This window comes from Calonectris borealis, chromosome 8 (assembly GCF_964195595.1).
Source record: "Calonectris borealis chromosome 8, bCalBor7.hap1.2, whole genome shotgun sequence".
NCBI lineage: Eukaryota > Metazoa > Chordata > Aves > Procellariiformes > Procellariidae > Calonectris > Calonectris borealis.
Window position 1 is genome coordinate 16,529,564 of NC_134319.1, and position 279,551 is coordinate 16,809,114.

General features: G+C 42.0%; 12 protein-coding genes and 2 long non-coding RNA genes across 43 annotated transcripts; 5 read left to right on the forward strand and 9 right to left on the reverse strand.

Annotated features, from left to right (window-relative positions):
* The first annotated feature begins 8,968 nt into the window (after positions 1-8,968).
* SAMD13 (sterile alpha motif domain containing 13) lies at positions 8,969-23,652 on the forward strand. 2 transcript variants are annotated; one of them, XM_075156135.1, is made up of 4 exons: positions 8,969-8,999; positions 12,573-12,657; positions 16,770-16,881; positions 22,214-23,652. In XM_075156135.1, the coding sequence occupies exons 1-4, from the start codon at positions 8,978-8,980 to the stop codon at positions 22,355-22,357; spliced, it is 363 nt and encodes a 120-aa protein (XP_075012236.1). In that variant the 5' UTR covers positions 8,969-8,977; the 3' UTR covers positions 22,358-23,652. The 2 variants fall into 2 exon arrangements, with proteins under 2 accessions (XP_075012236.1, XP_075012237.1); XM_075156136.1 differs by lacking the exon at positions 8,969-8,999 and adding an exon at positions 11,060-11,158.
* On the reverse strand, positions 9,471-10,737 carry LOC142084907 (uncharacterized). Its single transcript, XR_012674480.1, has 4 exons — positions 10,472-10,737; positions 10,210-10,388; positions 9,789-9,878; positions 9,471-9,629 (listed from the first exon to the last, which is right to left on the reverse strand). It is a non-coding gene; the product is annotated as an uncharacterized LOC142084907 (long non-coding RNA).
* A 9,609-nt stretch (positions 23,653-33,261) lies between the features above and the next one.
* Positions 33,262-43,542, reverse strand: LOC142085206 (uricase-like). The gene is given in 8 exon segments (XM_075156996.1): positions 33,262-34,159; positions 35,152-35,235; positions 35,656-35,779; positions 36,270-36,456; positions 39,837-39,915; positions 40,028-40,144; positions 40,925-41,188; positions 43,516-43,542. Coding segments are annotated over 8 exon segments (1,020 nt in total). The 3' UTR covers positions 33,262-34,021.
* A 2,036-nt stretch (positions 43,543-45,578) lies between these two features.
* DNASE2B (deoxyribonuclease 2 beta) lies at positions 45,579-55,560 on the forward strand. Its single transcript, XM_075156138.1, has 6 exons — positions 45,579-45,785; positions 49,613-49,790; positions 51,077-51,158; positions 51,990-52,151; positions 53,633-53,830; positions 54,394-55,560. Exons 1-6 carry the CDS (start codon positions 45,673-45,675, stop codon positions 54,747-54,749), a joined length of 1,089 nt encoding a protein of 362 aa, XP_075012239.1. The 5' UTR covers positions 45,579-45,672; the 3' UTR covers positions 54,750-55,560.
* A 1,652-nt stretch (positions 55,561-57,212) lies between these two features.
* LOC142085263 (uncharacterized) lies at positions 57,213-65,130 on the forward strand. Its single transcript, XR_012674594.1, has 4 exons — positions 57,213-57,661; positions 61,975-62,130; positions 64,371-64,481; positions 64,930-65,130. It is a non-coding gene; the product is annotated as an uncharacterized LOC142085263 (long non-coding RNA).
* An 11,934-nt stretch (positions 65,131-77,064) lies between these two features.
* Positions 77,065-86,534, forward strand: RPF1 (ribosome production factor 1 homolog). The gene is made up of 10 exons (XM_075156139.1): positions 77,065-77,268; positions 77,367-77,423; positions 78,422-78,502; positions 78,911-79,006; positions 79,656-79,809; positions 80,390-80,472; positions 81,362-81,543; positions 81,625-81,751; positions 82,500-82,989; positions 84,575-86,534. The coding sequence occupies exons 1-9, from the start codon at positions 77,113-77,115 to the stop codon at positions 82,539-82,541; spliced, it is 978 nt and encodes a 325-aa protein (XP_075012240.1). The 5' UTR covers positions 77,065-77,112; the 3' UTR covers positions 82,542-82,989; positions 84,575-86,534.
* Positions 83,938-87,893, reverse strand: GNG5 (G protein subunit gamma 5). Its single transcript, XM_075156140.1, has 3 exons — positions 87,715-87,893; positions 86,376-86,531; positions 83,938-84,181 (listed from the first exon to the last, which is right to left on the reverse strand). The coding sequence occupies exons 1-2, from the start codon at positions 87,793-87,795 to the stop codon at positions 86,406-86,408; spliced, it is 207 nt and encodes a 68-aa protein (XP_075012241.1). The 5' UTR covers positions 87,796-87,893; the 3' UTR covers positions 83,938-84,181; positions 86,376-86,405.
* A 51-nt stretch (positions 87,894-87,944) lies between these two features.
* Positions 87,945-106,609, forward strand: SPATA1 (spermatogenesis associated 1). Of its 5 annotated transcripts, none has more exons than XR_012674481.1 (13): positions 87,945-89,384; positions 90,288-90,394; positions 94,084-94,201; positions 96,233-96,286; positions 96,382-96,700; positions 96,815-97,063; positions 98,786-98,930; positions 99,080-99,152; positions 100,115-100,232; positions 101,059-101,193; positions 102,982-103,151; positions 104,893-105,248; positions 106,087-106,609. XR_012674481.1 is itself a non-coding variant. In XM_075156141.1 (13 exons), the coding sequence occupies exons 1-13, from the start codon at positions 89,349-89,351 to the stop codon at positions 106,189-106,191; spliced, it is 1,728 nt and encodes a 575-aa protein (XP_075012242.1). In that variant the 5' UTR covers positions 87,945-89,348; the 3' UTR covers positions 106,192-106,609. The 5 variants fall into 5 exon arrangements, 3 of the variants coding, with proteins under 3 accessions (XP_075012242.1, XP_075012243.1, XP_075012244.1); XR_012674482.1 differs by having other exon boundaries at positions 104,899-105,248; positions 106,087-106,137; XM_075156141.1 differs by having other exon boundaries at positions 105,150-105,248.
* CTBS (chitobiase) lies at positions 96,180-120,036 on the reverse strand. 4 transcript variants are annotated; one of them, XR_012674483.1, is made up of 9 exons: positions 119,865-120,035; positions 119,203-119,341; positions 118,000-118,208; positions 111,703-111,874; positions 111,053-111,150; positions 110,182-110,343; positions 109,018-109,199; positions 98,363-98,467; positions 96,180-96,523 (listed from the first exon to the last, which is right to left on the reverse strand). XR_012674483.1 is itself a non-coding variant. In XM_075156146.1 (8 exons), exons 1-8 carry the CDS (start codon positions 119,994-119,996, stop codon positions 107,750-107,752), a joined length of 1,119 nt encoding a protein of 372 aa, XP_075012247.1. In that variant the 5' UTR covers positions 119,997-120,036; the 3' UTR covers positions 107,340-107,749. The 4 variants fall into 4 exon arrangements, 3 of the variants coding, with proteins under 3 accessions (XP_075012247.1, XP_075012245.1, XP_075012248.1); XM_075156146.1 differs by lacking the exons at positions 96,180-96,523; positions 98,363-98,467 and adding an exon at positions 107,340-107,774 and having other exon boundaries at positions 119,865-120,036; XM_075156144.1 differs by lacking the exons at positions 96,180-96,523; positions 98,363-98,467 and adding an exon at positions 107,794-107,947 and having other exon boundaries at positions 119,865-120,036.
* A 293-nt stretch (positions 120,037-120,329) lies between these two features.
* Positions 120,330-143,725, reverse strand: LOC142085264 (vitellogenin-2-like). The gene is made up of 35 exons (XM_075157055.1): positions 143,683-143,725; positions 143,312-143,332; positions 142,970-143,121; positions 140,915-141,166; positions 140,604-140,765; positions 140,301-140,449; positions 139,732-139,882; positions 139,469-139,626; positions 139,221-139,386; positions 138,598-138,723; positions 137,311-137,529; positions 136,679-136,896; positions 136,465-136,562; positions 135,915-136,039; positions 135,141-135,242; positions 134,457-134,576; positions 134,168-134,357; positions 133,736-133,829; positions 132,775-132,960; positions 132,428-132,572; positions 131,413-131,641; positions 131,149-131,324; positions 130,537-130,887; positions 130,141-130,188; positions 129,893-129,979; positions 128,108-128,320; positions 127,873-128,015; positions 126,383-126,521; positions 125,532-125,667; positions 124,201-124,387; positions 122,803-122,894; positions 122,226-122,323; positions 121,986-122,145; positions 120,732-120,893; positions 120,330-120,583 (listed from the first exon to the last, which is right to left on the reverse strand). Exons 1-35 carry the CDS (start codon positions 143,720-143,722, stop codon positions 120,468-120,470), a joined length of 5,211 nt encoding a protein of 1,736 aa, XP_075013156.1. The 5' UTR covers positions 143,723-143,725; the 3' UTR covers positions 120,330-120,467.
* Positions 143,726-147,741: 4,016 nt separating this feature from the next.
* LOC142085207 (vitellogenin-2-like) lies at positions 147,742-171,094 on the reverse strand. The gene is given in 36 exon segments (XM_075156997.1): positions 147,742-148,075; positions 148,964-149,125; positions 150,158-150,317; positions 151,055-151,152; positions 152,234-152,325; positions 152,652-152,838; positions 153,281-153,416; positions 153,939-154,077; positions 154,453-154,595; positions 154,690-154,902; positions 156,282-156,371; positions 157,290-157,340; positions 157,734-157,772; positions 157,775-158,350; positions 158,743-158,918; positions 159,009-159,231; positions 159,353-159,497; positions 160,007-160,192; positions 160,305-160,398; positions 162,092-162,281; positions 162,367-162,486; positions 163,158-163,259; positions 163,365-163,489; positions 163,778-163,875; positions 164,037-164,254; positions 165,236-165,454; positions 165,766-165,891; positions 166,693-166,858; positions 166,948-167,105; positions 167,226-167,376; positions 167,975-168,123; positions 168,211-168,372; positions 168,921-169,172; positions 170,664-170,815; positions 170,920-170,940; positions 171,055-171,094. Coding segments are annotated over 36 exon segments (5,478 nt in total). The 3' UTR covers positions 147,742-147,956.
* Positions 171,095-173,787: 2,693 nt separating this feature from the next.
* On the reverse strand, positions 173,788-202,591 carry SSX2IP (SSX family member 2 interacting protein). Of its 8 annotated transcripts, none has more exons than XM_075156154.1 (17): positions 202,480-202,591; positions 201,913-202,041; positions 195,503-195,539; positions 194,355-194,456; positions 193,675-193,808; positions 192,719-192,885; positions 192,278-192,478; positions 190,336-190,446; positions 188,953-189,088; positions 187,225-187,300; positions 186,976-187,147; positions 183,491-183,641; positions 181,843-181,979; positions 181,248-181,418; positions 178,801-178,912; positions 176,623-176,743; positions 173,788-176,423 (listed from the first exon to the last, which is right to left on the reverse strand). In XM_075156154.1, the coding sequence occupies exons 5-17, from the start codon at positions 193,715-193,717 to the stop codon at positions 176,342-176,344; spliced, it is 1,680 nt and encodes a 559-aa protein (XP_075012255.1). In that variant the 5' UTR covers positions 193,718-193,808; positions 194,355-194,456; positions 195,503-195,539; positions 201,913-202,041; positions 202,480-202,591; the 3' UTR covers positions 173,788-176,341. The 8 variants fall into 8 exon arrangements, with proteins under 8 accessions (XP_075012255.1, XP_075012257.1, XP_075012254.1 ...); XM_075156156.1 differs by having other exon boundaries at positions 175,046-176,423; positions 178,861-178,912; positions 181,248-181,421; positions 202,480-202,590; XM_075156153.1 differs by having other exon boundaries at positions 175,046-176,423; positions 181,248-181,421; positions 194,421-194,456; positions 202,480-202,589.
* Positions 202,592-230,703: 28,112 nt separating this feature from the next.
* Positions 230,704-255,587, reverse strand: LPAR3 (lysophosphatidic acid receptor 3). Its single transcript, XM_075156180.1, has 7 exons — positions 254,318-255,587; positions 253,032-253,121; positions 251,770-251,876; positions 251,458-251,532; positions 244,665-245,195; positions 241,225-241,982; positions 230,704-234,151 (listed from the first exon to the last, which is right to left on the reverse strand). The coding sequence occupies exons 6-7, from the start codon at positions 241,958-241,960 to the stop codon at positions 233,802-233,804; spliced, it is 1,086 nt and encodes a 361-aa protein (XP_075012281.1). The 5' UTR covers positions 241,961-241,982; positions 244,665-245,195; positions 251,458-251,532; positions 251,770-251,876; positions 253,032-253,121; positions 254,318-255,587; the 3' UTR covers positions 230,704-233,801.
* A 101-nt stretch (positions 255,588-255,688) lies between these two features.
* MCOLN2 (mucolipin TRP cation channel 2) lies at positions 255,689-278,105 on the reverse strand. Of its 15 annotated transcripts, XM_075156167.1 has the most exons (15): positions 277,593-277,757; positions 276,279-276,433; positions 274,251-274,410; positions 270,990-271,163; positions 267,252-267,396; positions 266,609-266,696; positions 266,363-266,459; positions 265,802-265,901; positions 265,097-265,212; positions 263,532-263,681; positions 262,071-262,172; positions 261,835-261,957; positions 259,047-259,253; positions 257,572-257,687; positions 255,689-256,261 (listed from the first exon to the last, which is right to left on the reverse strand). In XM_075156167.1, exons 3-15 carry the CDS (start codon positions 274,404-274,406, stop codon positions 256,225-256,227), a joined length of 1,611 nt encoding a protein of 536 aa, XP_075012268.1. In that variant the 5' UTR covers positions 274,407-274,410; positions 276,279-276,433; positions 277,593-277,757; the 3' UTR covers positions 255,689-256,224. The 15 variants fall into 15 exon arrangements, with proteins under 15 accessions (XP_075012268.1, XP_075012265.1, XP_075012267.1 ...); XM_075156164.1 differs by lacking the exons at positions 276,279-276,433; positions 277,593-277,757 and adding an exon at positions 277,965-278,091; XM_075156166.1 differs by lacking the exon at positions 276,279-276,433 and having other exon boundaries at positions 277,593-277,756.
* Between the last annotated feature and the right edge of the window lie 1,446 nt (positions 278,106-279,551).

Consider the following 279,551-nt stretch of genomic DNA (forward strand, 5'->3'; position numbering starts at 1 on the left):
CTACAGACCCATGCGAACACAGCCTGTCGAGCAGGAGATTTGAAGGTGTCATTCAAATCTGTTGTTCTTCTAATTTGCTGTGTGTAAGGAGGACTTATCCCAGATAAGAATTTGGGAACCATTCCATAAGAAGCTGGTAAAAAGACGATTCCATTCTCCAGCTGGGGTCTGTATAGGTGACCTGGATGTGTTTGACAAAAAAAAAAAAAAAAAAAAAGTTGTCTGACCACCCGAGTTTTACAAGTGTGGGTCTTGCACACGTTTTAAAAATGTTTTGAATTGACAGCTTGGGGAATCAACTGATTTGAGGCCTCTGACAGAAGGGGTAAAATATGAGTGTCTAATGTCAGGCTGGGTAGTGATCACTTCCAGTAAAAGGGCTAGAGCTCCACAGGATGTTTAAATATCTTACGGATAGTAAATACCTGTCATCTTACGTAGGAATTATGTGAAGTGTTGGATTTTTTAGAAGGATAAGACTGGTATCTCTGAGCAAGATAGGATCTCAAGATAGCTTCCCTTCCTAACCTTTGAATTTGATAATGAATAAAAGTTTGAATTAAATCTGAGGTTTAGTCACATTTTGACCTTTTGTTGTTGCTTTTTTTTTTTTGTATACTGCAAAAAGGGATGCCTGCCTGAAAGAAACTTGCATATATTGAAAATGTCCTTTATTCTTATAATTCACTCCTACAAAAAGTTCCTACCTCAGTGGGATAACAGCAGCTTGAGGTTTCCATAAAATCATTGGGATGAGTTCCCAATAGTCCAGTGCAAAGCCAGTAAAATTTCCTTTAGAATCCTTACAGTCTGGTTGTCCTGTTCCCTCCCTCAGAGGGTCAAAACCAAATGTTTTTGCAAAAATGTATTTCTAAAAATTGTGTTTACGTGGCTCTTTGCTTTAAGTTTTAAAAGCAACATATTTGTGGTGTTATTTGCGTTAGCTCATGGTCAGTGAAGCATGCCAGAAAGACCCAGTGACAAACTTGCACATTCCTCACTAGTGCTCAGCTTACAAGATTTAGATTTTGATAGATCACACAGTAGCAATCTAGTATCTAATTGCAAATTCTGCTCTTTGTGTTGAGAAGCAGCCTGTCTGAGGATGAGGCATCTTTGCTAAAGACAAGATAGGGAAAACACTTTGCCCAACACGTGTTCATGGTTGCAGCACAAAAACTCTTCAGGATGAAAAGGTGGTTCTAGTTGGAAGGAGTTTGAGGAAGGAGGTCAGTGATCTGTTCCTGTATATACGGCACCACAGTAGCAGATGTTTTCCTTTGCTGGGAGGTAGAGGTTAGAGACTTCTTCCTTTGCCTTTGCTTCTAAGATGCTGTGGAAGATCGGAAAGGACACAGCTGTAGGCATATGGACTCAAACGGAGCAAGATCTCAGCAGCCTGGCATGTAGTGCAGTATGTTCTGAGTGCGTCCAGTCAGTTACAGGAAGAAATACTGGTGATTAGTGCAATAAAGAGAAAACTGGAGTGCTGGAAAGGCTTGATTAACTTTCTGAAATTCTTTTACCATCAAGATAATTTGATTAAATTAAAAAAAAAATAATCCAACATGACCTTATTTGCATTTAGTGGCGTATCAATGCTTTGGTCTACACAGCAATATCACAAGAACTGTCTTCTACTGGAAGTATTGTGTGTCTACATTGCTACTTTGTATGTATATACCGTTATCTAAGTAATTGTCAGTTCAACAAAATGAATGCTTGATTGGGATGTCCTTTCAATTTCTTCCATCTCTATCGTCATCTTTCTACTTCATGTTTGCATAAAGTGGGGATCTAGGTATCAGGACTCCACTAATGATAGGTAACACCTTGGATAAATAAAACAACGTAAGTCACCTGTCCCACAGGTGTGTTAACTGAGGTTAAGCAATTGGTATTTGGTTATTTCATAAATGCCCAGAGTTTATAAAATAATCTCTCTTTCAACTGGCACCTTAAAAAAAATTATAATGTGTCCCCATTAAATACATTATCTTTATTTCCCTTTATTCTCTTGCCATACATATCAGGAAGGATGCCTCTGGCAAGATTGCTTACAGGTGGGAAAAATTAAGAGAGGAGCTGAGCCGGTAGCCTTAGTAAAAACACTGTGTTGTACCAGAAACAGGATCATGGTGGCAGATTCATTCTAAGGGGTCCATGATACAACGCGTGTGCAATGTAGTGATACAGTTTGTTAATGTTAGCGCGTCAGTTCATGTCAGGAGTGTGGCTCTACTTCTACAGAAGTATCTGCTCTGTGGTTTAGGACATAAGCCAGGGACTTGGTTCCAGGAGGACATCCACATCAGAGAGCCACCTCCCATGGCCAGAGCACCCATAGCTCGTTCATTCTGGAAGAGAATTTCATAACGGGACTGGGTCGGCTGCAAGGTACGTTTCCCGCCAAGAGAAGTACTGCAGTGAATGCTGGGGGAAAAATAACTCCCTAAGGTCTCATAAATTGGTTGGTCTTTTTTAAAGCCACACAAGGAAACTTGAAATATCAACACAAATGCTTTTTTACTCGGGATTTGTACAACCCAAAGCTCTTCTTTAGGGCATTCCTAGTGTTACGTCTGAAGTTATTAAATTGGTCTTAATTTTGCAACTACTTATTGACTAACAGAACTCAACTCCGACTTTTCTTGAACTTTTATGTTCCAGATTACTACAAAAACCTGTAAACTAAAATGAATCATGATTCCACCTTCACATAGCTCCTCTGTAACAAAATGCTCTAGTTGCATTCATTTGCCAGTAGATGGCACATTTATATGGTGTGGAACAGTGAGTGTAAGAAACGTCAGCTGCAGAACATAGTAAGAACAAGAGACTTGGAAAATATTCAGGAGCAGTAGGGAATGAGAAACTTGGACTGTACCAGTCACATAATACGTCAGATAATATATGCAATACCAACCATGAGTATTTGTTGTTTATGTATTAGTAGATTTTGCCTTTAAATCCTTTTACAGTTAATTATTAATACTTGAAATATTTATTGGTTTTCATATCAGCATCAGCAAAAAAGGGGTTTTTGACACTAATTTGAAAAAAAGCATTTTTTTCATGATATGTATTATTGCGCAAGCTATATATATATACACACTAAAAATCCCTGACTGATAAATCCTGTCAGGGTCTGTTGTAATAGCACGCAATCACGTTTCTGTATTATGTGCACTTGAAAGTTCAGAAATACGCTGCTTTTAACCAAAGATTGTCACAAAAAAAGTTTGAAAACTGCTTCTAAGCTGGTTCATTAAATATATAGTGTTTATAGTAGAGAGGATATTTTTAGAGTTGGATGCTAATCAAATTTAGATGTATCTCTACTAATTATAGTTATAACGTTTACAGGCAAAAACCATTGGTCAATATTTTTCTGAATTATGTGACCACCAGAGCAGTTGGAGAGAAAGGCGTTACAGCAAACCTGTTCCTGAGAGCGTCTCTGATCAGAGCCTCACCAACCAATTTAGAGCTGAGCAAATTTTTAAAAGGTCAGTTTAACTGTTATAACCTTAATGCAAACTTTTGAATGTCATGTCTGCTCATGCTCACATGTGGATATCTGTTTGGTTTTGGTTTATATCAAAAGAGAGAGTAGAGAGGGGAAACAGGGTCATCTAATGTGCGACTGGAACACTTACCCTGCTCTAACAGTGGTTCCTTTCTTGCAGTCAGTGGGTGCTGTTTGCAGCCATGGTCTGCCAAACAACATGCGCATCCTTTGATCTTTCATATTTACACACAAAGCGTAGGGTTGTCATGATTTCTTTTGGTTTCCTCATAGTTCAGTGCCTGTGAGCAGGTAGAGAACCCATAAGCCCCCCACTGGCACCAGTGACTGAGGACTGCAGAAAACACCCTTCTCTGGGTCCATGGTGCTTTCAGTGGGCTGAGGAGCAGCATCCTCCATGGCTGGTCAATGGAAGAAATGCCATATTCTGGTCTTCCACACATGTTACCAGTTCTGGCAGTTATACCAGAACTGTAACATGTAAAGAAGGTGCACCCATGCCCTGGTAAGTACTGGCTCTACAAATCTTAGAAATCTGGATGTTTCTAAACCAGGCTAAAACTGCCTGCTACTAGTTAACTCCGCCTGCCTACTGGCTATCTGGTGGAAAAACTTCACCGCTCTAGAAATTCACTGAATGATCAGCCTGAACACCTCTGAAATACGATCATTCCCCAAAAAGCCTATGATTAGCAAAGGTGGATGCCCTGCAAGAGCTTGCCACTATCCAAGTGTTGCGTAGATCTCTGTGCATGCTCAGAATATTTTTTTAGAAGAAAACCATAAAGGAACAGCTTGGTTTGGCTGGACTTCTGATGCCAAGGTGGGTTTGTGACTAAGCCTCTGCTTTTCTTTATTGAGTGTACACATGGTCCTGAATCTTACTGACCTTGGCTTCTAAGAAAACCTCTTGATGGGAAGGTGATGTAAGAATGTTACCACAGTGCTTTTGAGGGGAAATCCGTGACACCCCAGGAAGTCTGTGTAGGACTGAGCAGAAACCTCCACTGGCAGGTGTGGAGAAGGCTCTTAAAGTCCCCACATTGAAAATGGGGGCGAGGTCAGCACAACTGCGTTGGAACGTTTTAATTGCTGCTGTCAGGTGGCTATTGAGGAAACTAGGTGTTAGTCTTACCTATTGTAAAAATAATACATAAGTTAGGATTCTTGGAAATGAAGGAGGTATTTGGAGTTGTCCCTACAGAAAATATTTTCCAGCTTGTGGACTAGGTGTCTATGATGGATGTTCCCTCGGTCTGGGTGCGGGTCTCCTCTGTCTCTTGAAAAGATGCTGTATGAGAGCTGCGCGGGCTCGTGGGTATGCTGGCTTCCACTGGGGTCTGTACTGGGCCCAGTTCCCAGGCACAGTGTCCAGGGAAGTAAAAGCTCGTACAGGAGGCTGGTGAGGTATCGGAAGGGTGCAGCCAGGACTGCCTTGTTATTAAGATGGCAGCCTTACCCCTGTAAATATTGTCTGGAGAACGGGGAGGAGGAGCAGAAGTGCACAGTGCCAACCCCGAGCCACCGCAGGGGAAAGCTGCCTGCCAGGAGTCGGGTTCCTGCCCCCCCTGCAGCAAAAGGACCTGCGAACTGCACTGTCACCACTAGTCACCAAGTGGGTCACTGGGCCACCACGTGTCGAAATCAGGCTTTTGATGGTTTTTCAGTGATAAACAGTTCTTCGCTCCTGAGGGGAAAAAAGCTTCCCAGCAAAATGGGGAAAAAACCTACCACTAATTTCTTAATGTAGTGTTTGAAATATAGTTGAGATTTCTGCCTGTGTTTTACTGACGTTTTTCTGTCTGTAGCTGTTTTTCCATTCTTGTGCGCATCAGCATGTTGTGCTTTTTCATTTGCCTCACTTCATACAACCAAAGTGCTACCTTTCAGGTTTCCCATAGATTTAACAGCTATTTCACTGAGATGTCTGAGCCATATTTATATAAAATATTTTTATTAGGCTGGATTCTGTCTCACAATGTTGGTATTTCATCTGAATACGTTTTATAGGCTTCTTGCTACATTGTCACAAGCTAGGCAAATATGTGGCAGGTAGTACTGCTAGTATGGGCAGAATGAGTTGTTGTTTATACAATGATTTTTTTATATAAAGTATAAGCTTTAAAATAACAAGGGTTTAAGTCTGGACGGTAGCTTTATTAAATATAGAGCAATTACCAGAATAACAAGGAGGAGAACAAAATAAGTAGGGCAGGAAATTCTCAGTGAAGTGGATCTAATTCACGTGCAGGAAGATTTATTTAAGCAATTCAGTCTTGGAAACCAGAGGAAGCAAAAGCAGAAAGGTACCACTGGCCTTGCATTGCAGTCAGCTGCTGTACACGTTCATTTTTAGCCTGGTGTGAAGCGGGTGCAACTCTAGTCATCTTACTGGAGATTCATACGGTTACAAAAAAAGGTTGGATAAGGCTTATTGTGTAAAAAGGACCTTAGCATACTAAAGCAAAGATTTAAGGGACTCGCCGTCAGGACAAACCAGAGGGTCTTTGCCATCCTGTTAATTACTGCCTTGTCAGTAAATCTGAGCAGTGCTCCTCCCCCCGAGGTTTGCAGCAAGGGAGCTGTGTTGCTGATTCAGCACTGTGCACCTGCAGAGCTCTTAACCCACGCGTTGATCCTGAAACCCAGAGCTTTTACAAAACTTTTTGCACATCTACGGACCCTGGTTTTTACCTTATAAGAGTGTACCCAGGTAACTGCATGGAATATAAATCGAGGCTGACTGGCTCTTGTGCTCTGACCTCATACTTAAACATGTACTTCAACTTGATTGCCTTAGAAATGAATGCCAGGTTGGTTCAAGTCACTCTGCTGTATTCTTGCCACAGGTTTTCTGCCTTCCTTCGCCCCACACCTGCTTTACACCAATGCTATCTTTGGCCTTCTGTCTAGGCTTTATGCAGAACTTCAGGGCAACATGACAATGCTCAGCCATGCAGAAAACCCTCGCAGCTCAGAAGACACAGGATGGCGTTTGGATGACCTTCCCGGCCAAAGCAGGAATCAAAGAGAGGAGCTTCATCGCTGGACTCCGTGGGCGGACTGGAGTACCTTGCTGCGAACCGTCCCTCATTCCTCTTTGCAATGCCTAAGTAGGGAAGGAAGAGCAGGACGTCAGGTATTAAGCTGTCGATGCTGTGGAGCAAGGTAAGTGGCAAAATTCCATTCAAGCAAACTAGAAAGAATATGGATTGGAGTGGAAAAGACCTTAACTGAGGAAAGACAGTTTTCTGAGAGTGGAGAAAAGTATTGGAAAGGTGCAACCTGGACCAGTAACAGGGATTTTGCCTCTTTCTGGGTGTACAGTAATTGTCAGGGACTGTGGAAAATACCCTGAGGTACTTACCAATCCTAGGATGTCTAAAATCATCAGTGCCATACAGGTGTGATAAAAGACCTCCATAAGTGTAGTGTGAGCTAGGGGCTATTCAGAGCAGACAGGGAAGGTAGAAGGTACTGCTGAGACCCTACTGCGCCCCAGGGTGCAGCTCCAAATCTGCTCCTGGAAGGTGAATGTACGCAAAGAGGAAAATGGAACGAGCTCAGAAAATGCAGAGGTTATTACAGAGAGAGTCTAAAAGGGCTATGGTCATTCAGACAGTTGAGTCTATATAAGCAAGTGAATACCAGAGAAACAGAGAAGTCAACTATTAAACAAACAATATTAGTACAGGAACAAATAGGTATAAACTGTTCATGTGTTTTTCAAGTTGTAAATTAGAAGTCCTTAACCACCAGTAAAGGGGTGCTTGGCACAGGCTTTCTGACTGGTCGAGTGGGGTGAGATTCTTTATGGGCTCAAAACCAGCACTAGATGCAGATGTGGTTATGTGAGGGTTTGCCTGTGATGGCAGGAGATCAAACTCTATGGCCTGGAAGGTCCCTTTTTAGTCCTGTATTGCTAGGAAGGAAATGATGCAAAAGGGATTTTTAGACTACTGTTACTAATAGACTGGAAATAGCTATAAATTCAGTTTGGGTGGCAAGCAGTCATCTTAAACCTGTGTCACTTCCACATCTGTGACAAGAATTACTTAAAAACAGCCTGTGTCCCCTGCTCGTTTCTCCTGCCGCCAGTGCTGCACATTAAGAGGAGCTGATGGGTTTTGGCTGCTAATCACGTTTGGATGAAATCTCTCAGCATTTTGGCTATCTGTGGTTTACTTTCTTCCTCACGGTGAGCAGCATTTCCGATCTGGCCGCCAGGAACCACAAATGATCAGTGCCAGCCCCGAAATGTCTCCCTGAACACCCCGAGGAAAAGCACAGCACCTTCTAGCGTTTATTCCACGCTATGGTTCAGTTAGCAACGGCAACTAGCTGCTTCGAAAGCCGCGTCCCAGGCTATTCGCCACCGGTGCCTGTGAGACGAGGGGGCGGCAGGCAGCCGGGCCGGTGCGCGGGCCTGAGGGAGCGGGGCCGGGCGGCCCCTGCGGGACTTCAGTTCCCAGCAGGCCCCGCGGCTGCCAGGCGGGCGGCTATTGGCGGGGCGGGGCGCGGGCGGTAACGGTCCCGCCGGCCGTTACTGCCGCCTCGCGCCCAGGGCCGCTGGCAGGCGGCGCGTGCCTCCACAGCCCGCCTGTGCGCGCCTAGCGCTGGCCTTTGTGCCCGGGGGTAACTCTAAAACGTTCAGTTGTTGGTGACAAAGAAATATGTGATTTTTACACAGGGATATCAGCCATTCTACTCTGCATAAGACTAGTCGACGCAGAGGAGCTTTCCTAGCTTCCCTCAATGTGAAACCGCAAAAGTCCCTCATTGTTTTCTCACTTAACTTTCCCTGTGAACATGTTTAACCATGTTTTTACCCAGGAGAGTGGAATAAGAAAGGTTTAAAGGGCTCTGTTCTGCTCTGGGGGAGCTGAAATTCGGTACCCACTGCACAGCTAGCAGGGTGCTACGCTCTCCTTTGCCACACGCACAATGCATTTTGTCTTCGTGTACTGCTGTCGCTTCCAGGGACAAAAAAAATAATCGCTTTTCAGTAGAAAACTGGCATTTCCCAATACCCAGAAAACAGGGTCAATTGGCGCCCAATATCTACGCTGACTTCTGCGCGTTTCTCCTTGAGTAACAGCAGAAGTTCAGAAACACACAGGGTTGACCCATTAACCTGGATCTACCAACCCTGGTCTCGCTTTGCTCCCTACGTGGCCTGGAAATATTTTTTGCCAGAAGCGGGATGCAAATAGTCAAACAAAAGTCTAATTCACTTTCCTACTTTGTCTCCCTCTAGACATAATCTCGTTTTAATTAAATTACCTTACCCCAATGAATGAAAATACAAACCACAGATCATATTCCACATTGAATTTTCCTACAGCCCGTTTTCTTAAAATTCCTCTCTCTGCTGTTCAAGGTCTTTTGGACGGAACGCACTCACTGTGTGAGCCTCACTTTGAATGCTCTAAGGATTAATTGAAGAACATGATGGAAGGAAGGGGAGAGTGTGAGTAAAATAGCTGGTTTATATTTGTATCCTCAAATGTCAGTTCATTACCAAAGTTAGAAACCAGCTGATGCAGAAAACTCATTATGGCCTCATTTAGAATACGTATTTCTTGAGAGACAAAAAGGAATTGCCTTGCGCGGCTTACTTGCCCAACACAAATATGCCACATTTTACAGTACACTTTGGGATGTGAAGTAGAGAGTGTTTTTCTTTAGGGTGCAGTATGTTTAATACTCTATTTAACTTTTATCTGCACTTATTTAAAATCCAAAGCAGTGAGGACTCCCACTGCTCTCTGTTCTCTACGCTCCTATCGATACTCGAGTCCCATTATTTGCATAGTTTTTGCGAGCTTTGCTTATTTATTTGGCAGCATGTAAGTCAGGCAAAATGAAATGGTTGGGGAAGTCACGCCTACAGTCCTTTGCTCAAAAGTGCACTTTTCCTGTGATTTTAGTGCTTGTGACTTGGATCTCTGTTGACAAGTGCAGCCAGGATGCGGTAAGCTGCTTCTGGGAGTGAGACAGACGCACGGTGCCGGGGACAGCCCTGCGCGCCCGCTCTGCTGGCCAGCAGGCTCTGTCTTCAGTGCTGGCTGGCACGTGTGTCACGGAGCCTTGACTTGCTCTGCAGAAATCAGGCTGAAGTCACCAGTTGGCTCTGTACAACCCCCCAGGTAGCTTGTAATGTCCCCCTTGCCCCGCAGCGAACAGCAAGGGTGTAATTTGAGGGGTTTGACTCAGAAGGAAATTCTGCGAGTAAAACATCCCACAAATTTGTACTAACCCAGGCTGTTAAGGATGATTAAAAGGCCACTGCATCTGAGTTGTGGTTGGGACGCAGCCCTGGTGCTGAGGGGAAGCCTGCAAAGCCCATCTGTGGGGAAGGCAGGGTATGTTGGTTGGTTGCTATTGTTTGCTTAATTTCCCTAGTGCTGATAGCGTGTCATCCATGTAACACTTCTGTGCCATTAGAAAACATCCTGAATCAAGGGAAATTTGGAAGCAGAAATTAAAAATTAGTGTAATAAAGAAAAAAAAAAGTGCAATTGCTGGAGAAACTTGCCAACATTTGTATTAATCTCTGCGGGCAAGATTTTATTGCCAGTGGGCCAGACTTAGCCATTTGTAGGCACTTGGAGTTGTACCTTACAGCAAATCCCAAGGGTATCTGTGGGTCTCCTTGAGAAATAAGGTATGGTGCTTACACGACTAAGAGATGTAGCTGTCCCCAGGAATCGCCGTCTCCATCTCCTCTCCTCCCCCGGTCCCGGCGGTGGCACGGTGGCGGTGGCACGGTGGTGCTGTCCCTAGTCACTCCTCCCTCCCGTCACCCTGAGCCTGCCGATGCGCCAGTTCCAGAGAAAGCCAAGTGTCTACTATTCACCTGCAAGTTGACAAACTCATTGTAGAAATTAATTTTGTGCAACTTTATCAATTTTCCGAGATCTGGCTGTTCCTATTTCCCACCTTGTGTAAAATTTCCTCGGAGAAGCTACTGCATCCTTCAGAAAACATCTGCGGATTTTTCCCCTTCCCCCTCCTTACCGTTACTACATACACCCCACTTGGTAGGAGGAGGAGGAGAAATATTTACAAGGAGGTCCCAAGAAACTCAGGTCATGAATCTTGCACTGAGCGCTCCTCTCCGGCCGTGTGCCGCGGGCGGGTTTGCAGCCGCCCGTGCCCGCAGCGCCCCGGCGCCGCCGCCGCCGCCCTGCCCGCGGCTGCCCCGCAGGTAAGCGCCGCCGGCGGGAAGCCGCTCCCCAGAGGCGTCGGTCCCCGCTCCCCCCTGCCACCCCCAGCCCGCCAAACCTCCCGGGGTGCACTCCCGAGCCTCCGCGGTGCGGGCGCTTGCGAGGAAGGCGGCTGCTGCAGGGCAGCAGGCGGGGGGACCCCGCCGCGCCCCGGGCCCCCCGACCGCGCGGGGGGGGCGGCGCAGCGCTGCGCCTTTAAAACGGCCGCCATGACGCGGGCGGCGGTTGGTGCGGGCCGTGTGTGGCGGCCGCGTCACGCGGGCCGGGAGCCAGGCGGGGCTGCTGCCCGGTGTCAAACTGAGCCGCCTCAGAGCGCCCCGCTGCCGGCGGGGGGGGCGGGAGCCGGGGCTCCGCCGCTCCGGAGCAGCCTGTAGCAATGCTTTGGTTTAGTTGCTCGTAGGTAGGTTTTTCTGTCTTACTTCCCCCCGCCCCCAGCCAAAAAATGACAATGTGGTGCAGTGCTGCCTGGCGAACGGTTTCGAGATGCTTGTAAAATGGTGAACGCGTGTCACACAGTCCCGGCGGAGCCGTCTCCTCGCCCGCCGCGGGGGAAGGGGAGCCCCGGGAGCCCCCCGACGCCGGGCGGCGGCGCGGGGCCGTGGGCTCCGCAGAAGGTGCCCTGCCCCGAGCCCGGGGTGGCTGCCGGGTCCTGCGCGGCCGGGGCGAGGGGACCTTCCGCAGATAGGCTGGTGCGGTTGTCGTTTTGCAATCACCTCAGGTGAACCAAGAAGTGATTTGAGGGAATGCGTTGAGTTATTTGGTCAGCGGTACAGGAAGAAGCATCTTTTCGGTTAGTTTGTTACTATTTTCTTGGTGCTTTCCACGCTGCTAGCTGTATAATAAAGGGTCTTTTTTCTTTTTTTTTTTTAACAGCGCTATTAATTGCTATCCTCTGGTTTTGCAAAGTTTTAGCTCAAGAGCGTGATTTCCCTATTCTGTACTTCCCAGAGCTCTCTGACATTTCACTGGCATCCATTAATGCTACAGCAAGAACATCCTGAGTCCTTGGTCAGTTCTTTGGTGCTCTCTGAAATAGAAATGGCTTACTTGAGAACAGAAAGAAAAGGCTTGGGTCATTTCTGCATGTTCCGTGGAGTGGTAGAAAAAGCTGTGTATTGAAAGTACTCCAGCATGCTGCGAGGAGGGAAACAAACTGGATTTTCTCCTGTGTCCTTCGTATGCTCCTTTCCTTTTCAGAGTTCAGTATACCATACCTATAGAAGAAGCTGTGCTAGTGCACGAAGGATGGCCTTATGGATAAGATACTGATTTAGGCCTTGGGAGTTTGGTCTCAATTAGTAATTCTGCTTACCAGCTTTATGTGTGAGTTGGGTATAAGTCACTTTGTGCTCATCTGTATTCCAGATTCCCCATTTGTAAAACAAGGCTATGAGTTTCAAAACCTCGCTAGGGGTAAGATCATACGTCTATTTGGATCCTCTGTATAGCAGGGTGGATGAAGGCATAATAAGCCCTCTTGACATCTAGCTGTGTATTGCAGGTCAGTCTCTACGTGTATGGATATATAGTTTGATCAAAATTTTATTAATTTCAAAAAGGATCAAATGTAACATGACCTTCCTTGATTTTCAGGCATGAAATATTTCTTGTGTTTGAAGCACAGGTCAACTTTTCGTAGTTCATTAGCTGTTACCAGCTTTGCCAGGCTTCTGAGGAAAGCAGTCTTTGACAGCACATTTGCTCTAGGTGGAAACATGGTTGTGTCCCTGTAGAATGCTTGTTTCTGTTACATTATGTTGCTCTTTTCATACTGCCAATAATTAAACACAGCTTTTTTCCCCCCTATCGATCAGTTGCTGAAGTAAAAGAAACCTCTATCCTCCCCATGCTAACTGTTGACATGGAAAACAAGGAAAATGGCTCTCTGGATGTCAAAAAGTAAGTGAATCCATAGTGTTCAGTTTATGTAAACAGCACATGGATTTTGATTGTAGTTTTCCTTTGACTTAATGCAGTTGGCGAGGGTGGGCACCTCCATCTTTGCTCATTGCAAACCTTCCCTGTTCTCAATTACTTTTATTGTATTTCAACTTCGAAATAGAAGAGTCTCGGGCACTGAATAGATTAAAAGTGATATGTGGGAGGACTGTATAGCAATGGAGAGATGCAGAAGCTAGTAACTTAAGTTAGGGGTATACCTTCTCTGTTGATTTCTCCTCTCAACCAGAGACTAAAGCAAGTGGTAGCACTGTAACCAATACTCTACCTCTGCTTACCTGGCTGCTAGTGGCTTTTGCAGAACCGGTGCCTGATGGTGAGAAGTGTCCTGTGTGGAAGTCTCCTCTCTGTCTCTTTCAGCAAGACATACACCCTTCTCTGCTAACTGCCCAGCCATCTAGAGCTGAGAAGTAGTAGCAGCAGCATATGTGTTTGGTGTCAGTTCTCTTCTGGAACAGATATTTTAAGCAGTTTGCTGGAGAAGCCCTAAACTACTGGGTTTTTACTTCAGACCTTGGGTGGGAATAAGACAGAGGTATGGTGTGCACTGCTCTACAATTTTCTTTAGTGTGGTAGACTGCAGGCGAAGGGATAGGAAGTGTTTTGGAAGCATTTCCATATCCTTAAAGGTCAGCAATTCTTAGATTAGGACTAGCAATTCTGAATGAAATTATGATCTGAGAAGTGGAGTTCTGTGTGGAAAAACTTGGCCTTGCTGCTTTAGGGTTATAGAAGCTGAGAAAGATATATACATATATAGATATATTTTTAAAAAAAAAAAAAAACCAAACACAAAAAGAAAGGTACTAGAGAGAGTTCTTAGTCTGTTCTCTCAAACTGCAACACTTCTGTAATGCCGCACCTCATTCTTCTCCTTCAGGCCTCTTTGCCATAAGAAAAGTTTTCCAAGAGAACTTGACAATGCTTAGGCTCCCAGGCACTAGAGTAATATAAATAATAATAATGGTCACTTCAGGATGCTGATAAAACACCTGATTATGACATAGCATCAAAAGATCTGACGGTAGCCATTAAAATCAGCATGCTCCCCCTTCATTTGAGACATTGGTTATACCACACCAACATAAAATGCATTTCCCTGTTCAGCAACTATGAATAGATTATACCATGTATGTGCCTCAGAAGCCACCTTCATTTGGCAGTCTTGCATCTACAATGAGGACTCCGTGGTGGGGGGCAGAAGGGAGGCAGTCAAAGCAAGGATAGTTTGCATTTAATCATTTTCCCCTGAGGCTTAAAGGGGGATATAGGTTCAACTACTAATTGTGAAGGTGGCTTTTTAAAACTAATGGGGATTGTAATTAAACTGATCAGGAGCTGTGGTTTCTAAATGGAATGTATACAGTATGTATGTGCGCATATCTACAAAGAAAGTATTTGGGACTTTCTTGAAGTGGTTATAAATACCTTGGATAAAATCTGTTCACAGCTATATCCTTTCAGGCCTTGCTGCTTCTGCCACATGATGGCAATAAAGGCACAGGGACAGTGGTGAAAAGCAGACAAGCCTAATCTTTACTCAGTATCGATGCATCTAGTATCTTGTTACAAAGCCTAAAATGCCAGTCCTCTTAAGATTTTACAACATCCAGTATGTCTGGCATAAACCACTGTATGGCTAAGCCATGGCTGTTACATATTCCCTTTTCTTATCTAAAGAATAGAGCCATGTGCAACAGCAGGGCAAGAAGGATACTGTTAAGCCAAATGAGCATCTGTGTGGGTAGTGGGTTAAAATCCAGCCAGCCTCCAACAGTCTGCCACATGCCTTTGAGTCTTCTGCAGCTGTAGCTGTGGAAATTGGCTCCATTTGAGGTCCAGCATGATGCTATTCTTTAAGGCAGGAACTTGCAATTATTTCCTGTGCTTAGGTAGAGCTCCTGAAGTCATTGCAGCTGGGCCTGGACCAAGTTGTAGTTCCCTAGCGGTAAAAGAAGAGCTACATGAAGAACTAATGCACCTGGGCTGAAATACAAAATTGTGAGAAGGAGGGTTTGGGACCATATTTAGTTTGAAATTAAAGTGTTTTGGGAAGTAAGCAAAACACTTTATACAGTTAGGAGGTATTTTTACAGATTGAATCTTTTATTTGCTCTTCGGGAGAATTAAATTCAATTTTAGGATTTTTTTTTTTTTTTTTTTTAAATACTGAGTTGTTGGGGTTTTGTTTGTTTATTTTTAATTTTAAGTAGAAGATGAGTCATTGAAAGTGATAGTCTATGTCTTAGGGAAAATGCAGAGATTTAAATATAATTCTTCAAGTGCTGCTTTTACAGATATGTGTAGGTTTTGTGTGGTGCTTTTCACATTTTACTTCTTAAGCCTCAGAATGTGCACAACACCAAAAATCTTAATTGAAAGGCATTCTTTGAGTTAAAAAAAAAGTGCAGCTCTGATAAGGCCAGATAGTCTCATTTTCAATTTTGCTGAGTGTTGCCTTTCTATGTAATCACAATCAGTGAAGCGATTCATGAAGTCATTACTTGATGAGCAAAAGTAAGAAACGCTGGCCCTTTGCTCATTGCTCTGAGATATGTGTATATTCCATGTGATAAGTGAACGAAACTGCTTTTAGAAGGCCAAGTGCAGCATACAGTGTGATATCGGCGTTGCAGTGTGAGTCTCTGGGGTCAGAGTTTTGTTGTCATATTGACAGGTACATTCCAAGAGTTAGGGGAGAAGCAAAAATCATTGTGTTCACGAGTCCTCCTTCCCAGCGCTCAGCTAGTTGTAGAAATGAGAATGTTGTAGAAACAGTGATGGGAGGCAGTAGATGTGATTCTGTTTGCTTTTCTTCATGGCTGGTTGGAAAAATGGTTGGCCCGTGATTCAGTCAGTTATTTTGCTGAAAGACGTATAAGTCTAGGCAAGACAGAGGTGGTGACAGTTGGAAAATCAAAATTTGAAGGACAGAACAAAAATGTTGTCAGGAGAGTATAATCTGCGTTTCTTTTCCAGCTGGTGCTGTTGAAAATCAAAGTCTTACCTCTAAGCTTCAGGACCTGAAAGGGACAGGATTCTGACATCTGCCCTGATCTGTACATTTTCGATATTTCTTCATTAGCATTATGGTTAACCATGCAGAACAGTGGAAAATGTCTGGCCTGAACTTTGGGACTTCTAGTTGGAGAAACATGTTAAAGTTGTTCATTCTTTTGATGTCTTGCTCTTCATCCTCCTAAATCGCTATAGGAAAGGCAATCAAGCTCACCGTGTGTCTTTTTTACCAAGAATTTGCAGGTACACAAAGGTTATCTGAGATAGGGTGATGGCAGGTTGAGGGTAAGAAATGCAGGAGAAGAATAGTAATATGAATGATTGGTTGGTTTTGTTACTGTGGAAAGCAATTGCCTGAGGTCAGTCACAGAAGGAATTCATTCTGATTGTGTTTAACAGATCTTTTCTCAGATTCATAGCTATTTTAAAGATAAGATTTAAGTCTGTGGATTTGTCCAAAGATAAGTCCAAAAACAATTTTGGGAGATTTTCTATATTGAGCAATTAGTGCAATCATTGGTGCCTTTCTTTTTTTTTTTTTTTTTTTTTGGTTTGCAAGGTAAAGATGGTTTCCAGTAGTTTCTACTCATGTTACAAGGAAGCACAGTCTCATCTGGGAAAAGAATAATCCACATACTGTAATTCTTTATAAGTACGTGGTAGCTGAAAACAAGCTGCAGTCTTGAAAGACAGGGATTCGGTACCTCAGTCATGGTAGTCTTTGTTCTCCAACTGCAAAGGCAGCACACTTGCAGGAAGAGATCCTGACTGGTTGATTACCTTTGGCTGATGTGAAGATTCATAAACTTTCTTCTTTTCTGAAGGGAGAGGTATCTCAGTTGTTCCCAGCATCAGGTCTTCGAAATGGAAGAGAACAGGAGTGACTGTTCTGTATCAGGGCAGGGGGAGGTGTGTTGAAGGATACTTTTCCTGGAGGAACAAGGAAAGATGGGATGTACGTGGGGTGTGCACAAAGAAGCAGCAGACACTCTGCACACACTTAGTGATTACTTGTCTGGATTTGCACTTTGCAGTTCAGTAGAGAATGGGAGACCTCCGGATCCTGCTGACTGGGCTGTTATCGATGTTGTGAATTATTTCAGAACAGCTGGATTTGAAGAACAAGCCAATGCTTTTCAAGAACAGGTAAATCTGTTAGGAAACACGTTTTGACTGCCACCAGTTTCTCACATTACACATTTTTGCCATGGACCTGGTTATATGCTGTTAAATGGGAGTGAAAATCCCACATTAATGGGGGGATTTGAGTCTGTTATTGGGTGAAAATCCATGGGACTGTGATCTTTGAGTAACAATATTGTTCTACAAGGTGTTGATAATGGGTTGGAGTTTGTTTAAAACAGTCATCTGAAAGGTGCGGAATCGAAACAAATTTTCTGGCTTGGACTCCCTATACAACCCACACAGTTTCACTATCTTGTTATTTAAAATGTGAATGGTATTTCCCTTCTTCGTTAGTGTATTGTGCAAATCCAGGGCTCCTAAGAAGCAAGTTGCTTTTGAAGACCCAGGGTGAAAAAGGGGCTGCTGTGTTGCATTGAACTTGGCAGCGCAAGTGAACAGGGAAAGGACAAGTTGGCAATGAAGGGGTAGAATCTTTTTAGTCACAGGAACAGCATGTTTGTAGGACTCAGTCTGAGAAAGAGATTGGGTCTTCATTTCTGGGCCTTGTAACTGCTGATGTTAATGGATGGCTTCTTTTGGTAGTTTTGATCAGCAAAGAGCTTAACAGTCACACGGCCCCTTGTAACTCGCCTATCAGCACACTGAGGTGTATTAGTGGGGAGGGAAAGGAAAGCTGGCTTACTTGGCCTACAGCCCCCCTGTTCCATAGAGAAGGAACTTAGATCTCCAGATTGTCAGTTCAGCACATTCCCTGATAAGTCTATAGGTTTGCGTGTGACTACCAGGGTATTGGTTACCAACACTTGTATTTACTATCAAAATAGATGGCTTGACTTTCCAAGGCACTGAGCTAGTGCAAGTTATTGGAAGCTTTTCAGGAAAATTGTACATCTAACGTGAAATAACGTTACTGTTGGCCAGGTTAATCTTGCTGACCTTCAGCACCTGGACAGTGAAATCCCATCTGATTGTAATTGATGAGTATAACAGAGTATCTAAATTTAGCTCTTTGTTCTTGGGGGTGAAAAGCCTGGTGGTTGGGTAATTCTCTGGCAGGGTGCAGAGAGAGGCTCTTTCTGCAGCTGCTACTAATTTTTCAGAATTTGAAGGTGGGTAAACAGGCAAAAAAATTGTTTAAGTGTATCCATTCCTTAATACCAGCATCCATGTCTCCTCAACAGCCCTGGAAATGTGGCTTAAAAAAACACACTGGCGAAGTAATTGCAGCCTCTGGGGCTTTTTCCTTATACTGACAGATGCCTCTGACTTTCATCAAATATCTTAACCTCTCTGCACCTCAGCTGGCTTGTCAATAATACTGCAGTAATTACTACTGATCTTGCAACAGCAAGGTGAGGCTAACTCATGAGTTTTGGCAAAGCAATTTGCAACAGCTTGTGGAAAGCAGCATAGAAGTAGAGTGTAAAAGTTTTATTAGTATTCTGCAGTGAGGGCAAGTGGCTTCAGGAGGAAAGCTGAAGTAAGCTGCTTTTTAGCAATGTGTTGCCAGGGCTCTGCTAGGACAGCCATGGGCAGAAATGTGGCTGTGATTCTGCTGCCAACTTCACTTTGTGCCAAAGCCTTGGAGAGAGAGGCTGACAGCTGCCACCAAGGTACGGCCAGGAGATGTGAGACGGACACTCACAGCAGAAGTCATTGCCACTTCCTTCCCCCTCCATTCCCTTAGCAGCACGAGGAGCAGTAAGTGCTCTGGTTCTCCATGCTAGCTCTGCCAGCCCATTCCCTGTCTGCAGCAGGAACAGCCTCAGGAACAACCCTGTCCCTAACCTCTTACCAGTGGTGGTGGTCTGTTTCCTCTACACTGTTTACTAGCCACTAGCTTTAACTCTGTGTACTTACGGTATTTGTTACCAGGATCTCCCAGGCCTTCCAGGTATGGCAGTGCCGTCAGGTTCACTTTGAACCCTTAGCCATCCTCTCTCTATAGAGTGACCAGGCGTGCAGCTGCAGACCTGGACATCTCCATTTTTCTCTGCCATTTGTTATTGGGCAACATCTTTCTGTTGAATCTGCCGTTTGTACTGCAGCTTGCCTGGGTCCCAGAAACCTGGATTCATTTGATCTGCTGCTGCCCTGAATATGTACTGGAAGGGGAACGAGATTGTAAATGGTAAAGGAAAGTATTCCATTTCACCTACAACACTGGGAAATTGTTTTCCACTGAACTGCTTCAGCAGGGGTAGCACAATGGTTTCCTTACAAAACATCCATAGCCCAGAATGTAATCATGAGATGTATTATTACATTCAGCTTTTACACAACAGTAACTGAGTTCACACTTTCTTTTGACAAATCTGAATACCTCTGGACTCCCCCAAAGCAAGTGACTCAAAGAATTTTTAACACCTGAATTTTTCTTACAACATTTTAAGGAAAATGAGAAGTCATTTTAAGGACTGCAGAATGTTTTATTAAAACTATATTGTAAGTGCTGGTAAGAAGTGATGATTGTATAATTATTATACATTATTTCTTCTTGGAGTTCCACTGATGTCAGCGAGACAAAAGAGCTCACTGATGAAAACAGATTCAACTGAAAGATGTTGCCCAATAACAGAAAAACATAACATCAGCAAGCAAATCAGACAAACCAAGAAGTTGGAGGCACAGGATAACTAAAGAGAGAGGCAGACCAGATGCACGATGAGGGTGTGAACACCTTCAAAGAACTGCTGCCTGCCAGTACGTGGCTGAGCTTTCTCTTGGAGCCCTGGGAGCACAGGAGGCTGTGGCTCACTCGAAGACTGAAGCTGTTTGCCATGTCTCGAGACATGCTAGTGCTATGCCTGACCTTTGTTATTGCCCATGTAGCTTCTTAACTGTTAGTATTGCAATAGCCAGATAAGCCCAAGTAACCCAATGGTAGTTTGCTGGCCTCGTTGCAATGGCTTACCAGAAGGGAAACGGGTTTGATGCTAGCTTGTGTCCGCTGCTGCTTACTAGCAGAGCCATGGCATGGAGAAGCATGTGGGCATGCTGGCTGCCGTGCTTTCATGTTAGCTGTGCTGTAAAACTTTGCAGTTCTCAGTCACTTGGAGAAAGAGCAGAAAGAGCGCTGGGAGAACTTGAAGCTTAACTGGTCCTCTGGTTATTTGCTGAAGACAATGTCATATTGCTGCTGAGGTCATCCTGGCACAGTGGGGAATTACTATTAGCTCTAGTGGTGCAGAGGGGTGCCTCTGCAGATGACATTAAAAACGCATACCGAAAGCTGGCATTGAAGTTGCGTCCCGAAAAAAATCCAGAAAATAGAGAAGTAGCAGAGAAGAAATTCAGAGAAGTCACCAAAGCATACAAAATCTTACCTGGTGCCAAAAACCAGAATGACTATGATAAATCTACAGAAGCAGGTTTAAGTGGAAAACTAAAAAGAAGTGGAAGAGGTAAAGCTTACAATACACAGAAAGATAGAAAACACTTGAATTCTGAATACATAATCACTCATTTCTACCCAGACATGTTTAGAGAATCAGTTTTCTATTCAATGAAAGCGTTAGTAGTTACCAACATTTTTAGAATCCACGGGGAACCCTGTGGAAGAAGAATGGAAAGGAATAGATGCTTTTTTCCTATTCTTGGAGTTTCTCCTGTTCCAGGTGCTGGATTTACTTCATTTGGATCCTACCAAGCTGGAGGCTGTTCTTCCTCCATTGTTGAACAGCAGCAGAAAAGGCAACTTCAGATCAGTCATAGCAATGAGCAGAATACTCACTGGTGTCAAAATTCCCACAGAAAGAATTGTGACAAATGGAAAAGAGAGAATAGAAACTCGTTTTAACCATTAACATTCTCAACAGTAATTGGAAAGAGGCACCTGCTATAATTGGATAAAAAGTTACTGGAAACCTTTTTGTTTTAGAAATAGTTACATTGCGCTCCTCTGAGGTATTAGCAGTCATATCTCTTGGGGAGATTTTAAAGAAATTCCACTTTCAGCTGATCTTTGACTATGTTGTGGTTTGTCCATGTATTTTCTATTTATAAACTTTGTCAAATCATAAGAGATCAGTCTGGACAAATTCATGCTGAACTCTAATATAAGTCTTCCTCTTTTCACGTTGAGTTGTAATCAAGGGCGGGATCTCTGACATTTCCAAGACAACATTTAATATTTCTAAAGAAGATGCTGCAGTGGGATAAATCGATGTGTGATGTTTATAATATTTATAAAAATACAAAATTTTGGCACTATATTGTCATGGACAACAACAATATATGCAAGCATTTGAACTGGTTGTTGGCTATTGATAACAAATTCAACATTTAATAGTGTTTTTTTTACTAAAAGTAAAAAAGAATGCAACAGCAGAGTGAAGTCCAGTGCAGGAGAATGCCATAAAGCTATATACTTCTTTGGGCTATGAGGACCTCGGGAGGTCTGGCTGTGTTGTGAGACACCAGTCAATGCATTGTTGTGTAGGTGCAGCTCCTGTTTCCTGAGTAGTGTAGTGTGATTGAACTGTAGGAATGTGTAAAGAAAAGGATGATCCCATGTCTAAAACAGGAGTTGAGAGATGGGGATTCTTTCTTTTCCATTTTGACCTTTGAAAAATCATTTACAGGTAGTTTTCAAACATACAACAAGGTTTTGAGGTGAAAAAAAACCCAAAGCCTACAGGATGGCTAATTTAAATAGGTCAGAAAGCCAAGGTTTGAGAGAAAAAACAAACAAGTTTCTGTGACTGAGGATTTTAAGCAGGAACAAGTAGAGGTTCTTGAGACCTAAGCTGGGAAGTTGCTGCTTTTAGCCTCTTCCGTTGTTAAGTGGAGGAAGAGAAGTTCCCTCAGAGTGTTGAGCTCCACAGTTAGCCCTTCTAAAATTTCTGCTTGCAGGAGTCTTCCTCGCCTGCCCCGCAGGAAGCATGGGAAGGTTGGCCTTTTAAGGAAGGCGCCTGAAGTTATTAGCAGATACTGACTAGTCCAAACTTGCTTAATGCTGTCAATGGTTATTCTTCTGAAATGCACTTCATAAGCCGCCTTCTTAAGAGTATCCTTCCCTTAATGGCTGATAATTAGGCAATCTGCACATGTACCTATTAATTTGAAACAGATTTACAAGGAGGGAGTTTTGAAATTAGGCTCATTTGGGTTTTGTGCTTGACTAAATAGTATTTATGCCTTAGTCAGCACAGGTAAGCACTTGAAAAGCAGACAGCAGAATTTAGCAGCTATAAATATAGTTTCAGGAAAATAAAGGCTACTATTTCTTTTCTCATTGATCCTCTGAAGTAGTCTTCCATTTGTTGCATGACTGTTCTCATCTGTTAGATTTGTACATTTGTCTTTATCAACTCTTTAATTCTTCTTATAGGAAATTGATGGCAAATCATTACTGTTGATGACAAGAAATGATGTACTGACTGGACTTTCATTAAAACTGGGGCCTGCGCTGAAAATCTATGAATATCACGTAAAACCTCTACAGACACAACATCTAAAGAACAACTCTTTATAGCGAATTGTTTAATTGGGGTCATGCTGTGCCTCAAACAAAAAATAAGCAATTTGGTTTCATGTGATGGAACTTTGTAAAGAGAGAATTTATCTATTAAGAATTTAAACCAAATTACAATATATATCCTATTGGATAGAGTTGGCAATGTACTATATACTGACTCTGAACTGAGAGAGGTGGTGTGTATTTTTTACATAGTACATAATGATTTTCTCTTTTAGGAATTGTCAATGAGCATGTTGAGATAGCTACATCACTGTATCAAGAACAAAAGGGAGGTATGTCATTCTCATTTTTGAGCCAGACATGTTCTTGATTTCATGAACTAAAATACCAAAAAAAAAAAAAACCCCAAATAAAGTTTACATGCATCTTTGGGAGAGAGAAACCGATTAAAGTAGGTTTTGGTTTACATTAAAGACCTACTAAAATTATTACTTATAATTTTAAGATGGGACTGACGCTTGCCAACTCACCCTTTTTTGCAGAGGGTCCTATTTTGACCTTATTAAGGTTTACTCATGGTATGCTGCAATGTTTAAAGCTGTACATACAACTAACATAACCCCTTCGATAGCAGAAGGCGTTGCTGACAGGTGAAACTGGGTTGTGTATTTTTTGCTGTCCTTTAAATTTTCAGCTTGTTTTCACCTGTTTTTAATAGTAGTTCTATGTAAAGTATAGTTGGTTTTAAAAAGTTTGTGTTGCTTTGCAAAACAAAAAAACCCTTCATTTTATTCCTTTTTTTAATTTATGATAACTTGTTTTCTACATTATGCAGAAATTTGTAAAAAGAGTAAAATTCTGCACATTTTTATTATTGTCTGTCGTTGGTGTTGTAATGGTTGATTTTTTTTTTTTTTAATGCTTTACTTAACGGTTTGAATACTTGTTTTAAAAACTGAAAGAAGCTGTCTCATCACCATACATCTCTGTTAAAAGAGAGTCTTGTTCAATCTGTTTGTACCAGTTCCCTATTTGATAGGTTGCTTGCTATATCCCAATAAAGCATTGCTTATGTTTGGATTTCAGTTTACTTTACAGATCTTTTACTTTCTCTGTTTCTTTGTCGTGGTATATTGGAGCTCCTGTTTTCCTCCATTTTCCCATTAAAAAGGTACCAAAACCTACTTAATATTCTATGTTCTTGTGATTACTTTTAATAGCACCTACCAAGATATTTGAAGATTTCATTATTTTTGCTTTTTCTTATCAAGTGTTAATGTACTGCTGAAGGAGAAAATTTGAAGCCCTGGTCACAGTTCACCAGTAACATCTGTGCTTCTCCTACCCCTTTCCAGAGCTGTCAGTGGTGCAGAGGCGCTGTGCTGGCCCTGGTACAGCAGGGTGATTTACTCCAGAACACCTAGGAGACAGCCCACAGATGGTGCTAAGCATTGTCTGGGCTCACCATCTTCTTTGGCCCAGAGAGCTTTGTGATTACCCCCGGAATTGGGTAAACCCCCCGGATGTGGGGTTGCATCAGTGAGGCTGAGCAAAGGAACGGGGAAGAAGGAAATAAGCAGGAAAGTGTGGTGAAAGAGGAGATGGTGTGGGAGGAAATGGTGAAGGGGTGCAACTGAGAAGGGAGAAGGTAAGAGAGAGTGGTGCTTTCCAGCTAGTGGGGACAGGACTCCTGCCTAGGTGGTGGCCCTGCCTTCACTTCTGACTTGGCCGAGCGCAAGGTGAGTGCAAGGTGGATGTCGATGCTACAGTGCCAGGAGAGTTGCTTATGGTTTCTGGTGTTGAGATTTGAGAGAAGATAAAGCCACATTAATAGGTGTGCTGTAGGTAAAGCTCACAGTATATGGTATAATACATAAACTATACAGCAGCATGCTTTCTTGTATACTTTCTAGCCTTTACATTGTACAATATATTTATTTGTAATTTGAGACACATTATAGGAGGCAGGGATGTATTCACCATTTCTCTTTCTCTCCCTTGTACTGTGCTCACTTCAGGTATCGGTCTGTTAGCAGCAGGTTTGTAAGTCACAGTCTGAATTCTGCTTATGATTTTATTTATAGTTTGGTAGCGTTCAGAGATACCTACTGGGAGTAGGGATCTTCTGGAAGACTAGATTCAAATAGAGAGCATTATCCCTCCCTTGGGGAGTTTTCAGGTACAGTCTGTATCAAGCTAATTATAGGTTGCAATTGAAAAATTATACATGAAACTCCTAAATATTTTAATATAAAAGTAGGTATGTTTATGAAAAGGATTATGTGAAGCAGCTGCCTGTAGCAGTTCGGAGATGCCTACCAGCCCTGTGTATGTAGAATTATTGTTGGAGTAGAATACATAGTGTTATGTTACTGAAGGATGAATTGAATATTCTCTTTTTCTCTATTTGCGTGTTTGGAGTGGGATTGACACATTTTGTAGATCTATGGATGACACAGAATTAAAAGTAAAACATATTTATTCCATCAGGGAGTAAAAATCTCCACTCTACAGCCATGAGAGCTCATTTGGTGATTACTGAGCACTGTGCTTTCTTTTAACATGTTTTAATGAGCAAATGAATTGCATTCAGAAACATCCAGATTGTATTCCCCTTTTGATCAGCACCGCTAACTGGTTCATGCAAGTAGAGGCCGAACAGAAAGCTCGCTGGAAGTGTGAAAGGGAATTTGGAGGATGTTACTCAGAACTGTAACAATTTCTTTTTACTGTCCCTGATCTTTATTGTAGTTTCCTACTGTTCTCTAAGCTTTCTAATGCTGCTGTTCTCTTTGTGCAGGTGACCGTTCTGGTTTTTGTCTGTTACATTCTCCTTGCTGTTTATGGGAGAACAAAAAATCTTTTTGAAAGAGACTGGAGGGTTTGAAAGAGGAAGTCGGAGCCAGATTATTTTTAGCTACTATTCCTCTTGCCGAAAACACAGCTGCTGTTGAGATGAGGAAGCGACTGATGGGCATAACTGGATATCATGTCAATGCTGCAGTTCTGAGAGTCTCAGAGCTATGCAGGAATCCAGTTTATAACATGCCCTTAACGTGCCTGCAGCTAGGAGAGTCCCTCTTCCTTAAAAGCCCTTCCCCTGCTTTGGGTGGCGGTTAAGCTGCCAGGTGTCCAACTGCTCAGCTGATACCGGGTGTGAGAGGGACGATGGTCTCAGTGCTGCAGATCTCCTTGCTTTCACACTGAAACAGCAATTTAGAGAGTGGCCTCCTTCTCCTAGAGGCAGCTTTAAGGAGCAAAGCAGCAGTCAGCTGCCCTGCCCCGCTGCCAAACAGCACAAGAACAGAGAGATGTGCTGCAGCCAAGGTCCTCCTATTCCCTCTCCATCCTCTTCCCTGTCCCTGCTCTTACCCTTTTCATAATACCACTAGTGCACATCTGTCAGAATCTTTTGTAGCACTTTTAAAAATTATTTGAAAGCATTACAGTATTCCTTTTTTGGTATGATGGTTGTGAAATATATATTGGTGTTCTTCATCAGCTCTGATGTTCGCTCTCTCAAGCTGTAGATACACAATGCGTAGCATGTTCTCTTTGCATCCAAATATAGTGCCAAGTACCACATACAAAGCACATATAAGGCAGCTGTCGGCAAAGTATGGAGGCTGTTGCTGTGCCTGTCCACCAAGGTCACTTTCTCAACCCAGAAAAAATTGTTCTGTCTGCTTGCTGCTCAGGACACTGGTCGAGAGGGTCCCTTGGGAGACAGTCCTGAAGGGCAAAGGGGTCCAGGAAGGCTGGACGTTCTTCAAGAAGGAAGTCTTAAAGGCCAGGAGCGGGCTGTCCCCATGTGCCGCAAGAAGAACAGGCAGGGAAGGCGACCGGCCTGGCTGAACGGAGAGCTCTGGCTGGGACTCAGGAAAAAAAGGAGAGTTTATCACTTGTGGAAGAAGGGGCAGGCAACTCAGGAAGAGTACAGGGATCGCGTTAGGTCGTGCAGAGAGGAAATTAGAAAGGCAAAAGCCCGGCTAGCACTCAACCTGGCCACTGTCGTGAGAGACAACAAAAAATGCTTTTATAAGTATGTTAATGACAAAAGGAGAGCCAAGGAGAATCTCCATCCTCTATTGGATGCGGGGGGGAACGTTGCCACCAAGGATGAGGAAAAGGCTGAGGTACCAACGCCTTCTTTGCCTCAGTCTTTAGTAGTCAGAGTGGTTATCCTCAGGGTACTCAGCCCCCTGAGCTGGAAGACAGGGACGACGAGCAGGATAAACCCCCCATAATTCAAGAGGAAGAAGTTAATGACCTGCTACGCCACCTGGATGCTCACAAGTCTATGGGGCCAGATGGGATCCACCCAAGGGTACTGAGGGAGCTGGCGGAGGAGCTTGCCGAGCCGCTCTCCATCATTTACCAGCAGTCCTGGTTAACTGGGGAGGTCCCGGACGACTGGAGGCTCGCCAATGTGACGCCGATCTATAAGAAGGGCCGGAAGGAGGATCCAGGGAACTACAGGCCGGTCAGCCTGACCTCGGTGCCGGGGAAGATCATGGAGCGGTTGGTTTTGAGGGTGCTCACGAGCCATGTCCGGGACAACCAGGGGATCAGGCCCAGCCAGCACGGGTTCATGGAAGGCAGGTCCTGCTTGACCAACCTGATCTCCTTCTATGACCAGGTGACCCACCTAGTGGATGAGGGAAAGGCAGTGGATGTGGTCTACTTGGACTTCAGTAAGGCCTTTGACACTGTCTCCCACAGCATTCTCCTAGAGAAGCTGGCAGCTCACGACTTAGACAGGTGCACTCTTCGCTGGGTAAAAAACTGGCTGGACGGCCAGACCAGAGAGTTGTGGTGAACGGAGTTAAATCCAGTTGGTGGCCCGTCACAAGCGGTGTTCCCCAGGGCTCAGTACTGGGGCTGGTCCTGTTCAATATCTTTATCAACGATCTGGACGAGGGGATCGAGTGCTCCCTCAGTAAGTTTGCAGACGACACCAAGTTGGGCGGGAGTGTTGATCTGCTGGAGGGTAGGAAGGCTCTGCAGAGGGACCTGGACAGGCTGGATCGATGGGCCGAGGCCAACTGTATGAGGTTCAACAAGGCCAAGTGCCAGGTCCTGCACTTCGGCCACAACAACCCCAGGCAACGCTACAGGCTTGGGGAAGAGTGGCTGGAAAGCTGCCCAGAGGAAAAGGACCTGGGGGTGCTGATTGACAGCCGGCTGAACATGAGCCGGCAGTGTGCCCAGGTAGCCAAGAAGCCCAACGGCATCCTGGCCTGTATCAGAAATAGTGTGGCCAGCAGGAGCAGGGAGGTGATCGTGCCCCTGTACTCGGCACTGGTGAGGCCGCACCTCAAATACTGTGTTCAGTTTTGGGCTCCTCACTACAAGAAGGACATGGAGGTGCTGGAGCGTGTCCAGAGAAGGGCAACGAAGCTGGTGAAGGGCCTGGAGCACAAGTCTTATGAGGAGCGGCTGAGGGAACTGGGACTCTTTAGCCTGGAGTCTAGGAGGCTGAGGGGAGACCTCATCGCGCTCTACAACTACCTGAAAGGAGGTTGTAGCGAGGTGGGTGTTGGTCTCTTCTGCCAAGTACCTAGCGATAGGACAAGAGGAAATGGCCTCAAGTTGCACCAAGGGAGGTTTAGATTGGACATTAGGAGAAATTTCTTTACTGAAAGAGTGGTCAGGCCTTGGAACAGGCTGCCCAGGGAAGTGGTTGAGTCACCATCCCTGGAGGTATTTAAAAGACGTGTAGATGAGGCCCTTAGGGACATGGTTTAGTGGGCATGGTGTGTTGGGTTGACGGTTGGACTCGATGATCTTAGAGGTCTTTTCCAACCTGTATGATTCTATGATTCTATGATATCTCCCATTCCTGTGTGTTATTGTTCCCTTTAAAACAGTTTGCACTAATGTGCTGCACTTTATCAATTTGTAGAAAGTTCTCTACTCTTATAATTACAGGACAAGACTCAGCAGCTGTGTAGTGAAGGGAGTAGCCACCCATGCATCACTCCTGGTTAGAAATGGCCCAGGCAAAATGTCATGTTAGGCCCTCACTGTCAGTGATTACTTGCTAAATGAATTTTTCTCTCTTTTCACTGCTTTTTTCAACATGTTCAAATTCTACCAAGTCCTTTACCTCTTCCTCTTTTTAAAAATCAGCATTTAATTGGTCTGTTATCTTCAACACTCCTCTTTCCACTGTCACACTTAAGTTACAATCACAGTTATTTGAAAAGCAGAGGGTCTTACTTTCTGTGAGTCTGGGGGAAGCTACAAATTTATTTCTCCTGTTTTTTTTAACGGCAATATTATATAAAATTTGAAGGCCGAGTCTGAGCAGGACCAGAAAATCATCATCTCACTTTGTCTCTGTTCTGGGTCTTTACTTCCAAGTCAGAACAGCAGTTCCCTTCCAGGAATGGGTTTTGGCCCAGAAGTCATGTGGGAAATTAATTGACTGTAAATGTGCATGTGAACAGTGTAACCCTCACTGGCTCAGGAGGCAGCAGGATGAATGGAGCGGTATATATTCTCTCATCTTTACCTCAGGAACAATTTACATAGCCAGTGGATTGGCTTCTGCTTCATCTAACAGAGAACGAGAGGACTTGGTGCTTAGGGATGTCAGCCAGGAGAGCCCATCCATGTCCCGTTCCATCACACCGAAGGCCTCCATGCCCCTTCACCTCTGCGTTGCTCAGTTTTGACAGCAGCTTCCCCCGGGGGAGGTGCAGAGGGCAGTGGCTGTCATTAGCCCACTGGCAGCCTGCAAAGGCAGTCTCCATTGGAATAACGGGCAGACTGATTTAATAAGTAGCTTTCACTCTTGTTGGGAAAGGCTGTGTTCTTTTCAATATGATAATGTAACAAGGTCATTACATTCTTTTTTTGCTTAGCCCCTATAATTAGGGAATTGTTTGATTTAGTAATGTTCCTTTGGCTCCCAGATGTGTATTCAGCTTACTCCCAAAATAACATTAGCTGGTAGATGCTGTAAATTTGGGGAATGCAACTGTAACTTCAAACACCTGGAGGGCCCAAGGGGAGAACCATGAAGACTGTAAGTGGCCCTTGGTCTCCATGTGAGTTTCATTGCTACTGAAGGCTGCTGGTGAGTACTAGAGACCACTGCTGTATTTATATGCTGCACTCGTGAGCATCTTTGTTAAAGGAACAGTCAGCAGTTATAACTGCTGTGTCATCAGCTGATCTGCTGATAAGGCAACAACAAATGTCTTGGTATTGGCAGGCTTGCACTCATCTCAAGATGTTGTCTTCTCCTTTTCAGATGATTGCTATAATCCAGCTGCCCCTCTATACTCTGCAGTACTTGCTATGTTGAGGATGCCCTTGACTTTGTAGCGGCTAAATTGTACCAAAAAAGGAGGGAAACCTCATCATTTGCACCAATCTCTGATTCAAGAGTAATATTGCTTTGTTTTGTACTGGTGGATTGCAGGAGGAGGAAGGAAGTAAGGAGTAAGGAACTTTTAGCTGAGTTTGTTTCCCAGCTGGTGGCCGAACCATAGGGAGAAGTGTGGAAGCAGGTGTGTGCCTGGGTGTAGCAACCCTGTTTCACAAGGATACTCCTCTTCTATTCCCTCCTCGCTTCTGTATAAATACCACATGCCAGTTTGCATGGGTTTCTCTACCTGGAAATATGTGTAATCCAGAAGATTTGGAAACATTGCAGGAGTACAAGAGCATCAAAACCTGAGCTCTTGTCTTTTCCAGTCAGATGTAGATGTTAATGTGGGAGTTCATGCCTGATGCCACTCTTGAGAGGTGGCAGAAGTCCCCCTCAGTACTCAGGCACACTGGTTTCTGCTGTTACGTTTCCCTCTGCACCAAAGGTTTCTCTACCTCCGTCTTTTTCTAGTTTTGAGTCCCTCCAATATTGTTTTTTTGGGGTTTGTGTTTTCAGCTCTGAAGTAGCCAGATAGGAGAGATACTTGTCCTCACTGATTTTTTTTTTTATTTTCTGTCTCTCCCTTCTTTGATTTTCTGGTATTTTTTATTATCGCTGTATTTCTCCCTCCTCTTCCCTCCCCGCCATCTTTCCTGCTTATCTTCTAGTATCTCTTGCCTCTGTTACCTTATGTTGCCATTCCAGCCTGGCCTCTCTGTGCACATTCATCAGGACATGGGCTACAAATGCCTGTCCCCACAGGCAAGCGTTTACTTGCAGCAATACCTGACCTGCTATGGTCAGCTAACACGACTGAATGATTACCTTTGCTTCTACCCCCCAGGTCCGTGAAGTACTCCTCCAGCTCTCTCTGGCAGGCAGCAATGGAGTGTGTGTTCCTTTCCTGGTTCTCTCCACCGCTCGTTTTTTGTGAGCCTGGCAGAGGTGAACTGCTGTCCTGGTGTGGTTTGGACTGGACCTTGAAGGGAACATGGCAGGCTTCAACTCAATGCAGCTGAGAGTTTGCAGGTCTGTAATAAAACTATTAACAACTAACCTCAGCTCATGTTGTTTCTTACTTGATTGCCATAGATCAGCCATACACCAGCCGATCTAGTAAGTGCCATTTATACATACGTTTATGTATATAAAAATACACATATACATATGGGACCAGGTGTGTGTGCATGCACTCAGGTACACACATGTGTGTCTTTTTTCTCAGCCTGCTATGAATGGTAAGGTTCAATCTCAGAATCACAAAACAGTTTATATCCTAATTATAGCTGAGAAGTGAGTTGGCAGTTTTGATCCTATAACTGGAGACATTTAATAGGTTTCCTTTCTAGATACAGCTGTGTGCTTTTGAGGAAGAAGATGGTTGGCTGTTGTATGTACACAAATAGCAGGATTCTAACTTCAAAAGTATTTATATTGAGATTTCTAGCCAGAAAAGGGTTTTTTTGTTACTTTAAGTCAGCTCTGTTCAAATTAGAATCAGGGTTCTGTACTCCTGATAAAAGCAAGATAAAAAAAAAAAAAAGAAAAGAAAAAGACAACTTTAAAGAAGAAAAAATGTAGCTGTAATAGTAAATAAAAACTGACAGGTTTAAATGTGTGTTGGAAAGCAGGTAGCCTGAATATATATAGAATAATACAGCCAGTGAAGACAGATCACTTGTACTGACCCTGAAGGTGACATTTCATCTCTGTTTTAGATACTGGCTAATGAGTTTAGCTAATGCATTTTATCTATGTGAGGTTGGTTGCACGTGGAGCGTGATCAGCAGCTGAGGAGGATTGCGGTTGGACTGTCCTGGGCAGCTATCAGAATTGAACAGAAACAGGATGTGAAAGAATTGGATGCTAAAATCATAGTAAGATGTTTGTGCACCTGAAATACCCTGTTTCTTGGTAGGAGGCTCCAGGCCCTACAAACTACTGGGATATAGCCCAGGACCAGCGAGGTCCATGTTATCAGCAAGAAGATGTATTTTAAATAGCAATTTTACAGTCTGCTAGCTGCTGGTCATTTTCGTCAAGTGGGATTTCATCAGCAAAGCATCACAGCTGCCTCTGAGTAAAACACAGTAAGCAACTTGAACAGCTCCTCAGTACAGGAACTGAAAAAAAAATCTGTCTCAATTAAAATAATGCAAGTCCATCGTGGAGATTGAATCTAATGAAGCCAATGGGAATTTGGTCAGGTTTCAGGCCCAAGTAAGTCTGGCTAAGTCCCATTTTCAGGAACGATTTATGCCATTGTTATCTGAATCTAATTGCCATATGGAAAATCTGGGCTTCTTCCAATTGCCTAAGTACTTTCTTTAGAAGCAGTCTGCCCACGTAAGTGACTCGTGTTTGCAGTGCTGGATGGAGCTGTGCCGAGATGCCCTTAAAGACTTGCTGAATGACTGCGTGTCTGTGGAGGTTTCTAGAAACTTCATGAGTGTACATGTGTGCTTGTTGCCACAGGAAAGTCTAAATAAACAACTGATTGCTGCTTTGTGTCCTCATTCTGCCGTGAAGATTAGTCCACTACTACCTTACAAGCCCACAAATGAAGCGCAAGTAGTAACAATAGGAAACCTTCTGCTTAATGCAATGAATTTCTCATGAGGTAGAAAGGAAGTGGGTTGTGAAGATCTGCCTTGTTTAGAAAGAAGTAAATATTGAAATGTTCAGTAAGATCCTTTTTCATCTATTTTTAACAGTTGATAGTGAACTGTCATTTGGAACAAGACTGGTCGCTTTTTGAGGTAAAATTGGCTGAGCTAAAACATATTTCTTTTACTTACAATGTTTGCATTTATATATAAGTAATGAATGGTTTAATTTCTTATTTGGTAAACAGTCAAATACACATTTGTTTTTTGATGTTGCTCTTTATTTGCCCTTAAAAGATACATTAATATATTACAAGCACCTAAAAATAGCAGAAATAGCAAGACATAAGCCCACAAGTACAATACAACACAATCTAACAAGGTAAGAAAGAATGTCCCTGGCAAAAGCTAAAAGTGTTGTAAATAAAACTTTCAGAATTGGCTACTGACCAGAGAACAGCGTATCTGGGACAGGCTGACTCTGTGGTATCATTTGTCCTGTTGTTTTTTAGGAGCTATCTCAGGCTTGTGAACAGTGTCTTCCCTTTGCATCTGTTATGTCCTGCTCACCAAGGCAGGTTCCTATCTTGCAAAGCACCTCAAAATGTCACACAGTGCAGGACATGTTCCTCATTTTCGGTGCCTATGAATTTAATGATTGTACCCAAAGGAATGCTGCAGGTCTGCCTAAATTGGGAAGGCACAAAGGCAACCAAATTGCAGTTTGCAGAAGTACCCATTGGATTTGCACTCTGTCGCATGGAGTCTGTGAAAATGATGCCCAGAGAAAATGAGAGCAGTGGTTAGAAGTTGTCAGAAGTTGAGCAGGATTTCTGTTGCAAATGTGGTAGCCGCAGTTTGCAAGATGAGAACTGTTGGCTGTATAGTTTTATCTCTATTTCAAAGCTATCACCTGGGGTAACTAAAGAAAGATATGCATTGTCTGTGTGTCTAGCTTTCTCCCTGCCCCTCCCAAAAGTAATAGGGTTACTTAGGTTGACTCCCACCTGCTCAGAAGTCATGATGAGATTATTAGACTAAAGAAAACTATTTAATTAAACCTACAGAGATAGCCCAAAACCTCAAACACCTCAGTGGTTAATATAAAAGTAATTATATAGTAACTGTATAGTCTGATGAGTAGCAGCAGCAGCCATGCAGTCAGAATACATGCAGAGAAATTAGTCAACAGCTGTAACTATTCACACTGCAAAGGAGATATAATACTTTTTTTTTTTCTTTTTTCATTTACTTCGCAAAGAAATTGGTGTCTGCCTGATTCCCTGTTCAGTTACTGGGTCAGAACCTCAGCTCTGTAGATCAGTGTGGCATCAAGGGGTCACGACAAGTTACGTCAATGAAACATCTGGTTTCGTGCCTGTATATTCATTTTACTGAACAAACATTAATGTGTCAAAAGATTGTTACAGACATTATCGAATTAATTGTTTCATTAAGAGGTCTGGGAATAGCTACTTTAAAAATTAATTGACTATAATGTTTCTAGCTGGGATTTTCAAAAGAGCGTAGGGGATTTCAATCTGCAAATCACACTGAGATTCAGGGACAGACTTTGATTTCTGAATTCCTGAGGGTCCTTCAGAAATCCCAACCTCAGGAGTTCATAGAGGGAAAAGTAGTCAGCAATGGAAGAGGCCAATAAGGAATATACGTTGATAGGAAAGCCATACTGTTAAGTTTATCAGGAAGGTGTGAGTGTAGCCAAGAGGTTTAGTTTCCCTGGGCAGCTGCCAGTCCAAACTGACTTTGCCTCTCATCTTTTAGCATGTTGCCTTGTGCTTCTAAGAACTTCTTCCTGCCAAGCGTGCAAGCGCAGGAGCCATAGGGAGTTTCCACTGGAACCAGAACCTGAGGGGGATAAGCACAAACACAGAGGTCATTTCTGAGACAGGGAGTGCCACTGCCGTTACAGCAGAAACTGCAGCTATTCACCTCTCTCAAAATCATGCCCAGGCCCTTCCCTTCCCATATGAATATCAATGGTAGATTTTGCTGTTATCTGAAGTCAAAGCGGATCTATAATATCCACCTGAAAGAGGCCAAAGGTGGGATAGGACGGCAGCAGAATCACGAGACTTAGGGAGGGAGACTAGAGCATAAGCAGACTATAAACTGTTGATGCAAAATGGAATAACCCAGTTTCTCTCTGTCAGGATCCTCTGTGAGGATAACAGACTTTCAGCTGGACCTGGCTGTCAGCTAGGGCAGCTGTGGAGGGAGGAGCAAATATATCTCATCCCTGATCCCAGGCTTATACCTTGTCCACTGTTGGACCAATCTGCTTTGGTTCCTAATGGCTACAGAAACATCCCTTCACTGGTCCCTTAGAGTGCTGGTCTTCTGTCACCTAGAGTTAGCCTATGGCCTAGCTAACCTGCTTGTAACCCCACTGCACCAAGGATGCTCCCTGGCCTCAGGGGTGCTGCCAATGGAGCAGAAAGAAGAGCCATAGTGGACTAGCTTTTCACACTACCTGGCTATGTGAAAGGATGCCATGACACATTCTGCTTGGTTAAAACTGCACAGGTTGACATTATCACTAAAAGCCAAATTCAGTGGAGAAAACAAATGATTTTTCAGAGGTACTCTCTGTTACAGATCCCTTCGATCTCCAAAGCATTCCACTGTGCTGCTTTAGCTTTTATCAACAACACAAGGCGGCAATCACCCTTCTTCTGCAATCAGTGTAAATCTCTTTTAGAGGCAAGGTGGAGCTTTCACTGAGGCTGGAGGAGAAAGTTTGCTCCCTTTAACTCTGTTCTATGCAGAACTGCTGCTATGCCTTAAGGCTGAGTATTTCTAAAGAGTCCAGGCAAGTTGTGTTTGGAGCATTTACTTACTTCTTTGTCATTGGTCAAGCCTAGATTCTTCATGTCTACGACATTATAAAAAGTGTTGTTCAAGATGACTTCTATGACCTGTACCTGAAACCGTGAAAACAGATGAGACAATGAATTGGAGCACCTTCTCAGCCAACAGCCTGGCAATCTTTTCATTCACTGTAAAGAAAAGCAATGCAACCCCCCCCAACCCCCTATATATGCAGCTGATAAAATGCAATCTATTGAACGTGTAGACAATGTTGTAGCGCCCATTTCACTTTTACTCACGTCCTGCCAAGCACTGAGTGATATTCTCCCCCATTATGTTCACAGCCGGGGAGCAGCATATGAACTTCTCAGTGTGTTCATTTTTTTTTCAGACCATCTAGCTGTACCACCAAACAGTTTCCAGTCTTACTTAGAACTGTCAGAGGAAATAATAGGCTCATTTTGGTCTTCTCAGTTGTCCGATTAACATTCATTATTGTTTAAGTAAAACATCGACAGGAGGAAAGAAGATACCTGTGACACTTTGGAAAGGACAAGCATCTGGATACTGTTGACAGTCTTCTGGTAAGAGGGTGAATATTCCCCACAGTCAGGTGGCCCAGAAAAGGCTTCAAGGATACATTCACGGATTTTGTTCCTAGAGGTAACACAAGTTCTTACAAAACCTTGTATCAGCTGTCTCTGTCTAGATCCATAATGTTCTACTGTGGTTTGGTTTTTTTTATTTTCTCTGTCTTTTCTGACAAATACATAGCACATGGGATTTCATGGAAGAACAATTTCTTTGTCTTGTCACCTCCAAATTCCCCCCCCAGCTCTATAATTCACAAATAGGTGTTTTGCTAAAAGTATCTAACAAATTAGTTGTTAGTTTGTTCTCCTAAAGTGTTCTGTACTGAACACTGAACTGTCTATTTAAATACTGTCCACTGATGCCATCAGAGAGAGGATTACCCCCCAAGGCGTGCCTCTCCCCCCTGGTACCAAGGGCTTAGCGATGCCACTGAGATCTGTGAGAGTAGCTGGTGCACAGCAACTGTAGATCTGGCCCTTACACCTGCTGTATTGTATAGAGGGACTTTGGGATCATAGATTAGGTAATAAATATTATTTCATTTGATGTATACCATATGCAATCAAAGTCAAAATCTCTGCATTCGCCGTATGACCATTTGCAGAAGAGCTCTCCACATAAAATCCTGTCATTCCTTTCAGGAAGTGTGGTGTGTTCATTCTTATAGAAGCCTTCGAATCCAGACTGTGTTGTCTTCATAAGTTTCAGATCTTTAATTCCAGCAAAAACAACCAGAGGACCTGTGATCCAAAAATACAAGACAGTATCAGCTCCTTTTCAGGCAGAGAGAAAGAAACCTCTGGAGCACACTTGCACTGACAGCTCCAGAGCCATGAAGCGGTCTCTCCAGGACTCACTCGTGTGCTTCTGTTGCAAGCCTAGCTACTTTTAAAAATTATTTTCTGCGCACTGGTGTTAGCAGAAAGGTAAGAAACAAGACAAACTACTGAAATCAGAGCTCAATCTAGAAAGCAGAGAATCGCATCAAGTGACCTGCAGTCAAGGAGAGGTAAGGACACCCTTTACCTCACCTCCTTGGAGCTGGGACATGCATCGGGTTGGCTCTCACTGATGTCAGTTCAGGGACTACTAATTGCTCTAGAGGGAAATGAAACAGGCTACTAGGGCTGCGGAGTACAGGAGGGGTGAGGTGAGCCTTTTCTAACAATGTAGACAAGCGTAGAAACTCTCTGTACAGACTTGGAGCCTCAGTCAGAAATTTGCTTTCCATACCCAGCCTGCTGTGAGTTTTGCATCCATAAGAACGAGAGGGCGAGGAGCCAATGCAAATCCTTGCAGTTCAGCTAATTAGCAGGAACTGGCACTGATACAGATGCCACCCACAGGTTCAAACTGACAGTGTTCTTGCTCTTAGCCACCGCTTATAAAAAGTGCTATTGTAGATGACTGCTGCATGGGTGGATTGTCATCTTCTAAAGACCAAACAGTTGTGTCCTGAACTTTTTCTTCTGACAAACCTTTTGCATGGCAGCTAAACAATTTCAAGTGGTCAGTCATTTAGAGCACACCAAACTGATAACTGAAAATTTCACTGACCAGAGCTGCCGGAAAAGCAGATTCAGAAAAGAGAAACTTCATGGCACGCAGGCTTATCCAGAGCCGGTACAGATAGTCAGAGGGTGAAGCCCATGCTGCTGTTCCTGTGCTGCTCTTGGTGCTCACACTAGCTACTTCAAAATTAATCCTTGAATACTCCTGGTGCATAGTAATCCTGCCTTTGACTGGGACGACTGACAGACTGTCTTTAAACCGTGTCTTTGCAAGAATTTACACTGTAAATAATACCACTGCAATGGATGTTTTAAAATGACATGATTGTTTAGAGGTTTGGGTTTTTTTAAAATGCTCTGTCACTGGAAATTATCAAAACTGCATTTTATCTATTTCTTCTCTTGTTTACATTCACTATTGTTTTTGAAAGAGTCCAAAGAGGTGTATCTATAATTTTGGCTACACCCCCCTGTTATTTACTGAAGCTTTAAAAAAAAATCTAAAGAAGAGACTGTCCTTGGGCAGTATATTCTGGGGTTTGTTCAGATCTTGATGAATTAATTGCTTGGGTATAAGACTGTAATACACAGGTATTAATGTAATGCAGATATTATCAGTGAACTATTGTGAAGCGGTCTCCCCAGGACTCACTCGTGTGCTCCTGTTGCAAGCCTAGCTACTTTTAAAAATTATTTTCTGCGCACTGATGTTAGCAGAAAGGTAAGAAACAAGACAGAAACTACTGAAATCAGAGCTCAGATATATTTATATCTGGAGATATATTTATGTCATATTCAAATACATAGCCTTTTTTGGGAGGGCTCCTTGCAATGAATGATTTACTGAAAGGCTGGCTGTGTAGCAATCGACCTGAAACTCGCACTGAAGAATATAACGCCTGGGCAAAGTTGTGGAGGTGAACAGCCCGTGCTGTGATTTCAGTATGTTTTGTGCTTGTGCTGTCTTCAGCTGTCAGATGTTGACTCTGTTAAGTTACTTATGATGTTTTCAGTTTCCAGAAAACTCTGAGCCTTTTATCAGCCGATATAATGGCAAAAAAAGCACCTATAATTCTATTAAGCCTCACTAGGTTTCTTTTAATGATGAGAAAAGTGTTAAAAGATAGGATTAACTGAGAAATAAATTTCTGTGTCTGGCTGATAGGTGCATAGGAGGATGCTAAAGATAGAGAAGGTTCTCTTATAAGAAAAATAAAAGGGATTTGAAAATCTTCTCTTTGTTATTGTTCACCCAGGCAGGGAATCCTAAAGAAACAGCTGAAGGGCTACATGAAGGGAAGACTAAGAAGGAAAGGCAGTTTCTTCAGTAAGCCTTAAAGGCTTTTTGTTTCTGTAGAACCTGAAATTGCAAGATTTCATGCTGAATTTTCAAGGTGATGAAAAATTTAATTCAATCTATACGTTAAGAGCAGCGGCTTTTCAAGAAAGCATAAACTCTTTTTCTTTAATTTTTTTGATTCAGGTTTGTTTCTTAACGTTTTCCAGAAACCTCAATACTATTGAGGCTGCCAAAAATACAGCAGTAGTTCACATCACTAGGAACATTAGAAAAGATTAGGCCAAGAGGCACTGGAGACTTGTACAGGCTCTCTCTTTGCTTTCAGCAGGAACACAGGGACAATGCTCAAATGAGCCTTTCCGCAAGTGAAACTGGTTCTGCCACTGGTTCTAACACTGACACATTAGAAAAATAGGGAGAGAGGGCAGGATGGGAAGTAGTTCTAAGTTACATTGGGAAAGTAATAGATAGATACAGAACTAATGCCTAAAACCTCTAAACCCACTGTGTGAAATAATGTAGTGGTCTCAGCTAAGTTCCCAGTAGTCTGAGAGATGGGTTAAATGAAACACCAACACAGTGAGATTGAATTTACGCTCTTGTTGTGAGTCATAGCAAGAAGAGATAATTTTTACACTCCCTTTGGAATGCAAATTTACGGACAGACAGTTGAGCTTGAAAGCCTATGTCTTTTAAGTATCACAAAGCCAAACGGTGCTTTGTTTACACGTGGTGTGCAAAAATAGTAAGCACACTCTGAAGTATTTTCATGTGAAAAATTGTTTGCGCATAGACCTGAATGCTCACGATGTTCAAGCCAGCCTGACTTGCAGCAATGAAATTGCATCTTTCTTAGAAATAAAACCAAGGCATGCTGACAGGGTTTTGAAAATAACTGCAAACTAGGCAATTGGCCAAGAGCAGTGTGGTTTCATGATATATTCTCTATAGGGTAATGATAATAGTGAGACTACAGAATATAATATAATGTAAAAAAGCGAGCAGACTGTTCTCAGGCGGCTATTAAATCCTGTGACAATATATAGCAGTTCTGTTGTATGTGCTGTTGTAACCAGTATATGTTCAGGGTATACATACAAATGTGAACTAACTACATTAGTTCTTCAGCCATGTCTCAGTTCAAGGAGTGCAAAATTAGACCATAAAATATTCTTTGTTTTAGACCTCTGGAGAGGTTTGGCTATGCTGTAAGCCTGTAACACCTTCCATCATCTCTAAAGCCATCCTCATCTCTCATCGGTGGAAATATTTACAGAGAAGTAGGGGAAGTTGCAAATTCTTTTCTCACCATTTCGGCACTGCTCAGCTTCACAAAAGCGGATCCCATCAGGGACGCATATAAACGAGTGGATGTGGGGAACGCCATTCTGCAATTTAGAGCAGACATGTAAGTAAAAGTGCAGTAAATAACGGCTTAACTTGAAAACAGGAACTAAGAGTGTGACATAAACAAACTGAATGTATTAGTATTTTAGATACCTCGTGTAGACGTTGCCATGGTACTTCTTGAACGTAGGTTTTGACGTACGCCACTTGGCAAAATGTTGTCATGAAGTGTTTGCAGATATCTATAGCAAATTGCTCTAAAGTTGGGATCTAAGACAGCAAAGAGTATTATTAGAAAGAAGCAATTACCTCGTGTACAAAAGTAGATTGTTCTGCTTGTTGTAAATACTTGGGAAGGATCAATGTTGTTAAAAATACAGATTTCTCTCAATTCTGGTTTTGCGCACTGTGCTTAGTCATTTGATCAGCTTGCAGCATACGCTGCAAATAGCAGCTAGAGAGTCACGTCAAAAATCTCCCGTTCTGTGGTATAGCGAGCTGCAGTCCTCGGACTGAGAGAAACTGCTACAGAAGCCTTACGCTTTGAGGATATAATGCTGAAATAATCATAGCGATATTCTGATTAAGCTTTACAGGCTAAAGATGGGATTTCATTACTGAGAGAGAATTTGCGCTACAGATTGTCATTACGATAGACGCAATTGAGGGAGGTAAGGGCACAGTTAACAGAATTAAGAGAAGTCTCACATACTTTGACATCTTCTGTTTAAAAGTGCTATATAGGAATAATGCAGTATTATGTGCTATTAAATTAAAAAAAAGATGGATTTTATAAGACAAATCGACGAAAAATACTGCTAGCTCTGTGAGAAAAAAAGGCTTTGGAAAACTAAGGAGGATTCTGCAGGATAAGCACTGGAGGAGGAAAAATTCTCTCCCAAATCACTGAAGGTGACGTTAGTGCCGATCTGACATGGCGATGGGGGGAGAGATTCTTTTGATGCATTTTGAAAATAAAAAGGGAGTATAACAAACACTTCCAAATGAAGTAATAAAAAACAGCAAGGCTAGTTAAAAAATAAAAAATACCCCATTTTTTTTGGCCAACACAAGGACAATATTCTTCATGGTGTCGGTAGGTATCACAAGAGAGTTGTTTCCGTCCAGGTACTCCTGAGCAGAAGTCAGCCGGAGATGTGTGCACACTTCCACTTCTTTAACGAAGTGCTTCTTCCCTTCCCTATGAAGGCGAAGGAACTTAATTGTGTTCTTGCCATATTCGCAGTTGAGGACGTCTACATCCTTGATCTATAGAGAAAATACATGACAGTTGTAAAGGAACTTAGTGGAAGCCTGAGTTATGCTCAGTCAATGAAACATAAACAATGTTTATGGCTTTTATTCCTGTGGTTACCTGTGATGAAAATATTTCCATTATAAGTTGCGAAGTCCTGATGGGAAGAAAAAATGCTTTAGGAAGATAGAATAGAATCATAGAATCGTTTAGGTTGGAAAAGACCTTTAAGGTCATCAAGTCCAACCGTCAACCTAGCACTGCCAAGTCCACCATGTCCCTAAGCACCACATCTACACGTCTTTTAAATAGTTCCAGGGATGGTGACTCCACCACTTCCCTGGGCAGCCTTTGCCAATGCTTGATAACCCTTTTGGTGAAGAAATTCTTCCTAATGTCCAGTCTAAACCTCCCCTGACACAACTTGAGGCCATTTCCTCTTGTCCTATCGCTTGGGAGAAGAGAGCAACACCCACCTCGCTACAACCTCCTTTCAGGTAGTTGTAGAGCACGATGAGGTCTCCCCTGAGCCTCCTAGTCTCCAGACTAAACAATCCCAGTTCCCTCAGCCGCTCCTCATAAGACTTGTACTCCAGACCCTTCACCAGCTTCGTTGCCCTCCTCTGGACACGCTCCAGCACCTCCATGTCCTTCTTGTAGTGAGGGGCCCAAAACTGAACACAGTATTCGAGGTGCAGCCTCACCAGTGCCGAGTACAGGGGCACAATCACTTCCCTACTCCTGCTGGCCACACTATTTCTGATACAGGCCAGGATGCCATTGGCCTTCTTGGCCACCTGGGCACACTGCTGGCTCATGTTCAGCCAGCTGTCAACCAGCACCCCCAGGTCCTTCTCCTCTGGGCAGCTTTCCAGCCACTCTTCCCCAAGCCCAAGCCTTCCCCCGTTGCCTGGGGTTGTTGTGACCCAAGTGCAGGACCCGGCACTTGGCCTTGTTGAACCTCATACAGCTGGCCTCGGCCCATCGATCCAGCCTGTCCAGGTCCCTCTGCAGAGCCTTCCTACCCTCCAGCAGATCAACACTCCCGCCCAGCTTGGTGTCGTCTGCAAACTTACTGAGGGAGCACTCGATCCCCTCGTCCAGATCATTGATAAAGATATTGAACAGGACCGGCCCCAGTACTGAGCCCTGGGGAACACCGCTCGTGACCGGCCGCCAACTGGATTTAATTCCATTCACCGCAACTCTCTGGGCTCAGCCGTCCAGCCAGTTTTTTACCTGGTGAACAGTACGCCCGTCCAAGCCAGTTTCTCCAGGAGAATGCTGTGGGAAATGGTGTCAAAGGCTTTAGTAAAGTCCAGGGAGACCACATCCACAGCCTTTCCCTCATCCACTAAGCGGGTCACCTTGTCATAGAAGGAGATCAGGTTGGTCAAGCAGAACCTGCCTTTCATAAACCCAAGCTGAGTGGGCCTGATCCCCTGGTTGTCCTGTATGTGCCGCGTGATGGCACTCAAGATGATCTGCTCAATAACCTTCCCCAGCACCAAGGTCAGACTGGTAGGCCTGTAGTTGCCTAGATCGTCCTTCCAGCCCTTCTTATAGATGGGCGTCACATTTGCTAACTTCCAGTCAACTGGGACCTCCCCAGTTAGCTAGGACTGCTGATAAAGGATGGAAAGTGGCTTGGTGAGCACTTCCACCACCTCCCTCAGTACCCTCGCGTGGATCCCATCCGGCCCCATAGATTTGTGTGTGACTGAGTGGTGTAGGAGATTGCTAATCAGTTCCCCTTGGATCATGGGGGCTTCATTCTGCTCCCCGTCCCTGTCTTCCAGCTCAGGGGGCTGGGTACCCAGAGAACAACTGGTCCTACTATTAAAGACTGAGGCAAAGAAGGCATTAAGTACCTCAGCCTTTTCCTCTATCACTATATTTCCTTTGTCACTATATTTCCCCCCACATCCAATAAGGAACGGAGGTTCTCCTTAGCCCTCCTGTTGTTGCTAATGTGTTTATAGAAACATTTTTTATTGTCTTTTATGGCAGTAGCCAGATTCTAGTCTAGCCAAGTTCTAGTTGAGCTTTGGCCCTTCTAATTTTCTTCCTGCATAACCTCATGACATCTTTGTAGCCCACCTGAGTTGCTTGCCCCTTCTTCCAAAGGTCATAAACTCTCCTTTTCCAGCCAAAGCCCTCTGTTCAGCCAGGCTGATCTTCTTCCCCGCTGGCTCATCTTTCGGCACATAGGGATGGCCTGCTCCTGCACCTTTAAGATTTCCTTCTTGAAGAATGTCCAGCCTTCCTGGACTCCTTTGCCCTTCAGGACTGCCTCCCAAGGGACGCTGTCAACCGGTCTCCTAAGCAGGCCAAAGTTTCCCCTCCGGAAGTCCAAAGTACCAGCTCTGCTGATCCCCCTCCTTACCTCTCCAAGAATCGAAAACTCTATCATTTTGTGATCGCTATGCCCAAGACGACCTCCAACCATCACATCACCCACAAGTCCTTCTCTGTTCACAAACAGGTCCAATGGGGCGCCTTCCCTCGCTGGCTCCCTCACCAGCTGTGTCAGGAAGTTATCTTCCACACGCTCCAGGAGCCTCCTAGACAGTTTCCTCTCTGCTGTATTGTATTTCCAGCAGACATCTGGTAAGTTGAAGTCCCCCACGAGAATAAGAGCTAGCGACTGTGAGACTTCTCCCAGCTGCTTATAGCATATTTTGTCTGCCTTTTCATCCTGGTTGGGTGGTCTATAACAGACTCCCACCATGATATTCTCCTTGTTGGCCTTCCCCCTGATTCTTACCCATAAACAACACTATCATTACCATCATTAAGCTCTAGACAATCAAAACACTCCCTAATGTACAGGGCTAGCCCACCACCTCTCCTTCCTTGCCTATCCCTTCTAAAGAGTTTACAGCCATCCATTGCAGCACTCTGCTTGTGCCGGTCATCCCACCACGTTTCTGTGATGGCAACTATATCATAGTTTTCCTGCTGCACAATGGCTTCCAGCTCCTCCTGTTCGTTGCCCATGCTGTGTGCATTGGTGTAGATGCACTGCAGCTGGGCTGTTGATCCTGCCACCTTTTGGGGGGAAGAAACCCTAATTCCTACGTGACCATTCTCAGGCGCTTCCGTGGTTTCTAACACATCCAGGGCTGCCCCCCATCATGCACGCAGGGGCACAGGAACTTGCTGCTCCGAGGCAGAGTGGAAGCGGCGAGTATCAAAGCAATTCTTCCATGAGGGGCGGGAAGGTTGCTTTGTAAGCAGGCAGAAGTCCCTAACAGAAAATGGAAACAGCTGTCACATTCTTGGCGTGTTGTGTGTTTTATTACCCTCTCCGTGCACGTCGCAATTCCCGAGAGCAAGAAGAAAAGACAGACCAGGCTGGGCTGGTTGAAAGCATTTCCTCACAACTGTGTTACTGCCCACAAAAGGCATCAAGACCGAGTCTGAGCAGCAAAATTCAGGTCTTGATTCACACCTCCAAAATCCTGGCTTTCTGGGATCATTGGTTTTGTTTGCGCTAAGCCCTATTCCGTGTTATCCTGCTTCTGTCAAACACACCTGATTTACACCTCTCTTACAGCGTTGGAGAGGCTATGCTAGAAAGGAGGCAAAATACTGTGAAGGTTGTGAGGACTTCTGTTATGCTAAAACATCCAGAGCTTGTTGCACTAGACTTTCCCTGAGGCTGAAATATCCCATACTTGGTATCAACACCTTTTAATGTAAGCATAATGAGGAGAGAGAAAGAATATTTTACGCACCAAAACAGAAATTGAAGCTTTTTATGTGTGTGCTGCTAAAAGATTATCAGATGTAAAATTGCTCCTTCAGACATGTTTGTTCCTAAGAGAAATGCTAATGCACTTAAAAGATAATTTTTTAAAAAAATATTAACTAATTGTAAGTAAATTACTGTGGCTCAGAGATCAGAGTGTTGTTTTTCTCAGTCCCTGCGGGCTCTGTCCCCACTGACAAATGAAGGCCCCCCCCTGCCAGAGCCAGCGCCGGGCAGGGCTCAGTGCTTCACCAGAAACCCTCTTTGCAGGAAGGGTGCAAAGGCTGTGCTCGCAACAAGGGCTGGATGGAGAAGTAGTGAGATGGAAATGATTTTGTTTTGCTTGTCTGAACACTGAGGTTTTTTCAGATAGTTGTAAAAAACTCATACTTCAGTCATGCACCACTAAAAAGAAAACAAAAAGGGTTTCGGTATCTGCAGATTTTTTTTTTTAAAGCCGAATACCTTGAATATTTTATATAGTCAAAATACTACCTCCTAAAATACAAAGGTAAGTTTTCTCAAAAACATAACTTGACAACTGTCATTTTGCCATTTTGTTGCCCAAAGAAATCCTGAGCAGTTTCCAGTGGCTCCCGGGAGCCCTGGCCCCGCTGCCGACGGCTGTCCCTGCAGCGGGAGCCCGACCTCCCGGGCTGGCTCTGCCGCCCCGGGCAGCCGCCCGGGCTGTGCTTACTGCATCCTACAGCAGGAGCTGACAGCTAATGCAACACAACTTCTCCTTTTAGAGCCTACTCAGTGCTCGCCCTGTGCAGCCGAGAAACCAAAATGCCTGCGGGGTCTGCATGGTGTCACCCTGCTTTGCTATTGCTTCTCTCCTCCGCGCCCCTGTGGGCAGCTGAGATTTCCTGCAGGAATGAAGACGGGGAGACAGTCGATTGGTGAGTAAATGCTGCACCGGGGAGAAACGCTGGGAGAGTAAATAATGTTTGAGATTAAACTGCGTGAAGTAGGCGGGTCACTGAGGAGTAATGCATAGCAGTCACTGTTTTAATCCTGCTTGCCTGTGAGTAGTAGCTGAATTTTGCATTTGGAAAACCTAGGCTAAATTATTGAAATGCGATTTCACTTCACTGAACCAACCACCCTACTGCATTATGATTAACTGCAAAATAATCACTAGTTTACACAGCGTTCATGTCTCATCAAAGGCAGCGTAACCTGTGTTCGGGTGCCAAGGCTGCGCTCGCTGGCGGCAGCCCCAGGGGCGCCCGGCCCGGGCCAGAGCTCCAGCACACGGCTCATCTGGCTGAGGGAACTGAGCCGAGCCGGGAAAATGTCCGTGCCTCGCCCTTAGCCTCGTCGCTCGTACCCGAACAGCGGCGTGGTGGGACTTGTCCCCTCGCTGCCGTCGCCGAGGGGGAGCGGAGGCTGAGCGTGCGGGAGGGATGCGGGGGCGGCCGCGTGTGAACGCGCCGTCTGCGCCTTGTGGCTGAGGAGCAGAGGTTGTTCCCCGCCGCCCAAGCTGCCGGCGCGTTAGAGCTGATACCGTCCCACTGCCAGCAGCCAGCCCGAGGTTGGGTATTAAATGATTAATTGGATTAATGCGCTTTGAAGATGAAAGATGCAAAGTATAATGACATAATGTCCAACCCAGGCTTAAAAAGTGAAATGAGGGCTCTTAAAAAAAAGCACAGAAGCCTCTCAGAGATAAATATCAACTGATTTAAAAAGAAAAGTGTCTTTCTCACAGAACAATGATTAGTTGGACACAAGTGACAAAGAAGTAGGTGCTATTCTTGCACGTCCCCTCCCTTGCACACAGAGCTAACTGCAGGGAAGGCAGGGGCTCCTCACACCACAGGCAGGCTGCTCAAGCAGGGGCATAAAGCCAGCTTTGCTCTCTGTTGGCGTAGCATCAAACGTATGAGGGTCCAGTCCATCCCTGTGACTTGTCACCCTTGCCAAGGCCCTTCTGGGTAATGTGAGTTTTTCAGGAATCAGACTGTTTGTTGGTGCAGCCACCCAACTTAAAGGTACGAGAAATTTCATTTCTCCATAAACTGCAATTATTCCTTGCAGAATGAATCTGTGTGTGCTAAAGCTCAAAAAAAAAACCCAAACAAACAAACAATAAAACAAAACAAAAAACCATTTACCCTTTTTTTCTTAAATGAACACCATTTTTGTATCCAAATTCTCTGAGAAATTCTTTGAAGGCTGTGACTAGGAGTAATTTATCTATGCCGCCATGCGTGTGAACACCAGCGATGTGGGACCTGTTCCAGATGGGAGCAGGGGGGTCTGCATGGGTAAACCCATGTTTTCTTCTACCAAGTTTAGCAGGGACCACATAGGGGATTTTCTTTCCAATGTTCCATGATCATATGAAAGAGAAACTTGCCTATCTCCTAACTCCTATCCTAGTTTATTGACAAGAAATAGTCAGCTTTTGCCTGATTCTGGATTTGGTTGCTATGAAGATGATAGAAGAAGCAGAACTGAAACTGCTGAGAAAAGCTTCCTCTTAACCAAAAGATGTCGATGCCCTTTCAAACAAACACAGCACTGCAGGTTTTATATTGTTAGCAAGAGCTTTATGTGAGTTCCTACGATTCAGCGGTTTCATCCTGCAATATTCCATAATTAGTCATTATTAGTATTCACGTACCCTTTCATTTGCCACTAAACCGGAGGAATCACTTGCCTTATCTGACCTGATCCCATCTGCGCTCCCCAGCCGTGCCTGCAGTTCCTACCCACACGCAGGGCCTGGGCTGGCAAAAGTTCCCCCCGTGATTTCATTCCACTCGGGAGCTCGTCCCATCTTCACTGCACCTCACGCAGGGGCTGCCAGAGCAAATAGCCGTAGGTCGGCTCTCTAAGGAGGGCAGAAAGTCTGTCTTTTATTCATCCAAACTCCTGTATTCTGTGGGAAGCTTTTCACGCAAATAAAAGCCAAAACTTTGCTTTCTGAGAAGCGTTGAGTCAAGGACTGAAGCCACAGATGCACATTGTGTGGGTTTCTTTGGGAGGCGGGTGGGAAGAAGTAAAGATGTGATTAAGAAGTAAAGATGTGATTATTTGTAGTAAGTTTGTGTTCAGTCACAAGCAAACAATGTGACAATGCTAATCGGATATAAGCAGATTTGCTTTTCCTTGGTTCTTAGGAAAATAACTTTCAGTCTGCTCCCACAAATGCCTAAGCTCTTGAGAAACTTCCTGTGCACAAATAGCAGTGAAGACTTTTATACGACTTTAACTGCTAATACACTCAGCTGGCTTTCTGGAAAGGGCCAAAACATATATCCCCTGGGAATTGGCAAGGAAAATTCCTGATAGCTCAACTAGCATTTCTGTAAGTGTACCTGCTAACACATATTTGTCAGATGCAAGGCTGAGAACACCCCGAGAGCATAAATCTTCCAATACATTTTAAAGCAGTTTGGAAAGGCTTCGTATACTAATTCCTGGATCAGCTCGTACTACTGTAACTACTGCTATTCCTCTCCAAATCTTCATTTCAAATAAAAGGATTGTTGTGACTCCTCGTGCATGGACAGCTCTCCCCAGCCTTGCCATATAAATCACTTTCTTCTCTTCTCTGTGGTCTGTCATCAGCAACAATTTCTTCTGAGATATTTAAGGAACATCACTCAGTCAGTGGCAATGCAGGTGGATTACCAGGATCACCAGTGGCGTGTGTTTCTCTTCTGCCTGTACACGTACGTTTCCCACGGATTAAATGTTCCACTGGCAAAATGCTTTACTGCCACTTCTTACCTGCTTTCAGAGGTGTCTTTTTTTGACCAACTTGAGACTGTAAATCATCTGGGCAAGGCTCCCTCCTCCTGATATACTTAAGCACAATCAGGCTGCATTTTTGGTAAATAGCATGGGATTGAAAATAATGCCACTCAGTTCTTACTATTGACATAAATAGCAAATTACTCAAGTACAGCACTCAAAGAAAGTGGCTCAATTAATTATATAGCAATTAATCCCATGGACTTGTGCACTGGGAAAACCTGTTTACTTCATCGGGGACATTAACATGAACTAAGCCATTTACTGACAATATTGAGTACTCTACAATTTTGAAAAGATTTGTGTTTCTGGCTAGTGGTTTGCAAATATCCAGTCTGCAACAGTTCAACAGAGTGCGAGTCTGTTATGAAAAGTAGGACTGGAACAGCGTTATCACATGACTTTATACTTATTTTGTGGTTTTAAGCTGTATAAATATAACATTATGCATTTTTTATGATTTTAATACATAATTGTATTATTTCATATAAAGTTATATTCATATAATATAAAAATGTGTTGGTAAGAGCTGTCCAGGTTGACCACGAGAATGTCAGACTAAGTTTGGGACCTGAGGTTCTCTACCAGAACCAGGAGCAATAGGGATTTGGTGGCTAAACGGGACTCCAAACCAGGGCTACCTCAAATTCTTTTGGGGTACCAACAGCAGCCTGGCCACAGCGACAGGAGTTTGGTGCCGAATCAGCCTCCCTTGCTTGCTAAGAAGCAGAACAACTTTGTCTGCAGCAGGTACTGTGCTGCCGAACTGCTGCTGGTCCCTGCGCCGGGTCACCTCCTCGAGGCTGAGACGTCCACACCGCAGGCTGGTGGCACGGACCCCTCCAGTGTAGGCATCGCCGGAGTCATCCTTCTCTTAAATCCTCAGGTGGGAAGGAGACACTGATTTACACATTCAAACAGGATGGTGGTAAAAAACAACAATTGCTCTTCACTGTTGCAGGTTTGCTCTTTACAAGTTGCCAAAACATGCCAAAGGAGAGATTCCCATGCTGGGGCTGGAATACCTGTACATGGACGCCCTGGCTCCACAGTGGCAGCTGGGTAAATACCTCGTCAACATGACACAGGGTGCTCTGGGACAAACACTGAAGCAGCTGTACGAGACATACGAATCTGAGGCAAGTGACATTTAATTCTCATTTTGTTACTATGCTTACTTGATATTACATGCAAATGAAATGAAGCCAGCCAAAATAAGCACGTAGAGGTATGACCGGACCTGACTGACTAGATCTACTAAAACACGTCAAGAGGAGTGTCTTGACAGCTGGGCAGATTATTTGCAGTTTTGGCTACAATTATAAATTATCCTTGACCTTCTAATTTCTAGTCAAGCCTTTCACACACTTAAAGTATTGCCCATCAAAAAAAACGAGCGTTGGTACATAGTCCCTTTGGCTTCTCTGCAACTCACGTTGAGCAACGTCTGAAGCTGTGAACTGGCTGTGAACTCAGCCCAGGGCCAGCGGTGACTATTGCAGACACTCGCCCTAAGCCCTCCCATGTGCACATGTTTCACGCTCTGTCGCAAATCAAATCTGGGTTTTGCTCTTCCCCCTGAAACCACTCTGACTCCTTCGGCAGTGATATGCTGCTTGTTAGGCCTTCCCCCCACCCCGCCCCAAGTCAGACACCTCATTTATATTTGTGTGAAGTGATTATAAAATACCACAAGATCTGCCTATAGTTATTTTTTTACCATCTACAGAGTGTTCTTGGGAATCTGGGTGTGTCTTTGCATTTCTGCTGTGGGTTAGTGGTAGGGTGTCATTAATCTATACATAGAAGAGATTCCCAGAAGTCAGTCAAATATTGGCAATCCGATCAACTGTCCCATCCCAGGTCTCGCTGTAATTGTGATAAACTAGTTACAAACTCAAAGTACCTCAGGAGGGGAAACACGTCCCAACTCCTTTGAAGTTCTCTATTCAGGGGGAATAAGGTGTGGCCATATGCAAATATTTTGCAAAAAAGCATTAATTGCTTGTCCTTCATAAGAACACTTGTCATGCCTATTTTTCCACAGCAAACATTTTCACCAGATCTGGTAGCTAAGCCACAGAGAGGCACAAAAAAAAGCGGGGGGGAACTTCTTTGCAAGCAAGTGCCCAATAAACCCGTGTAAATTGTCTTAGCGAGCATATTTGACCTCTTGAGGAAGGGCTACTGCAATGATTGAGAGAACTTCCACTTTATATTAACCAGGACCCTAATGCTGAGTCTTAGGTTTATTTTACTGTAACTTCTGCAGAGACTGTGTCAGCTGAATTGGGAGAAGGATTAGGCTCGTGATATTCACACAGAGAAGTCCTGAATTCTTTCTTCTGTTCCCAGCAGAAGATGTTCGCTTAAATGCCTTCCTTTTACTGAATGTCATGTTTCAGAAATGTGTGTTTTCCTGCAGAGGAACAGCATTGCATATGCTATATACAATGATGAGGTCCCTGAATCAGACTCCGACGGGTGGAAAAGAGGGCATACCAAAGGTACAGGGAGAGTCCCAAGCTACTGTTTTCTCCTTTCTAAAGTTGTGGATAGCATCTACTTGTCTGTTTGTCTATCTTCATATCTAAAACTCCTGCCTAAAGCAAAACTGGAGAACGATTTGCATGATGTGTGGTTTGTGGTATAGTTATATATGCTGCAGCTTCTGTTTTGGTTTTGCTATGCCTGTGCTGTGTTGAAGAACTCTTAGGGCTTATGGACGCCTTATTTTCAAGAGTTGAAACTCATATAGCTCCTTTCAGTTCATACAGACTGCATCGTCCTGAGCCTAACGGCAACAGCAGTAGAAAATGTCAAGGGAAAGGCACCCTAAACATAAACCCCTCCAAACTCCTCTCTCTCTCTGGGGCAAGAAACTGCTGCCAAGACCATGGAAGTGCTAAAGTATGCAGTTAAAGTAATGCAAGACTTCAAATAAGTGTAGACTTCAGTGGAGGTCTAAATGTTCCCTTGAGGAAGCAGATGGGGTTTGCCCAGCCTGACCCTGGGATGAAGATATTTTGCAGGGCTGTATTTCCAGGCTGCGGCGATGGGGATGGCTCGGGAGCCGTGGTCCTCCCCAGAGCACCCTGCTGCAGGGGGAGGCATAGCCCGCCTCTCTGCTGCTTCTCCTACGCAGGAGAGAATTAATGCAATTTTAATACAATATTGGTGTCTCCTGTAATCCATTAATCTACTCTAGAGCCAGTTTACTGTGGACATTAACACATTGAAGTGTGGTGTCTGCAGCAGCAAATCCAAAGTAGGACACAGCTGTATCATCTCAGGGCTTTTCCCCCCTTAATTCATTTGCAATAACTTTGCTTTGACAGGATTTCTGCTCTTGGACAAATCTCAAGGCTTCTGGGTGGTTCACAGTGTGCCTCTGTTCCCTCCCATCCCTGAGGATGGTTACGGGTATCCAGCTACCGGGGAGTCCTACGGCCAGACAGCCATCTGTATAACCTTCAAATATGACCAGTTCACAGAAATAGGTATGAAAAGCTTCTCCCTAAGAAAGCCTTTGCGCCGCCACATCTCTCTGACTGCTTTCCTTGAGGCTTCGCCTCAAAAATTTCTTGTTCTTGTCCTTCGTTGTCAGACTGGGAAACCAAGTGTTTTTGGCTTCAGTTATGTTTATCCAAAGATTTCCTGTGTGAATGTGGGAAATTCACTCTTCCACTCTGCCTCCATCTCCCCATGGGAACTATTGGGATAATAATAGTCACAAGTGTGTATATATTGGGATAATAATAGTCACAAGGGTAAACTCCATCCATGCATACAAAATGCTTTGGAAATATAAAGTTAATAATTTTTAACAGTAATAGCTCCTTCAGCTGCAATCAACTGCAGTTCTAAAAATATAAGGCAACTGCTGCTTGAGCTGGAGTAGTAGCCTTGACACATCAGCAATACGAAGTATGGAATAAATATCACCCAGAATTTCCCCAGGTACCTTTTGCATAAAATACCAATACTAAAAATAAAAAAAAAACCCATAAGATTCAGTGATATCTGACAGTGATATCTGGTACTGGAATCCTGAAAAGGGACTATCAAAAGACATTATAATAAATCATACTGGTATGTTCCTTAATGCTTTTCACACTGTTTTTCACTCTTTTCTCAGTTACAAGCCTCAAATGATATTAATGAAACACATAGGCTGGCCACACCCCAGCGCTATCTAAACCAGGTTCCTGTTTGTGGAAGCGCATCTATGCACGTGTTTAGGGAAAGAGGACAAGAAAATGAGAGGCACACAGTAATGCTTTTCCTGCTCCATCCTCCCAGCTTCTGGTAATCTGTGGTTCAGGGATTTCCTGAGCCGGAAAGACTGGAAAGTTCCTGATGGACTGGTCTTCCATGAACTCATCTAATGAGCCCATTTGTTCCCTTGCTCTTTACCATATCTGTGGCAAGGACTTCTACAGTGAAGCTGCGCACTGTACAGAAAAGTAATTTTCTTCTGCTAATTCAATCCAGACGCTGAAAGTCAAGCTCTGTTCCCCCTAAAACCAAAGTAGACCCTTTGGCAGCTCTTCTGTTTGCATTTGGCTTGGCAACTGCAACTGACTGGAAACTACTCCTGTAAATATGGACAGGCTTGAATTTACTATGCCGTCTGAGCGCTGTGTGCTTAGAGGCTTGAAGATGAGCATGGATAGAAGTGGCAGTGGACTGAGACCACCGGCTAACAGTTCTGCTAAGGATGATGAGGTGTAAGTGGAAAAACCTGAGCATACTCTCCCAGCCAGTCTACGTGCTGCAGGGCCAGTCAGAATACAAATCAATTAAACAGGGGTTTGGTTGCTAAAATAAGATACTTTGACACTGAACTCCCCCAGGAGATAAGTTGTGAAGATTAAGAAAGATTTAGGTTTCCTTTCCAAGGCAGAACGTTACTCTTTTGATTCCTTCGCTTTAACCCATTTTAACCCTGCATGTGTGCATTTCTTTGGGTTTTTCTCAGACCAACAGATGCTGAGTTATAATCCAGGAATCTACAGCTGTTCCATCCCTAACATCTTCCAAGCAGATCTCCCAAATCTGCAGAAGCTCTGTGCAGGGTCCAGGCTGCCCTCAGTCCCCTTGCGCCACCTCTCCAAACTCCAGTCAGCTCATGGGGAAACCTTTCTCCACTTTGCGAAGTCACACCTGTACATAGACGGTAAGAGAACCTGTTGCTATCTATCACACATTCTCAAGTAAGTAATGAACGATTAATATACTATTTGACAATTGGTATTTTCTTTGAGGGGAAAAAAGAAGTTCAGCTTCAGAAATAAGCGTAACAGAGGGCAGAGAAAGGTGTCCCCTCATAATATTCTCTCAGCCCCACAAAACAAAAAACTGTCTGGTCCTTCAAACACCTTCTTAAGGTGTTCAATAATGGGATTTTCAGAAAATTTATTTCCTGCTATTCAACAGTAACAACAAAGAACAAAAATGGGGTTTGAATCATCTGCCTTTTTTTTGTTATGAAGAAGGCTTGAAATTTTTTTTCCTTTCCTTTTTTTGCCTGCTGATTGTTTGTAACAGGTTTTCCAGAAGAAGGAAAAGTAGAAATGAACTTCTGAAACAAAAGTCAAAGTAAGGGGAGAGGGCAAAATCCCTTCTCCCCCACTTTATGCTTTGGGATGAAACAAGCCCAGTTTAGGCGATGCTTTTCAGTCCCCTCTTAAATGAAGGAATGTGAAAGACTGATTTCCCACACCCTGTGTTATTCCACAGATATCTACGTGGCCTGGGTGGCTCAGGAACTGAAGACTGATTTGTTGGCTGAATCCTGGCAGCATTCCGGCCAAAAACTTCCCTCAAATTGCTCTCTCAACTACCACGTCTACAACATAAACCTAATAGGGACGCCATTGAATTCCACCTTTTATTCCATTAACGATCATTCCAAATGGGCTGTTTCAAGGAAAGACAAAGATCAGTGGATCTGCATCGGAGACTTAAACCGTGCTGCTGAGCAAGCTTGGAGAAGTGGTGGGTTCATCTGTACGCAGAACGAGCACATCTACAAAGCCTTCAGACATTTGATAATGCACTATGAAAGTTGCACTGATGCTTCCGCATTGATATAACGAACCATTCCTCCCAAAGAGCACAGCCCGTCGTTACTTAGAAAGCGTAGGAAACGTCTCCCTTAAACTGTATTTTCACTCTGAAAAATGGCCCTGTGAGTCGCCAGATGTGTTAGACCTTCACCTTGTTTGCTATAAAAGCAGACAGTTTGCAGGTAAACTATGGCTGTTTTTCTCTGGGTGCTGGACCCGCAGGCTCTGCGTGTGCTGAGCCACGCTCGGCTCTCTCCTCGGCTCTCGGCCAAGACGCTGCTGCACGAGGCTGCACCAAAGCACGTCGCGGTCAGCAGCCGTGCACGGGCGTCCCCGGGGGAGCTTGTGAGTGATGCTGGGCATGGGATGGGAGGAACAACAGAAACCTGTCTCGTTAGCTAGGCTGTCGGGGCTGGGCAGTTAGCAAGAGAAAAGCACCCCAAAATGCTTTAAAATCGCCCCGCGTTCCAGGCACCGTTGCGATCAGTCACAGCATTTCTGCTCGGTTTGGGGTGAATCTCTTAAAGAGCTGACCTAATTGGATACAGACAGGGAGACGAGTAGGTCTGTGGACAGGAAGGCTTCATTTTTACATGATTAATTTTTAGAGAAGAAATGAGCTTTAAATCATTTGTAACCAATGGCTTGGGAGTATTTCTAGTGCTTTTATTCATGTACAGCAATCTTATAAACAAATAAACATGTCCAAAATATGAATAAGCAAAATAAATTAAGAGCGAAAATGGTCTGTTTACAGTCTCCCTCTTCCATCTTTATAGTTATTCGTGGTTGGTTACAATGTTTTATAGCTGCCAAAGGAAAAATGGAGACAATTAGGAAAAAATTTAAAAAGAAAAGAGAAGAAAATACTTGAAGGAAGATGTTATTTCACCCACATTTTCACACTACAACAAATGCGGCTGTTAATTTCCAATGCCTCCAGTCTCAGGCTCAGGACCTGAAGTTTGCATGGACTTGCTATAAAGACAAAGCTAATTTGCAAAATCCTGATACACTCTTGGCTTCAGATTTCAAAAGTGTATCTGTATTTAATATATTCCTAAATATATTCATATTATATATATATTTTATACATATATATATAAAACTTGTATTTTTTTTTCTGAATTGCTAATATAAACTCCAGTCTGAAGAGCTGGCTGTCCCACTAGTATTTCTGTTTTGCTGTGTTCATAGTCCATACCACTGATTCTCCACAACAGTATCTGAAAAGGAAGTAGATATAAAGAAATGCCCCACAACCGCCAGAAGTCGTCAAAGATTTCCTTCCCTTTTCACCCTGAAAAATCAACCAAACAACAAAGTGTACAAAATACCAAACAAATTAATTTCAGAAAACATTTCTGCATACTTCTTGAAGAAATAAAAATAATGTATCTGGCCTGCTTAATGAAGAGAATTGTCCAGGAATAGATTTTATATTTAGTCAATTTGGATTGAAGGCAAACCCCAGTCTCATAGCTCAGTGAAAATAATGTAGATAGTTTAGATATGCCGCGCGAAACAGAAATTTTTCTTTTCCCTGCATATGACCAAATAACATTTGATAAATAATGTGCTTGATAATGTTTTTTCTCTGATGCTTGCCAAATTGTCTTACATATCTACTTTTCGTTGTTTTACCAGCTGTGGTAAAGCAACACCAGCTTGTGTCAAGCAACACCTATCTGTGGCAGTGAAAACTGCCAGTGACACAGAATGTTGAGCAGTGGGGTGGTAGGGCATCACTCAGATAAGCCAAGATAAAATTCATTTCTTTTGTCCACCTTTTCATGGCAGACACTAACCTAACTTGTCTGAACTCTTACATCTTGCCCACACATGACCTCACTGTACGAGGAAGTCCTTCTCTGGAGACACTGCTGGTGAGGTTCACCGTGGTGCATCAGAGGGCACCCGGACCTATGACGCAACCTGTGTTTCTTATGGCAGATGCTCAGCCACAGCATTTGGGTCACAGAGTTCAATAGCAAAGAGTCTCCATCCACTGGCTGTCACAACAGTGTTGCCACAGCCCTTCTCCCCAGACTAAAAGTCAACTGTCCATCACTTGAATTTAAGTGCTGATTGTTACTCTTAATTACTTGATCAATCGATAGCTCTCAAAAAGCTTCACAAGACTACTTACAGCATTTCTCTTTCATTATATCCAAGATTGGTAGCCTCCGTTTTAGCTGTTACCGAGGAATCATAAACAGCAGTGGGAAGATGGAGAGAAACAGTTGTACATACAACCTCACAAGCACCTAAATAGCCAGGTTGTGCACAAACTCATTTCAGTGGTGTAGCAATAAAAAGGCTGCAGTTCTGGTTCTCTCATTTTTTGACTGTAAACAGTTTTAGTTCAGTTTTGCTTTCATTGTGTAACTTCCATATTTGCATATCCCGGTATTTCTACTACACACGTTATGAAACATGGGCAGACTCTTTGTTTCCCGAAAGAGACTGACAATCAACAAGAGAAACCATACAGATTTTTAAAGGGTTTGTAACACTTTCCTTCCTGCGCAAAGACCATACACCACTCACTCAACCTCATATGCCCTCACAGCATGCACTGTGATCAATCGTTGCTGTGAAGTAGTTATTTTTGCATGGTTTATATATGTATTCATAGAGTGTTTAATTTTAAAATGTGCTGTTCTTTTTCAAAATGCCAAACGTGCTCAACAATGCTCAACAAACACCTGCCTGTCCCAGTGCGCCTGTGCTGCCTTTGCTGCCCACTGCGACCCTTCCGACTGACAGACCTTCTCCTGCGGAAGGGGACATCTGGCGCTGCCCCCTCTGCAATTGCAGGGGGACCTGCCCAGCAAAGCTGATCCTGCAAAAGGACAGAAGTCTTGGACCCTGGCATGGAGAGGGAGAAAGCTGGTCTTTCATTTGGAAACCCAGAGTCTCTTCTCCTCAGCGTGCAGGTATGGCTATTCTGATCCTTGGGCTCTGTTCTAGTTAGACTAAATGAGAACATTTATTATACATGAAAACTGTTTGCCGAGGGAGTAGGAGACGCCAAAAGCAGACATTATTAATCCACTAAACATTACTGTACTGCAGCCAAGTTTGTAACAAACACAACAGTAGGGATCGTTGTTTGGTATAAATTGCCTTGTAATCATTTCCACAAGCCGAGACTCGGTCCCAGCACGCCTGACAAGCTTGCGAGGGGCAAGAAATGCAAATACAGCCTCTCGAAACACATGCCTGCCGCTCGTTCTCCCACCAGCGTGGTCTCCTACCCTCACCTCGGCCACTGCCGACCCAGAGCAAGGGCACAACTCTCTCCCTGTCATGGCTCCAAAAAGTTCCCTGATGATTTTTCTGTAAAACCCTGTATCCCCACAGATACTTCTGTAACACCAGTAATTGTGGATCATTAGGGTAGTGGTTTGCTGTGTTGGAAGACTGCAATTTTACGCAGACTTAATGAAAGAGGTCAAGAGATTAGACATCAGCCTCACTAGAAGAAAAGCTGAAAAAAAAAGAAAAAATATATTTGAAGGCATAAAAACTGTGTGAAGTTTAATTCCAGCTGGGCAATTACAATACTGGAAAAACAGGCACAGGCATTGCAGCCCGAGCCCACTTCAGAGGGCAGCCTTTATGGTGGGATTGCTTCTGGTGTCTCCACAACGACTGAAAACATACCGAGCCCTCCTGGTGGGAGTGATGAGCAAAGTATCGGAGAATTTCTCAAGGACACCTGGGGCTCCATGCCAGAGGCTTTGGGAGGAATTTCTCTGACTGAGCTGGGAACCTCCCCTTCTCCAAGACATGCTAACTTAGCCTGGCACTTGGGCTTGTCACGGAGGTTCGCAGGTGTATTTCTGAACCACAGCAAAGTCTGCTTCAAAGAGTGCTAGATTACGCTTTTTAAAAGTACAGAAGTCCTGCAAAGCCCAGGAGGTTTTGATCGTTTCGCTGTCAGTAATGCCCACTCTTCCAGCTATCCTTGCAAACCACACGGGCTGCCCCCCTCTCAGCACACTTTGTGGAGTTTTCTGCTCTCGAAATGGGAAGTTTCCAGTAAACACATCTAATGTAAGTGCCTGTGTCAAACAGGGCTTCCTCAGCTTGCCTGCGGTGTGAAGGGAGAGGGTTATTTTTGCGAAGACATATGGGCCTCTCTCATCCCTCTCTCCTGTTTAAATGTATACACTCCTGACTCCTGACAGTAATGAAATGCTCAAGAACATCATTGTGAGAATTTGTTTTAATGTATCAAAGCATCCTTGGCGTTATTAGCATAGTCACATAATTATCCCCAGAGAAACTTACACCCATATGTTAACGCCCATGAATTATTGTGTGGATCTCTTTTATACCTTTATTTTCAGTTTCTGGGAAAAATACATCACTGGGTACTTAGTATAGTAATTGCTTCAGAACGTGTAAGCTGCCTATGCCCTGGGTAAAATGTTTGGGAGACAGAGTAGTGCTGGGAGTGTCTTCTAAAAGCTCAGTGTAAGCCAAGCCTAACTGTGCTTAGAATGTGATGCAAGAATATGATGCACCTCTTTAATTTCACAAGATTTCTTAAAAAGACAGGAATTTAAAAATGAGAATGGAGATGAATAGAAATTTATGTTAGGCAAAGTGTGGAAAAAACCCCCCTTGTAGCAGGGAATAAATTCTTTATAGTACAAAGCAGAGAGCTGATCTGAAATGTCAAGCTGGGATATCAATATCAGTGTTTTCTAGATACCCTGATACCCTCAATAGCTTAGCCATATCGGACACTTTTCTGTTTAGATTGGAGATACCATATTAAAGGCCTAATCCGCTGAATTTTCTCATAATCCTTATGAATTTGGCATGAATGCAGTAAAAGAAGCTGCATATGAACTCAGAAATCAGTTGTAGCACTTACAGATCTTGGCCTCAGACAGGAGCTAGTTCATAATATAATTTTTTAATGCAGACCCATCGAATGCTTATCTTTATGGTTTTTAACTGATTTATCCCAGCATATTTGATATGTTCATTTTATTCAACTGTTAAATACAAAACACCAGGACTTGAAAAAATATATCTTGCTTTTTATAAACAGCTGTGTTACACTTTTACTCAAGTGATTTTATTAAATCCTCTTGATTTTTTTTGTTCAGTTGAGTTTGTTTGACGTTTCTACACAAGGTATCTGGTGACTATTCTCATTCTCCTGTAAGAGGGATAAAAATAAGGAACATTCTTCCCCTTCATTGATCACTTTGCAGCGTGGGAACTGCAAACTGATATTCAAATATTCAAAGCTTTACCGCAGACCATAGTATTTAATGTTGCTTGCTAGAGTGCTGGCGATTGCTACACGTGGTTCACTGTAGTACACTTGTACTAGCATTGCCTAATTTATTAACCATAGAAATTTTGCATGCAAATTAGCCACACAGTTGTTCATCTTAATACAGTAACATAAAAATCTGCCTTCACATGTATTAATGCCCGCAAATAAGCATGTCAAATTACAGCAGTACACGGTTTCCCCATTACATTCCAAAACCTGCCAAAAGCACACTAAAAGTCATACCATCTTTTTGTTCCTTAATTCTGACTTTATAAAGTGTGAGAGTATTTAGCTCCAAGGCTTTTTTGTGTCTATTTTTTTTCAGGTTTCCTTTTTGGGCTAAGATTCTGCCAGCCAAAAAAACAGTATTTCTCTTGCTATAGTAGAGTTTTAAAAATGTATTTTTGTACTGGTATGAGCATGCTCAGCACCACTCTCACTTCACGTTGAGGATTAACAATGCCCAGCTCAGTACACATTTCAGGAACTGTTTCCTTCCCTGCTCTGAAAGCTGCTCCATTCCACATACTGACCTTGTAAATCCTAGGCATTGTGCAAAGGAAATCTGCATCTTTTCTTCTCTTGCTTTCTAACTACTCCAAATATTTCTTTCATGAAAGTCAATGTGAGAATGAGGGAATCGACAATTTTGCATAGGACATTTTGCAAGGGAAGACCATGGAAGAAATGCTGCACAGCAAATAGGGACAATTAGTACAGTTGTGTTCCCAGCTGCCCACCAACCTGCCCTTCTCTTTACTGCCGAAAGACAGGAAGACCCAGAGAAATGGGAGCAAAGAGAGCTTGCAGGAGAAATGGAAAAGAGGGAACAAGACAACGAAAGGTGAGCAAGAGAGAAAAAGCAAGGGAAGAGCAGAAGGAACATTAGGATGGGCGACATGAGGGAGGTCAGAGACCTTGAGTTTGGTGACAGAGAACCAGTTGGAGTTAACTGTGCAGAAATCCAGTTAACAGGATGTTTAATTTACTATGATAGTTTCTTAATATTTATCCATTTTACAGATATAGCCTCCATAGGCTATGCCACAGAGAGATAAAAATGAAAGGCATAAACTGAAGTGACTTAGCCAAGTATTAAAAAAAAAACCCTACAAACCAACACCCAGAGAGAAAGTTGCTACTTATTTGTTGTTACCAAACCTGCAAGAGGTGGGGCAAGGCAAAGTCAAAAGCATTAAATATGTAAAAGTAGGAGGGAGAAATTCATAAGCTAAGCTAAATAGTTTGAACCACACGTATTTGAACAACATGCTAAACCATTTTTTTTAAAAGAAGGAAGCTGTTATTACGGTTTAAAGCTAATACAAAAATACAATGAAAACAAGAGATGCGAAACATTCACAAGAGTAACTGCAGATCATTTCATTATGGATCATGACACTAAAGCTAGCTTAATTCATTCTTGTGGTATTGATAGAACTGCAGGCAAAAAGGTAAATACATATACAAAAGAACATAAATAGCACATAAATAGTGGTAAGCAAACTGATGCTTTTAACACTTTGCTCTCAGGATTATTATTACAGATATATCTACAATATATGGTCTTTTATTCTCAGGTAAAAGTCAAGCTTAGTTTAGAAACCTCCCCGCTTTTATATTTTCTTCGGTTTCATGTCTGATCCTACTTTGCTCTCCAACACTAAACAAACCACCACGGGTCTAATATAGTTGTTTCTCACTGCACTGAGTCAAAATCAGCAAGCATTCCTAGATATTACTTACTGTCACTTGGCTCATGGTGGCCTGCTGTTTCGTCACCTCCCGGTCTCGGATCCCACAGAGGAATAATGGCAGTATAGAAGCTGTAGCTCTATAAAAAGTGTCATCTTAATATCAGAGGAGGAGCTAGGCATAAGGGGCTGGCTTCACAAATGTAAATATTTCATAATTTATTTAGTAACGTGGCTTTTCTTTTTCCCCCAGGCAAAAGCTTTAATAAAGGAATAGGTCTACTGCAACAAAGGAAACAACAGCAAAAATAGAGACAAGGACACATCCTAACCCCATTAATATCAGTGGGAATTTGCCTTCATCTTCGGTGGGAACAGAACTTCAAAGACATGGGAATCACCCATAAAGGTGAAGGATAAAATCTGAACCTTTCGTGGTCTATGACACAAGCCATGTCTAGAGGATGGTAGCGTAGTCCCGACACGGTGGAAATGTCCCCAGCAGGAGTTTCACATCCTTGGCTTGACCACAGCCTTGTCCCCGGCGCTGCCAGGGCTGTTAGGACAGACGTCAGAGAGGCCACGTGCGTGGGCAGTTTCTTTGACAGAAGACCCTCTCTGAGGCAGGACCACGCAGGAGCTGGGCAGAGACGAACCTCCTCTTGGTGAACACTGTCTCTCTTGCTGTTCATGGCTTTACTTTCAGTGCCCAAATCAGGAAGAAGTGATATCCCCATCTTAGAGGTGTTTTTTTTACATCTCAGTAATTTAAGATATTCTCTCAACGCCTGTCTCTGGCAGAATGAAGACTGAAAGCTGTATCTCCTCAGCCCTACCTTGTGTTGTTAGCACTGAGGAAGATGAGCGGTGTGGATAGAAAGAATCTTTTCTTCTCCAGGGAGATTCAAGATCTCCCTCGAGGACTAAGGACGTATCCTGGGTGCTCTCTGCCTGCTAAATGCTGTGAAAAAACAACGTGGGAAAGCCAAGATGAGGGAACTCATTCCCAAGCATCTCTGCAGGTCTTGTTTTGGTACTGGCACCATACAGCAAAGTAGAAATTAAAAGAACAGAGGTACCATTCTTCTGCTAACAGCAGAATTAGTTTCCCTCTCTTTCCTTTGGATGACTCCTTATGTTTCTTCCATTCCCGGGATTGCATAATAAGACACAGTATCAAGTCACTGTACGATAATGTGCGTGATGTACAACCTGGGAAGGTTGTTACACTCGTGATGGGTGAGTTCATCTGCCCCACAAACACACAGCTCCTCATAGGCCTATTTTAGCTCTTTCAGAAAAAGTCTCCCTCTGTCCATCATTATTGGTCACCCAAATAAGTCTAACATAGACCCTTTCAAATAAGCCAAATTCCAAATAATGGTAAGTGCTTCAGGAAAATGTTCCATGGGAGCAGGTACCCTAACTAAGGCCTCCTCATTAATTTCAAATTATATTTCATATGGAATCTGCACCATCAGTCCATTGCAGGTCATATCAAGAAAAAAATGACAAACATTTTCAGAAAAGCCCCTTTAAAAGAAATATGTTTACCATATGCTAATATGTCTGTGTACTATATGGCAATGATTTTCAATCCCTGGGTGTAGAGAGTTCTATGGACAACCTTCAAGAAAGCCACAAATATGACTACAAAATACAAGTTCACGCATATTTTCCATACATTAAATTTCTTAAGGAAGCCTGTGCCTCTACTGGAAAACTATAGGGAAATTTCAAACCCTGTGCTTTTTGCAAGTCAGACCTATATTGTGTGTCAAAATATACAGTTGGGATTTTGTGGTTTTTTTGAGAGAGAGAGCATTGCTCAGGATCCTGCAGGAATAGAGAACTTATGGTTTCAATATTTTTTTTCAATGAAACGCGGTGTTTCTTTAACGCTAAATTCCTTTGGTTTCCAGTGCCCTCATTTTTAACAATCAGCATGTATACAATCAGTCTAAGAAACGAGGAATGAAGCATGTGGTTTGGCTGCTTTGAAAATCATATAATAATGTTATTTGAATTTGTGGGCTTAGCTGGGTAGTCCAACTAAAATGACTGTCAGCTAGAGAGAGAGTGCAATAAAGGTGAAACACAGTATTGCAGATAAGAAACTAATCTTTATTTCATGGTCCCCGTCTTCTCCGGGTATATGAGCCCAGTGCTTTGTGGGATCAAGTGACATAACGCTATGAGCACAACCCATTTGATTAGATTAGTTAAACCAATGTGGTAAAGGCAAAGTGAAACTGAGCAGCTTCATGGCCCTTACCACGTACACCATAAGCACAGTATCTTCCCTAAGCAAGGGAAATTTCAAGGGCTAACAGCATTTGAAGTAAGTCTAGTGTAATTTAAATGTAGTATTGTACGGAGCATGACAATAAGATCAACTGAGTAAAAAAACAGAGCTAAACTCTGGACAAATTTATGAATGCACTGCATAAATTAATACATATTTGTGCAAAGTATTCAGGAGAAGAGAAATATGTTTCTTCTAAGAGGATGTAGGTGTGGCTACTACAGTGTACCAAAGAGATTAAAAAAAAAAAGAATCCTGTTGATGCTGTGTTCTTGTCGTGTTTGAAGTAATAATTAAGAGTCTGGCGTCAAGTTTGAATGATAACTATTACTTTCTTCACACAGATTTTCTAAGCTTGAGAGACCAGTTTTCAAAAGCTCTCTAGCAAAGCTCTTGTGTTGCCAGTTATTACTCCATCAGAAGAAACTGTTAAAGGATGATCGGAAATACTGAGGGTGAGTCTTGGTTTTCAGTATCTTCTCGGGATTGGGTTTCAAAAATGAAAGTCAGCTTTTCTGACAGTAATCTCTCATAATTACAACTGAAAATGATGCAATTGGCAAATTCTCAACAGCCTTGGAAATTGGACCTAATACATTCAAAGGCATAAGCCTTTAAAATATTTCACACACAGACACTTTTTGCCAATATTCTCAATTAGAACTCATGTTTTTGTTCTTAAAGAAAAAAACCCGTGCTATTTCTTTCATTGCTGATACAGTTTTGTATCTGTTACTGCTTTCAATTTTGTGTTTTGAATACTCTCGGAGGAGGTTGTCACTGCAGATGCCCCAGACTCTGCCAGATGATTGGCTTTCTACGCAGCTCAGCCATTTCTCTCCGTTGCAGGTACGAGATGCCCCAGCTTACTTCACCGTAACTCTGAACTTTTTTCTTCTTTAGGCTTATTAAAAAACAACTCTTGGACTGAAAAGAAAGCACTTTTACCAGAACAGATATTTGGATTCCTTTTACTCCAAGCTCCCATAGCATCATGTCCCAGATGGCTTAATACTGAAAAGGATTCCAGTAAGTCTTGTATATGGATGTATGAACATACTATGTATAAAGAGAAACTTACAACTGAAGAGCTGTAATACTGTAAAATAAAGCATTCAAAAGGGAGGAAATATATAACTGCATTTGCCTGTGCAACTTTGATTTGACCTCTGTATGGCTATCCTTTACAACTGGACCATCTTTCATTTCATGTACAAAATCGACAGGTTTCTCAGATAATGGGTAGGGGATTTGCTGGTTTTTAATCCTTTTTATTAAGTGTATAGTCTTCTGGTGTTATTTATTGCTCATTAACCAGCTCCGTCCCAGAACCTAATTCTGTCATGGGAGTTTTATATGTTTAGCTCCCTGAAGTATTATGGTTCTCACGTTTGGTCTAGGATATGTAGTAGTGGTACAAGTAAGATCTATGCCTATGGGTGGAGGGATAAAGACTATTTACTATTAACAGACTCAAACCATTCATTTCCTTCCTTCTGTGGGTTTCCTTCCCGTACACCATAGCAAGTTCTGCTCCTAAACAATTTTTCTGAGTTTTATGTATTATTAGTCACAAGATTATCCTGGCTTCATGCTAAGCCTTTACTTAGTAATAAAGCTTTTCTTAAAACCTGTTGAAATGCTTTTCACCGTAAGTACATAGTTTGGTTTCTGCCACACAGTCCTCTGATACATATGTAACGTCTTTTCCAAATCACAGTAGATGGAAGCTTGGTTTGAGAATACACTGGAACATCCAGTAGCACTGACGTTTTAGATAGTGACTGTTTAAAATTCTTGGAAATGTAAGAAGTATTTAAAGGCCAGATGGTTCAGGAAGCTAACAGGAGATTAACCGGCACCAAAAGGTGGAACAATAAAAAGAGCAAAGAGGGTTATCTGCTGCAGCTTGCTTTTTGAAATTATAAAAATGGAAACAATTTATGAATGCAAACATGAAGGGGACAGCACTTTTCAAAGAGTTTTGAACTGCAGAGAGTTGTGGAGTGCCTGCCTCTTCCTAAGGCAGGATATTACCTAGAAATACAGACAGTAGGTGAAGGTACCAGACTGACACCTCGCCTGAAACAACAAAATTACCTTATTTAATTTCTGCCAACAGGCATAATGGAATAAAAGATCTTGAGCCCAAAGGAAAGCAAATTATTGTGTCCCCAAAAAGATGGGCTGCTTCCTCATGAGATGGTGTTAAGGACAGGCCGCTTTCCATGCAAAGCTGGAGGGGTGCCCAGAGAAACAACAGCATGGCCAATGGATGCGGTTTGTCCTTGTCAGGCTGGCAGTCTGTTCCCAGGACTACCAAACAAATAACTTGTGTGCAGGACCTAGAGCAGTTTTGTTGAGATCTCCAGCAACATCTCCAGCCATCACTCCATCTCTCAACGATTCTGCGGTTGGCATCGTATCAACAGTATCAGCTCTGCAGGTTGTGTAACAAGATAATGATGCAACCCTTAGGGATGAAGGTGGAGGTGCTGGTAGGATGACAAAGTCCCACCACCCACATACAGTAAGAAATAATTGAGATTAGCTGAGGCTGCAGTCAAATATGAAACATTAAGAATACTGTTTATTAACAATCACAGAACCAATTAAACTAAATTTATATAAACTATTTAATTAACAGATTAGAAAGCCTGAAGTGACCTGTGTGATCTTCTAGTCTGACTTTCTGTATAATGGAGAGCAGATTTCCCTGAACTAGTTCCTGTCTGAACTAGATTGTATCATTTTAAGGGGGAAACATCACATCTTGATAGAAATATCAACTGAAAAGTACCATAATTCTTGGTAACCCTCTCAATAGTTAATTATGGGTAACTATAAATTAAGATTGCAGGTCTTGGATCTTTGTCTGCTAGAGCTAAGCCATGTATTTTTAAATGGATATTTACTACATAGAAAGGTATGTAAAGAGCCCCTATTAACTTTCTCTTTGATAAGCTAAATAGGTGGAACTCCTTGAGCCTCACATTAGAAGGAGAGTATCCTAATCCTTTAATCATGTCTCATGTCTGTTCGATGAAATCCCTCTAATTTTGCAGTGCTCTTTTTGAATTTAGGACACAAAGCCCATGTACAACATTCCAGTTTGCCTTGCGTCAGTGCCAGATACAGAGGAAGTATAAATCTCTCTATTCTTTCTCCATATTTACTTGCTTGGGTAATCAAGAGTTAGATTCCCTATTCTAGTCACCCTGTCAGAGAAGCAGCGATTGTGGTCTATTAGTCTCCAACTCCTTTTCAGTGACTCTGCTTCCCAGCAAAGGACTCCCTAGGAGATTCGCTGGGCCCTTGTTCTTCCTTCCAGAATACATGTTATGCTTATTTATCTGTATCAGACAAAAATGCTTTCACACTGATTTTGTAGAAGAATAAGGCACAAAGGGACTTACCAGAGGTTACCATGAAGTATTTGTGAAGATGGAAACTGAGGACAGGACAGGTCTCCTGAATCCCATACTGGCACTAGTATTGCACATTTACATTTGAAGTTGAATTGCAGAGGTCATGACCAGATGCATTGTCAGCTGATGGATACAATCCTGCTATCAGACTGGATGCTGTCATTTCTTTTCAGATGTGTTTAAAACTCCCCTGGTGAAATAAAAGAATAGGGCTTGAACCATTTAGCCTAACCCTCTCCTGCCAAAGGTAACCATGTCGTACCTTCTTTTTCATAAATAATCCCACACAAACTTAGGAAATACAATATTTTCCCAAGCAGGAGGAAAATACGATCAAATTGGAAATATAGACAAAGGAAAATATTAGCTTAGCTAATTCTTCCTTGTCATCTTTTACGGTAATTTTTACTGAAACGGTGCTGTTGATTCTATCCTCTGTCTCCTACTGTAGGGAATAGAGATAGTCTTCGGCGTCAGTCTGTGTTGGGTAGACCACCAAACTTGCTGAACCATGTAGACCAAGCAGAAGAGCAACTGTAATAAAAGGTCTAACTTAAGACCAGATTTCATGATGAGTTTCATTTCTTCATTCAGTCAAACCCTGTGCACCAGACAGGATGGGCTCTGACAAGCTTCTACTGTAAAAAGCCATACAAGAGGCTGAAATCTAGGCCAGAGCTAGGGATAGTTCTTGGGAAGCTCTCTGGATTTCCTGGAGGGCAAGGTGTGGCTCTGTACGTGGGAGGTAAACGCCAGTGATTTTCTGTTACTAGTAATTAGGTGCAGCTTGAGTTTCATTAATGAGAGTTACATATGCATACTGGAAAAAAGTTTATCTGACACTGGGATTATTACGTGTTGCCAGCTAAATGTCTTACAATGTTCATTACCTTTGTTATTTTGTGATTAGCACTTATAAATGTCCGAAAGCACGTTCATATTTTACCAACACATAAGAAAAAAGTTCTGCCACTGAGAGTTTATAATGTAGAAGAGAAGGAAATCTCCTGGTAAATCTCCAAATTATCCCACCAATCTGTCTAATGTTTTGGAACTACTTCTTGCATTAGCATTTGTTTTTATTAGCTTTAGTCATTTTGCTTTTGATGTTGTTTATGATAACTACAAAACATAGAAATATGTTTTCCAGAATGTTGTCCTGAGGTGAACACCCAGCATGGACGTATCAGTCTTAAAATATTTGATAAACCACTAAAGAAAGGAAACAGAATCTTATCAGGGGAAAGCGGCTGGGTAGCCTTAAATAAAAGAGATACTGCAATTCTAGTGACTATTCATCAAAATTTAGCAATACAAACAGTAAAAAACCCCTGTAATGTAGCTAAAAATGTCCGTTAACTTAAATTATTTTAAAAATCTGTTCATTGCAGTCTCTAACCAGGTACTATCTGAATATTATCGCAGATACTCTAAAATTCTTATAAAACATTTTAAATTTTTTTTTTTGTCCATTTTGATGTTTCATGGCACCACAGGTTTTGAGGCCAGAAGAAAGCACCATGATCCTCTAGCCCGACCTTTTGCACAGTACAGGTGAAAATTAGATCAAGTGATGTCTACATAGTTTCTGGAAGAGCTAGAACACTTCCTTTGGAAAAAAATCCACTTTCTTTATTTAAAGATTTCAGGTAACAAGGAATACTTCACAGGCCTATCTATCTAATTTTTTTTTCCAAGGCTTAGTTAGTCTATGGGCCTTGTTTGTTTAGTTTGGTTTTGGTTTTTTAATCAAAAAATGTCTCTTGGCTCAGCTTTCAAACACTACATCTTTTAAAAGATTTGTCTGCTAAATTGAAGATTTCTATGATTACAATTATTCACTTTATTTCTTTTTATGTAATTCCAGGTGAGTTAGCTCTTACGTGATTCATTGATGGGCTAAGGAGATTAAGCTTTTTAAGTCTCTTCTGTAAGAAGGTTTCTAGGTCCCAAATCAACCATGTTTGACCAGTCTGTTTAACTGGTCTGTTTAACCAGTTTGTCAGTTTTTGTGTCAATCTCAGGCCAAGACACACTGGCTCCACCAAGGAAACTCCTGTTGCTACGGTGGGCTCCCCACATTTATCCACAAGGATAGCATTTCTGTGTGCTCTTAATTGCTTTTCTGTATCGCTACTTTTCATAATGCAGTCCTCCATCAGATAACTGATCTACATTTTTCTTTCCTAGAAATATTAGCCTGCACTTAACTATATTAAAATGCACACTGTTCAAGTTAGCTCATCTTGCCAAAGATTCTGGTAACACTGTGGAATGAATCTTTATCATGTATCACTTCACAACTTCTGTTTCTTATGCAAATACTACCTTACAAATTTGTAAAATAACTAATACGTGTTATTGGCCATTTATAAGTACTTCTGACTTATTAATAATGCCAAGTAGAAAATGGGCCTGACTATTTTTCCCAATTTAAAATGTAAAATGTAAAGTATCTACTAAGAGCTAAAGAGTAATATAGCCATACTTTGCTTAATTGTTGATAACATGTGTGTTGTTACCATGGAGTTAAGAGTGATCTTCAAGGGGAACAACAGTTTCACTTGAGGTATTTTACTCTGTAAAATAATAGTTACCTTATTTCTATGTAACACCTAGAATTTATGTTGTAATAATTTTGAACAAGGAGAAAATTCTTAGGTACCTGTGGGCAATCTGCAAGCACAAAAAGAAACAAAATTATTTGCTATACCAAGTTCTATTCATTACAGAGAAATTATTCCACTGCAGCACAAACACGCCTTAATATAAAATAACAGGAAGCCAATAAATAAAATGAAAACACAAGGTAGCATATTCTGAAAAATACCTGGCTAGAAACGAGTCATACTCTAATGTTGGATAAACTCCTTCAGTACGTGAAGGAATGTTTTATTAAGCCCAAGCTACGTGTAATTGCCACTAGCAGAAAGATACTAGCATTACTTCCTACAAAGACGACCACACCCCCCAAGAAACACAAGTATTTCTACATACCCACAAAGTTGATGAAATGTTGCCATTGACTACCTTCCCTTTTACAGGACAATTCTTTAGAAAAGGATAGTGGTCTCCAGAAACAGCAAAATGAATTCAGCAAAATAACAGGTGGGAAACAGTAGATGCTTCTTCAGTAATTTGGGTAGCTATTGGATAAACTTCTCAAAAAGTCTAAATGTATCAAATTACAATTTTCTGGGTTATAGAATTTCTATTTGGGGAAATATTCCAGTTTTCTGCACTAGGCACTTGAAGCTCCAGCAAACTCCTGTATCTTTTTTTTTCAGCTTACATAAAATTAATGTGTTATTTATCTAGTAGTTTCAACCTAGTAACTAACCAGAAGTGCTGACAGACTTGTAGGAAATCAAACGCCCAATATTCATCAGGCTGATCTGCCCAGATTAAGATAATGGCCAGCTATGCCATCTTGATAGGTCCTGTGGGAAGGATTGTTGTAATGTCGGTTATAACTACATGTTTAAGATTGTGTTGACATCCATACATAAAGCACTTGTAAAGTAATTTTTTTAAACTGTAATGAGCTTTAAAACTGGACACTCACATGCAGCAGGCTATGGAATTTCCATAATTTTTAAATAATACATTTGCAAGGTTTTTTTGCAAGTATACCATATAAAATACCTTCTTTTTAAAATGCTCTCCTTTGCTTCATTTTTCCTTAGATTATTTAAGTTTTGCTTTCTCAGGCTTCCAAATGCTTGACTTCTTTTTCTTTCTCACACACACATACATACACGTTCCGAGATGTTAGACACATTTAAATGCATCAGTAATCACTGTTCTTCACACGGTATAGCAAGAGGGTTACACTAAGCTGAATTGCTGCAACTTCAAGAAGGGCAGGATGGAAGAGCCAGGGAACGACAGGTCTGTCAGCCTCACCTCAGTCCCCAGGATGATTGTGGAGCAAATACTCCTGGAAGTCATTTCCAAGCACCTGAGGGACACAAAGGTGACTGAAAACAGCTGGTGTAGTGCGGCTTTACCAGGGCAAACCTTTGATGGGAAGACTGGCTCAGCAGAGGAGGAAGAGCAGTGAGTGCCGTCTACCTTGACTTTAGAGGGGCCTTCAGCATGGTCTCCCACAGTACCCTTACAGTCAAATTGGTGAAATATGGCGTGGAGAAATGTACCACAAGGTGGATGGATAATCAGCGGGGCTGTGGAGTACAACGGGTGCTGATCAGCAGTGCAAAGTCCACCAAAAAGGTGGCTGGTTACTAGTGGTGTTCCTCAGGGACACATACAGGGGCTAAAACTCTTAATGTCCTTATTAATGACCTAGACGAGGTAACAGAGTGCACTCTCAGCAAGGTCTGGTGTGATACCTATTGGGGGCAGGGGTGTCAATACTCTGGAAGATAAAGCTGCTATTCAGAGGGGCCTTCAGGTTTTTTTACCATTGTTTGCTTTCTTAATCCTAGGACTTTTTACACAAAAGCTATAAAAAGCACGAAGATCGTAAAGAAACTCTGAAAAGCGAGGGCATTACAGAATGAAAACTGACTTAGAAAATTTCATTTGGTGTCCTTATTCACCCATAGTATAAAAACCCTGAATTTCATTTTAGGGACAGACACTAAGTGTGCATTCCTCATTTGCTGGGTGCTGAACTTGAGATATCTGAAATCTGATATCTAGAATGATCCTGAGCATGGTGAAGTTAATTGTGAACCTAATTAAACATAGTTGTGGTTTGAATATATGGTCCTAAATATTCTCAAATTATCCAGCTTTGGGTGTCTTACACAGGGCATTCTAAATTCATAGATACATGTGATGAATTTTGGTTTGACAAACTTGTTTAATTTTCGCATTTGTATAACGGACATAATACCGTCTTTCCAATAAGCACCTTAATGTTTGTACACAGCTCAGATGCTGTAAAGAAGGGTAACCCAGAAAAGCATATGAAAAAAATTAATTTTTGTGTTGAGTTATGGGATGAGAACAGGCATGGGGAGCACATAGTAAGATCTAGTGTTCATCCTGAAATGTTAAATAATACCCGACTTTATTGAGCATGATCCCCATTTTATCCATTAGAGAGATTGCCCTAGGTGATTGAAAATACTGAAATTAAAGACTGTAAACAAGATCCACTAAGGAATGCAAGCCTGTAAGTCCCAAACAGATGATCCTGAAAACTACCCACGCAGTTCCTGCATAGGCACCTTGTAATTTTACTTTGCTCCCCTACGTAATGCTCCCCTGGAGAAACAGCTCTGGGTATGCCCAAGTCTGGGAACAGTATGGAAAGAGCTAAGCAGTTTAGCATTTATTTTGAGCTTACGTCTAGCTGGATGAACAAGAGGGTTTTCTACAGCAGAGATCCCAGGTGGCTTGGTACAATAACATGCAACAAGCATCACAGGCCTAGGCTCTTTACAAAATACAGTGCAGGCTTTCTCTCAAAAAGGGATGGTAGAGATGTCCATCTTTCATATGACGGCATGTTGCGGTGGGCCCATGTTCAACTCCTTCCTCAGTTACAGAGATGTGGGGCTCAAACACAGATTCCCCTGCCACACAGAGCATCTCCCACCACTCTCTGAATATTCCACGCCGGTGAGACCATATTACCTTTTCTTTGCTCTGCAAAAAGCCCAACAGAGCATCAGGCCAGGAGCGTAAAAGGAACCAGACTCTTTAGCCCAGTGATGAGGGCACACACCTAGAGACTGAATCTGGTTACAATCCATTCTCTACCGCTTGTTTCTGCTTTGCTGTGTAACTTTTTAAAGTCAGGGAAGTATTGAGACCTGGCCAGGAATCCAATATTCCTTCCTTTCAGGGAAAGAGTGCCCCAGCCACCAGCGATTTGGTCCAGCATTTTCTGTATCTTATTCTGCACGCAACAATAGCTTCAGGTGGAAGAATGAAGAAAGTTCTCACCTCTGAAAAACCTGCAGGCTTGTGGTTTGATTGTTCCATTGAAAGGAAAGATGTTATTCTCAGTGAGGCTGCCTTCTGCATCCAGTGTGAATACTTTAACTTTTGAACTACCAATTAAGGAAAGCTACTGTCACTAACTTTGCCACACAGCCAGTGCTGTTAGACTGTCCCTGAGAATGCCTACCAGCGAGAGGCTGCAAGCAGGAGTGCGAAGAACGTCTATTTTGAGGGGCCTGGTAAGGCTCAGACGTGATCAAAGCTGTACAAACTGCTCTGCAGTCTCAAGGCTGAGGTGCTTACAGGCATATCAAACACCAGACCTTTGGGGTACAGCTTCATTATCTACACACACCACGAAGGGATGGGAGAACTAGCTTTGAATGCAAGGATAAGAAGAGTACGCTTGCCTTAGCTCAGTAGCCCGCTCCTGCCAGTTAGCCCTCCTGGGCAGCTGAGCAAAGGGTGCCTGCTGCAACAGCCTGCAACCCCGCTGCAAGGCCCCAACCCGTATTCCCGCCCTGCACTGCCTTGTGCTGTTCGAATGTATGAGCCTCCCTTGACTACCAGTACCAGTACGCAGCACTAACTTCTACAGTTTAGATACATTCTTCACCACCAGCCGGCAGTTCAGAGGGCCTCGGGATCCTGCAGAAGGTTTTGAGGGCCATAAATGTGGGCCTCAACAAAGCTAGCTCTTGAGGGAACTTGAGCCCCCTCACTTCTTACTCATGTTTTGTTGTGACCTCGTGTTCCTTTTATTTCCCCTCTCCTCACCGGTTTTAGATCCATGACAATACTGTTTCCAACTGTATATAACTTCAGGGATTTTGTCCTAGAGAAAAATCAGTCGCTTCTCCCTGGTCCTCTACTAACACACCAAGAATCCTTAGAACTGAGACATTACTTTACAGAAACTGTGCTCATGAATCTTGCGATCTTCAAATTACTATTACCAATTGTTATCTGTTTTAACAACCACCACAAAGAATTCTGGCTCACTGATTCTGAGGGGAAATGGTTTGCCATATTAACAAGGCAATGTAACTACAGTCAAAATGAATCCATTTTAAAAACATATACAACAGCTTTTTTTTATCTTTTTCAAGTGAAAAACAGTATTCTGTAGAAAGAAAGAAAGAAGCCTGTAAGCCATATCTCTTTTCCAACACAGACAACGGTTGGTTTGGTTTGGAGCATTGCATTTTCTGGGGCATTTTGTTCAGTATAATGAATCTTGAAGATAAGTAGTACGTCCTCTCCATCTTCAGGTAATGAAATTAAGAAAAACAAAACAGGAAAATAGCAAAATGTTAGTTATCACATTAAAAAAAAAAACAAAAACAGTTCTCTAATAAATTCTTGAATCCAGAGGCACCATACCCTCTTTTCTCATCTCCTTCCATAAATATTTTCTAACTTAATTTCCTTTCCCCAGCTGAATTTTTGTCCTTTCAACTTAATCCCAAGATATTTTTCAATTGTTTAAAATGACAGGACAGCAAAAAACTCCAGTCCTCTATCAGTACAACTCAAAATGATGCTTCCACTACCGCAGCTGGGTCAGCGGTCACTTACAGAAAGGTTTCCTCCAAAATTCCTTAGTGCTGACATGGAATAAATGTCTTCATCACTCTCCACTAGAGAACTTACTTGTTAGTTTACACAAATCAAAGCTACTGGTGTTTTCTGTCTGGGTTTTTTTTGTGTGTTTTTTGTTTGTTTTTTTTTTTTTTAACCAAGCAGCTTTTCCAAAAGATGGTTTCCTGGCAATGCTACATTAGTTGTAAAAAAAAAAAAAAAGAGTATCCCCTTAAAATGTTATTTACACAGAACAGAGTTCATAGCTAAAATAAGCAAAAGACCCTGGAACCTTCTCTATGAAGAAATTAAACTAATATTATACATGCATTTATTAGTTGGGCCTTCTATTGAAGTTATAGTTGTACCTTGTTAATGATCTTGTTAATGTCCGCAATGTGTTTCTGGTGTCTTTTTATTGCCCCTCCCCTGCCCTAGGAAGTTCTTGTATTATTGTGTATCATTATTTTGTTCCTGTGAGTCCTTGGAAGAAAAGCCTTTGAATAATATTAGGAGGTTGTCTTCCCTCTTGCTGGGAGGGAGAAAGATCATGTGGTTTTTCCACACGTAAGCACTCAGTGAGCTTCACACAACTAAGCTGCACATCAGTTTGCGATGATTCCACCAGAAACACCATCGCAAACTGAAACTACAAATAACTTAGAATTCCCTATTAGCTCTGCTAACAGCAGTGATGAAAATCTCTGCTAATGACTTTTAGAGATATCCTTGCAATCTCTGACACTTGAATCTAGTGAGATAAAGGTACGGGAAGTCCTTCTTTGACATATTCTCAAATAAATGCCCTGAACCTTAATTACCATGGAAACTACTTATCCTTAAGGCACTAAGGATAGCTGAAATATTTTCTCTTGACAAAAATGGGAGTGAGGCCAGAAAAATATGGGATTGTGCATAATGAGGCCTTTGATCTTTCATTTACATCTGTGTTAAGTAGAAATAACCTCAGTGAAGCAAGTTGAGTTACAGAGTTAAATTCGTTTATAGGACAGAAGTAGGTTTGAGACATTGTCTAGTTCAGGTTATTTCTAGATCTTTTTCCATTATCTTAATGTGTTTAGGTTAACAGATTTCTTTTTCACTTTTCTAGTAAGAGAAACTTAGTAATGCAAAATAGTATTTCTACATAAAATTAGTAGGCATATTCCAAGCTTTGAGACAATCCTTGGGACAAATGGAACTAATCAGTCCCACTGAGGCTCAGAACTTTGCAGTCTGAGATTAAAAATGCCTGTAATTCAGCTCAGGCCCCCCAAAATCCCCGAGTACTCAATTTCTATGGAACAGAGTAGTCTTCACTATCCAGCACCACCTGCACACCTCTTAAGCTGGAAAATCAACTCAGGAACAGAAAAAACTCATTTCTAGCTTTACATGAATTAAATCTCTTTAATTAGTTGTAGGGGTTCTCACTGTGAGCAAATGCCTGAATGTGAAACGTGTGTGCACGGGAAAACACTACTGGGTCATGATGTTACTACCATTCACGTAAATCCATCGGTGTGTCACGTTTGTTCAAAACTTCCCATTTTGGTATTGTTAACCCTGATCATAAGTTTCGCTGCAGTAATAAATTGTATTAAATACTCTCATCTTATCTCAAGGCTTGTGCCTGCTGAGCAATTAGCTTAGCCATTTTGCAGGTGCCTGCAGTGAAGCAACAGGCTATGCAAATACCTCAGCCGGGCACACTGCCTGCGCAGGGTCACGGCCGAGGGCGGCAGCCGACGCCCCCTCTCCCGCACAGCGCCGTGGCCAGTGCCGGGCTCCGTGCCCGTGCGCCGGAGGGGGACGGGGCTAGGCCCTTCTGTGACTCGCTGTACCGCGACCGCCACCAAGGCCCAGCCACGTCTCCCCGGCGCACTGAGCACGACGGCACTTGGCTTGAAAAGCGTGCTTTCTCCCACAGGCTTAACCGAGGCCGCTCCGAGGGCGGTTGGCGCGGCGGGAGGCCGCTCCCCTCAGAGCCCCCCCTGCGCGCGCCGCGCCCAACTGCCGCTCGGGCGCCCCCTCCGCGCATGCGCAGCGGGAGGCCCGTCCTTCCGGCCGGCGGCCCCGGCGCAGGCGCAGCGCGTGCTCTCCCGGCGGGCGGGGGCAGAGGTCAAGGGTGAGGGGTCAGTTCCTGCCCGGCGGCGGCAGCATGGCAGGCGGCGGCCCGGTGGGCTCTGCGGCGGAGGATGGGCGGCCGCCGGCCCCGGAGCGGGTTCTCTTCCCGCCGACCTTCAGCGTGTCCGAGATCAAGAACAAGCAGCGGCGGCACTTCATGTTCCTCCGCTGGAAGCAGCAGCAGAGGAAGGTGGGGGAGGGCCCGGCGCGGCGGCCCTTACCGGAGGGCGGGGGAGGCCCCGGCGGGCGGCGGGTCTGGCTAACGGGTCGCTCTCCCTCTCCCGCTAGGAGAAACTGGCCGCCAAGAAGAAGCGGAGAAAGGAGCGAGAAGCCCTCGGAGACAAAGTAAGGGCTCCGGCCGCAGCGTGCCGCGGCCCCGTGTCGTGGCGGGGCCGTCCCCGCTGCCGGGAGCGGTGCTCCGCCGCGGGCAGGGAAGAGCTCGCCTTGGGGACAGCTCCTCCGCTGAGCCTTGCGCTGGGGGCTCTTCGGGTGGGCGCGATTTCTCCACGGAGTTCAGTGAAGCGGAGCGGTGATCTCGGTGCTCGCTGGCCCTGGCAGCCTTCAGAGACACTGTGTTGTGTAGCGGCTGGGCCGAGGAGCGTTGCTGGTACTGCGTTACATGGTGCTGTAGGCGGGCAGGGTGAGTTTTAAGCTAAAAATGGCGTAAGAGCAGGCCCTTCCTGAAAAGTCTTCTCTGTCCGATGTAATTGCTATGGCATTGTGTTGATGTTATTGGGCATTATACTCTAATAATTTTTATATAAATTAAAACAATCAGATCTGACCAAACCCTGCCCAGACCAATTGTCTGCTTGTTTCCAAGCTTAGCCACGAACAAGGGTTTTGCTTCTTTTCCTGAACTACTTCAAAAGCATATTGGCAGTTGAGGACAGTCAGTTGTAAGCTCAGAAGAGTCGTGTAAGTAAACAGAGTAAACGTTATAGGCTCTTAGTCGTTCAATTGTAGATGTCAAGGCTGAAATGTGGTGGTGTTGAAAGTAGAGCTTTTTTCTTCCATGGAAGAGAAGAAAAGTGGATAGAAAGTTCCCCTCTTTTTTTTTTTTCATTTTATTTTGGAACCCCGTTTGTTTCTTAGATTGAATTTAAGCAGTGTCACTGTTCTAGCAATACTTCTCCTCCATGTGATGCTCGCTAGTGTCCCAGTACTCGTGCATATTTTTAATAAAGGCGATGTAAATTCTATTTTAAAAGCTGGCATAAAATAAATAATACTTCTAGTTCTGTGTAGAAATATACACAGTATCATGGTAGTATGAATGTGGTTTTCGCAATACGCTTAAAAATTACATGAATGTGTTATGTTAATAAACTTATTTATTTTAGGCACCTCCAAAAGCCATACCAAAGACTATTGAAAATCAGAGAGTGTATGACGAAACAACTGTAGATCCCAATGATGAAGAGGTAACTGCTTAATTTCTGCATATGCTATTAAGTGAACGATTTTTTTTCGAAGAAGGGACATAAAATGGATTGATGAAACTTAACATTCACCACTCTCCTGTTAAGGTGTTAATGAATTACTTCTTACATGTGATGGGTTCACTAAGAGTGATGTCATTCTTTCATCATCTACGTTAGATAATTGCCTTTTGCATTACTGTTATTCATAGTAAAACCTGCCAATGTTCATCACACTAGATTCTTAAAAATGTAAAACCCACTTGCCTTGTAATGATTAATTATAGGATAGATCTTGTGAATTGAAATTTTTCCTACTAAATCCAATTTCATCAGAATTTAGATCCGATTGAACAATTGTTCTTTGATTTTTTCATATATGGTGGATTAACAAGACTTCTGTTCTTCCAGGTTGCTTTTGATGAAGCAACTGATGAATTTGCACCATACTTCAACAGACAGACAGTTCCCAAGATTCTTATTACAACATCAGACAGACCTCGTGGGGTACGAATGTTTTGGAGAGTTCTAAGCAATCAACTGGTTATAAGATACCAAGGTTTTCATACTGTGATTGGTAAATTAAAGCTGAAAATAATAGCATGTAATCTTTTTGTTTCTCTAGCACTGTTTGTTTCCTTCGTAACAAAAAAGCACCTCATGCATATGTTCTTGTATGCAAATGATCTGTATTACCTAATTGGGGGGATTACTGACATTTGTGAAAACCATAAAAGAAGTGGTTTTAAAAATAGGAAAAAGTACACCTCAATTTATCTGGAAACTCAGACATTAGTACTTGAAGAAATAGTTATATTGTATTTTGAAATGTTGTGAACTTTTTGTAAACCAATGTCCCTAATAAATAGAGTTTGGGGGCTATGCTTTTGGATTTTTCCTACTTTTCTGTGATTGAGGGAGGAAAAAAAATCCTTTAAAAAAAAGTTCCTGGTGTGCCGCAGCCTGTACTGCAAATAAAATCTTTTTCCACTGACTGAATGAAGTAATTTAATAGCTTGTCTTCAAATGTTTATAGAGTTTCTGGAAGTAATATATCATCAGGGAGGGCAGTTGGAACAAGCAACCCTCCATTCCCCTAATACTTGAATCTGGCACTGTATTTACCACATTGCAATTTAACTCGCTTGTTTTGCAGAGAACAGTGAGATTCTGTGAACAACTGTCTACTGTTATACCTAACTCGCATGTCTACTATCGAAGAGGTCTGGCTTTGAAAAGAATTATTCCACAGTGCATTGCAAGGGACTTCACGGATTTAATCGTCATTAATGAAGATCGCAAAATACCAAGTATCCTTTTGTATATTTATTAAAATAGATATACTAGCTCTGGGCCTGTTAGGGAAAGAAAATAATTCTGTAGTGTGCATCAAATATCTACTTTATTCTGGATTTTTTCTCTTCACCGTGCCGCTTACAGCGTAACTACAGAGTTAAAAATCACTGTGCCAACTTCAATATCTGATGGCTAATGGAACTTGGAATTATTAAAGAAAGGGTGTTGGCTTTTTTTTTAGTTTGTAATGCATGGATAAACATTGTTATTATTTCAATAAATTTAACAGGTTGATCAATTAACAAGTTTTTCTGACCAGAAAGTTCCATTTAGTTTTGCTGATTAGATAAAACATTACTAATTAACAAGTGAGAAAGCAATAGAAGATAACTCTGGTTAGCTATTGAAACAAAATTTAATGGACATACTGCAGAACACCAGTTAACTGGTTTATGAATGTATACTCGAAAATATAATGAAACCTTGTAAATCAGGTATAGATTATGGATATAATATTCTCATGTAATAAAATGTTCCTCTGTAAATTACATGTTGAATTTTATCAGCCTTTTTTTTTTTTAACTCTGTGAACAGATGGTCTTGTTTTAAGTCACCTGCCTGAGGGTCCAACTGCTCATTTTAGAATGAGTAGTGTCCGTTTGCGTAAGGAAATAAAGGTGAGACTCCAACAAAATTTAAAAAATGAGTAGTCTGTTGTTTAATGATAAATATGTTCAGTCTACTTGAACTGTCAAAACTGGTTGCACTTTTGTACGATTCAGCTGATCTTCTAAAGGTGTTTTTTTCGTAAGCTAACAGGAGGCCAAGGACTAGTATATTCTACTTCGATAAGCAGCATATTTTCATAGTTATTTGCTGAATTTCTTTAACTGTCTGCCAAGTATTTTTATAATCGTGCCAATAAATAGCAGCTGATAACCTACATCAATAGAGAATACCCAATGTATAGCATACACACAATAGGATATATAAAAATCAGCAGTATAAAAGATTTCAATAGATGTAGTTCCTAGTCTTGAATAAAACCTAGTTTTTCTTATTCTTACAGCCCTGTCAGCTCTTTTGTAGTAAGTATTGCTTACTTAGCCCTAAATAATTTGCTGTAAAATGTTTTTTTTCTCCTTTGAAATAAGTAATTTTTCAATCTGTTCTTATTAAAGAAGAATCCCATATACTCTTAGTTGGTATTGGTACAGAGAGAATACTCCTCCAATAGGTAGACTGCATTATTTGCTATAATGGGTGCTGCCAGGAGTGGAAATTGGTATAGGAGAGAGGAAATGTAAAATTATTTATTTGTGCTTTTTCATTCAATTTATATTGTTGAACCAAAGATCCTTATGTTACCTGCAGCTGCTCCTTTACTTGTATACAACCGTAGGTTGTGTTTGAAAAAATTATTAGGGCGTGTTATCAGCCCTGTTACAAGAAGTTTGCCCTGGTTGTCTTCCCCCTATTTTATTTCAAACTCTTTTTTGATAATATATTAAAATCCTTTTGCATTCGATCTATTCTTTGCATTCTTACCTATTACTTTCCTTTCAGCGAAAAGGGAAAGAGCCCACAGAACACGTACCTGAAGTAATCCTGAATAATTTTACAACGCGACTTGGCCATTCTGTTGGTCGCATGTTTGCTTCTCTCTTCCCACATGATCCTCAGTTCATTGGAAGACAAGTAGCTACATTTCACAACCAGCGAGACTACATCTTTTTCAGATTCCACAGGTGACATTTTCCGCAAAACTCGCAAATGAGAGAGAATGTTCTTGTAACTTACTTACTAAATTTTTTTTTTTCTTCCCCAAGATATATTTTCAAGAGTGAAAAGAAAGTGGGAATTCAGGAACTTGGGCCACGTTTTACATTAAAGCTGAGGTCTCTTCAAAAAGGAACCTTTGATTCCAAATTTGGAGAGTATGAATGGATTCATAAGGTATGTCTAAGTAATGTTAATAGTCCTGCTTGGGAAGGGAAACTAAATTTGACATGAAATGTAACCACAAATCTTAGCCTAAAAAAGCAGTATAAATGCAGTTCTCAATATGGAAGTGTTTAACTGAAATATTTAGAGGTATATTTTGAGAAATATGCAAAGTAGAAGCATTCTGCTATATTGCAAGTAAAAAAATAAAAATAGCAAGGATGATGAGTATCAATATACCATGACTACTTATTTGCAGAATGTAATTTAACATATACATATATAAGCAAATGTGAAAAATGCTCCCCTGGTATAAGCTATTATTGGAAGCCTAGTAAACTTGACTAGAGCTATTTTTGTGCAAGGTGATCGCAAGAATCATAATATAAAAATGATTAAGCTATTTACATAAATGTCACTTCTTAACAGTGAATGGAAAGTAACACTCTGCACATCTTCAAGTGAAATGGAAGTATTAGTCTAGGCAATGATAAATTACTTTTCCAGTCATTTTTACCATGGAATTGCAGTTGATTGGCAAAACTTAGAAGTGAGTATCCAAGTTATACCAGAAGAAAAATTCTCATGTTCCTGGTATAGTCTGACTATAAAGACTCAACTACACTGTAACTATGACACATTTCACTGCCTACCCTACTATAAACTGGAGTGGTTTGTACTTGTTTGTACTTGTAACAGGGTACTTGTTTGTACCCTGTTACATGAATTTGCTGGTTAATAACTTTTTTTTAAATTTCAGCGCCGAGAAATGGACACAAGTAGAAGAAAATTTCACTTATGAGGGACAGCTATTGGCCAATTGCTGGTGACCAGAAATACAACAACTGCTTTGAACTACGGATTATCTCAGAGTCCTAACTAATGATAATGATACGGAACAGTATCTGCCTGCAGAAAGACAAACTGCAAACATTGAAACTTTATACAGGAGCAGATCAAGTAGGACACATCTTTCTTCCTATGTTTGTAGTTAAATCCAACATGACAATGACAGTGACTCTCCTCCCAGTTTAGCAGGAAAAACTATGGCAATGTCAGAGCAGCCTGTAATTTAGCTATCACTGAAGATTTGCCATGACTCCTGCTGTGCTGTAGAGATAAATTACACTTTGCAACATCAAAGACAGTAAATATTTTGGTTAAAGATATTCTCAAAATAAAGTATTTCTAGTTATACAGCTTTTTTTTTTCTGTCAAGCAGCTAAACCCAGACATCTTCCATTAATCAGGTAAGAGAGAAATGTTTTAAACCTCTTTCTAACTTACAGTATGCTGTTCCCTAACAGTATGGTGATAGTTTTCCAAAATTGGTCTCCTATCTAGAGAACACTGAAAAGGCTATATGCAATCCAGGAAGTCTGTGGTATTTTATTTCATTACATCTTGCATAAAATAGCCATGTTGCTGAAGTTACAAAAATAATATGCTTGACTCCTACAAGTATCTCTTCTGTAAATGTCATATTCAGAAGAGGTATATACCCAAAGCAGTTGATATTCTTGTATATAAGAAGAAATAAAACACCTATGGCAAGGAATTCATAAGGCCAGCTTACAGGAAGTACATAAAGCTATCTCACCGAAAAATGCTGTTCAGTTGAACATGTGAGGTCTCTGAGCAGGGTTTTTCCCATTGAAATCTTAAAAATGCTTCTTCAGCCTCATAGCTATACTCAAGTTGTTATTACCTGCAGAATAAACTACTGTTCTGCCTTAAGTTTGCACATTCATTGGCAACTAAAAAGCTAAGTTTTCTTTGAATTACTTTGTCTTCATATGCAGCTATAATAAGTGCTTTTTCATATTTACCTGAAGAGTAAGATGGCTCATAGAGTAAGTCATCTACTAGGGTAGAATTACTCTTTAAGATAAAGAATAATGAAGTGACTCTTTGTCTTTATTTAATGTCTATGATATGGGACAGCTCTATAGTTGAATTATAAACTAACAGCCAAAACATTTTTTCTGTTCTATGTCTATTATGCTTCTAAGTATAGTACTGATGAAGCCTCATTGTTCTGTAAGACTGTCAACCCCAGGCAAACTTGCAGCAGCACAGAATATTTAAAGACAGACTCCTGTATATGCTCTCCAGCTGTGCAGAGTGATGCAGTAACTGGTGAGGTGTCAACATATCCAGAAGTTATTCAACTTGTTACAGTAATTTCAAGACCAGACTAAGTCAAGACACTTTTATTTTTTGCTTGGCATATAAAACCGATTCCCTTATGAAACAGAAGTATTGTAACTAGCATACAGTTCATTTGGAGAGGTAGATGGTAAGAGGTTTGACGACAGTAGCAATTTTACAGTTAGATTTGGCACATTAAAGCTAAGCTTTTGTACAGACTTCAAACCAGGCCACTCCTTGAGGCACTCTGCCCATACACACATCAGCAGCTAGGAAAAGATGCTAGAAGATCTGAAAAACAAAACCAAAATGTAGTTAGAAAAGTATCAATGCTAAATGAAGCAAGTCTATGTCTAAGAACATGTACCTTCAGAGTATGCCATGGACAGCTATTTAGGAAAAAAAAAAAACTCTTTTTCCACAGCTGTTTTAGAAAACTATTATTTATTATAAAATAAAATTTTAAAACCATGAAGCTATCCCCAAGGGTACAAGAAGATAATCAAAACTGTTACAAAAGAACTGAAACTTAGTGTCTCCTGGAAGCCAAATGGCTAAGTGGAAGGACAGAAAAAGTTGTTCCCAGTCACTTGGTGCCTACAGAAATACCAGGCATCTACTTCGCCTTGAAAAGCAAGGGGAGTCTGTGTAACTAACAAATAATGCTTCCTCTTCACTCCACAGAGGTGGTGCTAACTGTGCAAACATGAAATCTGTTGGCTCATCGTGAAAACACCAGGATTACAACTAAGAAATTGCCTATTTTGAGGAAGTGCTTGCAAGAAATACAGTGAAGGAAAGAAATTTTCCATATAGGTAGTGTAACTAAAACGGCTGCTCTAATGACTTTGGCCTGTAACATCAGCAGAAACAAGTGCTCTGTTCCATAATCAGAAAGGGGGAAGATAAGGGCTGTAACTGAGAAAGAAAATACTAAGCCTTTTATGCCCTGTGTATGTGAGACAGAGGAAACGTTACTTCCCGACATCCACACCCAGGAATTACTAGACCTTGGCAAAGCTCCGTGTGTGTCCCTGATTAAAGTACAGTTTATTTGGCTTTCTATAGGTTATCAGTCTATAATGCTTACAGATGATCCAATTTCTTCCTTGAATTACTGCTTAAAGCTGAAACTACAGTAGTGTGAACACAGGTCAGTGTCCAATAATACCTTTTAAGTAAGAATAGTTGATAAAATTCACAATATAAATAACTTTAAAAGCTTCAAGAACTCTAAAGCATGTTTCAGTTACACTGCTGTAATTCATTGCTCAAAACAATGGGGGAAGTGTTTTTCTTTTTGTTTGTTAAATAGTTAAGCATCAACCTCTATACTGTTACTACTCTGGTCTCTACCAGCATGAACCGCCTTGTTTATACACAAACTTTTTGGAAGCTTTCTACAGTCTGCTTGAGGGAAGAAGAATTTTAAAGAACAATTTTAACAACCACCTTTCTATAAAGCTGCCTAAATTACACAACTTAAATCTAGCAAACTACAATTCTTTGGGTGATGTCAGTCAGTTACAAAAACAGAATTCTTCAAGGTTAAGACTCACTATGACATTTCTAAGGATTGTGAGCTATGGTTAACTGCGTATCAGGTGCTTTGAAATAACATGTATGCTCTTGCCCCCAACAGATCCAAGTCAAGGGGCAGTGCGGAAGAGGGACACGGTGAAATTATCATGCATTTACCGTGGGCAAAATATTAAATTATTGTGACTCTCAGAGTCTTGGTGAGACTGCTCTGGATCTAAAACTCACCTTTCTAAATAGGTTAGTCTAAAATCTAATCACCAGAATTTTCAAGGAATGCCAGATTAGTAGTCTTCACAGTGACAGCAGTAGTGCTAATGAATCTATAAAAGTTTTGGAATGAAAATCCAAATGACTCTTCAACGGTTTCTAGTTACTTAAACTGCTACCCATGTAGTAGCTTATTTGAGTGGAGTATGGGCCTTGGTACAATTCTTGGACTACATACTTTTTTCTTTTGCCTTAGAGGGTGTGTCCTATAGGGGACAGTGCTCTTCTTGGAGACCACCACTAATCTCTCTTTGGAAGTGCTCTTTAAAAGTTTAAGAACTAAAGTCTGCTTTATCTGCCACAATCAGGATTCACCATGTCTGCTGCAGGCGAGTAATCCTATGTGAGAAAAGAGAAACGATACCCTTACACAGAAGGAAGATACAGTAGAACTACTGTACAACCAGGTTAGTCAAAATAGCAGCTCAGTAGCAGCTGGCCCCACTACTACTTTGCTGCAACAACTAAATGCCACTCAAAATGCTTACGAATAGCATGTGTCCAGTACAGAGCTACGACCAGAATAGGGGAGGAGAGGCCCAAAATGGGGATCTAGACCAACAGCAGCTGCAGAAATCAGATGTCTCTTCTGACTACTTTTAATTCAGGCAGTCTCATTTAAAGCCAGCTATTTTTAATGAAAGAACAGTTTATGAATCGTAATTCAAGAACTTACCACTGAAAGATACCGAAGTAGTTCACGTAATTACAAAAATGAACAAACTTTCTGGGGTCTGAATGGATTTGTACTTGATGATACTCCTGTCAGTAGGGGATCATGTTGTGCATTCTGCAGGCAGAACTGCTTCAAGTCTGCTGCAGCCTGAGAAACCTAGTCATAATAAAAGCTGGCATTAGAATTCACTGAACGCTCTTTACTGGATGTAACTACATCAAAAAGTATAAAGAATACTGCTAAATGATTCTGCAGTACAGCTTACATAGATTTTATACAACAGTTCCATTGTAATTTTTTGGTTTCTTAAAGACAAGAAGTTGCACAATATTAGAATAAGAATTAATTTAGAAAATTTTCATGTTAAACTTCTAAGCCTGAAGGGTGAAAGATGAGCAACATCTTGGAGGTGGCTTTGTTAAATATATGAAGATCCTTGTTCTAGCATAAATTGTTTAAAAATATAGCCTATAGTTTAAGATGCTCTACTCGACTGAACTGGCATTTTATCTTCCCTTGGAAAGCCATCCTTATGATGAGATAGTGTATGGAGTTTTTGGTAAGCTGTACCTACCTAAAAACAGAAGAGTGAAAAAATTGCCTTGCTTTTCTTTGCTGTAACTCTGAACTCATAAAAAAGAACGATCAAAGTTTTAGAAAGTAGCATCTTCACTGGTATCTTGTATTTGCAGTTTGCCCAGAGTTTCTCTAATTTGACAGGGCCAGTCTCACCCGAAAATGCACAAGTTAAACGCACTCGGCACGCCTTGCAGCGGGGTCTCCATTTTATGGTGTGAGGGCCAGGCCAGCCGAGGCAACCTGCGGTAAACCCCGACTCAAGCTGCCCTTTTCACCGGAGTCTGATGGAAGACGACGCTCCCCAGAATAAGGAAATGAGAGGGGAGGGCGCGGCGCGTCCATCGCCCCGGGGGAGCACTTCGGCCGGAGAGCGGCGCCCGGGGGTCCCCGAGAGGCTGCAGGAAGCGAGAGGGCTCGCCGGGCCGGGCCGGGCCGGGCCGGGCCCCGCACGAGCCGAGCCCCGCAGAGGCGGCGGCAGCGCGAAGGGACGCAGCTGCGCAGCCGCCCCGGGGCGAGGCTCGGCCAGGGAGGCCCGACGGAGCCCCGGGCTAAAGCCTGGGAGCGGGGCGCCGCCGCCAAGGAGGGGCGGCGGGGCGGCTCGGAGCTGGCTGCCCTGGCCCGGCCCCTGCCCCGCCGGGCCGCCCGGCCGCCTCCAAGGAGCGCCCCGGGGCGCGGCCCCCGGGGCGGTGTAATGGCGGCGCGTCCGTCCCGTCCCGTCCCGTCCCGTCCCGTCCCGTCCCGTCCCGTCTCCGCTTCTCACCTTCACGCGAGTCACGCTGGCCTCCAGGCGCAGCTGCTGCACCACCTTCTTCATGGCCGCCACGTTGGAGGAGCCCGACATGGTGGGAGCGGCGGCGGGCACGGCAGGCGGCGGCACACCCAGCCCCAACTTCCCGGCGCGTCCCAAACTCTCCGGCCCGGCGGCGCCTGCGCAACCGCCGCCGCGCCCAGGGCCGGGGCCGGGGCCGCCGCGGGGGGCGCTGCGGGGCCGCCGGCAGGCCCGAGGGCGGCGGCAGCCCGCTGGCCGGGGTTGTCGCTGGTGCTCGTGGTTCGTGGCTGTTCGCCTGCGGGCTCTGCGTGCCCGGGAGGGGGGAGCCGCCTGGAAACACAGAAATAAGATTCTCCCTCCGCCATTCATCTATGAAGTGGATTAAAAGAGAAGACATTATTAAGACCAAGGTGGCAAATCTTGGCGACAGTAGCCAGTGAGTTACTAGTTTAGAGCTTATTTTGAGATGTAATGAATGAAGTTACTAACTTTGCTCTTGCCAGCATGCTTGGGTCTTTACTACAGTCCAGAGGAGATGGGTGTTTACTGCAGAAAGTGTCCAGGAATGACTGTGAAGCCTGGAACAATGGCATGGGTGACATGTTGTAATGCAAAGTGCAATATCTTGCATATATACAGGGACTAATGGGACGAACTTGTGCTGTAACCTGCTGTGTCTTTGGTTGGGAATAACTGGAGAAGCGACGGGGTGTTCCAGTCAGGTCATTCGTGAGAGCTTGTTGCGGTGTAATTGTGAAGAGGCGAGTAAAGACACAGGCCCTTTTAAGTAGGTGCTTCCTGCTGACATGAGGAAATCTTAATTCCACCCCATGGAGCCAGGGCGAGACCTGGAAGATCATCTGGAAGGTCTGGTCACTTGCGCTCAAGACAAGGTGAATTAGAAATAGCAGGGGTGCGAGGGAGAGCTGCTAAGATGAGCAGGAGAACAGCGAGGAGGTTTGTAACCTGAGGTGCTGGAAGAGCCTTCAAAGTGAGAGCACTGAGGAAAGCCGTAACAACGTTAGGGCAGAACCATGGTTTATAGTTTATGAAGGATTTTTCTGACATGGTCACCGGCACAGTCAGGTTTCCTTGGAATACTGCGTTTCGCCGGCACAATGTGCTGTGTGTGTGGCTTGGCTGCAGTTCACAATAATTGTCCCTTTGTCAGAAATAAACCAGACCATGCGAGAATTCCATTTTGTGGGTATTTAGGTCTGTGTCTTTAGGAAAACAGTACAATTGTGTAGCAAATTATATACAACCGAAGTATTTTTATGAAAGGGGAGAAAATGTTAAGAGGAAATACTCCAGGGCAGATCTCTCGGAGCTGCAGGGCTGTGATTTAGCAATTCCCCCAGTTACTTAGGTGATACTCAATTGTGTAGAAGGTGTGGTTGAGTCTGTTTGTCTGCAGTTAGCTGGAAGCTTTCTGCCTCAGCACAGAAACAACTTTCCCATTTTCATAAACGGAAAGAAGAACAGTAAATGAAAATAAAGGATATTAATGGAGTAACTTCTCTCATAACAGATTATCATGAAACGTATTCTTAAAGAATATTTCAATCAAAAAGAAAATTAGAAAGCCCACCTGGCATTCGCTGTGATCAAGTACAGGGACTAACATGTCGTTCAGTCAAATGAGACCTCGAACATCACAGGTGAGAGTTTTTGTACTTTTCCAGAAAGATTTCTTAGATTTCACAAATAGAAATAAAAAATATGAAAATAAGTGACACTGCACCATTTCTAGGAGACCTGAGAGAAAAAAAAACGTGTTTTTAACATACTATATATAGCAAATATTCTTTTCTAGTTTATATTTAGTAACTCAACAATTGCAGAAGTATTTAATGTAGCTTATTTGCATGGCTTCTAGTTATAGAGAAGTGTATCGTCCTTGTGATACCATATGATTCTCACTAAAAATACCAAGACTTAGATATTAACAGTCCCACAACTACCATAGGTTTGAACACAATCTAAGTGAACCTTGCTCAGAGCAGGCTTAGTTATTCTTTTTGGAGATATTATCAGAAGCATTTCTGTGCTTCCAAGGTAGCTAATATTATTAACAACTGTCAGAAATATTTTGAATTTTTTTTCTTGCTGGCAAGGTCAATTTGTGGTGCTGTTTGGATCAAATTTTCAGGGCTTTGCACTTTTTATGAGATGAACAAAGGTAGGATTTCAGCTGAAGTATTCTTGTAACCATGACATGCTCCAGAGTATCAACCGTTTTTGGTAAGCTCTGTCCATTGCTGTCACAGTGACATACAGCAGTAGCACAGGCTCTCTTTTCTCTCATTTCCATTGTTGAGCTTTTTCTAATGTGACTTATTTTGATGCTGTCAGCTGGCATTCAATCACAAATTGCTATACTCATCGCTGTTCTCACTATCTTGTCATCATTGTCAGATAGAGCCTCACTCTTCTAGTCCATATGCTAACATCAAAGAAACCATTCCTGCTTCCAGAAATTGAAAGTCCACCTAAGCAAAACAAAGCGTATAGGAAGAGGGTTATAATACATCTACAGTTATGATCATCTGTTCTTTGTTTAGTTGGTGGAGCTCCATGTTTTTTATGTCCCAGAAGAAGTGTGGAACTTCAAGCTGAATACAGTTCCTGTAGCTCTTACTAGCAAATTCATCTCAGCCGGATTTATAAGGTGAGTATAGTCTTAGGCTTCATGTACATGGTAGGTCCTTTACCTTGTCCTTCAGTCATTTAGTCCAGCTGTTGCTCTATAGAGCACAATTACATGTCAGAAGAGACTTGTTCTCTAATAATTTCGGGGGGGTAAGTGGTGCCCATGACTGGCGTTATGTTTATTTGAACTGTATCAAGATTAACTCCATTGCAGCCCTTGATGTAAACCACTGAAATGCACTTCCAGAGCAGTGCTAGTATTTCTGCAGAATAATTTATGTTGTAAATTCACAGTCTTATATTCTTTCTGTCTCCTTGAGCCTGGTTAGCAAAATCTTGAATTCTTTTTGGCAACGGGCCAGCGTCAAGACAGAGTGGCTTGATGAAGACAGGATAGCCTGTCAATTCCCAGCAACAGGGATATGACGATCTGAGCTCTCTCAGTCTGAAGAAAGAGCTTAAGCCATGTTTCTCAAGGGGAAGCATTACAGCTCATGCAACCACCATCAAAGAAGCATATCTTCTTTCTTCTTCAGTAGTATTTCTGAAAGGTTGCGCACAACACCAGGTGCTGTTGTCGTGGTTTAACCCCAGCCAGCAACTAAGCCCCACTCAGACGCTTCCTCGCTGCCCCCCGGTTGGGATGGGGGAGAGAATCAGAACAGTAAAAGTGAGAAAACTCGTGGGTTGAGATAAAGACAGTGTAATAAGTAAAGCAAAAGCCATGCATGCAAACAAAGCAAAATAAGGAATCATTCACTACTCCCCATCGGCAGGCAGGTGTTCAGCCATCGCCAGGAAAGCAGGGCTCCATCACGCGTAACGGTTACTTGGGAAGACAAACGCCATCACTCTGAATGTCTAAACACTTTAGTCACAAAATCTCTGTGTATCTAGTGTGGTAAGAAGTTGTGGAAAGATCAAATAATGTAAAGATGTGTATTGAAACGGAGCTTTTACATGCACCTTGTCTGCTCCTGTGCAAAACCTGTCAATTTAGCTTAAACTGCAGGGGATATGGGTTTTAACTAATTTAAATTTAGGCTTGTATTGTCCACTTGAGACAATATACTGTAGCTGAAAAGATTGACAGCAGTCAGGTATGAGCATGTAGGGCAGAATGTATTCATTCTCGCAGCTTCTTTTGTTGAAAGGCTGCTCAGAACCAGAGGAAATAAGTGCATGTATCCATTTTGTTTGCTGTTCCAGTCTCCAGCAGAGGTGCAAAATACACGGCTGGAGTGGTAACTTCAAATCATTTGATGTGATTGGACATCTGTCACTGCCCTCTGTTCTCTAGTGTAAATTTATTACACTAAGGCTCAATTCTGAGGCATCAACTTAAATTAGGATTCTCATTGATTTCAGTGGGTTTATATCTATCTGGGTATTTGTTGCTTGCTAATGAGTCTTAAATAATTGCTAATTAATTATTCTACGGGCACTATACAATGCTGTAGTACATTAGCATTAGCAATAACTAGCACCCAGCCAGTGTATCACTGTCTTTAAAAACAAAAAAAATATTTTTTAAAAATTCTCTTACTATAATCCGGGAGAGGGAACAGCAGCCTTGCTGGTAGTAATGCTGTTTGAACGTTGTTGATAGCACTGTCCAGTCAGCTTGACAATCCTAGTACTGTCTGAGTCAGCTTAACAAAGGATTCCTAGGTCTAAGTACAGGCCACTTCCATTAATCATGAAATTAGAGGAAAATACTGAGTATGTAATTGTCTATGGCCCTGAGTTCTTGTTCCCATGAACTTGATTTCTCAGTCTCTGTGATCTTTTATTTATTCCTCATTCCTCACCACAGAAGCCATACTTTTGTTATTTCTAGATGGGATGGCTGCAATGCACTCTAGTTTGCATTACTTTTAAAGGAACACCCTGAAGCAAATGACTCGGATGTGACTAATCTTCTGCTAGCCAGCGGTAGCAAGTAAGAAATATATTATTATATGTTCCTAGCAGCTGCACTGGCAAATAATTTTCAGATAAATTTCTGCCCTGTATCTCAGGTTCTGTATACCTAGACAATTTTCTCCCATGCTACATCGTAGTTACTTAGATATTTTCCCTGCTGTTCATAAATGCCTTAGATTTAGATTTCCTTGCTGGTTTCGACGGGCATTATCAGTGAAGGATGTGCAGTGTTAGAATTGCCTTTGAAAGAGCTTGCATTTATTGGGTTTCAGAAGACCGTTCAAGGGGCATATCTTCTCTGAGACATCAGCTTGAAGAAATGATAGTGAATGAGAGATGCTTGAATTATAGATCATCTCTGTTCTCACAGAAGACCTTGGAAGGATGTGTATTGAGTTATGTATCCATCTTTCACATATTTCTTTATACATTTGAAATAAATTACATTAGGGCTAATATCTGCAGCACATGTAAGCAAAAAATAGCTGGGGAAGAAATAAACAGGAGCTAAATCTGCAGGGACCAAGCAGTGTGGCCTAGATGTGTCCACTTGCAGACTTCGGTCTCCTCTGCTGCATGCCTGTGCTCCAAGGCAGATTGATGATCTTGAGGAGGGTCCTCTAAGTCCAGGGTGTTTCAAATAATGCAAGGGAAGCATTGTAGCCCACTGAAGTACTGTGTTTATGAGATGAAACTGGGGGTGTTTTTACATACCTAGGGTGTGAAATGAAGGCATAAAGGGGTGTTTGAAAGTGCGAACAAACCCCGACAGGTTAATGTTGGAGACCTGTCCAAGTTGAAGGGATGGCACGTTCTTGTCTATACTGTTTACTGAGAATGACATTCCCCAAGCTATGCCTGTGCATTGCTTGAAGAGTGATAGCTGCCTGGGCCAAAATCATGCTAGGTAATATACTAACACTTCGTCAGCATGGGTGATTAACAGTCTCGGGCCTGAATTTGTTCCCTGGTTTATTTTATGTGGCAGCATAGGAGCAATTAGAATTGCTTATGTTGTGCTGCAGAGCTTTTGTGTGCCTCTTGCCCATTTGGTTTTATTCTGCGGAGATGCTTTTTATTCAATAGTGATCTTTATACTGAGCTCATAACTTTAATATTTGCATAATTTCCAGTAGTACATTAAATGATGCAATTCATATTTGCCTCAGCTCTCTCATCCTCAAGCTATGATGGAAATGTTCACACTGCAGTGTTTGGCTTTGATTTAAAATGCATTTGCGTGTACACATGCACACACCCAACTGTAAATTTACGTTGGAGAAGACAAAATCAAAGGAATGTGCCTGCTGCTTAAAGTGGACAGTGATGAAGTCTCTTCTAGCCCTTAGTGCTTGAAGGGGTATGTTCTACAGTCCTCGACTGGCCCCATGAAACTCTGTCACCTGTATGGAAATGCATGACTGTAGTTTGCAATGTTTTTGTTACTCATCTGCAGATGAACAAGAGCATTCTGAAGGAGTAATTTTCAAATTTCAGCTATTTCCATATTCTCCCTTTGTATGGGGTTCCTAAAATATGAATATTGCTAGTTAATGTTATGAGAGCCTTTGTAATATGGTCTATCATAATGTGATACAATGTTCTGACTCTACCAAGACTCTCTGGCCTATATGTAATCAGGTTCAGTTCTAGGACGTAGTTCCCATTTTTGGTCATTCTGTCCAGGCAAGCCTGCATGTATATAGCATTATCTTCCCCCTCTTACTAAGTAGCCGTCATTATTTGATCTTACAGATGTATTAATGAATAACAACATTCTAGGGTGTCTCCTCACATCACATTAAGAGTGCTACGGGAGAAGCTTGGAGAGTACCTGGGTGGAGTTGCAGTTGGAGAGAAATTCAAATTTTTAAAATGCATTGGGAAAAAACTAGCAGTGGTAAGTTAGTATTTTTTTTCTTTAATGCCCTTCTGCTTTATAATGTAAACCACAGATTTCGTTCCTGCAGATTGGATAATATCACAAGAAAATAGAGATAACTTTAGGAGCACTGTTAGCATTTGTTTTTAAACACGCTGGAGCATAAGCTCTTGTCAAAGCACATCTACTTTCCCAAATACAAAGGCACAGCTGGACAGGTATACTAGAAACGTCCTTTAAAGCATCAGATGTAATTAGTTCCCATCCAGTGAAAAGATGCTAGTTTTGATAAATCAATGGATTAAGTACGACAAATCTGGTTGCATTAAAAAAAAATCCCCCTAAGGTCATTATTACCCATACATGGTTGGGAATATAGCACTTGAAGAATTTGCAATGGAAGCTGAGTAAGTCAGAGTTCCTCTAATGGTTCCTGCTGTGACCTGCCCAAAAGCCTTTAAAGATCAGTCTCTGAATGAAAACTTCTCTGGATGTACATTTGTGTTCCAATAATTAGTCCAGTAATACAGCCTGAGTTTTATGTAATCAAAAACCTACATCTCTGAATCATAACTCACATTGATTCTTTATATATTTATACCTTACCAACTATAGCTAAAGATTAAATAAACTTGAAAATCAGTCCAATTGAAAGTTTGTTTGTGTGATACCCAGACTTAAGTGATGTACATAAGTATAGAATACTTTTTTTCACTTCTCATTTCACCTTTGTTTCTCATGGATTTGGAAATTAATTGCAAGCTGGAAATTTGGTGCTGTTCTTTATTTCATTTGTAGCTGAGTTATCACTAAAATTACCCACATGGAAGAGTAGAATAAATACTAAGTAATGTGCAAAAAGTAGGTGGAAAAATCTGAAGACTTAAAAGACTGTGACACAATCTGAATCTGAAAATGTGCATATGTCTTCATAGAATGGAAGTGTTTTTAGCTGCATGATAGTAAGAAAGATGGTATATTTTCTCCCCACTGATATTCTGACATAAATGGAGAAATTTTCCAGCTTCCTTTAGAAAGTCAGGAATTTAATAAAGTATTTTACTTCAATAGAGAATTAAAGGTATTGGTAGATAAAAACAGTGTAAAGCAATAAACCAACTAACTGGTTTATTTGTTGTTTAGGGTCATGGTAACCTCATTGAATTACATCTCCATGATCAAATATTTGTCGAGTGTTTTTTTTTCTCCCCAGTCTTCTGTTTCACAACAGTAACAACGTAAACAGTATTAAGAGCTGTACCCTACTTGCAAGTAAGGGTCTTTAAATGAAAAATAAACATAAACCAAAACTGCGTTCATTTGCTGTTCCTTTTCTTTCATACAGCCTGTGTCTCTTAACAGTGAATCAATGGCATTGCCTGGCCATTACTGAGAACAGAATTTGGCCCCATGTTTAATTCAATTTCATTATTTAAATGTAAGGTCAGATTTCTTTTTTTTTTTCTGTTGGAGCACAAATTTCAAATATACATTGATTATCTTAGACTTCGTTTTTAGGACAACTGTTGAAATCTGAATGTGTATATCGCACAAAGAATATCAAAACAATAAATACAAGAAGACTTAAGAGAGTCACAGTTTTTTTTATAAATATACATTAAATATTTTGCAGTGGTGTATCAAATAAATGGAGAAAATTACGTGAGACTCAGCATTTCTATTCAGATAGAAGCTTGAAGCAACTTCTGGTAAAGACAGTCTAAGACTTTATTCTGCTGTGACTGTTGGATCAGGTCCTTTGAACCATAAGAGAATGTGCAAAGGATAAAGAAATTTATTCAGTATATCCATGTACTCTTGTGGGTCTGATTTAGATTTTGAAAAAATAGACAAAGTTTCAGTGCTATGTCAGAAAATAGAATGGTATTCTATGTTCCTTCTTCCCTGTTGGGCCGTTACAGAAGATAGTGCTGGTTAAGAAAAATGTAGTATGTAAAGGTGATGGTAGAATACAGAAATTAAGTCATATGCAACATTATTGGTTAAAAAGTATTTTATTGGTTACGCTTCCATTCTTTATCTTCCAAGGTGAAAGCAAAGCAAGAAACAGAACTGGAACTGAAGTCATTTGCTCCCCCTTATGTATGTATTGTATGGCTTTAAGCTATCATTTTCAGAAACTTTTTAACATTGGACATTTCCTTTTTTGTGTCTGATTAATACACTGCATATTTTAGGCACTTTATCCTGAATTATATTTATTACCTGGAGTGGAATACTTTGAAGCTGTTTATCCATTATCATCATCAACTCAACAGAGACATAACTTTAATGCAGAAGCTAACGGATCAAGATTATCCAGTCTTCCCCAAGAAAAACCTGAAAAAAGCAAACAATTTTTAGAAAGCATACAAAGCAGTCATCAGCTAGAAAATCAGAAAGTGCACAGTCCTGTGAAATGGCGTGAGAAAGAACCTGTTCCAGTTTTGCACACAAAACATGAGCAAGACCGTAACAACAGGATTCAAGAAAAACAGATACAGTTTAGAGAAAAAGGTAAGTTTAACCAATGTAGTGAAGGAGGATGATGAAGAAGGAGAATAATAACTATTATGGTTAACATTTACAATAAAATAATATTTCTCTTTTCTAATATCAATTATTATGCAGATCAAAATGGATCCAGTGGATCTCTCTTCACACCGAGTAATTCATATCGTGCAGATTGGGAGTCTGGAGAGAGTGATATGCTATTACAGACCTCTCAGCAAAATCATCCCAGCCAGAATCAAAAAGAGGATAATACTTCGAAGTGGAATGACAAAACCAAAGGAACTGCTCTTGCTCTTCATGTAAACCACAGTGTTGAACAAGGCCAGAATAACCGAACACCCCAAAATCACATTACATATCGAAAGGGTACTACTGTTCATTGTCACCTTTTTGCTAAAGCATGCGTTTTAGAAAGTTGGCAGAGTAAAGCTGGGTTTTAAGAAATCTACAGTTACAGCACGAGTTGGAATATTGCTATCAGAACAATAGTCTAATTTTAATAACAATAACAACAATAATATCTTTCAAACCACTGTAGTTTTTACTTTGGATGGGTCCTTTTTTATCACAATGTACTCATTAGACATTACAATGTCTAATCTTATTTACATGAAAATAAATTACTAAGCAGCTACTGTAAAGATTGGAGGATAATGATCCCATAATTCAACAGCAATTTTAAATGAAAAAATCTTGTTATCAGTACATCAGGGAAAGCATTTAGTCACTTAAACTTTCATTGTCATCTTATCCATGGCTACATTACTACTGAAGAGGAAGCGTTTCCTCCCCTCCCTCCTATATAATGTTTATGTGCTATTGAACAGGGGCATTCCTAAAACTGAGAGGTGAGAGAACTCTTTGAGCAGACTAGAGTGAAAATAGTATGGATGGGTTTAAAGCACACATAAACCAGATAACAGTTCTGTGCCAAAACAGAAAATGTTTGGAAGATACCCATTAACTACTACTACTTTAAAATGGGGTGTCTTATGGATACTGAGGGCCAATAAATCTCTGAAGAGTTTTCTAGTATTATTAATATTCCTAAATTTTTAGTAATAACCAAGAAAAAAATGACTGATACATTTGAATTGCATTTGAATGACCACTTATATTAACATCAAAATTATAACAAAGTGGTTTTGAGGAAATACCTTTGAAAGACAAGTTTTAATTTGAGTAGAATTTTACAGTTAATTTAAAAAAGATTACCTTTATTCTATTGCAAATTTTTAATGAATAATTATTAAATGAGGCAATATTCACTTTTTCATAGGTATGGGCACCTATGTTAGAATAGGTTAGAATGATTTGCTGGTTATCCAGTACTTTGAATAAGAAAACAAAAATTTGGATATTGTTTTCTTTGAGACATGTCTGGAGAGCGTATTAGAAAATGCTTTCATGGATGACTTTTCAGTAATTTCAGTTTCCAGTCATAATCTGTCAAAAATAGCTTTGTCCCTCCATCATCATGTTAACTGATATTAAATATGAGACCGCTTAATATACTAATATATATGTATATCTACATACATAGGTGCATATATATATGAGACTGAAAAGTTTTCCAAAACTTTATTTTACATGATGAAGGATGTAGGATTTTGTAGCATAAAGTAAAGGTAATGTCTGTCAGCAATTTTATCTTGAAATACTTACTGTATGTATTTTAAAGGAGATAACATTTATTAATTAACATTTAAATGCAAAACATTTTGCTGTCCCTTTCTTTGCTGGCTCCAGTTTGTAGGGGATCTTCAGACTCTGAAAGGCAGAAAGTGTTAGATACAGCATTAGTTTAGGGAAGGTGGAATAATTGCGTGCTTTATCTGTGATAATCTTTCCTGTACTAGTTACCAGAATTAGTTAGATAAAAATTCTCAAAACAAAAATACCTTTTTTACCTTTATTTCTTTCCTCTGTTATTCACACAACATTTCCATACCCCAGACATAAGATTATTTATCAGATTGATTCACTGGATTTCTAATACAAGTTGGAAAGTCCAGGCATTGACGGTCAAAAGAGCTTGAATTTTGTGAGTATAATCTATATATTTTGATCATCATTATCCTGTCACAGAACTAAACACCAAACTGCTCAGTACAAACATGGAAAATAATGACCACCAAAAAGATACCAAACTAAGAAGAGACAGAACACAGGATTCTGGAATTTCTAAAACAGTGAAAGACCAAAGCACAGAATATGTACACAAAACCCAAAGGTTAGTAAATGATGATTCTGATAAAATAATGCATAATGTTAATTCATAACTAGAAATTTAGTTTACAGACTTCAAATAAATGAAAGAAATTAGTGAAGAAAACATTTGGTTACATGAATTTTCACTTGCTGCTTTGATTTTATCTCTAGCTTGCAGCAATACAGAACTAGCAAGTCTAGAGCTGATCCTGGTGAAAAACTGGATAGTCAGGTGTTTTTCAAGGTAACATATTCTTAGTAATCTGGAGCAGCAAACATAGTCCTCCACCTATAAATAGTCTAATTTTATAAGACGAATAACTCATTAGAAATATGAAATATTCAAATATAGGTTTGAGAGTAATTAAGAAAAGTTAATTCATGCACTGGTACTCTGCGGATTTGCTAATGAAAAATCAACTATATTTCTAAACAGTGAAATCACCAGAAGTTATACCTCTGGTTATCATTTAACAGGAACTACATATACAATAACTATCTCAGTCTTATTTTGAATTTTGATTTTTTTTACAGTTTTTTGACAGTAATATTGTATTGGCTTTATTGGTGACATTTTTATAATTTCATATTTCCTGTGGGATAAATCTGTCTTCTCTCAAGCAAAACTTCTGATAAGAAAAAATATAAAATTCTTTAAAACATATGTATAGTCATAACATCAGAATAAGAACATATTTAGGAAGACACAGGACTCACATGCAATCATGTGGCGTAATAGCTGTCACTATTAACTGTCATCTGTGAGCTCTTGTGCAGAAGTGATTATAGTGGAGTCTTATGAAAATACTAATGAAATTGAAAAGCTGCTATTGTAAATTGTGGTTTAGAAATGGGCAGTCCAGACTTCATAAGCGATGAGCCAGATGGCAGTTTTAAGGTCCGTTATTCCTGGTCTTGCATGGGAGTGTCAGTGTTATGGACATTGACAACAACAAATAGCAATAGTCTACATTTTTGTCCATATGTTCTCTGCAATGTAAGTGTTCAGTGTTCTGATTTTATTTGCAGAGGTCCAGCTGTTTTTAATTTAGTAATCATTTGTACTGGTAACAGAATAGAAAAGCTTACATGCAGAATTCAAATTCAGCCCTCCCATTCACTCAGGCCACTTTCAGGGCATATGTCTAATGTAACTATTCAGGATTCTAAGCTATGTACTTATCGTTGTGTCTTTTGACTATCTAGGCAGATCAAAACAAGCAAAATCATCTTACTTATCCAAAAGAATATATTTCGCCTTCTAGTCTGCCTTTTCCGGCACTTTCTGTAAATCCAGATCAAGTTCCTGCAATTCAGGCAGAAAGTGAGTACATGATTCCATATAGAATTGCAGGGGAGTGAACATTTAATCAAGACTCAATAGTTAATGAAGACAGAAATATCTACTTTATGAAAGAATTTGTACATACGTTCATTCACAGTATTGTTACAAATTTTAATTTGTGGGTGGAAAATTCCAGGCATTTATAATTGCATGGGCTGTTCATAGAGCATGGCAGGTTCCCAGTGTTAGAAAACCCAGCTTGTGGACTGGGGGGTGGAAGGAGAAAAGAAGGGAGATTGGATGAAATACTGTTGGCTCATGCGCAAATGTAGCAAAGAAAACCACTAGTAGTATGGCTGAGGATCCTCCACTGTGGTGGAGGAGGAGGGTAGTGAGAAGATAAGTGATTGACCTACTCTTGCAAACTAGTGAAAGTTTGAGATGCCATCCTGCCTATGACCAGCTGGACTTCAAGGCAAAATTTCACTACAGTTTATATTGCAAAGTATTTTGAGCAGGTAATAGTCTTTTGGAGGCTTTTTTGGCTTCATGTGGCAGGAGTTTTCAATGTATGCAGTGTATATGTATCTTGAATATATAGTTTTAATGATAAATTGTCCAGCCATATAAAAGGGTGTTTACTTGTTTGTGTGTGTGTATGAATGCCTGGATGCATGCTGGATTTCTTACTTTTTTCTAATGCACCAGCCATTTCTAAAAGTTAGAGCTAGTTTATTAAAATAAAAGAATTTCTACTGCCTGGTCTGATTGAGCTTTTGGCATGATTTATGATAGGTGCATTACAAAAATCTTGATTGATCCATCCTACTTACAGTATCCAAATGCTTGCTAAATATAATTATAGTATCTTTAGGAAAGAAGATGGCAGAACAATTGCAACGAATGAAGAAAGACAGAAGGCACATGGAAAAAACTAGAGAAGAACTGATCAAAAAAGCTAAAGGGCTCCTGGAACAAAATAAGCTGAGGAGATACCACGGTACACTTTTAATTTATTTTGGAATTTGGAATGATTGAGAAATGACACTGAAACCAATGTGAAAATGTTTGTCTCCTTGATAGTGAGCTTAATTATGGAGAGAGCAGTTTGCTAACGAATAGCTCTGAGAAGGCTCATTTATATAACCGCATGCTGGAAAGATTCAAGGTTGCAATGTTTCCTTCCACTTTTTGTGGCAGTCTTATATCTAAAAATATCCTGGCTTTTATAAACTATTCAAGTTGTGTCCCATGTACACATACAGTGCCCAGGGAGCTACTGCAGGCCGCTTCGCTGTTCGAGGCCCAGGGCAGCCGACATATTCTAAACCTGCCTTTAGCTGGTGCTTACAGATACGGCTTCTCGTTGATAGGGCTTCTAGTTAAATTGCCAGCGTAATACTTTTTGTTCCTCCTATCTAATGGTATTCAGCTTATGGCATGGAAGTTACAAGCCTGTCATGACAAGCTTGACAAACCTTGTTTTTTAACAAGGTAAAATCTCATTGAAATTCCACCCAAATTTTCTTTGTAAAATTATTTTCAAGTTTCTACTTAAACTAATCTCCCTAAGTCACATTACGGTTATATAGAGATGAGGTTTAATCACTTTGATGTTTTGAGAGCGTTCTCTTTGTACTTAAATACAGCTAAATCGCTAGGAGTCTCAACTATTATTTGTAGCTTTGTTGAAAGGAGAATTCTTCCAGTTATTCTCTAAGGGCATGGCTACACTGCACTCTGTAGCATGGTGAAGTTGTATTTATAAAAAAAACCAAACTTGGGTACTTGAAGCAGTAAATCTGTAGTAGCGTGGAGCTGCAAGGCAAGCTTATTTACCCTGCTGAGATAAGCCCTAAATGGCTCCTGCATTGTCTTAAATGATGCTATCCAGTTAGGTAAAATAAAAGTTATATCACAAGGATTCAAACACCTTCTGCAGGTTCTTTAAAAAGTAAGTGCATTTGCAAACATGTTTTTCACAAGGTATGAAGCGAAGATCATATTCTGTAGGAACAGTGATCCAGTGTATATTTAATATCCTCCTAAGATTGCCATGCTGACAGTCAGTCTCAGTTACATACTGTATAGTCCTCCAACAGCTGGGTTCTTTTTGGTAAGTTTCTGAGAAGCAGTTGTTCTGATTTCCTAAAATATGCCTTGAAAGAAGGAATAATTTAAGACGCTTTGCAGGCTAATGGACGTATGTGGCCATAAGACAGCACACCAGATACGGGGGGGATTTATGGGCCAGCTGTTGATAGCACATTAACAACATAGGATGAATCACAGTTAAGTGTAAAGGTAAATAACTGTTTCCCATAATCTTGGGACTTCTGAAATAAGCTGTTCAAAATCTCTGGCCCTGCAGAGCTCAAATTTTGCATAAATCTACAGTGCTAAATATTTTGCTACAGTAAAGCTGTGGCCTTCAGACTGCTGTGGGCATACCAGTCTTCTCGGGTCTGGAGCACTTACTGTGCAGCTGAAACCTGCAGAACAGCCAAGCTGAATGAAATTTTGGTTTTGGACCTGGTGTAATATCTCGGTGGACAGATAGAGAGCCTTTTGTTGCAGGTGATTGTGTGAAAATTCAGTTGCATTTATAATGAATGTCATTTTAATGAAGATTTTTCATTAATTGCTTTTTTTTAAAGAAACCTACTGCCATGTTTTAATGTGTGCATTGGCCAACTGAATCTTGTGAGATCAGTTGGTCGTTACTGTCTTCAGTAGACCTTATGATAAGATGAACAAGACCAAACAGTATTACTGTTTTCCTGTGTAGTTCGTGAGGAATGGAAAAAGAAGTACTTTGAAACTAAGAAAGCTACAGTTTCGCTGGAGGACACTTTAAACAAACTGCGACAGGATTTAGAGCTTTACCACCAGAAATTACTCTTGCAATTGGAAGCCAGAGATAGCCGAAAACGACCAAACAATATGACAAACTCCAAGGTATTTGCTTATATTATTTAATCTCTCTTTTTACACAGTCTGTTTTTTTTGTATAAAATATAAATTAAAGTAATAAATCAATCACCAACCAATTACTTGTAAACTAGCTTTAACAGCCAAATATCCCTCAATGATCTGAGGTATTGAATTTCTTCAGCCCATTCGTCTCTAAAAGACTGAAGAAGTGCTTGAGTCTGAGCATTTGATTCTTTCTGCTTTGTGTCTGTACAATACCTTCTTTTAACAAAATCCCCTTTTGTTTAGTATGATTAATGAATTGTTCAGTTCTATATTATTCTCATCATCCCAAATTTCACGTACACAGGTAATGAATTCTAGTTTGGAGGACAAGAAATGTCTCTGAGGCTTTTGGAGTGGTTGCACCTGAACTATTGTGCAACTGTGAGTCTCATGTTACGTTGTTGGTGTCAAATCATGAGAAGTTCAGAGAGGAATTAAAAAAAGAAAAGACAAAAGAAAAGGGGGAAACACCCTTCCCAATAGCTGTATCTGCTAATTTTCTAAATGCGTTAATGGAAGCAAGTCTGTTGGCAAATCTGAAGCCAGACTAGGAAAAATAAATGTCCCTTTCTTGTATCTGAAAGGTGGGAGAGTGTATGTACAGTCTATTATATACAAATGTGTATTATTTGAGCTATCTTAATATAAATATCTACAGTATAAAAATATTAGTAGGGTTCATATTACATTATATTACTACCTATGTTCAGATATGTTATTGCTCCTTTTGAGGGGGAATATCAGGGGTTTTTTGGGTCTCTCTGGCTAGGCATAAAGAGGCCTTATGTGAAGGGTATGCACAAGTTAACATGCATACAGCAGTTATTTATTGGCTAGCACATACAGAAGATGATAGCTAGGATTTAATGAGCTATTAGGCTAACCACAAGTATGCTCTCCACCCCTCCTAAGCTACATGCTGGCCAGGCAGGCATCAGTCAGGCGGGAAGAGTCAGGCTCTGGGGAACAGGTCCCGCTGTCGCTGGTTTCCCCTCTTCCACCAGTTTTGTCCTCACTGGTGACTCAGCCCAATGATACGGTGATTCCTCAGTAGCCCCAACTCTGCCTGTTTTTTTTCCTGCATGACTGTGTACCTTTCATGCTTTCTCAGTGGTCTGAGCCAGGGATACACAGCTGTGCGGTGTCAGAGCTGGGACCTGGTCCCTTGTTTGCAGGCAGCTACACTCCTGGGTGGGGAGACGCTTACAGCAGGAGCTCAGAGATGAGAGGCTACAGATACCACTTAATGACTCCTTGTATGGGCAACTTTATCGCATCATTTGCTTCAGCTGGCCCATTAATAGCATTTTTAAGGGCTTGGAACATCACGAGATTACCACATACACACCCACCCCCATCCCTCAGTGCTACTGACTTCAAGGGACCACAGCCGACTTACTTACACGAGCTGAGTATCAGAACATATATTTTGAAAACATTAATTTTAGTTTTACAGGTTAATTCAAAGATAGGCCCACCCACACCTACTGCTGAAATGACGTGCTGTATAACCAGGGGTTTATCTGCATTAAACATTACATGAGTGTAGCAATCTCATCAATAAATGTACTGTGACAGAGTGATGCTAAGCCTGTGAGAGAAAGAAAAATTATTTGAAGTATGCCTTTGTATTATAAATGGGGAGTAGCCATAAAAGATAATTGCAAAACAATATGTGCTGTTATTCAAGAGATCTGATCTGGATCTTAACTTCCCAAAGCAACAGGGAGTGGAAGAACCTCCGCACGCCACTGAAGGGCTGGCAGCAGAAGGGAGCTGCCCTCTCTTGGAGAGCAGCCTGCTTGCAGACCGGAGGCAGCCCAGCACACGAAGGACTGGAAGAAAGCAGGGAGTTGGAAAGAGTTTAGAGGATTGTTTCTGAGTGAAGTTTCTGGGTGAAGTAACACCCAATGAATGAATACATGCACTAATGCTGCACTTAAGTTTTGTTGTTGTTTTTGTTGTGGTTTCATATAGAATTACACAATCATCCGGATTACTACAGTGCAGCATGAACTCGATCAGTTGAGGAGGAAGCTGGATGATACAAAAATGAAACTCGTAATAGAAATTAAGGTATTCTGCCTTTTAATTAAAACAGTTGAAATGTTACTGTGTATACAAAAACTTAGATCTTCCCAAACATTAGACGATGTAAATATTTGCTAAACAGTTATTGGTTTATGCTGTTAGTTGTCATCGTAACTTTATCACTTGAGCCAAATTACTCCAGAACACCAGGTTATTAGATGATTTTTGAACATATGGCATTGAAGCAACTTAGATTTTCAAGGTACTATGTAAGCTAAGCTTCACAATCTCTTTCATAAAATTCCCATTTCACTCAAAAGATAATTGAAGGAACATACTTGGTGAGGCACTGATCAGTAGTAGACCATGGCTAAGGAAAAAAAAACTAGTATAAAGGAAAAAAAAAAAAGAGAACGGCTCTCCAAGCAGATGGCAGTCCTCTTTATCTGCTTTATTCCAAACCAGTGCTGCCTATGGCTCCCTTTGGAAGGAAGATGATGGTACAGGCCTTCACATTGGATAGCTTTTCAGCTCTGAATGCTTGAAATAGGAGTCCTCTACATCACAGAGGTTACCCATGCCCCTGTTTACTGGGTAAGCTAAGGTTGGATGTACTTGTTATGCCTCCTCCATTGTATAATAAGGAGTGTAAAGAACAATGAATTTCACAGTTGTCTCTTAAAAACACCAAGGTGAAGTACAGAAGAAAGCAGTGCTAGAACTAGGCTATCTAATTAGACATGTAAAATTTTAAAGATGAAAGACATATCCTGTATTCAGCCACCCTGTATAAAATTCAATCTTAGTTATATAAACCTATATGCATGTCAACTCCAAAAACTTCCTTAAATTGCAATTCCTTAAATTACTGGTTCTTCTGCAGATGAGAAAGCAGGCAGCATCTGATTTACGAGCACTGAGAATGGAACTGACACAGAAGAAGATTCATTCAGCTTTAATTCTCCAGTCCAGAAAATCAGGAATTTAAGAGGATGACATGACTTTAACATCTGTAAAGTCTACAGAAGTTCTGTAATGTATATAGAAGCTCAGAATTTCAGAGCATTTGTTTGTATGTTCTTGAAGTTATCTTGTAAGACATCAACTATATAAATGTTGTGGAATTTGTATACTGAGGAACTGCAGCTCACTTCTTTTTAAATCTCACTAGAAGATTCATCAGCTACTTAAACATACAGTTTAACCTAGCAAAGTGTCTAAAACAAAGCTAAGTTATTTTAAAAGTGCAAATTAGTGAATTGTCTAACATCACATTGGTATGCTGATGTTCCTTCATCAACAAAATACCTACTAAGCAAATAAACCTATAATCTATAACCTGTTCTTATTTTCAGGCACACACATTAAATTTTTGGAAAATGATTAAAATACAGCTTCTGTAGAACTACAGCAACAGTAATCCTTTATTTAGCTATTTACTGACATATATTTTTGTCATTATTAGTATGCCTATCTATAAACTACCAATGTATTATCACCATATTATTATGAAGTATGAACAAAATCTCAGACAATCTTATTTCATATCTAGCTGGTTTTGTTCCTTCTCTTAGTAGGAAAGCCACATGGACATTAACTTTCTTCTGCAGTTAGTGGAAGAGGCAAGTTTTGTCTTGGACAAGCTGTAATGACTTACAGTTTTGCATACTCTTTTTTTTTTAAGTTCGAGCTCATGCATGTGCTTAAAAAACAATTCTCTGAAAGAGTAATCAGAAACCTTTTCTGGATAGTAATTTTTTTAGCTCTCCTGTTTGCCTCTTTCCAGTACCAGATGTTATTACACTAAGCAGAACAATAACATGCTAGGAATTAATGTCAGCTAAAAACGCTGTATTTATTACTGGAAGTGAAACACTCATGGGAAATCAGTAATATGATAAGAAAATTACGCAACTCTCAAAAGGACTAACTTCCAAATGTCTTGATTCAAACCACGCATTATCCAATTTATTTTCTTAAAGATAGAATTTAACAAAGATTTTAGTGCTAAAGTATTAAATTAGTTATTAAAACTACAACCACTTTTGCTCCATTCAGGATTGAATCCTACATTCTGTATTTCAGAATTGTGTCTTATTTAAGACACAAGAGCAGGCAACTAGCTACTGGAAAATCTGAACCTAAATTAAAAAAAAAAAAAAAAAAATCAACTCATGATTCTTGACTGCTACAGGAGAGAGTTTTATTATAAAGTCATGTGGCCTTCAGTTAGCATTTCGTAGGTCAGATCATCCGCTCCAGAAGACCTCTCAATTTCACAAATATCTACCTCACAGTATTTTAGCGTATGAATATAAACAGTAATACAAATTCTGAAGTATCTATATGTCAAATAATCAGTTTCTCCTAAAACCCACAGACCAGAGTTCTAGTGAAGAGCCCTCTGATTTTCCAAGGGAATTTTTTATCTTTATGTAAGAGCAGTAGGCTTCATCATCTGTTTTTCATCACCTGTAGTATCAAGCAGTCAGACACTCATATGAAGTATTCTAGTCTTCTCCTCAGTAGCCATTATGGTAGTGCTGCTATTCTATGGTGTTTTCCCAGTAACTATTTAGCAAAGGAAAAAATCAAAACAAACAAACACCCCCCCACAAAACTGACTACATCTATCTAATTAAATAATTTTTTTAATTAATGGAATCACTTAAGCAGGGCACAGTTGCACTTTAATCTGGTTGTGAAACAGTTCTGAGAAGCAGAGCAGCAGTGTGGGCTGTAAGCTGTGGGACAAGTAAAGCATAAACAGACAACACTATTTACCAACCGTAGTGAAGACAGCATTTTATTTAACAAAAAAAAATCCTGTAAACACCAGTCAATCTTTCCATCACTACAGATATTTTGAAAAGTTACACAATTTCTCTAGGCAAATTATTTTATGAATAATATGAACTAGAAAGAAAAATATAACCTCATATTATCTCAGAGGCAACACTACATAAAAACCAAACAACAGGCTACTGAATGAATCTTAAAGTGTGTGGAAAAATACATATACAGTTCATTAAATAAGCTTCTGAGTTCTAGTTTTCGGAAAGTAAAGTTTGAAACGGAAGACAGCATCATCTAAGTCCTCTCCATATTAATGTTCCCTCTTCAAGATAAGGTCCAAGACTTTTGGCTTTTGAAACTAAGGAATTTACGTGATACATAAACACAGTGAAACTGGAGTTTATTAAATATTCCTTTCTAACAACAAGTCTGATAAAAATCTTAATGGCAACTATTTCATGTTACGTAATTTCTTCAGTCAATAAAATATTTTAATCTCTAGAAAAGTAACCAAGTACAAGCACAAGTTTCACCAAACTGCATGTAAGCAACAATCTGTCTTTCCAGTATTCTGTGTTTAATCCGATTCAAGAGTGACTTAGCTAAAATATAGCTTCTCAGGAAGCTGAGACTGCACCATGCGACCCCAGAATAAATACCTGCTGCACCAGGCAGCTTTAGCAAAGGATCATTATGAGATTGCTCCTGTAAATCCACCACCTGGTCTTACTTGTTACCAGATACACACTGGGTTCAAGCTTTAACCAACTTATAGTAGTTGTGAAAAATGAAAAAGATGAGCCGCCCTTTAAAAAAAAAAAAACACTGCTAAAGCCACATTGGAACTTTTTGAAGAATGAAAATATAGCTTTGCATACAAAATAACACGAGGAATTTGGCTAGTTCTCGAAGTTTTTGTAATCACGGTGTATTTATATAAAGTCAAAATCTATGATAGTATAAGCCATAATAAAAATTTACCAATTTTCATCATTCTAAATCCAGGGTTCACACTTACGGTGTCAGGGCTTGCCACATTGCTTCAGTTTGTTGTTCTGCTACAGCCTCCCTGGAATAGTCAAGACTATTTCCATTCCACATGCCAATGCCCCTTAAACCCCGATTCTTCGCATAGGCTGCTTTTAAAGAGATGCTGCGAGGGTCATCATACCATACCTGGTGGAAGTGACCAAAAGAATCCTAGAAAAACATTTAAACACTAGCATCAGTATCTACCTACCTATATAAACATGACACATTATAGTTCATTGAGATTTGATTACATTTTCTGTTGAACGCAGTGAAAAGTACAATTAAAAACTCAGATATACAAGCACTGTAGATTTATATAATGATACTTCCCTGATTTTCACACAGGACAATTAAAAATTTAAGTCAAATACTTGGCTATATTTTTACTTGTAGAATCTAAGTTATAAAGCAGTGATATATTTTAACTGAAGTTAGATGAAAAGACATAGCTAATTTGTATTTTAATAATTTTTTAAAATACAGCTAAAATCTCAGATACACTATCTAATCTAACAGGTGAATCTAGTTAGAAATTAAGTGCTTTTTTCAGCAATAAACAATTTCAGAGGAGGTTATAAAATTTTGTTACAGTTATGTTGCTTTGACCTGGTCATTGCTTACAAAACCTTTTAGTCATCTGCATGTGAAACTTAAAATTAGTCTAAAGAAACAAGACGAAATGCATACACTGTTGTTCACGTAAGCACAGTCATTCATGGACTCCTTCACTATGTCTATGTAGACACCAAATGCAGAAGAGAACATGCACACAAGCCACTGGGTTAGAAAAACTTAAGAGCATCTCAGAATCTGTTTTAGTTTAAATCAGTCATCAACTTATAAAAGTAACTGTAACAGTGAAGGATGGAGCTATAGGATTTCTTTGTGCCAAAACGTCCTTGTTGACATGATACAATCTCTCGAGAAACTGCAAAGTAATAAAGATCTTTATTACTCCTGTAGTTTTCAGTCACTGCACCCCTCTTTCAAACTAGAAATTCAAGATATGGAAATCCAGCCATCCTTTACTACATGAAAAAAACAAGTAGAAAACACAAATGGAAGACTCTAACCCTGAAAACTTTATAATCAAAGAACTATAGTTCCTGAACATTTACTCCACAACATGGTGTCTTACAAAGACACTTACCTTGTATTCATAAAATGGAGACTTCTGTACCTCATCCCACAGCACCCCTGAAAGAGAACTGTTCACCTGCTTCATTATTGCTCCGTAGGGGACCTGACGCCCCGCAGCATCACTGCAAGGAGCCCCACGGAAAGGTACTTTGGAAAGGGAACAAACATGATCCTGAAAAAAAAGCAGAAGGCATGAGTTTCATGTTACATACATTTATTGAACTCGAAAATAGCAGAATACAGCCCAGAACAAAGTCACAAAAGGCACTGGGGTCTCAAAAATCCCATCAAGTATCTGTGCCAGACATACTGTTTGTAGACAGAAGTAAATTAAAAGTTAAATTTTGTTTACTCTGTAGTAATACAGGATTGGATGGACATCATTTAACTTACAGAGTTGTCTTATCTTTTCCACTTTTAATTCACTCTTACATTTTTCATAAGTATAATGTTGTTTGAGGCTCCATGATTTATCCATAAACTGCTATACTTTAATAGTCATAGGTTTGCTATGGTTTATTGCACCTGGTCTTTAAGCAGTGAGCTTAGTGACTGTGTTGAGAAGACAGATAAAAGTGTTGTAGTGCCTTTGGACATCATCTCTTCTCACACAGATAACATCTATAGCTCCTTAGTCAAACATGGCACTTGGGTATCGTGGGGTTCAGGTTGCCTAGGGAGAGATAAAATGCCTTGTTTGGTAACACACTGCTCATCAGTTATCAGCCAAGCAAAAGTCTCTGTCTTGAGTCCCAGCTTAATGCTCTTACCCATCAGACCATAGTATTTCCTAATCCAAAAACAGGATCACCCAAATCTAGCTGTCTCTTTCCAAGGAAAAAATTAACAGTACGATTGTAAATGAATAATCTTCATCTTACCTTAGACAGGTTTTGGCAGACATAGTCATAGCCATACCAGGGGACACCCATCACAAGCTTCGCAGGATCAATGCCCATAGTAATGTACTCTTCATATCCTAGTTTTGAAGGAAATAAAAATTAAGATGCATTATTCATTTTCCCATGCTTTTTATTCTTCAAACTAATCTAGAGCCAGAGCCAATGTAGGACTTGCATGATCGCCAGACAGAGGCTAAGGTGCAAGCTCTTCTTTACCTCCCACCTGCATACTCCTAGACTTGCTCTATTCAGATCCTAGTAACTGCTCTAGTTGCTTACATTTAAAACCAGCTGCCTATAGCAGCCGTTCACAAGGATGAGAAAAACGTTTCAGGTTCTTTGCAAGCCCAGGCAGACAATTGCTTTGGCTGCCGTTTGTCATTCTAAAAGTGCTCTTCATAATCATGAGCGCTAGACAATTACAAGTAACAAGATACAACTGCTAAAGGTCTATCCGTAGTGTCATAAGGATCTAAGGTACTATTTTCACATTAGGACAACACATATTTGAGCACACTCGAAAGCCTTAATACAACCAAAAAACTTGTCTACGAAAAGGCAATCTTTTCTATCTATTCATGTGAACAAATGGAAATATTCTGATTCCTGGGGAGGCGTTTTCTCCTCACCAACTAAAGTCTGCAGGTAAGGAGCATTGGCTTTTGCAATACAGTCTGTCCAGATCTGACTCTGTTCATCGTATGACATCACAAATAAGAAGTCACAGGCATCTGCAATCCCAGTGTAGTTGTAGCACCTTTTATCTATGCATGCTGGAGACCAAGCCACATCAAATGTTACCTGAAGGAAAAATGCACAAGTTAGTATCGTGAATCACAGAATCATAGAATCATAGAACGGTTTGGGTTGGAAGGGACCTTAAAGATCATCTAGTTCCAACCCCCCTGCCATGGTCAGGGACACCTTCCACTAGACCAGGTTGCTCTAAGCCCCATCCAACCTGGCCTTGAACACTGCCAGGGATGGGGCATCCTCAACTTCTCTGGGCAGTGCTTCACCACCCCCATAGTGAAGAATTTCCTCCTTGTATCTAATCTAAATCTACCCTCTTTCAGTTTAAAGCCATTACCCCATGTCCTATCACCACATGCCCTTGTAAAAAGTCCCTCTCCAGCTTTCTTGTAGGCCCCCTTCAGGTACTGGAAGGCTGCTATAAGGTCTCCGCAGAGCCTTCTCTTCTCCAGGCTGAACAATCCCAACCTCTCAGCCTGTCTTCATAGGAGAGGTGCTCCAGCCCTCTGATCATCTTCATGGCCCTCCTCTGGACTTGCTCCAACAGATCCATGTCGTCTTATGTTGGGGGCCCCAGAGCTGAATGCAGTACTCCAGGTGAGGTCTCACAAGAGTGGAGTAGAGGGGCAGAATCACCTCCCTCGACCTACTGGTCACGCTTCTTTTGATGCAGCCCAGGATATGGTTGGCTTTCTGGGCTGCAAGTGCCCCTTGCCAGGTCACATTGAGCTACTGTCCTGGTTTCGGCTGGGATAGGGTTAAATTTCTTCCTAGTGCTGTGTTTTGGATTTAGTATGAGGAGAATGTTGATAACACACTGATGTTTTCAGTTGTTGCTAAGTGCCCTCCTAGTCCAAGGACAGCTCCCGTGCCTACTGACTGAGCTAGGTACACAAGATGGGAGGGAACATAATCAGGACGGCCAGCCCAGCTGGCCAATGGAGTATTCCATACCATGTGACGTCATGCTCAGTATATGAATGGTAGGCGTGATCCAGGAAGTACCGATCGCTACTTGGTTATCGGTCAGCGCGGGTGGTGAGCAATTGCATTGTGCATCACTCATTTTGTATATTCTATCATTATTTATTATCATTATTCTCCCTTTTCTGTTCTATTAAACTGTCTTTATCTCAACCCACGAGTTTTTCTCACTCTTACCCTTCCGATTCTCTCCCCGTCCCATTGGGGGGCGGGGGGAGTGAGTGAGCGGCTGCGTGGTATTTGGCTGCCTGCCAGGTTAAACCACGACAGTCCTTTTTGGCGCCCAACGTGGGGCTTCTTCAGCACGTATCACCTCCTCCTCTGTGGATATGCCAAAATCTTTGCCTTCTGGCCAGTTCGTGATCACCTCCAAGATTCCTGGGCGACTGGGGTTTCCTATTCGGGCCCGTTGTGTGATCAGTGCGACCCACTTACTCCACGTAGCATCGGTTGCATGATGTGTGGAGGGGACCCTCCCTTTGAACATCCAGCCCAGCACCGGCAGTCGGGGTGCCAGGAGGAGGAAAGGGACAACCGGGTTTACTGGACTGTGTGGATTCGATGGCCTGGCACATCAGAGCCACAGGAGTATAAGGCTCTCGTAGACACTGGTGCACAGTGCACCCTAATGCCATCAAGCTATAAAGGGGCAGAACCCATTTGTATTTCTGGAGTGACAGGGGGATCCCAAGAGTTAACTGTGTTGGAGGCTGAAGTGAGCCTGACCGGGAACGAGTGGCAGAAGCACCCCATTGTGACTGGCCCAGAGGCTCCGTGCATCCTTGGCATAGACTACCTCAGGAGAGGGTATTTTAAGGACCCAAAAGGGTATCGGTGGGCTTTTGGTATAGCTGCCCTGGAGACAGAGGAAATTAAACAGCTGTCCACCTTGCCAGGTCTCTCAGAGGACCCTTCTGTTGTGGGGTTGTTGAGGGTTGAAGAACAACAGGTACCAATCGCTACCACAACAGTGCACCGGCGGCAATACCGCACCAACCGAGACTCCCTGATCCCCATCCATGAGCTGATTCGTCGACTGGAGAGCCAAGGAGTGATCAGCAAGACTCGCTCACCCTTCAACAGTCCCATATGGCCAGTGCGAAAGTCTAATGGAGAGTGGAGACTAACAGTAGACTACCGTGGCCTGAACGAAGTCACACCGCCACTGAGTGCTGCCGTGCCGGACATGCTAGAACTTCAATACGAACTGGAGTCGAAGGCAGCCAAGTGGTACGCCACAATTGACATTGCTAATGCCTTCTTCTCCATCCCTTTGGCAGCAGAGTGCAGGCCACAGTTTGCTTTCACTTGGAGGGGCGTCCAGTACACCTGGAACCGACTGCCCCAGGGGTGGAAACACAGCCCTACCATTTGCCATGGACTGATCCACACCGCACTGGAACAGGGTGAGGCTCCGGAACACCTGCAATACATTGATGACATCATCGTGTGGGGCAACACAGCAGAAGAAGTTTTTGAGAAAGGGGAGAGAATAATTCAAATCCTTCTGAAAGCCGGTTTTGCCATAAAACAAAGTAAGGTCAAGGGACCTGCACAGGAGATCCAGTTTTTAGGAATAAAATGGCAAGATGGACGTCGTCAGATCCCAATGGATGTGATCAACAAAATAACAGCCATGTCCCCACCAACTAGCAAAAGGGAAACACAAGCTTTCTTAGGCGTTGTGGGTTTTTGGAGAATGCATATTCCAAATTACAGTCAGATCGTAAGCCCCCTCTATCAAGTGACCAGGAAGAAGAACGACTTCAGATGGGGCCCTGAGCAACGACAAGCCTTTGAACAAATTAAACAGGAGATAGTTCATGCAGTAGCCCTTGGGCCAGTCCGGGCAGGACAAGATGTAAAGAATGTGCTCTACACCGCAGCCGGGGAGAATGGTCCTACCTGGAGCCTCTGGCAGAAAGCACCAGGGGAGACTCGAGGTCGACCCTTAGGGTTCTGGAGTCGGGGATACAGAGGATCCGAGGCCCGCTACACTCCAACTGAGAAGGAGATATTGGCAGCATATGAAGGGGTTCGAGCTGCTTCGGAAGTGGTTGGCACTGTCCTGGTTTCGGCTGGGATAGGGTTAAATTTCTTCCTAGTGCTGTGTTTTGGATTTAGTATGAGGAGTGAGTGAGCGGCTGCGTGGTATTTGGCTGCCTGCCAGGTTAAACCACGACAGCTTCTCATCCACCAACATCCCCAAGTCCTTCTCCTCAGGGCTGCTCTCAATCCATTCTCTGCCCAGCCTGTATTTGTGCTTGGGATTGCCCAGACCCATGTGCAGGACCTTGCACTTGGCCTTGTTGAACTTCATGAGGTTCGCACGGGCCCACCTCTCAAGCCTGTCAAGGTCCCTCTGGATGGCATCCCTTCCCTCCAGCGTATCAACCGCACCACACAGCTTGGTGTCGTCGGCAAACTTGCTGAGGGTGCACTCAATCCCACTGTCCAAGTCACCGATGAAGATGTTAAACAGCACCGGTCCCAATACTGACCACTCAGGAACACCACTTAGCGCTGGTCTCAACTTGGACATCAAGCTGTTGACCGCAACTCTTTGAGTGTGACCATCCAGCCAATTCCTTATCCACCAAGTGGTCCCTCCGTCAGATCCATGTCTCTCCAATTTAGAGACAAGGATGTCATGTGGAACAGTGTCAAATGCTTTGCACAAGTCCAGGTAAATGACGTCAGTTGCTCTTCCCTTATCCACCAACGCTGCAACCCTGTCGTCGAACGCCACCACATTTGTCAGGCACGATTTGCCCTTAGTGAAGCCATGCTGGCTGTCACCAACCACCTCCTTATTTTCCATGTGCCTTAACATAGTTTCCACGAGGATCAGCTTCATGACCTTGCTGGGCACAGAGGTGAGACTGACTGGCCTGTAGTTCCCCAGGTCTTCCTTTTTTCCCTTTTTGAAAATGGGCATTATGTTTCCCCTTTTCCAGCCAGTGGGAACTTCACCGGCCTGCCACGACTTCTCAAATATGATGGATAGTGGCTTAGCAACTTCATCCGCCAGTTCCCTCAGGACCCGCATTTGCATCTCATCAGGTCCCATGGTCTTGTGCAGCTTCAGGTTCCTTAGATGGTGTCGAAGCTGACCTTCTCCTACAGTGGGTGGTGGTTCTTCTCTTAGTCCCTGCCTTTGCCTTCTGTCACTTGACTGGTGTGGCTTCAGCACTTGCCGGTGAAGACTAAGGCAAAAAAGTCATTGAGTACCTCAGCCTTCTCCATATCCCGGGTAACCAGGTCTCCCATTTCCCTCTGGAAGGGGCCCACATTTTCCCTAGTCTTCCTTTTATCACCGACATACCTTTAGAAGCTTTTCTTGTTGCCCTTGACGTCCCTGGCCAGATTTAATTCTATCAGGGCTTTAGCTTTCCTAACTTGATCCCTGGCTGCTTGGACAATTTCTCTGTATTCCTCCCAGACTACCTGTCCTTGCTTCCACCCTCTGTAGGCTTCCTTTTTGTGTTTGCGTTTGTCCAGGAGCTCCTTGTTCATCCATGCAGGCCTCCTGGTGTTTTTGCCTGACTTCCTCTTTGTTGGGATGCATCACTCCTGAGCTTGGAGGAGGTGATCCTTGAATATTAATCAGCTTTCTTGGGCCCCTCTTCCCTCCAGGGCTTTATCCCATGGTACTCTACCAACCAGATCCCTGAAGAGGCCAAAGTCTGCTCTCCTGAAGGCCAGGGTAGTGAGCTTACTGTGCGCCCTCCTCGGTGCCCTAAGGATCTTGAACTCCACCATTTCATGGTCACTGCAGCCAAGGCTTCCCTTGAGCTTCACATTCCCCACCAGCCCCTTCTTGTTGGTGAGAACAAGGTCCAGCACAGGACCTCTCCTCATTGGCTTCTCTACCACTTGGAGAAGGAAGTTATCATCAACACATTCCAGGAACCTCCTGGATTGCTTATGTCCTGCTGTGTTGTCCTTCCAACAGATATGGGAGTGGTTGAAGTGCCCCATGAGGACCAGGGCTTGTGAATGCGAGGCTGCTCCTATCTGTCTATAGAGGGCCTCATCCGCTCAATCTTCCTGTTTGGGTGGCCTGTAGCAGATCCCCACCATAACGTCACCTGTCCCTGCCCTCCCTTTAATCCTGACCCATAAGCTCTTGGTCATCCATCCATCCATCTTGGTTACCTCATCCATCCCCCGGCGGAGCCCCATGCACTCCAGCTGGTCATTGACACAGAGGGTGACACCCCTTTCTCGCCTCCCTGCCTGTCCTTCCTAAAGAGCCTGTATCCCTCCATTCCAACTCTCCAATCATAGGATCCATCCCACCACGTCTCCGTGATGCCAATAAGATCACAGCCCTGCAGGTGTGCGCACGTCTCTAACTCCTCTTGTTTATTCCCCGTGCTACGTGCGTTTGCATAGAGGCATTTAAGTTGGGCCCCCGATGAAGCTGTCTTACTGGCTGGAGTGCCTGGAATTCCCTTGTGCTGCTCTTCAGGTGCTCTCCTGCTGACCTGTGATCCTCCTCCAGGCTCTGGGCACCTATTGCTGGCACTGGCATCAAACTGGTAGGAGTGGGATGGATTGAGGTTCCCCTCCCCCCAGCAACTTTATGGCACTCAGGCGCCCTTGTTTTCTCTTTAAAAAAAGCTGTAACTTTTAAAGTTACATTTCCCAAATGTTGCACAGTGTTTAACACACGGTGATACTAATGAACTACAGGAGAAGCTGCTCAGCTGATAAAACAAACATTAGATAATAAACAGTGAGTGCCCCTATTAGTGAATTCAAAACAGCTAAGAAATTAAAATATAACATGAAAACCATCTGATCAAAAATATGACGCATGATGCAAATCCTTCAAACTTTAGTGATGAGTTTACCAAAACATTGTCAAGCTTTTGCACCAGAAGTATTTGCTCTACTTTCAAAGATTCATTAAGCCATACTAATAACTGCCAGCTCACACAAGGCAATAACATTGTATCTACAAATCTCAATGGAACCCTTCTTCCATTTAAATTTATACAGGTCAAAAAGAGTGATTCTTATGATAGCATATCATAGTTAACATTCATAATTAACCATTCATGAGAATATCATGCTTTAGATCTGCATACATTTTTTCATATTCATATGCTAAACAGCATTCTCAAAACTCCTTGCATTTATAAAGTTAAACTTAATGTTTATACAAAGTACATTATTATTACCTGTGATCCTGGTATTTCTCTGTGAAAAGCATCTGTAGCTTCTTTAACAAGCTCTGTTAATGCATAATACTCAGGGGAGGTTTCGTTAACTTCTTGCTCTATATCTATGTTAATTCCATCCATATACTGTTTTTTTGCAAGGTCCACCTGTTGGGATATCCACGCCGCTCTTTTAGCAGGATCAACAATTTCCTTAAGAGGTACATCACCTAGACAAGAGGCCTTTAAGAGTTAGCACGTATTTGCACCGCAGTAATAGTAAGGAGGAAAGGTTTGTCTTTACTAAACTGACAAACGTAACCACAAAATAAAAAATCCCCATGCCCATACTGGTAAAATAAAAGGAGTTAACTTTTTACCCAAGCATAATTTTGAGAATCCATCCCAAAAGAGATTACCAGATTCTTTGAGACAGCAGTGTTTAATACTAAGTTCCTTTTGGATTTTTTCTACCATGTTAATCTCCTTACTTCTGCTTATATTCTTTTAGCCACTGTAAACTTCCTTTCTTGAGATCAATGTACTTTCAGTATTTCCACGGAGCCAGAGGGATTGCATCTTACTGTTTAGATAAACATACTTTTATGTTTAACCTTTGTTGCTTTCCACATTGTGGTCTTGGATTCTGTTTTTGCGTCAACAGAGCCAAAACGCGATTACATCCTGTAAGCTGTAATGGACTTTGTCTTTCTAATCAGCATTTGTACCTGCACAGAGTTCCCAAGTATTCATGTTTTAAAACTCAACCACTTCCTAATACAGAGGGATTGATTTAAGTGAAAAATACTAAAAATTACTTAAAATCCCTTCCCTTACTCTGTCTTTTGGGTACTGTGCGTAACATCCAGAATATAGACTCAAATAAGTATCTTCTACAGGCTTTTCCTTTCCTCCCCTCCTCCCTGTTCCTCCACAACTGTGATGTTCCCTGTTAGAGAACTTTTATTTAGATGTCACTGGAATGGTTTTGTTATTACTATGGCAGAAGGCAACGCTGCTTTTCTTCTTAATACCCTGCACACCAGCACGTGCAAAATGTCAAGGTATTATAGTCCTGTGTGCATTATCCCCTTATTAATTAATCCTCTTACTGATTTTTAATACTCTGCATACATGTGAATGTGAAATGTCAAGGTATTATAGCCCTATGCACATTATGTTCTTATTCATGAATCATATCCACATTTTCGCAATGTAACCAACCTTTCAGTACTATCCTGGAGCCTTGAGAGTGAGCATAGCACATGAGCTCAGGATCGTACTTTCCGAAAGCTGCTACAGTTGTAATTTTTGACCAGTTGTAGGATTTCCAGGTTTCCTTTCCCACATCGAACACGAAGACCTGGAAAAGGGGTAAAAAGCACCCTCATTAGCTCCAAACACTTCTCAGCAGGACTATTATTTTCCGCACGCCTCTTAAGAAGGTACGTGACTTGTGTCTCTGGAAACCAGCTCGCACACTTGCTTCTCTGCGCTCCGCCAGCTTGCAGGAACAGCTCCCCAGGGCCGCGAGCGGTGGCCCGGCAGCCAGGCCAGGAAGGGTCGCGGTTTATGGCAGCTGTGTGCAGCACAACCCTGCAGCGGGGACAGCAGCCTGCAAAACCAAACTCATCGCAGCTCTGGCATTTCCTTGTATATCACATGCACCTATTTTTTAAAAATCTGCTCGACTCTAATGCGGGCAATTAAAACAAGGCAGCGGCGCACGGTGTGCTTAACATGCTCCTAAACCGCGCAGGCCGCCCCGGGACCGGCCTTCGCCTCTCCCGGGCTGCTCTGCCCAGCCCTCGGCACTCCCCGGGGCCCAGAGCCGCCGGGCCAGGCCGGGCCGGGCCGGGGGGCCGGAGTCGCCGAGGGACGCGCACCTCGAAGCCGCCCGTGCCCGTGACGGGGTGGCAGAGCCGCGGGTCCTGGCAGGGGCACGCACCGGCGGCGGGGCCGCCCAGCAGCTGCAGGAGGCCGAGCGGCAGCAGCCACCCGCCCCACGGCCGCCCCATGGCGGGTCGCCGCTTCCGCCTCGGGACCGGCGGCGGGCGGGGCGCGCTGGGTGCCGGTCCGGCCGCGCAGCTCCGCCCCGCGGCCCGCGGGGGAGCGCCCCGGGGAGGCGCCGTTGTGTCCCCGCCGAGGGGCGGGGGTGCGCCCGGGGCGGCCTCCCGGCGTGAGGGGCGGGCCGCAGCCGTGCCGGTGGCGTGGCGCGGGCGGCACGCGGCCGCGCGGGCAGCCCACCTTCAGGGAACGCTTGTTAGGAGAAATGGTCTTGACTGACGGCTTTTACAGAGCAACGGTTTATTAAAAGAAAAACCCGGCGAAGGGCGTCCAGAATTATGTTCAGGATCTCAAAATAACTGGAGAAGAACCATCTCCTGAAGGGGACAGGGCCTTATCCGCACTGCCCAAACCGGCTGCGTGCGCAGGGTCTCAGGCTGTCAGGGCTGACGCTGACACCGAGAAACGAGTGGATCCTGTGGTCACGCTGGGCATGACCGTCGTTGACAGGAACACGCCGTGTGAGCAGAAACCGTGCTCACGACGTCCTCGGATTTCTGGTCCCGCCTAATCTGTCCTTCCAGGTTGAGAGTGGAGTCTGTAAATGAGAAAAAAGAGGTCGTGTGAGGGGGGTTTTTATACAGCGAGGTACTCGCGTGTTAGTTCGGTCAACCTCGCGGTGTTTCACAGAATCACAGTCGGACATACTGGTTGTGTTGTGCACAGTACCCGTTCTGCAGACTCACCAGCTGGTACGCAGTGGAAGCCCACGGAGACGGGAACAGTCCTGGTTGCTGAGCAGCCTTCTACGCAGTGTAGAACGGGCTCCACGGAGAAGCATTTTGCTGCCGCCTTCTCAAATGCAACTGGCTTCTCAATTTTGACAAATTTGCGCTGCAGTTTGCAAGCTATAAAACATGAATTATCTTAAAGCACCTACAGGATTTATATAAATAACTTTTCGGACTTAATTTGTAGAATTAGCAATAACTAAGACCAATGGATAAACCAAGTGACACAAGCTATGTGAAACTAATGTGATTGAAGTGAGTCAATTTTCTGTCAGTGGCTTAGGCTGTGAGAAAATCAGGCATGTGGGGCACAGTCCCACGGACAGAGGCTTGCCAAATAGGATCTAAGTAGGACACAGGTGTCCAAATCCAAAAAGATACATGTGAAAACCTTGGTCAACTGACACTCAACTTTCCCCAAACTATGACAGGACTTCATTTTGGGGCAGTGGTGGCTCCTAGACATCCATATATCCACTTCTGCACTGTGCCTAGCATCACACCTGCCTTGCCATGGCTTGTCCTCAGGCCTCTGTGATCCAGGCTTTCCTGGACCAGTCGCCCCAGGAGAACTTGATCTAAGAATGTATCCCAAAAATGCCACCACGTGCCCAGAGGGCTGGGTTCCACAGAAAATGGGGTGCACCCTAATGTTATCAATATGTTCATGTTGGTTTTATACAGGACCTGGATGGTAAGAACAATCATTCCCGGGCTGAAGGTTTCAGATTAAGTTCATCTTCAGCCTGAGGAAATTAAAACAGGTATTTCCCATCTCAAATGCCCTCTAGTTTGATAATCAGGGCTAGATTTTACATTTTTTTCTGGGAAACTAAAAGCTTAGAAATAACAGAATGGAAATAAAGGATGAAACTATTAAGGACGACATAAAATGTCTTCTGTCAACAATCAAATTGCCTATTTTTCATACTAACTTATCATCTTAGGAAGTTTTAAGTTTATAATTTTATCTGGAACACACAAACTTCAGGTAACTACCTAGCGCATAAGAAGTTGATATAAAAATGCAACAAAACGAGAACTTGCAGTGAACTACCAAACTCAGGAAAATCAGATTTTTTTTTGTAGTGAATCACCAAAATTGTGAAAAATAAGATGATTGTGCTACAATTAATATAAATCATCTATTCATGTGACTAATTAATTAGGCAAAGGCAATGACATTAACATATGTTAGAATCTTAGTACCTCCAGCACAGGGGTCTTCTGAGATGATCCAGGACTGAGCAAAACTCACTGCATCTTTAGCTAAATATCCACTGGGCATTTGATATTCCCTTTCCTTCTCAGCATCATATTTTCCACAAATACCACATGTTTTTCCAGCCATCCAGAAAGCAACCTGAATCTTTGTGGAAAAAAAGAAAAGATGCACTTAAATGTTTTTCTTCTAAAAATAAAACCACTGAAAATGATTTTAAAAAATACCTCAAGTCTATGCCCATCATAATATAGTTTATCTATGCCATAATCTGGGGCTTTTAGTGACAGGCCTTCCTTTTCACTGCTGATCAGCATGCTTGCATCTGCAACAAAAAAGCAAAAAGGGATTTCTTTTAAAAGGAAGTTATTGTTTTAGGGTCCAACCTGAACCACTTGTTAAATTCCTGGGTACTTAATGCAGGCTCTAATGTATCTTGAAAGAGATGGGGGAAATGAGAAAGACCATACTGCTCCCTGCCCTGGAACAAGCTGAAGCCCTGTGACAAGGGTGGCCATGGCCAGGGGACATCTAGATGCTTGTTCTGTGGGTCTCTGTGATCAGCACAAGGTGCCACAGCCCTGCATTATTTGGTTTGTGCAAAGATACACAGGATCAGCATCTCTTTCTTTGCTCATCTTTCTTGCTACCCCTTATGAAAGCTAGCATGAAGGTATGCTAAAATCACCTAATTGTTTCTCAAATTAGGGCGATCTTTATCTTGAGAGGTGTTTGTAGGATCACGTCCTCTCCTTCTTCAAAAGATCGGAAAAGTTTAAATGAAATAAAAGATTAGTCTCTTACCAGAATTAGATGTGTATGGAACATCTGTTGGGGCTTGAACACCATTAATCTTCAACTGGATGAGTCCATTGGAAACATACATGTCAACCTCACTGTAAATAAAGGAAACTAGTATAAACAAATGCTTCTCCTTCTCCCTACTCAGCTCACAATTTCTAGTCCTGGTAGAACAAACACCGCAGGATGCTCATATCATTCTAGCCTGAATCACCTCATACCCTTTGGGAGGAAGACTGAGAGAGCCCAGGAAAGCGTGCCTGGAGGAGTGCTCACAATACACTTTTCCCTGGCTTTACTCATCTCTGAGCGTCTGCTTGTGGCCACGGTTCAGGCAGGAAGACACCAGGCTACAGGGACCCTTGCTGCAGAATAATATAATTGCTATTACGTTCGCATAAATTGAAGGTGCTTTACATTTCAAGGGAAGATTGGATTCCCTACAGCGGTTCTCTTACAGTCTGAATAGTCGTGTATCGTAGTATTTTCTTCAGAGCAGTGTTTGCTCTAATGAAGAAATATGAAGCTCAAGCACATCAAAAGCACATCCACACAGTTGCACGAAACGATTGGGAATGATACAGTGATGAGGAATGTCTTTATCACAAAAGATATAATCTATGAAACAAGCATCTTTCTGTTCTTTCACAAAACAGGTGCAGGGAATACTAGTTTCTCTCTGTTTCTCTAACATCATGCCACAGTTAGGCACACAATTTTCAGAAATAAATAATTACTTGTAATGAAACCTTACAGATCAAAGCCTATTTATGTGCTTTGAAGAATACTCCCTACAATGATTTTGGTATGCATAATCCCATACAGCTTAGAGTATCAGACTATACTTTTAAAGAAGAACCTACAATGGCAGAGGTGATTGCTCCAAGATGAAACAAAGCGTGTCTTAAGTTAATTTTGAATAGATTAGAACATTATGCACCGACTAAGGGATGACCTAAGAGAGTGCCTCTAAACTGTGATAAGTAATTCCCTTTTTAGCTATGTCAATTTCTCAACATCTCTGCTGACATGATTGTGGGTGCTAATTATTTCTAATTATTAGCTTAGTGTAGGAGGCCAGACTAAATGATTATTGGATTTATAGTTTATGTGTCTACCTAATTACTAAGAACTGAAATGAGATGGTTAAATGCTAACAAATTAATGAAGAATTGTGGGCAGTAGAGACTTTAGGTTACTGTGAACCTCAAATATACATCAGAAGCACTTTTGAAAGACAAATTCCCAAATCCCAGTGACACTCCTAGAAATCTTTCCATTGACATCAGTAATTTTTGCATGAGTCTTATGCTAGTACCAATCTGCCCTATCAATCTGGTCTTCACATTTGCAGCATATTCAGCTTGACATCTATTTGTCATTAAGTTTGCAATTACTTACTGGCTAGCGAGTCTGACATTTATTGCTGTAAGGTCAGCAGACTTTTCAAGTCTTTTCATCATCACCAGGAATTTCAGTTCTGGACTACAATCCTGCACCAAGACATGGTAGCAATTTGCAGGCATTGAATAGTTAAATTCAACTCCATTGAAGGTTGTGATCGTATTTTGGAAAAGTGAACAACGAGCTAAAAAAAAAAAAATCTGTCAAAACAAGCCTTTTATGCTTTGTATAACACAGTTATTCTATTTTAGATTTGTAATTTAAAAAAAAAAAAAGACCATTTTCTGGTTTTACCTATTCCCACCTAAAAGCAAAATGATTCCTTCAGATGAAATATTGGATTTGTAGTAATATGAAAGCAAAACTTTGCCAGTCCTCATCAACCTACTGATGATTCAATCGTTGTGTGAAATAAATTCAGCTCACAGCTGGTACTGGTGCAACTGCCTGTTTGTGGCCTTTTGGCTTTTGTAACTTCGTTGTAGTCCAAAGAATTTCTCAAATGCTGTTAACGATTCACATATCATTAACACTAAAGGAAATTCACTAAAATGCTGCTACCTTTATTGAGTCATAACCGGCATTAGAAATAGTTAGAAGATGGGGAGGGAAAAAAGCCACACTAGAGTAAACTTCTCCCTTTTTCACTGTAATGATATTTTCTTGGAAATCCTACCAGCTCTGATTAGAAATTATTTTACAGCAATTTTAATTAATACGGGCTAGTTTTGGTGTTTACCAAAGAAATATGCATAGGTATGATATTAGCCCACTGATTTCAAGCAAAATATGACTCCTTATCCCAGAATGACATAAAACTTTTCCATTTAAAATTTGCCCTAAGTAAGTATAATGTGATTAGCTCTTAATACAGCATTAATTAAACAATAATCCCTTCAAAATCAAGTGCAGGAGGTGAAATTAATGGGTATACCTTTGAAGCTGTTTTAGCTTCTACATAACAGCACTAATCAAGCAGAGCACCCCAAATCTGAGGTCACTTAAATGTCCCTCTCATAAATTTTGTAATGTTTTTTTCTTCATGAGCAATCTCTGCAGTGAAGCTGAAATGGATGCATTTGGGAATGGATGCATTTGGAATCACTATTTGCCATGGAACTGAATATTTAATCTTGCTAATATAAGTTTCCTCTTCTTTACATCTTTGCAGCCTCACAGGTTTTCATACAGATGAGTTTATTTCTATCTGAAGTCCAACTGATTTTTTAAGTGAATGTAAAATAATTTCAAGTTATGTCAAAAGTATAAATCATATTTACAAAATCTGCAAAGTCAATCAATGCTTGTGCAGATAGTTAATTGCTGACCTTTAAGGTTTTCAATGATTGAAAGTGTTGCTTGGGAAAAGACATTCCGGTCAGGGGATGGTACTGTTGAAATCGGTGTACCTGGACTTGAAGGGAATGGCAGGGGAAGCCTGATGGCTCTGTCATAAATTGTGAGCTGAAAATCAGTCAGAAAACAAACATGAATGTAAATGCAAAATACAGTGTAGAGATGAGATAGCATTTTCCTGTAACGTTCAAAGAGGACTGTACTGATTGAAATCTAAATTAGAATCCAGATTTAGGTCAGAGCTAAAAAGAAATCAAGTCCTCAGCCTACAGCATGAAATAGCTCTATGGTTTGACACATCTGCAACCTATAGGATAGCAGTGCTATAAATGAAGTTTGATATTCACCAATTTGCATCTTTTTGGGGAGTTGTACATCACATTTGCTCACAGTCCAAACAGTTTGCTTACCTGAGATGCACACCCTCTCCTTGCCTATGTCTTGAGGGCTGCTATTTGGCTGTCATGCTTCTCTAAAGCCTGGTTTTATTATCTTTTCCAAGACACAGGAAAACCTATCATCTTCCTGAAGATTTGGGAAGGAGTGGTCTTTTTAATATGTTATTGTTAATGTGCCATCAATCGTGATAGTAATTTTGTAACCTGTTTCTTATTTCATGTGTTTGCATGCTACATGAGAAAGAGAAATGTGTTGTAAGATATTTTCATAACGGAATCAACTGCGTGAATATAATGTCCTTGTGATGGGACCTCCTTTATAGTTTAATAAATTAAACAAAAAAATCACTGGGTTAAAAAAGCTATTAACGTTCGATTTCATAAGTACTGAATGCCCCAGGATAAAAGATAGTGGAAATAGTTACCTCAGGTAGCTTAAGGACCACATCGCAGGTTCTTGGAGATGTCAGAGCCATAACCAAGGTTGCCTGGTGAGAGGGACCACACTGTTGCCGTTGGGAATACCCAAGCACATATGCAGCTCCTGGAAGAAATGAGTAGAACCTGGAAAAGGAAGTAAGTGATTAAAACGATCTGTCTTTGAAAAAATTGGTTATTATTTGGTCAGACTAAAATACCCCCATAAAGCAATATGCATTCTGTGTTAGACACATTTTATATCAGGGTTTGGTAATACATGGTGTTGCGTACGGGAGGAGGGGCAGGCAGATTTTAGCTGTTAATGGGTGAAACAGTCTTCAAAAGACTGGATGGCAGAGTGATATGTGAAGAAAAGTATAGCCAACTTGTTTTAAACACATTCAGAGTTAAAAATAGGCACCGATTACAGAAAAACTAAAATACTAACATGCTAAAAAATAGATGACCTCGTATTAATGTGTCAGTCCTGCAGTGGTAACTTTTAGCAAGGATCCTTTGCCCACTAACATTGTCAATGAGTTGACAGAGGAATCTCTATGATTAGCTTCCCTTACAGGCTTGGGACTCAGATAGAGAAATACAGAAAATACTCCTTCAAAAAAAGGCTTAGTCTCAGAGCAGAAAAAAGCTGAATTCTGTGGCTTTGCTCTAGGATAGTCAATTGGATGGTTTCATCCCCTCTGATAAGGGCAGATAACAGCACTTCAGGTAATTCAATCTAATATAAAAAATTATCCTCTTCAGTAGACATTTGTTAACCAAATCAGCTGTATGCCTTTAATGTGAAAGCTTGTGTTGCATGCATCTTTAGATAACCGAATTGTTGTATGTGTCTGTATTTTGGTAGCACTGTGAAAAAAGATTAGGCTTTGTTATGGATTTATATGTTGTTGTGGGCAAATGCATGTATGAATACAATGAATGAATGAATACAATAGATACTATATGTATAAGGATAGACACATATGTGAACTGAATCCAGCAGTTACAGTTTTCTTACACTTAAGCGTCACACAACGTTTGCTATTTAGTGTGCAATAAGCCTTATGGGAAATATTTGTATCACCTTCTTCAGAAGCCAGAGGTAAGGTGCCTACGTTAGGAAATTACTCTCCCTGTACAGTCAGTAAGAGACAGACTCCTTCGGAGAACCAAGGTTAGGCTTCTGTTCTGAGCCTCCATCAATTAGGAAGCATCAGGAGACCAACTTCCTAATTCAGGCACTTTAAATTAAAAGTCTACAATAGATTAGGTGAATCCCATCATCCCCTTTGTTTCAAGTGGTTTTCCTGCAAATTAAAATGCACTGTGCTTTGAGGGAATGAATACACAGAAAAAACAGACATGTGTAATCTGATTTTATAATATCATACTGATTACGGGGAATTTTTCAAGCTCAGAAATTGCAGAACTGAATCTGTAATTATCTGCATTGACACAGGTGCATTTTTCAAAAACTAATGTAAAATCTCACCATCTTGCAGTTGTTCGGACTATTGAAGGTACTTTTGGCCACTCCAGCTTCATCTGCATAGCTGGATAAGCAGCAAATTGCCCTGTTGCAATCTGAGTAGCAATCTGGTAGTCCTGGCAATCTTTACCCCATTTAAGAGAACCCTAGTAGAGGGGAATATATATATTTTTGTATAAAACAAAGTAAGATAATTATATTTCATTTACATTTGAGCTGATCATTATTTTAAACTTACTGATACTTTATGGGAATTTATTACTGAAGCATCAGCACAGAGTTTCCATCCACTTGATCCTGTGATGCTTGAAACAAACACCTGTATCCTCGATCTCATCGGCTGTGTATCAGTGTACAGTACAAACTGTAATCCCATCGGCTGCTCGTTTCTGTGGATGGCACGAAGGACTGCAGCCAGTATTGGTGGCTTGCTCTCTCCCAAGAATTTAGGCTTAAGTCAGTAGAGAGGAAATAGAGACCAAAGCATTAAAACTACTGTATTAAAACCACAGATAAAAAGTATTTGTGAAGGAAAAGTTTAATTCAAAAAGTCTTTCTGTGTGAAGTATGGAAAAGCATTGTAGATCATCACTCAATCTATTCAGTTCATATGTAGTTTTGCCACAGTCTTTCAAGGGAGAGCTGTCGCTATCTATGTAAGTAAAACAGCAGTGTTGGGAATCTTTTTATAAAGTAATTTCAATGTAAGAAAAGGAAGTGTGGAGTAGGACACTACTGTATAACCGGTATTACCCAGCTCAGCACTGCTCTCTTACCAACCTGTAACCTAGCTAATAGTCTTTTTGATAAAATTCGTTTAACCACCTGTTTAAAGCCGTGATAATTTGTGTTGACAGAGGGATCTGTTCAGTGCAGTCCAAAGTGTGGTATTCGCCCGAGGAGCAGCACGTGGTCCCGACCGAAGTCGGAGCCTTGTGCCCGGCGGCAGCAGCAGCCGCTCTGGCTGTGACTGCCCTGCCTGAGCTGTGGGGCAGGAGATCCCGCCTGGCCAGGGGAGACCTGGGGGTGGGATGAGCTGTGGGGCAGCGGGTCCTCCCTGCGCTGCCAGGTCCGAGTGACAGAGACCCACAGAAGGATTAGGTGAGACAGAGCTGGTGAGGGCTTAGGGGGAAATGGGGAAAGAGCAAGGCTGTGTCTGAGGAAGAAGGTGTATGTGGTGAGAGCACTGGGGAAGACTGGGAAGAGTTCAGGGAAGTAGTAGTGTGGTGAAAAGATGGACAAGAGCGGTTAATTCAAGTTACACAGAAATGGGTGCAGGAGAAGGTAGATCTGGTTGCCTTTTTTCTGTAAGTTACTTGCACTAAAAGCTGGGAGCTGCTGGTGCAGAGGGGGCGACTCAGCAATGTAAGGCTTACTACTTTGTAGGCATGTAGGTCATTGTCTGAAATGTGTGAAATCTTCCTTTGATGAAATCTGCTCCAGTTTCCATCAGTCCTTACAATAGTTCTTACAGAAGAACCAGGTACCATTAACTATGTACCATGCAGTCATTCCTGAATAAATACCTGGATTGCTCTCAAAGTTGGAGCATTACTGCAAAATCAAGGTCTTTTGAAAGGCCTTGTATGGTCCTGCTAACATGAACAGAAGTACTTGGCAGTGAAGACCTAATGAACAAAAGAGTGGCAGACTCAAGCCCTGAAGTTTTACAGAGAGCTATGCAATAAAAAATATACCTGAAACCAGTTTCTGATCAAGCAGGTCAGCACTTCTAAAGTGTTCTCATTTTTGTAATGAATTATTTACTGAGTAACACAAATTTCAACATATAGAGCAATACATTCCAGTTTCATTAAAAGATGTAGCCTGTATTAAGTGAATATTAAAAAACATTCAATGGCTATCCAATGTGCTCACCTTTATAAAACAGGAAACAATTCATTTTCTTTCTATATATTATCTAATATGCTAAATCACTATATTTTTCCTATTCTGTTATAAACATATAATAACTGGAAATCCAAAGTAAATGTTTTTATTTCTTGTAGATTAAGACACTCACCTGAGATATGGCTCTAGAGATGCCTTCATCACTAGCTGAAGAAGAGGAGGAGCTGATGCTGCTGTTCAGAACTTCCCTTCCTGGGTCCTGCAAAAACAAAGAATCACCTTGAACCAAGTTGTTTATCATTGGAAGTTGTTGCAGAATTAATTTCTCATATTTTTATTCTCAGAGAACTAAGCTCTAATTGCAGCGAAGCTGGTGAGAGCAGTTGTAGGCCCCGCTCACAGTATAAGCAGTAAATGTACCTGTTCATTTGCTGGCTTGAACCAAAACTGGTAAACAGGTAGATTTGCCTGTGAAAATAGATAGTATGTAAGAAGATCTAAGAGAAGACAAAGAACTAACTTTTGAGAAATGCATTTAGAAGTTCAGTATTGAGTATGGAATTTAAATTTTTTAAACATTTTAAACTGAAATCCTCTGAAATGTGAAGCTTCTGAACTGAAATGCTTCAGAGAACCAGAGAGGTTAAAAAGGGGAAAAAGCTCTGCTAGGTGGTTACCTCGTCCACCCTGCAGCAAACAGCCACCCTCAACAGTCTCTTTTCTCTTTCTTTGGTCCTTGCTCTATGGGCACAATTTCTTGATGTGCAAAAACATTCACTACAAGAAATATAAAAAGGTCCACCCTGGGTGAATTACCTGTTGGTTGGAATATTCACTGTCCCCACTGCAGTGCCTGTCTCCAGAGTGGTCTTCTCTGCTGTTGCTGCAGATTTTACTGCTAGCAGAGCTGACACTGCTGCTGCTGCTTCTCCTGCCACTGCTGCTCCTGCTGCTGCTCTTGCTGCTGCTGCCACACTTCTTCCCAGATTGCCTTATTTCATCTTTCCTGTGTTCATTTCCAGGCTCTTTACCATCATCAGAAGAAGCAGTGGAAGAAGAGGATGAACTGGAGAGGGAGGCTGCACTGGGCTCTGCCCAGAGGTCTGTAACTGCAGTCTTGTCTTTTCTGTGAATCCATTTCTTATGGTGCCGTGTTTTATTTGTGACCTCCAAAAACAGTTCAAAGCATTACGAATTTATAACTTGTTCCATAACATTTCTCTGGGTGTCAGGCAAGCTACTCACCACAGGCTTTCAAGGAAGTACAACTTCCTGGCCCCGCACACTGCAGAATCTGCACCAGAACTCACCTAGACCCATTCCTCCCAAGCTGAAATCCTTGCTTTCTCATGCCAGTTTTCCACACTGGAAACCCTTGGCTTCATTTATAGGAAAGTATTTCCCTCTCTGATGCTCAAAGTCTCTTACCTTGAACACATTTTCGATGCCTAGAATCTTCTTCAGTTTAGCTTGAACGTCCTCATACAGAGATGTCTCATCCTCTTCCTTAGACCCTGAGCTTGGTACATCAATAATTTTGGAAGCTGCTCTGGATCCTGCCTGAATTTCCAGCTGTATTTTGTCAATATCAGCATCTGTATGAACTAAAGTCAAGATACTTACATTCCAGGGTTGTGCTGCTTGAGCAGCATTCACAGAGATTAACAGAAAAGCTTGTTGTCATGACTGTACCTGGCTTCAAAACTATTTTGGCTTCAAGTTCTCCAACTAATTTGTGCAGATAGGTATTTCTTAAGAAAGCAGAATTTTGTGACTTTAGGCTGAGACAAGCAGAACATCCCAAACTCTCAAATTTTCTACAGAAGATGCGTGCGTAAAATCTTCTTCCTACACTGTGGTGATGTACCTCTTCTGAACCTTGCTGGTATCCTTTGGATATCACACTGGGAATATTGCTTTGCTGCATTAAATAAAAATATGGCAAATAAAGATATTTTCCACAAAAAAAAAATTGTCACAGCTCCTAAAATCTTTCCTCCTATTAACGGAAAGAATGATGACGGTCCTGCCTAAGTGAGGAAGCACTGCTTAAAATTAGAGATCCAAGTGCTGGAAGCAGTGGGGTTTCCTCCAGAGTGGTCTGTGGAAGAGGACAGCTCTCCTGCCCAGCCTTTCCCAGGCAGTGTTTCACAAACAAACTTCCCAATGAAAACACGCAGGGCTCTTTGGAGGGGCTATTTCTCTGCATCAGTTCTGGGCTACTAGCTCTCCTGTTGCAAGTCAACCTATCATTCCCACGCCAGCCTCGGGAGCTGAAGAGCACATAAGAGAATGGGCTTCTGCAATCCACTGCAGGGATTACCTCAGGATTTGGGAAGAAAAAAGTATACCCTGTCCAAGAGCCATCTTTTCCACATAGCTCTGGCTCGAAAAAAAAGGGATATTGTACAAAGGATCTGAATTTCACACAAACTCCCCATGACTGTAAAGAAATAAGAAGACATGCTGTCAAAGCAACCCTACCTGCATGAGATGATGGGAGTGAGCAGACTGTGAATGATCATGTCTTGAACCCTCTGGGACTTATGTTAGGCTTGGTTTGGGTTATGTCAGGCACCTGTTGAATCTCACAGTTTCTGTGTTTGTGACCTGGTTAGCCAGCTGCTGTGTTGGGGGTGCTCAGCCCCTCTGAGGAGCTGTCTGTTCTCTACCTGTCTGCAGTACAGATGGTGAGAGGCCTCCTTACCTTCCAGCTGCCAGGTCTTGAAGATCTTTCTGATGGCTGAAATGGCTGATCGGAGGTACTTGGTACTTCTCCTTTGGGGAGAAGCTGGGATTTCTTTTCAGAATCTACTTCTTCCATGTTCCTTGAAATAGCATAAACTTCGCTCCTGTGGAGGTGATAAATGGCACACAAGTAACATCTTCTGATTTTGCTTACCTGTCTTTTGGCGCAAAAAAGACAATACTAAGCTTTATGTGTCTGCCAAGGTATGACAGAGCCTAACAAAGAGTTGTATGTTCATGATTTTATAACAGGGAGCTCACAATCAGTAACACATAACAAGCAGAATGCAGTAAGCTCTTGCGTACCTCGCAGCTGCGAGCTCAACCTCCTGACGGCAGGGAGGAGTTTCAATCTTCACATTTTTCTCTTTCATATTTATCCTGGCATCAAATTTCATTGTAGTGTTGGCACTGAACTCTGCATGAAATTCAAGACCACTCTGAAAGTATTGTGTATTAATCCCCATCATTGCAATCATATGAAAATATGTCCTGAAAGAGTGGAAATAAAAACATGCATAATTACAGATTAATATGCACATATTTAACTTTGAAATGCAAAATTGCATTTTTACGATGTTCTTTTTATTGTAAGAGCCACTACTGATGGATAAAGAGATGTATCATATAACTTGATAAAAAAAGCTGAAGTGCCACTGGAAAAAGTGAAGGGATTTATCTGATAAACAAAGCTAACATATACCCTCTCACTTCTTTGTCACTGATACATTGCTTGAGGACAATCTAATGCCAGAATCTCTACTAGCTTCAGATTGTATCTATCCAGTTGTTCATTATATTATCACTATTATTATGATAATTATTACTATTATCATTATTAGTACTGTTGCATTTGCTTTTGCGGATCCAGAAGCATTTCCCTTTACCTCCTCAAATCCCCCCAGCTTGTGCCTGGTGGTGACACGATTCTGTGTTGAACTTGTAAAAACCTGTTCATACATATCAAGCAAATATATCTTCACAGCTTAGTATCTCTAGTCACTGAACAGGTACAAAAGTGAGCATTTTTATCAAGGGCAGAACAGCGCAGCATCCTGTGGGATACAGTGCACATCGCTACGTTTGCAGGGTCGTAAAGCATCAAGTGATTGTATTGCTTTCTCACAACTTCACTGCTCTGGACTAGCACAGCTGTCCCAAATGTGGGACGAGTAAGACCCCTATATAACAACAGGCGATCACATATCTATTTCAAATACAAACATAAATGCTTGTGTGTGTGTGTGAAAATATATGTCATATTTACTTTGGCTTGATGTCAGCATGAATATCCATGTTGGTTTCCAACAACTGTGAAGGTCTAAAATTGTCAGGTAATGGTGGTGACATCTGTATATCCACTGCAAAAGACAGACAGGAATTATATGAACAGAGAAACAATAAATGCTGGAGATGCAATGTTTTCAATGAGCATAGTAGTTAACACATGGGCAGTGGTTTTACATTTTGAAATACTTTACGTAATTATTTAAAGATTGCTACTCCAAACCAGAGTTATACAAGTATGTTCCAGGTGAAACATGCTAATTACTTCTCAAACCCTTTGGAGGTAGCTGAACACTAATGTTTCCACATTACAAGAGTATTTTTCAAGATTATAGAGGGATTTAATTTCAGCAGAGGAACTGGACCCACAATTATTGTGGGGAAACTGCTCAGCGTGGCCTCCCAAGCTCACCCTCGGCCGCAGCCCGGGCCAGCGCGGCGCCGCACAGACTGAGCTCCAGCGGCATGCCGACCACCGTGGGGACAATGTGCCGCAGCTCAGCCAACATCGCCGGCAGGGTCCATAGGCCTGAAATGCCTCGCTGGACCTCTTCCACCACTTTTTTCACCATCAGCTGCCAGTTTGATGGTCCAGTTAGATGCTGAAAACAGAGAAATAGGTTAGGTAAGCAGGTAAGAAGAGACAGGGAAGGGAAATTATTCAGCATCGCAGACAAAAAAGACACCAGCTTTGTCAGTACCATCATGGTTTGCTGAATGGCATCTTTATCAATGTCAACAAAGGCGATCTCTTGACCCAGTACTTTGACATAAGCAGACACGAGAGGGTCTTCGGGAGGCAGTTCTTTCCATCCCAGAAGCTGTGGTGTTAAGGAGAGATGGGGAGAAAGAAAAGCAGCAGATAATGTTACTTCAAATACAGTAGTATGTTAGCAAAGAGTAGATCCCATCTGAAGGATGCTAACCATGGCTGCTTAGCCAAAAACTAATAGACATTTCTTATGTAGCAGCAGAGGTCTCCCCATGTAAGGATGAGGTAAGGACTTGGTAATTTCTGCTGCTGTAAGTAGTTGGGTGACACCCAAGGACTCGTGGACAAAAATCGTATTCAAGGATCATTTTTAAAAAGAAGAGCAATCACTTACTGTGTTTTAACATACACTTTAAAACACATGAATTTTGGCTACCAGCATCATCATCATCTTTTGTACTGTACATTAAGGGCTGACACATGTTGAGTGAAAAGGTGGCATCTATTGACAGCATAAGTACAATGTAAGTACATCTTTCCGTGACCAAACAGGATGACTGACTCCTTTCTCACTGAAACATCAAAGGGACGGCTCAGTGGGTGGGTGATGCAACCCCGGCGCTGGAGGGAACTGTGTACTGCAAACAGATCAGAAGGGTGCGTGGAGACATACCGTTCTACCGAGCTCCTTCAGTGTCTTGTACGTATCGTACTCAGCAAAGGGAATATTCTGCTTCCTGATAAGCTTGGTTAGGCTTTGTGACCGGAGAGCTACCTGTAGGAAACAGAGTCAGGTGCCGCAGCCCGAGTACAAGAGAGCCCAGGAAAACCTTTGTACCTAGTATTATGCTCAGTGAGGCTGCTCTAAATGCATACTTTATGAAGCCATTGCACTTACATGGCTATGTCTACCTGGCAGATGACTGCAGGCTATGGCTGCAGATGCTGAGGACGTGCTGAGCCAGCTTTGAATTAGACAGCAGGGATAATTTTAGGGCAGCGCAGGGCTCAGCCCAGGCTGCAAAGCTTGCCCAAGAAGCTGAGTAAATGCCTTCATGCTGTTACACGGAGCTTCATGCTGCCCTGGCTGCACTGCTGGCTGAAATTTAATTTCAGATGCTATTTCCCTGTACTTATGCAAAACACCCTAGATACCGTGTGACTTTAGGTAGGCAGATGAATGTTCTGCTGCGTAAGCTTTCCTCTGCTCTCCTAGATTTTCCTGCCTGTACTGAATGTGTTCATTGATGAATGTATGTGTCAAGAAGCCCAAATAAAAGAAGCCGCCTAAGTAAAATCACAATCATTATCTAAATTTTCTCTTCCACATCCACCCTCACAGCCAGAGATGGAGTTAAGCATTACATCACAGTCCAAATGGTTTTTAGCAAGTAATACTATCTATAGCTGGCTTGCATCTAGCTGACTGTTTTAATGAAATACTTACCTCGATAATATCCGTTGCAGTATTTGCATAATATCCTCTTACTTTTGTGATTATATCGGATGGAAACATGGTGCTGGGACTGTTCATTAGATAGACCCTCCAAATGGCACCAGCCTGATATTCCGCTATCACAGGAATAAAAAGCAGCAGAGGTTTTGGTTAGGTTCTCCGAGGTGTCTGGTGCATGTAAGCCACTTCAGGTACATTCTGTAGTAGATCACAAGCGGTTCTGCCAGGATTCAGTCTCACAGGTCCTCACGTTTGCAACCTCAAGAGGAGAACTTTGTTCTAGGGCAGAATCAACACAACCACAGTGACTGAAGAAGGAGGCCTAAATCCACGTGCAGGCACTGCTTTCCTCAGCAGATGCCCAGACAGTAGCAGAACACCCTCAGGGGATTTTGCATGGTAGGAGGCTCTTGTGCATCTTCTATTTCAAGAGTGCACTAAACTCACAGCCTGTGATTGGATTTTGGATGAAAATCATGGAACACTACAGAAGCATTTAGCTACGTAAGCTGAAGCAGTGAACAGGGTACCGGGTACTCACAGGAATAATCGCCGACATGAATGACCTTGCTGTAACGATAGCTCAGCCTGTCAAGTCTGGGGCTCAGTAGTTTAATGGCAATGTTGCAAGCAGCAGATCTGAGTAATAAAGAGTTAAAATCATATGAAGATAGTCGACTGTGACCAAATTCTTCGAAAACTGCAAGAAAAAAATCACCATTTGCTACTAAAAATGTACTTCTTCCTCTACTTACAGATTATAGAGCTGTGGGATCCTGCCTACTGCCAAAGCCTTCATGTGTGAATATGTGAAACTGGCTACTTGTAAGCTGGGCTCCGTCAGCAGCGAGCTGGCCATAGCTGTTACAGTTGGAAGAGCAGGCTTCGTTTCGAAGAGGACAACACAAGCCACCATTCGGACGTTAGGAGCAAGTGTGTTGTCCATAAAGACCTGGAGGGAGATCTCCCTTACCTAGAGGAGGAAGGTACAACCTGTGAGTACCTCATAACTTCTCAGTGAGAAGTGGTTCCTGAACCGTGCATGTGTGATCTGCAGTGAATGGAGAACAAAACCCTAAACAGAGACTTGAGCACGGAACCTGTCACTGAAAATGAAGATGTTGCTGGGTGCACAGTGAACAGGGCTGGAAGAAACAGCCATTAGTAATGGGCCCAGTGTTACAGTGACTAAAGCAAACTCTTTCCCAGGATATCCGCAAGGACGGGGTGATGTCAGGAATTTGCAATGTGGACAAGAGGAAGACTAGTAACTGAGAAATCTGCCCGGAGTTGCTAACATTACCTGATGGCTTTATTATTCCTGAAACACTAAGTCAACCCAAATCATACCCTCTAAGACATTTGTTTAAATAATAATTTCACTTACTTTTGCAGCATCTTTTCTGGCAATTTTCCTCAAGGCCAACACGGCATCAGCATGAATTCTGTTTGGTAATGAAGCTGCAGCCGGGGAAAATGTTGGCAAAAATTTCAGGATGCGTTTGATACTGGTCGGCTCTCCTGCATTGCCGATGGCTTTCAGGGCCAAGGCCATGTCTTTGGCATCACCTTTGCTGGTGGCTTCGGTAGCAAGGTCGTGGAGTGGCTGAAAACAGAGCAGACTGTGGTAATCTTATCAGGTAACAATCTTGTAATAATGCATACAAACGTGCATTGCGATAGCAAGCAAAACAAGTACTGGTGCAGAGCCCTGAGTAAAACTGTTCAGATTTTTCTCCCAGGAAGAATCTCACCATCATTATTTGGATGCCTAACGTGGAACATACAAGCAAACTTGTTTTTTTCCTTACACAGTGTTGTAATTGATTTTAAATTGTGCCTGAGCCTGAGCGTAGGAGATAATCATAGGTGGATGCCTGCTCCAGAGAGTCTGTTGCAAGTTCAAGAGCAGCCCCGAGCTGACGCCGGGTTCAGTCGTTCCCCGGGGCACCTCCACCAGCCCTGCCAGCCTGCAGCCCCCAGGGTCTGCACAGCTGCAGGATTACACTTGCATATTTTTCACTTCCTATAGCAATAGCAAGTTTACTTAAACAGTTTTGCTGTTCTGAGAAGAAAAATTACCCTTCTGGTGGCTTGGCTTTGTTTCACTCTTTTTTGGAAGATTTAAACACATATCAAACACCAGCAGGCCATCTCAGTGCTGTCGTCCTTCTGAGTAAGGAGCCAGAGCTGCATGGTCTGAGTGCAATGTCCTGAATACTTTTAACAGTGATATGCGATTATGTAGCAGGGCCTCTTTGCAAGCCCTAACCTATGACATATCTAGAGTTTTGCTTATATTCACACTTTAGTGCCTTTTTAATAGATTTTTTAAAGCACACTCTACCTAATGTAAAAGTAGAGAGAAGAATCATAATTATTTTGCTATAATCCTAAATTTGTCATATCTAAACTCAGCTTCAGGTTGTTTACAGAATCCATTATCCCCATGGGCTTCTACCACTTACATTTGAAATTCTGAACTGTTAAGACCAGATTTTTCAAAGGCATCAGCTTGGTGTTTCATTCTGTCTTTGCAATTTTGCAGGCAATCACAGCTAAGAGTGAGGCATGTAAACAGCAAGTTACTTAACTGCCAGCATTGTGAGAGCTAAATTAGAGGCATTTAAAAAATTTCTTCACTCTTTATGAATAAGAAATGAGAGTCACCTACCTGAAGAAGTTCATTTGGACAAAGTGAAGTCTGAACACAGTATTTATTTACCATGCTACCATATCCCAGGTAAACAATTATTCGATGCATTGGTGCTTTCTGGATTTGGGGACAGTTCAGGAAAGTCTGCAGAAGAAAGAAGTAGCAGTCTTTAATGTTTCTAGTAATTGGAGTTAGTATTTAGTGAAAATTTCATTTGAGAAATAAATAGATAAAATTGCTTTGGATTTTTCCTAAATATTTTTGGAAGTTAAATCAAATGCGAGTCATTCAGCTACAATAAAAGTAAATAGACTTGCTCCAGTTATACTGTATGTAGTTTAGATTTTGGTTACATGACATTATTTTCTTGAGTTTGCCTATTTTTAAAAAAAAATTATTTTGACAAAAAGAAATCAATAGCCGTTTTCTTGGGATTTGTGAGTTTTAACATGAAATATCAAAGCGTTTAAAAAAATTTGGCAACAAGTGTTTGGAAACATTTTCTAAAGCATTCCCCATTTTTGTTAATACCTTGCATTTTACAAATTTAGAAGGAAATATGTTGCATCTTTCAATTATAATCCCGTGAATTCACCTTTAAAAAGGAGTGAGAGGGAAATAGAAGAACGATCTGTACTCACTGAGGCAACTTCTAGGGTCTGCTTGTTGGGTGTAACGAAATGGAAGGCAAGAGAGAGAGTTGCGGCTGCTTCCCAGATGTTCAGCTTCTCATCATGAATCTTCTGCTTCAGGAATCTGAACGTGTCAGTAGCTCCAGCAGCACAGACGGCGCTCAGGAACCAGTGCCTGCCAGGGAGGGAGCGATTCATTATCCCCGTTGCCCAGTATGCCTCTGATCAGAAATCCTGGCTGAAGGCAATACAGTTACCTTTGGGGAAGGTCGTTGGCAAACTGCACCCACAAAGACTCAATTTGATCAAGGGTCACTATACGAAAAAGCTGGACCATTTGTAAGAACTTGGCTGAAGCTTCTTTAGTGGCTCCTTCCTCGTTATTCTGACCTAGTTGCTGTAGTGTTTCTGTTAACTATGGGAAAAAACACAGTTGGAAGCATCCATGTCTAAAATAATTATGTGATGAGCTGTTAATCTTATAAATAATGAAAGAGTATGACAAGTAAGCCTCTAATACCTGTAAATCTGGATTTTTAATCCTTATTAGGGGAATTGGCATCTGGAGTAGCTCTCCTGAGAAATGATAACGAAGACTCCCCTGGTTTTGCAGCTGAGTTTTAGGTGCACTGATGGGAGTCCTTTTAATGTCGACCAAAGACAGTTTTTGCCTTCCAGGGAGAGAAAGAAATGCATCAGTGGCCTTTAACTGCATTGTGTGCATGGAGGACCCGTACGGTCGTTGGAGCAGACGGAGGGGTGCCCAGCAGGACCGTTGCATTCACCACAAATGGATCGTGCACTTCTCAGTTTATGCATTGCTCAGGATTACCTGGAAATGTCATAGGACTGGCGAGAGCTTTCATTAGAGTTTGCCCAAGTCTCTGAGTGGTTGGACAAATGTTTCAGGTGGCCCAGCAAAACCCCCAAACGGCAGGACACAGGACCTGGCTGGGCATCCCAGGGGATGTACGGTGCCTTGGCCCTTCGCAGCCCACAGGCCAGATGCTTCTTGTTAACTCACAAATCAACACTAAATATCCTGGCTCTGATAATCACAGCTACGCTGAGGACACGCATGGTGCCTACCTTGCCTCCATGAATGCTGCCCCGTTGGGTTCATTGAAGGGCGAGATCTGGTACACCTGCTCGGACATAGCAGACGTCATCAAGGCCCCCCTGTCATCATACTTCATCTTGTAAGTGAACATCACCGTGCCCTTAATGTTTCTGACTTTCTAGAAGTGCAAAGAGACCCACTCACAAACAGGAACGGGCGGCAGTTGGTGGGGCGCAGAGGAGCCAAACTCCCTACTCGCATCAGTGCGATGCACGAGCGTTCGGCGGTGGCCCATGCCTGCGCGCGGCAGCAGGGCTCCGCGCTGCTCCTACCAGGGGGCAGGTGGGGCAGGGGCGGATGTACGCCATTCCCATGTTCTTCACCGCTTTCTCCTGGCAGTCCGTCAGGTCCCTGCTTTTGGAAATGGTGGCTCGGTTATTCTTGCTGTCGTCCTGGATAACATATCTGGTTTGGCAGATGCCTTCAATCCCAGCCTGTGAGTATTGATTAAACACAATGAACTTGCCACTTGAAACAGCAATAAAGAGGTCAAAGAAAATTGCTTGGGAAGTGTATGTACAGACAAGTTACTATATAACAGTAAAATGAGAATAAAAGTAAAATCAGAATGGAAAAAACAAACCTCCTGTAGTTCATACACGTTTTGTGACTTTTTGATGGTTATCTGCATCATGTTCAGAATCCCTCTCACTAGATTAGTGCATAGGGTGGGACAGTCCTCAGGGGCAAAAATACTTCCAACCCTTCCCCCAGTGTATTCAAACTTAAAGGCTTGGCTGAAACATGCAGCGATGGTCTCTGTGAGCCTCAAAGACGGAGTGAAGGGGTCCGTGGGCCAGAAGCCGTTGTATTCCTCCAGCTTTGGTGATCGAATCTGTGAACAAAATTAGGAAAACATTCACCCTGCTCATTCAGTTTGAAATAGTGCAATAGCAGGGAAACTAGGCACTTCCAGTCCACGGCTGGACACAAGCCACTTGTCCAACACCGCAGGGAATGTTTTCCTCCTCGGGCTCTTGTGCTGGGCCTCGGAAGCGTCCCTGAAAACGCAATTTCCATGAAGGATTTCTTCCAGAAAAATAAGATCGTGCAAGCAGCATTCAAAACTTCAGCAAGTCTGGTGAAGGTTGCTGGGTGAGTGAAACACCAGCTGCCAGCAGTCTGTACGGAAAGGATACTCGCCCGTTTTCCCCAGACGTCCAGTGAGATCTCCCTTCAGTCTGCAAGGCAGCCAAGCCATTGCTCAAGCTGGCTGCCTAAACACATGGGGACTATTTTGGCCGCTGCTCCAGGTCCAGCACGTCCCAGAGCGCCAAAGCCTTGGCACAGCTGATGGGGAAGCAGAGATGACCACGGGACCTCGCACGGGAGATGGCCCAGCGGGAGCTGACTTCTCTTTCTTTGGAGGCGGCTGTCATCATTTTGAGCTTATCAAGCTGTAAAGCTTGCACACAAGTCCTTGACTGCTACCTAGTGGGAAACGCGTGCCTGCACGCACATACGTATCTAGTCACATACACGCACACCTCCCACCCTTGTACATAAAAGTACACGTTCCTGTGTAGAGGGAAATGGTATGGTTTTAGTGCTCTGTTTCATTTTAGGCATTTATAAGCAATGCTGCAAGGGTGGCTTGCCTCTTGTCACATTTTCTCAAATTAAATCCTACTCAAGACTATCGTTTGCAATTGCTAAAGTTATAGCAGTTCTAGCGAGCTTACACAGAGCCTGCAATTGCAGCAGCGTGTAAAGTTTGATAATAGGTATTCCATCATGCTGTTTCATATGTGCACAGGATGACAGATTGAGTAAATTCCTAGGATGAACGCTCTTACAGCTTTCTCCCCACATGGTGTCTTCTAGGTCCCTTTTCTGTGGTCTTTCATTCCATGCCAGTATTTTAAGCTGTTTAATTTAATCTTTTCGATGAGTTACAGTGCTTCCCGATCTGATATCATTATGCCAAGCACAAGCATTACCATTAGAATTCTTCACATTTGAATTAATGCCTATGTGAAGAATATCAAAAGGAGGATAATGGAGACAGACGGGAATTTCTCATGTGATACCTGAATTCCAGTGCCGAGCTTTTCTCAGGCTATGGATCAGATTGAGAAACATGGATGTTTCATGCTTGAATTCTCCTCGTTTTCGTACTCCAGCTTAGTGTTGCCTTGGTAAAACTGTCATAAGACCATTTCTTTAAAGCAGCTGCCTGCCATATTTCTCCATGGAGATGAACCTAAGGCAGCTTTAGTCAAGGGGCCTCGGGTACTGATGGCAGCAGAGCTGGAGCAGCTCTGGCTCCCTCCTGCAGAGGTGCGGGCTGCGAGGAAGCCTGTGGCACTGTCTCTGGGTCACTACCCGTAACCCAAAGCAGTTTGGCTACAGCGGTGCCCTCGGCTCTCCCCCAGCACAGCTCAGGGGCACAGGCTGCAAAGCTCAGTGCCCATGCCCGACCTCTGCCCGCGCTGGGGAAATCACCACTGCCTGAGCAAAGCCGCTTGGCCTGACCTTGGGCTTACAGGGTCATCTCAGCACCGGGAAGGGCCCTGAGCTTTCGTGTGAGCTTTGCACCTTTTTGTCGTTTATTTCACCAGCCTGGAAGTATGAACTGAATGTCTGTAGCCGCGTGATGAGGGCGGGTGGGTGGGCCCCCATGCCCGTGGTGATTTACCTGGAGAAGGTGGTCACTGCGAGACACACAGCTGATCTCCAGCTTGCAGGTCAGCCTCACCCCCGCCATCGCCAGGCCTCCGCTGGGCAGCCCATGCAGGATGAAGCTCTCGTAGCCATAGAGGTAGGTCTTGCCAGTACGAAAAACAGGCTCTATTAAAAAAAAAAAAAATAACAGAAGCAACTCCTTCACTATGACTGTTGTGATCTTACACGCAAAAACCATTCCAGCAAAGAAGGGTGAGGCTGCTACTGCTGAAAAATCGGTGCAAGCAGTGGGCAAGGCACGGCCGAAGGGGAGGGCAGCGTGGGAGCCGCTCGCTGGCGGTGGGAGCGCACTTACCGAGGTCCTGCTTCTGCCCCCCTGTGTGAGAGGAAAGAGAAGGATGCATGAGAAACCCCCCCTTCTCTGTGGACACTTTACATTTATTATTCATTTACTCAGTGTGCTAATGGTTGGCAAACAACCAGTAATGGGCTCCCGGGGTGCACCCCATACCCCAGGGACACTAAGCCTGCACCAGCCCTGCTCACTGGCCGCTGCTTGCTCTGCTTTTCCCCTGCTGCTGATCTTAGGCACAGAAATCTAATAATCATAAAAGGGCTTCAGCAAATTAAGCTGTAAATATCCCTGAAAGGCCCTGAGGAGTTGCAGTTTGCTCAGGACCGCAGTGGCCATTACGGCTCAGCAGTACTGGTAAAGCTTCAACTTACCCACGAGGGTGAGCACCAGGGCCAGGATGAGTCCCTTCATGCTAAAAGCAACTGAAGACTGCAGGGGAAAATGTGCAGCTTTTATAGAAGAATTATTAACAGGCACAGTGAATTTTGTTGAGTTATCAACTTTTTATCAACCACTTTTATCCACTTTTTATCAACCTCCCTTTGAGGGAGAGGGGGTTGGGCACAAGGCGCCAGCTGTTATTGCTGAGCCAAAACCATCACAAGCAATTTTGTTCTCACTTCACCAACTGAATGCTCTGAAAGTACCTTTTGAAACAGGTGCTTAAAAGTATTAAAATATAGTTAAAGCCAAAATATTTATTGTGTAAGAAAACCTACTAATTATCCTTATTCATTGGAAGCACCTGGTGCTATTGCAGTCTGCGCTAACCTTGCCCAGGTTATCCTGACCTGACCATAAGGCACACGGCTTATCTAACTGATAGTGCTCCCGCAGGATTGTGCAAAACCCCCGGGCAGCCCTCCTGTGGCACTGCACCGACACCCCCCTGCTGCGAGGGGGACACACCATCACCCGCAGTGCTGCTCTCTGGGGACGGGGAATTCACCCAGTAACGCAAACCTCCCGTCATTGTCACAAAGACCGTGGCTAAATGCTGCTGACCTTCATGCTTCCCTCACCTGCCTTCTCTCACAGGGCTAACGCATCAGCCCCCTCACCGGCGTGACTAGCCACAGAGGGGTCTTGGGGAGGGTTGCCCCTGCGAGGTGGAATGGGTGAGGCTGACGGGCGTTATGGGCACAAACCTCTCAGTTTACAAAGACGTACAAACCCTGGTTCACCCAAACTCGTTTCACGTCATGCAACAAGGGACGGCATCTGCCCCCACAGTGGAGCCCCCTTCTCCCATCGGCAGGCGTTTTCCCTGTCCCTTTGTCGGCAGCCCACAGGTCCCTCAGGCTGCTCTTGGCTCCTGGTTTGGCCAGGTCCCCTGGTTCCCCTGCAGCCGGGGCGTGGAGCTGGGCCCGGCCGGGGCTGACGGGAGCCACCCGCACCGCTCCCGTCAGAGGCCTGCACGGGGAGGGCTGCGGCAGCCCCGCGCTGAGGGGCTCACGTCGGCGCCACGCAGCCGCCCTTTGCCCACCGCCTCCTCCACGGTGGGGAACTGAAGCTGCTGCCCAGCTCACTGTGGGAAGGGACTGGATCCAGTTTCTCATCAACAGATCAGTGGCTCCTATCCAAGACAGCTTAGATTTCATAATGCTCTTTAGCTGATGGTTTGTTGTAAATGGCAGTTGGGATATAATTTATAATGTCTGCAAACTGTGGATTTTGTTCCTAGATCAAAGATGGCATCTGTAGGGTTAAAAAAAAAAAAAAAAAAATTTTGAAGCACGGCACCGTGTTTTTACCGGCACTGTATTCTGGTCCCGTTTGTTTAACCACTTCCCTTGTAAACCTGATGGCACATGACAGAAAGCCAAGCCAGTCACTAGTGAGTTGTGTCATGTCTTTGGAGATTTGGTAAATGGTAAATGTAGCTAAAGGATTTGAGTATACAGCTACTGGCGACTGGTAATTGGGGCTCAAAAGCTAATATGTTACGGCATAACTATATGCAGCTGCAGTTTTTTTTTAAAAAAAAAAACACCACACCTTACGGGCAGTGAGGACTCAGTCAGTGGCAGCACAAGCAGAAGAACGCTGCTGTGATGGCAGATTAAATGCCACAATGTTTGATTCAGTGTCTCAAAATGATAACATGATGTCGCTAAACCTCCACACTATAACAGTGACACCACGAACTGCAACACTCCTCAAAATAAGGGTCGTCCCTGGGGGCTGTGCCCGGCGGCAAGGGCAGGGTCTCCCCGAAAACCCCGTCCCCCCAGCCCGGGGCATGCAGAGTCTCGCCCCCATCCCCACCGCTTTGGGCAGCAAACGCTGCATCCCCGGCCGTGCTGCTGCCGCGGGGCGGGATCGTCTGTGCCTCTGCTCCAGGTGTAGGCAAAACCTGTTGGTGAGGGGTTCACCTTTGGGGGTATCTTTATAGAACTGAACCCTCTTATTTTCTAGATCATGTCTCCAGTATGTCAAGAACGATTTCAACTCCCAGCCTGTCCCCCCATACAGCCCTTTCACGCTTCGTATTTCTCCGAAGGATATAACCTGAAGTGAAAAGAGAAAGGAAAAAAAAAATCCTAAGAAAAACAATCGTGAGGGTGACGAGCAACTTTGCTGTGCCCAGGACCGGCCCTGGACAGCATTTCCTCCAAGCTGTGCTCACAGTGGGGGGCAGTGGGGCAGAGGCTGGCTGCGGCCTCCCTGCAGCCCTTCGTGAGGTGGACACCCACAGCCCACATCCCCCCACGGGTGCTCTGGCTGCCGTGGTGGTCGGGTGATGCTCACCCGTGGGTCTCCTGCCAGGGCCTTGCTGAGCTCATCGCACCCCTCGCAGCTGAGCACAGGCGCGGGGAGACAAGGGTCCCCCCAGAGCGGTGCTCCAGCCTCGGCAGGCTGGGAAGAGAGGAGCCCCATGGGCTGGGGGCTCCTGCCAGAGCCCCCCGTGGAGCCCAGCCCCGGGGGTCATGCAAAGGCCCGGCCTCAGGGGTTACCTGGGAAGTCTGTGCTTCCCATCACTGCTCCATGTGACTTCCAGGCAAGCAGCAAACCCACCAGCTCACCGCTTTTCGGCTGCTGCCAGGTACTGCCCAAACTGCCTGCTGTCAGCTCCCCATCACTCTGCAGCGCAAGGTACCATGACAGCATTTATAAACTGTATATAACATTTATGTCTTTCAAACATATTCCTTTTGGACATCACCTTTCCAAACTATAAAATTCACATCCAAACTATAAAACTCACATACATGCATCCATTGAAGGTACCAAAGTTGCTGGGGAAAGCAAAACAACACAATTTTTACAGAATGTTCTCAACTGTTTTCAAAAACTAGCCAGCGATTACCTCTCTGCCCTGCGTGGTCATAGGTAAGTGCCGTTTTCCTTCATTGGTTTCTACTGATTTTAAGAATCAAATCACTTGTCCTCTTTTAATTAATTTACTGTCGATCTACATTTTTAACAACTCAGTAGGATCACATTCTGCTTTGCATTAACAAACCTAAATATAAAAATGAAGGTGTGGTCAGTCAGTAATAAAAATGGCTGAATGTGTGTGTATTAATTGGGAGAACACTGATGAATTAAGGCAGGTAAACTAAGTGAGTACAATACTATTTCTATTGAAATTTGTGCAAAACTGATGACTTAAGCTGCCGACAATCTCATTGACGTCAATGGTTACGTTTGCACCATCTCCTAAGGCAGTTCTCTGAAAAACAAATTCACTAGCATGCATACTCAGCCTGCAAGTACAGCCTTAGGGGCAAGCAGAAAACATCTTCCAGATCTGCTGGAATCCTTTGGGCTCCAGTGCTCGTGGCAGACGAGCACGTCCCTCACTGTGCCCATGCAGACCTGCAGCGGGTGGGCTGGAGGCAGAGCCCACCTGCTGATGGTGGCCACAACAAGGGCTCATGCGGAGGCTGAGGCATCTCACCCAAAGTGCAAAGGTCTGGCTCTGCTTCGGACCCTTTGGCAGGTGGTGTATTTGGGTAACTCCACCATGTCCTCTTCAAAGACCCCTGATTCGCACTAGCTTCTCCATGTGGTGCATCCATGTGGAACACATGTTCTTGACTCCCTCAGAGCACCTTGTCCAGTGGCATGAGGTTCAGGCTTATTCCCTGATCTTGGTGTTCCCTACAGCAGCACTGGCACATCATTATCGCAGAGCACCACGGTGTGTTGCTGCTGCATCACACAGAAGTGATCGGTTCCTGCTCCGGGTGCACAGGATCCCAGCAGGGGAAGAAAGCCCTGGGGAAACAAGCAGGAGCCTGGTACCACAGCTACCCAACCCGCACCCCCGACGGGGCCTGACACGGACACATAGCAGTGTGCATAGCCCAGTGCATAGCAGACTATCACAGACTCAAGAAGTCTATGAAATGGGGGGTGAGGAGAAGCAACACAGACCTCCTCTTTCCATAACCAGTGTAATAAGGAAGCCTTCATCCATTTTTCCATGCATGGATTTATTATGAAATCAGATATTTATGGGCAATCATAACAGTTTCTACAATAATAAAGTTTAATACTTTAAATTACTTGGGAAGATTCCACACGTCCTTAAACACTTAATTTAGTATCACTATTATTCCTTAAGATGAGTCTTCTTACACCACACAATAAAAACATGAAAGTGTTTCTGTTTTTTCCTGTACTGCAATGTACAGCTTCATGCACTGCAGTCTTCGTTCTCACAAGAACATGCTATGTGTGCGTCAACAGTGTCCTGCATATCCTCTGACTTCTGGTCAAACTTTGTCTGTTTGTCTGTCAGGCTGGTAGCCGAATCTGATGGGGAACAAGAAATGAAAAGTAAACAGGATACTTCAGAAGTAGTTTTGCAAGGTATAGCATTTACCATGCACTAGTCATTAATTACAGCAGGCTTGGCTTCTCCTCACTGGCTTACATATTTATGTTTGTCTAAGTCACGCAGAGATGTTCCAGGGAACCCACTTAATTAATAAGCCAGTTCTACATTGAAAACTACTACTTCCATGTAGAATTTTATTAGTAATACATTTAGGAAAGGATATTGTGGTCTTAAAGGAAAAACAAACTTGGAAAACAGACATGAACCTATCATCTACATAATCTATATCTTTCTTACCTAATCTTTTATAATCTACAATATACCTATAAAAAAAGACATCCTGCTATATCACTGCACCTGTGTGCAGGAATCCCATCCACACCTGCCCTTCTGTTGCCTAAATCAGCTCAGTGAAATAGGATCACGCCCAAAGACAGTGATATATAACAAGATACAAGGCGAGGATCCCCATTTCAGGGTGCTGCACATGATCAGGTGTGGCTGAATCCTCACAGGCTGCAATACGCAGGTCTTCAGCTGAATCACAATGTTGACCGTGCTGTTACCCTGCCCTTGCCCTGTCAGTTTATAGCACCATGAAGAGGAGTTCAGTTTAGATTTTAAATGCCGGTATCATGAAAAAAACATAGTAAAATTAAAACAGAAAAACATCTCTCTCGCTAAAGAAAGTTTTACATATTAATGAAAACAGGGAAAGGTCTTCAGTCAATACCACAGTAAGTCCATCCCTGCCTGTGGATATGTTAGATTATTCATACAATTCAAGTGGACTAACTGAGTCAAGGCACAATCTCTTTAGACATTTATGCAGCTCCTATTCAGTAGGCTTTCTATTGACTTACCAGCTGGGAGACAGTGGAAACCAACAGTGACTGGAGTAGTCTTGGTGGCGGAGCATCCTTTCGTACAGCGCAGCACGGGCTCTGTAGAATAGCACTTGGACTCCACACCCGCAAGCTGAACTGTCTTCTCAAGCTTCACAAATGAGCGTCGCAGTTTGCAGGCTGTAACACAACCGTTGGTGATAGTTTATGTGCTTACGTACAAAACCTTCAAATCTCCTCAGACTGACCAATCCGCCAATGTTGCCAATTTGCAAAAAAATTTCCTCTATGAAAACTGTATTTTCATCATAAGTAAAGCAGCATCCCTGACTGATAAACTTTTCAAATCAGCTAAATGGATATGGAGCTATGGAAAATTAATTTCAAATGCAACTGGTTTGTTTCTAGATTAGCACGTAGAAACATAGTCTGATAAACTTTCTACTAAACATTTTGCAAAGTAAACTGGCTCACAGAATAGCTGCAAACCCACATTCGAAAGCTGTGAATATTCAGCAGTGGAAAGAAAGGGGGGATTTCTGAACAAATAAAAATAATCACTAAAGAATAACAGGGACCGAGGAAGTCCTTCCCACCAGGACAAGTCGCCTTTACAAAGGCAACGTGCCTCTTCTCCTGGCAGCACTGTGGTGTGCTGTTGCACCATAACCTCAGCTGAGAGCACCGAGCACACCATAAGATCCCAATCTACCAAAACACTTAAAATACAGCTTTTTTATTTCAACCATGTAATTAAGTCCCTGGAACTGCTCATACGCTTGAATGCTTAGCTTGACAGGTTGCACTGGTTCAAAAATCAGGCGGTCAGCCAAGGTAAAATAATAACTAATCCCCATCTGATTTTTTGATGGATTGTGCTGTTGTGCTTAAATCAAAGCATGCCATGTGAATTTACCCTCTTACATTTTTTTCTGATCTTCTTCTAAAACACTTCAAAACTGAAACAAAGATTTTGTTTCAGCTTGGTTATTTAATTTCAACTGACTTGTGGTTTTTGGCTTGTTTGTTTAATTTGTAATTTCTTATTCCTTTCTAAACTGACAAATATTTTTTATACTTAACATAACTTAATAATGAACTCTTTTAAAATGCTTTTTCAAAATTTTTACGGATTTAAAATTTCCTAAGTAAATTCTACATTTTCTATACAATTGCAGTAATATTATATTAAATTTATCAGAGCTTGCATACCTCCTGTACAAGGCTTTTCTTCCAAAATCCAAGAATGCCCAAAGCTCACTGCATCTTTAGCTAGATATCCATTGGGCATCCGATATTCCTGTTCACATTCTGCATCATATTTTCCACATATTCCACACATTTTCCCTGCCATCCATAAAGCAACTTGAATCTTTGAGAAAAAAAATCAAAACCATTTCAAGTTAAAAGCAATAATAGCTACAGAGCAGATTTTTGCTATGTAGGTCCCTTTCAGTATAAGTTAATGCACGAGCATTTAAAATCTCTTTGCTAAGAATTGAAAAGGGTCTGACAGTCAGATGCCAAACTCCCATGCTGCTGCAGCATCTTTAACTGTTACAGCCTTTAAAACCTACTGTGCCAGTCTAGTATGTTAAGTTATTAATAGTCGAGACTATTAATATGCTGAAGCTTTTGTCTGATGGATGTTTTCATAGTATAGGTGGTAGAAACGGTATGGTTTACTGATTTCTTACATTCCCGTTTCACATTATTTTTAGTGCAGCCTTTAAAGCATTCATTCATCTTAAAAGAACGGCTGCATTTTTGCTGCTTTGAAGAATTATACAGTTGTAAGAACAGTGGTCAGGAGCTGAAAACTCATTTTTCTTGCAAATGCACTGCTGGCTCAGTGTGTGTACGCTCACAGGCCCATCTCTCAACACACACCTGTACTGCAAGAATAAGATATTTCTGTCAGTGAAAGATTCTCACTTCTCCCAAAGAGCAGGACTGTGGAACCCTGTAGCGTCATCTTTCCTTTTGGGTTTTTTGGGCCTGCGTGCATTTCGCTTTGACACTGTATATTTTTGCACTTATACATACAGATTTGAGGGAATCCTATGGAAATTTCGTAACACTCAAGCTTATGAAGAGGAAGAACGATACCCTGAATGTGTATCCATCAAAATACAATTTATCAATGCCATAGGCTGGGGCAACAAGTACAAGCCCTTCCTTTTCACTGTGGATCCACAGAGAAGCACCTAGAAGAAAACAAAATAAAACAAAGCAAAACCAAAACAGACCCAAACTAGCTTCTTTAAGAAAGAGAAAAGCAACTGTCATGTTTTTAAAATGTTCTTTTCCTTGAAATTCCTCAATTGTTCTATTCAAGAAACTAAACATACAGCAAAACAAGCAAAACAATGTAGAAAGGTGTATGTATAGAAAATGGGTGTTTGTAAAAAGTTGGAAAATTATCATCACAGATTTAGTCATTTTTCTCTGGGTTATTAACATATCCATATTTATTTCTAGAAATGATTACAAAGCTGTCTATATCTGTATAGTTGTGCAGCTATACAAGGCCCTGACCACACTATAATGGAGTAAGGAAATACAAAGAACACAGTGACTGTCACTGGAGCCATTTCTAGCACAATTATCACTTCCCAAGTACGTAACAAATAGAACAGAGCTCAGCGCTGGCAGATGCTAACCCAATTTCAGCAAGGCTGAGCCTAGTTGTATACTCAGTTCTACAGTCAGGAAACACCCGCATAGCATATAGCCCTGACTGCATAGCACAGAATGAAACAAGGTCCTCCTGTGTCCTTTCACAGAAAAAGACTATTCCTGCTTTGAGAGAAGCAAACAGGCTATTTACCAGTTCTCCATATTTATTCCTAGCAGACTTCAGAATGCTAGCCAAATTTATGCCTACAAATCAAATTAGGAAAAACATTGATATACAAGTGTGGTGAATTTTAGAAAAGCTCTACTTCAAAATGTTTTAATCAAGCAAGATTCTATAGTATAACAAAACACTTTTCAAATTTGGAACTCCAGCAGGAGCTGCAGTAATGTATGAAAAGGAGGGATCTTCATGTTACTCATATCTTGCTTAGTCTGGCCACTTCAAGAGCTTCACACTCTAACCAGTCTTTCTAAATGTTCCTATGCAAGGGAGCACAATACACGTTCTTAAATATTAACCTTACAACCAAAAGTAGAAATACTTATTGAATTCAAACTGGTGGAATCCCTTTGACAGATTTTTTTTGTCTTTCTTTCTTTCTCCTAAAACATACGTGAAAATGAAACAACAGATGCTGCATCACTTACCAGCAGATATGTATGAAACGTTCCTCCTGGGGCTTTCGACCCCATCTACCAGCAGTTTCACCTGTCCGTTCGCAGGATGCATATCGATTTCACTGTTAAGGAGAAGAGCGTTCATACCCTGTTTGTATCACATTGGTACACATACAGTGACAAAGGCATTTTCCTGCTCACTAAATGTCACTGGTCACAGCATAAGCTCATTTCAACTACTTAAATTACATCAGAGTATTCTTGTCACCTAAGATGCAGGATAGCATCATCAGCATCACACTCAATATGCATGGAAAGTAAATAAGGGAAATGCTGAAATCCCATGGGCTGCTAACCATTGCAGTAAAGCTCCGATCTAAGCTCCTCTCATCTTAAATGTGGATGATGTAGTCCCTCACGCTCCCAGCATCTGGCAGGAGTTACTTACTGACTGCCAAGCTTGATGTTGATTGCTTTCAGGTTCATAGCTTCTTCAGCATTCCTCATCATCACCAGGAACTTAAGGTCAGAGCTGCAATCCTGAGCCAAGATGTGGTAGCAGTTTGCTGGCATTGAGTAGTTAAACTGAACTTCGTTAAAGGTTGTGATCTTGTTGTGGGAAACTGAGCAGTGAGCTGGTTAAATAAAATGCCAGTGAGTATTTGCTTTTCCATTAAAAAAAAAAGTCCTTAAATGGCAGATTTTTAGTGCTATATTATTTTAGCTTTATATTTTTTTCCACTATGTGATATTTTTGTATGGGTTACAGGTGCTTTTGGCTACTAAGCACTCATAAATTCTAAAAGAAGCATGGAAAATACACTCCTCTATCTAACAAAAAATAATTGCCAGAAAGTTCAAATGTTACCAATTCAGATAATCGGTATCTTGATCCCTGAAATGCTGATGGTTTCTGTACTATACGCACAATATTCTCTCCCAGTTGAACCGTCCTTGCATTATTACAGCACATTTCTTCATTAACTGGAGACAAATAATCCCAGAAAAATTCAGAAGGTGCTCGAGTAATTTGGGAGACTGAGGATGTCATGCTTCTGAACCAGATTAGACCCTGACCTTTCAAATTCTCGAGCACTGCAGAGGGGGCTTCAGCAAAGACATTCCAGATGGGAGGCTGCAGCTCTGAAGCTGGTATCCTTGGACCTACAGGGAGTGACAGGGGAAGCCTCATGGCTTTTTCATAGAGGATCATCTGAAAAGGAATTCAAAAGCACGTTCAAAACACTCTTGTGCCAGCTATTCACAGCAAACAGCTGCCATCAGCTTTTTCTCTTACTTGGAAATTAATTTCAAATTCTTCTACTTTGGTTGACAAAGAATTTATGTGAACATAATTCATCTGACTCACTGTCTATGAGCTTTTTGCTTCTGCTTACAGTTTTCTCTCATGGTGTGGGTCATCATTCAGATATTATTTGGGAGAGAATGAACTACTCCCCTTCAAAGGTGGTTAGGTGAGCTACCACAGATGGAAACGTATGTCGTTATGAGTACCCACGGCACTCTTTTTCCATGAACAAAATCACTCTATTAATATTCTTGGATGTAATATAGAGAGGTTGAAAATAAACAAAAATTGTTTTCATCATTTGCACACAAACTGATTCTTACTTAATTTTTCTTTCTCAGAATTGACCCACTGTAATTAAAATGCAACAGTCTCACATTTCCACTAGGAAAAAACAGGAGAGTGATAATAATATTTCATAATTACGTCAGGAAGCTTGATAACAACATCACATGTCCTTGGAGAAGTTAGAGCCACGATCACCCTGGCTTGTCGAGAAGGATTCTTGTCTGTTTTTTCAGAGAACCCGAGCATAAACGCAGCCCCAGGGACAAACTTGTAAAACCTTCAAAAATTCAAATCAGAAAGATCTGGTGAAATAGAGAAGCAAAAAGCAGCACACATCCCAAACAGGCCTTCTCACATCTGTGTGTAAGCAGCGCTGGTTAGGTCCCCCAAGACCACTCTCTGCTTTACTGATCAAGCGGAAGGAGGGATCTGTTCCTCAGCTTTCAGTAATTATGTCCAGTATGAAGAGTTACTGCACATTACAATAGGATGGCTATGATCTCCCACTCAGCTTTTATGTCCTAAGGCAGTACTCAGATCAGAGCATAAAATAATAGCCAGCACTTTAACCACTAGAAGCTCATGGGTGGAGGCTGATTTTTTCCAGTTGACCAATATCACGAACGAGTGTCACTAAAGACTAAAACCTCACCATTCTGCTACAGATCTGACACTTGAAGGAACTTTAGGCCACTCCAGTTTCACTTGTACAGCAGGGTGGTCAGCAAACCGCCCAGTTACCAGCTCAGTCGAAATCTTGTAGTCCTGGCAATTCCGGCCCCATTTTAGGTAAGCCTATAATGGAGAAGAGAATGGCCCATTTTTAGATGCATGGAACATGGTTTTCCTGTGATGCATACAGCTTTATACAACTATTTTTGAGCCTTACCACTGCCTTGTGAGCATTGAGGACTGAAGCATCAGCACAGAGCTTCCACTTGGTTGAATCTGTGAGGTTTGACACAAATACCTGCATCCGGGGCTTGATGGAGTCAATATCAGCATATACCACGAGCTGGAGGCCTCCTGTCTTCTTATCGTTATGAATGCCATGAAGAAAAACAGCTAATACTGGTGTTTTAACATCTCCCAAAAAATTAGGCTAAGAAGAAGGGGGAGAAAGTATGCAAAGAATATCATTACGAAAGAGTTCCCATGGGACATTTTAGATGCAAGATCTAGATGGATAAATGGAAAATAAGCAACTGAACTGCAAATATATACCAGCGTATGTACCACACATGTATACACGCCTATAAACTCTCATGCATATGCCTTTAATGTGCATGTGCCTCTGCATGCACAGATGGATTTTATCACTGTATTTTATATGAGCCAAAATCTGTGCCGTCAGCTACAGCTGATACCGTGGAAATATTCTTATCATTAGGATACAGTATCATAGAATCATAGAATACCAGGTTGGGAAGGACCTCAAGGATCATCTGGTCCAACCTTTCTTGGCAAAAGCACAGTCTAGACAAGATGGCCCAGCACCCTGTCCAGCCGAATCTTAAAAGTGTCCAATGTTGGGGAATCCACCACTTCCCTGGGGAGATTATTCCAATGTCTGATTGTTCTCATTGTGAAAAATTGTCCTCTTGTGTCCAATCGGAATCTCCCCAGGAGTAACTTGTACCCATTACCCTCATCTTTTCCAGTAATGACTATATGATTTGGGCTTCACTGTTAATACCCATATATTTGCCTGTGAATGAAAGAAAGTGGTTCAATTTGACTAACAACATCAGCTGTCAGTTGTACTCATCACTCATTCTCACAACAAGAGCATCCCCCAGCTAGTGTCCTCCTGTTTATCTGTCTGGTTGGTCTGTTGGCTTTCACCTCACACTTCAGCTGTGAGCTCTGTGGCAGGTTTTGTGTTTGCACAGAACCCTAGCACAAAATATAATCCAGAACATTGTCCTCAACATCAAGAAACTCCCCCCTTGACAGCAGGGCCTTAAGCACGCTATGACCTGCAATTCCTTCACTCCATCGTCAGACTTCACTTCATCCCTTGCCCCAGAGAGCAAGCCTGCATGCATCAGACTGGGTGCTGGTGAGGAGCCAAGGTGCTACATGTCACCTCTGGAGCATGCCTTCTGCTGAGGCTCCTCTTAGCCTCGGCCTCCATCAACAATGTCCTTGCACTGGCACTGCAGCACCTCAGCTTCCCTCCTGCTTGCAGAGGTCACAAGATCAGTCTCTGCAGGCATCTCTGCAGGCATCTGTTGGGTGGGATTGCCATTGAGGGAAGGGTCATGGTGCAAGTAAGAAGGATCATCTAGACCTTTCCTCACTGCAGAGGAAAGTGTGTGTGGGAACTATGGTGTGTGTCTCACTCTTGATTGATACCTGAGACTTGACAGGTTGGTATTTCTCTCTTCCCATTACCCTAGCTGCATAATTACTGCAAGTGCACGGCCACTCTGCCATTCTTCCAAGCTGTCAAAAACCTCTAAAAATGATGCAACTAACCCGGGAAGCAGCTCGCGATGAGGCACGACTGGATCTGGTAGAGGAGTACGTGCTGCTAAGTTGGTCAGCTGGGAGCTTCCTTTTTGGGAACTGCAAGAAGAAAACACATCACGCTCAAGAGAGTAACTTAAAAGCATGCTTGAAGAAATTGCACTAGGCAGTGCTGCAGAATTCTGTCATGGCACCTGGTATTGGCAAACTTGCATTCCAACACTGAGCAGCTCCATGACTTGCAATATAATACACTTTGTCCTGCTTAGTACATGTGATCTAGCTCTGAAAAATCTTGTTTACCTAAATATATCTGACCCCTCATAAGAGACAAATAAGGAACATGTCTAGATGAGAATTCCCTGTGTGAAAAAACAATGGACCAGAGCAAGTCAAATTGAACCAGCCTCTCATGTCAATATGAAAGACAGAACTGATTCATTTTACTTCTGGAAGGGCCTGATCAACTGGAGGACACAATGAATGGACCAACTCAATGGAAAGGATAAACTGAATGGACAAACAAAGCTGAATGTTTTGCTTTTTGAGGAACAAGTACACCGATCCTGGCTGGATCACGCCCTAGTAAGAATGTACTGCTGAACTACCATAAAATAAGGTATCCTCCCACATTTGTCAACATAGCTATCCTGGGGTGTATCAACAGTGATTCCAACCCAAGAAACCAAGTGATCAAAGTGTGAAACGACCCAGGCTCTTGATGGTAGGATCTTTGTTCCTCCGAAGTGTGGAGGAACTGTGTCCCCAGTCCCTTGTACTGCTTTGGTGGAGATTTGCATCTACTTTACAGAGCCACAAATGGCGTCATGCGCATAACACAAAGGAGAACATCGCTGTCTTTATTTATGCATCTCAGAAGAACTGCACTGTTGATTTGGTGTTCTAAATGTTATCAGTACTGTAATTTTCCTCAACAAAGACAACAAGTGCCTTTAAGGTTTCCATTTGACTCATGACAGATTCCATACTTAATTTACTGAGGAAAGAAAAACTCACCTCTTGTCTATGCGCTGATCTAAAGCGATACTGATAAATCTCATGATCTCCCTTTGAAAATAATAAAAATAAGATGAAAAGCCTCAGAAGAAAAGCAATGCTGCAATTACATTGAAATCTGAGCACTGGGAATTAAGTAAGGATTTTACTAATTATCATTCATACATAGTACTGTGTATTTAGTCACAAGCACATAATGCAAGACTTGAAGTAGTTTATATAAAGCATTAATGTTCGTACCACAAAATTAAGACAGAAACATGCAATGTATATTGGCAGAAAGTAGTAAATTGGCAAAAAATGGTTCCCTGCCTTTAAGAAAAGTTTCAACAAACTTGTAGAAACTTTTGAGATGCTTTGAAGTAGACATCTGAGCCAATGACTGCAGGTGTGTTTGCAGAATAAATTTTGCAATTTTATGTTGCTAAAATTTATTGTGTCAACCCATAATTTCCTGATTTATGATGCAAAGCCAGCTGCCATCAGGAATGTGATTCACAAACATTAGCAGCATCAGTCAATTTACTGACAGTTACCCATATTTTGGAATATCTGCTGCTGCCGCCACCTTCCAGATGTCCCGTATGATGCCCATGGCTATGGTGACTCAATGAGTTCCTGCTGCTGCTGCTACTGCTCCTACTACTACTGCTGCTGCTGCTACTGCTACTGCTCCTACTACTACTACTGCTGCTGCTGCTGCTACTGCTCCTACTACTACTACTGCTGCTGCTACTGCTACTGCTCCTACTACTACTACTGCTGCTGCTACTGCTCCTACTACTACTACTGCTGCTGCTGCTGCTGCTGCTCTTGCTGCTGCTGCTGCTGCCGCTTGCGTCTTTGTTTCTCGCTTGCTTTACTTGATCATTCTTATCTTCATCCATGGCCTTTTTACGATCAGGAGAAGCAGCAGATGATGAGGAAGAAGAGGAGACAGTTGAGGACGCAGAAGATGAGCTAGAGGGATTTTTTGCGCTGGGGTCTGTCCCAAGCTCTGTTAGCATAGTGTTTCCTTTCTTAGAGGGTTGCTGCTTCTGGTGTCGTGTTTTATTTGCAACCTGCAAAAACAGTTCAAAGAGAAGTGCAAGAGAAGGGATACACTTGGTTCTGTATTTACAAAGTAAAACCTCTCTGGGTGTCAGACAAGCTGCTCACATCAGCCTTTCAAGGAACAACTTCTTCCCTGACTCACTCACTGCAGAAGCTGCAGAACTCCCTTGGATCCACTCTGCCCAGCTGAAATCTAGCCCAGCACGGAGGACCAGCCCCAGCTGGATGCACCCCGTAGGATCAGTCCTCCAGATGTGGCACAGGCTGACAGGCCTGGCACTGGCACCTTTCAAACTAGCCCCATCCTTGCTTTCCCGTGCCAGCTTTCCACACTGAACTTCAAACCCTTGGCTTCATTTATGGGAAAATATTCCCCCCTCCCATGCTCAAAGTCTTTTACCTTGAACACATTTTCAATGCCTAGAATCTTTTTCAGTTTAGCTTGAATGTCCTCATACGGAGATGATTCATCCTCTTCCTCAGACTCCGAGTTTACCACATGAATTATTTTGGAAGCTGCTCTGGATCCTGCCTGAATCTCCAGCTGAATTTTGTCAATATCAGCATCTGTATGAACTACACACCAATGGCACACGTGAGAAGGCTATACTGCTTCAAATAGCACCGACAAACCTAAGACGACAAGGCTTGTGCTCAGTATTGTACCTGGCATCAAGACTATTTTAGCTTCATGTTCTCCAATTAATCTGTGCAAATAGGTATTTTTTAGGAAACTGGCATCTCGTGACCTTCTGGAAAAGCAGAGCTGACAACCAAGATGATGCAGTTTGACGCAAATGTCTCGTTTATGAGTTTTTCTTCCTGTGCCGTGGCGAAGATCCTCTTGAGAGCTATAGGCATGTTTCCTTGGCATGCTGTCAGCTCCTTGCTGCATTGGAGAGGAGCATGTGAATACCACTGGGAGCATGTCATAGGCAAGAGTAAAACTGCAGACATGTGCATCGTGGAGAGGGTAAATATTACTATATAAGCAAAAAGGAATAGGTTACCATTGTGACACCTTCACTGGAAGCTCTCTCTGATGGTTTGAAAGGTTCTTCCACAATATCTGATGAAACATCTTCTGGGAGAATCGAGGTCCTTTTTTCAACACCTAGTTCTCCTATATTTCTTGATACAGCAAAAGCCTTATGTCTGTTGAGATATGCAAAAAAAATGGTAAATTATTCCAACCCCTTGTCTTTGGATTAAATTAAATATGTCCCTGTCAGTATCATGTGACAACACAGAGATATGTTTGACCACACGGATTGTATATGCAACTATATGTGTAAATATTATTAAAGACAAATACAAGTTCATGACAAAAATCAGTTCCTTATATCACAGGAAGTTTTCAAAATCTGGATAAATCTAAACGAATGTCCAAAACATGAAAGGCATTCATTTAAAAATAAACAAAAATTAAAAACACAAAATAAAAATTAAATAATAAACAAATAAAATAAAAATTAAACTCCTAAATAATTTAGGTATCTTTTGACTTTTAACTCCCCTATTTCTCTTACTTGCTCTTTATCCCAAAAGTTATGCTACACACTGAAAAGTCACCCTGTCTATCTAGAAACCTCCATAGATGTCAGTGAATAGTCAACTTCATAAGGTTTCAGAACAGAAAGTATTCTGAAGTAATGCTACTATACCTTCCAACCACTATCTCAGTTTCCTCATGGCATGGATTTGTTTCAATCTTAATATTTTTCAGTTTCATGTCTATCTTGGCATCAAACTTCATTGGCACTCTTGTCAGGACCTTGCCTTGAATTTCAACAGTGTGTTGAAAGTATTCTGTGTTGACACCCATTGTTGCAACTGTATGTATGTATAAGCTGAAACAGAGTGAAGCAGTCAGATGTAAGAAAGGTGCTCTTTTTTAACATGTGGTTCTGTCTTTTCATTAAAAAACTCCATCACATGTAAAGCTTTAGAAACCTGCCATACCTTGGGTTTATGTCAGACCGAATCTGCATGGTGGATTCAAGAAACTGAGAAGGTCTAAAATCTCCAGTTAAAGGGGGGGTCATCTTTCCATCAACTGCAAAGGACAGAACAACATTTTAAAATGGTAAAAGTGAAAGAAAGGATTTGAATTTAAGCAAAACACAGTTTTCAGGAAGAGGTAATATTTTTGTTAATACAAAAAATATGGCTGGAAAACAAGATCGATTTTGGGGTACATGAGATCTTTTATGAGTCTGAAAAATACTGAAAATATACAGAAAGCTTGTTCTGTAGGCAAAGGTTGTGATGCAACATATTGAAAATGGAAATAAAAATATAGTAAGAAATATAACATTAAAATTTCGGAAATGAGTGGAGCCAGGAGACAGAGGGAAAGGTGGGCAACCAGGCTAAACAAGCCCTACTCTCCAATCTTTCCTCACATCAGGTGTGAACATCTTTCTTGTACTGCGGACCCAAAACTGGACATTGTACTCCAGATGCAGCCTGCTAAATAGAAGGGGAAAATCATTTCCATGCTAGCTCTGCTCTTGCTGTTGCAGCCAGTGATGCAGTTGGCCTTCATCACCACAAGAGCACACTGCGGATTCACTATACCAGCTTGTCCACCAGGCCTCCCTGCCCCTTTTCTGCAAAGCTGCTTTCTGTCTGGGTGATGCCCAGCCTAGACACTTGCATGGGCTACTCCATCCCAGGTGAAGGGCTTTGCATCACCTTTGTCAAATTTCATCACACTTCTGTCAGGCCATCCCCTCCAGGCTGTCAGGGTCCCCCGGGGTGGCAGCCTGACCCCCCAGTGCAGTGACTGCTCCCACCAATTCAATGTCATCATTGACACAGATTTGCTGAGGGTGCCTTCTTTTCCAAAATTCAGATTGTTAAAAGAGACAATGAACAAGTGCTAACGATGGAGGAACATTGCTCATAACAAGCCACCAATTAGACTTTCATCTGTTGACTGCTCTTGGAGATCAGCAGTCCAGATAGCCTTCACTCACTTTGTAGCCCATCCATCCAATCCATACCTCTCCAACTTGGCTACAAGGATGTTATTTAAAAAAAAAAAAAAAATTACAAACACCCACAAAACAAGCGGCAGGGTTCAAAGATGTTATTAAAACAAACTAACAAACCAAAAACCAAGAGCAGCGATGAGTGGGCACATACGAGACTTCTACAAAGAGCAGAAGTACATGTAGTTCACCCTTCATTCCTTATGTGGTGTCAGCAAAAGGAAGGATCAGTTTTGCCTAAATTAAAAGTCTGCTGCACAACAAACAGTATGATCATTGAATTAACTTCTTGATAAGTATTCATACTTTCATATTTATTCTTTTAAAACAGAACTGTCTGTCTCTTTTCACAAGCCCTCTTTTGATTGTCTTCTATTTTCTTCTCTGTTTAAATCACCATTGAATCCTGCTTAGCTTGTGTGTGCATCTCTCAGGAGCCACCCCCTTCTGCCCATGTCTGCTGTCAGCTCCCCATGCAGCTCTGTTTTTTTCTGGCCTTGAATGCGGTGACCTTGCTCTCTGGTTCCCCAGATTCGCACCTCACCTTCTCTGTCTTCAATCCACTCAAAGATGCGGCAGAAATCAGCTGTGTCCAGCTTCTCTTCAAATATCTTCACTACCTCCCCTCCACTACAAAAATTAGTTCTTTTTCTAACTTGCTGGTTTTCCACTTCTTTCTCCAGCCCCTCTTAGCCTGTCCCTCTCATTCCCCGCTCAGAGCTCGCACAGCGGATCTTGTACTTCCCGACTCACCGTTGAGTGCCGCACGAGCCAGAGCAGTAGTGTATGACCCGTACTCCAGCGGCAGACCGGTGCAGGTAGGAACGATGTATCGCAGCTCTCCCAGCCACACTGGTTGTGTCCATTGTCCTGCTATGCCGCTGCGCATTTGGCTGGCGATTCTTTTCATCACTGTGTTCCTATCAGCAGGTTCTAGCACAGTCTGCAGTAAAACAGAGATCCAAGAGGCTGGGATCTAAAAGTACAATGGTGTCAAACCTTGCAAAGAAAAGTAGGGTCCCTGGTACCTTCACAGCCTGTTGGAGGACTTCCTTATTGATGTTAACATAGGCCAGCTCTTGGCCAAATAGTTTCAAGTAGGCTGATATCAAGGGGGTTTCTGTTGGCAGCTCCTTCCAGCCCAGCAGCTAGGGAACAGATAAAGAAACAAGCAAAGTTCCTTAATGCAACACTTTATAAATGGTAATTCAGCAAAGTGATCAAACCCATCACTGACCAAGCTGCGACTTTCCATTGCTGCTTGCGTTTCTTCGCTGCTTTGTCAATAGCACAGGGTCACTAATTCAGACTTACTCCCTGTCACTGAGATGCCCACGAATCCAGATGCCTCCTGTCCAGCGTTTTGTATTCCGATGCAATAACATTTACACAGAGGGTCTGGGCCATTGGTACACTAAACCCAGTTTGAAAGCACAGCAACACATCACCTTTTCTCTTGAAGACAAAGGTATATTCTTGTCAACTAAGTGAGGTAGGTGAAGGGAGGGAGGAGGAAGCGTGCCGGGCGTGAGACACACACCGTGCTGCGATGCCCGCCTCCCCCCGCTCCTCCCGTGCTCCTTCTGCAGCCATACATGGGGGGGAGGCAGGGCCAGAGCCAGAATTTGCAGAAGCTATCACAACCATCGCAGGAGTGATGTCCTCTGCGGTCCCTCTGCAGATCTATCTTTCACAGAAATACTCAAGCTGACTGCTGGGCGGGTAAGTTTACCTTCTGAGACAGGGCTTAACTAGTAGGAGAAGCCTCACTAAATACCCCTTCATATAACCCACACATTACATTACCGAAAATACCTACAGCCTTTCCAATCTCCTTTATCTTTTTGTATGTGGGATATTCAGCAAACGGTATATTTCGTTTCATGATGACGTCTGTGAGGCCTTCCACGCGGACACCGACCTACCAAAACAGCATGAGAAGGAGCAGTCTGAAACATACAGAGAAGAACTTTTTGGTCAATTTTAGTTTTAATTTGCTTTAGTATTGATTTAGGTAAATATTTACCTCCACCAAATCAGCCACTGACCCTGCAGAATATGCCATCAGCTTGGAGATTATGGCTGATGGGAACATTGTTCCAGGGCTGTTCATAACGAAGACATCTCCAGCAGCACCAACTTTATAGTTATCTATGGCAGAAGTTAACAAGAGACACGTTTTTTTTCTAACCATTCTGCTTATCATTCAAGATCATATTTCTGCAGCTTTTTCCATTACTGACTCTAAGATACATCATTACATAAATTTTAGCTGTTTAGGCCCAAATTAATAAATGGTTACTCATGCACTTTTAAATACGTGACTGTCACATTTAATTCAATTTCTTATTGAAATGCAGAATGCCAAAGGACTTAATGTCTCTTAAGAATGGATTTCTGAAGGGAAAGTTTCCTGGTCACTGAAACGCTTTTACTCACCAAAGTAACCACCAATACGCATGGCCTTGCTATACCGGTAGCTCAGCCTGTCCAATTTGGGGGCCAGCAGCTTAAGGGCGATATTGCAAGCCGAAGATCTAAACAAAATGAGAAAGATGATAATATCCAGAAATAAGCTGCACACCATCAGAATATAAACTGAATTCAGTTTGTCGGCACGTGCAGTGCTCGCTAACAAGAATGTAACAGAACTTATTATTTGCAGAAGATCACCCGCTTCATTCCTGTCTCTACTTACATGTTGTACATGTACGGCAATCTGCTCTTCGACAAAGCCTTCATGTGGGAATAGACAAAACTGGCCACTTGCAAATTGCTCTCCTTCATTGCCGCATTAGCTATTGTTGTTATTAAGGGAAGGGCAGGCCTTGTCTCAAAGATAACAGCACAAGCCATCATTCGCACTTCAGGGGGAAGCGACTGGTCTACAAGGATCTGGATGAGATATCCCTGCACCTGCAGAGACAAAACAGTGTCTGGAATTGCCAATAATTGAGACTTTTTTTGCAGGCTGGATCCACACGTAATCTACAAGAAATATGGGAGAGGGGGTCATTATTCCTGCAGAAAGGTTTCCTGATCTTTTTTACTGCATGGTTCCACATCATTTTATTAAGATCACTGAAGGGGCCATGGAGGAACAGCCCCATGGAGAAAGGCTGGCACTGAATCTGAAATAAATGTCCATGCATCAATGTATTGGGTCAACCCACCACAATCAAAAAGACATCAGCATAGCTTTTTGCATTGCTGACATTCAAAGATTAGTGAATAACTTCAGAAGAAACAACGGTAGATGATAAGATAGATTCATTCTTTGGAGTAACTCCACTGACTTGGTGAGCATGCTTCACTATTTTAGACCACTTTTAAAAGGAGAGCTTCAGCAGCTCACCAAAGGCAGTCTGAGTGGATTCTGTCTCATATAGCTCCTATATCTAAACCATCTGAAGGGCAGGAGTCTTGCCTATGCTCACCGCTCACCGTGCCAGCAACCTCAGCAGGAGGTCAGTGGTGACTCAGCCAACCTTAAGGGAAGGTCTAAAAGAGGCAGAGAAATGTTGACATTTTGCCTAGGAGGTCAATGGAAAGTGTCTCTCTCTCCTTTTGACTATCGAGGCAGGTTGAATTATATGTTTGACTTTTAGGTGGCTAAATTTCCACCATATACAACTAACACAGGACTTAATTGGTTATGACAGATGACTAAAGAAACACTGCTGATATCCTTCTGGAAGCTTCCTACTGACTCATAATTATGACAGCTTAGCAGAAAACATCAGCTGAAATATAAAACTGTACTGTGTTGTTGTTAAAAATAATCCTTTTTTTTCAAACATGCTGAATCCACACACATAATACCATTAAATTCATTACCCTTGCAGTATATATTCTCTAATTCACTAAGGAAAGAAATCCCTGACAGATCCTACTCACTGTTTTGGGGTCCTTCCAAGCTATTTTTCTCAAGGCCATTATGGCATCAATCTGAATGTGGATGGGGATATCAGAAGCACTGGATGAAGATATGGGAAGGAACTTCAGGATGCGCTTGATGCTAGCTGGTTCTCCCATATTACCAATGCACTTCAGGGCTAACTTCATTTTGTCTTCACGGCCCCTGCTGATCGCTTCATCTGCCAGGTCATGGATGGGCTATAGACAAAGCACAGTTCAGTCTTTTCTTCCTAATGTATAGATTGTCCACAGTGTTCCCCTTACCCACTGAAAAGCCTATCACAATAAAGCAACTGGTTTTAATAAAACCACTTAGTGATGGCTTCTTTCAGGATTTTACCTCACAATGTGAAAACTGTGTTTTCAATGATGAAGCAAATATCTACATTAATAAAATGATTCATTGCCTTTGTTCTGAAGGAGACTTTTATACTGTATCTTAAAAGAATTGAGCTAATGTAATGAACATTACTAAGCTATTAAGAACAACCTGACAAAAAGCCACCCACCTGAAGAGCTTCTTTAGGACAAACTGAGGTCTGAGAACAGTATCTATTGACCACAGAACTGTATCCCAAGCAGGCAACTTGCTGAAGCATGGGATTTTTCTGGATTCGAGAACTGGTCATTAAATCCTGAGGGGGGAAAAAAAAAAATTTGGTATTTAATACAGTGCTTCACATAGCTTTCAGAGTAGGAAAATTATCAGAGCTTATCTGAGGGGAGCAATTTCAGAATTCACATCCAAACAAATTAAATCAGCTTGTAGACATTTTATTTGCTGCTTCACTTAGGAGCTTAATTCCCCACTAGTTTCAATATATATAAGTTTACATAGTACCATTTTGATTTTCCTCGACTAAGCATAACACTGAAACATCAATCTATAAATGGAATATCCTCAGAACAATGTGCAACTCAATTATATTAATGATGCATTCTCATTTTTTCCTATTTAAGAAGAACATTGACTAGAGATGGGAAGAATTCTGTTCAGAATAAATGATTCATTATAGTGTCAAAATATTTGATGTTTGCATTAATACTTTCACTTGCGGCACTTTCACTTGCAACTAAAAGTGCTATTCAAAAGACATAACACACAAATCATCATTTGTTTCAGAAGTAAGGGATTAAAGTGGACAAAGTTTTGTCTGTAGAATGCATGACACGTGTTCCCAGCAAACTGAAATGGGAATTATTCTCAGAAGTTGTTATGGGAGAAGGGCTTTTATATCCATGTAGCAAAACGAAGACACAGGACTGAACTCTCCTCTCATATGTAATGCCAAAAGAAATCCATGATTCAACATTTGCACAAAATTGGTGTACATGAGAGGAGAACCCAGTCTCTAACGTACTTAATAATCAAAGGTTGTCATCAATTATCATTCCTTTTCTTATCGGATAGGAGAGATTCACATGGATTTACTCACTGCTGCTATTGGAACAGTATGTTCATCAGCTTTCATTAAATGGAGAGCAACAGAAACACTTAGAAGAGTTTGAAGGTAGTTAAGGTCATCATTGCGAATTCTGGTCTTAATGAATTTGAGTGCTTCTGTGGTGCCTGTTGCAGAAACTGCACTCAGCAGCCATCGCCTGCAAGCAGGTTAAAAAAAAATCCTTAATTTTAGCTCTCAATTCTCCAAAAATGGAAAAGTTTCTTCTAAGTTGATACAATGAAATACCTGTAGCGGGATTTATCTGAAAATTGTCTCCAGATGGACTCAAGAGTATCAGCGCTTGCTGTCCGGCAGAGCTGGACAAGCTCCAAGAATCTGTATGGAACATCGTCGTGGAAATCTTGTTGGTTATTCAGGACTATGTGTTGCAGTGTTTCCACTATCTGTTACAAAACATGAAAGAGAGAGGGCATACACAATTAAATCCTTTGAAATTTATGATCGTTACTTTTTTATTAATTTTTTGATTAGGAAAGCAATTTGAAGACCTCAAAATACTATACCCGTTGCTCGGGATTTTTTGTCTTGATTAGCTGCAGTGGCATCTGTGGCAATACTGATGGGAAGTGGTAACGAAGGCTCCCGTAGCTCTGCATGGAAATGTCCGGGGCGCTCCCCCGTTCGCTCCTCACTTCAAGCAAGGTGAGTTGTTGTCTGTCAAGAGACAAGTGCTGTGGGAGGAATGAATTACCTCTCTTCCTCCATCTGCCTTGGCTGTTTGTTGGTTCAGTGATACTGTGATGGTATCAGTTTTACTTTTTAATCATTTTTCTTACCATAGTAAAATCTTACAGTTTGCTAATGGGTAAAGCCTTCTAATTGGAACAAAATAGTATTAGAGTTATCTACAATGAAATAATTTATGAGAAGGAGCTAAACCGCTGTCTTCTGAATGAGAGCTACTGACTCAGTGTCATCAATGATCTTATTTCTATGTGCACCGTCTTCCTCCTGACACTATAAATTAGCCCTTTTTCAGGATAGAGTAGTAAAGTTGCATTCTTATGGTGTAAGCGAGCGAAAGAGCTTTTCTCCTTTTCTTCCATGTAATTGTAGTGCCAAGTTCACCAGGGTACAAATAAAGAATGGTTCACTGAATTTTTGGGAGTGTGGAGACCCCAAGTGTGAGTACTCGCAGCTTTACCCAACTGCTGTGGAGCTCAATTCTCATTTCGCTTCAACTGGGGGTGAAGGAGACTGCCAGAATCTATAATTATTCTCACTTAGTGAAGCAAGCCCGTGTCCCACCTACCTTGCTTCCATGACAGCAACACTGGTAGGTTCACTGAGTGGTGAGATCTGATACACCTGCTGCGACACCACTTCTGTGATCAGGGTACCACTGTCTGACTGCTTCAGTTTGTAGGAGAAAGCTGCAGTCCCTTTTATGAGCCTTTCCTTCTGGAGGAGGACAGAGAGACCCAAAGAGTGAATGGGAACAGAATGGCCGTGCTTGTAATTAGGAAGATCTTTTCACATCTCACCTACCATCATGTCTACAGGACAAGGATAGATGTAAGCCATTCCAACACTCTTCATCACCTTTTCCTGGCAATTATTTTGGTCTATGGTTTTGGTAACGGAGACTCGGCTGTTCTTCCTGTCTTCCTGGATGACGTACCTTGTGTGGCAGACACCTCCAATTCCAGCCTGTGCACATCAATAGAGATAATGAGACTTCCCAATCACATCAGGATTTCACTGCATGAGAGGAGGTTTTATTGAACAAAGATTCTGAAGGAGCAGTAGGAGGGTAAGGACCTGCTGAACAGTCTTAATTATGTTTTGAAACCTGTTATCATTGCTCACAATTAATCCTATTGAACTAAAAAATAGACATGTGAACAACACTCAGTTAGGGGACTGAGTTTAAAATGAAAAAGTAATCAATTAATTAAGATCAACAATGAACAAATAAAATGGATCAAGTAGCTGTATCAGGGAAGCCATATAACAAATACATTCATAGCTAATAATTCTTTTTTCTTCAAAGGATAGCATTTTAAGTCTTAAAGGCAGATGTCTTAAAAAGAATCCAGCTCAGATAATCCGTTCAACACATATGCAACATTTCCTTCTGTGACTTTTTTTGATGATGAACATTTGAAAGTAGACGCAAATAAACAGAAACTTGAAGGAAGAGCACCTAAACAGAACACATCCTTTCAGAAAGTAGTTTTAGAATCGAAAAAACAAACCTCTTGCAATTCATACACATTCTGTGATTTTTTAATGGTTATCTGCATCATGTTCAGTATTCCTCTCACTATGTTAATACACATATCGGGGCAGTCTTCTGGGCCATAAATGTTTCCAATCCGTCCACTATTGTATTCAAACTTGAAAGGCCGAGTAAAACATGAAGAAACCATTTGGGTGATTTTGGAAGATCGAGTAAATGGGTCCCTAGGCCAGATGCCATTGTATTCCTCGAATTGCGGAGAGCGGATCTGAGAGGAAATTAAGAAGAGATACTTACGTGAATAAAATTACTTTGGTACTAAATACGCAAACCAATTGGAAGAAATTAACATAATCTCTAGTTTGATATGCTTTCCTTCCAAATATAAGCTTAGCAAATCATACAGCAGTTTATTCTTTTCTCTCTTGCTTACACTACTGTAAAACCAGTATAGACCCTGTGGGCTCAGCAGTGTTATTTTATCTTACAGAAGCAGTTAACATATCACTATTATCTCCCAGGGACATTTTAAACACTTTACTTGCATTAACTCTAGAGGATAGAAAGGCTGATTCAAAAAATAATTAAAAAAATTCAAATAAAATTCTCCCTATTTTTTCAGCCTTCATATAAATATTCTGCTTTAGGTGAAATTTAGCATTTAAAAAGTTTATATCATTCTAAATGTTAAAAAAAAAAAGCTTTAGAATGTTTCATTTTAACTTGTCCCCTTCCAAATATTTTTTTTTACTAAACTAGTTGCTATATTTGATTCATATTTGTGAATTGCTTAAATCAACACAATTTTTTTTTTTTTTAATAATGACCAATGTATTTATAAACCTTTTTGTTTCCCCATACTGAGACATAATGTAAATCAGAAGCTATTTCATAACTTTGGCGAAGTTACTGCGAGTTTAGGTGTCTCAGAGCACAGCCTGGTGCACACCATGTAAGCATTTCAGGACGAAGACTAGTGCGAAATGCAATCCCTAGCCCATAATTTTGACATCTTGCCCTCATCAGCGAAAGAAAATCTACAGCTCAGCTACAACCAGTGAGAGCTCTGTCACTGAACCCAGTGCCCAGAAAAAGAAGCTCTGATTTGTAACTAAATTAAACAGACAAATAAAAGTATTTTTCTGAAACATATTTATTTTGGATGGGTAAGATCTTATCTCTATTGATGTTGGCAGAGGCATGATTTCACATGTACAGATCTTTTACTGCATTATCCAAACACTAAATATTATTACACGCTCCTTTTTGATGCCTTTCATTTTTTAATCTTTCTTTTATCACTTATCACTTTTTATCTTTAGCTTTTATCACATTTTAAGTCTACGTTTGTTAATTGCCTGCATGACAATGATTTTACATACCCAAGTCCTGGCTTCCCACAGAAGTTGGAAATAGTATTGAGACTAGAATCAAATCCTACACTCAGAGCAGGCTTGAGTGCCTTGAGTTAGAAATAACCGTTTTCTAACAGAACCCCTAATTTTGGCGCCTCTATTTCTGACACAAAGTCTTGAGGAACACTTGCTACAAACAATTTCCACAACAAACACCGGTAAGTGGATGCCAAATCCCTCGTCGCTTCTGAAACTTTAGCTTGCAGCTCATTCTCTGACATCTACAGCGCTAAGTCTCAGTTGAGTTTCCTACAGCTTTCCCAAACCACAGATTAGCCAGATGCAATGATGACCGTGATTTATAGTTCACTGTTGCACGGTATGTTTGGAAGAAGACACGGTACCTTGAGGAGGTAAGCGTTCTCCGACACCCCACTGATCTCTAGTTTGCCGCTCAAGCGCACGCCGACTTTGGCTAAACTTCTTTCTTGAAGCCCATTCAGCACCCAGCCTTCATAGCTGTACAAGTGGCTCTTTCTGCTACTGAATCCAGGGTCTGGGGGGAATAACAGCCGTTCTCACAATACTTGCAAGCGTGTTCTAATAAACAGGAATCACAACAAAGTCACCAAAAGAAGGTTATAGGAGGAAGTTACTTACCTATGTCAAACTTCTGGCTACCTGCAAAAAGAGATGGAAAACCAGATGAGTAACATTCAGTCTGGATCCAATTGTTGCCACTGAACTTAAGGAAACTTTAGGAAAGAGAGATGAAGACGGGATATGCAGGCTTACCTACAAGGGTGAGCGCTAGTGCAAGTATGATTCCCCTCATAGCGAAGGTGAATGGGGCTCTGCCAGACATGGTGAGACTTTTATGGAAGAAAGCTCAGGAACACGTGGCTGTGTTCTGCTGAATTCTCAAGTTTTTTATCAGTTTATGTAAACACTTCCCTTTTTGCAATCATACTTTCTCTTCAGATGGAATAACAGAAATCAAGTCATTCATTGGCATCCCACTGATTTTCTCATGTAAGCCCTTTGCTGGATTGTTTAAAAGTTTCTACTTACCCTAGTAAAACAATTTTACTAGGCCGTTTACAACAAATTTACAATAAACACATTACTTAATTTCCTAGATTGTGTCACAGCTGGCTGCTGGTATTTGGTCCTGCCACGGATTAGGCTGATTTTGCCCAGGTTATGCTGACCTGGCATCTGACCCAAACTGTTATCTAACTGATAGTGGCCCAATTAACAAAGTGGAGTCAGTGTCACACGCGTTAACGGTGTTCTTTCTCTTCTCTCAGCGTTGGTTTACAGCCACGCCTGTAGACAGGAGATGAGGACAACTAAACCCTTGCTGTTCTTATATTCATAGGTGCACCAAAGCACATTTAACATCCTACTGAAAACCCGTATATATGGAAAATATATATTTATTTAAATAAATCAGAGACTCAGTGTGTCCTTTCAGCTCTGGTCACACTGACCAGGAATATTTTTTAAATGAACAAATATTTCATAAGCAATCTGTAAATATTTTATCTTCCAAGGTACATGGCAGCTAAATGTGAACAATTAAAACCCACGGAGACTCTTAGCAGCGAAGCAGGGGGAATGGGAGTGCAGGTCAGCTAGAACTTTTGCATTTCCTAAGGAGCCAAATACAAAATGCAGCAAGTACCTGAACCGATGTAGGCTTGCAGCCAGCTCCATCACTGACTTACACTGACAGCCCAGGGACACATTCCCACAAGTGTCTCTTCGAGAAACGTCAGGGGCATGGAGGCAAGTGGAGATGCACAAAACACGCTTGCCCTTTTTGAGCATGGTACTAGATTGATAGTCACAAAAAGGGAGGAATGAGTTCTGGTCAAGTCCCCCAAAAAAGTTACACCGTCTTCCAAAGTGAGCTGGGTGGCAGCTGGATCAACAAAAAAAAAGCAAGAAAAATGCACAGGGGCTTCTGAGTGGGAGAGTATTTCTGGAGAGGTAGCTTCAGGCAATGCAATAAACTGTGGGCTTTAAGTCACACAAAAAACGTGAATCCAATTCTAATTCAACATCTACCACACACTGGTTATTCCGTCACTTTCTGTTCCCACAATACCTGTGATTAAAAGATTAACCACAGGAGTGTGATTTGTGGCAAACACTATTTTAATGTCCATAAATGAACATTTATTTTCTAGCAACCGCTCTTCCTGGATTATCAGTCCCACAAGTCTTGACGTTTTCAAACAGATTTCATCTGGGCTGTAATTCCACCTGGGGTTGTGCAACCTCTATTTTGGGAACTGCCATCCAGCTCACTGCAAAAGACTACATTTGGGGCAGGACATTAGCAAGAAACATCTCCTTTTTCATGATTATCAATCTATTATTGTGTTCAAGGGAACAAGCACGATTTGTCCTCAGGTGACAAACTTTTCACTATGATGTTGGCAAGCTCTTCCATACAATTGTAATTAATTTTTTTCATTGAACATTCTTTAAAACAAACTTACCTGTTATGCATTCCAGTTAGTTGGAAATCTTGTACAACTCAGAACTTGAATAAAGGAACACAAGTACTGTGTCAGTGTGAAAACTACAACACAATGTATACCATGGGATTTTTTTTTTTTTTTGGTTAATTACAGTGCAACTTCGCTGGGCATAGCAAACATTAGAGGTCAGATGTATTGTCTGAAAGCAATAAATAAATGATCAGATAATTTGAACATTTCTTTTGGGATCAGTTTTTGGATCTTGTCCTCTACTTCTCTTGCAAATTAGATAGGGGGTAGAAGGGAAGAAAGTAAAAGCAAGATGCCTTACATGTCTTCACACACAAAAGCTTTGTGGGAACTGCAAATTAAAAAAAAGAAGAAAAAAAAAAAGCAGCACAAGTAGTAGCTAAGCTAATTCAACATACACAGCATTGCCATTACCCTGTAAATACTTCTATTTTCCTTTCAAGAATAACCTGTTTAAATGGATATTATCTTGGGGATTTATGTTACCTTGGCCCGGTTGAAGTGTACGTAGAATAATCCCTGACAAAAAGCTAGGATATGGTCTGGTTTTTTTCCATACACATGGGAATATTTTTGTCCTGCTGCAACTGAAATGGAGCAACTCTGCAGAAGCTGGTGGAAGCAGTTCTTCAAATTAGGGAGAGGGCTGTTTTGTAGGGAGAGGGTTTTCTTAAGTAAAGTTTTCATTTATTAATTTTTTGCTCTACAGTCTGTTTTGCAAATGCTATATCATATCATCCTCAACCACTGGGAATGAAAGGGAAAAAAATTAACAGCTGTAGTCTAATCCTGGAAAGTAAGTTCTCATACCTAATCAGACTGGTATTTATGGTAAAAGCACTCTCTCATCATGTTGACTGAAAAAGCAGCAATGCATATTATATTTAAAGATTTTGTGAAATAAAACACCATAGTGTAGAAGAACCACTCATCTTTTCAATATCATGCATAGGTAGCTAATAATAACTGTATGCTAATCAGTCACCAGTAGTCAGTACTTCTTGTTCCTTCTTAGGTAAGCCACTCGCTCTATTACCTCAAATATGCGCCTGTGCGTAGTGACACACCTGTGTTACGTTCCCGCCAGCAGTCTCCCCCTTTGCTCTTCAACAGTCTCCGAGTAAGAGAGATCCTGAAGTTGTTTCCAACAGAGTGAAGTATTACGATGTCACCATACTACCAACCAGACCATCTGCAGTATTCATACCATTATTAGCAGTAGCTTCAGATTTAAAAGCTTCCCGATTACTGCACATAGAGCAATCCAAAAACTCTAGGCACGTTTTCTTTCTTTACAGGGACAGGACTGAATCTACACCCCAGACTTCCAGACCAGGTCTAAGAGGTCCGCGCAGGACTCAACTGCATACGCACTTCTAGCACAGCTGGTTCTTCCACGGAGGCATTCAAATGAATTTCCACTTCTGTAAGATGGGTTACAGAATGTTAAAGCAAAAAATTAGTACAAAATGTTTATTAATTGCTAATCATTCAATAGGCACAAACAAAAGATTAAATAGGTAAATTATTTTGTTTTTCAAAGGCATTATTATCCTAAAAATTACTGTCATGAAGAAAAACTGCCTAGTAAAAAAGTCCAACTAAACTGAATGCATTTAAGCATCCCTATGAAGCACCAGCGAGCACACCTTAATTACTTCCGGACAGCAGCAGCCCCTAGCGGCATGCTGATACTGCCTCAACTGTGGCCTTACAGGCCTGCAATAACCTACTCGCTTGAAAATAAGAATCCTACATGTAAAGCACTGTTCTCCTGCTTAATTGCGAATATATTAAATTTTTCACTTTACATCTTTGTTTTTTGAATATGTATATTTATTCTTCCATAACTAAAATTCAGGCAAGAATTTTCCCAACACATCGTGGGGAAGGTGTAAGCCCAACAGCAACTATATAACTATATATTGCTAAATCCTTTCAGCAGATAGCATGACTATGATCACTCATTTATTGAAGGGGAACTGGAGAAACAAATAAAAAAAGAAATATGATGTTATTTGCATTGTCTTTCCAACCTGACTACCTATGCAGCAGAAAGCTGACCAAGAATATTATATACACTTCTGCTTCCTTAAGGGTACTACGTGAGAACCATACTACAAGTATCCTCTGCAGTTTGCATTGGCTACTAATCCATCTCAAGCTGTAACTCAATGTACTGAACTAATCAGCAGAAATTTCAGTTTTCCGTCTTAGCTTCTTGGAGAACTCCAGTTTCTTCTCTTTCCTATTGTTATTCTATTGCTATTTTTCCAGGTAGTCCAATCACTCCATTACATCCAGTTCTGAAGATAACAGGCAGAGCAGCAGTGTATTTTCAGTGAAGGATTCTAAGCTTCAGAGTTAATTTCCTTTCTACAACCCTGAGAAAGGCAGAGTTTCTTAGACATTTTCCAAAGGGTCAATTACACTAGGATCAGAGCTATATATATGCCTTCACAGATGCACGAAAACCCAACAAGAGACGAGATGGATTTTAGTGGGCAAGGAAAAGTGCATGCTTTGAGTCAGGTGAAGGAGACTTTGAAACATCTTACCTCTACCTGGCTATTTTTATTAAATTATAAACAAAACAGATTTCCCAAAGGCTACACCAAAAAAAGATTCTGGAGTCAATTAAAAGGAAAAAACTAACAAAATACAAAACCAGCATCAGATTTGTTGACATAATGTACAGCCCTACAACCATGACAGCTTAAAGTTTAGTGCACACAAAACACAGAACCAGGGTTTCTTAGAATAGGATTACACGTTTATTGTTCACATTTGAAATAATTTGGTTCCTGACTGAACCACTGAAAGTCCTAATGCATCTGTAAACTGAGTATCACTATAAAACAATTTAAAACGCCATGTAAAATAATATTATGTATGCATGTGTTGCATTTCATGGTTTCTCAGCATAATCACTTTGTCTATTTACAAATATATAAAGATTTTGCACTTTAAGTCATCTGAAATATCAAAGAGGTATTTTCAAATCACACAATAAATATAGAACCTGTTTTGTTAAAAATCTACAGTATACTGTACATTCAAGTTGAGGCAAAAGAAGTTTCAATGCCAGTTACACTTGAGACATAAATGAATGTTTCCGTAATTAAACAATTTCTAAAAGTGCTATCTCTGCCTGTGATGAAAAGTAACGTTAGGATCCAATATTTCGTTACAGTCAAAGTTTCAGACCATTGCTTCATTCACAGAATCAGAGCTTGTTACTAGAAAAATATCAAAGCTTTTATATATTTTTAAATTATCTTCTTTCAAGAGTTGCAAGAAAGAGGCAAAAAATGGTCTAAAAAATAAAAGCCGTGTGAACGCACATACACACACACGCCACAATTCAGATCACCACATAATCCTCTAAAATAACGACCAAACACTCAGCATTCTGTTTCACTTTAGAATGATAAGTTTATGAACAAATCTCTAACAAAAAAACCCAGCAGGCAACCCTAGGAAGTCTAAGGCAGTTGTTCTATGTGCAAGTTTCTACATAGCAGAGTGCCAACTCCAGAGTCTTCCCATGACTTTGTGCATTACTCAGTTTCTTCTTTGTCACTTTCCACCCACTGATTTGGCTTGCTATCTCCAGCAGGTTTTTTTGATGCAGCACTGGAACTGGGGAAAAGAGAATGTTACAATGCAAATAAGTTATGCTTTGGATAGAAACACAATACTGTTTTTATGTTATGTTGTTTCATATGTTTTGCTATATATCCATCATTAGGCTTTTTGTAAGTTATCACAACTTAGTTTCTGTGCTCTATGTAGAGTTTATCACTATAAAAATTACCATCTGCAATGTCATTTCAGTTACCTGTTACGTGTAATATACTGAGATGTCTGGCGAGGTTCTGCTGAAACAGGACCACTCAACTTACAGTGAGGTTTTCTTTGCTGAGATGCAGATTTCACTAACCGATTGTCTTGGTCAGAACCTAAGAGATATACATAGCATCAGTTAAACTACAATGCAACCAAAAACATTTGAAGGACTTGCTTCTTTACGTCTTCTGCTTTAGGAAAAAAAAAAAAGCCACACCAAACATCTTACGGCATGTCTATAATAATAAATCTTATTGTTATATATTGGGATAAAATTTTATTATTACACTTAATGCTATTGAATGAAGTTATGTTAAAATTAGGATTCTAAATTTGAAAATGAAGCATTTACACACACAACCACTGCTGCAAGCAGTCATATTGAAGTCAAGTTTAAAGTCACTCAAATGTAAAGTTTCTCGCTTTACAATTGATAAAGCTTTTTTACTCCTTAAGTAAAAGCTTCTCCAGCATACATATATAGTAATTAACACCAACATGAGAACTTGCAAACTTGCCAGAGTATAGAAAAAAAACTTAAAAGCAATAAGTTAGATGCCTTAGCATTTATATGAACTTAACCATCACTAAAGTCCATGCAAAGACATGGCCAAAAGACATGGCAGATCAATCCCCGCTAACTCTTCCTCACATTTAGATTTCAAAGCTTTCATATGAAGTGGAAAAAAAAGGAAAAAAAGAATGATTCTGTATTCTACAGTATTCCTCATAGCACTACAGGATTAAGAGCTTTTGGATAAGTGTTGTGAAAAAGCAAAATTTAACATTAAAACAACTCTAATGATAACCTGTGGAGTAATATCCCAATGGAGTATGATTCTCTGTGTGGCAGACATTTTTGGTTTTATTACTATTATCCAGTAGCTTAAGATTAGGATATATAAGATTGAAGAATGCCATTTAGAAGAGAAAAAGAAGAGAAAATATGACATTAAATACGTCCAGAAACACTGAGTTTGGAAAGAGGCAATTACAAATCAAAAACTTTAGTGTACAAGGCACGTTAAACAGATCTCAAGTTGCTCACAGATCACTAAATCAAGTCATTCTTCAAAAGCAACAGCCAAACAATCTCAATTTTGATCCTAAAAATAAAAGTTTTCCTACTGTGGAAGATCATTTCATTTCACACTTACAGAAGCGCTACAGGAATCGTACAGAGGCGAAAACAAGGAGAACCCAGAACACATGAGGCAGGCTACTTTATCTAACAAGAATACAAATTCAAGCTATCTTTACTTGCCAGGTGTTTCACACATTTATCTTTCAATGCTGCCACAACAAGAATCTATTTAACAGAGATTGTTGTTACTTTTTCCTCCCCCATCCCTTTTTTTTGTCCCACCCCACCCCCTCACTCCTTAGAAAAGCATTGAAGACTCACTGAAGACCAAAACACCGCGCATGCATATTCAGGGATGAGGGGATGGGAAATAAACTTACCAACTTGAAAGAAAAAAAAATTGTAGAAGAAAGGAAGTAAAAAATACTTCCAATAAAAACAATATGCCAAACTATATGACATATAGCTATATTTTCATTATCTTTTCTGATGAAATTATTCCTTTATGAAGATTTGAATCTTAAAATTTAATTGTTTATTGCTCAAATTTATTTTCGTTACCATTATGCTCTTTTCACTATTTCTTTTTCCAAAGGATTCTTTTCTTACTGAATAGGTATGTGTACACGTTTAATATTACCTCGTCTCAAACAATTAATGCTGCTGTCTCCACATTATGATGCTCTTGTTTCCAAAACTTATTTGTAATCTATACAGATCTCTATAGGTCATGATTTCTTCAACTGCCTTAGCAATTAATATGCTCATATTTAATTTAATTTATTAATTCTAAAAGTTCCCTGTTCTTAACAGCTGTGCTGTCAGGTACTTGACATTCACCAGATTGCTTCACAAACATAAATTCGTTACATAAGTAATTATCAGGGAGGGAGTTATCACGATTCCCTTTTAAAAACGAGATTTTGAACCATCAGTTACCCTGACAGGTAGAGGCATATGGATACATGGTAAAATTTGTCTTGCAAAGTTTTGGTTTTCTTAATAGTTTTGTTCATATTTGCATCTTTTAGTTAAAGGGGGAAAAAGAAACACATTACAAGAACATAATTTGAACCAAATACTTGCTTCCTAAGAAGGCACTTGGAGTTGTCACATTTTCAGAGTGCTTGTAATCAGTAGACATACTTAAGAACTGTTGCTTCAGCCACGCTCCTCTATCTTCTTCAAATGCCTTTCTCTAGGAAAAGAAATGACAGTTCACACTTAGGACCACAGGAACAAGCTTAGTCCACATTAAATTGATGCTATTCTATCTAAGAAAGCAGAAGTTGTAACATGCCCATGTAATTAAGGAGAGCCAGCAGTTTAACACAGAATTACAGTCATGTGAGCAAGCTTTTGAATCCAACAAGGATTAGCTGAGGAAATATTTATTTACAAGCCAAACCCCATGGTTTGTTTCACAGAGGTCTGACTAATCCTTTCATTTTACTGTTCTCCTCTCCAGTGACACAATCTCCTACCACTGCCTCCTATGTTCCCCTTCCCCCTCAGTGTTGCACTACCTCTTGGAGGTAGTCCCCATTTCTGGGCAGCTGCCAATAAGGATTACTGCTTAAACCTCAACCCTGAGCCTTCTCTTAAACAGATAAAAATGACACTGAAAATAGCACTGATTACTTCCGTCCGAAACTGGGGCAGAAAGAAAGGGGTTGTTTCATTTTCCAATTGCTCTGAGCACAAAAAACAAAAAGAATGGCTAACGGACAACCTCCAAAAGATCCAATGGCTGTGGAATCAAGCAACAAGCTATTTCATCTCCAAAAACCGTAAGTGAAACAGACATCCCCATTACATAAAATTGTTTCTACTATGGCAGTAGAAAATAGAGCAAGCAGAACTCCAACGCAAACTTTCACAAACACCTACAAAGCTTACAGCCTTGCTTCTCTTTTCATACTTGAGCATTTTAACAAGCAGAAGCATGGGTAGTTGCGCTTATGCTGCAATGTAGTTCTAAACATTTCTGGACAAACTATTATCATTTATTATCACTCAAGGACTTTTGAAGCTGAATTCAAGGTCCAACATGAAATTCACGAACTCTCATAGAATTTCCCCTCTCTCTTATCAAAATGCAAATAAAATTAAATGAAAGAGTTGAAGAATACATATCTATATGTAGTGGTCTGAGTCAGTATTTGTCACCATGTGAAGAACTGTTGTGCCATTCTCTCAAGTAAAATCTAAATATTTTAAAGAACATAAAATACTTATGTTCTTTATAATAAATTTTACAGCATAAGAATAAAAAAAAGCTGGTTTGAGTCAGACAAGTTGTCCATCTAGCTCAGTATTCTGTCTCCAACAATGGCCACAAAAGATGCTATTGATGAGATCACATGACCCTGGCCACTTTCTGCAGTGCATTCCCTCAGAGGTTCCCAGCCCCAAAAGTCATTTGATTAGAGATGTTGGAAGGCACCCCCTTGTCCCCCCACTTTTAGTATCCATCTGTGGATGTGTGGTTCATGAGCTTAGGCAACTGCTTTTTGAACCTGCTGGTATTGATTGCCTTCACGATCTCCTGTGGCAGCAAAACCCAGAAGTCAACTACTTGATATATAAAAACGTACCTTTCCTGGATACGTTTTAGACTTAATTTCAAGCAGTTTCTAGGAGCTCCCTCTAGTCCTAATCTTGAGACATTTGGTGAACAACAGTACTGCTTTCATCTGACCAACTGAATCCACAGTTTTATAAATTTTAATCACATCCCACTCCAACTTTCTCCTCTGCATGTCAAAGCAAGCAGTTCTGTAAGCAATAAATCTAAAGCCCATTTCTTTTTTCCTTCAATGGCTTTTTTTTCCTGTCATATCTGCACCACCATAGTTTCATGACCACATCATCGTGACCTCCTTCCCTGCTAAACTTGTAAGCCCCTTCATGTTCTTGGCCCCAACTACTAGCTAGACCAAAGGGGACACATGCTAGAGCTCATTTAGAGACACATCTATCCTGACTGCCTTCCAGTATGTGTGCTTACTGGCCAGCTTAACTACAAGAACAGAACAGATTATGACCCTACTAAGGGAAAAGCAGCAATTACTTTGCTTTTCTGCAATAGTCACTGGTTTTCACAAAAGTTTAGGAATCGAGTACCTTTAAGAATTCAACCCTGCAGCCAAATCTGACTGAAATTTGCATAGGCCTTGCTTTCGTAGGAAACCAAACTTAAGCAGCATCTAATAAAGGATTTAGTGAATAAGTGGACTGATTTTTGGAAGTACTTAGATATTTCAAAAGCTGAAACAAAAATGGGTTATTCAAGTTGCAGCAACTGTATTTTCCAGTACACACAAAAAACCTGTTTTTTTGAAATGCCAACAGAATAATCTCCTACAACAACCAAAGATATGTTTTATACTGTATGGGAATGATCTTTTTAGCAAACAGATATTTGTTTGGATGGCTGCACTTTAGTGTATATAACAGTAAAACTACTTAACAATCGTAACACATCTTCCACAGGAGCTCCCTTTTCTAATACCTTTCCACTTTTCTAATACCTCAAGTCCTAATCTAATAGCAGCTTCTGTAAAACTTCTTCGTTCCTTCTCAAAATTCTTTTTTTGTTCTCGAAATAGTCTCCATTCTTCCTGAAGACGCTCTCTTTCTTCCAACAAATAGCAATCCTGTAGTAACAGAGTGGTGTCATCATCACACGGAGACATAAGCTGCTGCTGCAGATATAAAGCAAAAGGTAAACATTAATTTGGGAGTGACAGTTAAGAGGTGCAGTATTTCCACAGGTTCAGTTTTATCAGAAAAATGGTTGAATGTTTAATATGTAATAAGTATCAAGTTGGTGGCTGGTGGGGGCAGTTTCAGATGGCAAGCAAAATGTCCCTGTTCAGGCAGCTGATCTCATCAGCCTTCCTCACCTTTGTTTATCCCCCAAAATTATTCCTACCAGGATTACAAGCTCATTAAATTGTTAACCAACCCACTAGCATACCTATACTTGGACCAACCATTAAGATATTTCATTTAAAAAGCATTATCAAAGAATGGAGAAAGACTCAGAGGTGAGAAAAGTGGCACATTAAAAAACAAAAAAGCTTAGATTCAGTTGAGAAAAATAAGAAAAATTAAAGCTACTACCTGTAAGAGCTGTTGTTGAGTTTTGATCATTTCTTTACATTGCTGAATCTCTAACTCCAGCTTTTCAGTTTCCAGCTCATGGTCTTCTCTTGAAATCACATCTTTTTCATTCAAGGCTTCTGAATGTACTCGTGACACTAAGGGGGGAAAAAAGCTACTTAAAAACAAAACAAAGAAATCCCTCACATCAGGGATTCATAGCAATAGCTAAAGGTTTTAGACTGTATTTCTTTCATCCTGAAAGACAGATATACAGTGTATTCAAAAGCACTTCTATCAGAGACAAGAGATCCAGAATTAGTGCTACATAGGTAATTATGCACAAAATCCAGTTCAGAAAAAAACAGCAATGAAAACATAGCTGTTTCACATTCCCCAGGGTAAACCAAGCATCTGCACTGCAATAGGTGTCACACAAAAACGCTACTTATTTCAGCAGTTATTTAAAAGAAAAATCAAGACAACTTAAGACTTCTTTTCACTGACATGCTGTTAGCCTATTCTTCTGAGCCCATTTTTGAAGAGCTTGTATGTTCATAAAAATATGACAGTAACTATATTTATCACAGATATAAAAAGAAAGCCTTTTCCTTCGAGTCCTGTGAAGGAGAAACGGAGCTAATAAACATTGTGTGCATATTTTCATCCCAGTAAGGGAATGAATTAGAGAGAAATAAAATGTATTTTCTATAATTACATACTGCTTTATTTGATTTCATGCATAACTATCACAGTGGTTGTAGTGAGCCAGGTTTTGATCCCCTGATGTCAGTATTTGAACATTAATTGAATCCTAAAGGACTAGAGTATGGTCATCTCTAAATCCAAAAAACAAAAAAGTGACTCCAAGAAAACAGCAAATACTTGAAACATTTTTTCTGATGCTTACAACTATTTTTCAGTTAGTTACACCAAATCAAGTATTACTCAGAACAAGTGTTCTTAAAATCCTTTCTATGGTACAGACATATTCTCTTAGACCATTTGCTCTTTTATTTGCAAATGCATGCATGACTTTCCTCAGTCTTATTCTTGACTGCAAACATCCCTGTGGTAGCAGCAGCATGTGCTTGCATGGGAAAATAATACTAGGAAAGAATTTTATGTATTTTTAGCCATCTTTTAATGCTGTTTAACAGCTGGAAATGAGGAGAGGCCGGCACCATATCATCAGGCAGTTCGCTTTAGAATGCCACAAGAAGCCTCAGAGGTATGGATGTGGCAAGCCTAGACTCTTGAGAAGGATTTACATATTTTGCATCCAATTACTTCAAATTGTTACATCTGCATTACTTGAACATCTCAAAAAGGTGGGGAAAGGCAACAAACATTACTACAGGGCATGTACTTTCAACAGAAGAATAATTATTTCTTCAGAAAGTTGCTGTTTACTGAGTCAAACTATAATCGTGTCCTTTCTCATGATAACAGGCTTGGTATACAATTGCTTCCCTAACTACCTACAACTAAATTAAAACTTACACAGAAAAATGCCAATCACAAGCTCTTTCAGAAAGCCTGCCAGGTCACAATTCCTTCCATTTTAGCTTCCTTTTAGCTTAGACAGTAAAGTAAATCCTAAGAGCTTGATACCAAAGGGAATTATCAGTAGCTTTTTATATGAATATGTGATACAGTTAAACATCACCTTGGTTATCCAGCTTTTCAACATGATTTTTCAACATTCTCCATTGTTTTCTAATGCTGTTGGTAAGCTGCTCTCGCACAGTTTCACAAGACAGTTCCCACATATTCTCTTTATTTAACTCTCCAATATCTTCCTCCAGGTCTGACAGCACCTGTAGAAGCAGAAAGAAGGTGCAAACCACTCCACCACTCCAAATACGTGTATTTGTTTATTTAAATATGTATATGGATTTAATTTACTGAAGAGAAGGAAAACCCTTATATACAGGAAAGATTTTTCCATACAGGGAAATTTGACTGTCAGGGAGTTCAGTTCCCTGACAGCGTAACGCTGAGGAGAGAAGTGACCTGGCAGTCCCCAGAACCCCACCACAGAGAGAGCCTATCAGCTAGCAAAACTCACTCACTCACACACATCTTCAAGCTAGATAAGTTCGGATTGCCAAGTTCTGCTGTCAAAACTTAAGCGGCAGCTGCCCATGAACTCACTATGCAGCACGAACAGGATTTAAGACAAAGATTTTCTCCTGTTGAGAATTAAGTCATTTGTCCCTGCCTTATTTTTCTCCATGATAAGACAAACCCACAACACGCTGAAGGTAGAGTGGAACTAGCACCTCCCTCTCCCACTTTCATTTTACACTATCGTTCAAACATCAAACCTGAACGCTATCTCGAAGAGCTAACACATAAAACGCTAAATGGTCATGAGAAGACTAGCCCAGGACAATTTAGTAGATTTCAACTGAAAAGCTATAGCCGTTTGAATACCTGGCATGAATACTCCACTCTTCTCAAGCAACTAAACCATTCTATACAATCCCCTTTATCTACAAGAGGATAGGAAAAATGGGATGGGAAGTACAAAACTAAGAAGTTCAAAGGCATCAAAATAATTCATTTACATATGCAGTCAGCATTTTCTTCAAAACTGGATCATAGGAAATCTTAAGGAGCAAAACAATAGCTATAAGGAAAAAAAAAAAGCAGGTTTTTGGTTTGGGAGGGTTTTTTTGGTTTTGGGGGTTTTTTTTTTTTGGTTGTTTGGTTTAAGAGTTTTATGTCACTTCATAAAGAAATACCTTATTCCTTTACTTATATTTATATATGCTAACACAATGAAAGCCCGGTTTGAAGTAGGCCTCTGGATAGTACTGTGATAATATGACCGTCTGGCTGGTTTCATGGCTGTTATTTTGCGATGGGAAGCAGAATGATAAATGATGTGACTACATTGCTAGCTGCCATACTCCAAAGTGTATGTTTCCTTCTAAAAATCAGTATGAATTAGCATTTCTAAGTAGAAATGCAGTATTTGGCGGTTTTTTTACTCTGCAAGAGATTCAATAAGAGTTCAGATTTCATACTAAAATGTTAAGAGAGCCACAAACAAGCATTAACTATCAGGTGCAATGTGTTAAATAGAAATTTATTTTCAGACATTCACAAAGCAAACTAGTACTTCTAAACAAAAAACTAATCAATGTAAAATACACATTGTGAGATAAATTACGTATTTAAGACTTAGTCTATTTCTGCAAAACCATAGTTTTTGGCAACATTCTTCCTGTTTATATTAATTTGACAAATGTAAAAAAAACTAAGCAGTGTCCCTATCATGACAAAAACTATCCCCAATTCCCGAGTGGCATGAAATCAAATAAGGCATGAAATAGATTAAATGGAAAAAAAAAAACGAAAACAAAACACCAGAGCAAAACAACAAAAAACGCCCCAACAAACCAAAAACCCCACACCGCCCTACAACCCTGCTGAAATAACTCCACTTGAGACTTGCATCTAGTAAGTACTTCTATTATTATTCTACTACTAGAAATTCTATTGTCTAGTAAGTAGTTGTTCTGCTTAATTTGGTTAATTAGTACTATTACAAGAGAACTAATCAGAAGTTTCAGCGCAGGCTTTTGATATTTTCTTAGTCTATTAATATTACAAAAGTTAACAAATACTTGTCTTATCACCCAAGAACGGTGAATTTCAGAGCACTAAGTCCCAGTTTTTCCTCAAGTTTGTTTCAATGCGCAAGTTCATAAAGACCCCATTCCCACAGCTGGATTTTCACCCGTGTACTCAAGTTTGTGCCAAACACTCCTAGCCTCACTGGAATCCTAAAAGCAGAAGGACCATTTAGAGAAAACTGGTACCCGATTATGCTTTATACTATAAATTATACTCAACATCCATTACTGAAGATCAACTTCTTGTTGCTGAGCTACAGTAATAATTAGATCTACTGATTTCCTTCATGATGAAATTTTAAGGTAAAAGGTTAACACACTGCACATTACTGACTACTTCACTAAATACACATACGAGTCATTCTGTGTGGTATAGGGGGCAAGACATCCAGTGAAGTTAGAAAGAGTTTATTCACATCTTACAAAAAAGTGGCCAGAGAAAGTCTAGTGCTCTTCTACACAGCGCATTCCGAGGCCGGACGAATGCACCTGAGATGGCTCAGAAATAAAGGAAGTAGTACAGCAACTTGAGCAGGACAGGGGACCTTCTGAAATGGCAAGTACTAGATTCCACAGAAACAGCAAACTCTGGAAGGCTCCATCTACACATTCTTATGTACCAGCATGTACTATTTACTGTAATAGGAAATACTTCATACATTGTTCTGTAGAGTATCCATATTCTCTTAATATCCTATTACTAGTACACCATCAATCTTGAATCCTAGAATCTAGCCTTTATGCATGTTTTCTGCATTTCAACTCTTTCTTATACCTGGGGATATTCTTTCTCTTATTGCTAAGAGAAAGCTCAGTTAACCTTCTACATTATTCCCTACCTGACTCTGACATCAAAACAGAACTACAACTTCTAGTAAGGAATCAGCAAAAGGAATAAACAAACTCTCTGATAAATGATGACTGTGCAGTGTGCTCTTCCATAAAAATAAAGCATCCTCTGTAAACAAAGAGATACTTAAAACCTGGAAACAAACAAAAAACCCACAAACTATTTTACTTGGAAATCAAACATTTTCCTTGAACATACCAGCAGCTCTGTAAAAGGAAATAACAGCTACTCAAATGCATGTACTATAGGAGCGCACCCTAATTACATTTCCTCCACCACCATGGATTCTATGGGAAGCCTGGTTTCTTCACATAAGCACCTTGAAAGCTAGCATCAACATCTTAGTATGGAAGGCAGACAAAACCAAAAATGCATCGTTATATAGAATTACATACAGGTAGCTACTGCATTTAAAATTAATTCAAAGTATACTTTCAAGCTTTCCATTGACTGACTGGGAAGAATACACTGGGTATTGTTCACAGACAGTAGAACATTTAAACACAGATGGATTTCAAGCACAACACAGGATGTACAATCCACTGCAAGTCTCACAAGAAGTTTACTTTTGGTCCCCGTGCCCCGCCAAATGATCAAATTACTCCTGCACTAAACCAAACTACCACGCAGATTTAATTTTAACTGAAGAATACTTACCGGCCCATCTTCAGACCTTTCTTTAGGTTTCTGTTTCTGTGGTGGGAGAAGTGAAATAATCTCTTTCTTCATTTGCTGAAGAACTTTTTTCAGCTCAGCATTTTCCACTAAAAGCTGGTTTTGGCGTTGTTCATAATCACTTAACAGAACTTTGTACATTTCTTCTTCATTTCTGGAAGAAAAAAATCTTACAGTAACAACATAACAGCCATAATATATGTTTCAATTAATGTTGTTTAAGATAACTACCTGGCTTCTGTCTTATCAGTCCTCCATGCACCTCTCTTCCCATCAGCTCTACCAACATAATTTAGAACTTCCATAGCTACAAATGAAAAGGATATTTCAAAGTGTGAAACAACATGCAAATATATAAATATTCAGATGACATTGCATTTACCTATTTGCATTTACATGTAGTTATTGACAAGAGACTACATTACCCAAATACCCCCTCAATCTTCAGACCCATATGAAATGACGTTGTCCTGCTTAAAGTAAGAATAAGATAGTCAAGGAAAGATGATAATTTTTGCATTTGGAAGCTCAGAGGGATGTATTCTCATCCTGTCTTATCTTGTTTATGCATTTCTTAATGACACCTTCATCCCTATTTCAACCTTTATATCAATGGTGTATCAACTCTAACCTTTTCTTCTGGCAATAATGCCAGTTTTACCACCAGTTTAGAGTAAGCAACTTCCTGATGTTTCACAAGGTGTTCCTCAAAACAAAGAAACTTCTCTGTCCAGGTTTGAAGAAAGAAAACCAAAGCAAAACACACACCAACCACAAAAACCCAAAACCAACACATCACTACAGATTAGTGGCCCAAGCTCAATTCTAGTTAGCTATCAGCTAACAGTAATTAGATTTAAAACCCTGTTATTTTGACCTCAGTGATACTTGAACTAGTACTAGCCAACTGGAGTCAAGAACGTGCCACAAGTAAGTTTTGCTGACCTCAGGGTGAAGCTTCTAGAGATTACTGAGCTGATACCTAAAGACTTTCTGCAGCTAAAACAGGTGTTCCTGCTACAGAGTCCTAACCTGGTTTGGCTTACCCACAAGCACTTTTAGAAAACTAAAATAGCAGAAAACCAACTTGGCAACAACATGAATAGTTCACTAAACCAGAAGAAAACTAAACCAGCTTACTAAAATACAACATGCACTACAATTGGCAAACAGCCAAGTGTTTTGGGGGTGGCAGAAGTGGTAAGAGAGGAAGAGCAGGACTTCTCTTCCGCTGGAGATAAATGATGTAATTACTCTAAGGCCAGATATATGAACCAAAAGATGCAGATATTTTTTTCAGTTACATAACACTGATACCTGTTTTCAGCAACACACCACAAAAAACTATACTCATGCTAAATAGCACTGATGAATGTCTTGAACACAATTTTTGGGCAGCACAACATGCGAGTAGTCATATGGTAAAGGAGATTTCTTTTCTCCTCATTTCACGTAGCACTAGATGCTATGTCTATCTTGTGTTACTTCCTCTCTAAAACGTCTCATCGCTTGTCGTTAACACAAGTAGACCGTAGTATCTCAAGGGGAAAAAAGCTCATGCAGCGTTCCTCCCGATTGCAACTCGTGGGCATAATAAAGCATTTATGACACTCCCCAAAGACTTGCGATGGTAGCAGTAGCAAGAAAGTAGAGGAGAGACAGCTCTAGCTTAGGAATTGATTCCAAATAATTCTCCCTAGTAAAAAAACCTCATTTGTAAAGATGTCCATTTGGTTTGTGCTTGGTAAACAATCTTATGGAACACAATATAAAAGTTTTAGCCTTACACAATCAGCTGACATGAAATATTACATCTTTTATGTAACATTCTAACATCTAAATAAAAATGTACAAAAGGTGGGCCATATTGACTTTAAAGATACCCAGAACCAAAATTTAAGCATTTTTAACATACAGAATATGCTATTTTGCTGTAGTAAAATTCACAGAGCTACTTACCTATCTTTTTGTCCTTTTTGTTCATGACTAATTGATGTAAGCGTTCCTTTAATTTGTTATACTCTCTCTCTTTCCTCTTCATATCATGATTGTACTGTGTAGCTCTGCTTGAAATTATGTTCTGTAACTTCTGTACCTAAAAGCAACCCCGCAATAAACTGTTTCTTCCACTAAAGTATAAATACATAAATTTATTCAGAAAACCAAAACACGTGAAGCGAAATGACACTTCTGTTAAACTGTATTTCTGGTGAAAGGAAGTGACAAAAGGAATCAGGAGAACTCTCCCAACCCATGGATTCTGACCTCAGACTTATGTCAGGGGATTTAGTTTCTTTTCTGCAGAAACCAACATCATAAGCAACATATTATAATACTACAGTTCCTCTGAAGGACAACTGAAGTCATGTTTTGGCAATTCACATAACCTTCTTTAACCCCTTTATTGAACAGAGCAGAGAAAGACATATTTTTGGTTTCAGTAATTAGTGTTCAGGATTTAGTTTTACTCTAAAGTATGCTTGTTAGGTTTACACTAAAAAAAAAAAAAACCACTACTCGTCTTTTGGGCAGCAGGATGCTGGAAGACAGACTATTCCATTTGGTCTAAAAGAACATTAAAACATATCATAAAGCACATTCCTGGCCTGTACAATCAATACCTGCAGTTGGTTTGTTTTTTTTTTTTTAATCATCAGTTTTAATCTTACAAACATACAGCACATTCAATACTTTAAGCTGGAACTTTAGGATGTTCACTATATACAGATAGTACTGTGATTGCTAACTGTATGAATATGTTTATGAACACAGAGAACACTCTCAGAAACTTAGGAGCCATGTAAAGTACAGGGCAGGGGAAGGAGCACACTGGAAACAAATCCCAAACTAAGTAGTATCTTGGATTTCAAAGTGTGTTCTGATCTTGGTTCTTCCAAGACTCCCAAGTTTCACAAGACTGTGCTTTTAGGCTGGGTTTCCCCCCACCTCCCTTCTTTTTGGTCTTTTGTTCTCCTCTACAATATAACCAAAAAAAAGAAAAGCTCCTATACACAAACATTTGAGGAAGTGACTGAATCCTGTTGCCCCCTCCTACCTCTTGATATTTTTAAACATCCTAATATACAGCTATGCTCAAAAGTACAGAAAGCCTCAGAAAACTGTACATGTGCATTTCTGCAGTACTCTCTACTAGTGTTAGAACTCGGACCTATCCCTTACAGAACCTATTTATCCATATGTAACATGCCAATTTCACTTTGGTGAAAGACAACATTTACCAACCAAAAAAGCATTCAAAGCGAACAACTACAAGTCTCCTTGCAAAAAAAAAATTATTGAATATCTATGTAATGCCCTGTGTTAATGTACAAGACAACTCACTTCATCCTTTTCGTTTTTAAGTAACTGGTGCAAATTTCTGTTCTTGCTTTGCAGTTGTCTGTCTCTTTCCTGAAGTCCAACAATTTCCCTTTTAGATAATTCCAACTGTTCCTAGAAAAAGTGTTGATAGTTCAGCATCAATAAGAATTAATAGCAAAGGATTAAAAAAAAAAAAACCACCACCAAAAAAAAAAAAACCCCAAATAAACAAAAAACCCCAACAAACCACACAAACCAAACTGCCAAACCACCTCACTTGAGGTAAGTTTCCCTATATATTTGATCTCTGATGTTTTGGGGATGATCTTGCATTCTCAATGACAAGTTAGTTCTATTTTCTGGAGCAAGAGGTATGATCCTCCAGTACAAGAAACACTCCTGCTCACAGGAAACAAAAATTTGGCTTGCTATTTAGCAAATATTATCTTATACACTTATTACTTTTTCATTAAGTCAGGATTCTGTAAGCATATCTATACTGTGAGAGTGAGGCCGATACTAAGCAACCTGTACAGTCTAATTGGAATGCTTCTGTTAAATAATCAAGGGAACAATTAACACATATGCAGATTGTGACCATAGCAAAGCAAATGGGACATTTCATATATACAGAGTAAGGCTAGACAGATGATCTCATTATAACATATTATGCAAAACTAGCATTTTAGAAATCTTTTTCCACAAATAAGAGACACAAACAAACCTGCAATTGCCAACTTAAATGACAGAGCCAAACACTACACACAAGCTCTTTTTCTTCATATGTGTAGTGAGCTACAAATGTGTAGATATTTAAGCAAACTACATCGGAGTATAGGTAACACAACAGTGGAAGTTCAAGAGGATCGCTGCATGGTATCTGAAAGAGTTTACATGAGAAACCTCACAAGCTGACAACTAAATTAAATGCCCTGGGATTGAAGTAGTACTAAAAGTTTTTCCCCCCCTCACCTTAAAGCCATTTGTCTAAGGAAAGTAACTGGAGTGTTCTGGAACCTAACATTATATAGTGTTTCTATAAAAATGAGTGCAGTAACACATGATTTTTTTAATGTCACATCAAAATGCTTCTACATGGATGACCAATCTCAGCAGAAGGACTACTATGATTTTGAGAATCTACAGATGTATTTGTCAAGGAGATAGTCCTGGCCAGCCTGAGTGAAAAGCAAGCCTAAAAGGCCCTGAATCATACATTGAAATCTTTTTTTTATTTTATTTTATTTTCTTGAGAGAGTCAAGGGAAAGACAACACTTCTAATATGACTGCACATACAAGTACCCATGAAGTAGCATAGGCTGTGAACTTCCGATATATCAGCTGCTCCACAGTGATTGGCTTTGTGCATGTATTTATCCTGTGATAAAACGAAGCTTAGTAACTTCAGTTTTGACAACAGCTTCTGAGCAGTTCTTACAAAGAGACTTTATAGTCATCTATCCAAGGAATCCAACAACAACAAAAAACACATGGAAAAAACTACAGATATGGAGAAAGACTGATAATAACCCTGTGACACACACTAGAAATGCTACCTACACTTTTACTGTTTATAATTATATTGGGAATTTATCTTTTAGAGCTGGGCATATCCTTTTAAGTGATACTGAATGATATGAACTGAAGTGTTTAACATTTTCACCCACAGCATGCATTAACACTTCCAATCCGAACAGTCTTCCCTCTTCCTTGACTAAAGAGGCCATAATTCTAAATAAGTTTTCTAAATAAGTTTTCAGTTCTCTCATTAATTCATATTTCATTAACATTAAGGAATTTTCAACTGGAAAAAGACTTCAAAAAACCCCAAAATGCACATAAAAATACAATTGCAGATTAGTACTGGGGACAAAAAACAAAAAAACACTCACTGTTAAGAATGTACAGTATCTTTTAAACATAAGTGCTGCATAATATTGGTGGAATTATCTTGTTTTCTACCTTTAATTTAGCATAGCAGTTCTGTAAGTGATCCATATCACTACCCAGTTTCAGATGCTGCATTTCTACTTCTTCCTGAGCTCGAAGGTTCTTGTGCTGCAGTACAAGCAATTCATTCATGCAATTTATGATAGATATTAAATTTAATTCTTTTCCTTTGGACTCCGCATAAATAGAAGGAAAGCCCAATGTTGTCAATTCCTGGTAAAAGACAAGGCGGGGGGGGAATAAATAACAATCAATCTCTCACAATTCTCCAAAAGAGGGAAACAGCATCAGGTAAAATCCGATATGAAGGGGAAAAGAAAAAATCCTATTCCCCACCAACTTCGGCTTCTGAGCATTGATAAGGAAGCTTTCTTAATCCAGCGAATCTTTACTACCATAATTGATTTAACGTCACCTTCACACAACCTCCAAAAAGAAGAAGATCAGGCTTACCCTGTTGAGATAGGATATACTCTGTTCAATATTCTCTTCTGTGCAGAAGGCACTGAAAAAGCTGTGCATGCTTTTGGATGAAGGCAGTGGCAAGCGTAGCACTTGTGAGTTCATGTTTGGGGGAGATAGCTTTTTTCCTGAGGTATATTGAAAAATATTTTTGCTGTCTAAAAGTTAAAAACAGTAAGAAACAAGTCAGGGCTAATAGTTTAGGACACATCACATTAAAAAAAAAAAAAATCAAACCCCTAACTGCTCAAATTATTATTTACAGAAATTTACAATTCTCTAGAGCTTAGAATTTCATCTAGAATGACATCTATTACACAATTCACAATAAAAAAAAAGGATAAGCTTCCACTGAAGATTTAGAAGCTCAATAACATTTTTAGGTATTATAACTTTCAAATTTTACTTATCTGCCAAGAAAAAACTGCCCAAACTTTCTTTCCAATTGGCTTGCTACAACACAATTTTTTAAAAATTTTTTTTCTACACAGGTGCAAAAGTTGTGCATTTAGTGAGAATTCTTACAGAATGTATGATATCCTTATTCATATTAAGCGTATGCTGTAATTTACTCTTCCACTAGGTAGAAGTAGGCAAGAAAACATTTACTCCTTTAATAAATTTGTAATCAATTTATGAGCCAAAAGAATATAGAACAAGTAAAGAAACCTCTAAAAATGCAAGATATACTGAAAAGTGTGATTAAAAAAAAAGTGTGACTGAAAAGTCTTAAAACCTTTATATATATGTGAAAGGACAGTATTTTACAGTAGCATTTCTGTAAGGACTCAATGCAACACAAAGCACTGTAGGTACTACATATTATTTAACATTCTGCTTAACTAGTCAATGTGTCATGCACAAAACTCCAATCTCTCTCTCTTTAGCATCTATAACATCAGTGGTAAAGTTAGCAAATCCACTAAATCAAAATATTACCAGTTTACCTGATGACAGCACTGGCACAGTAACAGTATTCCAATCTCCCATAGCAACAAAGACAGGCAGGGTACCTGAGCAACCGGTTCAGCAGTGAAGTATTTAGTACAATTGCTGGCAAAGTGTGTTATGTAGGCATCTCCTAAAATAGGAAGGCCATTTTAGATTAACAATAGCAGCTAATACAGCTAGAAGATTAAAGCAGGCATAGGAGAGTGACTATTGGACTTGAGCCACATGAAATTTTTCTACTTCTTTACACAGCATTTGGAACACAGTAAGCACAGTAAATACTATGCTTTAAAAATGATGCATCTATATACATTTAGTTAGCCTTAAACTTAACTAAGTCTTGTAAACCATTAACTAAAGCTAAAACGCTATGCATACATGAAAATAAGACTCACACCGTAGATAACTCAGGTGTTTCTGCTGATGTACATCAGAGAAAACACAGCAAGCCAAATATGAAATATTTTCCTGCCATATAACCAGGAAGCAATTTTATTAAGATAAACTTACGTGAAGTTTTAACATAAATCTGTCTGAATGGGATTATTACTTAAAGAGAAAGATAATAAAGGCTCTAGAGAAGATATATTGGCAGAGAGGGGGCAAAGGAACTTCTAATAAATATTTAACCATTTAAATTTAACTTAACTTATACCTTTAGTTATATTGCCTTTACCTGGCAAGTTGCTTGCTTGTATGCAGAATCGCTAAAATTGTTGAAGAAAACAGAGGGAAGCCTTACCCCATTGGCACAGCCACTCAGTACAGCACTGGCCCTCTGGAAACCAAAGAAAAGTCACACAAGAAAGAACAAACCGATTATCCTCTCACCCTACCTCCACCTCCCAGTAAGAAGGCACATAATAGCATTAGTTACCACACCGCTGGAAACTTAAAATCCACCCTGGACACTTAAGATTTGGACAGCGCAACCCATCAGCTGTTACGTGAACAATGATACTTCAAGGAAACAAATTTTCCACCTGACAGGAAAGAAGGCTCCCTTTTTTCAATTAACACTTTGGAACAAAATCTCAAGTCAGTTTTAGATGGACTCTGTAGACTTTTAGAGCACAGGGATGTTTTCCCCTAACCCCCTCCATCCCTCACACTAATGTTCCAATAAACATACTCTGGATAAGCAACTTCTAAATTTCTGACACCAAAACCTTGTATTTTTATCACCGTGGAAAAAACCTATCACCTGGCGATAGAAAGAAGGTGGTAGGGAGTGGGGGGGAAGTGTGCTCTCTTGAGGACACAGAGACAGTAAGAATCCTTATCGACATTTCAAAGCACAGAACACAGTGCCCAAAGTAACACCAAGTTTTTAAGAGATCATACAATCATACTGGAGCACAGCCATGTTACAGAATGCTCAGCACTAGAAAATAAAATATCCAGCTGGATGAATATTTCTCCAGGTTCATAAATCTACTTGGATAAAAAGGGTAAACAATTATTCCTCAGATGAGTTGAAAGCTTGCAGGAACTACTAAATTATATAGCAGAAAGCACATGTAAGCTGCAAGAAAACACAGTCAATGCAACAATCTAGTGGCTGTTCTTTTTTAAGAAATGGGCATTTCTGCTTTCTCTCTGCCCATATTCATTTTTCAATTTTTCAACTTTTTTTCCCCCCTGTAAAACCAAGATGTCCAGAAATGAACTAAGTGAAGATTCAGATTCTAAAGACAGTAACTGACTTCATAGCAGAAATCTGCAAGGCAACCTTTCCTTTTTTTTCCATCCATCCAAAACAACTGTGCTTTTACAAAATGGAATTCAAAGTCAAACTAAGGATTAGGAGGACATATTTCTTACATGTTCGTTTTGTTTCTGTTGGATCCATCAGAGAAACCTGCAAATATAAGGGAAAAAGAATGCAAGTTAAGCTACAAGTATATTCTCATTACTGGCATCGCAATCCTGCATTCTAATAAGGTATTTTGAAAGGTTGTTAAGAAACTCAAGACACACAAATTCCATTAAGGACTGTTGGAAAGGCCACAAAAATACTACTCACATTTCAGATATGCCATTACTTTCAAACAAACTGGCTTTTATTCTTTAAGAGGCTGCATACGCATTACGAGATCTTATCACACAAATTCCCTCAAAAGATAGTATTACCAACCCACAGGTCTCTCTACACTGACAATACTATTCTGACACAGCATCTATCACCCCAAACACTGTTTGACTGGAAGCAGAAATAGGACTAGTCCAAGTGTGGGAATGCAATGATTCTCTAAACTTTAGCCCTGCAAGCCTCATACAGATTCATTCAGTGCAGATGCTTTATCAAGACTACTCTCTAGTGACACACTGTTTCTAGGTACACCAACAAGAGGACACAAAGAAAATCAACGCACCAACTCAGGCTCAGAAGGATGTCTAGCGAAGACAGAGAAAGCAAGAACACATGGGCAGTACAATAAAGTCCAGATAATGCAACTATATTCTTCTCACATTAATCAACCTTGAAGGCTCTAGAGCCTTTTGTCTTAAAAAGACCACCTGCCGTATACTGCACACTGTTTAATACATCAGATTAAAAGCCACTCTCAGCAATTTCAAGATTTGGAAAGCGCCAAACTCAAAAACTTCCTTCAACTGTTAAACCACTACCCCAAAGTATCTTAAATTGTTGTGTCACCAAACAAGTGCAGTACCTTTTAAGCAGTGATCAGCATTTTGTACTTGAATCATCTTTACATACTGTATTTAGAATTAAACTCAGATGTGCAGAACAAGACAATCCCGTGTCAGCTGCAAAAGGGAACGCTACAAGCGTTTAGTCCCATGCTAAGATCATCTCATCAGTTCCACGTGGCTTCTACTGCCAGTTCAGGACCTTAACCATGACTTCTAAAGCTATCTAGTGGTTAAGATCCATCAGATACATTTCCTTCCCATTCTAGGCAGTTCCTCTGGAGCAACACGGCTCAAAATAGCCTCACTGAAGTATGCAAGAGCTAAAGATGAGCATTCCTGATGAAGACCGTGTGTATGCAAAATTAATTTGAGTCACCAACCCTGGAAGTATTTAAAAGATGTGTAGATGAGGCGCTTAGGGACATGGTTTAGTGGGCATGGTAGTGTTGGGTTAACAGTTGGACTCGATCTTAGAGGTCTTTTCCAAACTTAATGATTCTAAGATTCTACGATTCTATGATTTAGATACATTGTATTCAGAAGGGACTCTTCACCTTTAGTACGCTACAACGCTCTCTTTAAGCGCCATAATGTACCAAGGAATGTATTCACGAAGAGGAGGAAAATGTGTAACTCTGAAGCAGTATTTTGTGTAATTACAGAAGAATAATAAAATAATACATAAGATTGAAAAGTACTTTAGGGATCTCCCTAGGCTATTCTAGTTAACACAGAAAGGCTTTAACCAAACAAAAGTAGTAAGAAGGTTTTGTGGGTTTTGGGGTTTTTTTTTCCCCCCTCCTCAAATCCTGGTTGGGAAAACATGCAGTAGGAAGCAAAAAATCAAATTCTGCTATTTCCTAGCATCTCACACTAATGTCAAAAATCTGACTGACTGCAGGTGGGAGAGAAAAGAACCACTGAAGAGCCAAAACTGCTGTAACTACTTAATGATTTTCCTTCTGTGCCCATTCCCTGTACACAGGGATTTGTTGCAGTTACTTCACCAACAGGTTCTATAACTTGCCCAAAAACCTGTAATGAGCCAGTGCTTGCCAGATGAAATTCTGCCAATTGGCAGCGTCACTTCCTGTCCCAAGCAAGAAATTCCTGCGGTGGACAAGACCTAAGTGGATTGTCAAAAACATGAGCCTCTGGGAACCAGTTTCACATGCATGCATACAATGGCAGTGCCATCTCACTGCAACTAAAAAACTAAAAACCAAACAAAATACCCCAAACACCCCAAAAAAATGCTTACACTAAAAATCACAGAGAGCTTGATTAATACCAAGGAAGCAGGAATCAAACCAAGGCACTCAAGTGCTTGTCAGAAGAAGTGAAGTACAAAAAACCCAAAGAACTTTTTTTAAAAAAAAAAAAAACTGTCATGATAATAACATACTAGAACTTGATTCTTAGAAAGGCACCTGGGGAATTTTTTGACAAAAATCTACAGGAATAGTTCCCCAAACTCCTACATGATTCACTAACAAACACATCTTTCTTTTCAAGAACAAGTTTAGATTAAACTTCAAAAATAGTACATTTCACAAACCCAAAGAGCTGAAAGGAGCTGTTCTTAAAATTACTGTTGTGTGTTTTGGGGGACAGGGCAGGGATTGACAATGAACATGCCAAGATTCAAGACAGAAATCCAATTAAGTAAGCCTGAGTTCAGACCATATCACAACTCAAAGATCACGAGTAGTAAGAAGGAGGATTACAAACTTTACACAACGCAGCATACTTAGAATTTCTTAATATCATGCTTAAACTTGAAAAGGAGTAGTTATAACTGAGTTTGTAAAACTCATTCAGACAATCAGAAGAGAATGGCTTGCCACAGCACTGTACTGTGATCATATTACACCATCTGGTCATCTCTAGCCTACACAGGGTGTGGCACAAAAGGGAAATGCACTATCTGGTTACCCAGAAAACTTTTCCCCCCCCAAGGTAGAGAGGATAGGGAAAGGCAATTTTTGGAGAGGTGGTTTCTACCTGCCCCCAATATTGCAGTGTCTTTGAAAAAAGTTTAAAAAGTCAGTATCAACCAGAAAATATCAAACAAACATTCCTTCTCTGTATATTTCAACTACTACAACAAGTTGTGATATGTATATGGTTCCACTCGTAAAACTGGGGGGAAGAGGGGGCGTAGTCAGCATTTACTTAAAGGGCAGTATGATTCCTTCTACTAAAATTATATCCCAAAAGGAGCTGTGAATCTGCTTAAAGCTTTTACATTTGGCTAGTAATCCACAGATGCCACACAGATGGCTTTTATCCGGATAGACACAAAGACATGTCAGTCTATGTAAATTTAGGGTACACTCCAGTCATGACATTGTAGGTTTACAAATATATCCCCGATAATGTCATAACACGTATACTTGTTTTAATTCATGTAATCACCATGAAAGTCCACGCATTTCCTGCCCAGAGTTTTGCCACTTACTCTCTCTTTACAGCTGCTTTAATAACACAGTTTACAATTAGCACTAAAATATGCATATCATATCCAGTGATAACTGTAGAGTTGAAAGAATTCCTTCCTCTAAAAATCTATTACAGTTTTTGGTGACCTTTATTTAATATTGTAATTTTAATGATAGGTCTTGCAATCAAAGCAGACCCTAGATCTTTCCTCCCACATTTACAAGATTGTGGCAATTTGTTATTCTATTAACTGCAAAATGGGGTGGGGGAATCCCTCCACTTACCCACATTCTATGGGAACTTTAAGTAATGTCAAATTTCCAGCTAAACTTCAAAGTATTGTCAAAAATAATGTGAAAAGGGAAGTCAAACCACCCAGCCTGCGGGTATTAAGTCTCCACTTCATTCTGAGCATATCATACTCAGAAAATCCCAACTACGTTTCTCCATTCCATTTTACTTAACAAACAAACAAATAAAGAAAAAAAAAATCAAGAGTTTTAAGAAAATAAATGTTTATTTGACCTTCTCAACACATATAACCACACAAGAATATACCCTGACATCTGATAAAATTCAGTGTTCGATGACTGTCCTGTCATGGTCTTTGCCTCAAACACTCAGGTTACAAGGAATATAATCTGATCTACTACCTCAAGATTCAACTCTACTTTTTACATACACAGATGACTGAAATTCTGTTAACGTAATCACTGAAAAAATTGAAATACATGGAAATGTTTCATCTGGCTCCCAAATTCCACCCCATTTTGAACACTATGGATCTTCACATTAGCATTTTCCTATTACTAAACAATAGCACTATTTTTGTTAATCTTCAAAATTGTGTTCCTCTATTTGGGTTCACAAACCACTTAATACATGTAGCTAGCGCAGAACATTCTGCTACCAAACTTCCCCACGTTACAGATACCCAAGAGGAAAACCTCAGGAACTGTCTTCTGCAGTTCGTCGTCCTTTTCCTGAGATCAGCTTTCGCCAAACTTTATAGCTTGGCTGTCTCTGCAAGCAGATGACTTTTAAAAAGAAAAAACAAAACAAAACAAACAAACAAAACAAACAAACAAACCACAACCTTACTAGTTCCTAAAGTTGGTAATATTTACTGCGCAGAGCCAGAACTAGTATTCCAGATCTCAGAAATGATGAAACCCACAAGTTTCAGTAGCATATAACCTGTAAATTAAATCAGGCATGGAATGGAAGATGGTAACTGTAACTAATTTCTCTAAAGACTGCCAGGGAATTCAAGGAATGGTTCTCCTGTAAATTCTAGGTTGCTATTGAGCAAACCAGGAGTGTCACAGAACAGACTTGGTAATTGCAAACAAATAGGACTGGTGAAATGTCAGCATACCTTTTGTGGAAGGAAGGAACACTAACAACTCTGCCACAGTGCTCTGGAAGAAGGAATGAGCCAACATATCTGGGCAAGACAGCATAACTGGATTGCCAAAAAGCTTTTCACAATGTTTCCTACCTAAAGCTCTTAAACTAAGATGTCAGGGGATTTATTAATGACCGATTATAGATGCGAAAGGGCAAAGTGTAGGAATAAGTTAAAGAGGGTAAGAAGAGGGTATGAAAGTATATCATACGAAAGTCCCCAAGAGACAAAAATTAAGAGTCCCAAAGAGGTCTGTGCAGGCATCTCTGTTGTTCAGTAAATTTAAAAAGGTGATGAGCAGGTAAGTGAGAAAGCTCATGTACTGTACAGTTATTCAGAAGAATAAACACCCAGACTGAATGACAAGAACTGCAGAAGGTTGTCCTCATACTAAGCAAATGGATGATAAAAATCAGCAGCTGAAATTCCGTGTTCATAAACGCAAACTAATACAATGAAAAAGACAACTCTGCTACGTACTTAAACCAAGAGCCTCTAGTTAGGCATTATCATGCAGGAAGAGATCCCAGGGTCACTATGATTAGGCCTCTAGAAATAACAGCTCACAGGCAGTTAACAGAACATTGGAGCAGAGGACAGAAAAGAGATCATCATAATGGCTCTGTATGAACTCTAATCTTCCCCAGCTTAAATATCACATGCAGTTACAACCTTCTCTGTATGAAAGACAGAACAGACCTGAAAATGGTTCAAGAAGGTCAATCAACGCTTTCACACAAGAAACTAATAAGCTACAACTTTTCAGCTAGAAGAAGAAACAGCTACAGAAATAGGACAAACATACAGAAAATAATTATTCATCGCTTCTTTTAACACAACAGTTATGCAGAACTAAATGAAACATTCAGCGCAAAAGCTGCAAAATAAGAGCATTTTTTCCATATAAAACACAGTTAAGTTGTGGACTCACAACACCATGAGGTGCTATGAATGCTAAATATATAAACTGGCTACAACTCATTGAAAAACATCCATCAGCAGCTATTAATTTTAAAAAGAGAGGTACAACCTCTGCTCAGAAATCCTTCAGCTCCAGACTGCAGTATACTGGGAAGATACACAGATAAAAGCATTGCTGTACAACCAGCCTATACTTACGATCTTTTCCTTAGCCACTTTCAGAGACAAGATATTGACCCCAATGAGCCTGGTATTACCCTCTCCTACGCTCTCTCCAGTCCAAATGATAACTGATATTAGTACCACAGCTTCCCTCCCCCCGCCCCCGCAAAAAAACCCGCAAAGAACATCTTCCTCCCTGAATATTTATAATCTGAAATCTCCATCAATGGTATCAAATAATTTCTCTAGGTCTCCTTTCTAAGTTCACTCTTAAAATTTACCTAATACATTCACATTTTACTTCACATGCCTCCTATTTTAAGTCATTGCCCTGAAATTCCTATCATACCTTTGTAGCATATGGAGCCCCGTGTAACTATTTCATTGACAGCACAGAAAGCAGCAGTGTTCTAAGTAAATAGGGAATGCAGTAATACTACAAACTGAACTTACATTATGATTTGATCTTCAAATTGAAATGGGCTTTGCTGCAAATAAAGAAAAAATATTTTTACACAAAATTAAAAAAAAAAAAAAGCCAAAATCCTTTACGGAACCTCTGCTCTTACATCACGTGAAACTACCAGCTAGACCCGAGCAGCCACAAACTCACCGACTCAGTAGAAAGCTTTACGACTCTCACCTCTTCGAGCATCCGCCGCTTGTAGCTTCACAGAGATGAACAAAACGCTGGGCCTTCCAGCGGGGGGGATAGCCGGCAAAGCCACGCCGCGAACCTCGCTCTCCCTCGTCCCTGCGGATCAGCCCGAGCCTGACAAGACGGAGCACGTGTCAAGATCACAACGTCGCCGCGGCCAGACAGGCTCCCCCCCGCACGCGGCCCTCCCCCGGCCCGGGCGACGGAGCGCCCCGGGGCCAGCCCAGACCGCGAAACGCCGTTCCCCTCGGCCGCCCCACTCCGGGCTCCCCCACGCGCGGCGGGCGGGCAGGGCCCGGCGCAGCCCCCGTACCTCAGCGCTGCAGCGCGCTCCAGCTCCCTCACCGGCACCGGCCCCAGCCCCGGCCGCGCCGCCTGCCCGCCCCCTCCCCCCCGCGCCGTGCCTCGCCAACGGCCGCGGAGCGCCCGTTACCCGCCGCGCCTCACAGGCGGGACGCAGCTCCGCCGAACCCTCCTACCGAGCCGCCGGTGAGGAGGAGGAGAAAGGGGAGGGGGAGGAGGGGCCCCGCGCACCCATCCGCGTAGCACCACCTGCTGCCGATGCGGCGGGGGAAAGAAGAGAGAGGCGGCTCCTGAGCGAGCTGCGCTCCGCGCCCCGCAGCTGCCGACGCCACCGCTCCGGCCCCTCGCCGGGCCCCGCGGGGTTAACTCCCTCCGCCGCCCGCACCCCCCCCCGCCCCAGCGCCGCTCCCATTGGCCGAGCAGTTGCTAGGAGACCTTCAACAAGGGCCTCCACCGCTCCGGCGGGCCGCGGCCGGTGGCGGAGCAGGTGCCGCCACAGCGCGGCCGCGCTGTGGCGGCACCTGCTCCGCCACCGGCCGCGGCCCGCCGGGGTGAGGCAGAGCACGGCCCGGACACGCTGGCTACGCGTTTGGCACCTGTTGGCAGGTCCTGAGGGCGGGAAGAGGCAGGTAGCGGCGGCCGTGAGGGGAAGAGGAGACAGAGGCTGCGAGAAGTCCCGGTGGGGCCCGGCCCCCCCGCTGCTGCACCGGAGCGCCGCGGGTCGGTATCTCCTGACCTAATGCTAGGCCCAGAATGTCATCGCCTTTCAGAGAAGACAGAGCGGTCACTAGTTTTGAAAAAATCTGTCATTAAATATTAGCCCTTACCTTTGACTATATGTTGCTGCTTTTTTTCTCCCCGCAGGCGATTTCAGCGGCTGTACACAAAAGCGTAAAAGTCCTTCCCTGCACCAGGTTGCTATTCAGCTACTCTAAAATCACATTTCTGTAGAATGCACTTTAAAGAAGATAGACAGCTTCATAGTTGACCTCAAGAGTTGTCTGGTGCTGTCTGAAAGAAAGGCATTGCTGATTTGGGCAATGAGCTTACCCTGGGCATTCCTGGCACTCTCCAAGAGCAAGTTTTGCCCAGACATCACAAAAACGCCTCCCTGTGGGAGACCTCGCATATCTGGCAGTCCCCTCTGTGCCTGGGAGTGGTGGTGGAGGAGCACCAAGACACCCAGTCTGGCACATGCCTTATTGCCCAGAGAACATCAGTTAAATTGTCTAGCATTACCTCACTAATTACGTGAGGCTTTTAATAAAATTATCTGATAGAACTCAGTAAAATTGAGTAATCATGATCCATAGGATTTGATTACCTTCTTTATTGGAGTTTGCAAGACTGCAGCCTTCACTGACTCGGCGACATCCTCATTGGTTTTTCTTGATACCTACCACCTTCATACCCAAACACATCAAATTCTGCGATCATACATCTAATGTATGACATCTAATGATGTGACATCTAATTCTCAGTCCTGTGTGTTGCTTTAAGTTTGTTGACATCTCACATCTCTTCGTTCTTTTATTTTGGTACAGGGGAAGAGGTCAGTTTTCATGTTGTCTTTCATAATTCAAAATTTTCATCCCAATTTCTTTCCAGGTTAGTTAACAATAATTTTCAATATTATCAACCTTATTCTGGTTTTGTTTTTAAAGATAAGGTGACCAGAACAGGTTCAGCTGAGTAAAATTACATTTTTAATACAGCAAACATTTTAATTTCTAGTGGCTAACAAGTCTCTAAACATATTCAGCTCCATTCTCTGTAAGCGTACCTTTATTGGTTCACTATTCTCTTTACATTTATCTTTGATGAGAGTATCCTGTTGGAGAATTCAGTGCAAATAATCACAAATGTCTAAACGCGAGAACAGTGAAGAGATTGAGGATTATTTTTGTCAATGTGTCAAAAGCTAGAGTGTTACAGTCCAGGTCAAGGAATAACAAATTGATTACTAACAGAAGAGAGGTTTAAAATGCAGTAGACAGGATGTTATGACTGGAAAGCTACCATCACAGAGAAATAGCAGCAATTAGGACATAAAAGATTTATTTTTAATAGATCACATAGTTGTATACCCTTTCATAAATTCAGTTATTCACCCAAGTTGTCAATTTTTTATTATTTTTCTGTGTTTTCAGTGTAAGAAGGTAGTAACACAGGATACAGGCCGTACATTAGCATTTTCACTGGTAGGGTCACCAAGTGGAGAGAGCAATGCTCTGTGGCATGCAACAAGGGATGGAACTGCAAAAGAAAGTAAGTCTTGTAGGTTTTCCTGCCACAAACATAGCTGTGATAAACCTCCTTACATCTTTTACAGACTGCTTGTTCTGCTTCCAGATTCTCTTTCATTCAACATTTCTGTTTTTTAAAGGTCAGCCTGAGAATGGAAAAATGCTGAATAAGGTCAAAATCAGCCTTTTAAAATTCTCACCAAAATTTGACTCGCAGCTATGAAATATACTCCTGTCATCAAGACTGGAAGTAAGGCTATTTCTCTTTTTTTGTGGGCAGACCATAATTACTTCTCCAGGCAGATGTAAAAGAATTATATAGGGCTAGCAAACTGACTGGTTCTTGCTGTGTAGAAAGCACAATCCCACAGCTTGCAGGAATACTGATTATTGTTTTGGCTTTTAATACCTTTGCAATAACAGTAGTAAATATTTTTAATAACAATAAATTCTTTTTGAAGTCATTTAGGTCATAGGAAGTCATGTTTCATTTTATGAATCAGGTTAATTGCAGAGACTTTGGACCTTTATACTGTAGCTTTGCTGCAGGTGCACTCTTAGGAGGAAGCAGCCTTACACAGAATAAATATGTTAGTGGTAACGGCAAGTGGGACAACAGACTTTGTTCATGGGAAGGATTAAGCTCCTGGAGCTTTAAAAGATAATACATTGGGTGGATGGTGCTGAATTCCCTTTGTCCATTTGATCTTAGCAGCTGTTCCTGAAGTTGATGCTATTCAAAAGAGAACTCCCCGAGCACTTTGCTGTGCATCATGGGTTGGGTTTGGTTTATGGTTTTTTTAAAGGGCTGGTCAGGAAAAGAGAAGTCTTTGTGGGATGCTTTCAGGAAAGTCAGAGGAAATTTTACCTTATGAAAAACTGTAGCCCAACACAGTTCTTTATTGATAATGCACCAATGTGGTATAACATAGTCTTCACAAAGCACGGTGAGAATTAAAACCATTCTAAAGTGGTTCATAACAAGGTGGCATATAGATAGGATTCTGGTGTAGGGAAAGGGTGGTGTCATTGGAGGTTTTGTGTCCTAAGGGATACAGTAGAGGATAACATCAAGTATTTCGTGTGGTCTCTTGAGTAACATCATAAATATCCTGTAATGGATGTCAAGTCTTTGATGGTAACCGAAATTTTAAGAGTACAACTCCATAAACATTTTTTTCCTTCTTTACTTTGCTTGAATTTGATGGTATTATCTGGAGACTCACTTTATTTTGCTTTATAATTCAGCAGTTTAGAAAAAAACTTTTGTTATTTCATAGCCTCTCTGTGAGGTAGAACATTCCTCTCTCTGATGTAGAACATTATCCTTAAAATTTATTTTAGTCCCATTTCTTTTATAAACATAGTTGATAGAATAAATGATTAGAGAAATTTTGAAGATGTATTTATCCTTTCTTCTTTGTAATCCTTTGCTAAAAAGTGGGATTAAGAATTATAATGGGAAAAATATTAAAGAACCAGAGGAAACTGGATGCTTTGGGAAATAAGATACACAAAATACCTCTAAAAATTTAAATTCAAACTGGATTAAACTGTAAATGGACAGGAGGGCAAACAGGCTCCTACCATTCAGACAGAGATGGACTGATCACAATTTGTTTGCATTTCAATTCAAACTCATCTTCTTAAGTACATTCAAAAATGCTGTTTGCTGGAGTCGTTTCTATAGCAGTGTCCTGCTTCATTACAAATCAGCAGGGCTGATGAACCATGGACCAGCAGAAGCTCATTAAAATGTCTGATCCTGTTATGCAATAGGCCAGTGGCAGCCTGTGACTCCTTTATTGTCTCTTGATGTAAGAACTGTGTCTCGACAAAGCCCAGCTCATAGGGCTTTCACATCTCTTTGTGGAGATGCATAAAAATAACCTCATAAGCCAGTCTGTGGGTTGTGCTGTGCACTGGTAAGCGCTTTAAGGTCTGTTCTCCGTCTGCGCTCACACATGAGAAGCTTCAGTCATACAGTAAGCTTAACAGATACCTCTACCTGTGCAGGGCCCATTGGAGGCTCCAAAGAGACCTGCAGAGACCTACAGCAGGATTTAGGTGGTCTTTACGTACTTAAGCCCACCTGTGTGATCCAGTTCCCCCTCTCTCCCCCTGCCCCACTACATGAGAGTCACTTGGCTCAGTGTCTAAAAGACATTCAAATTTTGCCTGAAAGTTGCCTCTGCTCTTGCACTTGGACTGCGAGATTTCAGGCTAATCCCTGTTAGATTACAAAAAGTAGAGCAAAAGATGCCTATCCTTTCCAATGGGTTGACTAAGCACACCAACATTCATCAGAACATCCCTGGAATGAGATGGTGTTGCTGCCTGGTCAGAGCATCCCCCACCCAAGTCTTTGTGCCAAAGCAGTGCCACAGAAAGCAGACTGAACATCAGGGATCCAAGATGATGCAACACAAGAAGGATGCTGACTCTGCAGCAAAGAAACTACAGGCAAAACTTTTGAACGAGTGCCTCAGGGTGAGTGGCAAGCTGCCAACTAAATCATGTGGTATCACTGTTCCACTCCTCATCCCCAATTTTGTCTACACTGTCATGCTTTTGCACTGGCCCTGGTTTTTATTGCACCCTCAGCTGAGTCAGTTCAGCTCACTAATTCTAGGTGGTTTTTGTTTTGTTTTTTTTTTTTTTTTGCTGGGCTAATGCTCCAACAGCTTAGCAAGCGAATTGGCTGACAGAGGGTTCCACATATGCTAGAGCCAGTACAAGATAATCCCGGGGAGGAGAGAGGGAAAAGAAAGAATGGAGAGAGGAATGGGACTTCCCAATTTTAGTGTCAATGAGGCAGTAGATCACTCATCCCTTTCATGGAGCTACACCCTCACATTTCTGTCTCTGCAACCTTATTTCTGGTTAAAGATGGGAGCAGATATTGACCTCACTTACCTATCTCCGCACATGATAGAGGCACCATAGGCACCCAAATTTTCCTTTCCATTCCGGGAGGCAGACACCAGGTAAGCTTTTATTGGATTTACTCCAAAGTCCTTTGGAGGAGAATAAAACATCAGATGGCTACAATGCCTGCAGCAACTCAGGTTCACTTCTGAAATCTTTCGGACTATTTCTAGTTCGCAGCACAGACAATGCCATTTAATTCAACTGTGTTGAAGGGTTTCAGTGATGCAGATACTTCATGAAAAATTTTGATCTTAGTAGCTATAGCAACTTGTGCCATGAAAGAGTTGTTCTTCCCACTCTGTCCTGTGCTACACTTACACCATCTTCAGAAAATATGTGCAATATTTTGCATGTCTGCTTCAATCTCCATCTGAAAAAGCTTCACAAACATTTTTCGACATCTCACACTCATGAAATACCACTATAGGCAGGGCTAAACGTCACTGAATTTCGTGCATTTAACTGCTCTCCTTCATTCGGATAGCTGCTGAGATAGTTGGGCAAATGTCATTACCAAATGCATTACCAAACACAGAAGTGTTTGAAATGGTTGTAATGTGTTTGTAAAGGAGGAAGAGCAAAAAGTAGCATCAGGGAAATGAAAAGAAGCTCCCATAGCTTGTGAAAAGCAGCAAAATAGCATTTCAGGGGAAAGCGGTGAATGAAGAGTGTTAGTGTGGTGTCTGCAGAAACAGTCTCTGGTTTATCTGACCTCTCCCCAGTCATGAAAATAAGACTTTTTTTATTATCAGCAAATAAACATGTCTGTGTCATTGTTCAGCACCCCAAAATAACACATAGAACCCCAAACTCTGAAGGGCTATCAGATAAAAAGGAGCAGGAGTGGTGTTACAATTTTAAGCATATAGGAACTGAGGCACCAAAGTATTAAGTGTGATTTAGGGAAGTCTGTTCCACAACCAAGGGCTGTAATTTATTTTCTTAGCACCAATTTCAGATCGTTAGGACTCATATACTTTTAAAAATTAAATTTCAATAGAAATATGTCCCTGACACTCTCACATGAGTTTACCATTCATTTTGCACTCCTTTGGAGCAGAATGGACTTAGGAGCTACCAGGAGTGATGCTACATGCAAGTACAAATATTCTTCTTCCGTGAGAAAATTTACTGCAGCATCATTTATTGACTGTAAAAAGAATTAATCATGTGTCAGAAGAGAAGAATTAAAGCTTTCACCCAGTGCCACTATCGACCATACAGTGAAATATTTAGGAAAATAAAATTTCTAGAATGATATTTTACCACAGTACAGTCCTTTCAGTGTAAGGCCCACAAGGTAACGCTAAGTGTCAGAAAAGCAACATAATGTAACGATTTCAATCCTGTCTCTTTTAGCTGGTCTGTGACTAGCTTGCAGAGCAATTAAACTACAGTTATCCATGGTGAACACAGCTGATACTCTGGTTTTTAAGCATCCTCAGCTGCAACTAGTTTCAAATGATGCCTCTCCCAAGAGAGGTGCTTCATGTCACGCCACTGGAGTGTAGTCTGAGCTAGGGTGAGTTTACTGCTTAAAGACAAATCAAAATCCTTTCTTTTTCATTTTAGGATGATCTCAGCAAAAGTGTAAAGAAACAATTGTGTATGTGTTTCTGTATCACCCCTCAGTCTGGCAAGTGCTGATGCATGAGTGCCTACATACAACTTAAACTTCACGTGCACACGTACCACTACCTGTGGTAGAAAAAAAAGTAAATGTCAAGACAGATCACCAGCTGAAACTATTTTGCAAAAATTCAATATTCAAGTTAATATCTTAAAAATAAAATCAAATACTTACTGTTTAAAATAAATTTTAAGGGCAACAATATGGAAGTGAGCAGTATCTCTCAACTCTGCCAAGACATGCTGTCTGCAGATAGCTGGTATACCTCCTGCACACTGCACCTGCAACAGAAAAGCAAAGACAAAACCAAAAAAGAAGAACATATTTTAAAATCTAAATGTTTAAAGATAATGAGAAAATCTTGGTAATGTGAGTTGTTTTCTCCTTAATTCTTAATCTGAAACCTGCACAAAGAAACTTCTTATTCACTTGTACCCACACAGTTTAAACATCACAAATACAGCTAGCATAATAGCTCTCTGTCCAGAACCGGAAAGACAACGATGAGTAACTTGTTCTTACTGGTCTCTGGGGTAATAGTTTAAGAAAGGTTTTCTGTTATTTGAAGAAATGAAGTAAGCTGCTTTACAAACAGGTTGAGGTCAACAAGTGGATCTTTAAAAAAGTTCTTAAGTGAAATAATTTTTGCAAAATTGTTGTCAGGGGTTACATTCCAGCAAACACCTGAACGTCCCACTCCGTAAGGTTAGGTTATTTCTTTGAATGTCTGTAGAACCAACATCTAATATTGCATGCTGTGGGCATGGTAACAACTGTGCTATGCACCTCTTCAGTCACTGTTTAGGCTGTGACATGCGCTACTAGGGCACTTTATTATTATATCAGGTCCCTCTTAAATGAAAACTGATATTCTACACTGTACACTTGGATTTACAAGAAGTTAAAGAATGCCCTTTTGAAATGCAGGCAAAGAAATCTTTTTAAACAGATGGGGTGGAGCATAAAAGGAATCCACAGGAAAAAAAAAAAAAAAAAAAGGCCTTTTTTCAAATAAAGAGTATCAGGAAGCATGGTGGAAAAGGTTTGTTTTCATACTGAAATCACTTCAACTGCTGAAAATTCCAAAAGAAAAAATACGAGCCATGGAGAAGATTTGTTTTAGGTTCAGTCATAAATTATACTGTCATTTTTGTCTCCACATCCACATAGATGACAGTCGCCTTTCCCTGGTGACTAAAGTACATTTGCTGGATTCTGAAAGGCAGTTACAAAATGAGGTTAGGGATCCCTCAGCTAGGATAAAACAATCTCGATTTTAATTTCAAACATCCAGTATTTTTCGTGTGTATGAAATTGCTGATAGGAGTGTGTGTGTGTTTCATAAGAAAAAAGCACCTATATTTTAGGAAAGGGAAAAATTTCTTTTTAGTGCTACAGTTAGGTGCCAGTATGTAACATAATTATCTGATTTAGTGCAAAGTTTTAGAGCAGAGGATTTAAGACATTACTACCTGCAGTTGTCCTCTTCACCTTTTGCTGGAGGTGGCTGCCTCTAGAATATCAACTAGAGCAGCTAGCTTCCTGACAACACCATTAGGAGAGTTGTCTCCTGGAAAGGAAAAAAACACAGTATGGCTGCACGGCACAGACAGCGAGGGATGAACGGTGTCGGTGTGTAGAGAGCTCGCACAGGAGAATGCCTGAAGAAAAGCTGGGAGCAGAGGGGCTCACAAGCAGCGTCGTTGCTCATGCTTTCTGTTACTAGAGCAGGGCTCAGTGCCAGCTCCAAGTGGGAATTTAATCACGGAAAGCACCAGCGTGAAATAATACTTACACAGATTTGGTATCATGGGATGCAAGTGTGTGGAGGCTTTGGGGCAGCGCTACACCCTGTGGCTTATCACAGAGGTGAAAGGAAAGCCCTTCCCTTTCAGGGACCTCAGCACTGCACCGTGTCCCGAGAGCTGCAGGGTTTTCCTGTGGGCATCGAGAGATCGTAGATCTTGAGGAGCTGCACACGCAGACCTGCGGATGGTGAAAAATACAGCAATCCACGTCCCATGGTTCTGCAGACAGAGGCAGAATTGGTCTGATTTCAAAGACATATATATTTTTTCAAATGTTAAAAACAGTAAAAAGCTTTTAAAAGCAAGATAACACAAAAGCATTTATTTAGAGAAAATTTTGCACTTTTTAAACATTGTTTTCTTCCACTCTTAAGGTTTCTCAGACATTCAACTCCAAGCTTACTACTGAAAGAGGCTCTGAGCTCCACTGCAGCCTCTGTCAGCTGGGGACCACGGTACCGTGGGGCAGGGGGAGGATGAGCCCCTCACTAGCAATCTGCCCGACCAGCTCCCCAGTTCGGGTCTCCGATTTGTTGGGGGCCAATGTTAGGTCATTCATCTCTTCCTCTTTTCGTGAATAATGCCTAAATATTCTACGTGACCAGGATTTGAAATTGCTTCTCTTGAGTCAAAAAATGGGGGTAGCCTGCCAGGGCCTTTGAAGGGAGAGGCGTGTGCTGTGATTCCTGCTGAGAAGGGGCTCTGAGCAAGGAGGAAAGTCAAATATTTAACCACAGTAAAAGCCATCAATAATTTCAAATCTAACCGCTCATTTTCTGCAGAAAATTGCGCATACCGGTGCTATTTAAACTCCCCTCTTCAGGGGTAGTGAGCCAGTCAGAGGATAACGCTACACTTTATTTCAGTGGAACAATAGTGGCATCCAGTGGTCAGTCAGCAAAATTCAAAGCACTCCTTCCCCAGGATTTCACTAGGGTACGGTGGTCTGCTTGGGCACCTCATATTCTGTCCTTGATTGCTTTTTTTTTGGGGTGGTGGGAAATAATACTTCTTCTTGAAAATGGGGTGTATTTGCACCTCAGTGGAAAGAGTAAAATACATTTTCTGCAGTCCAATAATTAAAAAGTTAATTCTCTGAGGCCCTATTGCAGTTGGCAAGTAGTAGTAGTAGGGAGGGCAGAGTCGGCCTTGGTGTAAACACATTTGATCTAAAGGCACTGTTCTTGTGAAGAACGAGGTCAAACAAACTGTAATACATCATTGCAGCTATGTTCTGTTTGGTTCCTCTGATTGTCTAGAGGAAGATCTGTGTGCAGCTTTATAAATCACCAGAAGTAATACTTTGGTTGCTATAAATCCTTGGAAACTTATTTTTACCATGTCACCGAAGTGAGTTGCATCCTGTCTCCTTACTAGCCATCATTTATATTACGAAAATATCATTGCATTGTGTAACTTTATACCATTTCTTCCTAGACTGAAAGTAAGTTTTAAGAGGAGAATATGATTTGTGATATTTGGGTTTAGAGTCTCACCTTTAAATTGTGGATGGAGAGCTTCCGTTCACACCAGGCTGATCATCTTAATGCCCATCACCTCTCCTTCTGCACTGAAAAGAAAGGGAGTGTTTACTCCACCAGAACTCCAAGTAGCTCATTTACATCCATCTTCTGCTACTCCATTTAGATTTCAGCTAAAGCAATGAACCTAACCCTGACTGGGTAATGACAAAAGTGTCTGCTGCAGTCTCTTTCTGCAGGAAACAAAATGCTGTAAATGAGATGCTGCAATGTCTCAGGAAAAAAAAAAATGCAATGAAATTACCCTAAAATCTTGTAACAAGCATAATATTTTTTTCCCCTTCGATATACTCCTGACAACTTAAAAGTTTAAAGATTCATCCAGGGCACTTGGTTTTGAGTTGTATGTCTTCACAGTCATTATATATTTGCACATCAACCAAGGGGAAAACTAAATACTTATAATCCTGGACTCAGATCTCTGCAGTGTAGATATCGATACACCATCCATGATTCTCACAAGTAATTGTGAATGCTCCAAATAATTTATCTTTCCAATTTCCACTTTAAAAACTAAATACAGTTTTTACTTTCAATCAAAGTAACATCATAAAATATGTATCAAAGCTTTCCATCTGCCTGCTTTGATAGTATTCATGTCTGGCCTAAATATAAGTTAAATATAAGTTCTATGGGGTTTAGCCGGTCACAGGTTTATGCATTGCCTTAATGACAACATTTGTGCTTGTCAAATACAGAAATACAATGAATTAAAATTATGTGTTGTGACATCTGACAGAGAAAAACCAAGTGAACTTCTTTAAGAAGTTCAGAAAAGTTTACTACCCTTTAATTTAATTATACGGCTGTTGAGTGACAGAAGGGGCATCGTATGGAGGGAAGGAGGGAATCTTGTTCTGCTGTGGTTAGTAGATGCTTTCTGCCTAACAAAAGATGTCTGCTATCTCAAATGTTGTGTGCCTTTTGTGTAGACTTATGAAATTCCCAATTCTGATTTTGTACAGGTTTGCCTCCCTGCTTCTTTTTCCCCTGCCTCTTCAAATGTGTAAGGTCCCAGCTCAGTCCCCGTTGAAGTAAATGTAAAGACTCCCACTGACTGCAGTGGGAATTGGATTAAACCTCTAAAATAACAATTACATGCCTAATTGCTTTTTACTGCTCACTTAAAAATGCATTCTTTGAAACACTACCAATATTTGTAAAGGCTGAGAGTTTAATGTGCCAAACTATTGAGGTTATTTGGAGACCTATTTTCCACCAGTGCCTGGGGATTTAAATAAATGCTGTAAAAGAGTGTTATTTACATTCTGCATTTATAACAGAAGTGTTTATATTGCATCGTTATTCTTCATAGTGATTTTCCCCTAAAAGCCAAAACTTTGCTGCTTTGAAGTCAGTGGGAGATCTGCCATCGAACTGAAACTGGGAGCTAACATGAGGAAAAGGGGATGCAGGTTTCAGATCATTTTGCAAGAGAGACAAGTCTTGTGACAGACCCTTCCTAGAGCTCTGTACTGACTGTCTCCTCTGGAGATCACCCTTACCACATCCACTCCAGTCCTCGATGTCTCCTGAGCATCCAAAGACCGCGTGTTAGTTTGGCGGTGCCTGTAAATAGTACCTAAAGTGACTGTGCTGATTTGACAGTGGCTTGGAGAACTTGAACCCTGTTCTGCAACTGGCAGGCTGCACCAGCTCAGCTCTCTAAATCACGTTCCTGACTCTAAAATACAAGCCCCATACAAAAGTGCGTGTGAGAAATTCTGCAGAAATTAATTAACCATCAGTGATCCTTTACTTCGCCTCCGACACTGAAAAAAGTAGTCACTGAAGGAAAACAGTGCAATCCTCTTCCTATAAAGTCTACTTGAAAGAAACAATATAATTAAAATACCCCTGAGTCTCACAAGCATGGCCTGGAGGAAGACTGTAAGATCTGAATTTGGCTGCATGCCTAAAGACTTTTACTACAGAAGCACTTCATTACCAGCATCCCCTCTGAATGCCCAAACCCAATCTCTGCCACAGAGCTCCTTCTAACTATAATGGACAAAGTTAGGCATCTTTTTAAACAAATATAGCAGGAACTCTCTGCATAGGCGTGGAAATAATTCTGAGTAATGCTGTTAGGCACTATAAGGAGGCAAGTCAGATTTTGGGAAATGGATTAAAATGGTTACAGAATTTTCTGTTTAACTTGACAGAGGTTTGACAGAGGACATGTTGAAAGCAAATAGCCTCAAAACCCATTTATCTACCCACAAAACAGCTGATCAGTAAACAAAAATAAGCACACCATAAGTATACAAATTAAGGTGGAGAGTACCTACACACTGTTAATTCCAGCATTAGTTCCGTGTAAGATGTTTGCAGGTCCTCTAAGAGGGCCAGATTTTTCCAGAAGTTAAAAGCATACATCTCATTTTGCTATAATGTATTGCTACGCTCACTGCTCAGATTTAAAAGCATTTCAAGATCATATCCTAATATGCTGCAGTAATAAAAAACCACAATAGTTTCTGGTCTATAATACTGTTTCTCAAGAGCTGATATTAGAATAAAAAATTACTCCTGATAATTCGATAAAGGTAAATAATTTAAGAGCAACCTATTAAAATATTCCAACTTTAAGACTGGCATATGAGCACTTTATTTTCATAGGACTCTTGCTAGTGTAGAAGGTTTTTTCACAAAACCATAGGCTGAGAAGATGGCTTCTAACTTTATTTTCTTTGTTTGCAGCCCTGCATTTCACCCTGTGACTACAGCCACAGTTTTTCCCTAAAAGCTTTAATTTTTTTACAGTTTAAATTCTCATGGTCAAGTTTATCTGCATAGCATAATTTTCCTTGCCAGTATTGTTTGATTAGTAAGATGTTACTATGATGCTAGAAGCAAACATTTTCAGTACAACTAAGAACCCTGTGAAACTGGGGCAAAGCTGGAGATTGCTGAACACAGCAAAATGGAAGGACGTTAATGCAGGACATAATTAAATTGAACTTTATCATATATTGTAATGGCAAGGGATCAAGCAAACACTTCTGGACTAATGGAAAGTGATTGTGCAAAAGGACAGCCATGATAAAAGAAACGGTCGGTTGTGTCCATATGCCTGGTTAGTTAAAGCAAACAATCCTCCTTCTGAAATCCATTTTCTTAGTGATATTCTCCCTGTTGCTGGGTCTGGGCGGTATCTAACCCCTGCAACGCTGTGGTCAGTGAGTGCAATGCAAATGGGAGGGTTATATTTGACCAGATAATTCAAATACAGACATGAACGTAACACAGCTGTAACACAACACAACAAAGACTGTATTCCACAAACTGAGACATTATTATTATTATTGCTACTACTACCTAACGTCACCCCAGCATTTTTTCAATATAAGGAGTGATGATTTTAGAGCCCATTACCCAGCTTTCAGTGAGCTTAGGTCCGTTTCCATGGCAACGGGAGATGCAGCCGTCCGCAAAGTTGTCAGAAGGCTGTGACGTTTGATTCCTGTGCTGAGCATGGCTGATGGCAATCCAACAGCGGCAACCCACACGTTTTTAGGAACTAGTCTCCACTGCAGTGCTTTTAGCAAATGAAACAGAGAAATAAATATCCTATTAATAGGCTGTATTGTTGCACACTTTCTCTTTTAAAGATTTCATAAAATAAGACTTTTTAAGGAATGTTTATTGACTAGGAAATTCCAGTATCTGCATTTTAATTATAGCACAAGCCTTTGCAGTCACAGAAACGTCACCTGATTTTTTTTAATTTTTTTTTTTAAAAGAAGTGCTTTTTCCCTTTCTCCTCAGCATTGACTTGCTCCCGGCCTTTGGCAGGGAGTGACAGCCCATGTAACACTGTGCATACACAGTGCAAGCTGCAGTTGTTCGGCCAGGTTTATACACTGGGATCTGGTACTGACAGTAGTTTGAATAGACAGAAGATGTGATGGGTCAGATGGTCTAAGGAAGAATTTGTTCAATTAAATAAAGTTTGTATGAGAAAAATACTCAAACCTCTGGAAGATTCGTAGGTGTTCAACTAATCCAAGAGTCAGAACAGCCCTCTGAAGGTACACACTCTGCACACGCTGGTTACGGGCTGAACAGCAGCTGGATGTAGCTGTGGCCCTTGGAGCCGCGGCTGCGCAGGGACATGTCCTGTCCCTTCCCCAACAGCCAAACAGCTGCCGTAGCTCACGGTCCTGCACATTAACCTAAGCGGAAACCCTTCAAGGTCTAGGTTAACAGGCCAGGCTGTAAAATGTGGCGGCCGGGGTGCAGCTGTACACCCCCTTCAGCCACACCTCCCACAAAGACATTTGTCCACAGTGTGGGCAAGGCGGTCGCCCGGGGGCTGCGGTTTCACCACTGCAGTAAAACCCCCCTCTGAACTGCAGCCATGAGCCCTGACGGCACCGCTCTTTGCCAAAACGCTTCTGGCACACTCGCACCTTCCCCAGCTGCCACAGCACAGCAGTGATTGATGGTGCCGAGCATGCAACAAGCAATCGATGGGCTAGGCAGCTTTATGCTCCTAACAGGATTTTCTGCTTGCACAAGAGCCAGAAACACAGCACAGCCTGCCCCTACTTTGAGCATATTGAATTATAAGGAACTAACTAGAAAAGAACATGGGGAGGGTGGCATAATACTGTGCGGCATATGGATGTTCTGGTTTGCCATGCCCAAATTCTATCTAGCATAAATAGGCTCATTTCCCACTGACATCGAGAGATGCTGTCTTATGTTATTCCATCCTGAAATCTAAAAGTGGATCATGATCATCTCCCACTAGTTGCCCAAAGCCAGGCAACATTCCCATAACAGCTCTAGCATATGCCATCAATCTTTCCCAGAAAAGTGGTTTTCCTGTCATTGCACTGCCTGTCCTCTGATTCAGCAGGTTATTAGCAGGACAACGTGGAGAACATGCTTCTTCCAAATCCATGCAGCAAGAAATAACTCAGTGCTGGCTTGCAGCTTGGTCCAAACGATGCCAGAGCTGCCCCACACCCTGACCAGCTCCCCTCCAGGTGAGAGAGAAGAAAACTGATGTTTAAGGGAGGCTGAAATTTGCCTCCTAAGGAAGTTGCTCCCAGGCACCCTGCTCTCCAAGAGCAGCCGTGGTAGGATTCATCTCATGGTAGACATCCACCACCTCCAGCAGACAGCTGTGTGTGATGCCACTGACCAGCAAGCACGTTTTGGGGATGCAGGACCATGCTGACCACCTTTATGCAATCACCAGTGCCTCTGTTCCTCCAGGTATTCATGTTCTGCCTCCAGATAAGGGACCGTGCTTGCTCCTCTGGCATGGACGGTATTTCCAGGGTGTGAGGGCTGAGCCCGAGGTGGCAGGGAGACACGACAGCGTTTGGGCCCCAGGGTGCTCTGCCGCACAGCCCAGCTGTAGCACAGAGCCTCACAAGCTCTGCTTTGCCATCAGGCTGCAGCACCACATGAACACCCACGTTTTTTCATGGCAGAAGGAAGTTTTTCCAGGAAATGCCACATTCAGGCATTTATATTTTGCGCACAGAGCTTTTCCCGTGGAGTAAGAGAGAAGCCATGTCAGGTGTCAGTGAAATGCCCTTTGGACTGATGTTTTTCAAGTGGCCTGCTGTGTCAAATCCCTAATTGCACTAATGGACCTAATGAACCAAGCCTCCTGGAGGAAGCAGGGAAAGCCACAGTGAGAGAGTCATTTGAAATTAAACCAAACAAAGTGCTTGGGAATATATTGCTGGGAACAGCTCTGCCTCGGAGGCGGTGGTGGTCCATAAGTCCTGTTTACCCTTTGCCCATTTTAATCTCCAGAAGCACTTGCGTTCCCCTTGGTGGGCAAACCCAGACCCACCTCACCTGGGGCTGTGGCGAGCAGCAAGGAGACAGCTCTGCACCACCAGAGCCACATGCTCACGCTCTCCTGGGGTGCGGGGGGGGTCCTGCACTAACACTCTCTCCTTCCAGGGTACTCCTTGTGGCTTCATCCCATTCCACCCCACCTCACCCCACCTATGAAGTGCTGGTGAAAGAGCAGGGCACCCCAGGGCTCACCACTCCCTGCCCTGGTTCTGAGGAGATGACCCTTAACAACTCTGCCTTTGCTTTTTCTACAGGATTTGCTGCTGGCAGTCATGAGTCTCTGCAGATTTTCCAGCACAGTCTTGCACTAGCAGGGTGCTCAGCCCCGAAGAGGAGAGGCTCGTGAACTATGTCATTTCTTCATGCCAAAAAACTGCAAATAAACAAGCAAACCTCTTATTTCCTGATGTACCCAAGCCTGATGGTTATTAACCAGATGTCTGCTATTTTTAGTATCTGTTTTAAGCTGTTTTCCATAATTGTTCTGCCTGAAATGGGAGAGTATAGCGCTGAGCTTGCTTTATGGTCCTGAGGTGATTTTCAATTGATGAGTGACCTAGCACCCGTTGGATGCTCAGAGCTATATTTTATTAATAAAACAGGTTATTTCTGTAGCTATCTCCCCTGTTGTAACTGCCTAGTATTCATTTCCGTAACTTTTTTTTTTTTTTAACTTGGGCAAAGGAAGAAGCAGGACCCAGCTCCTGCAGACTTGTGCTTTGGCTAAAACGCCGGCAGCCATCAGTGACCAACCTGCGTTTCAGAGCTGCTCAAAGTCACTGAGTGGCAGGGGATGTGGGGTTTGTTGTGCTGTGGTTACCATAGAATTATTTCAAAGGTATTTCATCCCAGGAAAGCAAACTTTAAAAGACAACAGAAGTCATGAGTCTTCCACATTTTTCTCCAGTTACTCTTGCTCCTGTTTGTCACTGCAAATATTTATATGTGAGCCAGGATAGTTTATCCCTCATGCCTTTTTAACAGCAACGTAATATTACTTGCCGATCTTTAGCCCCACTCACACAGAAACCTCAGCCTGCTTCAGGAAAGAGAGTTTAGCTGATAACCCTTTCAAGAAGCACAAGAATCGTAACCTTATTACCTGCAGGTGACACTGCTCGGGACCAGCAGTGGAACCAGAAGTGGAGTTTGGGAACGGTGGTTGTGAGAGCTTGTGCTGTGGCTGCCACCGTATCCTGCAAAACAAGAAGGGTGAAAGTTTTACAGCCCCAGCCTACTATCTGCAATAACAGAGGAAAGCCCCAGAACATGGCACTGGAAGAAACCTAAGATTATTCTGTCTAAATCGATATACCTAACCATACCTGGAGGCTCCCACATACACACTCATCTCCTCTCTTTTTAAAACACTCAGTAACGGTGTTTATCCTCCCTAATGAGACAGGTCTAGCACCCAGCTCGATTCCCTCAGCTGTTCCTCGGTGGTCATATTTTCTACAACTGCCCAGTGTGTTGCTGTCCTCTGGACATCTCCCAGATTGTCCAGAAAGTTCAATGCAGTGTCCTGGATGTGGCCTCCCACTGTCAAGCAAAACAAGATACCTGCCCCCCATGCTGGTGTAATCGTCCCATTAATGTCTCTCAGAACAAGACTTGCATTTCTCTTCTGTGCTAGCAACAGCCCAACACTCGTGTTTTATATCTGGTTTGCAATCCAGTACTTTTCAGTGTTTGTTTTTGCGATAGCCCTTTCTATTTTTGCACTTGATTCTTCTTCCAAATGCAAGGCTTTCCTCATCTTTTCATTATCCTCATCTGGACCGCATGCCCCAAGCCGTTGGGGTGACTGAGCACAGGCAGGAATCTGAGACAGGTGAAGAGATGTGTGTTGGGGCTGAAATGAAAATATGAATCATATGAAAATATGATGATGGGAACAGAAAAAGCAGAGTCTGATGGAGAGAAATCAGAAAAGGAAAAAGAAAGCCTACAGAAGAAATGAAAAACATGTCATGGGAAAGAAAAGAAGAAAGAGAAGGAAATGAATAAAAGGAAAAGGTACAGAGAATGACACTGAAAATAATGTAGAAAAATTACACAGGAATCTTTGAGAGAACAATGCAGGCAAGAAGGGAAACATGAAGTCTTACAGAACAAGAACGTTGTCCAATTTTAAGCTGTTATCAACCAACTCCAAACTGAATGAATGTTTATATCCCATAAATAGCTGCTAGCTAGGTATGACCTGCCCTGGATAGTAGAATGAGTCCTAACAGTAAGATGTATCGAATGCTTTTCAAACCTGCATGAGAAAGCTGTGAATCATAGTGCAGTATGGAATATTTTAATTTTTACAAAGAGAGGATAGAAAATGGCCTGGAAATGTGCTTTACCATCAGCCTTAAAAAAATAAACTTAGCCCCTCTCAGATCTCTGCAAGCCACCGGACAACATTGTTCTCCCAGATGAAAGCTCAGGTGGTCCTTGCTTTTCTTTATTAAAAGAACAAACTTCTGGGGGCTATTTTGTCTAGAAAATATAGCAAAATTACCGCGAGCAAAGGCTCAAAGATAAGACCTCTGTATATACAGTAAAATGTAAAGATATCTGTGCAAGTCAGGACTCATGATTAGCAGGCACCCATAGCCTTCAGGAGCAGGAATTTACCAAGCAGTGCGATATTTGGTGGCTAAGAAGAGTGCTGAAAGCTAACAATGCAGATGGGGTGCTAATAGACTGGACAGACGCTACTCAGTATAAACATTGGAGAGGCCAAGAATTTCTCAAAATTCTTCCTGTGGGGTCTTTTGGCCTCATTTTCCCTGTAAACTGAAAGGCAACTGCACTCAACTTTCTCCAGGGAAAGCCAAAGAGGTCTGCAACAGCAGCAGTGCTTGGAAGCTGTGGCCATAATCTCATACAACAGAAGGAACCCTCAAGAGAGATGCATAGCTAGTTCAAGGCTTGTGTGCATCACAGAGCACCTTAAATAAGCTTTCTTACGAGTTTTATGCAATGTCAAACGCACTTTGATCGCCTGTGTACAGCTGCTATCCCCACCTGTGCAGATACATGCAGTGGGGTGACCCTAAAGGAGCTCTGCGAGGCTCCGTGTACAGAGCAAAGGTGAATGCTGTACCTTGCCTCCAATAAACACCTTGCAGCTTTGCCATTTTGAAGCTGTTCTTTGGCTCTGGACAGCCCCTCCATGCACTACTTGGACTTCCCCACCAAAGGACAATCTGGAGTTGTTCTTCACAGGAGGGAATTCACGGGCCTGGGTAGTTTATGAAGCCTTTGAGGGTGCTATGCACTGGGTAGACTTGCTCTGATGCTGTTGGTTGATGCATCCCTCACTCCTCCTCCCACGTGCAGACAAAGGAAGCGACAGATAAACATCAGCCTTTCCCAGGTCTGCTGTAATGCACTCCTTTCACCCTTGACTTGCAACTGCTGCTCCATTAGGCAGCATTTTCTCCCCCATGCTTAGCAATCCTATGCCTTGCTCACCATCCCAGGCTTCACCTCTTCCCCACGATTACCAGGGCTGAAGGTCTATGCAACATCTCGTTGCCGTAAAGGATTAGCCAGGGAGACACCTCTGCAAGCTTTGCAGCAAAGGCACATTAAAAGCAGCCACACAGCCAGTGGGGGTGTTTGCTCAGTGAAATGGGAAAAAATTTGGAAGACAAAAGAAAAGAATGAATTTTCCTAGGCCAGCAATGCTGCAACTCTGAGAGGAGCTGGTAGACATTTAGACTCCAATGGGGAAGGGACTGAAAGACCTTCAGCAGCCAGAGGAAAGGGGCATTTAGCAAACACTGGTGGTTTCATTCCCTCCTGTTTTAGCTTCACCCTCCTGCTTAAAGGATTCAGGCTTTGAGGTGCCACATTAACCATACTGAAGTATTGTCCCTGTGGATTGACGGCAAGACTCTCACACTCCCTTAGCTCAAAACATACAACAGCAGTCCCAAAGTCAACATTTCCATGCTTCCTAGCAATATCTTCGGGATTTCCTATTCGGTTGAGCCCTCTTCAGTAACTCGCAGCAGCTACTGTTTCTTTTTCAAGGACATGTTCACTTGTAGGCACACATGGTACCTCACAAGCACTGAAGGAGAATGTAAAATTAGATAAGACAGTCCCGATAAGAGATATTTCTATATAGGTTACAATTTTCTAATTGGAAACCAGCCCTTTTATTTTTACTTGCCCTTTCACTAACATTGTAAAAAGCTCCCTGCTCCCAGCCATTAGCTATTTCAGTCAAACATACCTGTTATTTTCAAATACAAAACTAAAGTCAATTGAGACAGATGGATTAGCCCATAAACCCCTCTAAAGCCCTGCCCCATGGCCTGGGAAGTGGCTCAAGGCAGCAGCACAGCAGAGAGCTGGGCTGGGCATGCCTGTCTGGGGCCGATGCTGGATCTTCACCCTTCCTGCCCCTCTCATTACCGTCTCCTCGAGGCAGGCACACGCGGTGGCTGTGACTTACCCCCACGTCGCAGCTTTACATTCCCTTCGCTAATTCGGGTGGAGAAACGAGCAGCAGGAGAAGGAGGACCTTTGGCACTCGTGTTGCGCACCTACCCCCTCCAAAACCCACCGGCCGGACAGGGCACAGCGCGGCCCCGAGGCAGCCCCGCTCTGGGGCGAAGGCCGCTGCCGGAGGAGGAGAGGCGCCCGCTCGCCGTCCGGACGGACACCAGCACCGCGTTAACCATTGCCGGGGGGACAAAGGCAGCCCAAACCTGCAGCTGCCTGCCCTCACCGAGAGCTTAATAATTTTTAAATTGGGAGAATGAATGCCACGACCTGCAATTATTCATCTTTTGTGTTGTTAGCTACAGCTCCCTGCGCTGTGCCAAATCACACGGTTTCAGACCAGTTTGGTGGTTGGAGCCTTATCAACAGCCCCATCTTCCCACTCCTCTGCCACCCGGTCACCTCCCTGCCCAGCCCCCGGTGAGGGGCTTCGAGGGGCTGGGCAGGATCAGCACTGCATGGGAAAGCCCCGGGGCGGTGAGGGAGCCCTCGGGGTGGCACATGGCCAGCGGGCACCAAACAATGATGCCGCTGAGGCGCTGGGCCATCCCGGCAGGCCCCGGGTGAGGGGGGCCCCGGGGAGCGCCGTGTACCATGCAGGGAACGTGCCGTGCCACCCCCCGGAGTGGCTCCCACCGGCCGTCCCATGCCAGCACCGAGGGTGCTAGCGCTGTCGGGGAAAAGAAGAAAAAAAACCCACACCAAAATATGCCTTACCTGACAGGGGATTGCAGCTGTTGCCACCAGGAAGAGCCCGGGCCCCAGCGCAACCCCCTCCCACCTCTGGTGTTAGCCCTAAAACATGCATTTCTCCAACGCATTATTTATACATCCCCAGTCTTGAGCAGGGAGATGCCCATGCAATGCCAGGAGAGCTGCCGGTGCTGCCGCCGTGTCTTCCAGCTCTCACGGGACTGGGAGCTGCCGTGGGGCACCGCTCACCACTGTGCCCCCCCGTGGGGCAGACCCGACCCCGAGAGCAGCTGGTGGCCGTCACAGCATCGCCCCTGTCCCTGCTGGGCTGTGCTCGGGAGAACTGCGCTCTTCAGTAACTTTCCAGAGGGGTTGAAGGACCAGCAGGTGCTGACCCCGTGGGGAGCGAGGTGTAAGAGCAGCCAGGACCAGGGAGGGGGTGCCCGAGCCTCCTGCAGACACGCAGCTTCTCTGTGTGCAGCACCCTGGAGCCGCAGCGCTGCAGAACCTCTTTGGTTGTTTCCTCGTGCCGGGCCGAGGCTGCGAGGCTCCCTGGGGAAATACAGTCCATTAGGCGATGCTTATTAACGGGACACCTGACTTCAAGAAGTCTTCAGAACTACTCAATTAATATAAACAATGCTTCATTTAATTTGTTGTCCCAATTATCACAGTTTAAGTGCACTATTCACTACGGAATTGTAATTTTCACTTCTAAGTGACACACAGGACTTGGTTCAGGGCACCTCCTGCTTCACGAGCTATGCTTATAATTTGACTTCTGATTTATCATGAAGCCATTGGGGTTACACAGAAGATGGGAGGTGGGTTTGGCCCAAGCGATACTTCTTTATTCTGTGTGAGGCAGCCTGGTCATAGGTGCTGTCTCCCAGGGTTGGGGAACAACCATGCAGATTTACACAGAGGGTTATATATTTGTACATGGGTTATAAATAATAACACAACATTGTTTAAACCAGGAATACGCAAATAATTGTTCTTACAATTATAGATGTGTACAACCTCCTTCCCGTGCAGGAGTAAAAATCCAGAGGTGCTATAAATAGTAACATTCCTAAAATCACATCCAAAGAAAGTTTCATTGTAACAAAACTTGGCTTATCTTTAGTGGTATCAGGTTTTACTACTTTTTGAAGAAGACTAAATAAGACCCTGACAGCTGCTACTGTCAGGCAGTGGTATTTTTGCTGCTGGAACCATGGCATTTAACAGATGGAAAAGCAGATAATGTAATAATACAGCATTCGCAAGTAACATTTCAGAAGTGGTAGTCACGGTCTTTAAATAAAACTGGGCAAAGCAGTGCTGAGTCAACTTTGCTCCTGGATGAAAGAAAGCTCCAGTTGCTTCAACTTTGACAATGTCAAAAATGTTCCTTAAAAACTAAAGGGACAAAAATTTAAACCCCATAACTGGAAAGATGCGTTAGTGCCTGCGGGCTCTCCAGGGAGGGTGCTGCGGAACCTGCGAAGACCCGACATGCGGCTGGGAACCGGCCGCTGCACGCTGACTGACGGGACCACTAGGACTCCATCAGCGAGGCCACCCACCGCTCTCCTCGTCGCTTCCAAAACGTGGCAGGAATTGTACGGAGCTCCCAGCTGCATTTGGTGGGCAGGCAGTCCCAGTCACTGCGGCATCTCAGGAAGCCCGAGGTCCTTATCCTCACAGCGACATCTCCCACTTCAACCTATGCAGAAGAGAGGTGCACAGAAATCAAGTGAGCAGAACACAGCAGTGGCAACCCCTCACAGAGAATGGTTTTAGTTTACCGTTTGTAAAGATAACACATCACAAGAGCGTTGCTTGTCTCCCAGCCAAACATGGAGACCAAATAAAGCATTAGCAAAAACCCACTTTGCTGGGCTGGGTGAGGCACCAGTTGTGTCATCTTTGGCATGTTGATACAAATACATGCTGGATCCAGCTTGCCTTTTGAAATAATAGCTCACTCAATCTTCATTGTGGGACTAAATGAATCAACAACCCTTCAGGGCAGCTCCTGATGGAGCCTGTTGCTACCATTTGTATCAAATCAGTGGATATCAGCCCACAGGAAATTATTGTAGCAATTCAAAATATTCGGTGTGACTGCCACAGGGGAGGATGAACTGCTCATACCAAATCCAAGTATTATCTCATCCCTGGCACTTCTTCTAATCAACATTTGGCTTTACTCACTGCAAGCTCTTTGCACTTCAACTCTGAAGCTCATGCTGCTGCTGCAAAGGGTGAGAAGGGACACAGGGCAAGAGAAGAGGGGACAGAGAGAAGTTAATTGTCATTCATCAGAGACTCTTGTCTGGCAACCCTCAGCAATTCATTTGAGCTTAAATCCCTTGAGATATTGAGGTGTCACCTCTTACTGTTCCTCTAAGCTTCCTACCCTCATGTCTGGGTGCTGGATGCCAGTACCTGGTCCTGCTGCCCCTGAACATGGCAGCTGAGGCTGTGGACACCCACAGCACCACTGGGATGGCCCATTCCCATTCAGACAAAAAAGGCTTACAACCATAGCTGTTCGTTGAACAGCCCAATGAAGAGTCAATAGCATCAGATTTAGTTAATAAGAGGAGTAGCCCTCTGCACTGGGAATCTCCCGTGACCATCTGCATCCCCTGAGGCTTCCTCATGTCAATCAATCTGTGATGCCTGGCTCATTCGAACCACTCCCACCGGACACAAAGGTCTCAGGATTCACACACAGAAGCAAATCCTCAAGCCATTTTGCAAAACCTCTGAAACTCAGCCATCACGAAGTGAACCGACCATGCACACGCTGAGCGAGCATGGGAGCCTGATTTTCCTTCATTTATAACTGTGTGTTTACAGATGGACTCACGGCTCTTTGCAAGTCATCCTGCTACCTTTTGGAGAACCACGAGTCATATTCATACTCCTGCAGAGAGAGGGAGTCAAAGCTACTTCGCCTGAATAATTCCAATTTTGCTGGTTATAAGATGGGATAAAGATGGCAGATTCTGGTATTTTCCTGGTACTGACTGGGTGAGAAGATGAGTAGAGGCACAGTACTGGTGGGATATCAGGGTGCTGGGGATTTGCCGTGAAGCAGCTTTGGGGATTGCCTTCATCCTCCCCCAGGGAGTCCTCACCTATGCACAGGCAAGCATAAAATTGCATCCATGACTTACACAGCTTGAACCAGAAAACATTTTTATCCTGATTTCTGAATGGAATGAGGCATGTGCAGCTGTATTGCTTTTCGCCTGACTGGTCCCTCATAATTTCTGAAATGATCAGTCACTTTCAATAGAACTTGGCTGGGAGGAAGAGGTCTAAAGGTATTGCCTCACCAACAGGTTTTGGGGCAATAGGCAGTTGGGTAGAGGAGGGTCTGCTCCTGCCCCCACAGAAGGAAGGACCGTGGTGCAACCTCAGCCACCGCTGGGGAAAGGGGGCACAAGCGCTTGCCAGAAAGTCTCCAGCCAGAGCTCACGCCGTGTTCAGCAGACGTTCCTCCATCCTCGGGCTTGGTTTTGTTTCCATGAATTAGCAAAGCTCCTGGTGCCCATGGAGATAGAAACGTGGGCTGGACCTTTGCCGGGGGAAAGGGTTCAGGAGGTCACCCCTCTGCCTGGATCCCCTCATGCCGGGAAGGAGCTGAATGCACAAGACAGCTTCGTTCCAGCTCAGAGAAGAAGTCAATCAGAAAACAGATTTCTTCAGTTCTGCTGTTCAGAAAACTCACTGGTTAACAGTCTAGGACTCCCAACTCAAATTTTAGTTGCAAAAATCCGGCATAAGCCTAGGGTCTACCTTTCTTTTGCCAAAGTATTATTCTCCAATGTTTTTAACTAATACATACAAACATAACTTTTTTTTTTGTTATTGTTGGTATTCTGACCTTGCAAAAACCCAAGACTAAAATCTCTGCTGAACCATATTTATTTCTTTTTGTGGCTCTCTGGTCTGTGAAATTGGAGGGTTGCTCTAGGACCCAATACTGCTGGAATTTATCTGTTTAGAGAAAAGTGTGGTTTAATCTATGCTTTGAAGAACAAAGCAGAACACACAAAAAATTACATGGGCTGTGCAAAGAGATTATAAAGGAGAAAATAGGACAAAACAATGTAGGTCAAATTTGGGACCTAATCCAACATCGTAAATTTGTCCTTATGGGCCCAAATGTTTCCTCTTCAAAATCAACCGTTGTGCCTGTGAGGGACTGGCGTGTGAAGGAGCCAGCCTGCTGCAGCCGCACCTCTTGGTAAAGGGACAGTTTCCCATATAGCAGAAACGTACAGTCTAAACCATGACATTAAGTGTCTTCATCTCACAAATGCCGACACACGCAGGACTCCTTTCACAGAAAGGGACTCCTTTCACAGAAAAACTCCTTTCTACTGAAAGCAACGCAACTGTGCAGAAAGTTAAAACTAAGCGTGGGGGTGAGCAATTCGAGTTCACAGCCTACGGGCCCTTTATCCCTATAGGCCTTATGTTTCTAATTAAATTAACTCATTTATACCTGTGGGAAAATCCCAGCCCAGTATCACAGAGTGCGCTGCACAAACAAATACACCGACATTCGTAACAACTGATGCGTTAACCGGGATTTGAATAGAATCGTTTAAGCATTAATAACATTTCCATCTCTAGAGGTCAAGCCTTTTCACTCCCGTGCATTTTGACATCCATTAGTAACTGAACATATTCCTAATAGAAACCTAATTAAAGCCAACACACCAAGCATTTGTTTGCATAAATATAAGCTGGAGATAAAATTAACCCTACAGTACTGTGAGGATCTAGCATATGCAAGAGAATCTTAACATGTAGGGTCAAGATATATCTTCTTAACTATTACACATGTGAAATGCAATACTGGGTGATGCATCAATCTACAACGATGCTCCCAGGCCAGTGTCCCATCTCCTTCCACAGCAGCTTTAGGAGGAAAGCTAAAGAACCTCTCTAGATGAGAAGCACATCCCCAGGAGACTGCCTACAGAAACCCCAAGCAATTACTTGTGCTCAGAAACATGACTTCCTTGTTTTCATATATATCAAAGCAAGTCAGGTAAACTAACGGTCAGGGAAGAGAAGTATGTTTGCTTACTCCTGGCCTACAGACATGCAGAATCGTTTTTTGGGGGTTTTTGTTTGTTTTGTCGGGGGTTTCTAATGAGAAATTTTGTTCATTTGTTTTGGTTTTTTTAGAGACGTTAGACCATATCTATTGTTTCAATGAAGTTAACATTTAAGTCAAAATACAGCTATTGGTGAGAACAGATTAATAAGTGATTTGTGCTTCTCTTATTCTGCATGTTAATTTTCTTATAGGGCTGTACATCAGAGTCCTAAGTGCACAACTGGGATACTAGTAAAGGCTAGTTCAGAAAAAAAAGCTGTTCCTAGCACAGTTGTCTGTGGTAAACATAGCAGAGGTTAGTTTGAAAATTAATTTATTTCAACACACACAGGAGAAGATGCATAGATGCATATACAAGACAATTCAAAATAGCATACCTATGGGCTGCAAGATAGCACTTCCAAGTAGGTTGGAAGAAAACAGATGCTTCTGCCTGCTGCAGTGAAAAAACACCCTCAATATTATGAAAAGATGTATAAAAGAAGCCTAGGGACCAATTACTACTTGAAAGATAAGCAGGATGTTTTGAAGAATGGCTCAAAGCATAGAAATGTCTAAATTTCTTATCTTCCAAAAGACCTTGGGGGAGGCGGGGCGGGGGAAGACTATCATGACCTAATTCCTTGTTTCCAGATGGATTTTTTTCCTGTTCCCCCTAATAGAAGCATGCCTAGGCACTGCAAAGTGTAGCATTCAAGGAGGACTGTATTTTACAAAGATTTCTAGAAAACAAATCATCTGTGTGACTCTATATAACAAATTAAGGAAATAATGCAGCTGCTAGCTCATGACAAGTGGAAAATCTTCTCTAGTTACTAGCAATGTATATCATCCAGGGTTATTTTTCAGACCCACTACAGTTCACCACATGGTCTCACAAATGGCTGCACCAGCATAAGGAGGGAGTGGGTGCAAGGGGAAAGTGGGATCACTTCTTTCAAGTGATTTAAAACATTCATTGGAATTATAGGCTAAGATATTTCCCTGCCTCCTTCTTTTCAACATTTCCATGTATTTTCACTTTTTGGCTCTAACCTTGCAAGCAGCAGTTGCTTTGGGCCAGACCAAAGGCTGATCCTGCACTGCATCTGCTAGGATAGTGGCCAATAGCCAGAACTATAGAGAAAGAGCATAAGAAATATGAAAAGTTTGAAATGACTCTTCCTCCATCAGCTTCCAATAACCAGTAGTTTAGAAATCTTCATGCAGAGTTCACTAAAACCATGAAAGAATCATAGAAGTAGTATTGCTCCTATAGTTAACTGCTACTTGGAAGAGAGTTTTAAGTTTAAAAAAAAAACCCAAACATATATAAATATATACATAAAATATAAATCTGATCAGAGAAAGGCACCATCATGTCACATACCTGCAGTAATTATTGCAGTTCACAAATACATGCACAAGCTGTCATATGCATAAATACAGATGTATTTCACCAGTCTGCAGTAATCACTGAAAAAAAACCCCAAAACCTACACTGAGGGAAAAGTAGTCACAGTAAAGCAGCCCCAAAGCAGTGGAGAAGCCGTGCTTCAGAGCCACCCAAGCTGTAGCAATTTGGCTGCTCTCCCAAAGGGACTCATCACCCACATCACCTAGGTCAAACTGACAGCACAGATACTAGAGAAACTTCTCTCCCACGCACGCAGCTATTAAACAATGATCAGTCCAGCTGCTTATCCAGAAAGATTCAAAAGATCTATCGTGTAAAATAAAACCCCATTGTTCCCAGCTTTTAATAATAATTCTCTGAAAAGCATCTCTAATGATCGTGACCACACAGGCTTTATGGGAGAGCTAACCACGGAGGACAGACCATACATCTTTACCCTGGGAAAAGCCATGGAGCGTTTCTTCCTGGACCCGCTGATCAACTGGAAGAGCAACTTTGGTTTGGGAGACAAGCAGCTGGAGAGGGGAAAAGGAGGAGAATACCAAAAAGGTTTTCAAACCATAATTGGTGTGAAGATGTTGATTAGAAGTATCTGCTTGCTACTTACTGCAATACAGCAGCTCAAGACGCTTTCAGACACCGAAAGACCTCCAGCATCACCTGGAACACACAAAACCTTATAACTATCCAACTTAATGGTAACTCTACCCTTGCCTTCCTCTGCCTCCTAAGAGGGTTTCCGTGGGTGTTCACCCTAAAGCTTTCCCCAAAAGAATGAATTTCATCTCGCACATCAGTACGCTGACATACATAAATAGGAACAAGCACGTGCAAAGCCAACCTGCTATTCTGCAATATTAGTGAAAAGGCAACAGGGAAACCCTGTAGAACTTGCCTTCACCAACTGCCCTTTGCTTTTTTCTTTTTTTTTTTTTTTCTTCACTCAAGTACAAATAGTGCTTTAATGTTTTACTTGAGACAAACTATTCTGATAAATGTTTATGGAGTTAAAAAGAAACTCCCCGCTACGTGAGTAGCTGGATGTTTAGAGTTTGATATAGGAAACATTATACAGTCTCTGCTGTAGCAGTTTGTAGGAAAGTTTGATGCAAGATCAGTTTCCTGCTCCAGTCCTGTCACGTTGTAATTTACAGGGGTAGACAATAAGGTAGCAGCTCTGAGGGAAGCATCATGCCAAAATAGAGGGCATGTCACTGCAAATAATACCATTCACAGAGCACCAGTTTGGAAGCTTTTGGGGGTTAGATTGTTTGTTTTGAGATTTGTTTTGTCGGCTTTTTTTTTTTTTTTTACATGAGACAACAGAAAGAGTAAGAGTGCAAACCCCAAATCCTCCCACTTACTTGTAGCAGAACGATTGATAATACCTCTCAGACCTTAATCCAGACCAGGAATCCACTGTACGAGGTGCTCTACAAACAATGCAGTCCTTTACCTTTACAGGAGTCAACTTTTCCTGCTTACCTGGAAAAAATCATCCACATGTAGTTATTTTGCAGCCCGAATCCCAAGCTCTGTAGGAGAGACCTAGTGTTTCCTCCACTGCTGCAGATGTTCCAGATCTTCATCCTAGCGCTCTTCAGGGCCTGATTCAACCAAGTATTACACTGCCTAGTGTTGCTAATAAACATGAAAATTTTATTAAAACCTCCCTCCCCCACCACCGCTCTGCGGTAACATGAAACAACGTTTCCCCATCTTCATTTTTATCTGCAGTTTGATCAGTCTTAGCTTGGATGGATCTGTGGAAACGAGTAAGAGTAACAGCAGCCGTTTACTGCTGACTGTAGTGCCAGGTAATGTTCAATCACCATCCAAATAAAAAACAAAACAAGTATTCTATTTTGAAGTAGCATTTTATTTTCCGTTAGCTTTGTATACGGAGCTTCAGCCTAGTTAACACGAACTGTGCACTGCAGGTAGCTGTAGGGACAGGAATGCTTGCATGCTACGCCTTTGCAATGCCACCGGCTCTAGAAAGCACCACTTCACATACTTTTCAAAACACCAAACTAATGAAGTAGTATTTGCACAAGAACATTGCATTACAATGGCAAAAAACATGTGTAAACCTTTTTAGCATTACTCAAATACAACATCTACCTTGAAATGTTAGGCCATATCTCTACAAGGTAACTTGTGTTACGGGAGAGCTCTCTGAACAGGGGCTTCCAGCGTTCGTAAGCGAAGGCCTGCTATGAAACTCTCCAGGGCCTTCTACAAAACTGCAACTTGGCCTTTGAGCCAAGCGCTAGGTTTGACCAACACAGTCCAGATAGCCACATGCAAGTTGCACCAAAGGAAGAATTTGCCCAAACCACAGCGGATCTTTATCTTTCAGCCTCATACAATATGCTCTTGGTGTTGTTCTCCAACAATTCCAAGTGGTCAAAACTTCCAAAACTTTCCGAAGTGACCTCTGGTCGTGGTCACCTGCTTTAATACCAGGGATCAGACTCCCTCTAGGACACAACACAGGTAACTCCTCTTGAAATTAAGACGGGTAGCAGGCAGCTCACTGCTGTTGAAACCAGACAGCAGGAGCCAGGTTTTTACAGCACTGAGAAATCTGCATTCCAATTTTTAATTTAAAATTTTAAATTTAAAAACTTTACCCTAGAGCTTTAAATTGCTGGATCCTCCATTAGAGCATACTCCGTAAGTCAAAACTTCAGTTTTTTGGGCTGTGGCTGCACTGACATTAGACTTCATTAGTCACAATGCTGAAAGCCCTTCATTGCTTGCTGTTTCATGGCCTCTTCCTCAAGTACCTTCCAGTAAGATCTGCGTGCAAATCAGAGGTTAAATGTGGCCCAAGACAAGGTCAGACAATCAACGCATACTGTACTGTTATAGAGGCTTAGGCTGGTTTCAGGCTTTTTTCCCCGTAAATTAATTTCTATTTTAAATAGCTCGATTGAACCTGTATATATGTATATTTAAACTTCCCTTAAAAGTTTGCCCTCTTAAAACAGAGTTTTGGATTTCATTTCTCTCAGTGGCACAGAGGGGTGAGCACACCCATTTGATGTTATCTGGGGAAGTAAGAAATGAGCATAACGAACACAGCCACACTGCTCTTCGTTAATCCACTCTCACCGTCTGCCTACACAACAGCAGCAGAGAGTGCAATGTATCTCCTTGCAGCATTCACCCCACTATGGAAGTAATAATGGCTTTTGTGCTTTTTGTACTCTCGGATCCTGACAATCCACGGTCAGTCATATTCATGCACACTGGTGTCTGGTCTGGACTTCCCATCACAGCCAGGTTTCTGGCATAGCTTTAATAAACCATCAAACTACCTATTTTGAAAGCAAGATAAGGAGGAGGAAGAGATAAGGTAAGTATGAACTATTTCATGAACTTTGTAAACCGAGAAAACAGGTCACAATTCTGTCCAACCAAGCCTACAACCCTCCTCAAGATGCACGGAAACTGTTCAAAGCATAAATACTCAATGAATGGCAAGCCTCCACAGTGAGGCAGGTTTATTCTCTCTGTAGGAGCTTAAGGAGGGTCTCACTACGTTGCTTGCATTTTGTTTCCATGCACAAGAAGTCTCTGAGATGTATTTATTCCATTTCTACGAAAAAACAATTTCATGCACTTAAAAGAAAAAAAGGAGAAAGACGGCAGCACAGAAAGTTTTCTTCATTACAAAGTGTTTTTCCATCAGGCAATTATTTATAAGAACTTTTGTTAACACTGGAGTTTAGGCTCTGGAACAAAGTGGATATATTGTTTACTAGCTTTGCCAGTCAATCTTCTCTTACAAAACCTCTCCCTTCCCCCTCTCCTTTTCCAGCCAAGTCAGTCCCTTGAATAGCTCAGGAGTTTCCTTTGTCACCAAGATCTCCTTTTCCACAAATTGTCCCTTCAATAATGCCATCTTCAATATAGTGCCCCGAGGTATCCGTGCTCCTGCAGAGAACTGTCGAGGGGATCCGCGACGAGCGTCTGTCCTGGCTCTTATCCTCAGAGGAGCAGCAAATCATCCTTTTCATGGTACCCCACATCTCATCATCTTTGTATGAATAAATTATTGGATTCATGACAGAGTTCAACAGGGCTAGGAGAAGAAACCACCTTTTAACGTTCTGAATCCCACAGTAGGTGCAGTTCAGACCATCGAGCAGTAAGACGACCAGGCCAGGAGTCCAGCAGACAACAAAAGCACCTAGAAATAAACGAAAAAAAGAGACTTCAAACTGCTAGGGATCTCGGGCTTTTTTGCGTCTTACAAGATTATTGGGTTCATCAAAATTCTACACAAAAATGAAAAAAGCAAGAGAGGACAAAAGTCTAATGACAGTAGCAAAATTGTATCTGCTACAGCTTCCCTGCCAAGCCCTGAGCACGAGGTAGGGCAGCTCTCAGAAGGTTGCAGGGAGGAAGAGTCCAGTTGCTGACAGCATCAGCTCAAACACAAGTGGGGAAAGGTCATCACAACAGTGATTTGTCCACGCTGATAAATAAATAAGAGCTTTGGAGCATTAACAAGCAGAGAACTGGCGCTCTGAACGCAGACTTCCTCTCTTCATCTGTCTCTCGTATGCTGGAGGAGAAGAAACCAGGTGGCCCACTTCCACCACTGCCGTGAGATGATCCAAAGAAGAGACAGATCTTCTGTCACACTTCAGCTGACTCTGCAGAGCTATGGGCACGCTGCCCAATTCATAAAACAAGAGTCACATAATTTAAACACGCCCTGGCCAGAAACCCCACAGCTAGTGCAGGGTGCACGCTGCTGCCTGCCACGCACAAGCAGTGCCGGCTCCCGGCCGGAGCAGCAGCCCACCTCTCTCCTCTGCTCCCGCCCAGCTGTGCGTGCTGGGTACTTGAGACCCAACAACTCGGATCCAGGAAACAAATTCAGTTGTAAATGAAAAGAGATAAAGAAACAAATAGATGAGTTAGCAAAGATGAACCGAAGGACGTAGCAGTCAGGGAAAGAAAAGAATAAAAAGCAAAAAAAAAGACAAAAAGGATAAGGAAGTAGGAGTGTAGTCTTGGGGGAACAAGAAAACTCTGCAAGAGAGGCATTTCCCCAAAACACAGCAAGAAACCGCAGGACAAGCCCAGGAGCAGCAGAGTTCTTGTGTTTCAGCTGCGAGGCAGGAATGACAACAGCCCCTGTGAGGAAGAATTGAGACACAAGGTGTTAATAAAAGCTGAAAGAGACAAAGCAGGACAAGACACTCCTCTCTCACCAGCCCCTCAAAAAAAAAAAAGAAAAAAAATTAAAGAAAGGGGGAGTAAGGAGAAGAGATCTTAGAGTGAAGACAACGTGAAGAAAGCATCAAAACCACAGCTTAGAAGGAAGTTCAATATTGCGTTTGCATCCTTCCATGTTTCTGCACATAAAGAAGGGGTGTGGGCAGGACTGGTGGGGAGGGGGAACACCACGACCAAACGCAGCCCTCGGCCACGAGCTTGGGAGGGGCCCTGAACTGCCCCAGCTGCCCTCCTGCCCCCCGGCTCCGCAGCCTGTCATCCCGCGCCTTGAGCCCAAGGAAGGAGTAGCCATGTGCATGATAATACTAACTTAGCACAAGCCACAATTGCTGTCTGACATACAGAAATAGAAAATTACAACTCTGCACAACAGTCACAGTTTGAACAACGCACTGAGGAAATTCCAATCATTTATAACAGCAGAGTTTCCCCTTTTTTGGGCTTAAAAAAAATAATCAAACAAATAAGGATGATAGCAGCTACATGCTAAAAAGCTCTCCTGGGGGTGTTGGTATCTGTTCAACAATTTTGGTAGGGAAAGCAAGTCCAGCTCATTTTTTTTAAAGCCACTGGTTTTCCCATATCTGAGCCGTGCAAGCAAGCAGCGGGAGGGCAGCCTGGCTACGGCAGGACCCAGGCAGCGCCGGAGCCAGGACTCGGCAGCACTCGACTCGGGCATCCCGTCGGCTGTGCTGTGCTCACGGGCTGGCTTCAGCAGCACTGGACACTTCTCCCCATCGAGGATTTTAACGGACGTGGTGCCCATCTGATGGGCAGGCCATAATGGTATATAAAGTGAATTCATGTGATTTAGTAAGCATTAGGATTTCTGAAAAGTGTATCCAGGACAGGGTACCACGGATCTTGCTGCAAATCTATGGTCCTGGAGTCCAGACAAAGTTCAAGCAACTGATTTACTACGTTCCAGGCAATATTGTACAGAACAGAAAGGCAAGAGACCACCTCCTTCAGAAACTGCATTTTCTACTCTGCTGTACCAAGATTTTTACGATGCTAAGTACTAATTTCATGGTGTTAGTTTTGAGATACATCAGTAACATTCCTCCATTGCCCACTGGCATCGGGAGCTGCAAGCTCCTACCACAACACTTGTTTTCTCTGGTCAGTCTCTATACTACACACTGGTTTGGCTCCAGTGTGCTGAGTAAGCAGTTGTGACACCAACGCTCTCTTACGGTCTACAACGGAGAAAACACTGTACTGATTTATTGCCCTGGGGTTCACCAGCAAATCCCATCCGTTTTAACAAGCACCAGAACCAGACCACCCAGACAACAATACTGTGTCTAGCTGAGTGTCTCGGTAAGTATTTCGACAGAGAGCTTTCGCTAGCCACCAAGGGTCACTGGCAAAGTCGCCAACACACCAGCTCCATGCAGAAATTAAGATGGTAACAAACTCTCCTTAGAACAAGCACTGAAAGCATTTTGACCACTCGCACCACAAAACAGGCAAGGTCCAACCCTGCCTTCATGGAAGGCGGCAGGAGAGGAAACAGACCCCAGAGCCACATTTAACAAAAGACACAGAAATCTCTCCTTCAAACAAAACCCCAAGATTGCAGGCAGGATTAGTCTGCGAACTCCTACGATATATCCCTGTCTACCTATACAGGCAAAACCCTAAAAGGTTTCAGTGGCAAAAGTAAGGGAAGGTCAAAGTCATCTGCACATTTCCCCCACCCCACGACTGAAGACAAGGACGGGGACAAAGCAGCGACAGTGTCGGAGTTCCTGGCTAATGCTTTCATGGGGCTGTTGCTTTGACTCCAGGAAAAATACATTTTGCTGTGTTTGGAGACAACACAAGCGATTCACACCCTGCTCTTAGCACCGCAGAGATGAAAGCAAGGCACGGCTCAGACTCGCAGCCTTGCTCGGATTTTGCTATTTTTACCACAGAGCTTTCAGAGGGAACCATGGTTAAGCATAAATATATACCTTTGTCTTGGCCCTTTGGCAATTTTCTTATTTGCAGACTTTCTATCCCACAGGAGCTCCTTTCCCTGACAAAGTGCCACACTCCAAAAAGAATTTAATTTCTTGGACTCTCTAAAATTCACAGAAGTGACATGAAATATAGCCTGGCCGCAACACGGATCAGAAGAACAGCTCTGAGTCTTCCCACCGGATTATGGGAGATCAGGTGTCACAATGCCTCAAGGTTAGTTTGAGGATTCTCCATTAGATTGAAACATGGATTTTCTTGTGGATTACATCATCTTTGCTTGAAAATGAATTCCTGTGTACCTGGAAGCACTACTGATGCTTCCGCAGCATCACGTCATAAAACTCTGCACATCAAAGCTCTCCCTGAGCATGCCAACGCTGAGAAAAAAAAGAGTGCGGTAGCTTCCAGTTGCCTTTGCCACATGTGCACCCGAGTTAAAACAGCAAGTTACCAATTAAACTATAAATTCACTGAAACTGAAAATCATCCGCCCCAAAGCTGCTATTTCAGCAGGAATCTCACTGACAAGTCCAGATGAGCTACCACATACACACCACCTGAAAATCACGTACCCGCACACCTGCAGCCACCCTTCTCCAAAGCTACAGGCACAGGCTTAGTTAGGACTAGGACTATGCCACAAGGTCAGCCTAAGAGGATTTTAGCCCCTTTCGCTAGGTTTCACATCTTCCAGTTTCAACCAGATAAATTCCTACGGTTTAGCATGCCAAAGGGAAAGCCTTGCTCCTATCCTGCGATGGACCATTTTAGGGGTTATGGTAGAAAAAGGTAGATGACAGGGACCTGAGTCCCAGCTTCTGGAAGGGGCCATCCAAGCCCAAAGGGTGGTGCAAAAAGCCACCCGCAGCTGTGATCACCATGAAGTCACACTGAAACCCAGATTCCCCCAACTCTTAACTGTAGGACCACAGGAGGAGAACACCCAGAGAGGACAGCGATGTTTTGCTGGAGTGGCAGCCAGCCACAGGCCCAGCCTCCCCAAGAAGGGAGGTGGAGGAGTCGGGAGGAGCAGCGTGCCGGCAGCAGCCAGCTACACGCAGCCTCCTTCCAGGGGCAGCAGGATTTTGTCCTGAACCTCCCATGAAACCAACAGAGCGCATTAACGAGAACTCTGGTTCTCATCGTGCTTCATCCAGCAACACAGCATCTTGGAATTGCTTCTAGTTAAGACCGTATCAGGCGTGTACTCCAAAGCATTTTCAGATGTTTTGGAACAAGCCATTAAAAATAACTGCCTTGGGCAAAATCCATGTGCTGCGTATAGCTGTAGGTTGTTGCATCAGTGGATGTAAGCAGAATTTTGGAAGAATCATGCTGGTCACTTGGTGACTCCTTTGGTAATTGGAAAGCCCACAAAACATGCTATTCAGTTTCTAATACATTTTGCACAGTGTGCTTCAATGACTTGGCCAGGAATGCACATTTCAAACTGTTTTAAAAAAATAAATTCTCATTCCTAGAAATAAACGTTTATAAAAAGCCTCTCAGAGTCAAAACTTGGAGAATTGATATGAAGGAACATGCCAAGATACACTTCCTCTGACACAGGAGTTTGGGGCAGATCTGGCACCCAGCAACACGTGCACTAATTCAACTTCTTTAGAAGCAGGCTCTGTTTTGGTTTTGTTTCTGACTGACAAAGTAAATATACAAAATTATGATCTCTAAAGTAGCATTCAGGCTTTCTAAGTTAAATTTGCCTGGCCCAGCATACAATACCATTAAATGTTTTGCCCGAATTATAGTTTAATCTGGTGGCTGAAAAGCCATATTCTGTGAGTAAGAGAAAGCTAATGCTGATCTTTAAATCAACCCACAGTCTAAGGCCCCTCTCCCTAGTAAAAGAAAGAATAAGTTGAAAACGAATTTTAAAGTGAGATTTATTTCCAGACAGCAGCACGGCCATGCTGAGCACTGAAGACCTGCCAGAGGCTAAACGAGGAGTTAGCAAACAGCAGCCACCACCACTGTCCTTCCGAGCCCCCCCTCAGCCGGCCGGGTGTCCTCCCCGGCGCGCAGACCACCTCTCTGCTCCGACCTGCAAACGCGCACAGGTGGCTCCGAGAGCTAACAGCACTCACTCAGCACCCTCCAGCTTTGGCTTATACAAATCCAAAGTAATATTAACTATATAAATATACATATAAATTAGACAAGGCTATGCACGATGATTTATTTTTATGTGACTTCCCAGAAAGCAGCCTGCAGTTCTGCCTTCAATAGAAATGCTCAGAGAACTGCTTTTTAAAAGTGCTTTTCTTTTTGTCTCTTCCCAATGCAGCAGTTAACTACAGTCTACCCGATGCTTATGCATTAGGGCAGGATCATATTTGGAGCAATTCAGAGTTCTTCTGCAGGGATTTTCTCCTTCCAGGTGGATGGTTTAAGTTTCACTGCACAAGAGCTTCAGGCGGGGCAAAAGATCGAATCTTGCCCCTGCAAGTCCAGCGAGGGACAGGAACAACCACCACGTTGTCTCTCTATAGGTGCCATAAAATTAAGGGGAAAAAAGGAAGGACAACTGGGGAGGGATTTAGAAGGGAAAGGCTCTGGCAGTAGACAAGCCAACTTCAGAAGACACAGGAGTATAAGTGAGAATCTTGTACTTGCTTGAACCATCAGTCGACTTTCTTTTCCAAGGTCAGGCACTATAAAGTTCAACTGATCTCAGCTTCTAAAGCATTTTAAAACATCATTTGGTAGACAAAGGTGTTGTGTACTACAGCACTATCGTTTCAGGGGGGAAAAAAAAAAAAAAAAAAAAAAAAAAAAAAGAAGAGAACCAGATACCAGACTCTGCAAACAGCATCCATAGACTGCAAGGGGAAGAGAGTGTCCTCAGCCTGAACTTCCTACCCTGGCAACTCCCACCTCCACGACAAGTGACAGTGTTCTCCCAGAGCGCTCTAGTACTACCGTGCTGCAGAACAACACAACTGGGTCCCAGGTATACATGGACACCAGCTTTCCCAAAAGTTCCAGCTTTCTTGTGCTGGCTCATACAACATCAGAACAGTTGTCAGAGCGGCGAAGCCATATTTGGGGTTTTAGAGTCCCCCACCACCTGAGCCCAGCTTCACAAGTGTCCCAGTATCCCCCCAGTACCACGCGCAGTGAGCTGCAGGAGCCACGCTCACGTGATGCCTGGCTTCCAGAAAACATCTCACTCAGATTCAAGTCTTCCTGAGGAAAATTGACTGCTACAGCCAGTATTTTGTTCAATGATCAAGCATCCGCTCTGTGCGTCTCTAATTCAATAAGCAGCTACATCACAACTAGCTGATGAAGTGATCTGAGCTGCCCAAACATCAACGGTGTCTCTAGGGCAGAATCCAGGTCAAATCTCATGTTACGATCTAAAGATCCAAGGCCATACTGTATCATCAACTGAAAGTATTTTGCAGTATGCAATCTTCACAGAATGAAGGTGAATTCTCCCCTTGCAAAGCAAGTCTCTGTCAAAGTCACAGACCCACCAGGCATCCTCTCCTTTCCCCAGGGAAGGTGCGTTTCCAGGGGGAAGAAGTTAGTACGTTTGGGAAACAGCCAAGAGGAAGAAGTGCAAAGAAAACTATCCACATCCAGCCATAGGATTCATGGCCTTGTGCAGATATTAAAGAACATTATTTTGAAAATGTTCTACTAGGTAGTTGTGATCTTCACAAGCCTTCCTCCAAAGCGATTTTGTAATCCCTCCCCACCCCCCAAAAAAACCTGTAGATAATTTGTGTTTTGTAACAAGCTGCCTACGAAACAGAGATGCTTTTCTTCTACGTGTTGACCAGTCCTCTACTTTGCATTTCTGTGTGGTGCAACACTTATTTCACTATCTAAAGCAGACAGAAATCTAAATGCCTCCAGCATGTAAAAGTTCAGTGAGAGTTTTTTTGGTTTGGTTTGGTTTAGGGGGTTGAGGTTTTTTGTTTTGTTTTTTTTTTTAAAAAAAAAAAAACAAAAACAAGCAAAACCAAACCCATTCATTGGCGCTGCCAGCCTTGCACGCCGTGGTTTGCAGTCTCTTACCTAAGAGAGTCATGACAGTCTTCATAAGCTTCACAGGGGTTCTCCTGCGGCTGATGGATCCACTAGTGTGCGACGACAAGACATTAGTTTTCCTCTGGACGTACATGTAGATTCTTATGTAAACCACCACCATAATGAAGAAGACGACTAGGTTTAAGACACTCCAGAACACCAGGTAACTTCTGCTGTAGATAGGCGCCAGGGATGAGCAGGCGGTAATGTCACAGAGGCAGTTCCAACCCAAGGTAGGAACAGCACCCATAAAAATAGCAATGGCCCAAATTGATATAATTAAAAAGGTGACTCTCTTCTTCGTGAGATTACTGTGAATCTTCATCCGCATTATAGACATGTGCCGCTCAACAGCTATGACGAGGAGATTCACCAGGGAAGCTGTCAGGCTGGTGTCCAGAAGACCCTGACGCAAAAACCAGCGGTTAACAGTTAATGTCTTAGACACTGGGCCAGTGTTGAACATCAAGAAGACATAGGCAATTCCAGCAAAAAAGTCTGCAGCAGCTAAGTTGGCCAGGAGATAGTAAAAGGGAAAATGAAACCTCTTGTTCTTGACCACAGCTGCTATGACCAATGAATTTGAAATGAAAATGAAGAGGCAGAAAAATGTCCCAAAACACAGAACAACAATAAGCTTTGGCCCTGTCCACTCATCTACTGTGTCAGTGTTTGTCTTGTTATAGAAAAAGTCCATGCGCTTATCATAGTAGCATTCGTTCATCCTGGATTAAAGTCCCTGCATCCTAGGAAGCATGGAAAAGAAAAAAGAAAGAAGGATTAAAAAAAAATCAACTATTGGTCCTTGCTTCAATCAGCATACCTAACAGCTTTTTTTTGGGGGGGAGAAGGGGATGGGACAGGGACATGAGAGGGAATATATGTGGAGGCCTTAAGTAAAAATTCATATTGTACAGCATTAATGCAGAAGAAGGTATTCTGTCCACTGGAGGACTGCAGTGCATGATGCTTGGATGGATCAGGAATTTTTAAAAGACTTACCTGCTTACAAAACCCCAGCACAGTCCCTTTGCACTAGCAGTCATACTGTACAGGCAACAAAGTGGAAGTTAAGAGGTTAAAAGTGACTTTTTGGAGGTCACAAAGAAAATCTGAGCAACAGCCAAGCCATTCTTGCTGTGAAATCCCATATTTGAGCCACAGCCCCATCATTATTTCCATTTCTCAATGTATCCAGTCAGGACAGGGAAGCATAAATCATAACTCTTCCATTTTACTGACTAAGCAATAAAAGGCCCGTTACTGGAAAAGTATTTTTTGGTTTTTCAACTATATATTAATGAATGTAAAAATGTATGTATATAAGATGCTACAGGCATATATATTCTGAGCACATGCCTGTTATTTACTACTACGGGATTTAAGTAAATGTGCTGAAAAGGGAAAATATATTCTGCATATTTGACTGCTCTAAAGCCAGGGATTATTTTATTGGGCTGTCAACCCAGAGCCCTGGGAGCACCACACAGCCCAGTTATCTTCAAAACCAAAACACCGTTCCCTACCCAACCACAGGATAAAGCAAGTCCCAGCAACAGCAGTAGTGCTGGGTTTTTTTTCTTATACCCACTCAGCACTATTTTGGACACGGGGCTATTAAACATGATGGAAGGGGGAGTCTGTGTGCCAGATTACATCACACTTCAGCTACTCCGGTGAGGTCAATGTCAGCTGCCTTGGCAGTTTTACTGCCTTTATTATGAACCAAACTGAACTCGAACTAATTTACACAGGCAGATCTGACAGCAATTACTCGTGGCGACCAGACCCCGTGCAGGGTCTCACAGCCTAGCAGGGAAAGTTTGATCATCACTAGCCCCCGCATTCACTATCAGTATCTGAATAAGGGTTTTAACATTGGCTTCATTAATAGATATTGTATAGTTTTAGCAAAACCTAGGAACTCAACCATGGCACAAGATCCTAATCATGCTAGATATTATATGGAGTGGCAAACCTGTGCCTGACTCTAAGGACAGAGAGGAGGAAGTATCGGGATACAAAGCTGCAGGAGAGGCAGCAATGCTAATAGCTTTTTTTAAAGCTCCTTGTGAGCCTCAGGCTGTCACGAGGGCCAGGGTGACAGACTGAGTGGGGCTGAAAAGGAAAAAAACCTAGAAGTGGTTACAGGCAGAAAGATACAAAAAAGCATATGCTTTTCACCTCTGCAGCTAAAATTGATCACAGATAAAGATCAGGTTCACTTAGTCTACTATTACCCTGTGGTTACTTAACTGTTATGTATCTCATCTCTCCAGGGACTGGGAAGCAAATTAAGCAATCCTCAGCAGGCTGGCTAACAAGCCACATTTATATTAAAGGTTCCTTCTGAGTTTCAAGATAAAAAGGTTCATCTTCTGTCATTTAAGTTATGCTACTTGTGTTATTTCTCTCATGCAATATTTGTATTATCTAATTTTAAATCAACTTGCACTATTCCACAATTAATATTTTCAGCAGTGATTTTTTTTTCTAATATTTCATTTTTCTGAACTAGCTCCTTGGCCTTTTTTTCTTCGTTCCCACCCTACATCTAGTAGTCAACGTGAAAGCAGGCCACTTGACATTGTTGTCTATTTTATTACCCTCAAGAACCTAGGCAGCCACTTCTTTTATAAAAGAATATATTATTTGAAGAATCAAACTCAAGTACGTAGTCAGAACCAAGAACAATTACTGAAGGACAAGAAGTGGAAGGAAACAAGTAAATCATCCCTTGTGCTGAAATATTACAGAGCATCCCTTCATCTAAAAATAACAAAGCCTCAGCAGCTCAGATCCACCGTAAGGAGTCAACCAGAATTCAACGCCTACCGCTCCCTGTTCAGGGCAATACGGTAGAGCTGGGCATTCAGTACACTCCCCATTCTCACCTAGGAGGTACTCAAAAGTCACATTAAGTCTGTCAGTGACCAGAAGTCCCTGAGGAGCTGCAGACAACAGCCACTCAAGCAGCCGAGTGCTGGGAAGCCTGCCCAGCCGAGATGGCTCTGCTCTTCCCCACCAAGGCAGCAAAGGACTTGCTGAGTGTGACATGAAGCTTTTACAGAACAGCCCAAATGCCTGCAAATAGAAGCAGCATTTTGGGCAAGAATGGCAGAAAAAAAAAAAAATCTGTGAAAATTATAGGGAAGGCTTTCTGAACATGTTGTATCTTACTCTGTAATCATCTCAACAGATGAACCTCTTTCACTGGCAGTGACAGGAGAGTAAAGAGATCTGCAGATACTTTCTGCACCTCATCTGGAGAACAAGCTTAAAGAAAACCAAAATATCAACTATGAACTTACTCTAAATACTCTAGCTTATTGAGATCCCATTCTCATTTGAAGTAGTACCCAAAAAAAAAAAAAAGAAATCACACATCCGTAATTCTCCACCAAAATAATCACACTACAAACACTCACTGTCACACAGCAGAGCTCAAATGACAAATGATTTTGAAAGAGATGTCTTGAGGTGTTGAGATAAGGCAGGAGGGAGTAGAAAAGCATCCAGCTGAGGTCTCAGGGTCACAGGGCAGACTCTGGAGGTGTCCAAATGGAAGCTGCATCAAAGTGGTAGCTGAACTGGAGCTAGTTGGCATCCCGGTCCTTCAGAGCAGAGATGTAGCACTTGACCGTCTGTACCAGCCTATGTACAAAAAGCACTTGTCACTCCAGGGTCCTTCCAGACAGTGGTTTATTTCATACCATTTTATTTCAAGTCCTCCCAGCAGAACTCGCCTGGCCTCAGGGGAGCTGTGCAGCTGTGACAGAGCTATGCAGCTGTATCCTCAGTGGTCCTGCCCCAGTCCACACCAGGCACGAGAGATGTGTGATAGGATATCCCATATTTCCTGGCATGTCACAGTTTAACACATTGCAGGACTTTATTCTCCAAGTCTTCTCTTCTGCAGCCAAATCAGAGATGTTTATCTTAATCAGGGCAGGTTTAAACTTAAAAAGAAAAAAAAAAAACACACACCCTTAAATATTACATATTTCAGATTTATTTATGAAGTACATACAAATTTGAAGATTTAGGCAAAATATTGTTCAAAGTTTTAAAAATAATAGAAAACTGAAATAGTAAAAAACAGCTAAACTGGTCAGCCCAGCTTTATAAAGACAAGGAGTCTTCTAGAGCCTGCAGCAGAGCGCTCCCCAGTTCTGCTACTCGCTTCATGAAGAATTGCCGCCTTTTGCTTTGAAAGCAGCTCTCACGAGCTTGATGCTTCTTGTTTCTTATGGGAAAGGACAGCAAACAATCTCCATTCACCTCTTCTATGCCACTCGGTATTTTATAGCCCTCCATATAGACCTCCAAAAGCTTGGTGGCAGTAACCACATATTGCGTATTCTATAGATGGGTTGAGCTATTAGCTGGCCACAAGTCACTCGCAAGCAAATACATCAAAACTCTGCAAGTGCCAAAAGTATACCCTTGTCAAAAAGGTTCTTTTCCTTATTTCAATCTATTTAATTACTTCAGTTCAGCAAAAGTGGCTACAGAAACTGATGGGCTGTGAAGTGTGTTTTCCTCTACCACTCTGAGTAAACATAAGCTTTGAGTGGGAGAAATCATCTGCTCCAAAAATCTCAAAGGATTTGGTTCAGTTAAACTGCTTTCAAATGCAAAAGCACGCATTAAGAATTCTTCCCAATCCAGCACATCTTGAGCTCTGTTTGTCTTAAAGACAACTTGTATATTTGAATTGATTTTAAATGCCTTTATGTAAGTGCAACTTGTATCAAGTCAGAATATGTTCTTCACCATTCTTAAAATAAAAGTCAAGAATTTGCATGAGTATATAGGAATATATTACACTAACTACCTAAATAAAGAGTTAGTGAAATAAAACATCACCTAGATCACGTTTTGGACAAAAGCTTCAGCTAGTTGCAAGCTAACATGTTTTAATAGTTATTATTCAATTAGAATCTAGTTTGCTTCAAGAACGTTACTAAAAATCTGTATATTTTAAAAATCTGTATATTTATAATAAAATTTAATTTCAGTTATTTAAATCAAGGATTTTGCTGATTCAAACTGTGATTAAAATCACCCTTTAAGTCACTTCGATTCAAAATTCAATTCGGCCTGTAAATCAGCTCTAAGTTGAGTTGTTCGTTATTAATGTAGACATTTCTGAAGGAAAACTCAAATAGTCTTTTAATGAGAAGGTCATTACAAAATTTAGCCTGCAAGCCATAATGCGATCCATGGCACACCCCACTGGTTTTCTGCTTCTTTCCTGTCCATTAAAAACCAACTTGTTTCAATACATCAGCCACAACCTTATTGAAGAGCTGGCGTCCGTTTGGGGGACTGATGGCTCCTGCCCTGCTCCTGTACAAACGCAACAGGGAGGGAGCGGACAAGCACGGGCTGGCACAGTGAGCTACTGTGAGGGGATTCAAGCAGAGTCTGCAGCTGGACTGAAAAGTCCATAGAGCAGGACTGAATCTATAGGAGGACTATAGCAGCAAAGTCCTATAGCAAGACTGAAAGTTAGCTTGGGTGAGAGGCGAGGGAAGTTTGCCCGGGGACAACCCCTGCCTGCTTTACTGCTGGTTTTCCTGAGCTGGCACAGGGATTTCTGTGCAGAACTTGAGGGCGGTTCAGCATCCAAAATGATACACTCTGGAACAGAAGGAGAGACCGCGAAGCCGGTACAGTCCGGGCAGGTCCGTGGGGCAGCACAGAGGAGCAAGCTGCGCCCAGGCTCGGCCTGCAAGGCGGGCGAGCTGCCAGCCTGTGCCACAGCATTTCACCTCCCTGCCTCCCCTGTCCATTAGCAAAGACGAGGTATTAAATACTGATCTCTCAGATATTTTGAAACTTATTACCAAAGTTGCTCTTCAGAAAGCAGAGTCTATCACGCTGACTGATCACAGGCATTGGTGGCAGAGCAAGGAGGCAAGTCACTTGAAATACTCTCTTTGCATTCAAACTGTTACTGCAAAGAAATATTAAGCAGCAGCAAATGCCTCTCTACACATACTGCTTCGGCTTTTTAAACTTACCCTACAAGCAGCAGACGGCCCTTGATACGGTACCACGAAAGGAGTGTCCGGAGGCTTGCAGACTACGCAGTCCCCGGCAAGGGCTCCCCGCGGCAGTGCTCCTGCTTGCCCGCACCCCGTGCCACAGGCAGACACGAACACCCTCTGTCCCTTCCTCTTCTCCTAGATAAACCACTGGTGCTGCTTTTATTTTTCTTGTAACTGAAAAGCTCTCTCTCACCTCATTCCCAAGAGGAAGGCACAGGCAGCAGAAGGAAGCCAGGGCGCTGGGCAGCCAAGCCATACATACAAGTAGTACCAGTTCAGAAAGGGAATCAGTTCCTTGTTCCCCTCCACACCCTGCGTACATGTATGGCCACCGAGGAAAACACAGCCAAACGATTGCACAGTAACCCAAGAAACCCATTCAGGTTACCTCAGCTTGGAAAGAAATACCAGTGCAGAAAAGGGTGTGTAACACAGCAGAGGCCAAAAACGTTAATATGTAACTGTAAGAAGGGGTTTTGTGAGGTAAGTACTCTGGTTCGCTTTTAATTGTCTTTAATAGTTCATTGATATTATAACAAAAATCAATTTAGAGAAACAAACTGAAAGGAAGCACAAAGAACAAAGTTACACCCAAATATCTCAAGCTAAACTAAAGCTTTTTTATCTGGTACTATTAGAGGATGCAACGGAAGTTGACATTTATTTAACAGGTTTTACAGAGACAAATTATCTCAGAAGTAACTGTTTTACATTTTGTTTGTAAGGAAATTCTGTGGGCACTGCCTGTACTTGGAACAGCATGCTACATGGTCCACTTTAAGGAACTGAGAATATACTTTTTAAAAGCCTTTTTTTAAGCTCAGCTTTATACATTGGAAAAAAGTGATTATTAAAAAACTATAAGGCTCAATGAGTAAGTTTTTAATCCAGAGAACTTATTTATTAGCAAGGGAATTTACTTCTGGTTGTGTTTGGCTATATTTTTGCTTTGTAGCTTAAGTATCCCCAGTTTCAGATAATTGAACTCAAATCAAGCACGCACAAGCAGCATTAACCCATTATCTTGGTCTTCAACGCCTTTTAGAATAAGGAGAGCATCCATTTCCACTCCAAGCCTGCTTCATCTACATAATGTTAACTTGATGGAAAAGTACAGCAGTGCTCATACTTCCACCTTGGTTGTGCACATTTCCAGTAAGAGTCCATTTTAATGGCATCATCTTTTGGACTGAAAAGGGAAGGGAGTGGGGTGAAGGGAATCAAGATGATTCTTTGGAAACATCTAAGGTTTTATTATTTACCATATATCCTGCGTAAAATACCAAGGCTATATGGTACAAACAAAGGGTCTTAAGAAAAGTATTAAACCTACCAAAAATGTAGAACCTCAAGACTAAATATTTAAGTTGCAGAGAGAGGAAGTAGTACCGCCAGCCACAGACCACAGCACCCTGTACACACAGACTGATAAGAGGCTTAAAAAATCACCATCGGGGCACAGAAGTGTCACCCTGTGCATGTATGCGACAGGGCTGTTCCTCTGCGAGCTGCTGCAGACTGGCACGGGCAGTGGAACTGTGAGGCACAGAGATACAGGGGCACCTACACCACGGTATTACAAAGCTCAGGCTCCAGCTCCTGAAATCTCTTTAGTACAAAGCTGCTCTACCGCACTAAGTTGCTTTTTAAAGCTCTGATTCACTGCAGAAAGTTGTTAGGGACAGATACTAAGTAACTTGCTAGTTACCACAAGTTTAGACTTCAGACTTCAGTAATTTAAGACTTTCTGAAATTATGGTTTACTAAATCTATATATGGAGTTCAAACTAAAAACTTCACTGCAAAGCTTTCATTTAGTCTCCTTTAAGTGTGGTTCTGGAAGGAGCTGGCAGGTCATCCTATAATGCGGAAACAGACACAGCATTTAAAGTATTTAAAAGCCATTCAAACAGCCTGTACATTGTGAAACATGCATAGAAGAAAATACCTGTTCTGCTTCTAAACTAAGTTTTCCATTTCTGCAGAACTTCCAGGTCCGCTCATCGATCACTATCAGTTCCATTTTACAGTTCAACACATTCAGAATATGAATACAGCATATTCCAAGCACAGTCACAACCAAGTGAACTTTTATTGTTTATTTTCAGCATACAGCTGATGAGGACCTGAATCATGCCACTGCTGATTAAAACAAGCCACCTGACTGTATCTGATCTGTTAACAGATGCAGAGCCCTGGTTTGCAAGCAAATACTTCAGTAGAACTGGTAGAAATGGTGGGCTCCAACAAATATTTGCTGGAGACATGGAAGTGGACCTAATGGCTTAAAAGTAGAATCCAGGTATGTGAATCTTTAAGAGTAATACCCAAGAGGAATATATTCTCTACGATGCCAAACCTTATACTTCAGAGATTTTATTTCATTATCTGATAGCAATAAAGACTATGCTGGAGGATGTTCCAAAGTGGTTAACGGTCATACTAGCACAGGAGTATAAGGATACAGTCAATCCTTGTCTGAAACTATAGTCTGGCATTCTGCAAAAAGCCAAATACATCTTTCAGCTTTATTTGCTGATAAGAACTGCTGCTTCTTTACTGATTGTGCAAATTTGTTTTGGGTTGTTTTTTTTTATTTCACTTCACTTTCAGTGTACAGATAAACTTAGTGAAATCAGATTTGAGTTGTGTTTCCTACTTGTTTTCCACAAGAACATGCAAGAAACCACATACTCTGCACGGCTTAAAGAACAAAGCTACAGCAATGCACCTTACCAATCTGTAAAAAGAAGTGTCTTTTTCTAGATTCGTAATACAGACGGGAGAACAGACCTACATACATGACCTCTGGAACCACAAAGGCACAAAAGTACTTTTTTTTTTCCCCTCTTTTCCTTACAGAAAAAAAACTAATCAAAAGATACAATGCAAAATAATATAATTGTATTTTTCAGTGTATTGCATAGATTAAGATGATACCTTACAAAAAACTTCATAAAAGAATGTGCCAACCCCCCATGTGGTACATACTTACTACCAGTGCCTCAGCAGGACACGACGATACACACACAAATCCAGAGATGTGCAAACGAAGTTTCAAATACAGAGAAACTCACGTGTGTACGTGTAGGAAGTATCTATAATTTTATATACGCACTGTATATTTATATACACAGAGCCGTGCACGTGAGGCAGAGCTGCAGCACCTACGCTGCCCCGGGCTGTGCCTCCCTGGGAGCGGCGGCAGCCGCACCGCGGCCGGCGGGCAGCCCTCGGGGAGGCGAGCCCGGCTCACCGGCGAGGGGCGGGAGCTGGCCATGGGGACTCCAGCGTAAGCGGAGAGAAGTTTAACAAAACTGCAGAAAGTTTTGTTCTGCCCGACCGCTAGTTAATAAGTCACGAAGCTCATTAAGTCCGCGATAAAGGCGTTGCCGCCGCTGGCCCCTTCGCCAAGCCGCCGCCGCCTGCCCCGAGACGCGCCCGCCCCACCGCCGCGGCTCCGCTGTCCGTGCCGGGGGGCTCTGCCCCGTCCCCCGCCGCCCCACTCACCGGCAGCCTCCGGAGCAACGCGCCGCCGCCCGCCGCGCAGAGCGGGCCCGCCCGCCCCGCCCGCTGCCCGCCCCGCGCCGCGTTAACCCGTCCGGCGCCGCCCGGCCCCGGCGCCGCCCGGCCCGCGGCCCGGCCGCTCCGCTCGGCCCCCGGCCTGCTGCCGGAGCCGCGCCGGAGTGCGCAGAAGAGCGGTTTTGACGCGTTTGTCTTCGCCCAGGCGCGAGGGTTTTGCCCCTCAAGATGCGGGTAGAGGCGAGGCACGCAAGCCAGACCTTCAGGCAGCCCAGCGCGGCACAAGTCTAACGGGTCGTGCTGCCTGAAGAGCCCGTCGGGAGGTCCATCATCACCCGCATTTTGGGAAACAGAAGCAAAACCCAAATAAACCAGCAATAACTTCCGCGAGCAGATCAGGCCAGTACAGACAGGTATATGTGCCACTTCCTTCCAGCTGTTCTTTTAAACATGGTAGAAAAAGCAAGCAAGAGCCACCTCATACCCAACACAGCGACACGGAACCCTCGAGGCTCGTGCCGGTTCCAGAGGGCAGGACCTAGCACACACAGCTTTGCCATGAAGGACAAGCCGAACTCAAATGCAGAAGGCAGTACAAGATCAAATTTATCTGAGGATCATGATCTGTCCCATTGCTACCTACCTGAATCATTTACTGAGACCACGCGTATACCCAAGGCGTACAGAGCTACTCACGGGTCTGCTTAGACCTGCAGAACTGACAAAAGAAAATCTCAGCAGAAAGTCTCTGCTCTGCTTCTCAGAAATCCTGGCAATGATTACAGCATGAAACCTAGACAGAGTGTTAAAGACTAGGTGGAGCCTTGCACGTGAACATTATATATGAAATGCTAAACAGCCTCCACTCCAGCAGCTTTTTCCTTCCATCAACAGAAGACCCCAAAACAAGAGCCCAAACTCTTATCCACTCTGTCGCCCTCAGTTGAATGCTCACCTTGAAGATGGCTCAGAAAGCTTTCTTTTCCTCCTTCCTGACTGTTTCTTTCTAATGCAACCTTCTCACTGCCTTTCCATCCATTTGTCTCCTCCTTCCGTTAAGTCCTATAAGCAATTAGCAAAAGCCTCTTATTCCCAGGGAACAAGACAACAAAAAGTAACAGCTTATTTTCAGAACGCTTTGCAAAAGCTTATGCTCCAGTTCTGCTTCCATTACTGTGCATCACCTCCTTAGCAGTTGGAGTGGGACCACCTATCAGTCAGCAACTGTATTCAAATCTGTATTGATGCACAGAATTAAGAGTCAACATATGCCAGATTTCCTGTTAAGTTTAACCTCCAGGGAATAGAGAGCCAATGAGAAGCTCCAGCAACTGGCTTTTATCTTTTTTTCCAAGAGAAAAAAACACCAAACAGATGGTGAAGACACAAATTGGTTTCTACAATACATTAGTGACCTGCTCTAATACGGTAGGGCTGAAGCAGTAGTCAACCTAGCAAGCAGCTCATATGATTTAAAAAAAAAAAATCCATACTGGACAAGAAAGCTTTACAATTCTATTATAGAAATCAAGTCTCAAACTCAGTAGATTTGGGAAGAGACATTCTTGAAAGCTACCAGTAAAATAGCAGCATGAAAAACATCACCATCTCGCACATAAAGTCAAGATTGCAAACTGTATGGGCCAAGAAACTCTGCTAGCAATCAGTTAAGGCTGATCACTTCTGCAGTCTGCAGAAGAGCACTTGGATTATCCAGGGCCCCAAAGCAGACACTAAAAGACTAACATTGACCCCAACAAGTTCTATACATGAAAAATTGACCCTTCTGTCCTGAGTGGAAGACAGTAATCCTCTGTTCTAGATCACGCAATTAGCATCTATTTGATGAAAAGACAATTACAGAAAATCTTTGCTAACAGCATAAAGTCGTAGTTATTGGTAGCAATTTAATTTTTATCCACAAGCTGTAGTGACAGCTGAGGCCACAGCAAGGCTTTGCTCACACTGGGATGGGGAGAAGATTCTCTGTCCCGAAGACATTTCAGCAAGAGAAGCATTAAAATTTGCAGAGCCTAGATGCATGGAAATACTGACATGAAAACAATCTCTTCTAGACATCTAGCTGCAGCCTACGCAAGACAAAATGCCATTCATTTCCAACGAAAAAAGCATTCATTGCAGGAAGGAAAATACTAGGGGGGTGAAAGATTTGAACGACAGCAAGTCTTTCCAGACCTCAGTCACCACTGCTCTTACCTGATGGCCAGAAACACTGCTGGAGAAGCTGCAGTTATTAACCGCTCCTCTTTAAACATCCCAGAGGAGAGGCAGAGTATGAAGACAGACCTATTAAAAAAATGTTTTTCAAGCATTGTGTGTGAATCCAGCACTGGTTTTGCCCAAATAACCACTCTCCAGTTTCCCAGAAAGGAGAAGAGGAAGAGAAGAGGAAGAGAAGAGGAAGAGAAGAGGAAGAGAAGAGGAAGAGAAGAGGAAGAGAAGAGGAAGAGAAGAGGAAGAGAAGAGGAAGAGAAGAGGAAGAGAAGAGGAAGAGAAGAGGAAGAGAAGAGGAAGAGAAGAGGAAGAGAAGAGGAAGAGAAGAGGAAGAGAAGAGGAAGAGAAGAGGAAGAGAAGAGGAAGAGAAGAGGAAGAGAAGAGGAAGAGAAGAGGAAGAGAAGAGGAAGAGAAGAGGAAGAGAAGAGGAAGAGAAGAGGAAGAGAAGAGGAAGAGAAGAGGAAGAGAAGAGGAAGAGAAGAGGAAGAGAAGAGGAAGAGAAGAGGAAGAGAAGAGGAAGAGAAGAGGAAGAGAAGAGGAAGAGAAGAGGAAGAGAAGAGGAAGAGAAGAGGAAGAGAAGAGGAAGAGAAGAGGAAGAGAAGAGGAAGAGAAGAGGAAGAGAAGAGGAAGAGAAGAGGAAGAGAAGAGGAAGAGAAGAGGAAGAGAAGAGGAAGAGAAGAGGAAGAGAAGAGGAAGAGAAGAGGAAGAGAAGAGGAAGAGAAGAGGAAGAGAAGAGGAAGAGAAGAGGAAGAGAAGAGGAAGAGAAGAGGAAGAGAAGAGGAAGAGAAGAGGAAGAGAAGAGGAAGAGAAGAGGAAGAGAAGAGGAAGAGAAGAGGAAGAGAAGAGGAAGAGAAGAGGAAGAGAAGAGGAAGAGAAGAGGAAGAGAAGAGGAAGAGAAGAGGAAGAGAAGAGGAAGAGAAGAGGAAGAGAAGAGGAAGAGAAGAGGAAGAGAAGAGGAAGAGAAGAGGAAGAGAAGAGGAAGAGAAGAGGAAGAGAAGAGGAAGAGAAGAGGAAGAGAAGAGGAAGAGAAGAGGAAGAGAAGAGGAAGAGAAGAGGAAGAGAAGAGGAAGAGAAGAGAAGAGGAAGAGAAGAGGAAGAGAAGAGGAAGAGAAGAGGAAGAGAAGAGGAAGAAAAAATGGGGTCTATTTTTCTGCTGTCCTTCGGGAAAATATTTATTCACGTTTAATTCAAGAATCAATTATTTTCTCTCTTGCCCTTCATATCAAGTTCAGGCCCATCCACACTATGACCAACCGTTGCATACTCACAGCTCAGAGGCGATTACTGCTGAGAACACTACGGCTGCGTTGGATTCTTCTAACATTGCCCACTGCAGGCTTCATGGGAGCACGACTGGAGGTCTCAGTGAGATGCTACTGTGAGCTTCTAGTGTCTTTGCTCAAGGACAGCAAATCAGGCTTTTATATCTTGGGCTGCGGGTAAACATGTAGTTCCATTAACAAGAACACACACTTTGGACGCTGTTGGTGAGCCCTTCCTTTAACAGGTGAGTTTTTGTTCTCCTGACTGCCTGGCAGCATCAGAAAATGATTTTTCTAAGTTCTAGTGAGTTTCTGACCATCATTTTCCTACATTATGGTTATCTGCTATCAAAGACTCCTGGTCCCTTCTGATGATACTCTTCACACCAGATTTCAAGGGGATGTAATGCAGTATTTTGAGGAGCCTTCTCTAAAAAGACCTTTCAGTAAGTCGGGATCTTATTCAAGTTTTACCAGCATCATTTCCTTCTTACCCCAAACTAAGCTGCCACCCATCTTACTCATACAAGGGCAGCACTGCAAATTGCCTTCGCAATTTGAAACACGAGCAAGCCAGAACTTGCACAGAGTCCATCATTAAAAGTTAATGGATACATATCACTCTGAAGTGAACATCATCTGCTACAGACAATTTGCTTTTAGGGAGCAGACAGCCCCATTCAGACAAAGTGGAGCATCTAATATAATAGTCCACCCACCCCCAGGGGCAGTCAGTACCACTGACAGTCTTCAGAAGCATCTGGTAACACCTATGCAGTACCATACTGGAAGTGCTTTAAAGCTACCAAAAGCACTCTGTTCTCTTTGAAAAAAAAAAATTTATAAAGGTCAAAGGGAAGAAATCAGTACTTTGGGATGGTAATCTGTAAAGACACCTAGACAATCAACTGAACAAACGAACTGCCAGATTCGGTTGTTACATGTTTTCTTCCACTTAAGATGTGCTTAAAATAGAAGTAATTAGGCAAGTCAACTCCCTGGGTATTGTTTTTGCCTGAATTTGTCCTCCAGGTTATGGCAACACAACAGTGCAATACTTTTTTTTTTTTTAAAAAAAAAAAAACAAAACCACGCAATAATCTTTTCATCATCCTTCACTTGATGCGTGTTATGGAAGTTTCCAACCATGCAAAAGAAGTCTTTACCTATAGCTAAAGTGGTAAATTTAATTTAGCCACAGTACACATCAAATATTGTTGATATAATGGAAAAGACTCAAAGCCAAAAAAAACACCCAACAAACTTCTTTTCTTTTTAGCAAAGCTGGTAAAGAAAAGATTGTGATCTATAAATGGTTTGTGTTAAAATGATATACAAGATGGAGAACAGCAATTAATTTGCACTCTTGTGCAGCTCTGTAGTTTTACATAAATTTATTTCAAGGAAATGAATTGTGCCAAGTAGAAACTACAGTCTCAATGCCAAATGCATCACTAAGTGAAGAACTCCTCCCTTCTCCTTGACGACTTTTTATTTAATATTTTTTAGCATGGAATTATTTCAAAAGTTATTTTCACGTATTTCTTTTTCTTATTAACAACAACAGTTGGTTCAGGGGCACTTTCCTTCCTTCTAGAAGGCAATCAGCAAACAGAGCTTCCCACGGACACTGCTCAAGGATCAGCCTTCTTTAATGTGACAGAACTTGGGGCAAGAATAGAGAGTTCTTCACAGCTCTCTTCCAGATGTAGCTTCTGGGCTCTCCTCCTGGTCAGCCAGCTGATGTCACATTAGCAGCTTTTCTTCGCCCCACATCTCCATTAGGTAAGATTAGTCTGTTCACAACGAGGCAGGTCCACATAGTGGGTTTCATTGCAATTTGGAGAATTATGCTTCTCCATACAACTGTGCTTTCTTTGCATATATTAGTGGTGAATTTCAATGTGTAATCATCAATTAATAAGTATCAAGTTGTCATCACTCTGTTGTCTGCAAGAGAAAAATTCACAATTTTTCATTCAGCAAGAAATGCGATAGGAAGCATTTACTCATAGAAAACTAAGCTGAGTTTTGATCCTTCTGTTTTGTGCTCTCCCATTTCAGCATACAGCTCAAACACCTGCACTGGGACAATCAAGCAGCAAAAGCTCTAGATTTGCACTCCAGCTACCAGGCTTTTGCCCTCAATACTCTGCAGCATGTTACAGTGAAGCATATTTATTATGCTCAAGCAGACAAAAATCTCTTATCCTGCACAATGACTTGGATGTGAAACCTGAAGCTGTACCTGGCTGGAGTTCTTATTAACTAGGTGGCTTTCAAGTGTCCACAGCAACTGCTGGGATACCTGCCCATCATCATCTCACATGCTCCTTTTCGGCTATGAGGTTTTCTTCTGCCAGAGTACATCAAAAGTATGAAGTTGCATTTCACAAAAGCCTCAGTATATAAGTAGACAAGTATCCTATTGCTAAAATAGGATTTGTTACACCAGTTGGGATTGAAAACTGTTCACATTCAGCTCTATTCCTTCTCCCATAGCCTGGCTTCCTTCCATGGTGCCCACGACCATTCTGTGCACAAGGAGGAATTCTCCCGGACTGCATAGGGACAGTGACAAGATCCCTCCACTCTCAATCAGGGATTCAGAGGTGTGTTAGGTTTCCTCAGAAACAGACTTCAAAGAATAGACTTCCAGACCAGCAAGCACCAGGTGAGATGTTTGTCTCTCACCAACACCAGCTTAAAAAGGACCACTGTTAAGACCTCCAAAGGCTTGAGTTTGGTGGCAACCAGACATTTACAAGTGTGTTTCCAATATTCTGACAGATGGTATTGAACCAGTTTGCCTCACAGACACAGCATTGCTTTGGGATTAAGTACTGGTCCCTGGCTGAATCACATTCTCTTGCTTTCTGCTACTACTCCCAGCCTAGTGGAAAAGCTTTTTAGAAACAGAAGACTTGCAAAACCCTAAGAAGCAGAGACTTAGTTTGCTCTTGACTCCTTGGCAGTTCCATGTTATACTCTCTAGTCCTCCCATCAACTTCCACCAGTTCCTGCATGGTAGTTTTCATATGAGCGAAACACTTAAACCACATTTAAGCTCAGAATTGCCACCCCTGCACCATCAGCAGACTAGAGATCTAACACCAAGTAAAGCACAAGAGGAACAACAGACTCCAAATATTCCACAGGCTGAATTCTGGATGCTCCAGCATTTGTGAAACAGCACTTTGCAGTGAGAAGCTAACTGGTGTACTTCTGAGAAAAACACTCATTAAAAACACCCTACTGACCTCCTACAGCAGCAGATGAATGGCATGGAAGTCTGTTCTTTTCTGTAACCAACACTGCCATGGTCTTTTAGAAATTCATGTAGATCTGTTACTGGAAACCCACTTTGTTGGTATTTCTGAAAGAGAAAGCATTTTATTTACAACACATGAGAAGTTACTGGGCATGAAGTGTTCTAAAATTTCCTCTAGAGTATGATAACCAAAACCAGACTATTGGGTTCATTTGTTCAGTATTGCTGCATGAAGAAAAAAATAACAATCCCGTCCTAAAAACACCACGTATGTAGTTGGTGGAACAAAGCAATCTAAGTGACATAAAATTCACATTGTTCACAGATTCTCTTACATTTTGTTTGCTGTCCATAAGACCAAGCAATTGATCTCAAGTCATACTGGCGTTGATTCCCCCTTGTTCACATCAGCTGCTGTGCTCACTGAGAGTGCTCATTTTCCCTAGGAATCCCAATTTGGGCTGATTTGAAGGGCCCTAACATGGATATTCAGCATTGCCATGCTGAAGAAATGCTCTGCAAAACACCAGTTCAGCACACTGGAATGGCTCCCCACTGATCCACATGAAGTGCTCAGAGGGAAGAGTAACTGTTTCGCAGGTCAGACCATCCAATAAACTCAGAAGCACAGACAGTTAAGTTGTATTTTGAGATGCTTAGAAAGTGGAGCTCTTGCTCAGTCTCGAAGTTGTGGTTCATGTCAGACTAGGCTTAGTCTGCTGGCCTGTTTATCTGACACTAAGACAAGAAGGGATGAGAGCTAAAGAGCACGATCCACATTGCCTTCCCACCGGCTACTGCAGCTACCAGGAGCACAAAGGGGAGACAGCACTAGAGGACAAAAACAAAAGGTAATTACTGAAAACTTCGTTTCACTTTCAGCCAGTTTATACTGGAAATGGATGGCACAATTGTAACTTGAACAAGAAGTAGTGGGTCTTTCAGAAGACATTTCCTTTTACCCACACATTTCCAAGCAGCACATCAAGCAAGCCTGGACATCTAAATGAATTTAGAGTTATCTGCTTGGCCCTTGCCACACTCCTCCCAAGGGGATATTCTGAGATGCCAGCAAACCCTTCCCAACCTCAGCTTCTGGTACCATGAGAAGAAACGTTCACTTCAAACAAGACTTATCTGGCTCTGCGTAACTATACTTAAAAATTGACTCTTTCCACTCATCTTTCCACTTACGTTTCCATTAGCTGTTACCTTTTTGAACTCAGGTGAAACAGCAGAAAATACAAAACAGGGACACACATTAAGGATGATTTTCCAAACCAATTATTGTGTAGTTGTTTGGATGACTACCCAATCATCCTCCCAATTTCACCACAGACTAAGCTAAGAGATTTTAATAGTCTTACCAGTCATCATAACTAATGCTACATAGTGTGGTGTTGAGTGATTAACAAGAATGAATACCAAACTGATTAGAAGTGTAATGGGAAAAAAATGTTTTACCTTTATGGTGTCATAGGAGTCGGTAATGAGTGCTATAAAAAGGCTGAGGATCATGTATATAAACAGACTAATGAAGGAGTACAGATATAACCGACTGAACATCCACACCAGCGTGCTCTTCTGCTGGATTTGAGCAAATGTTGCAAACATATCATCACCATTGACCAACGAAAATAGACACTCAGCCACTGTGTTCAGATCTTCAAACTAGAAAACAGTGAGTACAAATTATTGATAGAATGTGAAGATCAATCATCCAGATTAAAGGGAAAGTGAAAAGTGTTATTAAAAAAAAAAAATTACTTTTGTTTTTGAGTTTTACTCATAGCAGAAGAAAAAAGCCAACCCAGTCAATCAAATGCTACCACACTTTCTTTCCTGTATATTCAGACCAAAACATACATGTCACTAATAGAACCATGTAGAAATATAATCTTGGCTAAGCACTGACATCAGAAATAAGAAGATTTATTATCAAGAAATAAACTTGCGATGCTCAACAGGCAAAACAGCCAGTAACTGACCACCACAGAAAGTTTAAGTTACTGAATTTTAAGCTATTTTAGACCTGCAGGAAAAACATCATTCTGTTTGCCAAAGCACGTAGATGAAGTGATTTCAGAGAACCTATACAGTAAATCAGTGGCGGTATGCTGGGAACAGAATCCACATCCTCTGGTTACCCAGCTCTGCAGCATTACCGGAGTAGGGGTAATTAATCAATATTGTATTAAGAAGTTGGAGATAACATATAGCCTTCAGAGCTCGAATGGTCTAAACTAGATTTGTCTTGTGATAACATCATCTATCTGTCATTCAGAAAACCCCAAGCTGTAGGTAAAAGCTATAGCTGTACTGTGAAGCTAGTAAGCACACTCTGGACAAAATCATGGTTTCATTTCAAGGATATCCTCTTAAATTTCTAACTCTATTTCCCCAAGCTGGAACATGCCCTGAGGTTAAATTCCATTCAGTAACCAGGTAAGCACACTTCCCACCATCGCTGTGTCCCTCCAAATAACTGGATTTTTAAACTATACTTTATTGGACAATAGGAATTAACGCACAATGTTTTAATGTAGCTATTATCAATTAATTAACATGACTACACTCACTTGAATTGTGGTCCTATACTGAAAACGAGATGTCAAGAGGCGTATGTTTGTAAAGAGAACATACTGTTGCACAGGAACAGCAGGTCTGGTCGTACCTATGGCTTATTTTTTTATTATTATTATTATTTATTTCTAAAGCCATTATGAGACCCAGAAGCACATTTTCTGAGAAGAGGTGCATGGCATGGGTAATTTTTGAGCAATCCACAAGTTTTGATGCATGGGTATACAGAGAGAAACCTTCTAAGGATTGCTCACCTATAAGCCCCTGGATTGACATAACACAAAATGCAGGATTCTCGCTCCCTCTCGCTAACTGTAGTAGTACAAGGGGAAAAAAAAAACCATACTATTTCTATGTGTTTATGTTTTTGAGCTAAGGCCTTCAGAATTTTTGAGCACTCTCTCCTGCGTACCTGCGCAGCAGGGAAGGCTCTTCCCGTTTCTTACCAGGGACAGCTCACGCAGCCGGAGAGCCCGCGCAGGGCCACACTGCCTTCCCGCGGGGCACGGGGGAACTGCCGCAAACAGCAAACCCCACGCAACCGCACTGATCTGCGATATTTAGCAAGAGGTAACGTTCTCAGATAAGCATATTATTGACTACGTTTCCTTTTGCTCAGATAATTAATGCACTTGCTGCAGGGAAGCTACAACAGTACTTATGCTGTGCCTGTTATAAACAGCTGAGCCTCTAGCATGACTGAGGGTCCCACAGCATCCAGCATCCCATGGAGAAATGTACTGTCATCCACGTAAAGTATGCGCAGACTGAATACCTACAGTTCTCAAAGGAGAGAATTACGTTATGTTAGAGAATCCGAGCTCTGGGGGTACAAGAAGCTGAAGCAAGCACTGCAGCATGTGTATCTATCTGTTACAATATATACTGTGTGTAACCAGAAATCGAGAACGAGAAGTCATACGTTTGTTACTGATTAATGCACATCTAGAATTTATTACAACGGTAATCTGCCTTTTTTCAAACTGCCACACAGAGCACCTGCCAAGAAAAAAAAAAAAAACACAAACAAGCTTTGCGGGTTTTTTTGCTTGTGTTTTGGAATATACAAAGCCTTACTGTACCCGGGTTTCAGACAAGAAGACATACTGAGCACACTTTTCGATATCAACCTCAAAAATAAAAAACAAACAAACAAACCCCACAACACACCCACACATAGGAAGCAAAGTAAGCAAGATAAGCATTCATCCACCCCTTTAGGATTTAGGAGCTGAAGTTACATGGCACAGGAAAGATTTGGAAAAACAGAGTCAGAGTCAGGGAGATCCCTAGAAGCGATAACGGTGAACTCGTGCCTCTTTAACCCAACTGAACTGGGATTGCCAGAAGAGGGCGAAAGAGATAGTAGACCAACTTGCCTCTAGTCCCCAGCCAGACATTGCCTGGTCAAACCATCCACTCATCACAAACACAGCTTTGTGTTTGAGATTACATTGAGTTCAAGCACACAGGGAAAGCAAGAATACAGTTATTTTGTTAAATGGAGCAGGCAGCAGGAGGTATACATGGAAGGAGAAACACTCCAGTGTTCTTCATGTTTCAGCTTTTAAACAAAAACATGAATTTAAGACCTATTTCTGTTGTTATAACTAGGAACTATAAACACACAGATATTCACACATCGTTAGACCAGAAAAGGAGTACATACCTTTTCATGATAAGGTCCCAGGACAATCCAACCACAGAAAGTATAACCAAGATAAATCATCCCAGCACAACAGCAAAACCTTAGCACTTTGGGCAATGATGCCTGCATAGTTAAAATGAGCACCTACGTGTCAGGATAGAAGAAAGGAGAAGGGAAAAAAAGCCACAAGTTAGAGAGACCTGAGTAAGAGTGACAAATATATGCTTTAATTGTTGAATATTTAATTCCTGCCTTACATTGTAGGTTTGAAAATATCCCAGGTATCTGATGACTCCAACCCAGACAAACAAAGTTGATGTTCCAAGTAAAATGCTGCAGACATCATAACTTGTGAGGTTCTGAGGGATCCAAACAGAGCAGGTGGTCAAGTTAAAGCGGTAGGTATGTCAGCTTGACAGCTATTCAAGTTCCAGCAGTTCAAACTAACAAAGCAGGGCAGTCCAATACTGAAAGGATGTTGCTACATCACAAAAATCAGACCAAAGTGAACTGCAGTTATTTAGTGACATCACCCAAATGCAATAGCGCTGCAAATGAAAGCACATCTATGCTGATATTCTTGTAGTTTTGCATGAAGAACTAAAGCCTAACCTACCTTGGTTATGACAGTTTTAATATTAGATTGAATACCTCCAAATTTGTGTTTAAAAAAAGGTTAATATATGCTACTGTTAGGCAAACAAGCTCTCATTTGCTATTTAGTAAAACATGAGCCATCATTTAAATGAGAAGTGAGCCTCAGGACTACAGCCCTTTCCCATGCTACATGCATTTACATCTCTGAGCAGGTTGCCAGCTGTTTGGAGCCTGAACATCATTTTTACTACCAGTGAAGTTTATAACCAATTCTACTTGCATTTTACTTTAGAAGGCTAGAACTGGTTGCAATAAGCACGAGTTACCCATCTAGCTCAAGATTTCCTACCCTCATCCTCCCACCTTGCCATACAGCTGGAGGTTCTCAAGTGCCTCCTCTGAAGGCCACTCTGGGCATCTGCCCTTTGAGCCTTAGCACACATGAAGCAGGAGCAGTACATTACCTACCCCGTTTTTCCCAGAATACAAGGTTTTGTGAACACATGAATTGTTGACATACAGCTCTATTGAAGGAAAAAAAAACAACCAAACAAAAAAACAAACAAAAAAAAACCCTGAAGAGCTGCCAGCTGGACAAAACACATTGATTTTGGCAAGCCCAGACTGGGAGGTCAAGGACAAGCAAGTGACACTGTCTGTGCCTGTAGTTTGGACAGGCCAGGAAAGCAAGCTGTAACAGCCATGTTTCCAGTCCAACAAGCCATCAAGACCCGTTTTATCCAAGGGGATGACTCTGTTTCCCTGTACAACATGTGCTACTACTTCTTGCAGAAATAACACAACCCAAATTTGTTTTTTTTTTTTGTTAGGAACTGTCTACCCACAGGCCCTATACCGGGGATTATGGGACTTAGCACTGTGGGAATAAGATGTTTAAATAGCTTACACGGTCTACCAAAAGACTTTGGGGAAAAGGGACTGAAAACAGTTATCAGTTAAACTAGCACTAGGAAATGAAGAAATAAGAACTAGCAAAAGTAAACAAGATGACTAGTGACTATGATAGCAGCTCACTTTCATTTGCCCCAAGTTAAAAGTTAAAACACATTACATGTGGTTGTAACAAGACTAGTATTTTATCTGAAGTATTAAACTCTCACCTTGGCTTTTATTTCCATTTTTAGGATTGACCCAATGATTGTCATCACATCACTGATAATTACCAGGACATACCATCCATTTATGAACTCCAGGCGATCAGCGTGACAGACATGACGCTTGTATTTCTCCAAGAAGAAGTTCACAAATCTCTATTGACAAGCATTTAGATGTTTAGTTATAGGTCACCTTAGATGAAAAATATGTACAGATGCCCCAGTAGTACAGCAACACTCAAGTTTCACATACCCCCTTTTCCTATAGTATTAGCTGGAACAATAGCTTAAAACTCATTCTCAATAGCAGCAGAAATAAATAGGAAAAAAATTAAGATTGGTTTAGGCCAGTGAAAACCAACTTTCCACAGAACAGCTGACTTCATAACCAATCCCCACTAGCCTACCCATGGCTTGTTATCCCCTTTTGAGCCCCCTTCACAAAAGTTTCTATCCACCTCCAATAGAGCAAAGCCACCCAACTAAAGGAGTGGAAAAGAGAATTAACAATTCAAATACAACTATAAGGCAAGAGCTCTCATTTCCAATAGCGCCGACAATATCACTTCCCACACCCAACACTGCCTATCTGCTTTCACTTGTTCTTTTTGCTCATGAATAAATGCTGATGTCCCTATTCCTGACAGCAGTCTGACAATGCCTTTGCTGAATTGTGTCCTCTTCACCCTTGTCTTGTTTACAAGCTACAAAAAGGATACATTGAACAAGATAAACAAGTATCTGTGCTTTCATATTCTACCTATCCTGAACTCTTTTTCCAACTCCTATAAGCCGAATGCTTGCAAAGTTTGTATCAATGGTTATAAGCTGACACATCTCAGGGCCCAGCTTGTGTTTCTGTATCAGTATTTGGACCAGAAGAGCACAGTCTGCTCACGTGAAGCTCTGCAAGCAGCTTGAGATGAAGTCAAACAGGGCTAGTCTCAGTCTGCAAAGGAGGGTGAGCAGGGAAGGTGACAGCAGATGGTGATCAGGGATTGTGGAGGGAGAAAAACGAAAGAACAACTCAAAAAGGGCAGTTCCAGCCCCAGAAAGACCAAAAAACCCAGCCAGAGTTAGGCTATATGCTATGCTTTACATTTTCTCCAGTTAGAGCTGCCTTTGAGGGATGTTCATTAAAGCATTAATTTATGACAAGACCTCTATGGGAATTCTACTCTGAAGCCAGGGAAGGAAGAACTCATGCTTTGAAGGTGCAGGATGTGTTGACTGTTAGCAGTACAAAGATTCAGAAGGGGTTTTTTGCATAAAATCCTGGAGAAAATTAAGTCTTGCACCAAAAAAAAAAAAAGTCTCCTTCTTTTGCCCTCGAGAGATACAACAAAATACTTCATATTACAGCACTACACAAACAGAAGTAAAAACCCATTCAGCTAGCAACTCTTCATCACAGACATCTACACGTCCTTTCTAGAAATAGAGATATGGTAAGAGAGCAACATTCTGCAACAGATATACTACCCAATATTTCAAAACATATCCCTTGACAAGACAAGCAGCAAACAAGACAAAGACAAAATAAGCAATGAGATGATGAGCACTGGACTTACTTTTTGTAGTCTCAAGGCAAGAACAATGGATCGTGTGCAGAGGATGAGAGAAGAAAAGCAACTTAAAATGACAAATCCATCAAAGACTAGAATATACTGAGTGTTTTTCTGGAGAACTATGAAGAGTCAAAGAAAGGAAGTACAGTTAGTCTTTTCACATCTCTCCGAGCACAAATTGTTACAAAATGTCACATATTTTGCATTTAAACACTCTCATCCCATAAATAGATGAGTTACCAGAAATATTCTTTCTGCAACTATGGAGATTGGGCCACAAGAGTGAAAAGCATGTTCAAGTTCTTCAAAATAAAACCAAATATGGGTATATTAATACAAGTGTCCCCTTTTTGCACTAAGTTCATCTGTCCATCTGTACTCCAGCAGTGTTACAACTACACGAGGTAAAAGAAATGCGGACTTTGGCCCATACCAACATCATTAAATGAAAACCAACAACAAATCCCACCTCATTTCTCATTCCATGACCTGCAATTAGAAACTTGTTTGACTGTCTGTACTGTATTTTTTTCATCCACAGGTTTATAAGCCATCATGTGAACCCAAATCAGGTATTTTCCTTGGCTTACTCGTATCAATTGATGAACAGGATGGGGAATGTCTTGCTAGACAGACTGTTATAGAGCGGGGAAACAACAGGAGATGTGTAACACTGCTATCATGCAAACACACGTGCACCATACTTACCAGAGCCAAATATGTGCCAGTCTTTACATTCTTGAATATCAGTGTCACTATCAAAATAGATTTTGATTTTTCCACTGTGAGCTCTATTATTGAAAGTTATCTGGAAACACAAGAGTATATCAGAAACAAGACAGAAAAAATTTCATTCCATAAAAAAAAAGCTTGGTAAAGGCTTTGACATAATATGCATTAATATTTGTTGGTCAGGTAAGCTTTAAGAAAGCTGTCACCATAAGTGTTGGTGAAGACATAATTTAAGAATGTGTCACGTATAGTATAAAAAGCAGTATTCCAAGAAGCCGAACTTCAAGTTTAACCTTTAGAAGAATAACAGTTACTTATCTCCGTCTCAGGTTATGAAGTTACCCCTGGAATATGATACAAAATAGTATTGTCCCTTGGCAATACCATTTCAGCAACCTTTGGGAAGGAGGGGTAAGGGCCAGGACATGCTCAACTGCTTTTCCCTTGCAGCCTAAATATAGGCATGATGACTACCCCTTAGCTTAAGCTCTTGTTATATATACAGTGTTGGAAGTGCCATACCCCATATTCACTTACAGTATTTTGAAACGCATAGCAGTCAGGCAATTCACGGGCATGGATTGTCTGTAGAGCAATGCCTTTCAGCTTGAAGGAGATTTCAACCTGTATAAGCCTGAATGTTTTAAAAAGTGTATAAATATACATATAAATACACACAAAAATACACACATACACAAAGTAAAGAAACTGCACAACTCAGAATCCACCATATTCATATGAAAGGACAAGTTAAAAATCAGAAAATCCCCACCACCACTTTACCTGTAAAATTCAAGATTGAAAAAAGAGGAATTCAGCTTCAGTTCAGCCTTCTTACCAGCTAGCTCCTGTGGCTTAAAAAAGATACATTCTGGGAGGAAAAAAGGAAAAGCTGTAATCTTAAAAACTTCACAGAGAGAGCAGCATAAAACTGAGATAATCAGAGTGAATGGCAAGTCCTAATCAGGCAAAATGTTAATTTTGAGCAAAACTATCCATAGAAAGCCCCAGCTAGCGGGATCAGAAGCAGATTCATGGAGTAAATCTTGAGAGGCTAGCAGCAAAGACTCAGCTCTGAGAGGTGGTAAGGGCACCCACCCACTGAAGGTACACACTGACCAGCATCCAGAATTCTGTATTTGAACTTTCTGCATGGGGGAAGGGGGTTGGGACAAAAAAAGAAAAAAAAAGAAAAACAACCAAAAAAACCCCAACCCACTAATGACAGCAGTTGAAAAGAGCTTCCTATAGTCTACACAGTTGCCATTTCTAGGCAGGTACTAAAACCCAAGAGGGAAATAGGCAAAAGGCATGTTAATGTTCCTACAATTGCCAGGCAAAAAGCTATTGGTTTTAAACTTTACTGATTTAGTGTTAGAATATAAGTACTCCACAGCAAGACATTTTTAGTACAACAACACTATACCTGTTTCAGTAGAAACATCTATGTTCAGCGTATCATTGGAAGGAAGCATCGTGCCTTTCTTGTACTGTTGTTTACAGATTTTTAAACCTGATCCTTCATGTTCATAAGCAAGCGTCCCCAGCGATATGTTCTTTAATTGCTTGTACTAGTTTAAAAAAAAAAAAAAAACAGAAGCAGAAGTTACAGAGATAGTCTTTTTTGCATTAGATAGTAACTTGCAATCGCAAAGTTATGTGTATCAATATAGCTTTTTACATTAAAAAAAAAAACCACAACCAAAAAATCTTTACTTTCACATAAAGTCCGTAAATTGAGAGTGGATATCTCATGGGAAGCTAAGAGGGCTGCTGGCCACTAATTAGTAGTGATTGGCATCCTGGTGACACAGTGACTGAGAGCCCCGTACTTAAAAGGGCTGCCTGCAAATGATTACCCGTGTGCCAGACAGCAAGTCAGCAGACAGCTTTTAATTAGTTGCCTGGCAGTGACTTCAGTGCAGCATTGCTACTAACCACACACACTCCAGGGAAATCTTACGTATTTATCTCATGAAGGTGTTAGTTTTCACACCACTCGAAACTTGATTGCTTTACGTACAATCCAAGTCACAGTTCTTATCAAATCCACCCCCAAGAGTAAAACCAAAGCTGCTCCCTGTGTGACTACAGAAGAGGGAAGCCACGCGTTCGCTATATAAGCAGCAGCCAAGGAACATAGACAGAGCTTGGGCAGCGTCCAAAAGTAATTTAGCCTGCCTGCTTTACACAAGCACAGAAGCAACTGAAAACATGCCTGTGAGGAAGGCACTTTCTTTTTCACTTGCTCTAAATATAGCACAAGTCACCTTCTTCATGTGTTAAGATATGCTTGAAAACAAGAACTACAAGTGGAAGCGAATAAAGCTATGCCAAGCCAAGCATTGTCCGCACACCGATCAGCCCTGAGCACCACCGAAGAACCCCATTCAAGGCCAGTCCTCTCCTGACTTGCCTTCCACATGTCCTCAGTGTCTGCTGGAAGGAAGATACGTCCTCTGATCCTTGGAGTCACACCTTCCAGTCCTGCGCAAGCGAGGCAAACCCCTGGCGCACAGCTGTCCCTGTGGTTCTTGACTCCTCGCAGCTGAGGAGATCAATGACTAACCATGAACACAGCTGTCTGCCAGCTCAGCTCAGCACCAGCTAACATTGTCCAAGAGAAGCCAGATAGACCCCTGGCCCTTTGAGGAGGAAGACAGGAACATCTAGTAATTCATTAGTTTTTATCATCACCTCACCTAGTGAGCTCGGGGCAGCATAAGCGCTGGTCTGCTCTGAAGGAAGCATTTACCTCCCAGGAGGTAAATAAACGTGGGAAGTCAGACAAGGCTTCCCATTCCTTACAAAAATTGTTCAGCTCACTTTGATACAGATTAGACCCTTTTCCCCTTACACACGGATTTTGTTATTATGCGTCATTCAGTGTCATCCTATTTCCTCCTTCCTATGGGCATTATGGCCACTACCCCATCGTGTGGGGTACAAAGTCCCAGTGGTCATTTACAACCACACGCTCCATGTCCAGAAGAACTGTAACAGGAACCACCACTTTTCCATCCAAAGCTCTGCCTCGCAGTGCTGCTTCCGACTCCTCACAGCTAAGCTTCCAACAGGTTTAGACAGCCTGGTTGCAAAGCACAGCCGCCATACCCTGTCAGAACGTTATCTTAAAGTAAACTAAGGAAGCCAAGTCTGACTAAGGCAGGTCAAGTGAGTGGAAACAGTAGTTAGTCACAACTCCACATCCCTCTGAGGACATCTCCAGATCACTGCATCTAACAGTCGTTGCTCTGTCCACGTGGGCTTTCAGGCTCTGCCCTCCTGACAGCGTCACACGTGGCTCTGGGTTACTCACGTGCCACTTTCAAACAACAATACAAAACAGTAAAAGCAAAATTCCCGTTTACACGTTTGTAAGCAGCCTCAGGCAGAGCAACCAGCAGAACATCCTGGTCCTCCAGACTCTGCCGCCCGCAGGGTACAGGCACAACTCCGCACAGCTTCTTTGTAATAGAAGCTTCCGAACTGGACCCAGGAGAGGAGCAAGGAAAAGCTGTGTACTCTTCCAAGTGGTAAGTATGGGGGGTGTTGGGGGGGGGGGGGGGGGATGTTGCAGACTGAAAATATCGCAGTGGCACATCATACAAAGCCTAAAATTCCATTTTTACAACTCCAGTTTTGCTGTGCACTATTACCATCTTCTGTCATACCCTATCCTTCTGCTTGCTCCGCCCCTGCAACCCCCCCACCAACCACACATTTCAAAATAAAACTCAAAACAAAACACCAAAACCTATGGCTTCTAGCTGCCCATCTCAAAACAAAAAAGCATTGCTTTTAGCTTAGAAGCCAGCTGGCTTGTCTCTTCCTAGAAGGCGTCCTTTAAAAAATAAAGCAAAACAAAACAAAAAAAAAAAGCAACACCAGTCATAATGTTCACCGGGAAGCACATTTTTTTTTTTTAAGTCTTACATGTGATAAAAAAAAGCCTCAGGAACACCACAGAACACTAAAAAACCCAGATTACACAAGTTTAAATTTCCCTAAAGGATATGTCTACATTTATACAACAGACATTTTATGAAGTGACCTTTGTCTGATGCCTGTATCACACACTGGCTCATTCTTGAGGATATAAAGCTATTATTTCTCTACTGTCTTCTATCTGGACTTCACCTCAGCCTTAGTGCCTACAAAAGAAGGAAAGTGAGACAAAGCAAGCAAGGAAGAAAAAAAGCACAGTTTATAGCAGAAATAGCGGCAATATTGAGAGTTCAAGGGAAGACTGAGAAAACTACTTCAACATTCATTTAACACACCAGCAGTGAGAGTCCTGGCCTTGTCCAGCACAGCAGAGACAGTACGTTTGATCTGTTGATCTGCTGTAGCTTAGAGGAGGTGGCCGAGGAGCAGCAAGCCCCCACACAAGTGCATGTTTAAGAAGGAGGTATAGCCTTCGCACCACCGCGACTGCTGGGCATAACAGGCGGCAAAACTGCTTTAAACCAAGCGTCAGAGCCGATGTCCCAAGGTCAAGGAAAATGAAAGGTGGTTTAAAGCCACCTTCATCCCATGTGAACCGTTTCTGGGCTTATCGTCATCCCCAAACACAAGAGACATTTCATTTTCCACACACACTCTTTCATCTCATGACTTCTAAATGTATTAATATTAAATACAAAAATGTTTACTGAATTTTCATCCTAGATTTATTCACCTTCCTCCCACAATTGTAAAGGGACTGTTCTTTAAAATACCATCCCTAACCAGGGCGAGTGCCCCTGCATTCCTGGAACTACTGTATTCCCCATTTTGAGGCCTCTGGCACTCACTACAAAGCTGCAATTCAGCATAGCTGTAAGCACAAATTTTTTGAATACCATGCATAGGTATATTCAGGCCCATAGCTCTTCAAAGTAAGACCTAAACAAAGGTTCCAGTTCATGCAAGATGACTGATATTCAAACTTTCTGGATTTCAGTACTATGCACTAACTGAGTAAAATTTTGGTTTAGATTTGTCTCCAAGAGACAAAAAATGCAGACATCTACACACAAAATTCAGGATACCCCACCTACGCCAATTCACTGAAATATCAAAACTGAAATCCAAGAACGGCAACAGAAAACCAGAACCTTTGCAGAAGTTTATAGCTATAGTTTCAGCTTTAACACTGTTCATTATAAACACACACACTTACCTGATTAATAACATAAAAAATGCTATCATAAGCATCCTGTTGTGTATATATACTGCAGCTGTAGTCATCTTCATCAGATCCAGAATAGCCTTTCAGGAATAGGTGTTTAAAAGCAATAGTGTTTTCCTCTTTGAATGAGACCACCAACTGGTTACTCAAACCAAAAAAAATAAGCTGACAAGAGAAAAAAACAAATTCGGATTTTGAACACTGGTCAAGCAGCAACATTTTGGAAACAGCTTTGAAATAAAATAAATACCAGAAACTGTTGCTGTAACCCTGCTACAGCAGGAGCAAAGAATCTGTTAACTAATGCCATAAGACTACTAAAGTCAAGGTTACCACATGCAGGGTAAGAGAAACAGAAATCAAAGTCTCCCACTGATTTTAAAACTTAGAGTGCAGCAACTAAACAGACAGCTAGATCGCTGCCACCTTTCACACATCCTGGACCAAAAACTCTAACTGGAATTCGCCAAAGCTGTCATTGAGGATGCAAATGGCAGAAGAGCTAACCTACAAGCGCAGCTGCTACCCCAGAAATGCCCTGCTTTGCTATGGGACAAATTCCTGCACCTTCTTCCTACCTCTGGCATGGCACAGGATTAGAGCAAACCTATGTGGGACCCCGCAGCAACAAAAAGCATCACCTGCCTGACCCAGGTGCTGGTTAAGGAGGCTATAATAAGCAGCAGCAGACAGCAGAGTTACTACTCAGTTACTACTACAATATGGATGCTCCCATTTCCACCACCACCAAGGAAAATACATAAATGGAGCCTAGCAGCTTAAAATTCAAGCAACAATAGTTTCTTCACAGGCATAGTAGCAGGAGGATATCCCAAGCCCCAAATAGCTATCTCTTCATCTTAGATTTAAACTACTTACTAACAGCAAATGTGAAACTGCCTCATTACTGCATGGGGTTTCCAAGCCTCACAAGAAACTGGCAGAAGTAGGGAAGAAGGAAGAGTGAGAAACTGCAAGCAAAAGAACTGTGAACTTAGAAATCCCCAAAAGCAAACAGGCAGGGTCCACTAACATCCAAATTCCTTCACTCAAAACAATGGAAACTGGGAAGCACACCTACTTTTTTACCCCTTCAGTGGAATACATCGTCTTTTGTCCTAGACAGTAATCACTTAGATCTGGGCCAGGCTAAAAGAATATATGCAGCAGGACTATTTAGTGCAAGGCTGTTCGGTTGTACAGCAAAGTCACAGCCCAGACAGAGAAATGGGGATGTCAGCTCTGCCAGGTACATACAGTCTTCAGATTAAGAACTTAAACTTCATACTTTCAGCCAATTTTTATATCAACTATTTATATCTTCAGTTGACTGCAAAAAAATCATTGAGTGCTACAAATAAATCTGCAGCACTCTAGTATCTCTAAAAAATCAGGGATCTTCCAGCTGCAATACAGAGAAATAAAACATACTCATCAGGATTTCCTCAGGGGACTCCCTAGGGGATTTCAGCACAGCGTTGGAGTAAAACTTACTCCCTATACTGGGACAGAAGCCTCTTCTGCTTTTCAGTCAGGCACAGATACCCCAGCTGCTGCACCACACACGTCATGACTAACAGGCTGGCATCAGGCAGAAGAAGCTAGAAGGAGGCTTAACTTATTCCTAGGTTGTCCTTCAAGGGTCTTGCCCTCACTCTGGAACAGAGAGATGCTTGTTGAACCTGTCCATTGACTATTAGCTCACATTTCAGACCTGCCTGCAGAGCAGCAACACATTTTCCTTCAGAAACCTATTTCTCCTTTTCTTGCCAACCACCAGCCTGGCATCTGAGCAAGACCCAGGGCTGACAAGAAAAGTCCTAAGCAGCAACCCAGAAAATCTTGTGGCCTTTGAAAACCAAGCAGCAGAGCACCCCTTCTGCTCACAGAAGATAGCGGGAGACTAGGACAGCAGACAAAAGTTACACATTCAGTGACTCCCCCAAGAATTTAAGTCAGTAGGTTAGGATAGATTGAAAGTACTGAACCTTTTCAGAGCCACGTGAATTTGTATTTTGTCTCATCACTCACACACAAAGGTTACTGCCCTGCCTTCGAAGAGAGTGCAATAACCCACATCTGAGGTGCAGCTGCCAGTAAAGTAAGGTGGGGCAACCTGTCCTCCTAGCTTACGCTGTGCTCGCACTGCCCAACCCTCCTCCCCCCAACACCTTAATACGCTCCCTGTTCTCAGCAGCTCCAACACTACAGGTAGCAGTTGTGCCAGCACTAGTGTAAATAGCCTATTTCAGCTACCCTTGCCTAGACAGACCGGCCACTGCTCCCCACTCCGCCTGCAGACAGAGCTCCGCAGGACTGCGGCACAGCACGGCGGAGCAGAGGCCGGGTGCTGGGCCAGCGGGGCCAGAGAGCCTGCGCGTCTTTCCAGCGGGGAGATGAAGAGCTCCTGAGAGCGGTCAATAAAACACAGGGACACATAAGCCGGGGTTGCACTTCATTCTAGTGGGCAAGTCAAACACAAACCTGGAATCCTGCAACTCAGCATATTTTTAGGAGTTGTATATTTAGCTGTACTTGCAGTGTCAGATGTCAGGGTCCTGCATTTCAAGGGTCCAGAAAAATCATTTCTACTTATACATATGTCCCGTTTTGCTTCCCTTGACCTCCAGTCACCATTTCTTAGGGGACTGTAAATTAACCAACTACACTGTACACCAGTGCAGTTTAAAAACCACCCTCTTCTTTGCCTCTACCTATCTAGGCACCCAACTGTTTGAAATGCATCATTTGCTGACAGAAGCAAGGGGCACGCCCGATTCCAGGAGCCCAGTCATCCCCATCACCACCAGGGACTGTAGCATTTTCACGTTGAACACATACATTTCAAGTTACTGACTAGATTTCAAGAAATATCACTTTTAAAATAGTCCAGTGAAACTATAATCTATGAACGTAACAGGAAGCAGCACACAGAGCCGTACTGTGATGGCAAGCTTGAAGACAGTGTTGGATTTAGTGGGAAGAGTACTTTGCTTTAAGTGTTATTTTAAAAACAGCAAAATAGCTGGTCAAATACTGCCCCAAAATCTCCAGAAGACTTTTGTAATTTGGTTTATGTTATTCTTCGCCCCCTCGATGCACCTTTCGTAGTACTTTTTTCCTTCTGGACTGAAGCAGGAAGTTCGGGTCAGTAACGAATACCCAGGGACAGCAACGGCCCAGAACCACAGACCTGCCTCTCCCGCACATCACTGCTACGCCTTCTAAGAGTAAAAACAGAGGAAGGATTACCTGTGTAGTAACCATAAGTATCTTCAAAATCTGCAAAGCCAGTTTCCATGGTATTTGACGTCTTGCTCTGTATTTTTCACATGGGTTCATGAAGTAAAACTTCAAATCCTCTTTCAGAGCCGTCTCTTTTAGATCTAAATCTGACTGAGCCATCATATTTCTGCCATAAAAAATACGTTAATTAGAAACCAACAGAACACTTTGGCAGACAATTTCCTCATATTGAAGTTTCACCTCAGACACCACGTGACATAAAAAGGTCTGTAACAGTTTTCTGTTTCTTTGTTTTACAGCAAAATGCAAGAAATATTTCCCTATTATCATATCATTAAAAAAACCCATTAGATCATCAAAGCACAACATTTACACAACTATTTCCCAGGAAATAGACATTAAATAAGAGGATCTGTAATAGTAATAGCAAGTCTACATTTATCCATTTATCTCTTTATTTCAAATATTGAGTTTTAAGAAAGAGAGGCCACTTTTAACACATTTCTCTGAATAACCCACATTCTACCATCAGAAGAAGGCGTCTTAAAGACTAAACAACCAGAGCAGGCTTCACAGCACACTTCTGTTATGAACATCCAGCTTTAAGGGCTAAACTCATAGGCATTTATTTATTTAAATATCCAGGCATGTAAAAACCAGAGGAATAAGCACAGAGGACTGCTGTTGTAGGTGTCTTAAATCACCCTAAGTTTCTCCCTCTCAGCTGAACGGGACATTGAAAACTTTCCCCTTCTCCTAATTTTTTTAACCCTGTTTTCCAGTACCGTAATTGTCAGAACTTTCCTACTTCATACAAAGATCAGAACCAAACTTACAATTTTTTTCCTCCCTCCATGTGTTCAGGTAGAGGAATCATATCTGAAACGGGCTACATAAGCCAATTATCAGTCCCATTTACCATCCAGAAAATTAAGCCCCATGTTCTGAATTTTATAAAGGATAATATTATTTCTCAAGGTCAAAATTAAAAGCATCATTTCCAAGTTTTCAGATGCATTCTTACTTCTTTTGTCCTCACCTGTCTGAAGCGTATAGGTATTTAAGCACAAACTGTAGACCACAAAGCACATTTGATTTGCTAGAACCAGCTATATCATAAGAAGAGAAATGAGAGTTAAAAAACACAGTAAAGTCAACACTGTGGTGTTTCCTCATAAGTGAAAAAAAAAAAAACCAAAAAATTTTTTTTAACATCAGAGGCTCAAAGGTTATCTTTATTACACAGCCTTAAATCAATCATTCACAAAGATGATGGGAGGTAGGCTGATTTTGGTTTTGAGACAGGAAAAACACAGGAAGGTTTTTAAGAAAAGAAACTGTGGAGTACAACCCTATTTAAATTTATAATAAAAACATACTGGACTAGTTTTAATAATGTTTAAGATACAAAAACTTCGAAAAATTTAAACACACCTGTCAGAAAAACATATGATAATTGTAGCTGAGAGTATTGTCTAAGGAAACAGGTACACACATACTTCAGTCCTGCACTGACACCCAAAGACATCGCTGCTGCCCCTTCTCTTGAACGGGCAGCAGCATTTGTGTGGGTACACAGTGAACAAGACCAACCCAGAGTAAAAGTTATAGGAGTAGGTGGGAAGGAAAGAGGAAACAGAGCAGGGTTAAGCTGGATCTGGTCAAGACTTAAAGCATGAAGGTATGACGTAAGAGCCACCAAGACTTCAGCAAAATCCCCCCCTAAGCTTCAGTAAAAGCGCATCTGAAGTGACAGATCTTAAAAATCAAACAGCAGACCTTATAAGAAATGCTATTTCCTTTGATATTCAAATACATACCATGGAAGACATGGTGGTGTTTTCCGAAGTTGTCTTTCAAGCCCCTACAGCTATTATAAAAACTTGACGTTGACTAATAACAATACTTTCACTTTTACACAACCCTCACTTAACTCCACTGGCTAGGGATTATTTTCACTGGTGCCTTTAGCTTCCTTTATTAATTAGCTGTCGAAATTGTTAGCAGGAAATTCAGCCAAGGAACGCAACATACTTTTTCAGCTTAAGAGGAAGAGATGAGATTCAAGCCTGTATCACCGTTGGACTTTGTCTACCGATAAAGAACAGGCGTTCTCTGGTGTAATATTCAAGAAATAATTCATTTGGCAATAGGTGAAATACGGCAATTGTTTTCTAATCCATTCATTTCTAGAATAGATTCAAAATAACATCCAAATAAACTGCATTAAATCTGCAGAACTAGAAACTTCAACCAAAGCATTAAAAAAAAGTTTAAAAGCTCTGAGTGGTTAATAGTGACTTACTACATTTAAAACAAACTATCTAGTTCTACCAAATGTTTTTTAGCCTAATAATCTAAAAATAACCCAAACAAAGCAGAGTAACAGAACAATTCAATTCAGACACAGTAGTGTAATGAACACCGCTCCATAGGTTTCCATGGTAAGTTTTGTAAAGCACTGATACAAGCAAGTCTTGTGAACGAAGACTAACTCTACTATGCACCTAGATTTAATCTAGGTGTCACTAAGTGTTGTGTGTCACAAATAATAATTGTTACTAATTCAACTCTAAAAGCTGCATTAGGATAGCCACCATTGCTGTATCTGGTAGGACAATCTGTTGTTTGGATGTTTTGCAGTAAAGCACTTTAAAGCTTATTCTATTCGTTCTATTCAAGAAAGAGGTTTCAACAGTAATGACTACCATTTACAGCTACCTACTTATGAAACAAGCATTTAATATGTAGCTCTTCACCTAGCAGAAAAAGCACCATTGAATCAAGTAGCTAAAAAGCTATAGAGCACAGATTCACTTTTTTTTAAAAAAAAAAGAGTAATTCACTATAGGAGCAACACTAACACTGTCCATCAGAGATCCATATCAGGAACATTTATCTACTTGAGCTCTACATCTTGAAGAGGTATTAACGAGATTGATGCGGGGGGGGGGGGGGGGGGGGGGGGGGGCGCAAAGAAGAAAGAAAAGAATTCACTACATTGGGTTCTACGTATGAGACCGGGCAACCCCGGCTTCACCTTCATCACCTTTTACCGAGTTCACAACTCCCCCTGAGGAGGGCATCGCCCAGCACTCCTCAGGAAAGCGAGCTCTAAGAAATTGCGAAGAAACCCTCCTTCTTCGGAGCTGCCACCGTTACCGACCGCTAAGCTACTGCGGGAGGAGCAGCAGCGCTACCAGAAGCGGCCGGAGCCGGGGCACACAGAACACCCCGCGACTCCTCTCCGTGCCCGCAGCGCGCCGGCGACAGGACCAGCAGGGAACTTTCACAGCCGCCGAACAGCAGGGCAGACCCCGCCCGAGCGGTAAGGCGGAGAGGACCTACCGTGCGCAGCAAATTTAAAACTCGGTTTGCAGTAACGCCTCCGGCTGTTGCCGGACCTGGTGCCCCAGCGCCGCACCCGCAGTAGCGGGCGCGCTCCTCTCCCCAGGCCGCCGCGGGAGCCCCGCCGCCGCCCCCGCCCTCCCCCGTTGCTGGTGCGGCGGGGCACGCCCGTTATCGCGGCCGCACACGGCCGCCGTGCCCCGAGCGTTGGGCTGGGCCCCGGCCCGCGCCCCGGGGCGCTTCGCTCCCTCCCGCAGCCGCTGGCGAAGGAGCGCCCGGATCCCCCTCCCCGCCGCCTGCCCCGCCGCGCCGGGCGGCGTGACCCGAGCGGGCAGCGCCGCGCCCAGCCCCGTCCCGTCCCGTCCCGCTCACCCGCTGGCGGCGGCCCGCCCGCCGGGCAGGTACTTGAGGGAGATCTCCATGGGGCCACGGGGCTCGTCCGCTGCCCGGGCGGGGCGGGGCGGGGCTCCGGCAGCCCTCGGCGGCGGGCGGGGGAGCCGGCGCCGCGACCCGAGCGGCCTGGGCCGCGCAGCCCCGTCCCGGCAGCGAGCCCCGGGCCCTGCCCCGCCGGCCGCGCCGCCTTTATGGGGGCCCGGGCGGAGGAGGGCGCCCCGCCGCCCACGTGCCCTGCGCCTGCCCGCGCGGGCCGGCAGCGGATGGGGCTCCCTCTGCTCCAGCACCGCTGCCTCTTCTGCACAGCGAAGTCACCGGTGCTCAGGCCCTTGCTAAGTGAAGTAAGGCTCGGTAGTTGCTGCTGTAGGCGAGGAGACAACACGCAGGGAGGACTGTCAGGTTAGATTAGCTAACACAGAGCTGGTCGTTTTGCAGCTGAAAAGGTACTTAGTTCCTCAGAGGATGTGGTTTAATGTGGTTACTCCGAACAAGGGTGTTCAGAACAGAATGCAGACTTACAAGAGGCTTCACCGCCGCAACTGTGAGCTCTCTACCTGCCCACACGGTGGGGATGGGCAGCGTAGGACTCTTACACAATGCTCTCAGATGATGCTGTTTGGTTAGTCACACTGTTTAAGGGAGAAGAAGGGACAAAAGCCCAGATAAACACCTATGTGCAGTTACTCAAAATTAGCTGCAAGAGCATTATGTCAGCTCATGCATGAAAGTTTTCTTAAGGTGTCCTCTGAAGCATCTGGTATTAGCTGCTGCCTCAGTCAGGAAGATGCCCCTGACAGATGCAATCACAGGTTTGGTCTTTTACAGCAGCATCTGTTTTCCCCCTGCCAGAGATAAATTATGCCTTTACACATTTTTTTATTGGAAAGGTATGAGCATATCTGGATTTGATCTCTTCCCCTTTTGCATGCACGCTGTTTACTTGAGAATATACTTCTATCCAACATGGAAACTGGTACTTAGAAACAAGTATGGCCCCCACCTCTCTCTTCCCTCAGTGTAACTTCATTCTGTTACGAGATCTGAGCTCTGCTGAAAACAAGAAGTTCTCACTACTTGGGCATATGCAAAACATTGGCATTGAAATGAGCCTTGGTATGAAAACAGCTGTTACTCAAGTTTAGCACCCTGCAACTTATTTTCATGAGGAAATACTGACTATCAGTATTTTTCAGGCAACTCCTTCCAGAGCCCAGTAAGAATCAGAACTGTTTTCCTTAGGAGGGCATTTTTAAGCGTAATGAGTTTATCTGATGCTTTATTTGCTTCTTTGCTCTCCCCACCTGCATTTTACAGTTCTATCTGCCTGCTTGATTATATCAGCATAAAGATACCGATGTCTCCACGATGCAGCTTTACATGTGTTACTAGCATTACTAATGTTGAGATCACTAATACTGTTGAAGTCCTGAGGGTTTTTTTAGAATAAGATCATTCTCACACTTCTTGGCTCTGCAAGGCCATAATCAGCACATCATACATTGACACAAAATAAGATTAAAAAGCTCCACCACACACACACAACAGCAGCAGCCACAGATCTCCTGG

Excerpts from the sequence above, each read along its gene's own strand:
- SPATA1 (XM_075156141.1), top strand. The coding sequence starts at position 89,349 with ATGTCGTTCAGTCAAATGAGACCTCGAACATCACAG. Across the intron at positions 94,202-96,232 it reads TTGGGAAAAAACTAGCAGTG|GTGAAAGCAAAGCAAGAAAC; the intron begins GTAAGTTAGTAT and ends TTATCTTCCAAG. Across the intron at positions 96,287-96,381 it reads AGTCATTTGCTCCCCCTTAT|GCACTTTATCCTGAATTATA; the intron begins GTATGTATTGTA and ends TGCATATTTTAG.
- MCOLN2 (XM_075156164.1), bottom strand. The coding sequence starts at position 278,014 with ATGGAGATCTCCCTCAAGTACCTGCCCGGCGGGCGGGCCGCCGCCAGC. Across the intron at positions 261,958-262,070 it reads GATATTTTCAAACCTACAAT|GTGCTCATTTTAACTATGCA; the intron begins GTAAGGCAGGAA and ends CCTGACACGTAG. Across the intron at positions 257,688-259,046 it reads ACTCCTATGACACCATAAAG|AAATACCAACAAAGTGGGTT; the intron begins GTAAAACATTTT and ends TTTCTCTTTCAG.
- DNASE2B (XM_075156138.1), top strand. The coding sequence starts at position 45,673 with ATGCCTGCGGGGTCTGCATGGTGTCACCCTGCTTTGCTATTGCTTCTC. Across the intron at positions 51,159-51,989 it reads GAAAAGAGGGCATACCAAAG|GATTTCTGCTCTTGGACAAA; the intron begins GTACAGGGAGAG and ends TTGCTTTGACAG. Across the intron at positions 52,152-53,632 it reads TGACCAGTTCACAGAAATAG|ACCAACAGATGCTGAGTTAT; the intron begins GTATGAAAAGCT and ends GGTTTTTCTCAG.
- LOC142085264 (XM_075157055.1), bottom strand. The coding sequence starts at position 143,722 with ATGAAGGGACTCATCCTGGCCCTGGTGCTCACCCTCGTGG. Across the intron at positions 139,883-140,300 it reads GCAGCATTCATGGAGGCAAG|GCAAAAACTGTCTTTGGTCG; the intron begins GTAGGCACCATG and ends TCTCCCTGGAAG. Across the intron at positions 125,668-126,382 it reads TGGTCCTTAAGCTACCTGAG|CTCACAATTTATGACAGAGC; the intron begins GTAACTATTTCC and ends ACTGATTTTCAG.
- SSX2IP (XM_075156153.1), bottom strand. The coding sequence starts at position 193,717 with ATGGGAGATTGGAATACTGTTACTGTGCCAGTGCTGTCATCAG. Across the intron at positions 192,886-193,674 it reads TGTGCCAGTGCTGTCATCAG|ACAGCAAAAATATTTTTCAA; the intron begins GTAAACTGGTAA and ends TTTAACTTTTAG. Across the intron at positions 187,301-188,952 it reads CAAAAAGGACAAAAAGATAG|CTATGGAAGTTCTAAATTAT; the intron begins GTAAGTAGCTCT and ends TTTCATTTGTAG.
- GNG5 (XM_075156140.1), bottom strand. The coding sequence starts at position 87,795 with ATGTCGGGCTCCTCCAACGTGGCGGCCATGAAGAAGGTGGTGCAGCAG. Across the intron at positions 86,532-87,714 it reads CCAGCGTGACTCGCGTGAAG|GTTTCTCAGGCTGCAGCAGA; the intron begins GTGAGAAGCGGA and ends TATTATGACTAG.
- CTBS (XM_075156144.1), bottom strand. The coding sequence starts at position 119,996 with ATGGGGCGGCCGTGGGGCGGGTGGCTGCTGCCGCTCGGCCTCCTGCAG. Across the intron at positions 119,342-119,864 it reads CGGGCACGGGCGGCTTCGAG|GTCTTCGTGTTCGATGTGGG; the intron begins GTGCGCGTCCCT and ends CCCCTTTTCCAG. Across the intron at positions 111,875-117,999 it reads GAGAAATACCAGGATCACAG|GTAACATTTGATGTGGCTTG; the intron begins GTAATAATAATG and ends TTTTTCCTTCAG.
- RPF1 (XM_075156139.1), top strand. The coding sequence starts at position 77,113 with ATGGCAGGCGGCGGCCCGGTGGGCTCTGCGGCGGAGGATGGGCGGCCG. Across the intron at positions 79,007-79,655 it reads CATCAGACAGACCTCGTGGG|AGAACAGTGAGATTCTGTGA; the intron begins GTACGAATGTTT and ends CTTGTTTTGCAG. Across the intron at positions 81,752-82,499 it reads AGTATGAATGGATTCATAAG|CGCCGAGAAATGGACACAAG; the intron begins GTATGTCTAAGT and ends TTTAAATTTCAG.
- SAMD13 (XM_075156135.1), top strand. The coding sequence starts at position 8,978 with ATGATGGAAGGAAGGGGAGAGT. Across the intron at positions 12,658-16,769 it reads GGCTCTCTGGATGTCAAAAA|TTCAGTAGAGAATGGGAGAC; the intron begins GTAAGTGAATCC and ends TGCACTTTGCAG. Across the intron at positions 16,882-22,213 it reads CCAATGCTTTTCAAGAACAG|GAAATTGATGGCAAATCATT; the intron begins GTAAATCTGTTA and ends TTCTTCTTATAG.
- LPAR3 (XM_075156180.1), bottom strand. The coding sequence starts at position 241,960 with ATGAACGAATGCTACTATGATAAGCGCATGGACTTTTTCTATAACAAG. Across the intron at positions 234,152-241,224 it reads GACTGTCATGACTCTCTTAG|GTGCTTTTGTTGTCTGCTGG; the intron begins GTAAGAGACTGC and ends GTTTATTTCTAG.